At 41.2% G+C, this 234,420-nt stretch overlaps 4 protein-coding genes across 23 annotated transcripts; 3 read left to right on the top strand and 1 right to left on the bottom strand.

Annotated features, from left to right (window-relative positions):
* Positions 1 to 15,244: 15,244 nt before the first annotated feature.
* CPA6 (carboxypeptidase A6) lies at positions 15,245 to 68,149 on the top strand. 5 transcript variants are annotated; one of them, XM_079983148.1, is made up of 12 exons: positions 16,878 to 16,951; positions 24,485 to 24,525; positions 37,166 to 37,241; positions 41,899 to 42,023; positions 45,235 to 45,349; positions 45,739 to 45,840; positions 46,494 to 46,598; positions 48,967 to 49,077; positions 49,656 to 49,746; positions 56,196 to 56,398; positions 63,706 to 63,790; positions 67,885 to 68,149. In XM_079983148.1, coding segments are annotated over exons 2-12 (1,203 nt in total). In that variant the 5' UTR covers positions 16,878 to 16,951; positions 24,485 to 24,523; the 3' UTR covers positions 68,073 to 68,149. The 5 variants fall into 5 exon arrangements, with proteins under 5 accessions (XP_079839272.1, XP_079839271.1, XP_079839273.1 ...); XM_079983146.1 differs by lacking the exons at positions 16,878 to 16,951; positions 24,485 to 24,525 and adding an exon at positions 15,245 to 15,319; XM_079983145.1 differs by lacking the exon at positions 24,485 to 24,525 and having other exon boundaries at positions 16,703 to 16,951.
* Positions 68,150 to 80,644: 12,495 nt separating this feature from the next.
* ARFGEF1 (ARF guanine nucleotide exchange factor 1) lies at positions 80,645 to 158,301 on the top strand. The gene is made up of 39 exons (XM_079983251.1): positions 80,645 to 81,516; positions 109,911 to 109,941; positions 112,216 to 112,372; positions 113,069 to 113,215; positions 114,320 to 114,499; positions 118,350 to 118,626; positions 118,957 to 119,070; positions 120,827 to 121,002; positions 121,673 to 121,806; positions 126,629 to 126,863; positions 129,767 to 129,866; positions 130,006 to 130,145; positions 130,252 to 130,360; positions 131,843 to 132,044; positions 132,976 to 133,087; positions 134,514 to 134,719; positions 134,799 to 134,883; positions 135,816 to 135,987; positions 137,483 to 137,634; positions 138,419 to 138,547; positions 140,048 to 140,206; positions 140,945 to 141,104; positions 142,164 to 142,254; positions 143,096 to 143,136; positions 143,223 to 143,392; positions 143,710 to 143,861; positions 143,981 to 144,153; positions 144,521 to 144,681; positions 146,779 to 146,909; positions 148,263 to 148,392; positions 149,123 to 149,258; positions 149,344 to 149,482; positions 150,915 to 150,981; positions 151,703 to 151,832; positions 152,699 to 152,838; positions 153,488 to 153,656; positions 154,518 to 154,656; positions 155,528 to 155,645; positions 156,957 to 158,301. Exons 1-39 carry the CDS (start codon positions 81,393 to 81,395, stop codon positions 157,119 to 157,121), a joined length of 5,553 nt encoding a protein of 1,850 aa, XP_079839377.1. The 5' UTR covers positions 80,645 to 81,392; the 3' UTR covers positions 157,122 to 158,301.
* Positions 158,302 to 159,791: 1,490 nt separating this feature from the next.
* Positions 159,792 to 216,262, bottom strand: CSPP1 (centrosome and spindle pole associated protein 1). Of its 16 annotated transcripts, XR_013840510.1 has the most exons (31): positions 214,869 to 216,262; positions 210,110 to 210,260; positions 209,196 to 209,292; positions 199,772 to 199,869; positions 198,698 to 198,721; positions 197,312 to 197,392; positions 195,554 to 195,655; positions 194,604 to 195,016; positions 192,908 to 192,978; positions 191,732 to 191,825; positions 190,589 to 190,661; positions 187,365 to 187,555; positions 185,961 to 186,082; positions 185,511 to 185,592; positions 184,423 to 184,543; positions 184,154 to 184,301; positions 183,061 to 183,213; positions 181,011 to 181,123; positions 179,609 to 179,758; positions 178,888 to 179,016; positions 176,169 to 176,273; positions 174,999 to 175,059; positions 174,755 to 174,878; positions 173,621 to 173,766; positions 170,038 to 170,172; positions 168,811 to 168,866; positions 166,668 to 166,719; positions 164,294 to 164,400; positions 163,496 to 163,646; positions 161,331 to 161,403; positions 159,792 to 160,009 (listed from the first exon to the last, which is right to left on the bottom strand). XR_013840510.1 is itself a non-coding variant. In XM_079983052.1 (30 exons), the coding sequence occupies exons 2-30, from the start codon at positions 210,209 to 210,211 to the stop codon at positions 159,813 to 159,815; spliced, it is 3,498 nt and encodes a 1,165-aa protein (XP_079839178.1). In that variant the 5' UTR covers positions 210,212 to 210,260; positions 214,773 to 216,262; the 3' UTR covers positions 159,792 to 159,812. The 16 variants fall into 16 exon arrangements, 15 of the variants coding, with proteins under 15 accessions (XP_079839178.1, XP_079839183.1, XP_079839171.1 ...); XM_079983052.1 differs by lacking the exon at positions 161,331 to 161,403 and having other exon boundaries at positions 214,773 to 216,262; XM_079983057.1 differs by lacking the exon at positions 161,331 to 161,403 and having other exon boundaries at positions 176,169 to 176,234; positions 178,867 to 179,016.
* Positions 216,263 to 216,550: 288 nt separating this feature from the next.
* COPS5 (COP9 signalosome subunit 5) lies at positions 216,551 to 226,455 on the top strand. Its single transcript, XM_079983184.1, has 8 exons — positions 216,551 to 216,839; positions 218,781 to 219,015; positions 219,618 to 219,746; positions 221,806 to 221,871; positions 223,017 to 223,102; positions 224,071 to 224,182; positions 224,715 to 224,863; positions 226,072 to 226,455. The coding sequence occupies exons 1-8, from the start codon at positions 216,688 to 216,690 to the stop codon at positions 226,154 to 226,156; spliced, it is 1,014 nt and encodes a 337-aa protein (XP_079839310.1). The 5' UTR covers positions 216,551 to 216,687; the 3' UTR covers positions 226,157 to 226,455.
* Positions 226,456 to 234,420: the final 7,965 nt, after the last annotated feature.

Genomic DNA, 234,420 nt, shown 5'->3' with positions numbered 1-234,420 from the left:
CTTGGAGCGGGCCAAGGAAGTTTACAAGAGGCAGGAGGACAGGCACCGTCGGGAGGGGGAGGCCATACGGGTGGGAGACCGAGTGTGGTTGTCATCCCAAGGGTTGCCCCTAAAGGGAGGGTGCAAGAAGTTGCAGCCTAGGTGGCTGGGGCCTTTTGAGGTAATAGAGCAGGTTAACCCAGTGGCATTTAAACTCAAGTTGCCTGACAGCATGAAGATACATCCGGTGTTCCATAGGTACCTACTTTCACCTTACAGGGAGGGGCAGGAATTCCCGGGACGGGAGAGAGGGGTTACCACCCACCCACGGGTAGAGGAGAGGGAACACTGTAACGAAACCACGGAAATACTTGATTCAAGGTGGCGAGGTCGCCAGGTAGAGTACTTGGTAGCCTGGGAGGGGGAACCCAGGGCTGAAAACACTTGGGTCCCTGCTGAATCAATCACTGATGGGTATCTGGTGGAAGAATTCCATGGTTTGTTCCCAGATTAGCCCAAACCATTAGCTAGATTCTGGGAGGAAGAATTTGGGCCCACAGACGACGAAGGGGACTTTGTGGGTTTTCCTGCCTCCGAAGAGGAGGGAGGGGAAGTGTCCGAGGGAGAAGGATCAGACTGGGAGGTTCAACCGGAGGGAAGAGATCCGAGCGGATGGGAGGCTGGTTTTGAATCCTCAGAAGATGATGACAGTTCCTTCAGGGGATTCCCCGCATCGTCGACCGAGGAGAGAGAGGAGGTGGTATCGGAAGATCGCGTCGGGGTGAGGGGGCTCCTGAGGATGAGGTGGATGTCAGGGAACTGCCATCAGTGCCGGAGGGAGAGAGCAAAATCCAGAGGGATTCCAGAGAGCGTCCCAGGATTGGGAAAGGCAGCCCATCTTCTGGGGAAGAGAATCAGCGTAGCACCAGTGGAGAAGGGGGGCAGATGGGGGAAGCAGCAAGGCGGTCCCATGACTCCTTGCTGGGGACCAGCGGGGAGAGTAGGGGTCCTCCGCTGCCTATGCCCTCCTTGCACAGAAGGCTTTTGCGCAGAGAGAGTAGGAGGAGACTAGGCGTCTAAGAGCTTCTTTGCTGGAAGAAGTTCAAGAAACGCCCACTGACGGATTCTGCCAGCGATTGAGACAGCCACGGCTGAGTGGCTGTCCGGACAGAAAAGGTTCACTCAGGCAACCCAACTAGGTGTTTGCACCGGCTTACGCACGAGAAACCCCTAGAACCATTACAATGTGCTTTGACTGCATTGGCTGTGCCGCACAAATAGCCAACCTGTGACTATCACAACAGTTGTGATCTGGTTTCTAATTAATTATAATTAAGTTCTTTTTTATGTAGTTGTGTCTTTTTCTGACCCAACGGGTTTAAAGTAGATCATGCAGTCATATTTCTGGGGGACAAAACTATTGATTTGCTTTATAAAGCAGTGCCAGAACTATTGGGCAAGCGGACTGCCTAGCTGGTAAAAAGTGATATTTTTGCAACCCACCATTTAATTCCATGGGGTTTAAAATAGATTTGAGCTTATTGAATGCCCTTTGCTCTTTTGATTTTTTAAGGAGAAAATAAAGTCTGTTTTCATTACACTGACCATATACTGCCCTCCAGTGGCTTCTTGTCAGAAATAAAACAATGAGCATATTTATTTAGCATTCAATTTCTTCAAATGCATCAAATTCAGCCTTCCTTGAAAATACAACATAAAAAATGCTGGGAAGTTCCATCTTCCATGTTACAGCATGGAGATAAATGAAATTTACATAGAAGACAGGAAGACCTCCACTTAAGAAGGGATTGGGTGTGCATTTTATCCACAGTCCACCCAGGCAGACAATCTCCTCAACCATTTGTCACATAATTGAACAGTGCAAGGCTTTCAGCAGGACTCCTCCTTAACATGTTCTCTCCTGATTGCAGCTAAAGACAAAGCTACAGTGGTCATCAGTAACTTTGCTACTACTTAGACGAAGTTCTAGGTTGAGTAATATGCAATCTGTCCTAAGTGCTAGACTAAACTATCCAGTACAGTGCTACCACTGGTTATGAACTTAATTCATTCCGGAGGTCCGTTTTTAACCTGAAACCATTCTTTTTTTAAAATAATAATAATTTTTATTCGTTTTAAACACATTTATATTGTCATACATTTTACAAATTTCCAACTCTTATACAATCTTTTGGACTTCCGTCAGCTCCTCTGATGATCTCCCATCTTTAAGATTTCTCCTGCATTTCTTAAATTTATATTACCTTTAACCTCATAACCGATATCATCCCTAACCTGAAACCATTCTTAACCTGAGCTACCACTTTAGCTAATGGGGCCTCCTGCTGCCACCGCGCAATTTCTGTTCTCATCTGAGGTAAAGTTCTTAACCCGAGGTACTATTCCGGGTTAGCAGAGTCTGTAACCCGAAGTGTTTGTAACCCGACGTGTTTGTAACCTGAGATACCACTGTATTTCTTATTCCCTATGACCATTTTTTTGGCTGGTTCAACTCCTTGAAGCCTGATGCATCAAAGCCAAGTCCCAGTAACAACATCCAAAAAACGCCAAACAAAACTAAGACATCAAGAAAATGCCAGTAAGAGAAAAACAGTCAGGCAAAACTCTTTTTAAAACCTAGCCACTTCAAATAATAGACAGGGCCTGATGCTCTCCACTTAGCAAGCTGAGGGCACCACAATAGAAAAGGTCCTAGCCCAGGTTATTGCAAGACATGCTTACCAGGAGCCTGTGGTCTGGAGCAGGGCTTCAGATGAGATTCGGAGCAGGTAAGGAGGGACAAACAGAAGAAGGTGGTCCCTAAGACACTCAGGCCTTAAGCCATTTAGAGCTTTAAAGGTTAACAGTGTCCTGATGTGATTGCTGACATCAGTAGAGGCAAGGCAATGTTTCCCTGGACAGGAAGAGCTTGGGCTGAATACTACATCAGACGTTGCTTCAGCAGCAGTTACTCATGGACTAAGCTTCATATGGATACTTGTAGTTCTGTCTTCAACTTCACTGAAAGGTGCCTCTTGACTCCTTTCAGCAGATGGCTCCTCCAGCAGATGTTTACTCCAATGGAAAAGGGGAGCCCCTGGCTGCACGGAAGCTTCTGAGATGGAGTCATCTGAGGAGTACAACACAACATCCTTGGGCTGGAGGGTCCTGGCTCCATGGGCTCTTCTTGTGGAAGCAGTTTTATTAGCTTAGGTGTTTCTGGAACAGGCTATTAGAGCAATTCCCTGCTCCCAGTCTGAGTCCCTGGCCTCATCCCTCATTGAGTCTGACCCTGAATATTCCAAGAAATTCAGGGTGAAGTGCAGAATGTTCTCTCTTTTTATCCTCACAATAAAGCCACAATATGTTCTGGCTGAGGGACTGTTGACTCTCCCAAGTATGAATGTTACAACAGTACAAAGATTTCTCCCTGGTCTCTCTGCAACACTCCATTCTATGTATTTCACTGCCTGTTCCACAAATCATTTTTATCAGAGACAGTACAAAGCAAGCAACCCGAATCCCACAAGGAATAGCAAAGCAATGCATTCTTCTGCAAAAACTAACCCTGTCAGATTGTCTTGATGGTTGGTTAAGGACCATTTGCACACCCTCCAATTCTTCCTTACTGCTAGTCAGTTCTGAAATGATAGAAAGATTTTTTTAAAAAAAGAACCCAGAGCTTATATGTTTTTCCATTGAATGTGAAATATCCTGGAGTTCATTCTTCTCATACTTATTCGCCTTAGCCTTTTAAAACCATTTATTTTACTTACAGCAGCCTCTGAATTGGGCTTTTTGTCTGAGGCTGATAAAAGACTGTGAAAGTATTATTATAAACCGAGCATCTAAAATCTGTCAGCTTGCTCCCTAATGATATATATTCCTTATAAAAAGGGGTGAAAGAGGCTGTCCTAGTTTTCAAATGGCTATTATAAATAAAAAGACAAGGTGTTGTAAGTTCTGAGGGCTGAGAGAATGGTTCTTCTTCAGGTGGACAGAAGAAATTAAATGAATAGACTAGTCAATCTAGGTCAAAATGAAGCAAAACCTGTCATCTGACTGGAAGAAAAATGCTCCATACACCAAAATACTCAGGAAGATGTGTACACATAAAACAAGAGTATCTCAAGGTCATACTATAGGTCTAGGGCACTTTTTACGACCATCATCTTGTTTTGTCATTGATTTTGTTTGATTCTTAGTGGGCTGGATCCAAGGTTCCCATGAGTGGAATTCTGATTGTAGGACACTCCCTTTGGAGTGAGTGATGGCAGTTATTGTCAGTTCCTTCTTTCCCCTTCAGCCCCCTACAGAAGGAGAGTTTCAGAATGAAAATGGTGTGGGGAGCTGCAGGGAGGAGAGGAAATGGCCAAAAAAAGGTCTTCCTCCTGTAATGTTCAAATGCACCCACCCCTCAAAGCTTGGAGTATAACCTTCATGAGGAGTCTCTGTCTCCCATGCCAGGTCCTACCAGGCCAGGAAAAAAAGGCTATGCCGGACTGTTCAGGTTTGGAAGACTGTGTTCCAGGACAGCCCTATCACTCCTCTACTGGAGGTGTCTATGGTTTCAGAACCAGGCAATGACCCTTTAAGGGAACAGACAGCTTCTCCGAATCTTCATAAGGCTTTTGCAACTTGCTGGAGCAACTGCTCCCTCTAGGCAGCTCCCTCTGTCTAGAAATTTAGCCTGGTCTCAGTGTGACTCTGCCTTGTGACCCTGTTGCACTGGCAAGAAGTACCACTGCCATAGTTTGTGTCGTTGGGAGTTGGAAGCCAGGGGAGCACAAGACACCCCTTTCCTCTAGCTGGAGGATCTCGGACCCTTTTACAGGTGAAATAATCTCTTCGCTTCGCTGATCCAAACTGTGGACCCTCAGAAGCTACTGTTAGTGATCATTAAAAGCTACAAGGCTTTGCCACTGCAATTAGCTCGCTCTAATGGTTACACAGCTAACTGCATAGTTTTCCATATTTCTTGAAATAATTAAGACAGAAGAATTAATTTAAAGTGATACCAAACAGTCCCTTTTGCATTTAAAAAGCTAATAGTTTGGATTTGCATGTATTTCAAACTGTACTTTAGCTAAAATAAAGTTATGGTGTTATTGTTATGGTAAAACAAGGAACACTATAAGAATTTAAGCACCACTAATCATTAGTCCTCTCCTAGATCTGTAGGGATTTGTACCACATTTACATAAACAAAACTTGTAGACTGCTGAACAGAGCACTGAGACATGAGGATGGACTCAGTAAGTTTTTGACTGACATTTTCTGCCCAGTAACTTTAACATATATCATACTTATTCAGATTATTATCTTCATTAAATGCTGTATTCTTAAAGATTTTGTGGTCCAACATCATGCAGGAAGTGAATAAAAATGAAAGTTTAACCCAGGTGAAGATGACACTGGATATTTTATTTGCAATATTATTCTGCTGATTCAGTATACAACTGAAGTCTAAACTTGCATGAATATTTACTTGAACTTGTGAAGCTTGTAGCAAGCAGAGCTCATGTGGTTTGGAATAAGATACGCACTGAGTTTTTAAAACCACAAGCAAGCACACTGATGTAGGTGGAGCTGTTTTAGTAGAAGAGAGAGCTGTCAAAATGCCTTCATCAATATGCATGAAGACTTTGACTTAACAGTGGTAACATTTTAAAGTCAGTTCTTACTTACGCGTTGGGATACAGTTCATTGAGGTCCTAGCATGCTGGAAACTTTTATAAATTCAAAACAGTATCAGTACATGTACCAATCATAACACCAAAAAGCATACACCCAATGTTCTCCCCATTATAAACTGGTTGTTCCTGTAGCATGCACTCCCTGTTAGTCACTAGAACATCACTGAGTCATCATTTGCTCTAAACAATTCCCTTCATAGAGCTGTGTGAAATAAGTGTCAGAAGGTGTGAACCAATTTGACAGTGTTAAATTAACTATGCATGTTCTTGGATTCCGTTTATTTGTCATGAGAGGAGGCTGAAATCTAGGTTACATGATTGCAGTGACTGTGAAACCTAGTCTGATATTTAGGTAGCTTGCAGAAACCTCCTACTTTTTAATGAAGCATCCACACATTTTTCTGCTGGGAAATGAAAGCCTAAAGACCAAGCACTTTTTCCCTGAATTTTGGATGGCATAATATTATTTACCTCTTACTCCCAGCAATGGTAGAAAATTACACACTATCACAGCTATTCTAATAAGATGAAATACACAGTCCCGTTTAGAACAGCCCCATATTTCCCTCTTGATGTGTGCGGTCAGCCTGGTAGCATTTGCATCTATGTACGGATGACACCATGTCACCACTAAACTGCAGGTTTCCGCATCTACCTAGCCCAACGGTAGCCAACGTGGTGTCCTTCATATGTTATGGGCTACAGCTCCTATCAGTCCCAGCCAGCATATTCAATGGTTACATGTGGTGGTAGTTGTAGTCCACAACATTGGGTGGCACTACATTAGCTACACTGACCTAGGCAATGATGTGCCCTTAGGCACTGCACTGATTCTGCCCAACTAGGTTGGCCATTGGACACCCTTGGAGAGGAAGGTGTATAAGAGGGCTTAATGCCCCAGCTAAGCCTTGCCTGAGCAACTTAGCCTTCCTGAGCTTTGGTGTTTGTTCACTGTTATTTTGTCCTGTTCTCTGGCTTGCTCTGATTCCTTGTTTGCCCTGAAGATCTGACAGCTGCTGCTTCTTCTGTTCTGGCTTCAGGTTCTCCTTCAGATCTGACTTCATCCCTTGGGTCAGATTCCCTGGAGATGCTCTTGGTTCCCAGTTTCTGGCATACCTCAGGCCACTGACTACAGCTTAGCTCTCATACTGCCCTGACACTGGGCCCAGATGACAATAGAATGCATGTAACTTCCAGGTCCCCATTCACCTTGGGAATTCACATTCATGATAGCATGACTAGCTTATATTCAGCATTGTCACAACTTCACAAAAACAGTGAGTGTTCTTTCTTTCATATAGCGCAGCTCCAGGGTGTTGAAACCTGGCATTGCTATCATCCCTTTAAATAGACAGCTAGAAATTCAGATGTATTGTAGTAAAGGCCTCGTCTGTTATTGGCTGAAGGTTTTCCAAGGTCGCTAGCACAGTTGGCAAGACCTGTTATTGACTCAGGACTCTTTGGGAATCATGATATGTAAGTGGCAATTCCCATCCCTATCTGTACATTATACAAGTCCAACCATTTTGCAATTATCCTTGAGTTTATATGTCATTAAATGCATTCATTTTTATTTTATTCTTACTAGTTCTGTCCTGTGCTCTGATATACCATGCAAGAGTTTGGCACTCTTATGATGTTTCCTTTAAATGCCTCTGTTCATAGGGCAATCCTGTTAATATTATTTAGCATATCAAACACAGTGTGGGGTGTAGAATAGCCTATGGAACTTTTGAAAAATATGCCATGTTCTGCTATAGTCCTGCATATCTGTAACAGTGAGATCTATAAACAATATATTGGATTTTAAGCAAATACAGTAAGTTGGTACGATAGATATCATCTTGTCATATATATAAAACTACTTATGTTAAGGCTAAAGCATTAATAAAAGCTGTACCTTTATTTTGAATCTTTGTAAGTGTGTATTTTGCAATATTCTGCTCATCAGAGAAACTATATAAACTCCATTAATGGCAAAAGGCATAAACTACCGGTACATTGTTTCTGACACTAGATGGCAGGAAATTATTCTGTTCCTAAGATGGCTTTACATTTCATGTGTGCTGCTGTAATGAGAGAGCTCAGAAGCTACCAGTGTGTTTTTGCAATACAACTTTGCTTTAATCTATATTATGATGCATGAAAGCATATGCTTCCCTTTTAGTAGGTTCTCAAAATTCATGCACAGAATTTAGATATTGGTGAAGAATGGACACAATATTCAAGGGTGGCTAAACATGTGCGCCTCGAGATTTTTGGATTCCAACTCCCATCAGCCCCAGCCATCATGGCCAATGCTCAGGGATGTTGGAAGTGAGGGGCAGATGGAACTCGTCCACCTGGGAAGATAGCCTCTCTAGAAGAAGGAAAACCCTGCTCCTAAACTTCTGCTGTCTTGCAGCATATCTTCAGGAGAAGAAAAAGCTAAGGAGTAAACTTTACACAGGACGCAGGTGGCGCTGTGGGTTAAAGCCTCAGCGCCTAGGGCTTGCCGATCGAAAGGTCGGCGGTTCGAATCCCTGCGGCGGGGTGCGCTCCCGCTGCTCGGTCCCAGCGCCTGCCAACCTAGCAGTTCGAAAGCACCTCCGGGTGCAAGTAGATAAATAGGGACCGCTTACCAGCGGGAAGGTAAACAGCGTTTCCGTGTGCGGCTCTGGCTCTGGCCAGAGCAGCGATGTCACGCTGGCCACGTGACCCGGAAGTGTCTCCGGACAGCGCTGGCCCCTGGCCTCTTAAGTGAGATGGGCGCACAACCCCAGAGTCTGTCAAGACTGGCCCGTATGGGCAGGGGTACCTTTACCTTTACCTTTAAACTTTACACAAATCCGGTGTGGACTCCCTAAGGCAGTTGGGTGGCACCTCGTATGCCTTCTTTTGGCAACTCCTGCAGCCAAGCTGATGCCAAGCATATTGCTCTGCTTTCCTTTGGACCACATCAGTGAGGCCAAGAGGGGGTTCTTGTCTAGACAACCCAGGACCTCCATACACACTGCCCAGCTTGTGCCCTGGGGAGGTTACTTTAGTGCTGTTAAGACAGTGATTTGACTTCACCTGCAGAGGGGCACTCCATTGTCTCTCAGGACAGATGGATGCCAACAACATTTTCTGAAATCTCAGGCTTCGGAACATTGCAACTCTCTCTTCCTCTTACTCCTTAAGATTTCCCTTTTTCACGGTTGCAGCATATATATGTGATACAATAGTTCAACATGCACACTCACTTGGTCTTTAAGTTTAACTAGTTGCCTCTGAGTCTGTCTAGATGTGATGATAGCAGACCCACTACAGGAGGTGGGTGACCATGAGAAGAAAGGGATAATTGTGGGATGTTTGAACTCTTCACATACCCAATGCCCCCCTCCAACTTCCTCCTGTCATTTTTCTCTGTCTCTCCTGGTCATCTGTTTTTCCCCTAAGCCTAGGAATTGCACTGGACCAAAATCAACTGGGGAGGACGCAATGTCATGGAGTGAAGTTTAGGAAAGGAAAGGATTCAGAACTTGTCTCCTACCTGCCTCTTCTTTTCATGAAATTACCCGCCATATCCTGCACTATACCTGTTCAGGATCATCATGCCACCATTACAGCTCATATTAGACTCAGAGAAGCCAGCTCCAATTCTGAATACTTTGAGTATCTCCAGAAGGTTGGAAGGACATACTTTTTAACTGACAAAGTACCGTAATTTATGAGAACGTGTAGCTTGGTGTTTCCTAATTTAAGCTTATGTGTAAATATGAAATGTGGAACATTTTCTTTGTACACAGACTTCAGATGTTATTCTCAGTACACAGGTTAAGACATACTATATGATAATATTAATCAAGCAGGCATCATCAAGTAACTTTGGCTACCCTTGCAGGTGACAGATGGATTAACAACATCTGAGCATTGTTTCTTTTTTGCCTATCTTTAATATAATTTTGTGTACACAATATGCCTAATGCTATATTATTATAGACACCATGTGTGTATGTTTACACAGTATTTATCTTCCTACTTGGGGTTTTAAACCAGGGATATAATGATAGGCTAGTATTAAAACCTTGCAGCTGTGAATAGTTTGAGTTGCATACTATTAAAATCTGCATTATATTGTGGAAGTGAACCTAGAGACAGCGGCGGAGCAAGTCGATCAGGTGCCTGGGGCAGTGTGCATGCCCTGCGCCCACGGGTGGGGCCAGCCACCCATGGGGGCAGGGCCAGCCAAGGCAGGATGTTCCGCGGGGCCTCCGAGGAGTCTGCTTGCCTCGACCCACTCAGCCACCCTACAGCTGAGGGTGAGGCGGCGGACAGACCGTTTGGGGCAACACGGAGCCTACGGGAGCTCAAGCCACTGCGTCACTCCCAAGAGAGACGCGTGGCTCAGGTGCGCTGCAGGCCCTGGGGTGAGTGCCGCCCGGCATTTTGTCACCCCTCTCAGTGGTGACACCCGGGGTGGACCGCCTTCCTCTCCCCCTGCCTAGAGATGCCTTTGTATCTAAATTATTCCATATCGGTATGAACAAATAAAACTCAACTTCTGCCACCTCTGGTAGTTTTCAGTTGTTCATGAAAATGTTTATGCTAATTACATTGAACCATTTATTTGTAGTGGTGCCATTCTATAGACACTTGTACATTTACTTTGAAATAGGCTGAGAACCACATGGTAACTTTTACTAACTCAAGTCTGCTCCCACCCCTGGTAGTTGAAGTCCTGCATCTTATGGAGAAATATTCCTGTTTGATGCACTTTCTGTCAAAATGGCCTCCATCTGATTCGGAAACAGAAGCTGTGGTAAAGCTGAGGTGTGTACGCTGGAGACAGCCATTGCACATGCACAAATGACAGCACATGCGCAGATAACAGTTTCAGTAAATTTGAGTTTGGCATGGGGAAATGAATCAGGTAATGTGCATCCTCACAGCCTCCTAAGTCGGGGGACTTAGAAGGCTGTGAGGATTCACATTACCTGACACATCCTCCAGGGCTTTTCCCAAGCAATCAGAGAATGTGTATGCATGAAGCCAACCTCTCCTTCACCCTCTTCCTGCCTCTTCTGGTTCTGGGAGACAGGCGGGGGGGGGGGGGGGAGCTTGTCGCAGCATGAACGGAAGATACCCATGACACCTCACCAGCCTGTTTCCTCTCTGTCTCTTGGCTTTCCTCCTCCCACTCACCTGCTTCAGTTTCTGATTTGGGACTTCTTTCTGTCAGAGACTCTCCCAGCTCACTAAGCCCTGTTACCTCTTCATCTTCTGACACCTTCCCTTCCCAGTCTTCTCCTTCTGACCACTCATCATGGTCCCACCAAGGCTCTGAGCCTTCTTCCCTTGGTGGTTCGTCAGCTGGCTCCTCCCACCATTCCTCTGCGTCCAACCAGTCCAGGACATCACCCAAGTCTGCCCCTGTTTAATGTAGGTTGTAAACTTCTTTGAGTTTCCCCCCCCCTTAAAAGTATAAAGTGGTAGAGAAATGAAAGGAACAACGACAGGAACAACTAGCCTAGCCCGGGTGGTGGGCATGTAGCACCCTGCTTGTGGTTAACGCTTAGCTGGAATGAAATATTCAACACAGCAATAGAGAAATTAAAATAATAATTTATTTGTCAGACAAATAAATATGAGGCACAGTGGTATATGGTTACCAAGCTCTGGCCTGGCCTCCTGCCATTCTGGCCAGCACTTATATTTCCTTAATCCAGCCCCCTTGCTCCTCCTGTGGCTGCCTCAGTCCAATCAGCCTGGTTGAAATTCCTATTGGCTGTTTGCTAGAACCAATCACAAAAGATACACCCATTTCCTCATGCCCTTTTTTGGGAAACAAAAAGCTATATATTCTTCTATCTATAAATGACAAATAAGTAGTAATATATCTTACATGTGTCTCAACAAGGAACCTTAATTACCAGCTCACCTCTTGCCCTCCTTGCCCTATTGCCTTCCAAAACAGATGGTTAATCTTGAATTTTTATCTTAAACATATGTCAAGGATTTTGAGTTCACATCAACATTGAGAGATCTCCTTCATTTGAAGGTTTCTAAACAAAAGGCCTGACAACCATATATCAGGAGTGCTCGATGGCGTCTCCTGTCTGGCAGGAGGCTGGGCTGGTGGCTGACTTAATTTCAGGATAGTTACAACTCTTACAACTATATGAAATAAGAATCTAGCATTTCTTAAATCCTTTGCATAATTATATTTAAGCTAATATATTTAATACATAAATAACCTTTTAAAAGGAAAAGAAATCTTAAAAGGATCTCAGTTTAAGAAAGAAACAGCTTTAGAAAAGACTTCCCAAAAATGCTCTCTTTCTGCCAGCCAGACCAGTTGCTTTTCAATTTGCTCTTGGCCTTTTTAACCTTAGGAAGAAGATATGGCTCATTTTACTATTTATCAACCCTTAATTTGTAGGGTCAGTGTAACCTTGGCTCTCAGCCTGTAATTCCCTTTTTACGACTTTGAGAATTGTTTTCTGCTATAAATCAGGGGGCCCCCTTGTCTAGGAGAAAAAACATCTTGCCAAGGTTTTTCTAGGCAGCTGGTCTTCTGCCTGGCATAAAACATTTGAAAATCTTTAAGCTCATTTTAAAATACAAGCCCTGATTAAACATATAAGCTTTAATAAAAATGCAGGCTTATGATTAGATGCCTCAGGCAAGCAGGAAACAAAAACATGAAGGGCTGTGGATATGAAAGTGAGCTCATCCACTGACCCTTCGCAAAGGAAATCCGATAAGGCTTAAATGGTTGCAGAACCGCACCCTTTGGCCACATGCACGTTTCCTATAGCTACCACCAAAAACTATTTATTGATCTGCTCTGGAATGATTTCATAGCATGTGAAAACTTGCTACTGAATTAGCATGGTGTAGCAATTGGACTTTGGGAGGCTCCTGGAGGAGGGAGTGGCAGGGTGGGATTGGGAATCTGCAGTAACAGCTGAGGCCATTAAATAGATCTATATCTCCGGAATTGCTGAAGCTGGTCCACATCTGCTTGGTTTTTCGCCAAAGGAGCAGCTCACTTGGGTAGTATATATAGAAAGATTGAGTGGGAGAGGGTGGGAGTGGGAGAAGCTATGCACTTCTGGGTAGGCTTTTGCAACCCTTGAAGTACTAGAATGGGGAATGAACTCTTTGCATCACACAAAAATAAAGGCAAGCATGTCGCTTGATCTCTGCTGGCTGCAGCACACAAGCCAGACACAAGTCATTCATCTGACTTCAGGAACACTTTTAGAAGACTCTTTGAGAACCAGCCTCAGAATTAGAACAGCATTTGGTGGCTTACCGGTGCCTTTGCCATGTGGATTATGTTGTTTGCAAACTGTGAAATGCCAAGATGCCAAATCCTTTTGTTGCTGGAAAACACCCCCTTTTGTTGACCAGATGCCGCCAGCTATTTATCATTGTTGTTTCTCTGCAAGGGCTTTGCAAAGCACGAGCATGTGCTATATGGGATTAACCCTGCCGGCACACAGGCACCCACCACACCAGGCACTGCCAATTAAACTGTCAAATGTCAGGAGAAAGCAATAGGTCAGACTGATGGCAAAGCTTTCGTTTTCCTGTGATCGGCGTGAATCTCTGTTTTTAACTAGTCTTTGAGTAACAAAGAAATAATAATTTAAAAAAAACACACCTTGGGATACATTTCTAAAGATCCATATCCATGCATTTGTTTCTCAGGGATAAATAGGCAACCATCTCCTGTGATCTAAGATGCAGGCTGGTGGCATGTTGTACTATGCAGCACATTTAAAACACAGAATGATAGGCTCATACACTTGCCTTATTATTATTATTATTATTATTATCCTGGTGTCAACCTGGGGCCAAGAATGATTTAGGCTGCAATCCTAAACACACTTTCCTGGAAGTAAGTACCATTGAACTCAGTGTATATTGCTTCTCAGTAAGCCATAAATAGGATCACACCATTAATAATTTGGTATAGCTCTGTGCTGCTATACCATTCCCTAAGTTAGACATATAAAAATACTTTATAATCTTGCTTCATGTTTCTCACTGTGTTAGAGTAGGGGATGGAAAGAGCTCTTACTACAGCCACAAATGGTACACAAAGAAATGTGCTTTTGGCTTAGATCCAGAGATATGTGGGGAAACATTTACACATGTAGCCAGTGTTTCTTTTTTCACTCTCTGCTGCATCATCAGAAGTCAAGGTTTTTAAAAGTTGCTTGAAAAATGGCTAGGAGAATTTGGGGGAGACAGAATGCTCAGTTTTGTGATATACATTTGTGCTTTTATCTTGTTGTGATCCAGTTTTAAGGCAATTTTACTGAATGTTGTTTCCATTTTTACTATTCTATTTTTACTATAAACTGCCTTAGAGAGTTTTTTTTTATTTTAAGTGGTATTAATTTTAAAATACATAAAGATATGTTGTGTGTGTTTGAAGCTCTCTGCAGAAGACCAGTGTCTTCTACAAAGTTGCAGGCTTTTCTTTTGCAGAACAAATTAGAAAATGCTGAAGATGCATTCACATATTCAAATACAACCAGGGAAAAAAATTTTAAACCCCACAATTTAGTTTTATAGCTTCAACTCACAAAGAGAAAGCAGCAATAGCATAGGGAATAGACTGAGCTGTGATCAAAGAAAACTCTGGTCCGAATCACACATGTGCCATGAATTCCCTAGATGGCCTGAGGCATGTGATTGTTTTTCAGCATCCCAAAAAGGAATAGCTGTACTGACCAATTGTTGACTTGTGAGCTAGAGTCAGGAACTGGCCTCCTTGAGAAGCTGACAGCACCCACCAGTGATGTTTGCCCTGGGCACCACTTAATATCCTACCTTCTCAGCATTATGAGCATGGGCGTAGCCAGGGGGGCAGGGAGGGGTAGCTGCCCCCCTAAATCAATAAAAATACATAACATAATGGAGGTTCTGCCTCCCCGTAACAAAAGGCCTGCCCCCCAACAAAAATCCTGGCTACGCCCATGGTTATGAGTTCACCAAGCACATTTCACAAAGCAATGCATTGTGGGAAATTAAAATAATGAGTCTCACCTACTCACCTTTGCTCAAAGAGCTGCTGCCCACTGGCACTGCTGCCAGGTGCATTAGAGTACATTTTGCACAGTTCCCTCAGAAATTATTATTATTTGCATACATACGTCCATGTGCACAGTGCTTTGCAGAGCAGAAGAAGACCCAGGGAGCTTGCAATCTAAATACATCCCTGCACATCCATCATCGTCATCATCATTTATCATCAGTGCAAAGTTCAACTGCATGTTCTGCAGTGGCCCCCCAGGAGTGAAACTTAGCTTTTGCCACCAAGAGCTCAGCTGAAATTAAAGCCCTTGAAGAATCACAGTTGTTTAGAGAAGCCACCCATGGGAATGTTTTTATTTTGTATGTGCATGTCAAATATCTTTCCATTCTATCTTTGTTACCCTTTCAGTATATAGATGGCTGATCTTTGTTTCAGCACTACTCTTTTACATGTGTAGTGATGGGGAAGAGGGTGTGTTAGCTGACAAAACAAGGTACAAGCCAATCCTCCATCAATAGTAAATATTGCTGAGAGTTTGGTAGGCAGGATTAGGCTGTATGTCTGAGTACGTTCTAATTCCTGGATCCAGCAAGGATTCAGTTGTTGGAGTGGCCAGGCCAGCTTCTTGGTAATGGCCCTAAGGAAGGGTCATTAGGGTAACAAAGGAAGTGGGTCAAATGGGTAGGCCCCTCTCCCTCAACTTAGAATCACAGAATCATAGAGTTGGAAGAGACCACAAGGGCCATCGAGTCCAACCCCCTGCCAAGCAGGAAACACCATCAGAGCACTCCTGACATATGGTTGTCAAGCCTCTGCTTAAAGACCTCCAAAGAAGGAGACTCCACCACACTCCTTGGCAGCAAATTCCACTGTCGAACAGCTCTTACTGTCAGGAAGTTCTTCCTAATGTTTAGGTGGAATCTTTTTTCTTGTAGTTTGGAACCATTGCTCCGTGTCCGCTTCTCTGGAGCAGCAGAAAACAGCCTTTCTCCCTCCTCTATGTGACATCCTTTTATATATTTGAACATTGCTATCTTATCACCCCTTAACCTCCTCTTCTCCAGGCTAAACATCCCAGCTCCCTTAGCCGTTCTTCATAAGGCATCGTTTCCAGGCCTTTGACCATTTTGGTTGCCCTCCTCTGGACACGTTCCAGTTTGTCAGTGTCCTTCTTGAACTGTGGTGCCCAGAACTGGACACAGTACTCCAGGTGAGGTCTGACCAGAGCAGAATACAGTGGCACTATTACTTCCCTTGATCTAGATGCAATACTCCTATTGATGCAGCCCAGAATTGCATTGGCTTTTTTAGCTGCCGCGTCACACTGTTGGCTCATGTCAAGTTTGTGGTATCAACTTGTTGATAGTCAGGACAGTGTGAGAGAGAGAGAGAGAGAGAAGGAGAGAGAGGGGTGGCTACCAGCAGGCAGAAGGAAGAAGGACGAGAGGGAAAGCCAAGCTTAATTTCTTCTTCTTCTTATTATTATTATTATTATTATAATTTATTAAATAGTAAATTTTATTAGTATTTTCCACACAACAACAACAACCACAAAAAATAACAATACACAAAAACAAGCATATAAAAATCCAAATCTTACAAATTAATAATATAAACACTTAAAAGGAAAACAAACATTGACGTCCACCAATCCCACAGCACCTCCTTTGCCTCTCATTGTATCTTCCTGTTGCCTAGCTTAATTTCTGCTTGAATCCAAGGCTTAGGCTATGAGAGAAATAAGTCCTTCTCGGGGTGTTAATGCTGTGAGCCCCTCCAGTGTGGACTCAGGTTGTATATACCGTATGTACCCTCAATTGCGCTCTTTGGACTCCGCTTAAAAAATTGCGCGCCTCCTCGATTGGTCTCCGTCGAGCCCCCCCCCCCCCACCCGGCTGGAGAAGCGCGCTCAACTTTCTTCCCAGTGAACTTGCCTGTTGCTCCAGCCTCAAAGCAGCCAGGCGCCCCCGCTCCCCGCGCCCCTCCCAGAAAAGAGAAGCGCGTCGGGGGTGGAGGCTGATCCACGCTGCTGCTCCTCCCTCCCGCCTCCTGGCTCCGGCGGGCCGGCTCCTTTGTACGCCCGGCAGAGGCGGAGGGGCGCGCAGGGCAGCTCCATCCTGGCTCCGAGCGCGACCATGGAACTTCAGGCGGCGGCGCCCGCGCCTTTTCTCCCGCTCCGGCCGCTGCTGCTGCTGCTGCTGCCGCTGCTCCTGCAGGCTGTGGCAGGACGAAGCTCCCCTTACGGCAACCGCTACGCTGGGTAAGTGCGCCGAGCGCAGCCCTCTCCAACCTAGTTGCCTCTCCAGAGGCTGCTGCGCTCCAGCTCCCCTCATCCCTGACCATTGGGCGTGCTGGCTGGGGCTCATGGGAGCAACGTCGGGAGGCGCACCAGGGCGCGGAAGTAGCGCCTCTTTTGCTCTCATCTTGCACTTTGCACGGGCTGATGGCAGCCACTGTTGGGGAATTGTGAATCGTTATAATTGTGCTCTTGGATTTAGCGTCGGAGGACCTTGATTGTTCATATCTCACTTATTTAATTACTTCAGGCAGGGGTGAAGGAACCGTGGCTTTCGAGATGTTGTTGGATTTTCAGGATGGCCAGTGCAATTCTAGGGATGTCTAAAAGTCTCATCCTCCTTGGCCGCTGGCCATGCTGGCTGGGGACTGAACTGAGTTCTGCAATGTACGGAGGTTCCTTGCAGAAAGCCCTTGAGTCTTCAGGAATATACACCTGAAAGTATGAATGCTAATAGGCATTCTACTTTGCTGATAAGACTTGGTTTCCAGACCCTTTTAGCATCATAGTCACCCTTCTCTGCAGACCTTCCAGCTTGTCAATATCCTTCTTGAACTGTGGTGCCCAGAACTGGACACAGGACTCAAAGTGGAGTCTGACCAAGGCAGAATAGAGCAAGATTATGACTTCCCTTGATTTGGTTGTTAGACTCCAGTTGATGCAGCCTAAATTGCATCAGCTTTTTTTTGCTGCTGCATTATACTGTTGACTCTTGTTAAGCTTGTGGTCTGCTAAGACTCCTAGATCCTTTTCACATTAGATGATGTTGTGCAGGGCTCCCCCCCCCCCCAGCTGGAACTTGCCGGAACTCAGTTCCTGCACCTCTCAGGTGGGTGCTGGTGCCATTATTAGAGAACAAGGGAGATAGCCATGGTGAGTTCTGGCACTTCTTTTTCTAGAAAAATGGCACTGCATACAATAATTTGAATTTAAAAATTGCAATGCATCGTGGCAAACCACAGCTCTCGGAATTGGCAGTGCAAGCTGACCTATGTCAGACAAGTAAGTCTTGTTGAGCTAAACAGAACTTACCCCCAGTTAAATGTGTACAGTATATAAGACTGAATCCTAAGGCTTGAAGCACACAGAAAAGTAGCCAGAACAGAAATGAAGATTCCTTTTGAAGTGAATTGTTTTTTGTCTTTTAGCTCAATCCCCACAATTCCCACAAACTTGTCCACAGGGTTGCAGCCTTAACATTTACTCAGATGGAAGACCCATTGACATTAATGATGCACAACCTATGCTAATAGAGGTGGCCACTGATTAAACCAAAATGGATTGTTCCAGATTGTTGTTATTAACATCTATAAGCCCCACCGCGGCATTGCTCTCTGTGTGACTCACAAGCATAACATGACAGACTACAATTAAATTTTGTTCTCTTTTTTTCTTGTACATGTTTTTGTTGCTAGCCGTCTTGAAACCTTGGTGAGAATGCAGGGTATACGTTCTGAAAACAAATAAAATAAAATGTTTTAAGGCCCATAAGCAACTAACCAAATAGGTGTGAAATGACACAAGAACTAGGCTGGCATGATACTGGCAAGAGGAAGATGCAGGTGAAAATACAATATGTTCCACCCCCTACCCACCTCCCCAAGATGGAATGGCAGATAATACTTAGAGCAGGACAGAGCAAAACTTTAAGTCCACCGCCAGGCCAGAGCAACAGAGTTCTCTCCATTCCAGTTGTGGAGATTGTCGTTTGACTAATGTAGTCAAATAATTCCTTGAAGCCCAGAACAGCTGCTGTGCAAATCCAACTTCCGCTTTTGAATTTTTCTGATACCTTTTATCAGCGCTAGCTCCAGCTTAGCAGGGATGGGGACCCTGTGGCCTTTTAGGTATTTTTTGGATTCCGCTATCACTAATGATTAGGGATGGAAGGAGTTTTAGTCCAGCCACATCCGGCAAGCCAAAGGTTCCCCACCTCTGCTATAGTGGAAGCTCCTAACTACAACTAGTTTTAGTACAAATGCAAAATCCTTTCCTCAATAGCTGTAGTCTTAGCACTTCCATAGCTGGGAACTAGGGCAGATACCATGGCTCATGTATATTATGTAGGAGAAAGACTAGGAAATGGGGGAAAGATTTCATCGGAGGCCCTGGAAAGCTGCTACCCGCCAGGGTAGATAATACAGAGATAATCAGACACAATATAGAACACCTTCCCATGTCCTCAGCCAAAGCACAGCCAACTGAACTACAAATATGCTTCCTTAAGTGGTTCAGTATTATATTTTTGTGTTTAAGTGCCTTTTAAAAAATACACAGTTGGCATTAACAATTATGCATCCAGTATCACATACCGGTAGTTTGCAACCTGCTTTTTGCAAAATAGACAAGGAAAAAAAATTTTTCACAAGTGACCCTGGAATACAAGGGAAATGTCTCATATTGGAAAGATGCTTTAAACAAAGTTGAGCATTGACTATCATTATTGCAGTAGGCTCTTCTGTTAAATGCCAAGAATTTACCTACTGTATTTTTCCGTCTATAAGACGCCTCCATGTATAAGACACCCCCTATTTTGGGGGACTCAGATTTAAGAAAATGGGGGAGGTGTATCCGTGTATAAGACGCCCCCTAATTTTTGACATTATTTTTAGGGGGGAAACCTAGTCTTATACACGGAAAAATACAGTACTCCTTCCCCACTTTAATTCTCTTTAGTGTGGACAACCAGATAGTGCATGTTCTCAAAATAACTGGCTGTGGCTTCAGAAATTGCTTACCTTATAGAGCAATGCTAGTAAAACAATACCTTTTTCAGTGTATAATCTGTGTAGTATTCATTCAAAGTGGTGCTTTTTTAGGTGGTTCAAGATAAGCAGAAGGAAGTCAGAATGGCCTTGCCCTTTTCATTTTTATTAATGTACTAAGGCTAGGCATGCGGATTCCACAGTTAAAACACAACCATTCACTGAAGTTTAAAAAACATTCCATACGCTTTAGGAAAAGAAAGTACATGGAACGGGTAATACGATATAAAGGATTTCACCCCTAGGTCACTAGCAGTGACAGAGCACTTAACACATGACAGCTGCTTTCTGGTCTGAGTCCAGTGCCTACTTGCAGGTATCTTCCTGGTGAAAAACAACCCCCCACAATTTTGACCCTTCCTGATGATGTCAAGAGAGGCCAAAAACTGAATGAATGCTGCAAGAAGATTGCTTAGGCTTGTGATTAGTAGCACAGGAACAAAGTTCACTGGAGGAACGATAGGCAAGCTAGAACTTCAGCTATTGAGGGGATTAAAAAAATTGTAGAGAGCAGTTTTTGCTAGTACAATGAAATTAGTACCCTTTGTGAACAGTAAAAGCATGTCCACATTATTTAAGTTGCCTTTAGGCTTCGATGAAGCCTTCAGGTTTAAAGTTTCCCACCACATCAAATCCCTTTTTGTAACTACCATAGTTATTTCTCTCTCTGTTTTTCTCTTTTTTTTTTTTTTAAAATAATTTTTATTCGTTTTTCAAACAGATAACAAAAACAATACAAAACAATATAACTTCAAACTCATCATTTCATACCCTTCTTTCTTTTGACTTCCCCATACCTCCCCATCCCTGCATCCTTGTTTGGTGGTTCTTTAGCAACCCTTAGGTCAATTATCTTAATTCCCTTTCATAAAGATTCCTTTAGTTTTTTTTTGATTACTGCTGCAATTCTTTACCTCTTACCCCCTGACATCTTAACATTCCTCAATTTTACAGTTATTTTTAAGATATATTTTAAATTTCTTCCAGTCCTCTTCCACTGTCTCTTTCCCATGGTCGCGGATTCTGCCCGTCATCTCGGCCAGTCCCATAAAGTCAATCACCTTTGTTTGCCATTCTTCCAGAGTAGGTAGTTCTTGCGTCTTCCAATACTTTGCCAGTAGAATTCTTGCTGCTGTGGTGGCGTACATAAAGAAAATCCTATCCTTCCTTAGCACCATTTGGCCAACCATGCCCAAGAGGAAAGCCTCTGGTTTCTTAGGAAAAGTCCACTTAAGGACCTTCTTAATTTCATTATAGATCATTTCCCAGAAAGCTTTAACCTTTGGGCAGGTCCACCAAAGGTGGTAGAAAGTGCCTTCAGCCTCATTACATTTCCAACACTTATTATTAGGCAAATGGTAAATTTTTGCAAGCTTGACTGGGGTCATGTACCACCGATAGATCATTTTCATAATATTTTCTTTTAAAGCATTACATGCAGTAAATTTAATACCGGTGGTCCATAACTGTTCCCAGTCAGCAAACATAATATCATGACCAATATCTTGTGCCCATTTAATCATTGCTGATTTCACCGTTTCATCCTGTGTATTCCATTTCAACAGCAAGTTATACATTTTTGATAAGTTCTTAGTATTGGGTTCCAACAGTTCTGTTTCTAGTTTTGACTTCTCTTTCTGAAATCCTATTTTCCTGTCCTGTTTAAATGTCTCATTTATCTGATGGTAATGCAACCAATCTCGAACCTTAGGCTTTAGTTTCTCATAACTCTGAAGTTTCACCCTTTCACCATCATATTCTAGAATCTCATGATATTTTGGCCATTTAGAGTCCATATTAAGCTTTTTTACTTCCCTGGCTTCCATTGGTGACACCCACCTGGGGGTTTTACTTTCCAACAGATCTTTATATCTAATCCAAACATTATACAATGCTTTCCTTACAATATGGTTTTTAAAACTTTTATACACCTTTACCTTGTCATACCATAAGTATGCATGCCAACCAAAGTTATTGTCGTACCCTTCCAGGTCCAAAATGTCAGTGTTCTCAAGAAGTAGCCAGTGTTTCAACCAGCAGAAAGCTGCCGATTCATAATAAAGTCTTAAGTCCGGCAGGGCAAACCCCCCTCTATCCTTTGCATCAGTTAAGATCTTAAATTTAATTCTGGGCTTTTTGCCCTGCCAGACAAATTTTGATATGTCTTTCTGCCACTTCTTGAAACAGTCCATCTTGTCCAAAATCTGCAACGTCTGGAATAAAAACAGCATTCTAGGCAATACATTCATCTTAATAGTAGCAATTCGGCCTAACAAGGAAAGTTTCAACCTTGACCATATTTCCAGATCCTTCTTTACCTCTGCCCAACTTTTTTCATAGTTATCCTTAAATAGGTTCACATTCTTAGATGTTAAGTTTAACCCCAGGTATTTTACCCTTTTTGTTATTTCCAAGCCTGTTTCATTCTGAAAACTCTCTCTTTCTCTGTTTTTCTCAGTCATACTGTAAAAGTGCTTCAGGGCTCTTGAACAATGAATCCATGTTGCTGTTACTCTTCTGTTGTGGTAAATGCAAACCTCTGTCCTCAGAGAAGTATAAAATTTGGGAGTTGGAAGGGGCCTTTGAGGTAATTTAATCCCACCCCACCCCCGCTCAGTGCAGGATTATTGCATCCCTGACAGATGGCCATGCAATTTCTTGCTTCATCTGTGCTATACATTTAAAGCAGTATCATGCTACCTTAAACAGGCATGGCTTCCCCCAAGTAATTCTGGGAACTGCAGGGTGCTGAGAGTTGTTAGGAGAACCTTATTCCCCTCACAGAGCTACAATTCCCAGAGTTCCCTGGGAAGATGGATTAATTGTTAAACTACAGTGGTACCTCGGGTTACATACGCTTCAGGTTACAGACTGCGCTAACCCAGAAATAGTGCTTCAGGTTAAGAACTTTGCTTCAGGATGAGAACAGAAATTGTGCTCCGGCAGCACGGCAGCAGCAGGAGGCCCCATTAGCTAAAGTGGGGCTTCAGGTTAAGTACGGACCTCCGGAACGAATTAAGTACTTAACCCAAGGTACCACTGTACTCTGGAAATTGCCGAGGCGGAACCACCAAAACTACTTAACAATAAAATGAATAAACAGTCTTAACCTAACTTCAGTGGGATTGCACTGGAGTAAGTTGGTTATGTAGCTTATAAATTACAATGTGCAATTTATTGTATTAAGCAAAGTAGAATCCGATGATTGACATGAGCTTCTTTTTATAAAGTTTGTGTAATGTGTAATCCTGTATAATGCAGGATAAAAATAGATTCTTGTCAAACATCCATACTATTTAGGAATTATTCATAAAAGTGTTCTCAAGCAGGCACCAAAGAGAGATCCATTTATCATTTATCATTTAATTTTAAGTGATAGTTTTTACTTTAAACGTTAAAGGTTTTAGATACTAGTTAAAACTGGGCAGGCAGTATACCCTTGTAAAAGCTTTGTTATTATACAGTGGTTATTGGAAAAGTCACCATTTTCCAGAAGAAGATTTGTTTGGCAGTAAATTCTTGATCAATCAAAGATCTCAACAAGAGTCATATGATTGCCTTACAACACATTCCTTATACAGTTAGCTCAGAAAAGTTCCACTAACTTCAGGGAGACTTACTCTTAAGTAAGTGTACATAGGATTTCAGCCTTGGACTATGTACAGAACTTGTGCGGGGGGTGGGACTTCCATTCTGTTTATACAAGAAGAATAAATTGAATTCTGAAGATGACTGTAAATAAGATGAATTTTTCAAAATAAAAAATTGATACAATTATTTATAAAACAATGTATGCACTACTGTTCCCATCCAAAAAGGAACTGATGGCCAACAAAGTGTAAACAAGTACAAAAATAACCCAAAACAGCCAAGTCTAAAAGCGGAATCAAAAAAACAAAAATAGCAGAGAGAGCCAGAGCTCACAATATATAAATTTAATCAGTAGTGGGCAGCAGTGCTCACCTAACCTCCTGACAGCTGCATTGCTGCTGCTTACTGGGAGGGAAAGGTAGTGGTGAGATCAGTGTGGTGGAAACACATAGGCAGAACCAGTCCAGTCGTCCTGATAGTGCATTTGCACCACACTGACCTCCCCATCCCCACGGCCCTTCCTCTCTGTTTGTTTGTTTGTTTGTGCAGAGTCGTTGCATCCCATTCTTCAGCCAAAAAGCCTCCTCAGAAGGCTTACATATACTCAGTTAAAACAGTTTCTTTTTGCAGTATTACTGTTGAAAAGATAAGGCGCAAAAGAAAAAAGAAGGGAGGCCGGAGCAAAAAAGCAAACTCAAGCACAAGTCAAATAGTAATTCTTATAAAACCACCTGGAACGGAGACAATTCAAGAGCAGCAGATGGAGTTGGACTTTGTTGGACTCCATCATTGTTGATGGAATGAGCACTGTTTCCTATCTTCCCTGTTTAGGGAAGCTTTTAATGTTTGACGCACTATTGTATTTTAATATTTTGTTGGAAGCCGCCCAGAGTGGCTGGGGAAAACCAGCCAGATGGGTGGGGTATGAATAATAAAATTGTTGTTGTTGTTGTTTACAAAATGTAAGTTCTTATTATCTCATTCATCCAAGCAGGTACAGTGCTCGACTTGTCCTTATCTGCTTTGTTGCTTACACTTGGAAAAAAGTTGATTGTAGAGTGTTCCTTCCCCCCCCCCCTCTCTCTCTCTGGCCCCAACATCTGTAATCCTACTGTTGCAATCCATCATGATGCCAGAGCAGATCCTTCCTGAAATCCATACCTCAAAGGAACCGATCGCCATGTAGGTTGAAAAATAGGTTTTCATTTTAACCCTAAACTGTAAGAGTTTTACCTTGGAAGTCAGTACTTTAAAATGAGTGTCAGATATGTTGTTAAAAATAGAGGTGTGGGCACTTGAAGTTGTGGGTGAATTCTGACTATTTTTAATTGGCACGCCGCTTTCATGTGCTACAGCCCATTTCCTCAGATGCATCAAGTATTAGCTCAAGTTTCACCCTTTCAGTACTGGGTCCAGAAATCCTTGGAAGGCAAGACCATTAAATTGGTTTAAGTGTATCAAGCCTTTTTTCCTCTGGGTCTGCACATTGCCACCTGCCCTCTCCTCCTGCACGGTCACGAGATTGGAAGTTTCAGCTTCCATTTTAAATGAACCACAGTTTTGTGTGTCTTTCATGGTTAGTGCAAATAAGCCAACTTCACAAACTGTTGTTTGAAATTGGCCTGTTTCCTAACCATACTTAAGATTAATATGACATGGCCTATTATGTTTAAGCAAAAACAAAAGCCACAGTTTCCCAAACCCTTTGTAGCTGCACTAAAGAAAGAGGAGTATGAAAGCCCAGTGCTTGCTGCAGTTCATTCTTGTCATGCTAAACTATGGTTTAGTGTATTGTCCAAAATGGTTCATCAGATGCTCTCCTTTAGCAACTATTCATTTTTATCAACAGCTAAGGTTAGCTATTGGAGATCTAATTTTTAACTTGCTTGTTTCTCAGACATCCCCATAGTACCCTACCAGGCTTACTGCAGGAACTAGAAGTATTCCTTGGGGTCTTGTTCACTCAACTCTGAACCTATAAATTGTTTTTGCGATCATTTTCAGCTATAAATTGGGTAATACAGTTATTCCCAGGTGATTGCAGGTTTTACTAGCTTTCCTCCAGTTAAGACTTACAACAATAACAACCATCTAAAACATTTTACCTGTAAAATGGCACAATACATGATGGGATCTCTCAACATTTATGTCTTTATCATTTAAAGCAGTTGTAGGGTGTTCTGGATTTGAGTGGAGCGATGACATTGGGGGGCCGGGAGAGTTAACCCTTTCCCCGTGCCATTTTCCTGATCTAGAGACCACCTCCGAAGCTGGTTTTGAATTGTGGAGGGAAAAGTAGAGGGCTTTAATAATATACACAACCTCTAACTGTATTCCTACCAATGTTAATAAAACTAAACACCCCTTTAGTTTTAGAAAGAGTAGCTAAGCAGTATTACAAAAGGTAAGGGAAGCAGGCCCCTGACCCAAAGTTTATGGGGGGATAATTTTCCTCCCCTATGCCACTGCTCTTATCAGATGAGTGATCCCTAGAACTACTTAAAAGTAAAAAATGCATTGGGAAATATGTTATCCCTGGCTCCCAGAGTGAATCCTTTCAGAGTAACACCCTAAGCATTTAACACAGTTTCTGGGGGTGGGGGTGCTTATAAATCTAAAATACACCACATGGTTAATCTATGGAACTTAGTACCATGCCCTCCAACTTTTATCCAATGAAAATAAGGACGTTCCATTTCATGATAATAATTTTACGCCACACATCTTATTGGGCACTCTGGCCAGTTTCCAACATATATAAAAACATAATAAAACACTAAACATTTACAAAAACTTCCCTATACTGGATTGCCTTCAGACAGGCTTGGGGGTTGTATAACCCCGTATCCTCCAACATTTCTCCAATAAAAATAGGGACATGCTGAGGGAAAGCGGGAGATTCTGGGATCAAATCAGAAACCAGGACAGCGTCTGTAAATCAGGGACGTCCCTGGAAAACAAAGACACTTGGAGGGTCTGCGGTACTACAAATGTTGTGGCAGCCTCCAAAATGTAGAATTTTCAGAGTAGATTAGACAAAGTCATGGATGATAAGACCATGTGTCCTCAATATTGGAGGTGGCTCTGAATCCTGGTTGATGGGGAACACAACCGGGAAGAGTTGTGTTCTTGCACTCATGCCCTGCTTGGGGTCTTGCCATAGGCACCTGGTTGGCCACTATGAGAACAGAATGCTGGACTAGGTAGGCCTTTGGTCTGATCCAGCAGCGTTCTTCTTATGTTCTTAACCTGGTTATTTGTTAGAAAGCCCTACTATGTTCACTGAAACTTGGGAGTCTCTCACTAGCCCCCTTCAAGCTTTATACATGTGAAGCGGGGTTCCCTGTGATGAGGGGGACAGTGAGGCTGTGCTACTGGCTCCAAGAACACAAGGCTTCCCATGGCTCCACACTCACCTAGGCATGGATTTCTGCAGAAGGAAAGCCTATGCTCATAGATCTTTAGGCACTGTGCAGTGGAACTTTTAATTGGACAGGATTCCAGCCTCCAGGAAAACCTATCCACATGGTGTTCTCTAAGCACATAGGCAAACATCTGCACCTAATGTGTAGGTGTCAAAGCTGGGGGAAGCTACATTACCTCAGTTTGCTGCCTAATTAATACCTTGCTGTCTACCACTGTGGAACTTAGTTCCTAGTAAAAATACAGAGGGACAGCCTATTTTAAATTGATCACTCACTGAAAAGATCTAATGGCATAGGCGTTTGAATGAGAAACGTTTGTTTTTAGATACAGACATAGCCTAACAGTGGTGCATCTATCCAGTTTTTCACCTTTCTCTTATAAAAGTTAACAGAAAGTATGCTGATCTTCATGAAATGTGTATGTGGCATATTACAAAGTGAGAGAGGCAAGTTTCTTTTCCATTTTAACAACTGTAGGAATAGCAGAAGCACAGCTGAAATGGTATTGGAATGGAACGAGGACTGCAGAATGCCTTGGAGAAAATGAAAAGAGATAGCGTAAAATTAACTATTCCAAAAAGATTTTATTGTGTGCAGTAAAGGACTGAAAGCTGGCAGCTTTTGCTGCACAATCAAATTGCATGTGCGGTACTTACCTTTCAACTGGCAGTTAGGTACCAGATGTTGCCCTGCAACAAAGGAATATCAGAGACAAGCCATACTGGAATAATCAGCGTGTTAATTTTAAGCAGAGATCACTTGCCTTTTTTCTTGTTTAAAAAGAGGAAAACTCTTACAATGTTACATTAAACAGACCAACTGTCGTCAACATCACTCATGAATTATTTCCCTGTAATTCAAGAATCCGACGCCATCCAGATGTGTTAAACTCCAACTCCCATGAACCCCAGCCTGCATGGCCAATGGTCAGGGATGATGGGAGTTGTAGTCCAGTAACAGCTGGAGAGTCACTGGTTCCCCAAACCTACAGTAGTAGTGCATTCACAGGTAGTTGAAGAGGTCTTCGCCGGCACCCACAGGAGCCCCTCCTCCTAGCTATCTTTTTTGTAAATCACTTTATTTATTTTTTACAATCAAGCAGTGTATAAATTTTATTTATTAATCAAGCAAACAAACGATTTTTAAAAAAATCAAAGTGCTTAGGACATGAATAGACAAATCTGATGTTTACCAACAAAGTATTTTCCATCCCAAGCCTATAAATTGTTCTGCTAGCTGAGTAACTAATTGGATCAAGCCATAAGGTATACATTTCTCAAAACTAAATTAATAATCCATGGGAAGCAATAACATTACCATTATGGCATTATTTAGGGTCTCTTGCCTAAACCAATGATATAAATTATTATAGAGAAAATCCAGCCAAAGTTAAACAGTCTCAAATCCCATTGAAACCAATGGGATCAGTTATTAACTTTGGAAAAATCTATTGTATGTTAACTTTCATTTCCAGTAAAACTTGTATAAATAACAGTTGCATCAGAAGCTGCACTTTCTTTTTCTTTTTCTTTTTTTAAATATTTTTATTAAGTTTTGCATAACTATATTTCACAGACATACAACAGACAAAAGTAAATGAAATAAACTTAAAAAGAAAAGAAAAAAAAGAAAAGAAAAAGAACATAAAATACGTACAACATAAACAACACAACTTTAACAACACAACATTAATTTTACAACTTAAACAACACAACATTAATTTTACAACAACATTGATCGACTTCCCTTTATCTCGATTTCGGATAATGTTATCTTAATTATCTTTCTGCTGTATCTATTCCAAAATAAAATTTATAACGTAGTAAGCGTTATCTCATGCCTACTGTGATTTTTTTTAAAAAAATACATCTATATTTCTGATTAACATTTTGATTTTCCCCTTGTCTCTATTTCCATATATATTCTAAATTTATCCCATTCATTACTAAATTTTGTACTTTTTTGATTTCTTATTTTCTGTGTCAGTTTTGCCAATTCTAAGTAATCCATTAATTTAAATTGCCACTCCTTTAATGTTGGGGTTTTTGCTGTTTTCCAGTACTGTGCTATGAGGGTTCTAGCGGCCGCTGTTGCGTATTGAAGAAGGGTTCTATCTTCTTCTTTAATATCTTTGCCAATTATCCCCAGCAGGAAGGTTTCAGGTTTTTTAACAAACGTATATTTGAGAATTTTTTTTAATTCATTATAGATAGATTCCCAGAATTTTTTGAGAATCTCGCACGTCCACCACATGTGAATAAATTCACCCTCTTTACTCTTACATTTCCAACACAGTTTGTCGCCTGTTCTATAAATTTTATGCAATTTTATCGGCATTATGTACCATCTGTACATCATCTTGTACATATTTTCCTTAAGTGTCGTGCATGCTGAAAAGTTCATATCTTTACACCATAAAGCCTTCCATTTATCAAACTCTATATTATACCCTAGATCTACCGCCCACCTCACCATCACCTCCTTTACTTCCTCATCCTTGGTGTCCCACTAAAGCAACTGGTTATACATTTTTGATAATAATTTTGTTTTACTTTCTATTATTTCAATCTGGAATCTAGATTTTTTCTCATTTATTCCAATCTTTTTGTCTTCCGTCCACATTGAATTTATTTGATGATATTGAATCCAACCAGTCAACTTATTTTTTATTTCTTCGTATGGTCTAATCCTCCACCCGGATTCTGTTTTGGTTAGTAAGTCCTCATACGTCCATCGTTCCCCCTCAATGTTTAATTTTTTAATTGTTAAAATATCAATTGGTGATAGCCACCAGGGTGTCTTCTGCTCCAGCAATTTTTTATTCCTTTCCCAGACTTCCAATAGTGGCCCTCTGAAAATATGGTTAGAAAAACCTTTATGAACCCTTCCCTTATCTCGCCATAGATAAGCGTGCCAACCGATTCTTAAGTTAAACCCCTCTAGATCTAACATCTCTCTATTTTTAATGACGATCCAGTCTTTTACCCAACAAAGACATGCGGCCTCATAATATAACCTCAGATTTGGGACCACAAGACCCCCCCTATCTCTTTGGTCTGTAAGCAATTTAAATTTAATTCTGGGTCTTTTTCCCTGCCAAATAAATTTGGAAAGTAGTCTCTGCCATTCTTTAAATATTGCAATTCCCCTAATTATTGGAATGTTCTGGAATAAGAAGAGTAATTTGGGTAATAAACTCATTTTAATTGCCGCCATTCTGCCCAACCACGAGAGATGTAATCTGTTCCATATATCCAAGTCCTTCATTATCTCTTTCCATGTTTTCTTATAATTATTTCCCATCAAATTTATATTTTTCATAGTTATCCAAATTCCAAGATATTTTACTTTTTTGGTTATTTTAATTCCAGTTTGTCTTTCAAGCTCATTTATGATGTCTTCTTTCATATTTTTAGTCATTATTTTGGTTTTTTCTTTGTTCAATTTAAATCCCGATAGTTTTCCAAATTCTTCTAGTAATTTTATAACTTTGCCAATGCTCTCCTTTGGTTCTTCCAATGACAACATAAGGTCATCTGCATATGTTTTCAATTTATGTTCATTCGCGCCGATTTTTATACCATGGATCTCTGGGGTTTTCCTTATCTTATTTGTAATTGTCTCTAAGACTATGATAAACAGCAGCGGTGATAGAGGGCACGCCTGTCAAGTACCTTTTGCTATTTCAAACTGTTCTGTCAGGTTGTTATTTATAATTAATCTGGCTCTCTGTTGTGTGTATATTGCTCTAACTCCTTCTAGGAATGTGCCCTCTATCCCTGTTTTTTCCAGACATTTTATTAGAAAACCCCAGGAGACATTATCGAAAGCCTTCTCGGCGTCGACGAACATTAAAGCGGCAGGGATTTCGTTATGACATTCTAGATATTCAATAATGTCTATTGTGTGTCTGATGTTGTCTTTTATTTGTCTATTAGGAAGGAAGCCGGCCTGATCACTGTGTATAAGGCTAATTAAACATTTTTTAAGTCTATGTGCCATTATGTCTGCAAAGATTTTATAATCATTGTTCAGTAGTGAAATCGGTCTGTAATTCTTAATATTAAGTTTATCTGAATCTCGTTTCGGGATCAAAGTAATGTAGGCTTCTTTCCAGGATGTTGGCATTTTTCCTCCTCTTAATATCTCATTCATAACATCACATAGTACTGGTGTTATATATTCCTCTAGGACCTTGTAATATTTAGCTGATAAACCATCGGGTCCTGGGGCTTTTCCTAATTTCATCCTTTTGATCGCTTCTCGAATTTCCTCTATTTTTATGGGTCTGTTTAAGGCGGTTCTTTCTTCTTCTGTTATTTTTTTTGGATTATTTTCTTCTAGGTATTTTATAATGTTCGTTAAATCTTCTTCTTCTCTTTTGTATAAGTTCATATAAAATTTAAGGAAGTGCTTTTTTATTATTTTAGGGTCTTCCAGAACTTGATCATCTACTTTTATTTTGTTTATGATGCTACATTTTCTTCTTTTCCTCAGTTGCCACGCCAGAAATTTTCCAATTTTATTTGCTGATTCGAAGAACTTTTGTTTCATTAACTTTATTCCCCATTCAACCTCTTGGCTTATTAATGTTGAATATTGTATTTGGAGCATTTTATATTGTTGCTTATGGCAATCATCTTTTGGATTTTTTATCATATTTTTTTCACATTCTTTCAGTTGAAGGATTAATTCTTCTTTTTTTTCTTTCCTTAGCCTTTTTTCTTTGGGAGTTTTGTTGTATCAGGAGACCTCTTAACACTGCCTTACTGGCATCCCATACTATATCTATTCCAGTCTCTTTGTTAATATTTAAAGCAAAATAATCTTTTATAGTGGTTTTTGGTTTTTCGATCACTTCTTCTTTTTCAAATAGGTAGTCATTCATTCTCCATCTGTACAGACCTTGGGTCTTCCATTTTAATTGTAATGTTATTGGGCTGTGATCCGATAAAGTTCTGGGTAAAATTTCACATCTCTCCGTTCTTATTACTAATTCTCTCGAAATCCATATTTGATCCAGTCTGCTCCAACTCTGGTGTGGCTCAGAGAAGTGGGTAAATTGTTTCGTTGTGGGGTTTCTATATCTCCATATATCTATTAGGTCCAGATTTTCTTCCAAATCATTAAACGATTTTGGTAATTTCCCTTGGTTTAATTTTTTTTTCCTTGTGTTTCTATCTAATTCTGGTGTCGGCACCGCGTTTAAATCTCCAAGTAGGACTAGTTTGTTGTTATCTAAATCTAATAAAAGTTGTTCCAGTTTTTTAAAAAACTCCATTCTATTTGAGTTTGGGGCATAGACTGTTACCACATTTATTCTTTCTCCCTGGTAATTAATTTGGATTCCTAAGATTCTTCCTTCCTCATCTTTGCATATTTGTTTGGGTTCTAATTTCTCTTTCGCATAAATTACTACTCCTCTCTTTTTCTTAGAATCTGAATTGATGAATTCTATTCCCAACCTTTTATTTATTAGAATATGCTTGTGTTTTTTAGCAACATGGGTTTCTTGGCAACAAATGACATCAATGTTTTTTTTCTTTATAATCTTTTCAAATTTATTTCTCTTGGGCTTATCGTTAAAGCCGTTCACATTCCACGAAAAAAACTTAAGAGACCTTTTGGGTTATTGCTAGGTTCACTTTATCCTTATTTCTGCTTTATAATCTGATATTATTCCTTCTTTTAGATTCTCTGCCTTCTCCTTCTTCTTCTTCCTCCGACTTTGAATCCTCCGTTTCCTCCGTTTCCAATGAGATCAGTTATTAACTTTGGAAAAATCTATTGTATGTTAACTTTCATTTCCAGTAAAACTTGTATAAATAACAGTTGCATCAGAAGCTGCACTTTCAATAATTGACAAGAAGGAGCAGTGTTAAGGAGTATTTAGCTAAACAGCAACTCAGCTGCTGCCTTGAATTTGCAGGATTGAAATTGTACATACATACAGTATATAATGTAAATTTAGTTTACATTAGTAAACATATCTTATAAGAGTTAAAAATGCATACAGCAAATCATTAAAAAGTCTTTTGAAAATCTTATGTTGGATGAATGAATTATGTAAATAATTTAAAGTAGATCCAATAGAACTACATTTTTGGCAAAATGAATACAGTATCTACTCACATCTTTTTCCCACATTGAGATAAGGTTTCCTGTGGAAGTTATCCCAGTGGTACAATCCCTGATTCCTAAATTCCAATTCTCTTTGTTAAAAAAATATTGAAATCAGGAAACCAGGTCAACCATTTCATTTTGGTCACTTGATATTCTAGCCTTAATCCTAAAGTCATTAATAAGCCTTCATACATTTGAGCCTAATTAAAATTACATATTGTTATTAAGTACATATCATCTCCATGGTGAAAAGAGAAAGGACTGTAATAAGGTTCAAAAGTCTAGCTATCTGAAGAATACCAAGTTTAACCTCTGGATTTAGCAACTGATCTGTAGGTGTCTTATTGCCTCCACACCTCTGACAGGCTAATGCACTATCAACTAGCTTGCAGTAAAACATGATGTGTATATTAGAATTTGTGTGAAACAGCATGAAACTGTCATGTTCAGTTTTCTCTCTGCTTCAGATTAAACACTTAAGTGCTTTTATCTCAGCAGTTCACAACAAGACATGATGCGCAGTGCAGCTAAAGGGAAAACAAGATGTGTTCTCTGCTCATTAGCAGAAAAACAGATTTATACATTTCAAATTGGAGGGGAGGGGATATTATATTGCAACAGCTGAGCATAAAACTTGACTTTTCTCAAGAGGTTGACTGTTTGGTGCCAGCTTATTCTCAGATACATCAGCTGCATTTTAATATAACTTGTACCTTTTTCAGTGAAGCCACTCTGCAGTTGTTCTGTCATCCGAACCAAATGATGTACACTGTACCAGTTAGAAAACTCGAGTTATGTTTGTTCATGTATATTTATCAGTTCATGACTCCCAACACCAAGTCATGACTCATAGGAGGAAAACAGGCCTCAGAGTACACCTGCATGAGAAAATGTTACAGTATATGTACTAATTTGGAAGTATGAGAAGTCATCACCTTGTGAAACAAGAATCAAGAACCTACTGCTTGCTCCCAGTAGGTGCGTTCTTAATGGGGTTGACTTGAGTCAAACTGCTTGGGAAATTTTCATGTGGGAAAACTGTGCAGTCCATACATTTTGCTCCATACAGATACACCTGAGACCAATGAGATAGTTGACCCTCAGGGTGCTGTGTATGTTAACGTTCCAGTAATACGAGTAAGAGCATGCACATAATTGCATAAAAGAGCCTTAGGTGGGCATAGCTGGGTTTGAATTAATTTGGAAGCAAGTGTGGATAAAATTCTTCAAGCGCATATAGCCTCAAGCTCGTAGGCAGTTATGTGCCTTGTTAACTTTATCTGGCATCAGTGAGAGTCTGGGAATCTGAAGCTCAGGCAATGCCTAAGAAAGTATGAGGCACATTTTGCAAATGTTGCCTGTCTGCGCTAATAACCACATTCATTTATTGATATGGAAAGGTGGTTTTTAAAATCCAGTATTATTTTTCCCTCCTCCTCTCAATTTAAACATATTTTTCCAAATACCTTTGAGATTATATCTAGCACTATATAGTTCCCCCATAGGGTCCTCAGTTTGAAAAAAATATATACACATTTGTAAGCTAGCTAGAGGCACTTATACGTAACCCTCCGTAATGAGGTTATGTGTGGGTGGTTGAAGTATAAGTATCATAGGGATTGGGCCTGGGGCCTGGGGCTGTATGTCTGACTGCTGAATTAAGTAAATTACTGCTGGTGGTGCAAACAGTGAATAGCTTTCCTTTTCAGAGTCACTAATTTAATCTTCTCATCACCCTCTAAAGTGATTTATTAACTATAAAGCTATAATCTGCATACTCTTTAAAGCACATCCATATGCTTGCTTATAAGCAGCGCTGTCAGTATGTGGAAGAGAGGATAATGTTTCATTAAAACCTCAAATCCGACCACACTTAACCGAGACCTTCTTCCCCTTTTTCTCCTCCAACCTCTATCAACTATGGGCTCATCCACACTTGTGCTTGCCCCGTACCTAGGAAACATGGTTCCTGGAGGTTTTCCATTTGCCACATCACATTCCCTGGCAAAACCCGCTATTTACCACTGAATCAGGAAAAACAGTTGACTTCTGTTCCTCTACACCAGAGGTGTATCCTCCAGATGCTTTAGACTGCAACTCTGATCACGCCCAACCAGCATAGCCAATGGTCAAGGATAATGGGTTTTTTATTCCCAAGCATTTGAAGGGCAGTATTTTGGCTGCCCCTGCTCAACATCAACCTCCCTCCTCTTGTGGCCAACTCAGGTTTGTTTTTTGTCTTTTAAGGGACATGGGCTGTGAACATACTAGCTGTCACGCCACTCACCATTTTTATTTCTTCAAAAGCAGCTAGAATTGGAAGAGAACTGTTATGTACTGAAGTTCTCACCCTGGGCCAGCAGGGGGTTACTGTAGATAGTTATGCAAATGAAGGATCGAAAGTGACGTTCAGTGATTGGCTAGTTACAGAAAATGGTTACTGTTGCATTCTAGTGGAGCTCTGTATAAGTAGGCTGACTGAGCTCCTCAGTTCAGTTCTGTTCCAGCTTACAAATAAAGACCTGCTTTGGAAGAATCGCTGTGTCGTCTGATATGTTCGCCCACAACTTAACAAGAACCACATGAGTCCTGTTGGCGCAGAAAGTGCTTACATAACTTATTAGCATACACACAGATTTCACTGATATTGGATGCCAATAACGTTTGTAACAAAGGAAGGTGCTTTGAAAATATTGAGGACCAGAGAAACCTATGATCAACAGAAGAAAAGCAAGAGAAGCTTTATTTTGACCTATGCACATCTACTGTATATTTTGGAAAATTGTTTGTCTGTTTGCTATGCATTTGGACACCGTTTAAGAAATCACAACCAAATTTGGCATTATGGTTCTTGAGATCAAGGAGCAGGTTTTTGTCTATGTTCAGATTTACTTGGACACCATTTTGAATCAAGACTGAACCTTTCAAAACTGTGGTGATTTAAAACTCTGATTTCAAAACAACATTGATTTTTTGGGTAATTCCCAAGCAATGCTGGCAATGAAGCTGCTGGTAATTTATATAGAACAAATAGCAAACTCAAAGAGTCCCTTCTTCAGTTGTTGGCAATTTAAGTGGACAAAAGTAAACACTAGCCTTCATGTCTGTAAATTAAGGTCTCTGTGTAAACTGCCAACAGTTGAAGAGGAATGTGAAGATCCTGGCATATTTGTTATAAACACCCTATATTATTTAGTTTGTTTTTTAAGTACCGTTATCTGCTTTACCCACCCAGAGATCAAGGAGGTCACTTTAATTGACTCGCTTCTTATGTTAACTACAGGCCTGAGCTAGCAAAGCATTCAGCATTCCAGAAACACGGGCTAATTCTCAAGTGCATTGCAACTTCTGCAAGTGTTTGTCACTGTGTAGACTAAACGGTGTCAATTTATGTTCAATATGCACAGACACAAGATGTGAGGCAGTGGAGAATCTGGCATAAGGAATTAAATAATCTCAGGTCTTGACACTAGGCTTTCAAAGGGTGCAAATAATTTGTGGTTGATGAACACTAGTATTTCAAACATCAGACCTTTTAAAATAAGATCTTAAGAGGGATCTTGAATAGCCAAGAAGGGAGGAAATGTAGCATTTTACTTTTACCACAAAATATATTAAGACTGAGTGAGAACATGTGACCGTATATATACTGTTGGACTCCAAACTTCCATCAACTCTAGCCAGTATAGCCAATGGTAAAGGGTATGGGAATTGCAGTCCAGAAAATCATCAAGAAGGCCACAGTTTTCTATTTCTGTATTAATCCATCTGAAGCAGGCACATACCCAATATAATTAAGATTTTTGTAGGTCACCAGTCACTTCCAATATCTGTTCCCTATCTGACAATATCCTTTGAGCTACAGTGCTTCAGAATCAGGTTTTTATCTGTTTACACATCTCCAAGCTATTTCCTTTATACAATAGCTCTTAAGTTTTGGTGTTTCTTTGTTAATACTTAATTATTGGATAGGGAGAGATGATCTCTCTCTCCCCCCCCCCACCGTTTCCAGAATTAATAAGAACAACAAGAAGCAAATATTCACAGCTCTTCATGCTTTTTAACAACTCTAACGGGAGAGTTCACATTTCTTCAGGTGATGGTATGAATTATTCAAGACATTGACATAAAAAGGTGATACTGATTTGTGATAGGTATGTAAGCTATAGTTTAAGTCTGCATCTACATTTTTATTGTTATCCTCCGTGCATCTTACTAATGTTTCTTTTTGAAAAAAAGAATGCTTAGGGTTTCATTTCAGTATTCCTTAACAGGGATAAAGTGCTACGGGTTGTTCCTGAGAATGAGAAAGCAGCAAAGACACTGAAGATCCTTTCTCAACAACTTGAGGTGAGTTTGGGGGCCTAGGATTGCTGTGGACTGAGGGACAGAATGAGCAGAGTATTTCATCAGAGGTTTTTAAATATGTTCTGAAGAATCATTGACACACATATCTCTGTCTCAATCTCTGTCTATCTATCTATCATCTATCTATTCATTCCGGCTTGTGGTCTGAAGGCTCTTGTGGCCACCAAGTTGCTGAAGCTAAGTCCTTCTGGGTCTGTTAAGAGCTTAGATGGCAGCTACAGGCTTTCTGGGAGCCATATGCACATTACACTGCATTCAAAGAGGCAGTATATAAATGTAAGAACATGAATGAATGCTTAGGGAGGCTAGAAGAACTGAAGGGTGGTAGTGGTTGTTGTTGTTGTGGAGAAATGGAGAAAAACATGAGACAGATGGGCTGACAAAGAAAGTGAGGGTGAGACCAGAACAAAGCAATCCTGCGAACCCTTCCCACTTTTGTCTCTGGCCCCACCTACTGCCACTAACTGATTATCCCCAAAGGAAACTGCTTTGAGATTGTTGTTTTTACAATCAAGTGGTATATAAATTATAAATAAATACAGGAATGCAGCTTGATTGATAGGAATCCATAGCATAAGAAGCTACTTCATACAAGATCAGACTATTCTTCCATTTAGCTCAGAATTGTGGCAGGAACTTCCACATTGCTTGCCTGATTGTTTTAAATGAAGATACCAGGGATGGATTCTGGAACCACCTGTTTGCAAAACATGCACTGTACAGCTAAGCGGTGGTCCTTCCCCACAGAGTTTGTTCTATGCTTAGTTACAAGCCATTTGCAAAAGACAGGGCGAGAGGTGTCAGGAAAACATATTTTTATACCATATGAACCCTGCCTGATTCCCATACTTCGACACCGTTTATATAGTTCTGTATTAAGCATGCCTCTAATATTATTGTAATCCTTTTTAAGCAACAAACATTTTTTACTTTTATGAGCAGTAGCTGTGTACAATCATGAACAATTTCCTCCAAAGCATCTTTGCAATGCTTTTCTAGCAGTACATCACTTATAAATAGGAGACTATTGTCTCTGTGTGTGTAACTTAGGGAAAAATAGAGTCTTATCAGCACAGCAAGAAATAAAGAACAAAAGTAAGAGTTGATGATCAAGAATGTCAAGAACCAATGTTATCATATGAGGAATTTCTGAGTATCTGTATTTTTAAATGTTTTCTGTATTTTTAAATACAGGCATGCCTGATACCAGATAGAAAATGATAGATAGATAGATGATAGATAGATAGATGATAGATAGATAGATAGATAGATAGAGATAGATAATGATAGATAGATGATAGATAGATAGATAGATAGATAGATAGATAGATAGCCTTCAAGCATGACCTCCCCACAGGGATATCAAATAGGGTGGCCACTTATACATTGCCAAAATAGAGGAGATGTTTCACCAAAAAGAGGAGGAGATAATATACACATACACAATCATCTTACCATCATGGGGAAGAGTGTGATCAAGTGACCTGTGTGGTTGCTCAGTTTATGGACCAGGTGCTGATCATTGATGGACAAACCCAAGAGCCCTCCTGTTCTCCCTTATTTTGGCTCTTTATCTTTAAACTGGGACGCGGATGGCGCTGTGGGTTAAACCACAGAGCCTAGGACTTGCCGATCAGAAGGTCAGCAGTTCGAATCCCTGCGACGGGGTGAGCTCCCGTTGTTCAGTCCCAGCTCCTGCCAACCTAGCAAGTCAAAGTGCAAGTAGATAAATAGGTACTGCTCCTGTGGGCGCTGCTCTGGTTCGCCAGAAGCGGTTTAGTCATGCTGGCCACATGACCCAGAAGCTGTCTACGGACAAACGCCGGCTCTTTCGGCCAATAAAGCGAGATGAGTACCGCTACCCCAGAGTCGGTCACGACTGGACCTAATGGTCAGGGGTCCCTTTACCTTTACTTATCTTTAAACTAGGACCTGCAAACATTCCAATAGAGAACTACGCCCTGCCAGTCCTTCAAACCAAGGATTGTCCTCTTCAAAGTGGGACACGTAGCCATCCTGTGATCCAGCCAGTTGCTATCTGATAGAGGGCAGGATAACATCGCTTCCACCATCCCCAAACACCATGCAAAACAGCCACATATTTCTGCCTCTACAAAGGTTGATAAGCTGAAGAGTGAAAGAGCCAAAGGATAGCAATAACATACAAATTGCTTTAATTTTATGATTACCTTCAAGGTAAATTTGAGACCTTAGAATGCAGACATGTTTTAAGAAGCACATACTGAGTGCTTCTGGCTTATGTTGTAAATCTAAGTCACCTATCACGTTACCAACATCCTTCCTTCCTCAAGGGAAAAAGCAAATAAATTTGAAACCAGTGTAATAAAGTTGAGAATCTATCCAAGAAGGAAGTTGTTTATACCTAAAGAAATGTAAGCCCACAAAAGGTTTATTCTAATTGGTTCGTTCTCAGTTTACCCTTGGCATTTTTGTGTTTTCCACCAAGTGAACACACTGTACTTAGGCAAATTTGTAAAGCTACTATTCTTTGACAAATTTATGTATTCTGTGCAATGCCTCGTTCAAATCTCTGCAACCATGTTTTCCCCCAGGAGAAAAATGGGGGAGGGGAGTGTGGGGCAATATAAATTCTCAGCTTCTGTTTACTCATGCTGTGGTTTAGGGACAGGTCAACGATTCAGTTCCCAACATCTAGGACTGGGCCGCCCATGAAGCGGACTGAAGTAGCCACTTTGGGGGCCGGCACCTCCCCATTTTGCCTCAGGTGGCAAAACGGGATGGGCTGCCCCTGCCAACATTTCAAGGCAGGGCTGAGAGAGACCCCTGTCTGAAACCCTGGAGAGCCATTGCCAGTCAGTGTTGACAATAGTGAGCTACATGGTGTGACTGTGTATAATACACCTTCCTATGTTCGTATCTTCCCACACTTCTTGTAGGAATTCAGCCTCACCACATGGTGGCTATTGCAAATGGCAAATTGTTTCAGCCTGACATAGCTAGTGGTGCTGAGGTTTGCCCAGTAAAATCTTGGAAAATTTCCACTGCCATTGTTCCATGTGTCTTTTCTCATTGGGCTTCTTATTAAAAACCTACTTGGGGAAGAAGATACTCTAATCTTGCCCCTCAGAGAGATGTTCTTTTCCCTCTCTTATGTTTTCAGCTGGTCTTGGACTGCGATTCCAGGCCACCTTACCTGGGAGTAAGACCTACTGAACTTTGGTCTTACTTCTGAGCAGTGCACCTTAGGATTGTACAATTAGTTTCATTGTCTGAGTTTCAGTCTTTAGGACTTACGCCTTAAATACCCCTTGCTTTAAAACAAACAAGCATTTTGCACTATCTTTGCCCAATGAGCTGTCATCCAGAGCTTTTGCATAACACTTTTCCAAGGGATGTGTTGCTGTAACGCCAAATGCTTTCTACTTATTGACAGATTCCTTTCCTTCAGTTGACCTGTTAGAAGAATAAACTCTGAAAGCAACATCTACTGGCTACATCATCTGATATAATATTAAGAGACTATGCAGTATTTTGAAGAATTATTGTGTAGGAAATCGGATGCAGAGAATACATTTAATCACTGATTGAATTATGGTAGCTGTGTGGCAGATGAGCGTACTTGTTTTAGGGTTTTTTTTAAGTATTCATTTTCAGACACCAAATCACTAAAGCAGCATGCACATATCCTCTGAAATGATTTTTGCAAGGATGTATATCAAACAGTTATAGACTATAAATCTGCTTAAATGTACAGAAAAACATATGGGCTGAAAATGAAATTGAAGAAATTGTGCCTTATACACATTACCGTATTTTTCGCCTTTTAGGATGCACTTTTCCCCCTCCAAAAATGAAGGGGAAATGTGTGTGCGTCCTATGGGGCGAATGCAGGCTTTCGCTGAAGCCTGGAGAGCGAGAGGGGTCAGTGCGCACCGACCCCTCTCGCTCTCCAGGCTTCAGGAAGCTCTCCGCAAGCCTTGGGAGCCCGCGGGAGTTCCCGTTGGGCTCCCTAGGCTTGCAGATAGCAGCCTGCATCTCAAAGCCTGGGGCGCGCTGCACAGCGCGCCCCGGGCTTCGGTTCCCCGACCTGGTTTGGAGGCTGGCGGTGGGGAGAAGCGCGCTTCTCCCTGCCGCCAGCCCCACAAGCTCGGGGGACAGCGGGGAGGCGGAGCACCGCCATCCCGCTGTTCCCCGACCTGGTTTGGGCTTCAGGCAGATATCCGCAAGGCGTGGGAGCCCGGCGGGAAGTCGCGCCGGTCTCCCAAGGGTTGCGGAGAGCTGCCTGTTCTGGGGGCTGGGGTTGGGGGAAGCTCGGGCTTCCCCCGCCCCAGCCCCACGCCTGGGGGGGGGGGAATAAAAAAATTTTTCTTTATTTCTCCCCCCCCAAAAAACCTAGGTGTGTCCTATGGGCCGGTGCGCCCTATGGGGTGAAAAATACGGTACTCATTTCAGCATAGGTTTTTTAGGCTATTTCAGGATCAATGTTTAATATTAAATCTGCTTTTCTCAGGCTGTAGTAAGTACCTACACATGTGGATGATCTCTGACATGTTATTAGAGTGCATAAGAAGAAGATGACCTTTTATATATTAAATTCATGGATGTTCTCAATCTAGACTGAATAAATATGAATTACAGGTTGGTTCCTGCACTACAGGTAGACCTGTGGCAGCCTGGCAGCATCTCCTACATCTCAAAGGGAGCAGTTACAGACATACGTGTATCAAGGAACAATTCGCAAATTCTTCTACCTTACCTACAACAAGCAAACATCCAATATACGTAAGCATGGATTTCAGTTCCTCTAAGGCCACCTGATGCATTCTGCCATGGTTTAGGTCTGTTACATCTATTTTATTTAGAAATATGCTCCATTTAATATTGTGCCTTTTTAATTACAATGGCTGGAGAGTACACAGACCTCCTACAAAACTGTTATTTGAATGGAAGCATGCAGGAACTCTCTTGGGCAGACAGTTTAATTAAAGAGTCCCCTTTAGAATGAAAACCAGTGTCTCTTCAGTGCTCCCAGGCCTGGTTTATTTGTTATATAAATGGTAATTATTGCCACTGGTTCCACAGTCTGCTTAATTTGCACTTGAATGTTAAGTAGAAATATGCTGAGTAGTTGCAAGCGCACACACATGCTTTTAAATTATATGCTAGGGATACACTAGTCAATTTCCTGTCACCAAAAAGGCCCGTGTGGAGCACAGATTCATTATTATTGTTAATTCCTCTGCTTTCAGTAGGAATTGCACTTATCATTCCACATTGCCATGTTTTTAAACTCCCAGCAGCATTTGTCAGAGTTCTGTCTCTCTCAATAGGAGCCGATAATTCTAAGACCAGGATTTGTATGTCAGGAAGATGGAGAAATTAGCTAAATAACCTTTATTCGGGATTTTTATAGTGGAGGTGTATTGGGAGCATGTATCGAAATGCCATAATGCTGTGGCGTTGTTGTCTTTTTTTAAATGGCAGATTGCTCTAACTAGATCATAGAATGTGACACTGTTGACATGTTTCTACTTGAGCCTTCTATTTGCCATGTTAGGAAAAGACTCTTAATTCTAAAGTTAATGGAAGTAGCACACGCTAATGTAATTGGCGCAAAGTATTCTTAATGGAGACATTGCACAAACTTTGAACTTAGACTCCTGGAAGACATTGCTTGTTCATTTGGTTTTGTGTTGCTATTAGCTTTAACAGATGTTGCTATTACATGTTCCAACTTTTCTGTATGGCTCTGGGGGCTAAAACATATCTTTAAAAAACAACAACACAAGAAGTGAAGCTAGCAAGGTACCGTATTTTTTGCACCATAACACTCACTTTTTTCCTCCTAGAAAGTAAGGGAAAATGTCTGTGTGTGTTATGGAGCGAATGCCTGTGGTTGGCAGGGGGGATCTGCTGCAGTCGTGAGCAGAGGATCCATGGTTCCCCTTCCTTCCCTCCTCTGTGGCTCGCTTTGAAACAGCAAAGTGGGAGAAGAGCCGCTGAGTGGGGAGGAGAGAGGGACAGAGAGCCTGCTAGCTTTAAAGGAGCAAAGCGGGAGAGGAGAGGAGCCGCTTACACTCGTGTAAGCGGCTCCTGTCCGGTTGGCTCCTTTAAAGCAACCAGGCTCTCTGTCCCTCTCTCCTCCCCACTCAGCTTGCTAAATAGCAGCAAAGTTTTTCAGCTCGCTAAGCCGGGGAGGTGGGAGAGAAGGAGAGCCTGCTTGTTTCAAAGGAGCAAAGCAGGAGAGGAGAGGAGCCTTCTCCTCTTATACCCCTCTTCTGCATTATTAGCAGCATCCTTCTCCACCCACCCCACACGTGTTCCTTCTCCCCTTAAACCCCTTGCCTGCATTATTAGCAGCACCCTTTTTTGCATTGGGCTACCCCAAACTCACCGTCAGATCACATGTCTGTGGCCACAGCATGAACCACAAAAATCATACATCCACTGTTTTGTTTAAATTTTTTTTCTCTTGTTTTCCTCCTCTAAAAACTATGTGCGTGTTATGGTCAGGTGCATGTTATAGAGCGAAAAATACGGTACTTCTTAGAGTTTCCTTTGAGCTATCAAATATTCAAGGGAGGACATACAGAATTATCTAATTAACCAGCTAATTAAATTTCTATCCCACCCATCCTCCGAAAGGGAACCTGGGACAGCAAGATAGCAAATACATAACAAATTTTGTGGGCTTGATTATAAGCATTATTTATTTATTCACAATGCTTCCATAATGCACCCATGGAGCAGCTTACAACAGCAGCATAATATTACTATAAAAAAATTACTATAATATTACTATAAAAAAATAAAAAACAAACTGGAGAATAAAGTCGATATACCAAAATAAAACAAAACCCAAATCCACCTCTCAGCAACACCAATAAATTAATTAAATAGGCTTTTAAAAATTAAGGGTGGAATTCAGTGTTGTGGTACTACAAATGTCCTGTGTGCACAAGCATAGCAGAGCAATATTCCCTCTCCTCATACACCTTATGGGAGTTCTCCTGGCCAGTTTGGGGGTGCAGGAGGCCCATGGTGAGAGGAGGGGGGGCAAAGCCCTCTTGCACAAGTCCTCGGCCCATGGGAAAGCTGACAAGGTTTAGGCAAAGCTGAGTAGAGAAGCTCATGCAACAAATGGCTGAGCCCAGATCCACTTGCATTTTAAGGTTCAAAGATTAACATATTCCAGATTGTAAAAAGAGATTGGTTTTCTTTCATTTTCACAGTAACCCTTCTTAGAAGTCTGAATGTAAAACAGGATCTAGCAAAAATGTGGAAGATACTAAGTTTTTTATTTAAACTTCAATACTGGCTAATTAGTTTACATCATGCTCTGTCATTCCCTTAAAAACAACAACAACTTCTCGCCATTTTTCAAAGTACTGTTATATTTCAAAACAACTAGCTTGTTTGACAGCACATTACAGTATACCAGAATGCTGTCACAACCAATTTAGGGAGGCTTATGAAAGGGACGCAGGTGGCGCTGTGGGTTAAAGCCTCAGCGCCTAGGGCTTGCCGATCGAAAGGTCGGCGGTTCGAATCCCTGCGGCGGGGTGCGCTCCCGCTGCTCGGTCCCAGCGCCTGCCAACCTAGCAGTTCGAAAGCACCTCCGGGTGCAAGTAGATAAATAGGGACCGCTTACCAGCGGGAAGGTAAACGGCGTTTCCGTGTGCGGCTCTGGCTCTGGCTCTGGCTCTGGCCAGAGCAGCGATGTCACGCTGGCCACGTGACCCGGAAGTGTCTCCGGACAGCGCTGGCCCCTGGCCTCTTAAGTGAGATGGGCGCACAACCCCAGAGTCTGTCAAGACTGGCCCGTACGGGCAGGGGTACCTTTACCTTTACCTATGAAAGTGACACAAATAGTTCCTCAACGTGTTTCAATCTATGTTACTTCAGCTTACCGTAACAGTGTTATTTTCCTGCATTTTTCTATGCCCTTTCTTCCTTGGTCTGCATTTATTCATTTTGCTTTCTTTTGACACAGCGTCCTCATATCTGATCTGCAAAAAGCAGTAGAAAAGCAAAGTGGTTTGGGGTCATCCAGGAATCGTAGATCATTACCAGGATACAGCTATGAAATATATCATTCACTGGAAGAAGTAGGTAACATTAAAATGATATCCCATGTATTTGCAAGTGCATGTCCTGGGGAATTAGCAAACGTGTTATTTCTAGAACCTTTTAAATAACCTTTAAAAAATATGCAAACTAGGAAACTCTATAATATGCATTGAAAACACTTTAAGGGATTCCTAGCCTTTGCAATATTGTGCTGGTTTTTCATTTTCATATATGATAAGATTACCAGATATATATTTTTTTAATGAATCCGGGGACACTTTTCAACTTAAATGGATTTTGTATGGGGACTGATTTGTAAATCTGGGGACTGTCCCCGGGAAACGGGGACATCTGGTAACCTTAATATATGATAAGAAAAATGATTCAAAAAGATGCATCTTGTCTCTTTTTATTTTTGCTTTTTCAGATTCAGAGTTGGATGTATCATCTGAACAAAACTCATTCAGATCTTGTCCACATGTTCTGTGTTGGCAAGTCATATGAAGGAAGACCACTTTTTGTGCTAAAGGTAAAATAAAATTGATAAAATGTTTGTGAAGTTATTGGCATATAATGCTGTAGGGCCACCCCAATCTTTGAGTGCTGCAAAATTCCAGTGGTTCCACGTGCTAACCCAGGGTTCGGTTTCCTTGGAATGAGTGAGGGCGGAGACTGTAGTCTCTTTATGATATATGGTTTATTTACACATGCATATATACAGCCGAAGTACAAAAAGGGTTCCTCCTGAGAGGTTCAGGATTGAAAATGTGCAGGTGTAATTGAGTCCCTGTTGAATCCAGGAACTCAAATGCCTTTTGCATCAGGCATACAGCCTACCCAACCCACTAAACTCACAACAATAAACATGAATGGCCAAAGAAATTCCACCAAGGAACATAGAATCATAGAGTTGGAAGGAAGCCTGACATGTAATTCTTTTGAAAGTGTTCAGAAGGAAGGGAAAACATACCATCGAATTTTATTTTGTAAGATAGTAGAGCCAGGAGCCAAAGAATTGTGAAACTATTTCCATGAGTCCAGTAGGAGATTTAAGCTTGTTTCTGCTCTTGCTGCTTCCTCCTGCGCTGCAAAGTTAAGTTCTTTTGGAACTATCAAAAGCAGTTTGTGGTGCTCAGCTGTTTTTTTTGTTTTTTCCTCACTTATGCACATTTACTATTGCAGCTCGGCAAAAGATCACGCCTTTACAAGAAAGCTGTCTGGATAGACTGTGGAATCCATGCAAGAGAATGGATTGGACCAGCATTTTGCCAGTGGTTTGTGAAAGAAGTAAGGATCGATTCCTCCGTTGTATTTTGGAATTAGGAAATTGTAAGTCCGGCGCATTCAGTTTGCTGCCTTTGTATCTGGAACTCATTTGTAATGGTTAACTAGGGTGAAGGTAGCCGTATCTGTCAGAAGCAAGCTGAGGCTAGGGTGCTCTCAAACCTTAACCTTTGACAATATTGCTAGCAGCCATAATGCAGCTTAATCTGCTACCAGCCATTTCCTGCATAGATAAAGATGAAGCGCTCTGGTACATCCCAGTGAATAACTCCACTGCCACTGTGACTTAGGACAGCGGGGGTTGGCACTTACCACGGGGCCTGGCCTGCAGTGCGCTTGAGCCACGTGTCTCTCCTGGGAGTGAAGTGGTGGCTTGGGGTTCCACGCTGCCCGAAACAGCAGCGTGGGGCTTGCATCCGCCAGGCGGACTCTGTGGGCAGCTCAGAGCTCATCTGCCTGGGCGGATTGCTGCGGTGCCCCTGTGGGTGGCTCGCCCCACCCCTGCCGCTCCTGGTGCCAGAGCAGCTAGCTACGCCCCTGCACACAGTGATGTAGCTCTTACATGTTGCTCTCTGTGCACGGATATGTGGCAAATATTCCAGTCCTTTTGAGATGTATGATGGTTGGAGAGCTGAACTAGGATTAGGAAGACCATGGTTCAAATTTCTACTCGGCTATAATACTCACAGTCATTGCCTTGCAGCTTAACCTTATCTCACGGGGTTATTGACAGGATAGAATGGTGTGGGATAGGGAGCCTTGCACACCTTCTCATTTCCTTGGAGAAAGGGAGGAGATAAAACTGTAATAAATATGAAATATGTTCAGCAATGATTAGCTTGCTAAGCCTGCATTTAAAAGATAGGGTGCAGTACCTGCTGTTGCCACAGTGAGGCATGCTATACATGCTTTTGCAAATAACTATGGCAGTTTCCTCTTTGCCATGACATTGTGTGTTTATCTACTACAAAACAATACAAGGAAAACAGGAGGACAATAAATATAGCATAACTGGAAAGTGTACAGCAAGAGTGGCTAACCTTTGGCCCTCCGGCTGTTATAGGACTACAACTCCCATCACCCATCACATTTTCAGAGTGGTTCAAGTGCCGATCTCTCTTCCCAGGGAGTTCTCGGAACCGTTGTTCTGTGAGGGGAATAGGGGCTCTCCTAACAACTCTCAGCACCCTTAACATACTACAGCTCCCAGAATTCTTGGGGGAAGCCATGACCGCTAAAGTGCTACCATAGAACTTTATATGTATAGTGGGAATGTGGCCTAAATCTAGGGTCTAATGTTATCTAGCTGCACCACTGTGCTGGAGATGTCATTTGAACGCTGTTTCTGGCAGCTAAAAGCTATATTGCATTTTATAAAAATTGTCCTCCTCGGCATTTCCTTTGGATGAGCCAAGTTGCTGTGTCAGTCTCTCTGCATAGTTTCCAGTACCACAAATATACCAATATCTCTAACCTTGCTGCAGAAATTACGAACCTAATCAGTTCCCTTATGTAACAAGTGATGCTATGGGCTTTTTACGATTAAAACAGTTTTGTTTTTTTTTAATTCAGTTATATATTGTTTTCAGTTTCACATGCAATCATTATGGGACATAGCAACTGAATTTAATTCTGAATGAAAAACATTCATGGACATAAATGAAGTTTTATAAACCTGATATTGGGGGGTGAGGGGGAGATGGGCTTCACAGTAGAAGCTCCTGCATGAAGGAATTTTCAAACAACCATCACCAGACTGCTGTGAAATTATTAATCAGTGGGGCATAGACACCCCAGAATCTATTAAGTTTTAATGCTCTTCCATGTATTTTACTTGCAAATATGAATTGTTGCGAGGCAAATATACTTCTGTATGCCATAATGAATCAGTTCAGCATCCATGGATCATAGCAGTGCTCAGACCCTGTAGACTGCAGTAGTAGACCTAGTTATCTGCAGATTGTTAGCTGTGCTCTTAAATCTCTATCTACTTAATATTTTATTTGTTGACCTAGGCCTGACTCAGGCTGGAGTGGGAGCTGCTTCCAGGTCATCTGGTTCCATGTTGCCCAAAAATATCTGAAGACAGGAACTAGATTAATGGCACTGGAATGGTGTTTTTTTTACGCCATTCCAGAATAGTGGAACTTTGGCAACAAAGAAGTAGAGTTTCTTTTTAATGGCATTATCCTAGTTTGTGGATGCCTGTCTTAGTAGAACTTTGCTTGAGCACCAAAATCTATCTGAGCTCTAGCATGCCTTATGTTTCTAGTCCTGCTCTGCAGTTCATATATATATGAAGGGTTCAGGATGGTTCCTATGGGTTTTTGATTACAAACATTACTTTGATTATTCTTTTGCCCATTCATAGGCTCTCCAGACCTATCAAAGTGACCCAGCCATGAGAAGAATGTTAAATCAACTGTATTTCTACATCATGCCTATTTTTAATGTGGATGGATACCATTTTAGCTGGACCCAGGTAAGTCATGTTTCCAGCATTAAGGTATTAGAAGAGTTAGAATTCAGTATATATTTTTACTGATATCCTCCTTGTAGAGCAGCAGTAAAACTGCTAGCACATTGTAGGATCTGGAATGGTTTAAAATTGAATGGGGGACTGCATGTTGAGATTTCTGCATCGCAGGGGGTTGTACTAGATCACTCCTAGGGATCCCTTCCAACTCTACAATTCTGTGATTCTACAAATGCAGTCAAGGACAGGTAATTTGCAACATGCTTGCATTTAACTCGTGCACATTCAGCTTTATGCACTTGGCCAAAGTAAAAAATAAGGAAGATAGCGGACATCCAGGAACAAGGACATTGGCAATCCCACCCACCATTGAACCTAATGTGTTTTGACTACACACAGTTCTGGCTTTACGGACTATCCCTGGAACTTAACCCCAGCATAAGTTAAGAGCCGCCTGTGTTTCAAAATATGTCTTTGGGGAGGGAGTTCATGAAGTATCTTTACAAGAATTTGTTAATATGCACATGATGCTTTTTTTACCAATATATATGTTGTCTTTCCATGTTCTAAACAATTATGGATAGGATCGATTTTGGAGAAAAACAAGATCAAAGAATTCAAGATTCCGTTGCCATGGCGTAGATGCCAATCGTAACTGGAAGGTGAAATGGTGTGGTAAGTCTAGAATTAGCCTGTATTTGAATTAGCAAGCTATGGAGCAATTTTATTATCTAGGATATTAAAGTGCACTGCAAATTTTTATTGGATATGGTCCAGGTTGCGAAGCAAATCAAACCATGGTTAACAGTTTCACTATAAACACAGAGATCAATCACACTTCACTCCTCACCTGGTGAAAGCAGAAAGAAAGAAGCAACAATCCCTAGCCTAGAATTATATCCATGCTTAAATGCAAGTCCCACTGGGGCAGCTCAGTCAGCCCAGCCCTTTCCCCCCATATTCCATTGGCAGTGTGCGTATATGCCGGGTGTGGGAAGGGGCACTGATGCAGGATAGAATGTCCCTGTTTTTATTTGAGGAATGTTGGGGGATATGCCATCGGACTTTGCAGTTTAGCGCTGTAGGCCTCAATATGGGACTAGATGTAGGCATAATAACCCACTAGAGAACTACAAAGTTTTGTGGGTTTCAAATAATTGATGTGACCAGTGCTTTTTTCCCTTAAAAAATGTTTAGGGGTACTCTCATTTTCCTGTTGTCGTGTCCGACTCTTCGTGACCCCATGGACCAGAGCACGCCAGGCACTTCTGTCTTCCACTGCCTCCCACAGTTTAGTCAAACTCATGCTGGTAGCTTCGAGAACACTATCCAACCATCTTGTCCTCTGTCGTCTTTTCCAGGGAGTCTTCTCTTCTCATGAGGTGGCCAAAGTATTGGAGTCTCAGCTTCAGGATCTGTCCTTCCAGTGAGCACTTAGGGCTGATTTCCTTAAGAATGGATAGGTTTGATCTTCTTGCAGTCCATGGGACTCTCAAGAGTCTCCTCCAGCATCATAATTCAAAAGCATCAATTCTTCAGCGATCAGCCTTCTTTATGGTCCAGCTCTCACTTCCATTCATCACTACTGGGAAAACTCATTTTCCTACTCATATTGAAATACTGCCCCTCAATGAGGCCAAACTTAGATTCACAAAATGTTTAGGGGTATGCATACACCTGCGTCCCCCCAGAAAAAAAGCATGGTATGTGACTAATCAGCAGCCCGTGTATGCATTTAATAAAAATTATAATAAAATTTATTACCTTACCATTTGTATAGTGCTTTCAAGTGTTCAAAGTGGTTACCGTTTATTATTTAGCTGTAATACATACAACATCCCTGTAAAGTAAAGTCACTATTGCTATTACCTTCCATATTGCAGATGGGAAGGTTGAAGCCAAGAGCGAGAGTAGATTGCCAATGGCTACCTACTGTGTTCAAAACGAGAGATGAGATTCAAAGCAGGAACTTCCTGATTCACAGCTCCACATCTTAGGCCCATTCTAATTAATTTATACTTAATTAGTTCATATTATAGCCTAAAGAAACTGAGAGACTGCCTCACGGTTGCCTAGTGAATCTATGCCAGTGCCTCTGGTCTCCTTCATTCCTTTAATCCCATGTTGCACAACAAAACAGAAGAGAATGAAGTGAGTAAATTCTTTAATTCTGAAACTCAGTTGCCTTTTTTTGAAGACATGAAGAACAGATTTGCATCTGGTTGGCTCTCTTATCTATATATTGCTTGTTATTACATCAAATGTGTTCAACCCAGGCGGGAATTCATCCCTCATTTCAGTTAGTTTTTACCTTTCACATCAATATACACGTCCGTGCTTGCTCTGCTCAGATGGCACTCCCATGTGCATCCTTTCCCCCCTCCCCCTCAAACGTGCTGTCCTATAGATAGCTGATTCTTAGAACAGTCCTTTTTTGATGTCAGTGATTTTTCAGAAGTAAAATGGAGACATAGAATTGCTGCATATTTGCCCAAGGATACAATGCAAGCCAACATCTATGACAGAATTAGAGCTTGAAAGTCCTTTGCTCTGAATCCCATGAACATTTGTCATCTTACATTGCCTCTCTCAAAGAGACAAAAAAAACCTGAACAGGGAAGTCATAGTTTGTATTATCTTGACCTGTTTTTATTCAGAAAAACAACCTTCACTCTGTGTTCTCATGGAGATGTCTTAGTTCCATCTCCAGTTTCCAGGCCTTGAAATTCTTAACAGGTGCCTGAGGGCAGGTAGGTTTTGAGCACGAATCCTGTTTTTGCATTTCTTCAGCACATGTTTGGCATTCAATGAGCGAGACTGTTTCTTTTCCTTTAAGGCAGCACTTCTGTGTCAGCTCTGTTTCTCTTCCTTTCTGGCATAAGCACCTTGACACAGCGCCTACCTCTTGTGGCTCACTCCTTTCTCTAATGCAAGTAGGAATATCTCCAGATTTGGCTTTGCAGTCTATGGTACACATGGATGGAGTTATTTGTTTCATTTGTGCCTCTAATTTTACTAGTGACATACATATAGGCAACATTATTACACACCCAGACTGTTTATTTTTGAGAAGCTCAGTTGTAGATCATATGGTTTGAAAGCAAAACGTCCCAGGTTTTAAATTTACATATTTTCTTTATTTTTATGGAAAACAACAACAACATAAAAAGGTAAAGGTACCCCTGCCCGTACGGGCCAGTCTTGACAGACTCTGGGGTTGTGCGCCCATCTCACTTAAGAGGCCAGGGGCCAGTGCTGTCCGGAGACACTTCCGGGTCACGTGGCCAGCGTGACATCGCTGCTCTGGCGAGCCAGAGCCGCACACGGAAACGCCTTTTACCTTCCCGCTGGTAAGCGGTCCCTATTTATCTACTTGCACCCGGAGGTGCTTTCGAACTGCTAGGTTGGCAGGCGCTGGGACCGAGCAGCGGGAGCGCACCCCGCCGCAGGGATTCGAACCGCCGACCTTTCGATCGGCAAGTCCTAGGCGCTGAGGCTTTAACCCACAGCGCCGAAGCTGGTAAATTCTCCTCTGGCACAAATCCAGATTTGGGGTCCAGGGTTTCTAGTATCTTGGGGCTAGGGGAGCTGGGGTTATAGTTTAGTGGTGGTGCTCTTCCATTTGCACTACTGGGCCCTCAGACTCTGTGTCTGAATCTCTGGGTTCATGACAGAAGGAGATAATGCCATATCTCTCAGCCTATGTAGTTGGGACGTTACAGGTTATCCACTGTTCCATCTCTTTGCATCAATATGAAAGCCACTATCAAGTTTTTCAACCCATACGCTCTGTTTTCGTTCCTTCATCCATCTCAAGAAAGCACAACATATCGAGTTCACTTTAATGATTGTCTCCTGCAGTGGGAGATGAACAATTTGACCATCTTCTGAAACAACCTTGTAGAGCAATTCTGTCATTTCCTGGATTTTTATTGTCTTGTTGTGACAGTAACTCTGGCATTCGACAATAGCTGACATTTACTGAATTCCTTTTTATCCTTCCCCACCTAAACTCGAAAACCTTATCTGAATGAAAACATTAGATAATATAGTAATAATATAGAGAACTGCATAGCTGTGCATGGCAGCTAGCATTTCTCTTTTAATATTTGTGTTCCTCATAATTGTGGGGATGATACAGGAGTAGTACACAGAGATTCTATTGGTTCGATAGGAAATTGGAACAGCTGCTATCAGCTTAGCCTACCAAAGTTAAGTATACAATTTACCTGAGTCAGCTGCAAATCATAGCTAGTAAAAGAAGATTGAGGTTAATCATCCCATATATAAATGTTGTAAAATAATGATTGAATCCATCTAAAAATAATAATTTATTGCTTTATTTCTGTCTGAAAGAAACCTCTCCTGACTTTGTAACCTTAAGGAAGTAACCATCTGAGGTAGGCCATGCAATAACAGCTATATTGCATTGTGCCATGTTATTGGGCAGTAGCAAATTGGTTTTGTAGCCCCATCAGAGAATCACATCATGTATGAAGACTTGAAGTCTCTACTGCAACAAAGGAGCTATAAGTCAGTGTGACCCAGTCCTCAATTAGATCTTGTAACTAACATTTACAGCAGGGGTCAGCAAACTTTTTCAGGAGGGGGCCAGTCCACTGTCCCTCAGACCTTTTGTGGGGCTGGACTATATTTTTTGGGGGGGGGAAATGAACAAATTCCTATGCCCCCACAAATAACCCAGAGATGCATTTTAAATAAAAGCACACATTCTACTCATGTAAAAACACCAGGTAGGCCCCACAAAGAACTCAGAAATGTATTTTAAATAAAATGATGCATTCTACTCATGTAAAAACACACTTATTCCTGGACCATCCATGGGCCAGATTTAGAAGGCAGTTGGGCCAAATCTGGCCCCCAGCCCTTAGTTTGCCTACCCCTGATTTACAGGTTGTGGCAGGATGGTCATGAATAGAAGCATCCATACCTAACTTTCTCTAGCCTGGTATAAACTCAATTTCATCTGTGCTAGTTAACATCAGCAGCAGCAGCAGGAGGTAAAGATAAGCCTTTTAACAGCTGCGAAATTAGCACTATGAATGAAGAACACCAATCCATTATACAGGCAAAGATCCAAAGCTGCCTCAAGAAAAGTTTTGGAAGAGCAGACTAGACATCTAAACAGCTCAATTTGAACTAATGCGGGTCTTTTCGAACCAGGCAATATGGGAATACTTTCCTGAAGCTAGAAGGTTTGAAAACAACTGAATTATAGCATTTGATAAGAAATTAGGAGATGATTCTCTTGAGTTAGATTACTTGGTGGCTGTCTGTTTAGCAGAGAGTATACCACATGCCCTCACTACCACAAAGTGCCCATCTGAGCTCAGACAAAGATAATCTTTGCATTTTTTCACTGATGGCCATGAAGAGAAGTTCTCGTGTCTTAGTTCCTCAGACTATGCAAGTGCTATTTAGCTACTTCTGAGTTATTATGCTAATTATATAGCCTATTATACTTCATATTTTTAAGGATCGTCATGCAATGCTGGTTCTCATCCCCTTACTATTTAAAGTACATTTTATGCAAATTGTATTTATTAAAAGGAGTGTTTAATAAGCCCCTTGTGGCAGAAAAAATGCAGCAGTCAAGGTCTCATTGTTATACAGAATTCCTGGAAAAAATATATTTTTGTGTGTTAAACCCAAGCTGGTTACACAAAGAGCATAAAGGACATCATGCTAACCATTAACAGATCAGAAACTGGTAAACCTCCCTGTGATTAAGCCATGGTTAGTGTTTTGGGAATGTTGCATCTGCACTCCTGTAGTCGTAACATACATGCTGGTACAAACAAAAACTCCATCCACTTCTGTTCTTTTAATTGGCATGACTATTCTGAAGTATTGAAGCTACTACAAGAAAGGCTTCAGGCACTCTCCAACCTGGTTTAAATAACGCCTTCAGTTTAAACAGCCGGAGTGGAAGGGCTTCAAGTTCTGATTTATGCCAAATCCTTTGCCCAAACCAATAAAAAAAAAGATCTGTGTGCAACTCAGTGCTGTGTGCAACTCAGTGCATGACACAGAGCTGCTGTGTCATGCAGCACACACACACACCCCGCGCCCATCTAAGTGATCTTGTTGACCTCAGGTGCACTGTCCCTTTGCCAGGGTTGAAAGTGAGATTCAATAGTCAGCATATATATATATATATATATATATATATATATATATATATATAGACTTCACCTTCGCCCAGCCCAATATATTTTGCTGCCTGAATGGTACCTCCACCATTCAGTACACAGAAACACACTAGAATGGCAGTTCCCCAGAAATGGAAACAAGAAGAAATTCCAACGAAAGAAGAATGGCAGATGAAATTAATGGACTATGCAGAATTGGACAAAATGACAGGAAGGATTCGAAACCTGTGGGACCAGAGATTTACAGAAGATTGGAAGAAGTATTGAAGAGCAACTGTAATCAACAAATTACACCAGTAGGACTACAAGAAGTTTTGTAAGGAGAAATATACGAAGTGATACAAAGTAGAAAAAGATAGAGATATTGGTTATGAGTTTGAAATGTAATAGGGAAGATAAGAAATGTATAGAGAGATTAGATTGGAAAATTTTCAGACAGGATTGATGGAAGTCAAAAATTTGAATAAGATGTAAAAGTATGTTTAATTACTGTTGAAAATGATATGTTAAAAAAAAAACTAATAAAAAATTATATATTTAAAAAAATTTAAAAAAGAATGGCAGTTCAATCTTACTTTCCAGATGGGCAATAGGATAATGTCCTCCAGTGCACCTGAGGGCCGTAGGATAGTTATGGGGGTGCAGGATAAGCCATGTGGCTCGCACCACTCTGCCCTCCAGCAGCTCCTTCTGATGCCCACCAGCATTTGCTGAAAGATGCTGTTACCTTACTCTCCCTAATGTCAGCCCTGCCTTAGCCTCAGGCAGCAAAGCGGTTTTGGCCAACTGGTCCTTTCTATTCCCCCCCCCTTTTTTTTTTTGGTTCAAGAGAGTTTGTTTTAATAAAAATAGAGCCCCATCAGCACCAGCACGATATCTGTGGGTGTTTTCCTGGCTTGTGTCCAATTTAAATGTTGTGGGTTTAATTTAATTTTTCTTTTCAACACGCAGAGGAAGGGGCTTCCACCCACCCCTGCGACGACACATACTGTGGTCCTTTCCCTGAATCTGAGCCAGAAGTGAAGGCTGTAGCTCACTTTCTTCGCAAACACCGGAAGCAAATAAAAGCTTACCTGTCCTTTCATGCGTATGCACAGATGTTGCTGTATCCCTACTCTTACAAGTATGCGACTATTCCAAATTTCAGCTGTGTGGTAAGTATGGGATTTGAAGAATTTTGAATCCTTGCAGATCACTTTGAATTTGAAGAAATTACTGTACTTTTCCATGTATAAGACAATGTTTTTCTATTTAAAAGTTATGTAAAAAATTGGGGGTTGTCTTATACATGGATAGTCTATAGGGGGGACGTGGGATTGGTTGCTGCCGCGAGCCGGAGATTGTCTGTGGCTATTGGGCGTGTTATTGGTGGCTGCGGCAAGGGGTGGTGTTGACTAGCTGTCGCTGTGGGCGATTGGAAGGGGCAGATGATGGGCGACTTGCAATGTGTGCGAGTGGCAGCATATGTCAGGCAGGTGAGCGATTTTCCGGATTCCCCCTTTGAAAAAGCTCAGCAACTCTGGGCAACCCCCCCCCCATTTTCTTAATTTGGAGTTCCCCAAAATAGGGGGCGTCTTATACTCACCTCACAGAGTGTTTGTTGTGGGAGAGGAAGGGAAAGGAGATTGTTAGCCGCCTTGAGACTCCTTAAAAGGTAAAGGGGACCCCTGACCATTAGGTCCAGTCGTGACTGACTCTGGGGTTGCGGCGCTCATCTCGCTTTATTAGCCAAGGGAGCCGGTGTATAGCTTCCGGGTCATGTGGCCAGCATGACTAAGCCGCTTCTGGCGAACCAGAGCAGCGCACGTAAACGCCATTTACCTTCCCGCCGGAGCGGTACCTATTTATCTACTTGCACTTTGACATGCTTTCGAACTGCTAGGTTGGCAGGAGTAGGGACCGAGCAACAGGAGCTCACCCCGTTGCGGGGATTCGAACCACCGACCTTCTAATCAGCAAGTCCTAGGCTCTGTGGTTTAACCCACAGCGCCACCCGCGTCCCTGAGACTCCTTAGGGTAGTGATAAAGTGGGATATCAAATCCAAACTCTTCTGCTGCTGCTGCTTGGTGTGTGGCTCTCAGTTCAAAGTAGTTATACTTCATATTTATGCACGGGCATATCTTTTTTTATATATATAAATTTTTTATTAATTTTTTCCATAGAAACTCCAATCATACAAATTTCCACATCACATATTTTAGCTTATTGGACCTCCCTCAACTTCTCTGACAATCATTCGTGATTAAATTCCTGTCTTCACATTCCTTAATTTTAGTATTGCCTTTAAATACCATATTTCTATCCTCATTTACTTTCTTACAATATTCCTTATATTTTCACAAAGCTTCTTTAAAGCACACTAGCGTTGTATATTCCTCACAAACAGTTTCCAAATACTCAGTAAATTTTCCCCAGTCCGCAAGAAACTTATGGTCCTTTTGAAATCTAATTTTTCCAGTCAGTTTGTCCAGTTCTGCATAATCTGTTAATTTTGTTCTCCATTCTTCCAAAGTCAGTACTTCTTCTTGTTTCCATTTTTGAGCCATCAATATTCTTGCTGCTGTTATTGCATTGTTACTGAGACTCCTTAAAGGTAAAGGTAAAGGTACCCCTGCCCGTACGGGCCAGTCTTGACAGACTCTGGGGTTGTGCGCCCATCTCACTTAAGTGGGATATCAAATCCAAACTCTTCTGATGCTGCTGCTTGGTGTGTGGCTCTCAGTTCAAAGTAGTTATACTTCATATTTATGCACGGGCATATCATCCAATGTAATTGTTATATGATCAGTAATGAATACAATAAGCAATTTGCTTCATTTGAGGATCCAAGAGAGATAGTGCAAAACATTAGGAATATTGCAGAAAGATTTTGTGGCACCGGGTCTGACAGGAGTTAGACGAGTGCCCAAAATACTGTGACAAAAGCAGCCAGGGATTTAAAAAGCCAATCAAAAATGCCCATGTGTACTTAACTTGAGGTCAGACTCTATTTCCTCTATTTCCTTGCCTCCTTAAACTTCAGTCAGTGCTTTCACTATCTATATAGCTATGCTAATATCTGTTCTATGGGAAGAGAATGTATTATGGGAATTGCTAGGCAACAGATTACGTGCTCTCAGTCAGTGCTACTTGCAGTTGAGAAGGGAACCTCTGAAGCAATGCAACTGATTGCTTGGTCTAAGAATGTTTTGAAGGATACCAAAAACATGTGAGCCAGAGAGGTGCATCAGAGATCACTTGCAATATCACAGATGTGGCCAGAGCATCATTCTTGGACCAAAGTCAGGGCTTGGTGCAAGAGAGCCCCTGCTGTTCTCCACACTTGGCAGAAAGGTGAAGGTATCACCTGAACTGTTTAGTCTCCAGTGGATCCCCTGTATTCTATGCACATTCCCTGTTCAGTAACAATTTGCAGCACGGCACGAGGCAGAGCAGGAGAACAACACCCACATGTCAAGAGATATGTCAAAAGGCCATGTCACTCTGTTTTCACATTGGTGGTGAGGAAGAAGGAAACATGATGGAAAACTGCAATGAAAGGTCACAAATATCAAATAACCAATGCAGTTGCACAGAAAACAAAAGAAAGGCACATTTACCCATGCCGTCAACAACCATGTAAGATGTGATCTCAGTTTATTGTGAACGGCGCTGAGCTGCAAAGCAGAATCACAAAGGATTTCCTTTCCATTTCCATCCCCTGAGGCAAACTTCACAAGCACCAGATCCTCAGATTTATTTTGCGTGTTGAGATTGGCCAACAGATGAAAGCTTTACCATGGGCTTCAGTATTCAGAAATGAGGGGACTCTTTAATAATTCCTGAGCTGAAGGCAAACAGGCTTCTGTCCAGCATACTAGACGGAACTGTGCAGCCAGCCACTCTTTGAATTAGTGCACTAAATTATTTAGGGCATTGAAACTGGAGAAAAGGATACACAACTCCCCACATTTAAGTCTTGTCTTTGACTGCATTTTACAGCACAGACATGTGCATGTGTAGTCTATTTCAGTCTTTGGGGGAGATGGTTATTTAATTTATTAAACTATTTCTTTCAGTAACCATGGTCAGGGGATCTGAAGTGAAGTTGTATGACAGTGGGAATGGGGGTGGGACTGGAGCTTAAACCAACCCTGATTCTACTACTGAAAGGGTCATCAGTATCATGGGATAGGGTTTGTCGAGGATTCACAGCAATGATGTTCTCAGGAGTAAACTTGCAATAAAAGTCATTTTATTTTGTTTAAATATAGAATTAAAAGGTATTCACACAGAGTGGTGCATGCTCTAGTTATCTCTCGCTTGGACTACTGCAATCCACTCTGTGTGGGGCTACTTTTGAAGGTGACCCGGAAACTACAACTAATCCAGAATGCGGCAGCTAGACTGGTGACTGGGAGTGGCTGCCAAGACCACATAACACCGGTCGTGAAAGACCTACATTGGCTCCCAGTACGTTTCTGAGCACAATTCAAAGTGTTGGTGTTGACTTTTAAAGCCCTAAATGGCCTCAGTCCCGTATACCTGAAGGAGCGTCTCCAACCCCATCGTTCTGCCCGAACACTGAGGTCCAGTGCCGAGGGCCTTCTGGCAGTTCCCTCGCTGCAAGAAGCCAAGTTACAGGAAACCAGGCAGAGGGCCTTCTCAGTAGTGGCACCTGCCCTGTGGAACGACCTCCCACCAGATGTCAAAGAGAAAAACAACTACCAGACTTTTAGAAGACATCTGAAGGCAGCCCTGTTTAGGGAAGCTTTTAATGTTTAATATACCATTGTATTTTAATATTTTGTTGGAAGCCGCCCAGAGTGGCTGGGGAAACCCAGCCAGCTGGGCGGGGCATAAATGAACTATTATTATTATTATTATTATTATTATTATTAATTAAAGAAGTCCTACTCACAGCAGACCCATTGAAGTTAATGGACATGGCTAACTTAGGTTCATTGATTTCAATGGGTTTCCTCTGAGTAGGACTTAGTTGAATACAGCCCTTTATTTTTATTTATTATATTAATATCCCACCATGGAACTTGGGGCAGTGTCACTCCCAGGCAGTCATTCATCCAGACACTGTCTCAACAGAGACCTGAGCTGAAGCACAAAGTACTTGCATTTGGACAGTCACTACACACACACACACACACACACTAACCCTCATCCACAGAACACATCCAAAGGAGAAACCAGGGGTGCTTGACACAAATTGACACCTTCTGGATGAATGCAAATTGACACCTTCTGATTTTGCTCTTCTCCAAATTTGCAACAGCAGCTGAAAAATAATAATCAAATTCAGATAAATATGTATTTCAATACATATTTTGAGATAGAATAGGTTACTTCAATACATGTTTAAATATAAATGTTCATGCATTTTTGTAAACACACACACACACACACACACACACACACATATATGAGATTAATGTGGAAACAGGACAAAATGAACCTTATGAATAAACATCTGCAGTACCGACATGGATCAGAAACAGACTGTTCTGTCCATCCCTGGTTTCCATATATGGATCAGCAATGCATAAAATTAGTGACCTCTCATATGGCAACCTAGTTAACAGATGTGGAACTGCAGGCGCATCCCTATTTAGAAGGCTAGAATCTGTCTTCCCATGATAGCACAACAGAGCTCACTCAGCCTCCTGCTTCTTCTTCTTCTTCTGTGGTTCCCTGTATCAGGATAGCACTTAGACCAGAGAATAAAACTTGGGGGGAGCAGAAAGAACGGGAATGCAGCTATTTCTGTCTCCACAGTCCATATTCTTCCACTACCATCAGTCCTGTAGCCATTTATAATACTTATAAATCAATAACTGTAATGAGCTTTACAGAATACAAGGGAACTGATCCCCACCTTGAGCTTAGAGCCTGACACAGAGGAAGCAACCAAGGAAGGATGCAGGGTTCACAGGGAAAGAACATCCAGTTCTTTCAGCTGCACATGATTAGGCTGCAAGCTTGAATTCAGTGGGACTTCCTCTATGTAAGCAGGGTTAAAGGTAAAGGTAAAGGTACCCCTGCCCGTACGGGCCAGTCTTGACAGACTCTGGGGTTGTGCGCCCATCTCACTTAAGAGGCCAGGGGCCAGCGCTGTCCGGAGACACTTCCGGGTCACGTGGCCAGCGTGACATCGCTGCTCTGGCCAGAGCCAGAGCCAGAGCCGCACACGGAAACGCCGTTTACCTTCCCGCTGGTAAGCGGTCCCTATTTATCTACTTGCACCCGGAGGTGCTTTCGAACTGCTAGGTTGGCAGGCGCTGGGACCGAGCAGCGGGAGCGCACCCCGCCGCAGGGATTCGAACCGCCGACCTTTCGATCGGCAAGCCCTAGGCGCTGAGGCTTTAACCCACAGTGCCACCTGCGTCCCATGTAAGCAGGGTTAGGATTACTTATTACAGGGTAAGTTGCGGGAACTGTGATAAATTATGGGTTGAGCCAAAGGTTTTGAATGAAGATGGTGGTGGTATCAGACAGGTGTTTTGGGAGGCAACTCTAAGCCTCCAGGGGAGAAAGGGTGGAGTCTTTTGAGGGAGGAGGAGAACTAGTTCAGACAGCAGAAGGTTGTGAAGCTGGAGAAGCAAAGATCATGGGCAGGATGTACTGAAGGCCATGGAGGACTTTGAAAGCACAGTCAATAAGCTTGTGCTGGGAGTGGACAGGAAGCCAGTGTAAGGTTCTCAATGAGTGGCATCTCATGACCAGAGTGACAAATGAGATGAATGGTTTTGGGAGCCAAACCCTGCTTGGGTGTGAGGGAACCAAGGTAAGGCAGCAAAAGACCAGAACGGAAATCATACTGCATAGAAAAATCTATTGGAACCATTTAGTAATAGATGTGTGGCAGAACGGTTGTTATCCTTGTGGGCAAGTAGCTACAGATTTCTTCAACTATTTTACCTAGTACTGAATAAATTCCACCTATTTCTTTGTGCCATGGCGGACATCTGCTGTGACTCTTCATAACTGTTACCGCCAGCTCTCTAGAGGTATCCAAAAATGTCAGCACATCTGGGCACTCTGTATATACTTTCTCATTTGATTCTTAAATGTAAAATATATAGAAATACAGAAGCAGAGTCTCAGCAGTTCCCTTATCTGTAACATCATAATTAAGTTTTTTGAAAGTTGGTTCCCGTCACAGACTGGCTGTTGCAACTGCAAAATATAATTCAGGGATATTTCTGCATAGTGAATGGTTCTTGTCAAGATAAATCCCTTTCTTTTTCATATCCTGGACAGAAACAACTCTGCTACTGAAATCACTTAAATATAATGATATTTTGAGTGTTTCAATGAGCCCAGCCTTGTCGCTCTGGAACGGCATCTTCTTGAGTGTGAATTGGATGAAGATTCTCAGTAGACATCTGAAAAGTAGCCTTAATGGCATGAAGATCCTGGGAATCTAGGGCAGGTACCAGTGTACCACCCACTGTCAAAGTTAACCTGCAGGCATGGGAGAAGATAAAAATCTGGCATGCTGGACCAAAAGGTTCCCCACTCTTGCACAAAATTAACTATTCTCATAAGGTGAATTGGAGACCCGTTGGAAGCAGAGCATGAAGTTCCAGGGAGGGGTAGGATCTTTCTTTTTCTGCAGCCAACCCATGCATAGATTGTAAGCATCCAGGCAGAGGATCCTTGCTGATTCCTTTAATTGCCCAGTCACTCCAAGGATGCAGGTGGCGCTGTGGTCTAAACCACTGAGCCTCTTGGGCTTGCCAATCAGAAGGTCGGCAGTTCAAATTCCTGCGATGGGGTGAGCTCCCGCCGCTCTGTCTCAGCTCCTGCCCACCTACCAGTTTGAAAGCACGCCAGTGCAAGTAGATAAAAAGTTACCACTGCGGCAGGAAGGTAAATGGCGTTTCCGTGCGCTCTGCTTTCCATCATCATGTTCCGTTGCGCCAGAAACAGTTTAATCATGCTGGCCACATGACCTGGAAAGCTGTCTATGGACAAACGCCAACTCCTTTGGCCTGAAAGCGAGATGAGCGCCACAACCTCATAGTCGCCTTTGACTGGACTTAACCGTCCACGGGTCCTTTACCTTTTATCTTACCATTCCAATATGATTTTAGAAGAAAGGGGAAGATAGAAAACAAACCTTTTCTTCTTTGTTCATCCTTGTTCACTGCTTTAAGGTGTGGGGTCAGAGGCATCCATTTCTTATGCCTCCTTTAATGCCATTGTTCAATTAGTATCTAAGTCCACAAATCCTTACATGCAGTGACAGGCAACAGGCATATGGCAGCATACAAAGACCTCAACATGCTAAAATGTGAACCAGATTATTTATGCTGGCGTTTGGAAGCTTTGAAATGGGAATGAAGTAAAATCAAGTTTGAGGAACATTAATAAATTGTTGGATGTTACTTGAAATTTTGGGATAACTACAATTGTTTCTCTCATTCTCTCTCTGGTTTTTGTTTTGTTTTGTTCCCTTCCCAGGAATCTGCTGCTTTTAACGCTGTAAATGCCTTGCAGTCAGTTTATGGGATAAGATACCGATATGGCCCTGCCTCCAGCACTTTGTGTAAGTTTCTCCAGTATGCTAGTTCATTAGTTTTCTATTTGTACTGTGTTAGCATTGTAGGCTGTGTTGTAAAGATGCAAGCAAACCATTTCAAGGAGAACTTTGTTCAGTCTGCTATGAGAAGCAAGAGACGACTGCGTGAAATTTACATTATGTTGTTACACACCACCCTAATCTCTTTTAGTGGTGCGAGATTTCTGCGGTTCCAGACACTTACCTAGAGTTTCTGTTTCCTTTTGGGCATAGCAGAGACTGTGGTGTCTTTATCATATATGGTTTTATTTACATGCCATGCATATATACAACCTGCACCTAGATGGAGGGATTGCAGGACATTCACATCCTATGAGGGTCTGGCTTTCCTCTTAAAGGCAGCTTTGGATTCAAAAGATAACAAAAAATCATCCTCTGTGTCTCTTGGTCCCAACCTGTCACCTCCAACTCACATGGAGTTCTGCCCCTCCTTCCCCTTCTTGCTGCCAACTGGCTTCAAGGCCCTTCCACCAACCTAGGTCATCCAAAGCTGAAACCCTAAACTTGGACATTGTCTGCTACCATTGGCCTTTGCCTCTGCTACTCACTCAGAGCTGGAGGGGGCACTTCTCTGCTGTCTGGCAGTATTTACATTGCCAATCGTTCTTAATGGCCCAGTATTTTGCTCTCTTTGTTTCTTGCAAATGACCCTTCTTCTCCCAAGGACTTCCTGAGCATGGAAAACTGGTTTGAACTGCTGTGTTTTTTTGACACTACAGGATTCAGCAGTCGGGCAGCTTCCCTTAATACCCCAAGCATCAACTTATTCCTAACATTTACTAAATCTAAGAATTTAGGGAGATCTTGCCCCCACAAACTCATAACAATATTTGGATGCCAGCCTGACACGTCTTGTGCACAAGCAAAAACACTTCCATGCATGTCCAGTGGAGGGAGCAATATGCCCTTTATGTGCCAGACTCTTGTACCCCATGGGATGCCCACAGGACCTTGGATGGACTTTTCAGTAAGAATGGAGATTGTCCCTGGAAAGGAAAGCTGAAGAGCTCTCATGGGTGAGCAGAACTATGCATGTAATGCTTTGGGTCCCATCCAATGACTGAAGTGGGATTTAAGAAACCTAACCATGTAGCCCAGATCTTCTTGATGTACTAATAATTGTAGCAATGGAGTCTAAGGCTGGCAAAAAACAACAACACACCAATCTGCCTCTTGGAGACAATATAAGAGGATCTTTAGAGGGCACTGAGAAACAACTGACATAATAAATGATGTTTGTGATTATTCCAATGGAGCTTTCAATCCAGTTCAAGTTATGGGCAACTAGTCAGAAGTTAACAGTTGATGGTGCAAGTTAAATTCCCATTCATCAGAAGGGACATTCAGCCCCTTCAGTGGTGTCTGAATGAGGACCACAGTGTGGATGAGCATCCAGACACATATCTGAATGTGGGTCGGTTACAGGAACAAAATGCTTCCTTGCACGGATCTCTTTTGCTGATCAGGGCATATGTATTTTGAGCTTACAAGGATGTCTGGGTTGTCTCTTATCACATATTTGTAGAGAATATTGATGTACTGAGAATTCACTCAGACTCTGGGTTATGTTCTTTTTGAATTCTGGGTTTAGATCACAATCATTTTGAAGACAATAAAAACCAAAGTAAAATATCTTCAACAGGGAAATATTTTACAGAATATTAAAAATTCATCTTCTTCCCAGCGGAGCTTGGGATGTTTAAAGTCTGAATTTTCAATAACTGTCAGAGCCTGAATGGAAGTCTCCAGACAACTATGATAGACAAAAGAAATCCAGCAGCTTTATATAGCAAAGGAATATATGCTTCACTCGTTTAGTTTGTTCTGATCTGAAACTTTGGAAGAACAAATGCAGAGAGAAATAAATGCTTTTCTTCAGTCTACTGAAAATTTAGTGGTATAAAATGAAAAGTGGTATGAACATAACCCAAGGACTAGGGCACCTGTGGCCCTTCAGATGCCACTGGGCTACAATTCCCTGACTGTTGGCTTGGGGTTGATGAGAATTAAAAGTGTAACAATATCAGTAAGGCCACAGGTTGCCACCGGTTTCCTAGACAAAGTATTAACAGGACACTTCATTCCCTAAGGCAACCAACACCACAATCCTATAAACATCTACCCATAAGTAACTCCCACTGAGTTCATGGGGCTTACTGCCAGGTAAGTGGCTATAGGATTGCAGTCTTTTCTGTTTTTTCATACCAACTGGACGTTTGGTTAAGCATCCCCCGCCTTGCCCCAACTTCTAACAACATACTTCCCCATGCTGTTTTCAGCCACACAGCAACTTCCATGTCATGTCAGGTTTTTAAGTTTTAAAAAATAGATTTTTAAAAGATATTGTTATAGTTAATGAAGACTATAGTGGGAGTGCTCAGCTTGTAGTTAGCCACAGATTGCGCCATTCAACCCTTGTTTAATTCAGTACTTCGGTGTGGGAAACACAACAAATAAGAATTGCATTTCAATCATTCAACACCAGTGGAAATGTAGGAGGTAGCGTGTTCTTTTTTCTTCTAGCCCACAGCAAGCTGAGTGCAGCTCACGACAGGGATTAATGTTCTTCTTGAGAAATGTTATGATTAAGGCTGGAGTTCTGTACATATTTACCTGGGAGCAGGAAGTGGGGGATTTGATACAGTTGACGCTTAAAGAGGATCTTGCCTGATTCACACTTTTCAAAACACTATGCAAACCATATCCATTCTTCACAGTTTGTTGCTGTTGTTATTGTTGTTCTAATAATACTTATTTACATCCCTCCTTTTGCTCAAAACTGGGACTCGATGTGGAAGACAAAAATTAGAACGAATACAGATAAAACACACATTGCTGAAAACATATAAAAGGCTAATGAAATTTGCAGTTATCCGAATTTTCAGTGCCATTCTCCAGCCAAGTAATGTGTACCAACATGCATATACTGAAGTCTGCATATAAATGCATATTTCCAGTTACAGGTAGGTAGCCGTGTTGGTCTGCCATAGTCAAAAATTCCTTCCAGTGCTACTGGAAGGAATTTTTTTTCTTTTATTTTTCATAAATGCATATATTAGTGAAAATAGCATGCTGGAATGCATATGGGGAAACTGCATTGCAAATATGTGTATAGAACACAAAACTGAATATAAAATTTGTATAGTAAGGGAAATTCACATGAAAAATGCTGATCAATTTCCATGAAATGGAGATGTGGAGAACTGGAGCTAAGGCTGGAAAGATGAGAAACTGAAAGTGACATGTTTATCCATTCCTAGCTGGCAGCAAGTTTCATTGAACTCAGTAGGATTTAAATCTGACTAGACATGCATAGGATTGCATTGTTAGTAAATTGTAGGGAAGTTTTTCTTCCTAGCTTCCTAGCCTTTCCTTTCCTTGAGCCTGATCTTAGAAAATAAACTTCCATGTATTGTCTTACACACAAGGCAAGTTGAAACCTTTGTGAAAGGAGAAAGTAGAGAGTGTTATCCATGCTATTTTGTTTTCCATTGTGTAATACCTAGATCTTCTTTAGAGTTAAAATTAATTACTTTAACCCTGGTCCTCTGAGTCATTGCAGCAGTGGAGAAGTGGTCAGGTTGATTTGGTTACTAAGTCTAAAACTTCCCAGTACTGTCAAATGGGCCACTCCAGCATCATGCAGTGCTAGGAAGCAGCATAGAAATGGATGACTGTCTCAGGTCATTGCATGCTGATAGAGCCAGGTCTGCCAGCACAAAATTGCCTTGGTAGTCAGCAGTTTGAACTCAATTACAAACCAGATATAGTGCAGCAAGGTGAAGGACTCCCTCTTGCCCCACCTGCAATATAGGTATTTTCACTGTACTACATACATCTACAGAATCAGGGGAAAGAGAGCTGATGAAACTGTTTTTAGATCAAATTTTAGTCCAACTTGCAAAGCTACTTTCTCTTCGGCATCTCTGGATTCGAGGACATTTAGCGCCTTTGGAGTTGCTTAGAAAAACAACTTAAAATATAAACTTGTGGAACTAGCATGTCCTTTCATACACATCACTTAAAATTATTATTTTTTTCCTTCCTCTTCCTTTTTCCAGATGTGAGTTCTGGCAGTTCTATGGATTGGGCATACAAAAATGGCATCCCATATGCGTTTGCATTTGAGCTGCGTGATACAGGTCATTTTGGATTTCTGCTGCCGGAGACCCTAATTAAACCAACGTGCACAGAGACCATGCTGGCTGTTAAAAATATAACCATGCATCTGCTGAAAAAATGTCACTAGGGTTTGTAGCAAAGGGCCAAAACTGTATTTCTTTTTAACTGTTATTGAAAATGTTTATTACTTAGACAATGTCAAGTCAATGGAGCCTAGAATCTGTCCTGCTGGTGGAGATAATCAAAGTAGAAGGGGGATGAGATTCACACTACATGTATGTTGAAGAGTGTGATACATATTCAGGGCTATGTGTATAATGGAACCATACCACTCAAGTGTAGACATCGGTTTTGAGCTGGAAAGAATATGGGTTGGCAAGGCTGAAGAAATTCTAAGAGCTGGGGATGAAAGTACAGCAGAGATAGGGAACCTGTAGCCTTTAAATGTGGGACTCTAACTCCTGTCAGCCACAGGTAGCATGGCCAGAGGTCAGGGATGATGGGAGTTGGAGTCCAGTGTGATTTTCTTTGGACAGTGTATGAAAAATAAATGTAAGCCCTGTCAAGGAGGGGGTCGTTTTCCCAAGTCCTCCCTCCAAGCTACAAATCGATTGCACACAGGCACTGAACGGGTTCCAGGTTTTATTGACATCTTCTCTTCCACCAACTACAGAGCATCAAACAGCAAATTTAAAACATGGCATGCCCCCCCCCAGCAGGTTAACTCAAAGATTTACAGGGGCTGGGGAATGCTGGCAACTAGCCATCCCCATCACATACTCCCGCTTTGGGGACTAATTTTTAACACCTGCCTGAGGGGCCCCACCCAGCGGTACTTGCTCACAGGATCACTACTTCATGACAAGCCCTTGCCTTCCGTTATTAGCATAAATAATTGTTATGGTGCTTACCACAGCAATTAACACATCGTCTCTGAGTTGGCAAGAATGGACTGTACAAGGAGTGGGCAACCTCTGTTTGTCAAAGACTGCATTCCCTCAGTGGTAGTTTGTTGGGGGTCACATACCAGAAGTGCGTGGCAGAGTAACATGGACAGGACAACTAATTTTCTCTTTCTGCCACTCCTTTCCCTCCCAACTACCCACCTTTTTTCTGACCCTCTTTCTCTTTCAGTCACCACTCCCCCACCCCCAATATTTTTCTGCTTCTTGAAATTTGGCTGAGGGACACAGGTTGCCCATACTTAGCCTGGAGAATAAAATATGTGAGCCTTATTGCTTAGGGGGTTGTGGAACAGTGATCCAATCCAGCTGTAGTCATACATAATTGGAATTAATGCAGATGGACAACATCCACATTTGGATATGCAGTAAGATGTGCTTTCCAATCTAGAAAATGATGGAGCTTCCACATGAGAAACTCCTTCATTGGATTGGGGTGAAAACGTGCAACTGTACTGGCCTTTGCTCCCTTGATACTTCTTTTAACATCAGTTGTAAATGGAAATTTTATATATTTTGTTTTGAATAACACCGGAACTTGTTAAATAAAGCACATTTTTAATTAAAATGGCCTGATATTACTGCTGCTGTGATTCTGAAAGAGAAGTGATGGTCACCCATGATGTTCTGTAACATATATTCCCAATTCTTTTGGCTTGCAAAATTAAATTGCAAACTACAAAAATACATCACCTTCATCCTCATTAATTTAGCTACCATGTAGTCACTGATAGCCTTTTTCTCCATTAATTTTTATAATCATATTTTAGCCATTCAAGTTGGCAACCATCACTACTTGGACTTAACCCTATTATTTTGCCAAGTGAGGAATTCTGATCAAACAATTGACATATAATTTTATGTTAAAATATCCTCTCCAAGGTGCATTCAGAAGAAATAACTTCCTGGCAGATTGGTGGTTCTTCACCAGTTATCATTTGTAGCAGTTTCCCTAGGAGTGTTCACATACCTTTTAAACAAGATACTTAAAAATGAACAGACTTATATGAGCAAACCCTAAAAAAAATTGATAGTTTTCTCTCTCTGATATTGGCTGCCGTTTTTAGCATTTCAATGGGCAGAAGGAAGAAATGTGTGCCCTGACACCTTTTATTTTTCATCAGTTACTAACCAGCTAAAATGGAAAACTTTGACTCTAATTTATGGAGAGTTGCGGGCTAACCAACCCACTGCATGCACACAAAAATGACTTCTGAGTGGAGGCACTGCAACAGCACCTTTTTATTCAAAAGGCAGATGAGTGTTTGGACCAGAAGGCCTTTTCCTCATTCTTCTTGACTGACAGAAATTGAGCAGTCAGGCAGAACCATCGAGCTGTCTTCATGTTGCAGTCCCTTGCAAAGTATCTCCCCTGGGTGAAAAATGCCAGGTCACCTATTGGATGGGTTGCCCCTCCATTAAGACATCAGGGAGTCTACTTATGAATAATACATTAAATCAGTAATTGAAAGAATCCCATTGAGGTACATGGAGGGGCCCTTGCACATTAAAAATGCAACATTAACAATGGCGGGGATAGCTCATGTGTGTTGTAAATTAAAAGAAAACAGTATTTATTATTGGCCTTATACTACATACTTTGCATTAAGGGAGACAAGGCTTAAACCATTTTACCCCTGTGGTAGACTGCAACACCTCCTTTTTAAACAGTTACATTTCAATATATGTGCATCTTTTGCTAAGTAGGCTGTATATTGCTTTAAATTATGAATGAATTAGAGCTTATTATGATTCCTAAACTGGAATGCATTTTGTGTTTCAGGCAGGCAGAAGCACCATCAGGTTTAAATGTTAACTACAGATTATTGCGTTTTGAGATGTGAACAAACATGACTGGAGTTAAGTGTGTGAAGGATAAGTACTCCTTTATCTAGCCTGCTGGTATTGCAAAGCTATTGTGTTCTTATGCCAACAAACTGCTGAAGGCATGTCACCTAATGTATTGCTTCTAGTGAGGGGGGAATTCATTGTGGGGAGGTACATACATAACATCTATATGTAAATTGGAAACATAATTTTGAGATCAAAATCAATATACAGTGGAACCTCAGTTTTCGAATGTAATCCGTTCCGGAAGACTGTTCGAAAACCGAGGATCAAAGGGCTGGCTGCAAAATCAATGGGAAAAATTGAAAAACATGCCTCAGAAGCCATTTGGCCATTTGGCTTCTGAAAATCGTTTGAAAACAGGTGCATTCACTTCCGGGTTGTTGGCGAATTTTTCAGCTTCCAAGGCGTTCGACAACCGAGATTCCACTGTGTAATTACAGATTTGGTTATTACTTAATGTGGCACACCATTTCTGAGAATCACCACACCCTGTAAGACTCTTCAACGGAATACTATTGATTTAGAAAAGGGTGTTCCAGCACTGTTGAAAATAACAGGTCTAGTTTTAAAAACTGAGAAGTGCTTCTCCTTTCTACAGAATACCATCCACTGTAGGAAGTGACCTACGGTTGTTGGGTGGTTATGTGTTTTCCTCTTCTGGGTCTTCATATGCAACAGTGTGAAGTTCAGCTGCGCTCCTCCATCCCCCCCAGCAGAACTGTTGTAACACCCATTCAATATACACCTGGACCATGCAAAAGAGAAGCAACCACTAGCACAGCACTGTGAATGACAGCAGCTGTGATGGAGACATTGCAGTGCAAAAGCAAGGGGTACAACTGCTGACAAGAATTGGGACTTTTGCACCTCATCCTGCACCACTGTCTCACCATAAAGAATCATAGGGCTGGGCCATAGCATGGGGAAGTTTGTAGCCTTGTTCCTTAGAAATATCACTAAATGCTGGAGTTGAACCTATCATCAGAAAGGGTAAAATAAATAAATCAAAATCATCACCCATTACTGCATCCCACTTACGTTTCTTTTCACCCCCTCCAAAAAAATTAGCTAATGAGGAAATCTGAACACTATACTAAATCTTAACCTTTGGTGGAATTAAAATCCTGAACCTGTTTTAAATATGTGAACTTTCTCACATACCTACGCAGGCTCTTTCACTTGGAAACAAGATGTCTTTCTGCACAGTGTGTACTGTATGATGTTTTATGTAATGGTACAAGTGTAGCACTTAACTGGCAAATCATACAGTTGCTAAAAGCAAGCCGACTGCTCCAAGTGTCTGCATACTATCCTGGAAAAGCCCAGATACATGGCTTGGTTGATGTGATCCCTAATGCTTCCTGATAATGCATGCACACTTTTTTTGAGGTACATGAAAAGCACTCTTTAATCCACTATATTTTTTTTAAAAAAATATTTTTATTAAATTTTCACATTTTATAAAGACAAACATACACACACAAAGACAAAGACAACACGTATAAAATTTCATAACCTTACTTTCCTAACCCCAGTTCTTGACCTCCCCCCACCCCCCTTCATACATCCTAGTTCAATTACATTAACTCAGCAAATTCAAATCTCTCATCCTTTGCATGTTATTATTATATATATATATATATATATGTTTTTTTTTAAAAAAAAACCATTTACTTGGCCAGATTATACTTATCCAATTTTCTTATAAAACATTAAAGCCTTTTCTAAGGTCGACTCGAGTTCCTTCCACGAATTTCCCTTTAATCTTAAAAATAGGTCATAATAATCAAACACAAAAGTCATAGAGATTTAAAAACAAGTTCTCCTTACCCGCCCCCCAGCCCCGGTTTCTGTCCCTTCCAAATGTCCCCACATCCATAACAACAGTTTTTAGCCTGGGTTCCTCACATCTGAGGCCTTTAAGTCCTTGTCAGTCTCTCTTTGCCGATCTTGTTGGTAACCCTCCTCATTGGTCCTCCGGTTTCGGGGAAATTTCAGCTCAGTCTCATCAGAATTTCTTCCATCCAAAGTACTTGACACCAGCTGCTGCAGAAGATCAACCAGTCCATACTCAAATAGGAAGCCCCAGTCATATTTCTTATTTCTTTTAAAATCAGGTATTCCAGATGTTCCAGGGGCTTCCTCCCTCCTCTTTCGCATCTTTCGCAGATTTCTTTAATCCACTATAATATGCAGCTGCGGGGCTACCCTCAGGAGTAATTTGCCTCCATCGTGGCTAGCATGCTGTCTTCACTCTGGGCTTTTCCTTTTCATTGCCAAGTTTAACCCTCAATGTAATCAGCCTCTTTTTCATCCAGGATCTGCAACAAACCCTGTAATTTCGGCACAGGGAGAAGGGTGGGGAGGAAGGGTTGCAGCACAAAATTGTCCACACTGTCGCCATCATTGTGCCCAGCCTGCAACGCATTCCAATGGCCTGAGGTGTGGGCAGATGCCCTGGAAAAGCGCAAATGCAAAATGCAGCCAAAGCGTTGGCTATGCTTCATGTGTGTGATGAGGCCTTGTTCTTTGCTGGGAAAAGCAAAATGTCACTTTGGGACATGCGTTATATTTCCAGACATCACAGATGCATTTCTGACGCTGACAGAAGCCCTAAAACGGATGACAGTACTACAGTGTTACTAGAACGGTTGGTAGTGATTCTGTATGAGAAAACAACTCATAAAACCAGTGGATTGCGCAGTCAGTGAAGCAAGGCAGCATCTGTTTTCAAGAAGTTCACAATCCCTGGAGAATATTCCAATAACACAGGCAGATATCAAACAGTAGACTACGTGTGACTCTGTCTGGAAGGACACATATGAAGAAAAGTATTTTATTTTTCCAAAGAGATTCAGCATTGAAAAGTCCTGCAGACTGGGATCAGGAGAAGAAAAATGGGTCTCAGTAGCAAGCAAAGTGGACAATTCCTAACTCAAAAAATGGTATCAGTCTCATGATGTTCAGGGTGGGGGTGAGGCTACTATCAGGTACTCTTTAACTCATCGAGACTTTGCTAACTTTTGGTTAAATCTTAATTTATAATCCTTCACTAGATATTTAGCTCTCTGCTTCTATGTAATATTTGGGAGGAAAGAGGTAATCAAGCCTATTGTCCCGCTGTCAGAAGATCAATGCGTGAAGAGGCTTGAGCTGGTTGCTCCAGCTGTGCCACATGGCTCTCAACAGCCGCTCTTACCACTTTTGTAAGTTTAATTGCCTGTGCAACTTTTCTGACTGATGTATGGAAAAGCACATGAACCAGACCTTTGAAGACTTTGTAAGTAAACTAAATTTTAACTTCCCAAATGTGAAGTTTTTTTCCTATGCTTTAAAAGAGTATTAGGCATATCCATGAAGGATAAATCTATCAATGGCTACTAGCCATAATGGCTATGCTCCCTGGTCGAAGGCAGTATGCGTCTGAATACCAGTTACTGGAAACTATAGGAGGGGAGTTGCTCTTGCACTTAGGTCCTGCTGGCAGGCCTCCTATGAGCTTTTGACCGGAGGTTATGGGATTTATAGTCCAAGGACATCTGGGGAAGGATGAGTTAATGGTTTTAAAGATTAAAAGCAGTACAGTGGTACTTCAGGTTACATACGCTTCAGGTTACATACGCTTCAGGTTACAGACTCCGCTAACCCAGAAATAGTACCTCGGGTTAAGAACTTTGCTTCAGGATGAGAACAGAAATCATGCTCTGGCGGTGCGGTAGCTGGAAGCCCCATTAGCTAAAGTGGTTCTTCAGGTTAAGAACAGTTTCAGGTTAAGAACGGACCTCTGGAACAAATTAAGTACTTAACTCGAGGTACCACTGTATTGTAAACTGCTCCCAGAAACAATCTGGGAGTTAGTGCAGCTGATAAAGTATTGACATAATATGACATAAATACCCAGTCACAGTTGATCTTGCAGCTCTGTTTGGGCCTACTGTAGTTTTTGGGGCTGTCTTTAAAGGCAATCTTACGTACAACTCATTGCAAAAACATGGGAAGTTCCTTGCCCATAAATAACTGTGATTGAGTTATCCTCATCCAGGTATGCTTATAACTCTCTTATGTATTTCTGAAGGACTGCAATGCAACACCAGGCAAAATGTGTGATCATAGTACTGTATTTGCATAGCTTTCACACTATTGTCAGGAAAACAAACAGCTCTTCCAAAAATTATTTTTAAATGGTTAGTATTAGATAGATCAGGTGCTTGGATGAGTTATTGCTGTGATCATGTATTATCTCTTTTTAGACAAGAATTATTGTAGTTTCCATGCAATTTCACCTCCTGTGTTATTCATATTTAAAACATTTCATTCCTTCCATGCAACCTGTTAATAATGGGAAGGTTGAGATACCAGTTATTGCATTTTTTGACAGGAAATAAGTAGCTGGTCTTGCTGGAGGAAAGAATCATGCAGATCCAAATATCGCTTCTTTGCAGTTAAAAGCGGTAATTGCTCCAGTCTCATTGCTTCCCACCTTAATTCACATGACTTTATGACCTCTCCATCTGAGCCTTTCTACCAAGATATTAAAATGCCTTCGGGGATGAACAGCTGAAACCATCCTTGTTATTCATAGTACTATAATCCAAAAAGTAAAAGGATAAAAAATATTTCCTGTGCTAAATTCTCATTTCATAATTCTTTGTACTTTAGTTCATTAAAATAGCGAAATAATTATTAAAATCAAGTTGAAAATACCTCAAAGAAATGCATAGTCTCGCAAACAGAATTTGCACATAGAAAAATGGGTTGCTAAGCATGAATATGTCTTGCGTTTCCCCCTTTCTTTCACCTTCCAATTTTCATCCTAATCAGTTTCCGCTCTACAAGACATCCATATATTTTATCCTGGCAACATCACGTCAGCTTCAGAAATCTTCAGATGTGCTTTGTGCCGGTAAGTAAAAAATCCAGTATTCCCTACTCAGTATTCAAAATTATTTTGCAATCTAATAACTGGATCATTAAACTCAACACACACCATTTAAAATTTACTGTGGAGTGTGGGCACAGGCATTTTGGGTTGTATCCAATGTTGTCCCTACTCAGCATAGGCCCATTGAAATTAAATGAAACAACTAACTTAGGTTCATTCATTTAAATACAGTAAGTCTATTCTAGTAAAACTTTGTTGGATACAGTCCTCTGTTTATAAAGAGGTAGGATTTTGAAAGTGTGAGGAATAAATGGTGAATTCTATTTAGAGAATCCTATAAATCAAGTTTCTCCAACTATGGGTCTTCATATTTTTGTTGGACTACAACTGCCATCATTCTGAGCCAGCATGTTCAACGTCTTTATAAATGACAAAGGAATTGTGGGGATGCTTATCAACTCTGCAGTTTACACCAAACTGGGAGGGGTAGCTAATGCTGCAGAAGATTAAAAATTACCTTAACAGATTGGAGAACAGGGCCCAAACAATGTATTTCAATAGGGACAAATGTAAACATCTGCATTTAGGCAGGAAGAACTAGATGTACAAATATAAGATGGGGGGAAACCAAGGCTTTATTTCATAGGGAACTCACCAGAACTCAATTCTGGCACCTCTCAGGTGGGAGCCATTGCCATTCTAAGAGAACGAGGGAGGAATTCATGGTCAATTCCGGCACCTCTTTTTCTATAAAAAATAGCACTGGGGACATCTGGCTTACTAGCAGTACACATGAAAAGGACCTAAGGGTCTTAGTGGACCAGAAGCTTAACACGAGTCAACAGTGTGATGCAGCAGCAAAACATGCTAATGCTATTTTAGGCTGTATCAACTCAAGTATCGTGTCCAGATCAAGTGAAGTAATAGTACCACTCTATTCTGCATTGGTCAAACCACACCTGGAATACTGTCCAATTCTCGACACCATAATTTAAGGATATTGACAAGCTGGAATGTGTGCAGAGGAGGGCAACCAAGATAATCAAGCCTTATGAGGAACAATGGAAGGAACTGGGTATAGAATCATAGAATCATAGAGTTGGAAGAGACCACAAGGGCCATCGAGTCCAACCCCCTGCCAAGCAGGAAACACCATCAGAGCACTCCTGACATATGGTTGTCAAGCCTCTGCTTAAAGACCTCCAAAGAAGGAGACTCCACCACACTCCTTGGCAGCAAATTCCACTGTCGAACAGCTCTTACTGTCAGGAAGTGCTTCCTAATGTTTAGGTGGAATCTTCTTTCTTGTAGTTTGGATCCATTGCTCCTGGAAAAGGGACTGAGAGGAGACAAGACAGCCATCTTCAAATATCTAATGGGCTGTCACAGGGAAGATGAAGCAAGCTTGTTTTCTCCTGTTCTAGCGGATTGGACCTGAACCAATGGCTTCAAGTTACAAAAAACATATGGAAAATCTTTCTGACAGTAAGAGCTTTTCGGCAGTGGAACGGTCTCCTTCGGGAGGTTGTGGACTCTCCTTCCTTGGAGGTTTTTTAAGTAGAGGTTGCATGGCCATCTGTCTTGGATGCTTTAGTTGAGATTTCTGCATTGCAGGGGGTTGGACTAGATGACCCTTGGGGTTCCTTCCAACTCTACGATTCTATGATTATATGAATACCTCTTAGTGATTTCCCCCCCACCATGTTGCCACAACAGAGGTGACAAATTTAATATCCTGGGCCTGGTATGCCATATGTGGATCGGGGCCCTTCAACCCCCTCCCCAATCTATTGCCAAGAATTCCTGCTTATGTATTCATAGGGCTGTTGCACAGGGCTGTTGCAAATATATTGTAAAGCTACATTGTCTCAATATTTTAATGCAAAATCCACAATTTTCTGCCTCCACTGCAGGCTTCCCACAGGGATCTGGTTGACCACTGTGGTAACAGGATACAGGACTAGATGGTCCAGCAGATGTACCAGAACCAAACAAAAAGCTTGCCAACACTGGATATGTAAAAGTGCATACACCACATATAATAGCTCATTGTCAAAACCAGTTGGTAATTGCAGAGTAATTTTTTAAAAAATCAATAATAGTTTCCTTCCAAATAACCACAGTGACACCTAAACAAGCCCTGCCTGAATTGCTTTAAAAGAGAGGGGGAGAGATTAGCTAAAGATTAATGTGCCCATTGTTGATGCTGCTGCCATTGGAGTCCCCCCACCCCATGGACCAATGTCCTGCCATTAAAGCTGCAGCATTGCTGCTACTTGCCACCACTATTCACTCACTCCCATACTCCCATTGATGCTAATATAGCTCCTTTAGTAAGTGCTGCTGCCCCTGGATAAACATATTGGTGGGGAAGAGTGAGTGAAGTGACTGACTGAAGGCAAAAGTGAGCAGACATACTGCACCCTTCCAAACCAAAATGTCAAGCGGGGATTGGTGTCATGTGCTCAGACCATCTTGTCCCATGGAGCAACCTGACCACTAAAATCTGTGCCAGCTGCAGTTTCCAAATGATTTAAAAAGGCAGCCCTATATATAACACATTTCAGAAGGCTAAACTAGAAGTTACTAGGGCTTAGGCTACAGAAGTTAGGCTATCCCTGTCCAGATAGCGACACAACTGAAGCTGATGGAAGGCATGTCACACTACTGAAGTCACTTGAGCTTCAAGCAACACTAATGGATCCAGAAATATCCCATACCTGCCACTTCAGAGGGAGTGCAATCCATTCCAGAACAAGCCATGGCCCACCCATCCAGTCTAGGGAACCGCGCATGAAGAGCGCTTCAGTCTTAACAGTATTAAGGTTTAGCTTTAGCTTCATCCAGTCCTTAGCCAAGGCCAGACATCCATAGGCATTGATCCAATGATTTTTTTAGACCTTGTGGGATTATTTTTTTAAAAACTTTTCTTTTAAAGTATAGCAGACCCCCTGAGTCACATCACAAATTGTTTTGGATTCTGGTAATGAATTGTTAACACAGGGACAACTGATAGGGCAAAGACAACCGCAGGGGAAAGCAACAGTGCATTTTCCAGAAATAAGGTACTATGCTATCAATCCAAAAATTACTCCCCCCCCCCCCATAAAGGTCTTTTATTTGTGACTGCCTGTCACTTATAGCCTATAATTTCTCCACTTTCATCTAGTGGCCAGGAGCCTTCTAATCACTTCATTTTTCTTAGGCCAAACATTTATGAGAATTGCTATTGGTCCCTGACATTTTAGACTTATAAAATGGTGACAGATATTTTCACAACCCAGGCTTTAAGGAATTAAAAAGCCAGCCATACACACAGGCACACGAGTTGTAGATGGCATCTCAGTATTTCAGAAAATTCATAATTTTAAGTGTTTCAGTCAAAGAGAAAAAAGCTGGCAGTTAATAACATTGGTACTCCTTATTTTTACTTTGACAAACATTTTCCGTGACTCAGGCCTTACATTATATTGTATTTATACTATGTAATTTATTAAATATACTAAAAATCAGTGTCAATCTACTTAATAAAAACAAAATTAAAGCATGACTGAAGTTTCTTTGGCAGCTCTACCTATCCAAAAGTGTTAATTGCAATCCTCACACTGCATACACAGTATATTAATTTTATTTTATCTTTTGAGCACAACTTGAATAGTCTAGAATTAAGACAAATAGACTAAAAGGATCATTAAATATATGTAGAGTGGAGCATGGGTATCTGTGCTAGTGGTGATTGTGTGTGGATTAATTTAAACTAGGTTTGCAGGGACAATGCGTCAGGTTATTTGAGGAACAGCTTTCTCTGTGTACCTGCAGCTACTTTAGCAACTGCATGGGCCCAGCAAAGAGAGAAATTTCAGAGTGAAATTTTAAAGCGCTTTACTTTGCCTGGATAGACTCCCTAATACATTATGACAAAAATGTAAAAATAGTGGGTGCTTCTCTCTCTCCCTTCCTCCCTCTTTTAAATGTGAGACCTAGAAGCAGATCCACAGAGTGTAGTTCTACCTGAGGATTTTGGCAAAGTATACAAAAACTAGAAAAGTAGGGTAGGAAAACAGGTACAACATAAATTGGTTTAACTCATATTGCCTCTAATTCTAATTGTATTAATTCACTCTTCAATTTTTGCCCTCATAAAGGGGGACAGGAAGACCTGTCAGGTATTGAACCTCTGACTTTTGGTATTGAAAGCATGTACACTAGCACACTGCTCACTGATGTCTTTCACAGCTAAATGAAAATGCTAGAAAACAAGTCTGGAACATGTGGCATCCAGGTATATTTTTTAAATGATTTTACCACTTTCTTAATGCCATTCCACTACACAAATTGTAGGGTTAGATGATAGGTCTGGTGGTTATCCATGCTTGGTGTAAAGCTATGATTCACAGCAAACAGGCTTTCCTAAGGAAGTTCAGTCAGGTTCCAAGGCTATGTAAACTGATTACAGTACTGGCTATCTCTCAGCTTTTTTCTTAGGTGTGGCTTAACTGGACAACATGAAGAAACTTCCATTTGTTCATTCACCCTGATTGCAATCCCAGCCATACTTACTTTGAAGTAATGGGCTTTAGTTTCCAGTAATAAATTAGGTGACATGGCTGTGTGAGTCTGTTACAGTAAACATATATAAGGTATATTGTGGCATCTTCAAATCCAACATATTGTGACATAATTCTTTATGGAACACAACCCACCATTGGTTGCATAAAGTGTGTGTGTGTGTCATATGATAAATGTTCTTGTATATAATGTTGTATTCGACAAAGAGAACTCTAGTCCACAAAAGTTTGTATCACAGTCTTGAAGGTTCCCCTTCTTGGTTTGCCTCCAAAACGTTAAGAGCTCACAGTCAGTGTCATTTCTATGCAATCTTCAAACGAGCACACACACACACAAAAAGCACAGTGGCCGACAAACCCCTTGCGATTTGCCCCATCACCACAGAGACATATCTGACCGAAGGGAGGCATGGAGGAGAAGGCGGGGCTCCAATCCGAGGTAACAAGCGGAGCGGGCGAGCTTCCTTTGGCTAGCCGGAAGGAGTCTCTGCCACCACCGGGAAGCGTCTGAGGGGAAATCCGAAGTGACAGGGGCAAAGGAGAGAGAAGCCCCTGCCGCATACGAACTCTGTGAGGGAGGCTGAGCGCGCTCTGGTCCGCAGCCTCGGCGCCGCTCAGCCTCTTTCCCCCATTGCTCTCCCAGGCAGGCGGCGGCGAGGCCCCTCCCCTCCTCACACCTGTAGCGCGGGGCCGCCCGCCTGTCCCGGCTAAGCCTTGCCAGCGCTGCTGCTGGTGTTGCTCGCTCCCTGCAGCTGCGCCTCCTCCCGGTCTTGGAGAAACAGCAGCAGCCGCCACCGCCGCTGCCGCTTCCTCCTCTGCAGCCACTCGGGCCGCGGCGGCCTTGACGTCGTTTCCTTCCAACATGGCGAGCGCAGGAGGAGGTTGCTGCTGCTGCCGCCGCCGCCGCTGCTATTGCTCCTACTGCCGCCGCCGCCGCTGCTGCTAATGGAGGCGGAGGCCAGCCGGGTCTGAGGGCTGCGCGTTCTCCGGAGGGCCGGTTCTCCTTTCCCCCCACCCCGAGCGAGGTCCGCAGTCGCCGCTCTTGCCCGAGCCCAGCCCGGAGGTGGGAAGAAGCTGCGCTTGGGGCTCCTTCGCCAGGGGTGCCGCCCGGGCAGCTGCGGCGAGAGGCGGCGAGAGGCACCGAACCAGCTCCCTCTTCTTCTCCCCTCTCTCCCTGCGTCCCCATGTATGAGGGGAAGAAGACAAAAAACATGTTCCTGACCCGGGCCTTGGAGAAGATCCTGGCCGACAAGGAGGTGAAGAAGGCGCACCATTCCCAGCTGCGCAAAGCCTGCGAGGTGGCCCTAGGTAAATCTGGGGAGCTGCGGGGCGAGAGGAGGAGCAGGGTAGGGAGCCCGAGGCACCTGCAGAGGCGAAGGGAAGGCAGGCCGGGGCCTTGCGCTGGGTTAGGGCAGCTGTCATTGTGGGGACGAGGCTGGCCGGGGAAGGGAGAGGAGCGGCTGGGTGCGCCGAGCTGGGCGACAAAAGGCGGCTGTTCGGAGCAGGTTTCGGGGAGAGGAGGTTAGTGCTGATGCATGAGGCGGGCCTTTGTGGTGAGCTTTGGACGTGGCGGTGGGAGAAGATGAAAGGCCGTGTGTTTGTGCGCTACGTTAGTCTCGGGGAGGGAAGTTGTCCCCCGTGCGGTGTTTTTTTTTGGGGGGTGGGGGAGCTGAAGGCGCGTGCGTTATTGGGAAGCTTTGGCTTTGTTGACAAGGAAATGCAGGCGGTTGCCTTGACACACGGCTTTTCTCTTTCGCTGCCTCCTTGGCGCACCTACACGCCCTGCATGAATAGGCAGAGAAGGTGTGTAGAGAGCTGACCTGGAAGAACAAGGCCGCCGGGGAGGAGGAGGAGGGAGCAGGTGACGGGCGGGAGGAGGAGGAGGAGGAGGAGGCGAGGACGGAAGCCGAAGAGAGGCGGATGGTGGAAAACAGGGACAGTGACACCCTGTCAACATTTAAAATTGATGCCTGCTCTTTGAATTGAGAGGCTGTTGTGTAGCGAGGGAGAATGACAGCAGGGAGGGATGCAGTGGTACAAGGAGTCTTTTATAATACATCAGCCCAGGAAAAATAACGCCGCTGGGTGGAGGAGTTTCTTTCATGTATCATGTGGTTATTTCATTCTGAATAAAAGGAAATATTGGAATGACAAGGTGAGCTACTTGTCCAGGTTATTAGATTGGGTCTTAAACCTTCCACTGAAGTTTTCAGAGACAATTGAATCGCTTTATTAGGAGATTGTTGTTGTTTTTATATATTTATTTATATTCTACCTTTTCCCATGTCAGGACTCAAGGCAGCTTACATATAAAAATGAGAGCTGCTAAAAACATAGAAAACCTGATACACAGTTATTATATGAGGGAAGGCAAAAATAAATAAATGCATCTATGGACTGAATTGACCCATGCATTCATGGACTGAGTTTAAAAGCAGGGAAGTAAAATACTTGTTAGATCTATAACAATTGGCAAGTCATTTTCCCTCATCTTTGAAATTGTGGAGATATATATTACAATGTGGTGGGGTTTTTTACATTAACTTTTGTTTGTATAATATTCACTTCACAAATGTGTGTGTTTAAAGAAAATGGCAATCATCTTAGTTTACTGCTTTTCTTTTATAACCTGATCCAGAGTAAGAGATCTGTGCATGTAAGCATCTCTTCTCTGAGTCAGAATCTATTCCCAAACCAGAGCTGCATCTACATCTACTTATCAATTTGGATGTCCAGCTCAACTACTTTGTTTCATTGGGATGTGCAATCATATATGCACCACCACCCACATTTTGTGTGTAACTAGAGCTGGATTAGGGCAATTATTTTCACACTTGTGGGTTTGCCATTAACCAATTTTGTGATTTTTTTTTAACAGTTTCTGTGTTCTCTTTTCTATACTGAATTGTATTACTGCCTCTGTACATCACAGACCAGTATAGTTGCAGTAGATTCCTACAAATTAAACTTAGTTCTAATGCAAGGCCTGAGGGGGAAGGTGAATAAAGGGCCCTTTAATTTACCTTATAGATTTGCCTTTACCACTTAACTTGATTTGCAATAATAGTGAAAAAATCAGGAGGCCAACAATACAGTATTTATTTGTATGCAAGACACTCCAGTCAAGGCCAGAGCTCTATTGTATAGTAGTTATAATCATTGTTTGACCAATCTCTGCCTCTCAGGCCTCAATTCTTGTAGAGCATTTGTACATAGACACATTATGCGGACTGACATATAGGGCAGCTCTCTGTTGCAAATCTTTCCCCCCTCTAGCTTTGATATTATTTATATGTCAAGTTTTAACTTTGAATGCAAGCTACCTTGAGAGGCCCTGAAAGTCAGCATACAAATACTGGTAATAAATAAGTAAATAGGTAGATCTCATGCAGGATCTGTTGCTGTTTAAACAAAGACCTGTCAGATCGACATGAGCAAGGCCTTAGGAAAATTGGAATAATGGCTGGAAGTATAAACAGCAATGGAGTGATTAACTCAAATTCTAGGTTAGTGTGACTTGGTAATTTACACAGAACATAAACATCACAAATGGAGAATAATTTGTAAATCTATGTAAGATGTTCTTTTTGTGATCTGATATTTCATCAAACATCCAAGACAGACTTGAACTGAACTGATTTAAAACTGGTTTCGTTTGTTACCTATTCACTATAGGCACTGTGATGACATAGAACTAATACCATAACTCCTGATTCATCTGAGCTTGACTTTGGCTTTGTCCATTTTATTATTTACTAGCTCCTGTTTATTGTTTGCTGTGAATTTTAACTGTGTAGTATGGTTTTTATTTATTCAGAATGTTCATTATTTATTATGTAGTAGATTTCAACTAGAGCCCACAAATGTACACATGCTCAAAAACCAAGCCAGTCCTGTTTGAATTACTGGAACATGCTTAACGTGGGGCTGACTTTGAAAGGTGCTCATAAACTTCAACTGGTTCAAAGAGCTGCAGCCAGATTGCTGACTGGAGCATACAACTCCTTGTTAGAACAGCTTCACTGGCTACTGGTCTGTTTCCAGGCACAATATTAAAGTGCTGCTTATGACTGAATGGCTTAGGTCTAAGGCTAAGCTATCTGAAAGACTGTATCCTCTTATATGAACCTTCCTGGGTTCTGAAATCTTTGAAGGATGTCCTTCCCTCACTGCTGCCACCTTCACAAGCATATTTCATAGGGATGCAGAAGAAGGCCTTCTCAGTGGCTGCTCCCAGACTTTGGAACTCCCTCTCTAACTAGCTCTGGCAGGCTTTTGGGAACTGACTGCTTTTAACGAACTTTAGTCCCTGTCAGGGAATAATATGGGGTATAAATAAATATAATATCCCATAATAATAACAATAAACAGCCACGTGGTGGCCAACTGCTTTGGCAGGCATATTGCCTGAAAAGCTGCTTATAGGCAATAATAACAATGAAGTAGAATGCCTTATTCACAGGGTTAGAATGACTGATTAGGAATAGCAGGAGCAACTATTCTGAAATAACTCAGCTGAAATGGAATTAGAAAAGAACATGGCTGTTCCAGGATCATAACTCATCACTCACTTCACTACAACTTGTACAATAACACAATTATTTGTGCACAACTATAATTCATTTAGAGGTGCTTCTCCAGGAAGTATTCCCAGCCATAGTGCTCCGTATATCTTTTTTTTTTTAATAATTTTTTATTGACAGGCCAATCACATCATATTATTCAAATCACATTGGTTCCAAATTATACAGCCATATTTTTTAATTTTTTGGGAGTACCCAAAAAATCACTGTTGTGTTTGCAGTGTCCCGTGCACAGCGGAATGATGAGGAATACGTGCACATACTCTATATTGCTTTATTTACATTTCAAAGCTGGTAGATTACAGAAAAACATCATGCCTCTGCCGGAGCAGAGAAAGCATCCTCTCTCCTCTATAGCACGGAGATAAGAACTGAGTGAGAACAGTGAAAAACAGGAAACCAGTGTACGTCACATCCAGTCTCCTTTCCCGTGGGAAAACCCAACAGCACAGACTGTGGAATGTAAACACCTGTCTCGTGACAAGCACTTCGCTGCACAGTGAAGAGAGCAGAAACCAACATCCTCCCCCTTTCTGTGAACATCACTGGGCAGCGTGTTCGTACAATATCAGTACAAACCCAACTTCTGCACATAGGTACAGTGTTGATCCCTTGATACAATCTTGGACAATACATCAGCAGGAATTTCATTACCTGGCATATAGGACACCGTTACGAGTCCCTTCTGAATACGTTCCCTAGCATGTTGCAATTTCAATTGCAAGTGCTTCGTGCTTTGCTTACAACCTTCAGAATTCAGCAAAGCCAAACATGCTTTGTTGTCCTGGTAAACCTGGATTGGACATTTGACAGGAATTTTCATGTCTTTGCACAATTGTAACAACCATTCACAATCTTTGAGTGAATAAGACAGTGCATTCAGTTCAGCTTCACAAGTACTTAAGCTAACTGTTGTTTGCTTCTTGCATGACCAATCAAATAGACCCTGATTGTACATATAGCAAACTCCAGACGTACTTTTCCTGTCTGTAGTGTCACTTCCAAAACTTGCATCTGCAAATATCTCAAGACCACCAGACTTCTGATTGTTAAACCTCAGTCTGTAATGCATAGTGCCTTTCAAATACCGCGCTATGCGTTTCAGAGCTTTCCAATCCTTAACAGTAGGATTGTTGACTTGTCTGCTTAGCAAATTACAGCTAACAGCAATGTCAGGTCTTGAACATCTGGCAATGAAGTTTAGCTTGCCTAGCACACTTCTGTACAGTGTAGTGTCAGAAAATGCTTCTTCAGTGTCATCTACCTGATAATCTGTTGTCATCGGTGTGTCTACGGGGTTAGCATCCATCAGGTTTAGTTTGCTTAACACATCAGCAATTTTCCGTGACTGGTGTACTAGAATGTTACCATCTTGATCTCTCTCTATTTCCAGAGATAGGTAGTTGTTTACCTCACCAAGATCTTTCATGTCAAAGTGTTCTTTCAGTTGAGCTAGGGCGTTATTGTACATTGTGACATCTTTCCAAAAGAATAAAAGATCATCAACATAAAACAAGCAATACAGTTTATTTTGCCCCTCCTCTTTGACAAATACACATGGATCAGCTTTCCCTTGCTGAAAACCTAGAGAAAACAATACTTCAGTGAGTTTTGTGTGCCAACACCGTGCACTTTGTTTGAGACCATAAAGGGACTTTTTCAGAGCACAAACAAATCCCTGTTTTACCTGTACGCCATCAGGTGGAAGCATATAAAGTGATTCACCTAGAGATCCGTACAGAAAAGCTGTATTTACATTGTGGTGACTAATGTGTAGATTCTCCTCTGCAGCTAGCTTGAGCATAAGCCTAATGCTCTCATACCTCACTGTGGGTGAGTAGGTCTCGTGATAGTCTTCACCTGGTACCTGTGCAAAACCTCTGGCTACCAATCTGGCTTTGTGTCTGACTATCTTGCCATTTTGATCAGTCTTCGCTTTGAAGACCCATTTGCTTCCAAGCAGCTTCATTCCTGGAACTATTGGAACAAGTTCCCATGTTTTGTTCCTTTCTAAGGAATCAAGCTCAGCCTTCATGGCATTTAACCATGGCTCAGCTTCCTTTGAACCCAAATCCTGGATTTCTTGGAAACTTGAAGGTTCAAATACCTTCTTGGAGCTTTTAACAGCTGTTACTGCTATCTTGGCAAACTCATCAGCAAATCTCTTTGGAGGTCTACCTTTTGTGGCTCTTTGTGACCTGCGAATTAGCCTTAAGTCTTCAACACTCTCCTCTTCCTTCTTAGGAGAAAAGTGACCTATTGTGAACAATGGTTCTTCCAATTCCTGATCAGAGCTTTCAGAGGGTTGCATAGAGGCTTTCGCACTCTTGAAATCCTCTGAATCACCTGATTCAGTTTCAGACTCAGAATCAGAACTTTCATCAGTGGGTGTGGGTTGCTGTGGTTGCTTTTGACTATCCTCAGTCTCATCACTGTCATCAGGGTAACATTGGAAAATTCCCACATTCTCCCCCCACTTGGCATTGTACTCAACACTTCTTGTGACCTTAATTGTCTTAGAGTCAGTCATCATTATTCTGTAAGAACCTTTCTGATAACCTAGAAAGATACCATGCAATCCACGCTTGTCTAACTTGGAGTTTTGTGGTGAGTGAACCCACATGTCAGAACCAAAAAATTTCATGTGTTTGATGTATGGCTTTTTGTCAAACATCTTCTCATAGGGGGTACAACCAATCGCTGAAGATAACCTGTGATTATAACTGTAAACAAAACATGAGAGAGATTCGGCCCAATAACTCTCTGGAAGATTGGCATCATGCAGCAAGGTTTTTAACCCTTGAAGCAATGTTTGATTTGCCCTCTCGCAAAGTCCATTCTGCCATGGCGAGCGAGGACTAGACAAATCGTGTTGAATTCCTTTCTCAGACAGAAAAGCTTCAAACTGCTGAGAAGTGAATTCCCCCCCGCGATCAGTGAAAAGAATTTTTATCTTCTTACCATGCACATTTTCCAACCAAGCACAGAATTCCTTGAACCTAGGAAAAGCCTCTGATTTCTGCTTGAGATTGTACACATAAATATACCTGGAAAATGCATCAATGAGAACCATGAAGTACCTATTTCCACCCAAAGAGGGCGCTAGTGGTCCAACCAAATCAGCATGAACAATTTGGTATGGTTCTGTAGCTTGCCTACTAGACACCTTACCTTTCGCTGCCATTTTCACCTTGTTTGCTGCGCATGCCTTGCACTTCATGTGGTATCTGCAGGGTTTAATAGTCATACCTTCAACCAAGGCAGGCATTTTAGATACTGCCTCAAAATTCAAATGACCAAATTTTCGATGAAAATCGTGAATACATTCTGCATGCAAACTTTTGTTAGAACCTGCAATGCAACAAGTGTCATCCTGCACAACATCATCATAATACAAAACATATAAACGATCAACATATTCAGCATACAATACATAATCATTTTTCTTTGTGATGATGCACCTTTTGTTCTTAAAGGAAACGTCAATTTTCCGCTCATTCAGCTGTCCAACGCTGAGCAGATTATGTTTGGCATCTGGCACATAAAGTACATTCTGTATCGATAAGTCCAAACTGTGAAGAACAACAGTTCCGTAGCCTTTACTGGGGATTGTGTGGTCATCCGCCTGGTGAATCGCACCTTCCTGTGGTGTAAAAGACACGAACAGTCGCTTATCGTTGCACATGTGATGGGTTGCAGCCGAATCAACAACGAAGAAAGATCTAGACGTCTTCTGGACCTCTGCAACTTCTGGAGTGAAGCGTGAGACCATTGCTTTGGGCTGCGTTGTCCTGGACACAGGACCTCTGCTTTTGCCTCGGCCTTTTCCACGCGATGAGCTTTCGCTGCGCTGCTCTGTTTTGGCCCTGGGATATTTGCATTCCCTCTTCATATGGCCTAGACGTCCACACTGCCTTCAAAGCTTTGGCGCCATCTGGTGGTTCCACTGCACTCTGGGACGACGTCTGTGAAGACTCCCCCTTGCCCATGCAGCCAGCACCCCGGCGATCTGCTTCATTCAGAATCACGGCAGTAACATAATCCACTGTCAGCTGAGCAGTAGGCTGTACAGCAATCTGAGTCGCAACAGACTCCCAACCTGAACCCAAAGATTGTAGTATCATGAAGGAATACACAGCCTCTGGAAAGTTGAGTCCTCTCTGTTGCAGCTCATGTCTCAGATTCTGCATCTCCATCAGATGTGTACGCACATCTCCACCTTCAGCAAGAGCCATATTATGCAGCTTGTTAAAGTAAAACATAGTAGATCCAGCTTCTGTCCTCAAGTGAGCCTCTCTCAAAGCGTCCCAAATTTCTCTGGCTGAGGTCTTATCACGCAATAGACAGAGCTCTTCTGGGGATACTATCAATGTAAGAGTTCCCCTTGCTTTGGAATCTTTAGCTTCCCATGCATCTGTAATTGGAGCTGGGGGGGTGTCTGTAATAACTTCAAACAGACCCTCTTTCCGCAGAATAGCCTCTGCATAGAGAACCCAGTCAGCATAGTTTTTCTTATTGAGCTTAGGAATCCCACAAGCATCCTGAAGGGCCATCATGACTCTGGCATTAGCCTTCTGCGTCATCTCTGCTGCTTTAAATCATGCTGCGTCACTGTTGCAGCTGCTTTAGCCCAAAAGCACTTTTAAAAGTTACTTTCGATTTCCCCAGCATAGGAACTTGAGCCTTTGATCCTTTGCCTGTGCCCGGCAAACGGACATAAAATTGCAAAGTCCAGCCATAAAGCCATTAATTAGATGCTGGCAGGAGCAGTAGCACATACCTCATCAATCATCTTGACGCGCAGAGATAGCGTCCGATCCGTCCCTCTGCTGCTGTTCCGATTACCGGAGCCCATTCCCAAGATTGATTGCGTTCTTCTGGGCCCATAACCAAAAATGTTGTGTTTGCAGTGTCCCGTGCACAGCGGAATGATGAGGACTACGTGCACATACTCTATATTGCTTTATTTACATTTCAAAGCTGGTAGATTACAGAAAAACATCATGCCTCTGCCGGAGCAGAGAAAGCATCCTCTCTCCTCTATAGCACGGAGAGAAGAACTGAGTGAGAACAGTGAAAAACAGGAAACCAGTGTACGTCACATCCAGTCTCCTTTCCCGTGGGAAAACCCAACAGCACAGACTGTGGAATGTAAACACCTGTCTCGTGACAAGCACTTCGCTGCACAGTGAAGAGAGCAGAAACCAACATATATCAAGCTCCGCACGAGTCCAAAATTCCGGCTATTTCCAGACTTCACTTATTTTACTGCATTCATTAATCAGTTCTATCCAGTTCAGACCAGATAGTTCTTTGTATATTTTCTTCATCTTGTTGTTATCGTATTCCTTTCTTTGCGATCTCTGATGATTCTCATAAGCCGACTGAAAGCTGGTTTCTCTCTCTGTGTGGGTTTAGTCCAGGACCGCCCTGTTCAGCACCTCCGTAGACAAAATTAATCATCATTGTCCTTTATTTTTCCAGGCTAGCAGAATAAATCAAATAGATCAGGGGGCTCTGTCAGGTCAAACTTCAGTTTCAAACTCCTTCTCCTTCATGCATTCCTGAATCTCCGCCCCCGTCTTTCTCTTTTCTCCTGCAGCCTGTCTTGGCAAGACGCCATTTTTTGACTGTGTCATAAATATTCTTCAGCGTCCACCGATCTTTTTTCCATCTCCCACACAGCTCTTAAACTTCTGCTTATGCTTCTTAAAAAAGCGCAACGATCTTGTTTCTTTCTGGAGTGGAGGATTATTTTTATCACTTCATATCACATAGAGAAAAAAGAGTTTTTCCTCCACCCCCCTTCATTCCAAACACACAGTCTCTTAGTGATGTCATATGAAAAGATTTACTTATCCGTCCGTCGCTCTCAGTCGCAGAGATCCATTATTCAGCAGTCTTATCGTCGAACTTTGCTTGATATATGTGCTTCAGGTTCATTTCCAATCATCTGTTTCCAATTATAAATCCAGACTGAAGCAACCAGCACGCGCTAATCGGAATCGGCGTCAGGAAGAGCTGACTTCACCGAGGGCTCGTGCCAAGTGTTCTGCACCCCCATCTCTCGGATCAGGGGGTGCATTATGAACACCGCTGGCAAGACAGGGTCCCACCATCTCCTGGTGGGAGGGAAGGCTGCCTACTTCCCATAGCAGCCCCTAAACTACCTCGTGTGGGTCAGAGAGATCTTATTGTCGGCCATCTTCCAACGCGCCCCCTGGTGGTCTCCAGTGCTCCGTATATCTATTTGTTTTTAAAACAAAAATTTCAAATGCTTACGGTACATTTGAAATAGGCCATTTGTATTGACCCCCCCAATGTAATTTAACAATATGTAACAATATTGATATCCTAAATATACTAAGAAATAAGTTCCATTATTTGTGCCTGTGGGAACTGCATATGAGAAAATAGGGCTAGGGTTGGTGTGCAATTTTAACTAATGCCAGAATATAACACTTGCCAAGAAGTAGGTCTTACTGAACTCAGTGGAACTTATGAGTAAATAATGCTTACTTTATGGCTATCTTAGAATATTCTCAAACAAAATACATATTACTTATGGGAAGGACAATATCAACTGATTATGGGCCAAATATTTATTACTAGCCATTCATCAATATTACTGCATGTGTGCACATGCAAACAGTATCTGAGAGCATCTCTGGATAGTAATAACAGTTAAAATACACATGTGTCTGGCCTATAAAAATGATAAGATAATTCTTGGATATCTTTTTTGTATATTATAGTTTATTAACACATATTTGTCCAGTATGTATAGAATGCTAATTAAACATAGTTCTTAATATTTAAAAACATAGTGCTCAATATTTAAAAATAAAAAATAGTGCAGAAGAGAGACTACATGGGTAGAAAAAAAATAGTCTTGATTTTGAATCTGTTTCTATCAAGTATCAATTTCAGTTTATTTTTATATGGAGATTGAACCTTATGAAAAATTGTCATTTTCTCCCTGTCTCATGATAGAGGCATTTGTGTCTCCAACTAAGCAAACCTCTGCTTTTATGATAATATGCAATGCAGTCCTATGCATTTCTATTCAGAAATAAGTCCCACTTTGCTCAATGGGCTTATCCCCTATCTAAAGTCTGTTTAGAAATGTAATATTTGAGAATAGGTTTCATTGAACTCATTTGGACTTATTTTTGAATAGACACAAATAGAGTTATGATTTGTTTTTTCTTATGCTGGAGAAATAGTTTTCAGACCTTGGATTTGATCTGCCTTATTCTAATTACATGTGGCCTGTATTTCCTCCATTTCCCCTCTCATTGTTCCTTTTGGTTTTTTGAAACTCATTCATTGAATGCCAAAGAGCTGTGCAAATAGCACAACTTAAACAAACCAGTTTTGGGACACTAGAGCCATTAATATTGCTGTCTACCCAACATCTTACACAAGTTTGCTGTATTAAATGAGCAAAGCATGTTAATATAGATATTTCATTCCCTGTTATATTATACTTTAAATATTAGCCTTTATTTAACCATCTTGTTTCCTTCCAAGAGAGAAGCTCTCTAATTTTGGTAATTTCATAGCCCAATATTAACTTTTTTTATTTGGCTTAGAATAATAAGATAATTGGTTTTGTGTGTGGGCTTTACAAAGAGCTCAGTTCTCATCTTGTTCATATATATTTTTGCTCCATTATTGCAGCATCCTTTGAAATGCTTCCACATGTTGTGAGTTTGGTGTTAATGTGTGATGGTTGCTAATGTGGATTAAAATGAAACCTGGTGTGCCACTAAACACTTTCTGAAAGCCTATATTTAATCATGATACTTGAAGCGCTTGTGGCATACTTGGTTGCATTTTAACTTGGGTTTGTCATGATGTCTGTTGTATAATGAGAAAAATGGGTAGAGAGAATTAAAGGATGTAGAAGATTAGAAGACCTGCTTTTGATTCCTAAATCCTGGTTGGTTCAATTGTATATCTTTCCCCAGTCCCATTTCTCCCAATGTGTATCTTCCTCTCTACAGTCTTGGATTGTATTAATAGTTCTCTCATCTCATTTCAAATATACCTTCCCATGCTTTACATTTCTCTGTGTAATGTAAGAGGGCTTGCTTTTTAGTAGTGTATATAAAGTGAAGGAGTTCTTAGACTGCTGAAGCGTAAATAGTGTAGATCTTGCTGTTGTAAAATTCCTCTTATTTCAATGGAGCTTATGAAGGCAAAGTATTTTCATTTGTTACGATGAATCATCTTGACTTTCATACTTCCTTTTCTTAGTTAATATCACAGTTTTTAACAGCATATATTTCCTGCTGCTACAACAGTCACCTTTGACTTTGCCCTATTTTTGTTCTTATCTTTTTACTTTCTCAATCCCCCCCTTTTTTTTTGTTCTGTTACCTTACCCTACCTTACTTTACAGAAAACTGCATGTGTATCCACTAAGGTGGAGGAGTGATCACTCATATTAATACTTATTTACAACTTCTGAAATCAAACCTAAGAACTCCTGAAGAACCCTAATATATTTGAGGTGTGGTGCTAATACTACAAAGTGTGGTTAGGCTGTCTGTATACTTGGTGGTCTATGAAAATAATGTTATTCAGTGATTTTTGCCCATGGAATAGAAATTGAGGAAGGAATACTAGTAGATATGAAAACATTTTGATGTTGCACTTGCTTTGCAGTACATATTGCTGGCATCTGTCTATCTCAAGAGACAATAGAGTGGGCCTCCAAGGGTGAAGTCAAACTGCTGTGTTAGCAAAATTGAAGTGACCTCCCAGAGGCACAAGCCTGGGCAATAAATATGAGGGTCCTGGACTTCTCAGATGCCAAAACCCCCCTCTTGCCTCAGTGATGTGGTTCAGAGGAAAGCAGAGCAATATGTGTGGCCCAGCTTGCCTGCAGGAGTTGCCAGGAGGCATACAAGACAATTTTAGGGACTCCACTCCATATTTATGTAGCGTTTACTCATTAGCCTTTTCTTATCCCAAAGATATTACGCAAGGCAGTGGAGATTTAGGATCAGAGTTTTCCTACTCCTCGATGGGCTACCTTCTCAGGTTGACATGCCCCGTTTGCCCCTCACCTCCCTCTACAACCTGTGCAAAAGCTTCCTTCTTGACCATTGGACTCAATATTGGTCCTACCTGCTCAATCTGCTGGAGCCTCTCTTCACATGCAGGGGAAGTCCCTAACTCATTGAGGGTTTGAGACCTATTGGCTACCCTCACCAGGTTTAGCTGGTCAGTTGAAGCCGTTCCCAGAGTATGGCCACTGCCACATGCTGACAGCTTCTAGGAGCCACAGATGAGCGCTGAGGGCAGGGTGGGGACCAAAGGTGGACAAACTGCTTTAGAAGGAGCATGACATGACTCCACGAGCAACCAATATGATCAGTGGTCTGGAAACCAAGCCTTATGAGTAATGGTTGAGGGAGTTGGGTATGTTTAGCCTGGATAAGAGGAGACTGAGAAGAGATATGATAGCTATCTTCAAATATCTAAAGGGCTGTCACATGAAAGATGGGGCAAGAATGTTTTCTCCTGCTCTGGAGGGCAGGACTCAAACCAATGGCTTCAAGTTACAAGAAAGGAGATTCCAACTAAACTTCAGGAAAAACTTTCTGATGGTAAGAGCTGCTCGACAGTGGAGCAGATTCCCTTGGAAGGTGGTGGACTCTCCTTCCTTGGTGGTTTTTAAGCAGAGGTTGAAGGACATTTGTCATAGATGCTTGAGAATCCTGCCTTGCAGGAGGTTGGACTAGATGGCCCTAAGGGTCCCTTCCCACTCTACAGTTCTATGATTCTATATTGATCTGTTACTCCGGATGGGCGAGGTCAAACTTTTACTGCTTATAGCCAAAGACCTTGGCAGAAATTCAAAGTTCTAATACAAATTGCATTTGCAAAAACAGTTAGCGAAACTATTTTGTATATAAAACACATTTTGCTTTCCCCTTATTTTTTACCTACTAATTTGTATAGCTGCCCCAGAGCAGAAGTACTCTAGGAAGCCAGTGTGGTGTAGTGGTTAGAGCGTTGTGCTAGGACTTGGGATATTAGGGTTCAAATCCCCACTCAGCCATGAAGCTCACTGGGGAACCTTGGGCCAGTCACAGCCTCTTAAACTACCTCACAGGGTCCTTGTAGGGATTAACTGAGAATGAGGGGATGAACATGCACTCCTTGAAGAAAAGGGTGGCATATAAATGCAGTGAATAAGCTTACCGGCTTAAGGAAGCTGGAGGGGGCAACCAGATGGAGATGTCTGTCGCCAGCCTGGCACCCACAGATCTCCACATGGTCACACATACTGCCTCCTCTTTTCACTCCCTTAGCCCCTCCCCGGTCCCTGGCAATGAAGCAAAAGGAGGATGAGCAGAGGTTGGCAACTGCAATAGCATTGTTGCTAAAATTCAGCCTGAGAAGTGCAGCACAATGCTATGACAGCTGTATACCATCCTGCACTTTGGATCTTAAAATGGATGTGAGAATGACAGGAGAAAGAGTACACTGAAATTGATGACTGCTACAATGCAAACACAGCACTACATGGGCGCTAGATGGGTATCTGAAGCAGGATATATAAAGAAGCCTCAGACACTTATTTTGCAAGGCCGCCTTACACTAGTAAAAAATTATGGGCTAATAATTTCTATCAACCTACTTCAAAGATGCTCTTGCTATATTGTAATTTGAAGCTGTGAGCTTTCAAGCAGTTTGATCTGCTCTGGCAAATAGGGCCATGAGATACTACCTAGGTGGTAAAGCTTTGGGAGACTTCTCCTTTGTTAATCTGGTTCCCTGTACATAGAATTTCACACAGGTTTTGTTTTATCAACATCATTAAATCAAGCTGAGCATTAGCAGACTTCATCTTGATTTCAAAATGTCAGCTGATTGAAAGTCTGTAGTGTTCCAGGGTCAATTGCATTCATTAGTCTCTTTTGCCGTTGTTCCACTTTAAAGCCAGACATATATTTTGGACGAACACCAGTTCTTGGAATGAAGGGGATAGGCTGGAGTCCACTAATATAAAAAGGTAAAGGGACCCCTGACCATTAGGTCCAGTCGTGACTGACTTTGGGGTTGTGATGCTCATCTCGCTTTATTGGCCGAGGGAGCCGGCGTACAGCTTCCGGGTCATGTGACCAGCATGACTAAGCCGCTTCTGGCAAACCAGAGCAGTGCACGGAAACGCCGTTTACCTTCCTGCCGGAGCGGTACCTATTTATCTACTTGCACTTTGACGTGCTTTCGAACTGCTAGGTAGGCAGGAGCTGGTACAGTGAACATAAAAATAACAATTTTGACTTCTGCTATCTGCTTTATAGTGGCACCCCCCCCCCCAAGCATAGGGCCCATCTAAATAAAGCAAATTTAGTACTTCAGTCCCTTAACAATACCAAAATATACCTCACTCCCATACAAAGCCCTGCATAGAATGCATGGAGATGGTTGTTTCAATCACAAAATAGGTTTCTACTATGGAGAAGGGGAACTGTCAGCTGAATTTGAAGTCTCCTGCTTGGCAGCTTCAGCTTGTCACCTATCCTGATCTCCTATGTACTGGATAACAAATCCCAAGTGGTCTCCCCTTTGGGGAAAAGTTACAACATTTGTGGCTTTTTAGTTCAATTAGAAAAAGGCAAGCAAAGGGGGACATAATGCAGTGCATAGAGAAAGTTGGATAGAGAGAAAACCAAGGCCATCCAGTGACACTAGAGGATTCAGGACAAACAAAAGGAAGAACTACATAACACAGCCCATAGTTAACTATGGAATTCACCATCTCAATATGGCACCAAGAATCAGCACCAAGTTGGATGATTTTAAAAGGGGTTTACACAAATTAATGGTATCAGTGGCTACTAGTCATGAAGGCTTTTTTCTGTTTCTGGTATCAGAGCCGATGTGCTTCTGAATATCATTTGCTGGTGAGTTCAAGAGGGGAGAGTGATGTAGTGCTTGGGTTCTGTTTGCAGGCTTCCCATAGGTATCTGGATGGCCACTGGGAGAACAGGAGGCTCAACTAGATGAGCTTTTCTATCTAATTATTTTCATTAATAATAGCAAAGCAAAATAGTAAGTACCAAGGGGCAAAAGAAGCTTTTCTTCACAGCTGAGCACCAATATTTGAAATTTGTGACACACATTCAAAAATCTCTTCAAAATTTGTAATTTACATAATGTACTCGGCAGTGTTCAAAATTCCCATTGTTCTAGGTGCATTTTGCAACAGGGAATTTCATTAGCACCAGTAGTTTCTGAGCTCTGGGTGCAGTACTGCACCTAAGATTTCAGACTAAAACTGCAAAGTGGAAGGAAATGAGAACCTTTTCCTGCCTCCCCACTTCCAGCTACTCTCTGAAGACTGAAGTAGAGACCCTGTTAAGAATATTAGGAGGTGGGCATGGGAAGGATTAGACTATCTGAAAAATGAACATAGTATTATAGCTGCAGTTCATTCATTTTCAATTTTGTATTCTTGTTATTAAAAAGGTGTGCCTAGACATTTTGTTGTTGTGCCCATAACCAAGGTTTAAGGTGCCATTTAGCTCTTAGCTTTCATCTCAGTTTCTAACACTGGTACTCAGTGTGTTTTGGCTCATAATTTGAATCTTTTGCAGAGACAGAACGCTATTTTCTGCAGTGCTCAGTGTTCAAAGATGGAATAGAAATGAGTTTTTGTGATATCTGATGTAATGAAAGATAAGTTTCCATTAGGAAGATGACTGAACTCGTAAATGTTTATGAATATAACATTCATGATTTCACTTGGCCTCAGATAAAACTAGTTACTAAAGCTGTGATTCTTTGCACAATTACCTAAGAATAAGTCCCATTGAATTCATTTACTTGAGTTAAATTGTATCGAATTATGTTTTATAGGTTGATTTTGATATTTGTAGATTTTCATTTATTTTGAAATTGGACTTTCAGATATATTGATAACTATCTTCTCTGTGTTACTGTAACAGGTTCCTTTTACTTTCTAGTATCTCACTAATGTAGAAGGAATTGCTCTTTTTCCATATGATGGTTATGAGATACCTCATCCCTTTCGCAAAATGAGAGCTGAAGCTTTGAAACAATGGTCACAAAAAGCCTCATGCTGAAGTTCAGCTGATTTTAATATGAGGCAGAGTTATGTGCTTATGTAATTTTCTCTTTTTAAACAAAAATGCTTAGTTCAATCAAGCCTAGTAACTTTTTAAAAGTTTTTACCTATGGGACTTAAAACTTCATAGTCTATATGATTTATTGATTCTTGAAATTTTGTTTTATTAAAAAATATATTGCCTTTCGAGCACAGCAATCAAGGCAGTTAAATATTGTTTATAACAATGCAAAATTACTTAAAAGAATATTGTCATGTAGAAACATGCTTCTATGGCTTGCAGGTTTATTATGGCTGGTCTGCACAATTCTGAGTGCTAGTTCTGACTAATCGAATTTGGACTTTGGGACCCAGCAGTTGGTCTGGCTGCTTAACCTGAAACTACCTCATTTTGCATTGGCTCCTACACCACTTCCCACAATCAATCTTCAAGGCTCCCTTTACCTACTGGTAAATCTTCATTTAGAAGTTGGGACTAAAAGCTACACATTAGCCTTTTGCGCTTATGTGAAGACTCTGATTTCAGGACTTCAGTGCAAACTTCCATGCTACTTTTTTCTGTACCATTATTGATTAAATCTCTATTCATGATAGAGGAGAGGGGGATATCAACATTACAAGTTTATAAATACTTGAATGGCATTACTAAGAAATGCAAACTGACATATATATGGGCAGGGATACTGATGGATCCATTGGATGTCTACTCAGAGGGCTACAGTCCTAAGGACTTTCTTCTGAGTAAGCATGTGTAGTGTTGGTGGAAGGCATGGTTGAATTATCTATCCTTAATATTTTGACAATATTGAACTGAGAATTCCTCTGCCATGTGTTGTTGTGAGGGGAAACTATCTTTTTAAAAAGTGAATTTTATTGATTTATCAAACTTAAACAGAATTACATAATAACTACAAGAAGTAAAATTCCCTCCCTTATTGGATTTGTCTCTAAGGAAGACATAGCTTCGTTCTATCTCTAGGTTTTCACAAGCACCAATAAAGTAATGTATTGAAAGTGTTATCCCACACTTGTTGCATGTGCTCTTGGTGAGTGAAAGCTGTGTTCATACTGTGCATATTGAATAAAACAAAGCCAAACTCTTACTTCCTGTGCAATGTTCACATAGTAAGGTGGTTTGTCCATGAATATCAAGCCGCAGGTCTGTGAGATCCAAGCTTCAAATCTATCCAAATCGTATCTGCTTGCTCCCTATCTGCTCAGAAAAATGTCACGTAGCCAGTGCCCCACAAATAGCAGGGCAGCTTAAAGATGGTGATAATGAACTGAAAAATCAATGCCAAGAAGAGGAAGCACTAGGCACCTCCTTCCTACCTACCCTTCTTCTTCATCCCTCAGCCTATCCAGGCTGGTTTTAGTTGTGGGGTGGGTGGTGGGGCTGAAATCTTAGGAAGATATAGTTAAAACCTTGAATAATATCTTACACTGGAAGGTTATTTTGTGTATTCTGAGTACCGGTAGCTGAGGAAGCACCTGAGTTTTGCACTAATCTTTTTAGGCCTATTGATTCCTTGTACTATTTATTGGGCTCCATTGGGAATAGGCACAGTGCATGTTTTGTACTCTTACTAGTCCCCATGAGAACTTCCCACGAGGGACCTGTCTTTTGCCATTATTTTCTCCAATGCCTGCTGCTGGCATTTCATTAACCTTTCTACAAGAGTTCTGACATATCATTTCAGAATTGCATATACACAGAGAGAAAATCCTTTTCACCAATTCCTTTTTATTATCACTGTGGATTGCATGGGGCGGGCAGGATAGAGGCATTGGATCAAAGATTTGCTGATACCTGACTTCCTCAATTTGGAATTCTCACAATGAATTCTCACAATGAATCAAAGCATTGTTGGGTTAATTTCTTCTATTGACACATTTACAGGAATGTTTCTGCAACTGAATAAGGCATTCAGTTAGTTGGTGGGTTGGGAGGGCTTGCTTCCAAGACCCATCTTGCCAAATGTTGGCAGTAGCAACTGCTTTGATCAAGAGAGTCCTGTAGGGGATATATCTCCCATGTCACATCACAGAACTGCTGTGGTCCACAGAGCAGGTTGGAGTTGAAAGTTCCGAGGTATTCTGTAAGTAAGGGGAGAAAGGTAGATTCCTTTTTCCTTCTGAATTAGCAAAGTGTTGGATTTGGGAGGAGATAGGTACACGAAGCATGGCCCCATGGTGCATGGGTATGCAAACTAAGGCCCTGGGGCCGGATCTGGCCCAATCGCCTTCTGAATCTGGCCTGCGGACAGTCGGGGAATCAGCGTGTTTTTACATGAATAAAATGTGACTTTTTATTTAAAATGCATCTCTGGGTTATTTGTGGGGCATAGGAATTCATTCATTTTTTTCCCTTCAAAATATAGTCTAGCCCCCCACAAGGTCTGAGGGACATTGGACCGGCCCCCTTCTGAAAAAGTTTGCTGACCCCTGGTGTACAGTGTGTGTGTTTTCACACACTAGCTTTCTTTTGGCTCTTTTTATCCCTTACTTTTCCTCATGCTTGTCCTTCAGAAATGAAATTTAGCATACAAAGCCTAGTCTCATTGAGGTGCTAGTTTTCTGTATTTAGGCTGCACTACAATGTGCAGTTCCTGCCAACCTAGCAGTTTGAAAGCACATCAGAGTGCAAGTAGATAAATAGGTACTGCTGCGGCAGGAAGGTAAACGGCGTTTCCGTGCGCTGCTCTGGTTTGCCGGAAGTGGCTTAGTCATGCTGGCCACATGACCCGGAAGCTGTACGCCGGCTCCCTCGGCCAGTAAAGCGAGATGAGCGCCGCAACCCCAGAGTCGGTCACGACTGGATCTAATGGTCAGGGGTCCCTTTAACTTTACCTTACAATGTGCAGTGGTACAGTTCAAACAGATTTACTACCTCAGTGAGAACTGGACCTAAGGTTGACTTGTGCTGCTGCGTAGGAGTTGTAGTAGGAGCTGCCTGGATGGGAAAAGAAATGCGAATAGAATTATAGGTTACTGTGACTAGATAGAAGGTAAAACAGTGAGTTTTCTGGAAGTTTTCACGGATCTGCGGAATACTCTTTGCTACCATCAGTAAAGACTAGGGGGTACTTCAACAAAATGTTTCAGGATATTATTTCCTAACTGGAATACTCTTGTTCAGGGTTCTAGCCAACCAGCCACAACCTCCTTTCATTCAGCCACCATCTCATTTTCAAGTCTGCTTTTCTAACTGATACTCAACAATCTGTGGCTACTGGAAGCCGCCATAGTCCAGGGCTCAGCTTGGGAAACATAATACTGTAGGGGTTCCTTTCTCTTCTTGGGGTCAGGAGGTAGAGAAAAGCTCTGTATTATGGGTGGTGGCAGAAGAAAATGTAATTAGGGGAGTAGGGCAGGAGAAGGATGACCACTCCTGGAAACCTTGCAAGGTTGTCTTTGATACTAACGTTAGGAATTGAAGAGATGCTGTTTATCGTAGATAAAGGTTAGACATGACATTTCTCTTCTTTGACAGTTTTCTGAATTGCAAAGTAAATGCCACAGGCTTAGATCCAAAGTGCTCCATGTATGAGGGGAAGAGTTTCCACTGATACCCTAACCCCACAGCCTACTATGGCTTTTAGTCACCGTTCTCCTAACCCACAGAAATGGTTTTTCATGGAGTGCAAGGGGCTGAAAAATCCTTATGTTCTGCATGGTGCTTGTGTCTAGGTCAGTGCTCTTAACTTTGGGGAAATGTTTTCTTGGTTCTAAAATAACAATAAAGAAATGCACTTTAGTCTAATTTTCTGGCCCTATTCTTTGCACAACAAATGACATTGTTCTTTGTGGTTAGCTCAGTGTCTGTTTACATCAGGTTATTTCTCTAGTTGTCTTTCCTGCACAGCATGTTTGACCATTTTTATCCTATGGCCTTTGTTGTAAAACTTGTTCTTTATCACACTGTAATACTCCTTCTCACACTGTAATATTACTTCCTGGATAATAATTATGGAAAAATTGTGTTTTGCTGCATGGTTTCTCCCTTCCCATATATAGAACACATATGCTATGGAAAACACTTACCGTATTTGGGATAATCCTCATACTCTTACACTTAAGATCCCAGTGTTGAGCTGCATCCTTGAAACCTTGAGAACCCATGAGAATGCAGTATTGAACTACAAAGAATGTTCATGACAAGTCATGACATGCCTGTTGTATCTTTGGTGCTTACCTGCCTGCAGCGTAAGCAGTTGTTGTACTATAGCCACTGAATGCAATCCATAGATTCAAGCTATTTGAAAGCTGGACCACCTCTTTGAGAATGCATAAAACATGATGGGGGAAAAGTTTGTCTGGTTAAGTGAATCAGGCTCAGAAAGTTCCTTGCATAGGCTTGAATATATGGCACACAGAGGGTAAAATGCTCTGTGTGCTGTAATATTATTTAAATTAGCTTTTTGCCTGTTAATTCAATATTCTGTGTGTTTTGCTGGAAGGCTGCTTAACTTTGGCCTTCTTGCTGCTTCTGTAGTCTCTCTTGGTTTCACAAATGTTTTCTGGAGGTCTGATAATGTGTGAAGATGACATTGTAGAATTGGAAGAGACCCTGAGGGTCATCTATTCCAGTCTCCTGCAGTGCAAGAGTATCAATGCCACTGATATGAATTTCATGAATTTCCTGTTACGACCGTAAATATCACTTCCAGCTCCATAAAATTCAGCCACCAATATATAATTGGGCAATACTCTGTATGAATTGGTTGATGTTGCACAAAGGAAGAAATGCTTTGTTAAATAACTCTGAATAGGAGTTTAAAAGCTATTATTAGTTGCAGACAAGTCCATCAAGCCTAAATAAAAATTACACTAACTGAACCACATGTCTTCTTCTTGTTGTTGTAATAATAATAATAATAATTTAATTTAATTTAAATTCTGTCTGTCAGTGCAAAGTTTCCCAGGATGGTACATAACAATATAATACATATACAAATCTATACTATACAAAAACCCATATAACCAAAAATATAAAACAAATATATTCCAAAAGTGAAGTAGAAAAGAATCAAAATTAGAAAATGCAGTAGCATTCTAGTTCTCAACCCGCTTCATGTACCTGAGAAAACAAACACATCTGGAGCTGACATCTAAAAGGAAATTATGTTGAATGCAACTGAAGCTCTGTGAGAAAGGAATTCCATATCTGTGGTGCCATAAGAAACATGGCTCTTTGCCACTGTCCCTCTAACTCTGGATATCAGCAGAATTATGAAGTGGTCTCTCCTGAAGAATTTAAGGCACAGCCTGGCTGGAAATTGTGGTTGTGGTCCTGAAGATACTTGGTTTCTAGACCATGTAGGACTTTATAGATCAAGTCAACACCTTAAATTGAGCTCAGTAGCAACAGGACAGCCAGTGTAGATCCTTTAGGATAGGTGTAATCTGATCTATTGTGATAAGCGGGTGGTGCTGTGGTCCAAACTACTGAGCCTCTTGGGCTTACTGATCGGAAGGTTGGTGGTTTGAATCCCCGCAATGGGGTGAGCTCCCGTTGCTCTATCCCGGCTTCTGCCAACCTAGCATTTTGAAAGCACGCCAGTGCAAATAGATAAATAGGTACCACTGCAGTGGAAAGGTAAACAGCGTTTCCATGCGCTCTGGTTTCCATCATGGTGTTCTGTTGCGCCAGAAGTGGTTTAGTCATTCTGGCCACATGACCAACGCCAGCTCCCTTGGCCAGAAAAGCGAGATGAGCCTCATAGTCACCTTTGGACTTAACGGTCCAGGGGTCCTTTACCTTACCATTACCTTTAATCTGATCTATTATAACAGATATTATTGTTAAACACCAAGTTCCTAACACATGTGAACTCATAGGTTTCCGTCAAAACTCTGAATCATTATGGGCATTCTGTTTTATATCTAGATATATTCTTAAACTACAGTAGGAAGAATACTTTAAAATAGAAAGTTATCATTATAAAGCCACAGGAAGTCACATGAGACATAAGAGGATTTCCAGAACCTTAAGTGAACCAATGTCATTTTTAAAAGGCTTCGCATGAAAAGGTGAACAGTGTTCGAAACTCTCATTGTTCTACATGTATTTTGCAACAGGGAATTTCATTCGTGCAAGCAGTTTCTGAGCTCTGGGTGCAGTGCTGCACCTAAGATTTCAGATTAAAACTGCAGAGTGGAAGGAAAGCGCACCTAGACATTCTGTTGTTGTGCCCATAACCTAGGTTTAAAGTGCCATTTAGCTCCTAGCTTTCATATCTCAGTTTCTAATACTGAAGGTGAAGTGCATAATGCTGTGTCAGATTACTAGAGTTAGTCAAAGTGAGTTTAGCCTGCATCTTTTTTATTCTACTTCACATTTAATTTGCAGCAACAGATTATTTTTGCAATTAAATGCTTCTGTTTTCCTGAAATTAAACAGGAATAAGCAGTTTAGTTGTATGTAGCTGCCAGCAGGTGGGTATACTGAAGTAATCTGTACGATCTGACACCCCACCCCACCCCCAAAATCTGGAATATAGAACAAACTAAAGCTAAACGAAGAGTTGGATTTAATGACCTAAGCCGAGTGTCTTCAAACTAGTATTGTATGCATTTCCCCCCTCTTTCTTCGCTGAAATATGGGTTTGCCTTTGTGCTTGACATGCACTTTGGAGCACTTACCAGATGCCAAGGCAGAGCAAACCTCTGTCCCCATCCTGTGCTGTGTTGGTTGAAGGATTGTTTTGTGCCTCCATTTCTCAGCTCTGAGTTTATAACTGGAGTGAGGAGCAGGATACTTTCTTCTAACCTCATGCTCATACATCAGATCCAAGATCCTACTCCTTGGAGGGAGATACTGGCAACAAAATTTGGGTTGACTAGCAAGCTCAGTCAAAGTTTGTTTATTCGTGATGAGGAACATAAGAGCCTAAGAAAAGCCTTGCTGGATACAGTGATACTTCCGGTTACAAACTTAATTCGTTCTGGAGGTCCGTTCTTAACGTGAAACTGTTCTTAACCTGAGGCATGCTTTCACTAATGGGGCCTCCCGCTGCCGCCGTGCCACCAGAGCGCGACTTCCGCTCACATCCCGAGGCAAAGTTCGCAACCAGGAGACCTACTTTCGGGTTAGCGGAGCTTGTTACCTGAAGCGTTCGTAAGGAGGAACATAACCCGAGGTTCCACTGTGAAGCCAAAGGTCCATTTAGTCCAGCATTCTGGTCTTGCCAGTGGGCAACTAGATGCCTATTGGAAGCCCACAAGCAGGATTTGAGTGCAACAGTGCTGTCTCCATTTGTGATGCCAAGCAAAATGTGTTCTCCCTAGCAGAGAGCACGTGTTGCGGTGGGGGATACAAGCCACCTCATTGTTGCTGGGCAGATTTATGGAGGGACCCAGGCAGTGAATTGGTTAATTGGGTCGCTGGGGAGAACTGCTTGTTTCCAATTTTGAAGGAGGGGTCAGAGGTTTTAAATACTGGATGCCCAACTTTGAGCGTTCTCTTGGCTGTTTGCACCGGATTACCCGCCCACCCTCCCTGTATTGGGGGGGGGGTTGTTCGCTTGACTTTGCTATGCCTGTCATGGGGTCGTCTGCTTTGAGGTAGGGGCCTGGTAGGGATTTGTCCATCTGGCTGATTGGCTGGTGCCATTTGGTTTTGCCTACTGTGTAGCAAATCGTCACAACTTGTAAGGTTGGCGGTTAGGCATTGGTTCAAATTGGTTGGTGGAGGGGTAAGTGCCTACCCCTCCAATGGTGTGCGGAAAGGGAATTCCGTTAAAGGAATCCAGGGGCTTGCCATTCTTTTCGTCCTTGTCCCTGGCATTGGACTTGGGCCGTGCAAGCCACCAGGAGCATGAGGGGAGAAGTGAGGGATTGAGGCCCAGCTTCATTTTCTCCCCAAAATTTGTTTCCCACACTGGCTTTAGCTGGGATCCAGAAGTCAGTTCTGTCCCCTGGGCAAGGACAGATGGTCTGAACCAATGCCTAAGCAACCACTCACTCGGATATATTTTAAAAATATATTTAAATAATATATTTTGGCCAAAATCGTGCCAAAAACCCAAACCGAAATTGATGTGTGATGTGTGAGTTATTGGGGGGTGGCTTGGGGACCTCGAAACGCAACTAGTATTCAACGACATACTGCCTCAGATAAAAGACAGTCATCATGACTAGTAGGCATTGATGACCTTGTCATCTTTGAATTTGTCTAGTATTATGAGGTAATATTATGTGTTCCTGTCAAAATTTCAAGGTATTTTCCAACCATAGAGTTGGAACATATAGAGTTGGATGGGACTACAAGGGTCATCTAGCCCAACCCCCTGCAATGCTGGAATTATCACATGGTTGATTATCACATGGTTATGCTTTCTGGTTGATGTGTCCCTGCCAAGTTTATGCCCTGATGTGTCTGAGCAAAGAGAATCCATAAGTCTGCAGTAGTGCTGCAAGGACTTCTTTGTTTTTTCAAACACACTGCCATTCATTCTCATTGATTCTGTTCAGTCTTTCTCCTAAGCAGATGAATGCCGCTGTTAAGACTGGGGCTGGGATCTCTAGAATTCTGAATAAGTTTGGATTAAAATCAGGTATTTTGTAGTGTACTCATGCAGCCATTTCCACATTGATGTGAAGACAGTGTTGGCTCCATTTGAAGAGTTGAGCAATCCCTTTCTAGAAGACACTGAAGAGCCACTAGTTCACAAAGAATTTCACAATGCAAAAAACATGGTAAAGATAAGCACATTTGACTGTGATGTTGGACTGTTATAGTTAAGGAAGTTTTGGCAAATGAAATATTTTGACTAGCTGAAGAAATGGTCAGTCTGATCTCAAAGGACTGTACTTTTGGTTCTTGAACAATGGTGGGGGGAGCTGCATTCTTACAAAGGGAATGGAGTGCTACTTTGAAGTGTGACCTAAATCCATCTGAAGACTTGTTGCTAGTTGATTACTAGCTGCAAATGGGAGATCTTGAATACTACTTCAAACAGAAAAAGCATAGCTGGTTGTCATCTGGTATGAAGTCTGGCCTAGCTTGTGTGCCTCTGTTTTTGCATAAACAGATAAACATTTTTCCTGACATTAGTTGATTATTTTGCCTTGGTCAGTGTATTCAATGTGGATAATGCTTAAAATTTCTTAAGTATCCTGGATTTAATTTCCTGTCAAATTATTTGATACCGCACAACACAAAGTCTATGAGTGGTATTCAACTACGTTTCAGTCAGAGTAAACCCATTGAAATGAATGAACATGATGAAGTTCAGTTAGTTTATATCAGTGTGTCTATTCTGAGTAAAGCATAGCTGAATATTACCACCCCATGTGAATAATAGAATGTAAGAGAAGCGAGACACGTGGGAAATACACTGTGGCACCCTTGCCCACAGCTGCCCACCAGCTGGCAGACCTTCTTGAGAACTTCCTTGCAGAAATAATGATAAAACGTAGATGTGGCAAGCTATTGATCAGCATGTATGAAGAGCTCATAATTTCTTTTCAAAATAACTGTTGCTGAATTGTTGCTCCATGTAAAAGTGGGCTGTGGATGAATACTCCATTCTCCTATGAGTTGAGCTATGGCTTGAAATGGCACAGGCACACAAAATACTGTTCTCTTGGGCAGAATATCAGGCTTCTAGTATCTATACCAAGGTGGCTAATCCTGAGGCTAAATGGCACCTGCCAATTGCAGGGGCCACTGCTATAGACTACTATTCTCTTCTGTTCATTCTCAGAGAAAGTTCTAATGCTGGGGTGCTCATAGTCCTAAGTAGCTCGCTAGGCTAGAGTCCCTGCAATCTGTCCAGGAGTTCCAGTTAACAAGCTCTGATATGGCTGACTTTTTAAACTACGTTTGACTGTAGTTTTGAAAGGATTTATTCTGTGTCAAATTCATTTACATCACTGTCATCATTTCCATTAGGTGAACCCGGCCATAAAGTAGGATTGGTTTTTCTGATGGAAGCTTATTAAAGATCTAAGAAATTTGACATTTAATTGAAGAACAAATCTGGGCCTTTGTCTTATTGTGTTCTCCGTCTGCATTCCCTTGGCAGTTAATCATATAATGCTCTTGAGCATGAAATTAACAGTAAAAATGACATAGCTGATGTTCCATCTTTGGAAATGGGGGGAATTCTGAAAGTAAATTCTGAAACTTTGAATATTTTTAGAGTAGAGGATCTTTGTGCTTTGAGAATTTGCATTTTAAAATGGTTTATGTAAACCATACTACTACTAGAATTTTGGGCTGTCTGTGTATAAAGTACAAAGAGGACTGAATCACTAGGGTTCTTTAAAAACAAAAGGGTTGATTTGATAGGAGGTCTAATCCAGAGACTTCCCACAAGCAGAATTCTGCTCGTGGAATGTCCTACAGGAGAAAGGGAGTGGTAATATTTCCTGAACCCTCCTACCCCTATGCCCTCTGAAAGGTTGTTTAGATGGTTATTGGGCCTTCTGGAACAGAAGGCGTGGTGAATTGGGGATCTACAGACGGAGGAAAAATTCAGCTAAAAATTCTCAGCCCCTTCCTTGAGTGGGAACCTCAGCTGGATCAGAGCACTTTTCATAAACAGAAGGAACTCTTCCGTTTGTGAAAGGGCATGTCTGGATCTAACCCACAGGAAGGATTATTTGCAAATTTTGCGTTTGAGCAGATAAAGCAGTGGTGTCCCAACTTTTTTCAAGGAGGGCCAGATTTGATGAAGTGAAGGGCTGTGAGGGCCAACCAAAGAGCCAACCAAAGTTGTTGACCTTTTTTTTAGGATTGAAGTTGTTGAGGTTTTTTTGGGTTTTACCCCAGGAAATAAACTGCTACAGGATTAAACCAACCAGCAGGCCGGATTAGGCCCCCGCAACGGACTTTGGACATGCCTGAGATAAAGCATAACTTATTTGGCATAAAACAGGAGTGAGGAAGCTTTCTCAGATAGAGGGGTTACGTTCTCACCTAGGCAGCCCTCCAGGGACTGCTTGCCATTGATGGGCAGGGCCAGAAATAAAATGAGCGAAGGACCAAAAGTGAATTTTACCAATGTACACACTCACCACTATCCATCCTTCATCCAGACAACCATCAGGTGTTACCCGAGTTCAAAGACACATACCAGCCAGGCGAAAACACTCAATGGTATGAAATAGGTCTGGTGAGAGGTGTGGCCTGGGGAAAATCCCAAGGGCAAGATAGATATTTATAAAAGTATATCTTTATAAAAAAATAGACGAAAAATAAAAATATTTGGCAATTTGAACAGCTATTTTGGTGGCACGGTTGGGGGAGTTGTCTATTATAATCTAGGAAGTCTACATAAAATTCAGTTATAATTCCAATGAAATTGGCAATAAACCAATGTTCTAGCCTGTTATGAATAAATGTTCTATTGTGAAAATATTTTCTTGCTAGCCTGTTGTGAATAGATTACAATTACTTCAAACTTCCCAGTATAATGTCTGCCTATAGCAATGGTGAGATCTGTATAGGGTGTGTTTATACACATGTGTGTATATTTGTGTATATATGTGTATATCTTCAGTAATGTTGTTTTGTAGTGCAGTATAAATTACTTAATTTCAGACTGGAAAACACTTGGGGCTGGAGGGTTGGGAGAGAAGGCTTGCCTACTTATTCACCTTCTGAACAAGATTTCTTAAGGATTTTTTTCTTTCAAAGCACATAATACAAATTGTTTCACATCTTGTCCATGAATGTTTATGGGTTTTCAGGGTTTAGTCTACATTTGATGCTTGCTTGTAAGCAGGAAGACATTCTTTTTCAGTTTATCTTGAGACATATTCATGATTTAATTTTAAATGGTGATTGAAGTGGGCTGAATCATACTGTGGTATATGCATGTGTGTATATAGTAATGTAATCCTAATGTGTTCTTTGGCAGTTGAGCAGCACTGGAAATGTAGAACGATATTTATAAATGTTTATAAATTTTAGTTTAATGTAATTTAATATTAGTTTATTTATGTTAGTGTTGCTGTAATGTTTGTAAAACAGGTTTTTATTTCCTTTTTTTCTCCAGAGGAAATAAAAGCAGAAACTGGAAAACAAAGGTACTTTTTTCTTTATTAATCATGATTAATTGCTCTGAAAATACATTCAGCATCATTTGTACAGAGATGAAGTCAGTTGTCATTGTACCTTTTGGGGGGGGGGAAGCTTTATGAACTACAGTGGTACCTCGGTTTATGAACTTAATCCGTTGCGGAAGTCCATTTTTAAACCAAAACTGTTCTTAAACCAAGGTGCACTTTCCCTAATGAGACCTCCCACTGCCGGTGCCCTTCCATCGTTTGGATTCCGTTCTTAGACCGAGATGGTTCTCAAACCAAGGTGCCACTGTATATGTTTTGCCACTAAGTTACCATGCCTAGAGTGTATGAGGTTCACTGCATACTTGCTGTAACTTGAAGAAATTAAAAACTTTTACTTGTAGTGTACAAATTAATTTTTTGAGCACTTTCTTGCTAATCACTCTGACTTCAGTTTACACTTGGAAAACGTGTAAAGTATGTCAGCATGTTGTTAAGAATAATTAAGAGTATTAGCATCCTTTGTGAGAAACAGGTTTTTAATGCTTTGTTAGACATTTCATGACTTCAGAAGAGTCTTGAGATGGAAAACTTGGTCTCCTCACATTTGTCCTTCTGACACAGGACCTCCCTATAGGCACCTAGTATGAAGGGAACATTGTAGCTCTTTCAAATTTTAAAAAGCAAGCAAGCAAGCAAGCCCTAAACAAAATTGTTACTTTTCAGATGGAGATTGGACCAAAAATTTAATTGCAAGTCTATAAAACAGTCTTCCCAATCCCCTGCAAATGAAACATGGTAAAGGAGCACATATAAAGGGAAACGGCAAAGAACTAAAAAGATACTCATGTCACAAGGTTCTAAAGCATGAAGGTACAAAATGAAATCCTTAACCAAATGTCAACAAGCATAGCAATTAAGGAAACAATTCTTAAATCGCAAAGTAACATTCAATATAAACACACAGGATGTATAAACTGAACCAAAATCCCTCCTAGCAGTGGTCCAGAGGTAGTATATAATGATGATCTAACAGGTATAACAGTGAAATATGTAGTTAGAAAACTAAACTGGATACGTTCCGACCCATATAGGTATTCCCTACTGTAAAATGACAGCAGTATTAATATATAGCCTCTCTTTCCAAGCTTGTTAAAGAACAGTATGTACAGGAACAGAGTGAAGACACATTCTCTAGCAGTATTTACAATACCATAAATGCCATGGTATTTGTAAATACCATGTCACAAGTCTGATTATTGGTTACCATAGAAAGGAACTACACTCCTACTAATACTGAAAAAAGTGCTTCAAATCCATAAATTGAAGTTGTTAATGAGGGAGTAGGGTGCCACCTTAATATGGAATTGATAAATTTCACCCAAGAATTGTAGGAAAAGCATGAAAGCTTACATCCAACGTCATGTGAACTTCTTCCTTCCTTTCTTCCCTCCTCCCCCCCCCCCAATGTGCTCCAGAGGGTTGGGAAACCCCCACAGTGCATTTAGAGAATCATGGGGTTTATAGGAGAGAGGGGAAGTCTCATTGCACAATTAAGTGGATGGATATCCTAAGTTAGGTACTGAAATAGTCTTGCAATATATATGTTTGTTGTTAGGAGGGATGCAAAAGCCTTTCATCAATAAAAGATAGTTGGATTTTGTATGCAAAATCCAACTTACCTGTCATGAAATCATTACTTAAATACTGAAAAGTGGTTAGTCCTAATTTACTGGAAGGCAAACATCATTGTCTCGGATCATGATCAATTGAATTGGGGAAAAAACCAACTGGATGCCGTTACATGTTCCTGCACAAGTAAATGATGGTACACATCTTTTTAAATCCTAGCTCTTAAGAAACATCAGTTTATAAGTAACCCTTTACTTTATCCATATTCAGGTGCCTGTTATTCATATGGAGGACAAAACCTATTCCATATCTAAACAAACATGCACAAAAGCTATTTCACATCCAAGCCAGCATGCACAACCAGCCAATCTGTTAGCCGACTCCAACTAATACATATTTTCTTTGAAAGCCTGCTAAAATCCATAACTTGTTGCTGTGTTCATTGCAAATTGTTACATTTGTCTTGACTTCATAGCAGACTGTTGCTAATTTCTGTCTTTATTTCGGTTCAGTTTTAATTGGTAAGATGAATTCTTGACTGTTAAAAGAGAAAAACTGAACATACATCAAATACTTGGTGGTCAACTGTAGATGTGTATATGTTCATATTAAATTGTTTTGCTGTTAACTCAACTGCCATTCTAATTGGATCTTTCTATTCAGTCCTCCTCATGGAGAAGCAAAGGCTGGTTCAAGCACTCTCCCACCTGTGAAGTCAAAAACAAGCTTTATTGAGGCAGACAAGTACTTCTTACCATTTGAATTGGCATGCCAGTCCAAGTGTCCAAGAATTGTTAGTACGTCACTGGATTGTTTGCAGGTCTGTAAATTATATGCCATTAACTTTTTTTCTTAAATTTGTGGTTTCTTTTTATAAAGGAAGGAAATATAGTTGTTTCCCTAGATTATATTTTTAATTGCTAACACAGTACAACTAGTGAGGTTTAAGTTGTTTCATAAAATTTCAACATAGAGAAATTGTTGGTTTTAAAGGTAGATTGCCTTGCTAAGAATCTTTATTAGGAGACAGTTGGACTACTCACTAGCCTGGTTCAATTGTCATGGTTAATCTATTGTTTAATTGTGGGGAATGTGCTATAGACATCTCGTGTTTCCTCCTTCCTTTACACACCAATGTGCTTCCCTACTTCTTTGTTTGGGCCAGCAGTAGTTTTTCTACTATGCTTTAATAAAACTGAAATAATGAACCCACTTCAAACTAGAGTTTCTGGTTGTCATTTGGAGACAAACTATATGCAGTGGTAACCATTACTTGCCCTAGTTCAAATGCCACAGTAAAATATGGTCACTGTAAACTGCACTGGTGATGGAATGCACCACTGTCTTGCTAGTTCCCGCTTGGATCTGTTTTCCCTCTCATCTCATGTGTACCCCAGGATTTTAAGAAATCTAATATTCTGCAATGTTACTGTCAATGAGAATTAACCTGCATGGTACAAAATATAATCATGTGTTAAGCTGGCTTGTTCAGTTGTACTTTTGCTTTACTCCCCAGAAACTTATAGCTTATGGACATTTAACTGGCAGTGCTCCAGACAGTACAGCACCTGGGAAAAAATTGATTGATAGAATTATTGAAACAATATGTGGCTGCTTTCAAGGTCCTCAGACAGACGAAGGGGTTCAGCTACAAATTATAAAGGTAATCTGATGTCAACTGATCATTAGCTCTCATTAGAGTTTGCTGTTGAAATGAGTTCTACGCCCAAGACAGTGACCTGCAATTCAAGCATGTTGAACAAGAGCTGAAGCTGAAAACATGTATTAGTTTGTTTAATCAGTTATTACCTTAATAGGACAAGAATATTCATTCAATGTTGCTTATCAGTTTCACAAAAACATTTTACTGTTAACAGAAATAGAATTGCTTTTTCAGGGCCCTATCTAATAGGTTTGGACCCGCAGAAAGGTGATTGGAATTGACAGCTACAACTAAGCAGTCATTTGGCTGGAATATGAGAGAATTAATTCCATGAATCCTTTTCCCTCCCCTCTCATCATGTAGTTGCTGTAATTAAAATTTATAGCACTTACATGTTTAGAGTGAGGAACATCACACATAGACTGTAAAGACCTTTATAAAGTTGATAGTGGGTATTTGGGATTTACTGTGGAACTAATCTGTGCACAGGAGCCAGGTGTCATCAGGAAGAAGGCTTTCATTCCACATAGTGGCCTCTTTGAATTGAGTGCTAAAAGTGGGTTAGTAAATAAGAATTATTCTTGAACAATTTATGTCTGAAATGCACATTGAGTAGTTATGCAATGTTGAGTTGGAGGTTCAGTGCCTTGATTTACAAACTGAATTTTCCTTCCTTGTTCTGGGCATGGATTTTTCCAGTTTGCCTGAAACATGCTATTTAACATTTCAGGCACTCAGTTCTTCCATTAACTAGGTACATTGTCCTTATTCAATGGAAAGACAGAGATAAATGTTTAATGAATAAGATCATTAAATGCACAATCACACCATTGCTTAACTGCAGCAGTAAGGAGAAAATGATATGTACACGCTTCCTTGTGTACAAAGGTCCTATTTAAATGGTTATAGGAGCCATTGGCATAAGTTTCCATCTTCTTTAAATGCACTTAGCATGTGTGTCCTGGTCTTCATATATATGATGATGGTATGGCAGCAGTCTGGATTTGCCGCTGTATCTTAAAAAGCAGGGTGCACGTTAAGCATGTTGAAATGAGGTGAGGGCCTCAGTATTTTCAATTGTTAACTTTATTTTTATTTTTTTAGGCTCTACTCACAGCAGTAACTTCTCAACACATAGAGATTCACGAAGGGACAGTGCTGCAAGCTGTAAGAACATGTTACAATATCTATCTTGCAAGCAAAAATCTCATAAATCAAACCACAGCCAAGGCTACTCTCACACAAATGTTGAATGTTATATTTGCACGTATGGAAAACCAAGCAGTAAGTATGTTTGCATTTCAAATTGATATTGATTTCAAATGCATATTTAAATTCTAGTATTCCTGTGCAACACTTGGATTGATTTGCCAGCTGTGTCCACGTTGTTTAATTTGAAATAATAGTCCAGTGAAAGACACACAATTTAGCTTGTACGAATTTCATGTATAGAATACAACTGAAGACCAGAAAAATTGAAAGAAGCCCTGAATTGTGCATCTTTTAATTTATGGATATTAACGTTTCATACTATCTGGTGTGTAGAGGAGCAGGCATGGTTGTTGCTGCATCATGAGTGTTGGAGAAGGCCTCTCCCTCCTCAGGCTAATTCCATCTGGCCTAGGGGGCGGGACCCAGGCTCACCTCCGTGATAGTTTTAAGGACACTGGTGCTGCTGCAGCAAATGCTAAAGATGTTTTTATATATTTTAAGGTGTTTTAAACGTGTTTTTATTGCTTATTTTGTTGTACCACCGTGAATGGTGGTTTTTATCTATGTATTTTTGTTTTGTTCCATCTTGTTTGTTTTGGGGTGGGATATTGAGTGGGGTGGGGATTGGTTTTTGTTTGGGCATAATTGTTTTTGGTTGTTTTATTTTTCCATTTTGTAAATGGAGGTTAGTATGAGGCTTGGGATTGCTACCGTGGAAGGGCGAGGGAGGTATGGCGGTGGGGGCAGATGTTATAGGCGAAGGGGATCGAGATACGGATATGCTCGTACCCCTTCCAATCTGTGCCCTATCCCGAGAGACGAGGGTAGGGTGAGCAAAGATTACTCACCTCCTTCACTGGTGTTGTGCAATGCCAGGTCTATAGGCAACAAAACCACCACCCTGCGAGATTTCTTTACCTCGCAGGGGGTCGACTTGGCTTGTGTGACGGAGACCTGGGTGCGCGAAGGGGTAACTGTTACCTTACGAGAGATGGTGCCCCCGGGTTTCTCCGTCCTCCACCAGTCACGGACTGTGGGCTGGGGGGGAGGGGTGGCATTATTAATCCGGGAAGATTGTTCTTTCAGGGCTCTACCATCGCCATCGATCCCCGGCATTGAACGTGTTGGCCTAGTGTGGGGCTCCGAGGAGAGCTTGGCTGTCTGGCTGGTGTACCGGCCACCTAGCGCACCAGCAGCCACCCTGTCAGGCCTGCTGGAGGCGGTGGCCGGCTGGGCCTTGGAGTTCCCTAACCTATTGGTATTGGGAGACTTCAACTTCCATGCTGATGCCACTCCCTCCTCACCGGTTCTGGACCTGGTGGCTTCCATGGCGACACTAGGGCTCTCCCAGTTTGTTTCGGGCCCCACACATCAAGCAGGCCACACGCTGGATTTGATCTTTGGCGCTGGTATAGATGTGATCATGTCTCCTTCGATGAAGGTGCCATGGTCTGATCACTACGCTCTGAAAGCCAGGATTGACTTTCCACCCCCACCCTGCTTAGGTGGCGAGCCGATTTGGGCTCGCCCGCAGAGGCTGATGGACCCTGATAGATTCCGTCAAGCCTTGCGGGACCTTGCTCCCCTTGGCGACTCATTGACTGAGCTTGTTGAGGGCTGGAATACCCAGCTCCTGGCAGCCATCGATGAGATCGCACCTAAGCGCCCTCTGCGACCCCGCAGAAACCGGGCTCCCTGGTTTACCGAGGAGCTTCGGAAAATGAGCAGGACCTCAGACGGCTAGAGCGAGTATGGCGGGGTGCCCGTGACGGAGCCTCAAGAACATCTTATAGGGTTTTTATGAAAACCTATGAGATGGCAGTGAAGGCCGCTAAGAAGTCTTACTTCTCGGCCTCCATTGCATCCGCTAGCTCTCGCCCAGCGCAATTATTTAGTATAATTCGGTCTTTAACGTCCCTTGAAGGACAGCCAAATTTAAATAACAATCTGACACACAGTTGTGAGGCATTTGCGAACTTTTTTGAGGAGAAGGTCCTGTTGCTCCGCCATGACCTCCCTGCCAATTTGGATACAATAAAGGAACTGGAGGCCCCTCGACTGTCCTCGGGTCCAGTATTGGACCACTTTGACCAGATATCTCCAGCCGATGTGGACAGTCTCCTCCGAGCTGGAAAGCCCACCTCCTGTCCTCTTGACCCGTGCCCGTCATGGCTGATTAGAGCGTGTCCAGATGAGGTGTGGGCCCCCCTGGGGGATATCATCAGTTTGTCCCTTGGCACCGGGATATTCCCAGGGGAACTGAAGGAGGCAGTGGTGCGTCCGCTCTTAAAGAAAACATCATTAGATCCCTTAGATCTATCCAATTACCACCCGGTCTCGAATCTTCCATTCCTGGGTAAGGTGATTGAGAGAGCGGTTGCTGAACAGCTTGGTAGGTTTCTGGATGACACATCTGCTCTGGATCCATTCCAGTCCGGCTTCCGTGCTGGTCATGGGACCGAGACGGCTCTGGTCGCCCTAACAGATGATCTCCGCAGGCAGCTAGATCAAGGCAGGTCGGGGCTGCTGATTCTTCTAGATCTGTCAGCAGCCTTCGACATGGTCGATCACGAACTCCTGGACCACCGCCTTGCCGACGTGGGGATCCAGGGCACAGTCCTTCAATGGCTGCACTCGTTTCTCTCTGGTCGGGGACAGAGGGTGGCGCTTGGGGGGGAATTGTCATCGCGCCACTCCTTGGTGTGTGGAGTGCCTCAGGGTGTGATTCGCTCCCCGATGCTTTTTAACATCTTTATGCGCCCCCTCGCCCAGCTTGTCCGGAGTTTTGGGCTGGGTTGCCATCAGTATGCTGATGACACCCAACTCTATCTGTTGATGGATGGCCATCCTGACTCAGCCCCAGACACACTGGCAAGATGTCTGGAAGCTGTGGCGGCTGGATGGTTACGTGGGAGCCGGTTGAAGTTAAATCCTTCGAAGACAGAGGTCCTCTGGCTGGGGCGGGACGATATGGGATTGAGGGGGCAACTCCCATCTCTTGCGGGGGTGCAATTAGTGCCAGCACCGTCCGTTAAAAGTTTGGGTGTAATCTTCGATACCTTCCTCTCTATGGAGGCGCAGATTACAGCTATAACAAAGGCGGCATTTTTTCATCTCCGCCAAGCTAAGCAGTTGGCCCCTTATCTCTCTCGCCCTGACCTAGCCACTGTGATCCATGCGACGGTCACCTCCAGACTGGATTATTGTAACTCGCTCTACGTGGGGCTGCCCTTGAGACTGACCCAGAAACTCCAGCGGGTGCAGAATGCCGTGGCGAGACTCCTTATGGGGTCTTTGCTGTGAGATCACATTCATCCGGTACTATACCAGCTGCACTGGCTCCTGGTGGAGTACAGGATCAGGTTTAAGGTGCTGGTTTTAACCTTTAAAGCCCTATACGGCCTAGGACCCTCGTACCTACGGGACCGCCTCTCCTGGTATGCCCCACAGAGAAACCTACGGTCTGCAAATAATAACATCCTCAAGGTCCCAGGCCTCAGAGAGGTTAGGCTGGCCTCAACTTGAGCCAGGGCCTTCTCGGCTGCGGCTCCAATCTGGTGGAACGCTCTGTCACAAGAGACTAGGGCCCTGCGGGACCTGACATCTTTCCGCAGGGCCTGCAAGACACAGTTGTTCCACCAGGCCTTTGGTCAGGGCGCAGCCTGACTCCCTCCTCTGGCAACCTGCACAGAATTTTGCTTAATCGGTTGCCATTAATTTGATTTGATTTTAATTTATTTTTATAATGAAATATTTTTAGAATGTGTGATTATTTGATTGTTTGATTATTTGATTATTGTTAGCCGCCCTGAGCCCGGCTTCGGCTGGGGAGGGCGGGATATAAATAAAATTTATTATTATTATTTATTATTCTGATAGAAGAGATTTTCTTTAATACTTTATTTATTGATTGATTTCATAGCTTCAAGAAGCCAAGCAAATGGAGAAAGAGAGACATCGGCAGCAGCACCATCTACAGCAGTCGCCCTTAAGCCATCATGAGCCTGAATCACCTCAGTTGGGACATATTTCAGAGCAGACTATTGATCAGCTCTCCCAGGACCATGAAGGGGACTTGGACCATCATGCAAATGATGTGGACAAAAGCCTTCAAGAAGACACAGAAGCAGAAAATGGATCTGATATTTCCAGTGCAGAAAATGAGCAGACTGAAGCTGACCAAGCAACAGCAGCAGAAAGTAATAATGGGTGTCTTTTTCTTGTCATAGTGGGTTGAAAGAGGGTATGAGGTCTTGAGAAATAATTACTACTTTTTCATTTAGCTAAAGTAACATGTAGATTGCTAGCAGGTAGTGTTATAAGGTTTATTGATTCTTTACAAAGCTATGCTGTAGTCACAGTTGACATTCTACTTGTTTTCTAGGTAATTGCTATCAGCTCAGATTAAATAAATGCAATGAATAACTATCAATTCTGTTTAAGAGCTATTTCTTTATAAAGTAATAAAACTGACTCGAATGGAATTCTGATATATTTTGAGTAATATATTTTCTGTTTTTATTTTGTAGCTCTGTCTAAAAATGATACAGGGCCATATGATGGAGAAAGCAATCAATATGAAGAAACGGCACAGGATATTGTACAAAGTATAGTCCAAGAAATGGTGAACATAGTAGTAGGAGGTACTATACTTACCTTTAAAGTGTATTGCTGAATTGAGAAGGGACTTGCAGGAACTTAGTAGAAGGAAGTAGTGGTAAAATTCCTTTGTGTGTAGGGCAAGAAGTTGGGCTTTAAGTAAAATGATAATGTAGACTTGACCTTCACTTAAAATATTGTGCATTACTGAGGTCTAGTTCATATGTAAACAGTATCAGTCTTATTATGATTTATCAGAATGAGAACAAGTGGTGTACCTGTGCATGCTCTCCTGTTTCTCATACTCTGGTTGGTTTCACATGTAACACTACAGCAAACTAGCACAAATGATGAATCGATAATAGATTTCAGCTGTTTTGCTTCTCCTCGCTTGTTCTGCCTTTGGGCTGTGCTAAATCATGTATTGTCCATTCCCAGTCTCATGGATTTGCTTTCTCCAGACAAATCATGAAATGTAACCAATATTTGTCCTATAATTTATAGCTTGTGGTTTGGTAGGGCTTACCGTAAGCCTTGGTACAGACAACACTTTAAGCCAAACCATGACTTAGCACAGTGCAGCAGCAAAATGACCATGGAGGAATAAAATGACCCTGATCTCTTCTCCAGGAGCCCACACATTTGCTCATTCGTGTTAAACTATGGTTTGACTTGACTTTATGTGTGAACCGGGACACTGTAGTAGAATACTTTGCAAGGTTGTTTAAATAACAGTTTCCTATTACATACAAACTGGAAAACTATGGTTTAATCTCTCTTTACAAATCAGGATATGAAATCTGGTTTAATAAAACCATGGTTTCTTACACTGAGATCATTATGTTTGAATTGAGCCTGAGAGATTTTGTCTTGCAGCTAGTTATGTCTTCCAGTCATTGTTGATTCCTTAAACCTCTCTGTTATAGGACTTTGGCTTATTAAAGAAATATAATCAGTGGAAATTGAAGAGTTAAATGACACTTTAATTTAGTCATATCTCAGTTATTTCTACAGCATCACCTGTTTTTAGCTGCACTGGTGCTCATATTAGTAAAGCAAGCAGAAAAATATTTTTGGGGCAGTTGTGTTTCTGTTAAAGGGAAATTTCAAGTGATACTTGAGCTAATGAGTTGACCTAGTTTGAGTTATCAGGATTTGACAACTTATTTCTATATTTTTTCACTGCTTCTGTGTGAGCTCTTCACAGCAGGTTTTCTTTCTCTCCTGAGAAACTTAATGAGATGTTTATTAGTTGTGACACTTTATTAAAATGTTTGATCAGAGCTGAGAAAATACTATAAATTTTGGGGTTCTGGCCCTGTTTAGTGCTGAAAAATTAATAGTTTATTAAACTATTTTTATAATAGTTTATTATAAAGACTGCCATAACAAATAATGTATGTGTTACGGTCATAATTCAATAGACTAATATTATAAAACCCACATTAGCTCTAGGTAGCTCATTAAACTAGTTTCCAGTAGTTACTGTCAGCAAAGCTGAACATTTGTTTTAATTCTTAGGTGCTAACATTAAACTCTTTATAGTTCTTTGTCCTGGTAATATGATACTTTCTCAGCCAGCTGTTTTAATGTTGAAAATGTAATGTCTTTCTGACACTGATTTCATATAGTAGTATGGAACCAAGGCAATCTGTTGTGAGGCTGAAAATCTTCTGGTCTTGTATTTGACAATGTACATTAAAGACTTGACATTTTATTCTGCCAATAATATTAATACACCATCTTATCAATTCCTTTTAAATATCATGTTTTTTATTACATGGTTCTTTTATCCCGTAGATGTAGGACAAAGAACTGCTGAAAAGGTTATGATTGATGGACCAATGGGAACTTCAGAAGATGGAAGTGACAGTGAAAACATCCAGGCAAATGGAATTCCAGGGACACCTATTTCTGTTGTTTATACACCATCTTTACCTGATGACAGGTTATCAGTCTCTTCCAATGACACTCAGGTATAGGCGTGTATGCTTAGTCTTAAACCCAGTACACCTTTTGAATATATTTATGTCAGATTACAATTTAAATAGGGGGCCTTTTACAGAATACTGAAATGGTAAATGCTGTGTAAAGAGAGCTTGCAAAATTCTGTGGTACAGATACTTTATGACAAAGATTATTACTATGTCCTAGGCCAAGATTATGTGTGATATTGCAGTAAAATAAAATGCAGGAATAATCTTTGACTCTTGGATTTACAACAGCATGAATATGATAGCTTTCATTTTTATAGTAATTTCAGTTGTATCAGTTGGTAGCTAATCAGTTTTTGTTTAAATTCACTCTCAAAGTCACTTCTGAGCTCTTTGAGTTTCTAAGAGTACATAACACAAAGGCTAATTTCTGATTTGCTGACTATAATTTTCCAGGCGCCAAAATGGTATATATCTGATCACTATCATTGAAGAATGTGGTGTAAATTGACTTTTTGAACCAATTCGCTTCAAAAATGTTAGGCTTGTGATTTTTGAGCATGACAGCTGACTTTGAAAAGTACAGTAATAACTGTTGCATTATTTGCTAGCAAATATTTTATCATATCCTTCTATCCCCAAGCTTGGTTTTTACTCCATACACTTCTGCTTAATGCTAAATGGCTTATTAAAAACGTGTTAATTTCTTTAGGAATCTGGAAATTCTTCAGGACCTACCCCTGGTGCTAAATTTTCCCACATCTTGCAAAAGGATGCCTTCCTAGTATTCAGGTCACTGTGTAAACTCTCTATGAAGCCTCTGTCTGATGGTCCACCTGATCCAAAGTAAGTTGAGATTCTTCTGCTATGAAATACTTAGATGGTGTATATGCATCCGTAGCTGCACTTCCTCCTCCTGATGCACTATCATGTGATGCAGTATCTAACATAAGATAGTATCACTATCATTGAATCATAGAAAGCATATCTAGAATACGGTGCAACAGAATCAATGAAAATAAATTAAGCTTCTGGATAAATTATATTTGGAAACTTTGGGGTTTGTAAGTTCTGTTCCATGCACATGAAGTCCTCTCTGCAGTCAATTGGGTTTTATGAGGGACTTGAATTGAGAGTAACTAAAAGGATCTTCCTTTGAGCTACCAATCTTGTCTTCATGTTTATATTCCTTGTACCTCAGAATAGATACTACTGGATAACCCTTGTTTGAGAATAATAGAAGATGACAGTTATTTAGATGACAAGCAGTTTTTCAGATGATACATTAATCACTAGTGCTAACATATAAAACGGAAATGGTGGTTTAAGAAATAATTGTTTTGGATTAGAACCAAAGAGGTGGGTTGAATCCTAGCATGTCCTTCCTGTCATGGAATAGCCCCATAGGATCCAGTCCTCCTTTCGATCCAACACCCTGAATTATATGTTTATATAATTTATAGGCAGCCCAAATGGGCTGGCTTCCATGGTATGGGGAAATGTATTGGCATATATTTGGTACAAACTTAAAGTACCATATTTTTCGCCCTCTAGGACGTACTTTTCCCCCTCCCCTTTGTCCTATGGGGCAAATGCAGGCTTTCGCTGAAGCCTGGAGAGCGAGAGGGGTTGGTGCGCACCGACCGCTCTAGCTCTCCAGGCTTCAGGAAGCTATCCGCAAGCCTTGTGAGCCCGGTAGGAGTTCCCGTCGGGCTCCCAAGGCTTGCGGATAGCAGCCTGCATCCCGAAGCCTGGGGCGCGCTGCACAGGGCACCCCGGGCTTCGTGCAGATATCGGGCAGCCCCACAAGCTCGGGGGACAGCGGGGAGGCAAAAAGTGCCTTCCCGCTGTTCCCCGACCTTGTTCCGAGGCTGGCGCTGGGAGAAGCGCGCTTCTCCCCAGTGCCAGCCCCACAAGCTCGGGGGACAGTGCGGAGGCGCAGCTCGCCTTCCCGCTGTTCCCCGACCTGGTTTGGAGGCTGGCGCTGGGGAGAAGTGCGCTTCTCCCCACCGCCAGCCCCACAAGCTTGGGGGACAGATATCTGCAAGCCTGGGGAGACTGGTGCGACTTCCCGCCGGGCTCCCTAGGCTTGCGGATAGCAGCCTGTTCTGGGGGTTGAGGTCGGGGGAAGCTTGGGCATAATTTTCCCCTCCTTTATTTCCCCCCAAAAAAACTAGGTGTGTCCTATGGGCCGGTGCGTCCTATGGGCCGAAAAATACGGTATATATGAAGTCCTTAAATTGATTTTGGCAATTTAACGGAAGTATTTACGCTGCAGGATATCACATGCAACATAACACTTCCATAGCAGCATGTTAGTACTTAAGTGAGAAAAAAGGACACTGTACAAGTCTTTTTCAAATTTTATTTTAGACCAGCAATGTATAGAAATATTCCAGTATATATCCAATTTGATTTTCAGCTTTTCACTGGCCTGTTAGGAATGCTTGCAAGCAACTTTTTTTCAGTTTGTATGTTAAATTGCAATGTTTTGTGCAGTACACCTTTATTTTACCAGTCTCAGTTCCAGGTCAGCAGAATGTGTTGATGATTGAAGGCAAGCAGCAACCTTTTGAGAGGTAGGGCTTCCATCATGCAGTTCTGCTCCTGCCTTCATCAAGGTCAGCCAGTTACCATTAGCTTCTGGTTTCTTCATTCTTTGCCTTCTTTTACCTACCTTACTACTTTAATAGTATAGACAGCTTAGTTAGAGTTTTTCATTCCTTATCCATGTAAGTGCTCTGGGAGCTTTTTTGGCTGAGGAATGGGGTGCAAATGCTCTAAATAAATAAATAAATAAATAAATAAATAAATTTGCCCAGTGTGGATCCACCCATTTCTATCCTAGTTTCTGGGGACTTACAGGATGGGAAGTCCATTGCCAGGATGTTTCAATCCAAGGTCGGTGGTCACTAGCAGAAGAGACAATGAACATCAACTGGCTGGAACTCAGGGCTGCTCATCTCACTCTCCAGCACTTCCCAAGCCATCTTCCCCTTCCTTATCTGAACCAACAACACCACAGCCAAATGGAATATCAACAAGCAAGGCTCGACTCAACTCTGGGATCTTCAGAAGGAAACTGCTAATGAATTGGGCGGAAGTCAACATTCAGTTTTTCACTTCAGAGCACATCTCAGGTCTCCTACACATCCAAGTGGATTGGCTTAGCAGGAAGCTCAGAAGTTGGATCAGGTGGAGTGGCAGCTGAATTTACAAATATTCCAGCTCATCTACTATTGTTTCAGCCAGTGCCAAGTCTACCTCTTCACCTCAGAAAGAAATAATCAGCTCCCTTACTATTTCACCAGGTTTCACACTCTGAAAGCAGAAGCCTGGGGTGCTCATCTTGCTCTGACCTCAGGGACTACTCTATGCATTTTCCCCAACACCTGTTTTGCTACAAGTCCCATGCAAGACCAAGGAAGAAAAGATCAGAGTAATTCTTGTTACACCATTTTGGCCACTCTGACCCTGGTTTCACAAAATATTGAGTCTCTACATCTGCCCGCCCCCCCTTTTTTTACTACACAGTCAGCTGACTGTGGAATTTGAATGGGAACGTTTTACAAAAAGAAAGTTCTTGTCAGCAAAGATAGACATTTTTCTTTATTCCAGAAGACCTGCTGTAATACGCATCTACCAAGCCACTTAGAAGCCTTTCCTCCTATCATACTCCACCAAGCTTGACATTTCCACCATTCTGGAATTTCTCCAAGAAGGCCTACAAAAAGGTCTGAAAGTTAATACTCAGAAACATCAGGCAGCGCAACAACAATCGCCTCAGTTCTTTCAAAGTCACGCTCTCCTCCCATCTCCTCTTACTCCTTACTAAAATGCTTCTTCAGAGGTGCTGCACTAATTTGTCCCCCCACTATTGACAGATTCCCTTTATGGAATCTACACAGGGTCCGTTTTGCCCTGCAATGGCCCCCTTTGAACTTCTCAGATGAGTTTCTCTCCAAATCCTGTCTCTCAGAGTGGTTTTCCTCATTACTATTGCCTCTGCCCACAGAGTCTCCAAATTAAACATGCTCTCTATCACTAGACATCTCTGTATTTTCCACGATAACAGAGTAGTTCTCAGGACTGATCCCTTTTCTGCCCAAAGTCTTCTTTTGTTTCCACCTTCAACAGGGGATCGTTTTACCAACCTTTTGCCCATCCGTGGTATACACCAAGGAAAGGGCCTGGCACTCACTAGATGTTTGTAGAGCCCATGTTTGGACAGTGTTCTCGAAGCTACCAGCATAAGTTTGACCAAGCTGTGGGAGGCAGTGGAAGTCAGGAGTGCCTGGTGTGCTCTGGTCCATGGGGTCACGAAGAGTCGGACACGACTAAACGACTAAACAACAACAAGGTCAATATAGACAGAACCAAAGCTACACAGACAACCCAAGAACATATTTGTCTCCTTCCATCCCCCATCCCCCCCCCTCAAGAACCACTCTTTACAGATGGTCTCAAGAACCACTCTTTACAGATGCATCAAGGCATGTATAGTGCTAGCATACAAAGCCCAAAAGATCTATGTTCCTCAGCATATCACAGCCCACTCCACTAGGTCTGCAGCCACTTTGGCCACCTTTCCCTCTCACACTCCTTCAGGAGATTTGCCGCACAGCCACCTGGGCCATGCCTTAGCATTTTACCAGACAATACTGCTTGGACACATACACCTCACCTGAGGCAGTGTTTGGTCAGAGGGTCCTGCAGCAGGTGCTCCTCCCTAGCTCCTGCAGCTGTAGCCCACCCTAGGGAAGTTAGCTATTGCACATCCTATCCTGCTAACCTGTAACTGGAAATGGAGAGAAGTACAGTTTCACTCACCTGAAATGTAGTTTTCCATTCCCAGTGATAGGTCAGCAGGTCCCACCTTAGGTAGTGGGCTGCAAGAGTCTTTTTTCCTTTCTGTCATTTCCTTATACCATTCAAGTTGGTTGTAGTTTTTGTTAGGAGGAGGTAGGTTTTCCTCCCGTTCTTTATGACTCCTGCTTTCTTGAGCTTGGTGAGTCCTTGAACTGCATGATGGGAGCCCGGCCTCCTGAACAGTTGCTTCCTGCCTTTGATCAGGGGGAGGAGCCACCAACCAATCCTGCTGACCCGGAATTGGGAATGGGAAACTACATTTCAGGTGAGTGCAACTGTAGTATTGGGTTCCCCCCGCCACACAAAAAAAGTACTGGACACAACTTATATGTAAATCTCCCATGCCATCAAAGGGAACAAAATTTATCCTTATCTTGTGCCTATGATTTAGAAATAAAAAGAGCTCTCCCCTTCTCCCCCTCTCAGTGCACAAAGAGGGGGAAAATATTTAGGAGAGAGAGCTGACATGAGTTTTTTGAGAATTGACTGGCTAGCATTTAGAACATTGTATGCTCCATAAAGGTCAAGGTGCTGTTCATAGCAATGAAAGTGATTAAACTACTGTTCCTGATTGGTGTATTGTGCCTGGGGTGTATGAAATACAGTGTGCTCTACTGTAAACCCTCACTTTCAGTAAATCATTGTGCAATGGTAGTTGTCTAATACATTAAGTGGTTGGTTTATATTTTATGTAATTGCCTAGGATTTTCTAACAATAGCTTAGAGATGTTCATAGTCGTTTTTATAAAGAGAAATATCTCCCACGAATTGTTCAAATAACTGCAATTATTCCTTCTAGGTCTCATGAATTGCGGTCAAAGATCCTTTCATTGCAGTTGCTGCTGTCTATTCTGCAAAATGCAGGACCTGTTTTCAGGACAAATGAAATGTTTATCAATGCTATTAAGCAGTATCTTTGTGTTGCACTGTCTAAAAACGGAGTCTCGTCTGTTCCAGAAGTGTTTGAACTTTCGCTTTCTATATTCCTCACTCTACTTTCAAATTTTAAGACTCACCTGAAAATGCAAATTGAGGTAAGTTAACATCCAGCAATTTAAGCACCTTACTTGAAGTAATTCAGTATCCCTCTAGGCATCGCATACTGTTCAGTTGAAATACACAAGGTTCATAAAAGAACAATTTCGTTTTAGCCTCAAACTAACTTGACTTCGTTAGGTTTAATGATACCTTGTTTTAAATAAACTCATATAAATCGACCCAAAACTGCTACTTATCAAGAGCACAATTTACTGCAGCATTCAAAGAAAAGAATTGTAGATGTTATCCCTAAGCAATTTTTTATTGCTGGCCTGAGTTTACTAACTAATTAACTGTTAGTTGAGCATTTCATTTGCTACTGTATTATTGTCACCTGCCACTGCTCTCCTTGGTTTTACACATTATCTGTACCAAAATGTTGCTGTTTTAGTTTGTATTTCAGTTGTTTTTTCATGTTGTGTAATGTTTTTCTTATAATTCTTCAGTAAACATCTAGTTGGGGGAGTGGGGTGAGGGGAGAGAATAGAATTGTACCCTCATGCAGATGTTCAGATAGCAAAGTAGGGAATCAGGATCATCCATCCCCCACTCCATCTCCACCTGTCATTAATGTGTTGGACTTCAAGTTTGTGTGGCTTCACTTATAGACCCTTGACGTAGGTAATCCCTTATCAGCGTGATCTTTGCAGCCTAGATACTGGAAGCAGGGCCTATATACTGTGTGTGTGTGTGTGTGTGTGTGTGTGAGAGAGAGAGAGAGAGAGAGAGAGAGAGAGAGAGAAGGCCTCTATGCAAATTTGAAATAGAACACATGTGGGCATGGGGATTGATTTATACTCCATTTTTCTTTTAAAATCGTAGCTAAAGCTGCTTACAATAAAAGAGAAGATAACATAATAAAACAAAGCAATAGAATAATACATCCATTAAAATACTGAACAGCTTTAATGAAACTGATGCTTCAGTCAAACCAGCATAAAAGCATTGTCTTACCTCTTACGTCTAATTAGCACCAAAAGTACCTGAGAAGTATAGGGTAAAACTCAATACATCATTTGTCTTGAAAAGGTCACTGTAAGGCACCAAATTAATTTTTCATCATACAAATACCTCTTGCCAATTTATGAAGCTCATACCTAAAATGAATGAGTTTCTTCATGGTTCCAGAAATACTAATAGAAAACATACTAAATTAAAATATATAACTGTGTAAATGTATATATAAGTGATTTGCATATTGAAATGACAGGCGCTGTATAGTTTATTACATTCTGCCTCCACCTTTGGGAAAAGGCAGGAAGTTATCGTTTTCCAGTGGTGAAGATGAGAGTTGGTGATGAGGATTTAGTCTTATGTGTGCTCTGCCTTCTGCTGTTCATCTCCTATTTGCTATGTGGCAAGCTGTTTTAATACTAGCTTTGTGTGTTGGTCTTCCCATTTCCTGTAGGCACTGTGTGCATATATAAAATATAGGAAATTTCCATTTAGCTGTGTCTCTTTGGTGGAAAGCGGGTACCTCTTTTAAGAAACTTCTCAGAACTTCTACTCAGCCATGCTGATGAGATTTATTAAAAACAGTAACCTGTCATATCATATTCTAATGCATATAGAGGCAAAATACTTAGCTTCTTAGACAAAAGAATCTAAAGAATTGTGAAGTTAGTTCTGTGACTCCCCAAAAGGGCTCTAAAAGTTGTGGGTTGTTTGACATGACATTGGGTTGAACTGGTCCCCCAAAAAGTTCAAAAACAACAGTATGGGCTAGTCATAAGTAGCTCTTTGGCTTCCAGCCATGGGAAAGTGATGAACGCAATGTTTTATATTGCTCTATCAACAGGCTTCACACAACTGATTCTTAAGTACCGTATTTTTCGCTCTATAGGACGCATCCGACCATAGGACGCACCTTGTTTTAGAGGGGGAGAACAAGAAAAAAAAATCTCCCTCTCTCTGCTCAGCGCCCCTTCAGCGAAGCAGCAGGAGAAACGGAGCCCCTTCCATTTCTCCTCCCACTTCGCTGAAGGGGCGCTGCACAGCTCTCCCTCTCTGCAGAAGCCAGGAAAGTCTTGCTCTCCTGGCTTCAGCAAAAGGAACCCAAAGCCTTTGGAGCACAGCCCGAGGTCCCGCTACGCTCCGGAGGCTTCAGGCAGCTATCCCTGAAGCCTGGAGAGCGATAGGGGTCGGAGGCTTCGCGTTGCTATCGCTAAAGCCAAGGAGCCTGCATTCGCTCCATAGGACGCACACACATTTCCCCTTAATTTTTGGAGGGGAAAAAGTGCGTCCTATAGAGCGAAAAATACGGTATGTAGCTATTGCCGCTTATGCCCTAGGTCAGATATTAACTAGCCTGAAAGCTAATGTCAGATGACGAAAGTATTATATTCAAGGATGTTCCTTTTCCAAATGGAAAAAGTCACTTTAAGAACCAGTTGCGATGTTCTCTTTCATGGTTTATGAATCCAAGAACGAGCATTGAATCCATGCACCATTTCCACCCTGCCTACCTCTGCACGCTGCCTTCAGTGCACAGATCCTGGATTTCTTAAGCCAGGGCTGTCTGTTTTTTGTTTCTGTTTTGCTTTTTTCAACTTTGCCTAGCAGGACATCCAAATGCAATTTAACGGAGCTGATAGAATAGTAATTAGAGTGAATGCAATTACTGTTAAAATCAGACTTTGTGACCTACAGGAACTCTCTATGAATCATTTCCCTTGAATTAAAATGTTCCTGTACAACACATGGCTATCTATTGTCCTGATGAAGGGAATAACATATTTTTATTAGCATCGGTGCTAACTCTATATACCAAGATTAAGATATGAATTCTATATATGTTAAGCTTTGCATGGGCCAGATGTTGGATTATAACAGTTAATGAATGAAGTACAGGGTTTGGGAAATAAATGTAACTTCTTTCTGTCCATACCATTTTTCCTAGGTTTTCTTCAAAGAGATTTTTTTGTATATCTTAGAAACCTCTACTAGCTCCTTTGATCATAAATGGATGGTTATACAAACACTGACAAGGATATGCGCAGGTATTACTCCATTGGGCATACCTATTTGCTTTTCAAAGGTTTAGGGTCACATGTCTTGCTGGTTTTGAGGGCTTTTGTTGCTAGGCCTATATGTTTACCTAGCAGAGCTTTTCAATGTATAATTTTGTTCCTGTTACAGATGCCCAGAGTGTAGTGGACATCTATGTAAACTATGATTGTGATTTGAATGCTGCAAACATATTTGAAAGACTAGTTAACGACCTGTCCAAGATTGCTCAAGGAAGAGGCAGCCAAGAACTTGGAATGACCAACATTCAGGTAAAAACTATGGCATATCTCAGTATGCTTCTAGTAGTAAAAAAACAATTAAATTAACGTGGAATATTACCTAAATATTTTTGCAAATATATACAAATTATTGCAGGAGCTAAGCCTGAGAAAGAAGGGACTTGAATGCTTAGTCTCCATATTGAAGTGCATGGTGGAATGGAGTAAGGATCAGTATGTAAATCCCAACTCTCAAACAACCCTAGGTAAGCTGTTTGGACATTCTTATTCCTTAGTGACATGTTGACCTGAAATGCACTGGAGTTGATTTTCCTGTTTGCTAAGTATGACAACTTGCCCTGCTCAGATATGCAAATTACTGCAGCTACAGGTATGATTGGGCTTTGCATGCATGTGTGAAGTCTGCAAATAATAGAGCGTTGGATCCAGAGAGACACCCATAGAGGAAATACTGGTGTTGGCACTGTTCTACAAACTGTTACACAAGAGACTTCAAACAACCGCGTTCTTACCCAAGCACATATTTTCAGACCTTGGGCAAGAGATCATGCAATACCCTGTGATAACAGAAGCACACAATTATCTCTCCTCACATTTTGTTAAGTTGGGAAAAGTTCTTCCATTTGCAGTAGTTTTCCCACAGCCACTTGCCAGATGGTTTCCTACATCCTTTACAGTTATGTAAGCTGTTTTAATGTCATCATATAATGTGCTGCAAAGATTCACAATGTCTGGAATTGTAGCGTGCTTTGATCTTGTAAAGGGTTGTATCATTCGTTATAATAAATACATCTGTCAGGGTACAGTGGTACCTTGGTTCTCAAACTTAATCCGTTCTGGAAGTCCATTCCAAAACCAAAGTGTTCCAGAACCAAGGTGTGCTTTCCCATAGAAAGTAATGCAAAACGGATTAATCCAGACTTTAAAAAAACCCCAAAACAGCAATTTAACATGATTTTTACTATCTAAAGAGACCATTGATCCATAAAATGAAAGCAATAATCAATGTACTGTACATAAAATAAATAAGACAGTATTGTAGATGATAAAAATTAAAATTATTATTTTTTCTTACCTTCACTGATGATAGTCATTGTTTGGATGGGGGGCTTTTATCCATTTCTGCAGTCACACAGGCAATCAGTCAGTAGCTGAGCTGGGTTCCACACAGTCACAAAAACAAATTAGCCAAAAAAGCCTCAAAAACAAAAACACAAAATAAATAGCAAAAACAAAAGCACCAAACTTAATCCGTTCTGAAGTCCGTTTGACTTCTGAAATGTTCGAAAACCAAGGTGCAGCTTCTGATTGGTGCAGGTGCCCCAAAAACAATAGCCGACAACTGCACCAGACGTTTGGCTTCTAAAAAACGTTCAAAAACCGGAACACTTACTTCCAGGTTTTTGGCGTTAAGGACCAAGGCGTTTGAGAAGCAAGGTACTACTGTATTATTTTAAATCTTTCAACTTTTTGTTATTATTCTTCTATAAAATTAATTTTCTTCCAACTTCCAGATCTGATATTCTTGTTTAGGTTCATTTAAAAAAAAAAAATGTTAATCTTATGACTCTCTGTCACATAGAACTAATGATGTATATCTTACTAAATATTATTAATAACTAGACTTTGAATGTGATGATGGACAGTTAACAAATTGGCAACTTCTAAAAATGGTACAAACATCAGCTAAATTGTAAAGATCCTTTTCCTTTGCTATTCTTGTGCAGGACAAGAAAAACCCACAGAACAAGACAGCACTGAAACAAAACACCCTGAGACAATTAACCGATATGGCAGCTTAAATTCCTTAGACTCCACAGCTTCATCAGGAATTGGTAGCTATAGCACGCAGATGTCTGGTACTGACAATCCAGAGCAGTTTGAGGTTCTAAAGCAACAGAAGGAAATAATAGAACAAGGAATAGATTTGTAAGTTTATTTGTTTAACCCATAATGTAAATTGTCAGAATGCAGGGGAGTCTCCTGATACCATTTTCTTTCATCTACTACCTTTTACTTCCTTTGTAGAAAGAATATTGTAGCATCTATTTTTCAAAGTGCTAACTTCACTGGAACTGTACTTACAAACTTCGAGGACTACAGACTTACAGGCCAATTATAAACATTAATCAGATTTAAGTCTTAACTGCATTCAGTAAGACTTATTTTCTAGGATGTGCACTTGGGATTTGAGCTTCAGTTTGACTCTGGTTTTCTTTTGGCCTTTTACCTCACAGTTACTAAGGTGTTACCCAATTACATCTATGCTGAAAGCTTTGGTAGTTTTTTTCATTCCTTTCTTTCCTGAGCTACTGCTGGAAATGGAGCAGGATGTGAATGCAATTGTTTAAAAAACAAAACTCAAAAACCAGAAATGTGGACAAAGATCAGATGGAAACAGCAGTGATAATAGATATAAAGTCAAGGAGAAGTAGACTAGTAATATTGCATAGGCATTTAGAAGGAATTTAGAATTTACTGTGATCTTATTCTAATGTGTATTAAGAAGTAGTTATGAGGAACTGTGAGGTGGAAATATGACAGCCTGATGTTAAAATATATTATGATCTTTATATCCTTTCCCTTCTCTTGTCAGCTTCCCCACCCCACAAAAATGCATTCAAATATTTTAACAGTATGGTCAATTGGAACTTCTCCTACTAATTTACTATTGCTTAGGGATGGGTTTCTTACTCTTCAAATTATGGCTCAGATCCGGAAGAAGATTCTCTGGGTTTTGATTTTTAAATGGGTCTTGGGATGATTGTGGTGCCAAGTTGTGAATCCCCCTCAGCATACAGATGTTTTTGCCTTGTATGTGCATTTTCAGTGATTAATGAACATGTGATTTAACATACAGGTTTAATAAGAAACCAAAGAGAGGAATTCAGTACCTGCAAGAGCAAGGTATGCTTGGTACTACTCCTGAAGATATTGCCCAGTTCTTGCATCAAGAAGAAAGATTAGACTCTGTAAGAAAAATGTTATTAATGTCCAATGTATTTCATATGCGATTTACTTTGTAAATACAATTGCAGTAGTTTGAGCTAGACTTAAACTCATTCCTATCATAACTGTGTAATGGTAAAGAAGTGTTTATAGCTACACCCCAGAGAGTCCATTTAAGCACACCCAAGGGCCTCACATGTCCAGCAGGACTTGTGGCAAAACAAATTGAAGCAGCAGCAGCCCTTGTACCACTTTCCCCACTGCTTCGTAAGCTCCCCAGAGTTACAAAAGTAGTTTGCTATGTGAGCAAGAGACTACATTCTAAGAATAGTCCTACTGGCTGTCTGGAATATGTGTAGCTTGCACATAGCTTAGACCTGATTATGAATTTGTAATAGATGGATAAATAATCCCATTTCAAGCATCTTAAGAGTTTCATCACAAATAAATGGAAGGCTTTCTCATCTGTAGTGTGTTATCTAATATAACTGCTCTCCCCTTTCTAAATAGCTGGTGGCAATGGGAAAAAGACTGCCTTTACTGGCTTCAGCAAAGTAAAATTATCCCAGGTTTCCTTGGTGCAGCAGCATAGGATCATCCTTAAAAGGACAAATACAGTACCCATTTTTATTTTTAATTTAAATGTGAATACAGTGGTGCCCCGCAAGACGAATGCCTCGCAAGACGAAAAACCCGCTAGACAAAAGGGTTTTCCGTTTTTCGAGGCGCTTCGCAAGACGAATTTCCCTATGGGCTTGCTTCACAAGACGAAAACGTCTTGTGAGTTTTTTCCCTTCCCCCCCCTTTTTCTAAGCCGCTAATAGCCGCTAAGATGCTAATAGCGCTAATCCACTAAGCCGCTAATAGGGATGCTTCGCAAGACAAAAAAACCGCTAGACGAAGAGACTCGCGGAACGGATTAATTTCGTCTTGCGAGGCACCACTGTACGCTTCTGAAATCTAGAGCATCTTATAGGCCAAGATGAATGGGAAGATGATCTTCTGGCCATGTATGATCTTGGTTGATTAGAACTTCAAATTTCAGAGCTTGAATGATGCAGAATCTGTTATGGGCCAGAACCTAATTGTCTCAAATGCTGTGGGCAACAGTTCATAGAACTGGGGGTTGGGGGAGTGCAGTAAACTCCTGAAGGATACCATCCTAATGTGAGGTTGCTCTCTTGCTTACATTGGCAGTCAGCCAGTTTCTTGTCTTTTTTTAAATGGAAGGAAGGTGGTTTTCTTCCCCTGTCAAGCAATTCACTGGAGCTAATAAACTTTCCTTTGCTGTAGTGTGGATTACAATAATCAGCAACCAACAGAGCAACATATTTTGGGTGTTTATTTTTTAAATATTTAAAAAAAATGAAAAATGCAGTATGGCTGGATCACTTTCCATTTGGTTGTATACATGTTGACCTGACCTGGAATTAATTATTTTCATTTTAGACTCAAGTTGGGGAGTTCCTAGGAGACAATGATAAATTTAATAAGGAAGTTATGTATGCCTATGTGGACCAGCATGACTTTTCAGCAAAGGATTTTGTTTCTGCTCTGCGCATGTTTTTGGAAGGCTTTCGTCTTCCGGGAGAAGCTCAGAAAATAGATAGATTGATGGAGAAATTTGCTGCTAGATACTTGGAGTGCAACCAAGGGTAAGTGGCTTTCTCTTGCCTTTGTCTAATCTATAGCTGGATAAAGGGGGAAATTGATTATATATATTTTTTGTTTCAGGCAAACCCTCTTTGCTAGTGCTGACACTGCTTATGTCTTGGCTTATTCAATTATCATGTTGACAACAGATCTCCATAGCCCGCAGGTACATTACTTAGAACCTATTAATTATAGCTTGAATCTACAAAGTGACTCACTCAGGTTTATTAAACCAGCACCATTTTAAGCTGACTTTACTACTGATTTAAATAAATCTTATTTTCCTCCTGCATCTTAAGTCTTGATTGCAACCCCTTGACCCTGGAACACCTTCCCAAGAGTTCCAGATGGCTCCCATGTTGATGATTTTTAGGCAGGTGGTAAAAACTTATTTATTTCTTCAGGCTTCTGGCCTGTTTTAAATTCTTGCCTGCTGATTAGATTTGTCTGGGTAGATTGTGGGGTTTGTGCATGCGTATTTTTAAATGTTCAGTCCATTTTTTGTATTGTGTTACTATGTTGTAAGCCTTTTGAGGGCCGAAAGGCAAGGTACAAATAATTTTATAAAGTCTGCTGCTTTCTGCTACGGTAGGGGCATTTCTGTATATGAATGTGTTACAGTACTTTAGATAAGGAAACCAACATAATGAAACATACTTTTGCTTAGATGTTACCAGCACTATTAATAGAACAGATATATTATTCAAAGGCACCCACAGACAAAAGTTTGGTGAATGCTAGTAGGCATGCCGTTCGAGTGCACAGTGTATTGAATATGAACCAAGCCTTTTTCTTCAGAACTGCCCTTGGAGAGATATGGAAGCTGCCATTATCATTCTGAGTTTTATAGCCCACTTCTATGTCCGTATGAAGTTGATGAAGTTTAATCAACAGTAGCAGACTGGTGGGTGATGGAGGAGAGAGAAAGAGAGAGATACCTGAGTGTGTGGACTAGATGGGATCCTTCCCTGGGTCATATTTTTTCTTGAAGGTGCCTCTCGGTAGATTCTGTGACTATGTATTCATACATCCTGGTCTAATTCCTACTGATGTTGCTTTCATGGCTAATACTAAACTGCTTTCCCCCCCAATTTCTAGGTAAAGAATAAAATGACAAAAGAACAATACATTAAGATGAACAGAGGTATCAATGATAGCAAGGATCTCCCTGAAGAATATCTATCTGCCATATATAATGAAATAGCAGGGAAAAAGATCTCAATGAAGGAAACAAAAGAGTTAACGATACCAACAAAAACAAGTAAACAAAGTAAGCCCCCACAGCATACCAAGCTTCACAGAATAATTGTTGCTTCTCGCTTTCCTGTTGATACTGACAACCAACCTAATAAAACTATATTGTGATAATGTATCTTTCAAAAAAAATATTCAGTGAGCAACTACATGTACACATCTCGTTACTCTTCTGCATTCTCTGTCTTTATATAGGGATATAAAACTGTGTGTGCAAATAAATGGCAACAGCAAAACTGCACTAAATTGCAGTATAGGAGAGAAGTTAAAATAAGTGCATTCTCATATTTCATATATATGTAGCTTTCTGTTGAAACCAGCATATGCATGTTTTTTATTACAACCATGATTTTGTTGGAACTGAACCTGTTCTTGTCTAAATTTCTAGTTGTATAGGCATGTTTCAAACAGTTGGCCTTTCTTCTTCTCCTGCAATTGCTAACACTCATGAAATCTGTAATAGTTCTTGTTGCAACCATTAACTGTTCAAATTTCAGCTCTGAATATCAACATATTATATATTGGAGTCAGAGTTTTGTTAGGGTGTAGCAAATTATCCCCCTCCTTCAAAACCAGTCCTTTTCCAGTTTTATTTGTATTCTTAAGAAAATCTATGTGTGTGGCTAAATCGTGGATGATAAATCACTTGCGATAATGAGTGGGGAACCTGGACCAATGTTTCCATCATCCCTGGCCATTGGCCATGCTTGTTGGGGCTTATGATGTACAGTCCAGCAACATTGGAGAGCCATGGGCTCCTAATACCTTCTTTAGATTATTTCAATGGGGTGAAATTTCCTCTACTCCTTTAGCATATCGCCCCTTCCCCAATTTGAAAACTGAAAACATCTTGTTTAAAAGCTAAAAACATTCCATTGTGTCTTTGTCTTGTGAGAAACAAGTCAAACCTTATATACTAAAATGGGCAAAGGTTTTACAATTGTATATGGTACGTTTAGCAAAAAGTGGTAGAACTGTTAATAAGAAAGTGGAATTTGGTTTGATATATGGTAGATGTCTGAAGCCAAGAGAGTACTGAGCAAAGATAAGGAATAAAAGAGAGCTAATAACACAGAGATCTGGAAACGATCCACTCTTGTTTTTGTTATGCAAGAAATTTGCCAGTGGGTTTCCAGTAAATAATTATGTATATGCGCATTGTATTAATGGTTAGATTTTGTATGCCTATCAGCGAAGGACAGCAATTCCTACAGTGCGGGTAGAATATATGACTGCATGGTTATTTAAAAACCAACCAAGTTAGAATGTAGGAAGGAAGACAAACATAAAACAATTTTTTATAGGATGGAAACCATTTATTTATTGAATGTTGGCAGAACAGAGCATGTCCATAGGCACAAAACATTTATTTCTTTGATTAAAAACGTATCAACATGATTGTTACAAGTTGTGCATATATTGCTGGTATTATAAATATGCATTTCTTTGTATATTTGTTTTGTCTTGGTTTAGATTTTGTATAGAATAAAATGTTCTTAAAATGCTTCCAGGTGTAGCTAGTGAAAAGCAGAGGCGACTTCTTTATAATTTAGAAATGGAGCAGATGGCTAAAACAGCTAAAGCTCTGATGGAGGCAGTGAGCCATGTTCAAGCTCCTTTCACAAGTGCAACACACTTGGAACATGTAAGACCAATGTTCAAGGTAAGTCTTATAAATATTCCTCTTTTGTACTGTGACTACATGCTTCCTCTAAATAGGTGAATATTTTACATTTTAAAACACTATTGAAAGCAGTTCTTTTCTTTCTAAGAACACAAATTTCACTATCACCAGCGTCAATTACTAGCTACCTAAATGCATAATAAATAGCTTAACAAGCAATCTTAGGCGCAAGGAGCTGGTAGAGAGCATGGCAGCACAAACGAGGGCAGCGTAAAGTCACAGCAGATCCTGGGCCTGTTCAGAAGCCCAAGGGGGGAGGAATTTACAGAGTGGCAACACAAAATACAGAGAGCTGGCATGCTTGGTGTCACCGTGGTAACCAAGGCCAACTGTTGACATACACATCAGACAGTTCCCAAACTCCCTGTCCAGAGTAGACGCACTGTGAAGCCATGCAGAGAGAGCCCATGGATAACAACGAGAATACCCCTGCTTTAGAATGTAAACATGGAAGTAGGGGCAGGGCAATTTGGTGACTCTAGCAATATGGCAGCCATAAATGCAGTGTACCCTGGCCATGCCCATCATATGCCATACCAATCACACAGTAACAGTGTGACCAGGTAAATAAACCCGTATGGAAAACACCAGCACCCCCAAGCTTTATTTATTATAGATTTAAAACTAAATAAATGAAAAATCAACTGGTGAATCAAGTTTGTCCGCATTATAGATTTATAATGCTGTTCACATTTATCTGGACTACTTAATAATGAAAGTGTGTGCTGCTGTTTGAACAATTTGTTGTTGTTGTTTATTCTAGTTGGCATGGACACCATTCTTGGCTGCATTCAGTGTAGGTTTGCAAGACTGTGATGACACAGAAGTTGCCTCTCTTTGTCTAGAAGGCATACGATGTGCAATCAGAATAGCATGCATTTTTAACATCCAGGTAATACTGAATTCTAAGGTTCAGTAAAAGTATTGTAAATATTCGTGATTATATAGTAGCATTGTGCCATAAAATACATGGTGTGATTTTCCAACAGTATAATGTTATATCTTACTCTGGTTTTAGCTTATTGGTGGTTTTTTTGTGGAATGTTTTAATAACAGTTTGTACTTACAATTATATTGTTTTATTCTTTTTGTAAACTGCTTTGAGCTTTTTTTACAATTAAATAGTATATAATCGTTGTTAAACAAATAAAAGTCACTTTAAAAAATGGAAATAATTATAGATTTCAAATGTCAATGAGATTAATATATACATGAGACTGCAAAGTGGATATAAGGTTATCTTCGGGCACCTTGCCAGCACCTTGTACCTTTTCTAATTAATAGTTTACTAAGAGCGAAAAGACATTCTCATACACAATACAGTGGTACCTCGGGTTACATATGCTTCAGGTTACAGACTCCACTAACCCAGAAATATTACCTCAGGTTAAGAACTTTGCTTCAGGATGAGAACAGAAATCGTGCGGCGGCGGTGCAGCAACAGCAGGAGGCCCCATTAGCTAAAGTGGTGCTTCAGGTTAAGAACAGTTTCAAGTTAAGAACAGACCTCCAGAACGAATTAAGTTCTTAACCCAAGGTACCACTGTATAGGCAGAAAGTAGTGGTTTACCTGAGTTTCATCATGAGTAATTCCATTTCTTTTATTATTTTGGTATAGGAAAAGCTTCCTTAGTAAAATATATTGCTGTATCTTTTAGTACACCAACTACTAGGAATTCCATACCTGTTCACTTTGGGGGAGCAATCACTACTGATTAAGCTTCAACATTACCTTCATTATGTTGATGTATCTGGAAAACGGCTAAGTGTAGATCTCAGAGCTGTTTCTTCTGTATTTTGTTGTGCTGAGTGAGTTCATACCATTGTAGGCAAGTGTTAGGATTCCTGATTATCTCATTGAGATCATAAACTTTTGGGTTTTAATTTTGTTCATGTATGGAACAATTGTTTATTTTTATTATATGGATAGATATAGATATACTGCCTATTAAGAAAACGTCTCAAAGCCAGCAGCACTGAATCAGTACAAAATTTAACTAAAAATGTTGTGACAAATGGCTGGCATCAGATTATAGCTGTCCAAAATGGTAGCTGTTTTCCTATGTTCTTTGAAGAACTTGAGGAAAGTAGGTGACTCTCATAATTCAGTTTGCACACTCCCCTAGGAGTGATGCACCAACACATAAAGAGAAAAAAAGCCTAATTCCTATATAAAATCTGGTTCACAACTTTTGTAGTATTTGTGTTTGAGTACCGTAAGGAAGCAGCCAGAGTCTCCTGTGTTTCCCCTCCCTCTATTACACTGGCTTCAATATTGACATCTTGCATCTCTATTAATACAATACTATGGTGTAGTAACTGCTGTGATATCTAGCAGTAGATGAACTAGGTAAATCTTGATGAATTAAAACACTCATTTTTCTTCCTGTAGCTTGAAAGGGATGCTTATGTCCAAGCACTAGCAAGATTTACTTTACTTACGGTGAATTCTGGTATTACTGAAATGAAACAGAAGAACATTGATACAATAAAAACACTCATTACAGTGGCTCATACTGACGGAAATTACTTGGGAACTTCTTGGCATGAGGTAGATTATATTTTTAATTGCTATATAATAACTGAATGTGTAGAATATACACTCTGTGTATATATTTGCATAATGCATAGATAACTTTTTCAATACTAAAACCATATTGTCAAATTTAATTGTATATTGATGTTTTTAAGAGTGTTTGTGTCAGTGTGAGATACCGTATTTTTCGCCCTATAGGACGTACTTTTTCCCCTCCAAAAATGAAGGGGAAATGTGTGTGCGTCCTATGGGGCGAATGCAGGCTTTCGCTGAAGCCTGGAGAGCGAGAGGGGTCGGTGCAGCTCTCCGCAAGCCGTGGGAGCCCGCACCGGGCTCCCACAGCTTGCGGAGAGTTGCCTGCATGCTGAAGCCTGGGCGCGCTGAGTTCAGCGCGCCCAGACTTCGTGCAGCTCTCCGCAAGGCACGGGAGCCCGGTGCTGGGCTCCTGCGGCTTGTAGAGAGTTGCCTGTTCTGGGGGCTGGGGTCGGGGGAAGCTCGGGCTTCCCCTGCCCCAGCCCCGCGCCTGGGGGGGAAATAATTTTTTTTCCTTTATTTCCCCCCAAAAAAACTAGGTGCGCCTTATGGGACAGTGCGTCCTATAGGGCAAAAAATACGGTACCTAAAAGGTTTCTGGAAGTTTGCTTGTGTGTATGGATGAAAATTGCTAGGGTTTACTAACATTTGATGTTAAAAATGATCTGTCTTTCAGTAGATTGGTTCTTTTATTTTGCTGTATTCTTTTTTAAATTCAAGATTTTGAAATGCATCAGTCAGCTTGAATTGGCACAGTTAATAGGTACTGGAGTAAAACCACGTTACATCTCTGGGACTGTGAGAGGACGAGAAGGTTCTTTTACAGGAACAAAGGATCAGGCACCTGATGAATTTGCTAGTCTAGGAATAGGCAAGTATTGTAAATACTAATTACTAGCTGGCAAAATTGCTTTAAGTACATTATGTCTGCCTTGTTGCTGGTTTAGCTTTGTTGGTGACTTTTCTGTAGAAAGAAGAGAACTATACCAATATTATATTTTATTGCCTGGCGACTTCATGACATTTCCTTAAGTGCCAGGTGAAAATGTTTCTCTGTCTCTTTTTTAAGATACTTCTTTATTCATTTTATGTACAATCGTTACAACAGAAGACTTCACATCTAAGATGAAACAGTATATAACAAAACCTTGAGTCTCATATTTTCGTTTGTACAGATTCTTCTCAGATTTCCTTATTTTACTGTTCCTTAATATTTGTTTCTCTATATCCAGGCCTTCGGCTGATTAACATTCTGTGGCCTTTTAAATTGTGTTTGTGGGATGGGGAGTTATTGGTTTGTTTTCATTTTATTATGTATTTTGTGTTCCCATTTTGTATTTTTATGTTGTGAACCGCTACTACTGATCAGATGAAGCACAATATACAATTTTAATTAAAAATAAGAATGGATTGTATCCAAAGTTATTCATAACTGGAGTAAACCTATTGAAATAACTGAAGGGGACTAACATAGGTGTATTATTTTCAACAGGACTTTGCACTAGTACATAGTTCTTCCATCATATTCCATGCTGTTCCAGAGAGCCCTGTGATTATCAGGCGTAGCCTTTTTGGAAATATAAGGAGTCCAGTGGATATTTGGGGCGGGGGGGGGGGGAGCAAAATTAGAAAACCTTTCTTGCACAAGTGAAAGTTATTTCTACTAACATAAAGTCACCAGTCTTTGTGTAAAAGAGCTGTCTGTGTCATTGGGCCTTTATTCATAACGTTGACAGACAACAGCTCCTAACAATAGCCAGATGACATTGCAGTGCGAAGTGGTGTGTGTCCTAACTCTAGCACACAGATTTCATCCATTTTTACCGTTATCTTCAGTATTTCTAGCACATATAATTATTTCAATGTTTGCAAAGTTACTTTTTTTCCTTCCTCCCTTCAACAATCCATCCCTTCTTTTAAAAATTGATGTATCTGCTAGTTGGAGGAAATATGGACTGGAAGCAGATTGCAAGTATTCAAGAATCCATTGGAGAAACTAGCTCACAAAGTGTTGTTGTTGCTGTAGACAGGTATGGTATTGTATTTGCCTTTTGCTTGATACTGTGATGTTTGTATAGTAGCATAAATATTTTGGCTGCATTAGAAATAGTCATATTACTTGTTAGCGTTTTGGTTTTTTTTAATGATACTACCTCTAGTAATGCTCTAGTAATCTTTGTTGATTCAAAGAACTAAATGATACAACTGAGTTAGTGAGGGCGAAATGGAGAGGGTTGGCAAGGTTGCGGGGGCGGAAAGAAGGACTTCAGATGCGTTTGCGATCCACTTTGCCCATCTTTGTACCTCTGGCATGGGAGGGGAAGCAAGGGGATGTCTGCAAAACTTTGAGAGGATCAGCACGAGGCAGGCATTGTAAGCCTTCCTGCATTTTCAACCTCTGACTTGGGGATTTTGACAGGTGGGTTAACCACCTGTCAAAGCTGAGGTGGGAGCCAACAAGGTTCCCCCCACTTGGTCTAAGCGGAGCTTGTTGAGGTGTGTGTCTGGTAAATGGAGTTGTTGGCAAGTAATGCCAGCAGGGACACAGCTCCCAGTATATGAACAAGCAGTCACCATTTTGTGCAGGGGTTCCGTTCCCAACCCCTGCAGGCATCGGGGGAGTGTGTATAAGCATGCCACGCCCCCATTCTTCCCTTTCCCAGGTCCAAAAGACCCACACATCGGCAACCGCACATCAGTTGGACATGCCTAAAATGGCCGTCCCCTGTGTATAAATATAAACACACACATATATATTTATGTCAAATATTCATTGGTAGGGTTTGTTGACCTTTAATCATCTTCGTATATATTGAGGAAATCTGCCGTGAAAAATTCTTACACTGTTTTGTTAAATTGTGTCTTTGACAGAATATTTACAGGATCTACAAGGCTAGATGGAAATGCTATTGGTAAGTTTTGGACACTGCTTACCATACTAGTGTATTAACATTTGTTAAAAAATACATATTAAGTGGATTCTCTGTGGATTTAACAGTGGATTTTGTTCGATGGCTTTGTGCTGTGTCTATGGATGAACTGCTGTCTGCCACTCATCCTCGGATGTTTAGCCTGCAGAAGATAGTGGAGATTTCTTACTATAACATGGGGAGAATAAGGCTTCAGTGGTCTAGAATCTGGGAAGTTATTGGAGATCATTTCAATAAGGTATGCCTCATATTTACTAACTCTTCCACAAAGCCAATTGGACTTTTTAATCTATATAATAAAAGTGCCCCATCAGCATTTTGAGTGCTGAAGATACCACCAGTTAATTACTACTTACTGCAAGTTAGACTTTGAGAAAAGTTTTAGAAAATAATTATGCTAATAAATAGTTCTACTTAGAGGAAACGGTGCATTTTTAATGTTTTTGTATAATTTCCTGCTGGTTTTGCCATACAGTTATTTACAGATTTAAACAATTATGTATATTTTTTGCTTTTTACATTGCATATCATGAGTTTCCAACTTGGCTTTGCTAGGTTGGCTGTAATCCCAATGAAGATGTAGCTATTTTCGCGGTCGATTCCTTAAGGCAGTTATCAATGAAGTTCTTAGAAAAAGGGGAACTTGCTAATTTCCGATTCCAGAAGGACTTCTTAAGACCATTTGAACATATCATGAAAAGAAACAGGTAATAAATGATGTGTAATGGGTGAGCTACCTGAAATCATTCTCTCATTCTCTAGTGTACAAAGCTAAAGCTTAGAGTTTTAACTACTAAATTGTTTGTAAATTTTGTCTCTGTTGTAGATCTCCAACCATTCGTGACATGGTTGTTCGCTGCATAGCCCAGATGGTAAACTCCCAAGCAGCAAACATCCGTTCAGGATGGAAGAATATTTTCTCAGTTTTTCATCTGGCTGCATCTGATCAGGATGAAAGTATAGTTGAACTTGCCTTTCAAACTACAGGTCACATTGTCAGTGAGTACCCATGTATAATTTACAGCCTTTTGCCAGGAGGTATAATATATTGTGTTCTTACTGTGTTGCTTTTTAGCTTCAGAATTTATTTGCGTGGTAAAACTTAAATAATAATACTTAATAAAAATCATTTTGCTTTACTGCATAGGTAAGGGAACTTGTGGCCCATCAGTAGATGCCATTGGCCTACAACTCCCACCATCCCCAGCTGGCTGGGGGTTTTAGGAGTTGAAGTCCAGCATTATCTGGTTCACCCCCACTGATTTTATCAAGATAACATCTGTATCTTAAAAAATCTTAGAAGTTGTTTACTGTGGTTTAAAGGGCCGATATTCTAACTACTCATCTGTACTTTCTTTCCTTCCAGCAATTGTGTTTGAGAAACACTTCCCAGCAACTATAGATTCTTTCCAGGATGCAGTTAAATGCTTGTCCGAATTTGCATGCAATGCAGCTTTTCCAGATACAAGTATGGAAGCAATTCGCCTTATTCGTCATTGTGCAAAATATGTATCAGAAAGGCCACAGGTATAATTTATAGGTGATAGTAGTATTTATGTACAGCTTCATCTGCTAAGTCTTGACCATAAATGTTCTGGTGTAAAATAGAGGAGAGAATTTCATGGGATGACGTTTGTTTCTGAATATGATGCAGTTTCAACCAAGGCTAGAGCATTCCCCCCCACCCCCGGAGACCATGGCCTCTGGAGGGTCTGGTCAGAAAAAATCTCTCTCTAAAGATATTAATTCCAAGATATGTGTGATATATATTTTATAATCCCAAAATAGTATTTAATGAATTTACAGTATGTATTCCAGATTATTTAAAAATGATTTAGGAATTGCTTTAAAATTAATTTTAGGTGCTGTTCACCAAAGTGAATTTAGGAAGCAGAATGAATAACAATAACAACAACAATAACCATAATTTTATTCCTTCCAGTAGCACCTTAGAGACCAACTAAGTTAGTTATTGGTATGAGCTTTCATGTGCATGCACACTTCTTCAGATACACTGAAACAGAAGTCACCAGACCCTTATTATTTACCGTATTTTTCGCAAGAAAAAAAATTCTCCCCCTCTCTGCCCAGCGCCCCTTCAGCGAAGCGACAGGAGGCGCTGCGCAGAGAGGGGGAGAATTTCCCCCCTCTTGTTTTCCCGCTCTAAAACAAGGTGCCGTTCAGGCGGCTACCTTGGAAGCCTGGAGAGCGAGAGGGGTTGGTGTGCACCGACCCCTCTCACTCTCCAGGCTTCAGGTTCCTTTCGACCTGCTCTTTGGGGCTGGCGGGGGAAGCCCACCACCAGCCCCAAAGAGCAGGTCAGGGAGCAGCGGAAAGGCGCAGCGGAGAGGCTGCTGCCATAGTCGCATGTCACCTCTAGCTGGGAGAGGGTCGCGGGGCTATGGCTTCTTTAGCCCCTCACGCGCTCTCCTAGCTGGAGGGGTAGCGCGCGGCTAAAGAGGATCCTGCCATAGCCGCGCGTCACCTCTCCAGCCGGGAGAGGGTCGCGGGGCTATGGCTCTTGCAGGGCTCCCCACGCTGCGTAGGGGCGCTCTGTTTCAGGGCGCCGCTCGCTCCGGGCGGCAGGTTGCTATCCGCAGCGAGGGGAGCCCTGCGGGGAACTCCTGCAGGGTTCCCCGCGCTGCGATGTCTGCCCCGCGCGAGGGGCGCTCTGCTTCAGGGCGCCCTTCCTGCCGAGTGGCAGGCTGCTATCCGCAGCATGGGGAGCCCTGCGGGGAACTGCAGGTGTGTTCCCAAAGCGCCGGGCGCTCTGATTTCAGCGCGCCCGGCGCTCCGGGAAGCAGGCTGCTATCCTCTATAGAGGCTCCTTCCATAGCCGCGTGTCACCTCTCCAGCCAGGAGAGGGTAGCGGGGCTATGGCATCTTCGCTCCATAGGATGCACACACATTTCCCCTTCATTTTTGAAGGGGAAAAAGTGTGTCCTATAGAGCGAAAAATATGGTATACCCTGCCCATCTGGCTGGCTATGCAAATACTGTGTCTTCTTCTTTGCATTATAAATCTAAATAAAGTTTTTATAAATAATTTTTATAAATTATTTATTAAAAGCATTTTTGGTTTTTTATCCATCTGTCAGCAGGATGGAGAAGGAAACAATTTTTGGCAACTCCCCTCCCTGAATTCAGAGCAGATTACGGGAAAGGGGGATCAATTGGAAATGGCTTCATTCCTCTGTAAACACCTTACATGTCAGTTGAACAACTCCATTGGATGTCAAGCTATAGGTGTAATAAATTATTGCATTTGTTAACATCCTTTCGGAAATTCTGATGAAGGCAATAGTTGGATCCAAGGTGGTATTCAACTACGTCTTACCCAAAGTAGGCCCATTGAAATTAACGAGCATTATAAAGGCAGGTCTATTAATTTCTATAGGTGTCCTCTAAGTAAAAGTTAGTCGTATACTGCCCACACAACTGCTGCTGTTTATAGAAACCTCTCTGAATCAGGGCCTGATATGTGATAGTTAAAGTAGCTTTACCTAGGAAACAAATTATAATTTATTTAGCATCAACTGGCATGATGATTTTCTGGGTATAGAACGTAGAAATTGCATTTAATACTGTGTTTCTGCTGTATTAAACTTATGTTTGCTCCCTAAGGCTTTCAAAGAATATACCAGTGATGATATGAATGTAGCTCCAGAAGACAGAGTCTGGGTGAGAGGATGGTTTCCAATTCTCTTTGAGCTTTCCTGTATCATCAATAGATGCAAATTAGATGTAAGAACCAGGTAACAAGCCATATTTGTAATTCAAATTTTTAATACATTTTGTTTCACTTGCAAGTCTTCAAGCAAGAAATGGGTGGGAAATAACATTGTTATTGCCATATAAGCAATCCGACTATCAGCAGGAGACAGCATCTTGGAAGGAACTGAAAAGCTGAGAATACAGGTCCTCATAACAGTTATGCAATTATATCCCTTTGTTTGCTATAGGGACTTATTTTCGCTTAGCAAATTCATTGTAAATATGTAAATAGTTAGAGACAGGTATTTAGTGTAGCAGATATAGGTTCTCTCTGTAAGGGGGTAGATTTCTAAATGTAGATCTCTAAATTTCCAAAATAACCATTCAACAGCACATTAAAATTTTAAACTTATTTGCAAAGAGAAAAGTGGAGTTATTTATATAGGAGGCTCTTAAAAAAAAAGTATTGAAACAGCACATAGCCCCCAAACATCTTTCTTCACTGCCACAGAACCTTTAAGATCAGAATTTGATAGCATGCATTTCTATCTCCGATCTACACATAAAAGTTAGAAAGCAAAATAAAAAGACACTGGTCCTTTGCAGTATCTGGTATTGAATTGTGGACGGCAAGATTACAGACAGATTAGCTCCTCTTATGTTCTTAAATGTGTGAATACAGCATTAAAACTGGGTTGTTGTTGTTTTGGAGATTAACATTCCTCTGTGTCCAGTAAAATACATTCTGTTCAGTGCATGTATATTATTGCTTCACCCACCTTCGCAGTTCTTCACCTACCCATCAGCTTGGAAAAATAAGGGAAATGGTGTTTAGAATTGAATTTCTAATGCAGCGAAGAAAAATGCTGCATAGTCTTACCACATTTCATTGCAGATGCTTCTGTTCTCGTGTGAAATCTTAGTTTAAATAGAAACTTTTGGAAGTTCTTTGCTTTGCAAAGGGGGATGGGAATCAAATCTGAATCTTCTCCTCAGCTTTAAAAAAAAAATATCACTGATGTTTGGCAGAACTGAATCCTATTGTAAACTGCATTTTTGTAACGATTCATAATTCCCTGTGAACTTTAGAAGATAACTGCGTAGGTAAGAGTTTGTGTCCTCGCTTCACATAAATGCCTTTTTTTATTTTTGTCCTTCCTTTCTTTCATGATGGAAACTTAAGATGGCATATATGTAGGATTCTTTGTGCAGGCGCTGTAAGGTTACTGCATCATATGCCTTCAGACCTTGCCCTATTGGGTACACTGTGCCTGTTCTTACTAGTTTCAAGATCCTCCTTCAAGTTTAAAAATAGATTTTAAAAGTCATTCTGGGAGCTGAGATGTTCTGTTTTGCTCAGGTTTCCCATATTTGCCATTTACTTTTTATTCCAGAGGCTTAACGGTTATGTTTGAAATAATGAAAACGTATGGCCATACTTATGAAAAACACTGGTGGCAGGATTTGTTTCGGATTGTCTTCCGGATATTTGACAACATGAAATTGCCAGAACAACAAACTGAAGTAGGTATAGTTTATGACTTACGACTAGAGTTCTATTTATTTTTCTATTGCTGTCATAAGCTCTTTTGCTCAAACCTTTCTTCAGATAAGATGCTGCCCAAATGGCTATATTGTAGAATTGCCATTGTGTTCCCTTGCCTCTATGCTTCATCCCCATCTACAGACCTGTATATGGCGTCCCTTGATGGCAGACTTTAATGTTGAAGCACATGGGAGTTTATATCTGCATGGTGAATAGCAGTATAACACCTCAGTTAAATCTCTTTCCATAATGCCATTCTGAATCAGAGGGGTAAAGAGATCCCATCTCAGTTTATTAAGCCCAGGGCTGGATTGTTGTAAATAGTTGTTTTCCTCATTTAGACAAAACGTCTGCTTTTTAATCTTCTTGTGGTTGTGAAAAGCACTTTACTAACGAGATACTGGAGTTAGAAAGGCCTTTTCCATATAACTGGATTTTATCTTACTACAGCTGTTTTTTTAAAAAATAGCCAATCCAGTGCCATTTTTCTAGAAAAAGAGGTGCCTGGAACTCACCATGAATGCCTCCCTCCTTCTCTTAGAATGACAATGGCACCCACCTGAGAGGTGCCGGAACTGAGTTCCACCGTGTTGCAGCTGAGAAAAAAGCCCTGATCCAATCTCACTCGAAGGATTTGACCCTACTTTGTTTTTCAACTTCATTCTAACTAATTCCTTCATTGCTAAGTTCCCTCTTCCTTTTTCCTAGAAAGCTGAGTGGATGACAACAACTTGCAACCATGCACTTTATGCAATATGTGATGTATTCACCCAGTATTTGGAAGTACTTAGTGATGTCCTTTTGGATGATATATTTGCCCAGCTGTACTGGTGTGTTCAGCAAGGTAGGTGCAGGCAAGCTATTGTACACAATGAAACAATTTACTCTGTATAGCATGAACAAACCAATGCCTTTGTTTTGTGTTTCAGACAATGAACAACTAGCACGGTCTGGTACAAACTGCCTAGAAAATGTTGTCATTTTAAATGGTGAGAAGTTTACCCTTGAAATCTGGGATAAGACTTGCAACTGTATGCTGGATATCTTCAAAACTACGATTCCCCATGCGTAAGAGATTTCCCCCTTTCATTTAATTGGCATGAGAACTATGCATACTTTTATATACTTGTCTTATTGTCTATGCTTGGCTTTTACGGCATACATACATAGGAGATATGTCATACCAAGTCAAGGCACTAGTACAGAGTTTTCCAAACTGTGTTTCACATCAACACTCCCTGCGCTCCTCCAGGGGCTGGGAAAGGGTTAGTTTAACCTCTGGTTTGCTAGTAAAACTGAATTACTGTGCCGCAAAATGATGCTCTGTACTAGTACGTCTAGCTCAGCTTTGCTGACGCTAACTAGCAGTGAGCCTCCAGGCTTTCAGAAAGGGCGTCTCTCCCAGCCCTACCAGGGACTGAACATGGGATCTTCTGCATTCAATGCATGTGCTCTGCCACTGAAATACAGCCCTTTTTGTTTCTGTATAGCTTCTCTTATTTGTGAATCTGCATAAATGGAGACCTGCATATGCACAGGCTAAATCTGGAAACTGGGTAACATGGGAAGCTGCCTTATTCAGAGCCAGACCATTGGTTCTTCTAGTTCAGCCATGGTAGATCATGATCTACTGGTAGATCGCAGGGTGTTCCTGGTAGATCCTGGCAGATCTTTGCCCCCCCCCAGGCCTAAAAAAAGCTTAACAACTTTGGACTGTTCAACGACAGTGGGTAGATCACTGCCAGTAGATAACAGTCTATTGGGAGTTGGACGTCCCTGTGTCTAGTTCAATATTGTCAACGCTGACTGGCAGTAGCTTTCCAGGGTTCCAGGCAGCGCTCCTTCCCAGCCTTACTTGGAAATGCCAAACATTGACCTGGGAACCTTTTGCACGCAATGCTTGTGCGCTGCCACTGAGCTTTAGCCATTCTAGGACATGTTCTCCCTCACTTCCTGTTGGTTAGGGCCTCTGGTGCCAGTTGCTTCAGCCAAGGGGCAGGCTGAGTGCCTCCCAATCAATTTTTTAAAAATAACCATGGAATAAGTAGGTTTTAGCTTCTCTTCCTTTCTAAAAGCATTTTCTTCTTTTCTTAAATCATTCTGAATTGCATTGAATTTGCTTATTAGCCCAATTAAGCCCCTCTTTTTTATAAAAGTGTTGAGGTTTTACAATACAGTCATCACAGATTTCACCTTGTGTCCAGGAGAAGGCTATCACATCAGTGCCTGTTTGCCTTCTTTAATTGGTAAACAGTCTTGTCTTGACTGAACGCCAATCTATGGGGAAAGAGCTATCTCAGGCTGAGCTCAAATGGATTTCCTATGAATAGAATTTCATTCTATATTTATTTGTATGAGTAGCCTTGGAACATTTTATCTGTAACTTTTGTCTCCTTTCCTGCTCATAATGCTATGCAAAATAGGTTTATCACTGTTCTTGTCTTCAAAATTTAAGATGTTACTTCTGTTTGTGACCGAACTTATGTTTTATTTTTTCAAGGCTTTTAACTTGGCGGCCAGCAGGGGGAGATATTGTTCCTCCATCTCCTGGAAGAGAGAAACAATTGGTATGTTTTCCATGTGAAAATGGCAGGGGAAATGCTTTCATATATATGAGTAAAGTGTACCTTTTGTAGAACAAGAGAGGTTTTCTTAGACCATTTTTTTTGTTGTAAGTTGAAGTCTGCAGGTTCCTTACATTTGCATTTGTGAACTGTAGATGACAGCTAACATCTGAATAAATACCCATAGGATTGGTCTGTTACACTAATTTTCTCATAAATGTTGACTGGATTCGGACACAGTGTCAAACCATTTTTTTGGTATTACATGAACTAGCCTGGAGCTCAGCACTCCCCTTCCTCCTTTGCACTCTCTCGCCTTCGTAACAAACATTTGCCTTTGCTTCTAAACCCATGGCTTGCACAGTTTGGATAAAAGGAAATGCAGGAGGAGGCAAAGAGAACGGAATACTGAACCTGAGGTTTGTTCATGTGACACCAAGTCTTTGTTGCTTTTGAGTTTTGTTACTGTGTGGTCCTTAAATATTCTAAGATGAAAGAAGAGTTCAGTTTATTTATCCTTAGAGCAGTTCAAATAATATTCATTTTTAGAAGTTCTGACAACTGTGTTTATAGCAAACTGTACCCATGTCCTTCTAGGAGACATAATGACTGTCAAGTGGTAACTAAAATTTAGGTTCACAAAAATATGCTCCAAAGTAGGGTTTCCTCAACATTGAACTTCGTTTTGCTGAGGGTGCTTTTTGCTATTTCTTTCCATTTTCAGGATACACTATCTCAGAAATCTGTAGATATCCATGAGTCTGTGCAACCAAGATCTTCAGATAGAAGACAGTTTCAGCCCATTGTGGGGCTACCAGCAAGTGAGGAGGCCAGCAAAAACAAGCCTCCTGCAAGTGAGTGGTTTCCTTAAGGAGTTGTTTCACAAAGGCTGGGCTGCAAAGACCTCCCTATTCCCCACCCCCTTTCCCTGCTGCTCCATACATTGGGCTCTAGACTACTTCCAAAATTCCTTGAAACTTTGGGAATGACTTTTCAAGTGCTGATTTTAAAAAGAGGAAGGGATGCCCAAAGCCTGTGGTCTGCGCAGAAGTTTCCTTTATGATTTGTTGGCTCTGGGCTGTGCTTGTATAAAATGAGAGTGGTGATGCGTCCAGGACTGCTGCAGAATATATTTCATTCAGGTTGCCTATGAAACAGTTTTGCATTTTAAAATGATTGTACTTCTTTACCTTGGACATGATATATTAAGAAGATACAGATGCTTTTTAAAATGTCATTTATAGCCTGAAAATTTAAGCTTAGCTTTTTAGCAACCTTTGTTTGCACTGATAAAGAAGAGGTAGCACAGGATACTTTATTTTATTCTTTAAATTATTTATAACCACCTCTTCATTGTTCACATGATCCCAGAGCGAGGAATAACATTAAAATACAACAAAACAATATTCAGTTGAAATACAACTTAGTATAAAATTAGACAACATATTATCAATATAACATAATGGCATCTGTCGTGCAAGGGGTGCCATTTTAGCCAAATGCTTAGTTGGTTTTTCTACCGGTTGTTGAAACTCCCTTAGTGTTAGAGCTGAACACGCCTGAAAGGGAAGGGCGTTCCAGACTTGGGTACCACTATTGAGAACCACTAAATCATACAGTAATATGTCTTGGCAACTGTACTGCTGTGCAGTGTAAGTATCTTGGGAGTACTTAAACATTTGCTTAAATTGATCTTATTGTTTTGTGCTTTGTTTTAAAGAATTTCCTGACCAGAAACTGTTTGGTGCTCTGTTGATCAAATGTGTCGTTCAACTGGAACTCATTCAAACAATCGACAACATCGTCTTCTTCCCAGCAACCAGCAAAAAGGAAGATGCAGAGAATCTTGCTGCAGCACAGGTAAGTACAGTTTGCCAGTTCCAGCCTTTGGAGATGTGCATTTATTCTCCATTTATTGGTTCAGTGGTCTGTTTTGTAACATCTGCTTTCTGCTGGAAAATTCCTGAATTTCCATGGAAGAAAATTCTCTTAACGAGAGCGTAGGCAAGTTTATATAGAACCTGGGAAAGAACTGCCAGTGACCTTTATGCTTTATTTCCCCTGCTTCTGGTGTAACTTTTGAAGTGCCTCTAATTCAGGCTAACAGTACACAAAGAAACCTCTTTTTCTAGGTATAATATGCCACGGGTCTAATGGGAATGTCCTTGTTTGCCGTTTGACTCTCCTCTGTGCCCTGGGAGCCAGTGATGTAGATTTGTAGGAAGCTCACACACAGTCTTTCCCACCCATTCATGTACATCCCCAGCCTCAAGGGATTATAGCTTAAAAAAGCAGCTCCCAAGTGGCATACTATAGAGATTTAACAATGTGTGAGTAGACATCAAGTAAAAGCAAAGTTCAGATCAATCTGCTTTTGAGGAAAAGAAACTAGAGTAATGCAATTGTAAATAGTTTTCACCATTTAGTTGCTGCAGGTATTGAGCAGTTTCATGATCATATTAAAACTATTTAGCAATATGAATGCCAATTCCATTTTTCTTTTCTTTAGAGAGATGCAGTAGACTTTAATGTTCACGTGGATACACAAGATCAAGGAATGTATCGCTTCTTAACATCCCAGCAGCTTTTCAAGTTGCTGGACTGTTTGCTGGAATCTCACAAATTTGCTAAAGCTTTCAATTCAAACAATGAGCAAAGAACTGCACTGTGGAAAGCAGGTAAAACTTAGGAGTTTTAAGGACTTTCAAAATAATATTATATTACTTTATAGGGATATGGGTGGCGCTGTGGTCCAAACCACTGAGCCTCTTGGGCTTGCTGATCAGAAGGTCAGTGGTTCAAATTCTTGCAACGGGGTGAGCTCCCGTGCTCTGCCCAAGCTCCTGCCAACCTAGCAGTTCAAAAGCACGCCAGTGCAAGTAGATAAATAGGTAGCGCTGCAGTGGGAAGTAAACGGTGTTTCCGTGCACTCTGGCTTCTGTCAGTGTCCTGTTGCACCAGAAGCGGTTTAGTCATGCTGGTCACATGACCCAGAAAGCTGTCTGTGAACAAACGCCAGTTCCCTCGGCCTGAAAGCGAGATGAGTGCTACAACCCCATAGTCGCCTTTGACTGGACTTAACTGTCCAGGGGTCCTTTACCTATATTACTTTATTCTGATATGTGCAATAAAGAGTGACAAAGAGAAGCATGTTTTAATATAAATCTGTTTGCATTTTTGAAGCTTCCTGCTCAAAGTAGATGGGTACCATAAACATTATGTGAACTAGCTTGTGCATCCCCATTCTTTTCCCTGCCCATCTACACACATTGGGCAGTATTCTACTAACATGTCCCACCAGAGCAACAATTTCCACTTGTGCAATGGAATGTTCTCCCCCTCTCCTCCCCCTGTGCACATCATCCCATGACTCTCCCTAAATCTGCTCCTCTAGAACAGACTAAAGGGGCAAAGGGGAGAGAGGGATAACAGTCCGCTTCACCAAGCACATTACCTTAGAGCTAAGTTGGATCCCACCCGTTACTCCAAAGTAGGCTTTCCGATAAAGTGCAGTCTAAATAGTGATATTGTTTTGACAGGTTTCAAAGGAAAATCTAAGCCCAACCTGTTGAAACAAGAGACAAGTAGCCTTGCCTGTGGGTTACGCATTCTGTTCCGTATGTATATGGATGAAAGTCGCAAAGACGCATGGGAGGAAGTGCAGCGGAGATTACTAAAGTAAGGACCCATTCACAAACTTTCAAAACATGAAAGTGTACCATTCAATTCTGTAGTATGCAAATGTGTTGAATATTTACTTGAAATGAAAATGTGTAGTGTGCAAAGATAATCCTGGCTTACGTGATCCCGCCCCCCTCCCAGTCCTATCTTTTCAATTCCTTTCCATAAGGAGATCATGACTGTTGTAGTTGCGTCAAAACATATAAGTCATTCTGCATAATTAGCAGAGGTGTAGTCATGTTACTTGTTGCAGCAGAAACAACAAATATTTCATGCATCTGATAAAGTGGGCTGTGCTCTATGAAAGCTTATACCATCATCAGCTTATTAGTCTTTAAGGTGCCACAAGACTCTGCATTTGATCTGCATTACAAGTGCACCTTGCATTTATGATTCTGTCATTTCAACATGATGCCATTATTGTATAAACTATACAGTTTATCTGTAAGAATGAATTTCCTGTTGTCATTCAGCTGGTTTGTTTGTCAGTACTGTAAACATTGATTTCTCCTACTACTCAGCCTTATCTGCACATTTTCCTTTTCTTTGATCAGTGTCACTGCCCATTTTGAGATAGGACTACACCCAGTTTATGTGATCAGTGAATCATTTATTTATAGCTATTCCATAGAAGCCTGTTTCGGCAAGCCAACACAGACATGTAGAAGTTACATGTTTTATTTACTATTATTGATTTTAATTCTTTTGAATATTTATAAATACATGTTCAACTGTTTTTGTTGATAATGTTTTCTTTTATATTTTTGCGAACCGCTTAAAGGTTTTCTTACTTTTCTGACAACTGTAGACAAAACTCCTTCTGTAGCTAATTGTTCTGACACCTGGAACTGTCTGTTGTGCTTTGCAGTGTCTGCAGTGAAGCTCTCAGTTACTTCCTTACTTTAACATCAGAAAGTCATCGGGAAGCTTGGACTAGCCTGTTACTTTTATTCTTAACAAAGGTCCTAAAAATAAGTGATGATCGGGTAAGTAATAATCTCAGATAGGTTGAATATTGATATGCTGAATATTGATTCTAGGCCTCAGTGGGACACTTTTGAAGACTGCAGAGTTTGAAAATAGAAGGGGGACTCTCCCCAGCCTGATTACTGATTAATCAAGTTATCCAGGATTTAGTGTATGTTGGGTCCCTGCATCAAGTAGTTTGTGGCAGGCTTGGACTCTGGGCTTTAGCATGCCCTTGATGCTGCCTTTCCAACATAAATTGGTTCCTTCCTGCTGCCTCATGGATGATAATTTTGCTGGAGGCCATGGGTATAGCAGAGAGGGACCCACCTCCTGTCCCAAATTCCTCAGCTTACAGAGATACCACCACATATGCACAGTTCATTCAAGATACTAATGGAAAACATCTAAGCACCCCAGATTATTCAGGAGCCCCAAATTCAAGAGACCCCATGAGAAATGTCCTACCCAATATGCTGTGTGCACCATATATAAAATGTAGTATCCAAGACCTATATGTATTCTGAGGCCTTTGGGACATTCTAATCAGGGCCACTCCACTGAAAAAATTCCAACTAATGTTGTGGGAGAGAGGGAAATGCATAATGATTAATGGAGATACGTCATGATTGAGCCACACTCTGCCCTTTTCCTGACTGTTTTTGGAGCAGACTCTGAACCAAATCTGATAAATGAATGTAGCACTCCGCTGCTGGAATCCCAGTTTTTGTTAACAACTCCAGTGAAAAATAGTAAAACAATTATTAGTCATAGAAAAGCACATAGCATCTGTTGCTGTTTTGTCAATGATCTGGCTCTGTCTGCTCCAACAAAAAAGAAAAGGCAAAGTTATGGTGGAGATCATGTGTCCTTATGTGCATAGGATGGTGTACATTTTTTTTAATTTGAAGGGTGTTAACTTCTCCCAGTACTCTAGAATTATTGTGTATTTGTCTTAGGATGGTTTTCTCCCTTCACCTTTCATCGCATTTTGAGAATCATGGTAAAGAAAGTTGTTGGTTTTTTTAAAAAAAAAAATATCTTGAGGAAAGGAACACCAAAATGTTCCTCTGTGAAAGATTTATAGAATTGTTTTGGATTTTTTCATTATTATTTTTCCTTGAGCTAGGATAAGCTGCTTAAATCAAAAGTAGCTAGAAACACCTCATTTCAGTTCTGCTGTTGCCTCCTCCTTCACTTTGGAAAGCCACTGCAGATTCTTTGTATTTCACTAATTCTTGCTATAATTATTGATGTAACGTCTCTATGTAGGTGGGTTGTCAACTCATTCCCCCAAAACTAACAGGATTCCCTTTTCCCCCATTCAACAGTTCAGAGCTCACGCATCATTCTACTATCCTCTCTTGTGTGAAATAATGCAGTTTGATCTGATTCCTGAGCTGCGAGCTGTTTTGCGAAGGTTTTTTCTGCGGATAGGGGTAGTTTTTCAAATATCCCAGCCACCAGACCAAGGAATGGGAACAGCCAAGCAGTAGTGTGGCTAAGGAAACAAAGGACCAAGATCACTTGCACTGAATGTCCATACAAAGGGGCTCTCTTGATATGGAAGTGTGCATCTACGGGTTCACAATACAGATTAAAACTGTAATTTAGGCTTGCAACACTCTAGTTCTCCAGTGGGTTCTCTCTCCCTCTCTCCCTCCACTGGCTTGTGTTGACCATAGAGCCAGTTTCACCACAGTCTTGTTGTCAGCCTGGACTGTGATAGCCTCTTAACTTTCCTAGACAGAGATATATATCAAAAGATGTTTATGATGGGTGTGAATTTAAGATGTACCCAAAGAACTAACACATTTAAGAAGTTTGAACTTTGACAGAAGTACAACTCAGGAGGGCTGCATTTTGAAAAAAGAAAAGTTTGTAGTAAAAGATATGAAAAGATTGCTCATGTAAGAGATCTAGCAACTATGTGGAATTCTTATTCTGGAGATTTTTTTTGCACACTCAGGCTGTCTGAGATATAGGTAATCATCCTTCTGTGGAAAAAAATGTACAGAGATGCAGGTCTGTAATATAAAGTCCTAAACACTATATAGTTATTCCTGCATTCTTTTATTTCTTAGAGACCTGTACGTTTGTTTACCAAATGCACTAGTAAGGGGTTGAGTTCTGATTTTTTTCCATCTGTATCCCAAAAGCTAGCCTTGCTGCCTTTTGTCAAGAAAACAGATTGAAAATGTTACAACTGACTTTAACTGTTTGTAATATACCTGTGATAGGGCTTTTAAATATAATAAGCCATCGCAATGATCCTTCAGGACTGGAACTTGAATCACTGCAAACAAGTCTAGGTTTTGTCCGCTGTCACTTTTTTTCCTTTTTTTTTTTTTTTTTTTTGGTTGTTTGATGTAGATTTCACTATGTACAGAATTTAATGTTGAATATATTCAAGTAACAAATCTGGCATGGTTTGAGGATGGTTTTAAATTTATTGGAAATGTATTCATACTGTGAATTGTGCTCTGATGGTTAAAGAAAAGATTGTCAAGCATTCTGTCTTACAGTGGATGTAGAAAAAATTTTCAGATGGAAAAATGTATATGGTACAGCTCTGTAAAGTTTTCTATGTAAATTCTGTACAACTTTCTGTACAATATTGGTTCTCATCTGGCATATTCTAATCAGGTTATAGGTCAATAAAGTTTTTGAATTCTTTCACTGGTGCAATCAAAACAAATGCAATGTAAAAACTAATTGCTTCAGTGTTTCAACTTTAAAATCCTTAGCAGATTGGTCCAACAGTGTGCTGCCTTTGGAAACTTTGCAAGCACAATAGTTGTGGGTATTTAATTGTATAACTAATGCCGTTTGTTGAATGGCCAGTGTATTCTACAAAAAGAAGAGAAGCATGTAAACTAATAGCTATCATGATTAGTAGCCACTGACAGTCATCCATGGAGGATAAAGCTAATCCCCCTTTTAAAATCATGACCATCACCACATGTTCCCTAATTTAAGAACTTCATTTTGTCTGTCCTGAATTTCTCATCCACTTAGTTGCACTGGATGACCCTGGGGCCTAGTCTTATGAGAGGGGGGAAAAAACTTTAAGGGATTTAGAAAAGAGGGGTACTAATAGCATATGTACTTACCCCAGAAGTATAGCATGGCTGAACAGAAGCTCCTATCTCCACTACTCCTCACGCATCTGGTCCTGTGTTTGGAGTTCAAGAGCTAGAAACAAAAGAACTCGTGTTTTTCAGGCCATGTCACTGGGCAAGAGTGAATGGGAAGTGTGAGCAGAGGAGGGTCTCTCACTCTGGTTCTTTTAGAATTCATCTCCACAAGAATGGTTTTAAACTTTTTTCCTAGTAAAATATAATTTATTTTTTAATCTTACATTCATGACCATAAATATATTTAATAGTATTCACTACTGACATTTAAAATACAGAAGAACACAAGATGACAGGGTAATTTAGAATATTAGAACAAATGATTAGATAGAAAGTCTGGAAAACAGAGTAAGGGCTTAACCACGCTTAACTTTTGCCCCTCATACTTTCCAGGCACAGCTCTGCTCTTTAAAGCTCTGTGTCTGAGCACTCCTTTTCCACCGTCAAGCTTTCACAGTGTTAAAGAGTGGGTTTCCATGGGGAAAGCTCTGGAGCAAAAAAACTGAGCGCTCAGACACAGAGCTTTAAAGCGTGGGCCATGCCTGTAAAGTGCAGAGGAAAGGTAAGCGAGGATAAGCCCTAAATCAGCAAAAGGAACACTTATTAATCAATTCAGATCATTGAATACCTATGAAATGCATGAGAAATCCAAGCCACAGCACTCAGCTCTGTTAAATGCAGAACACGTTTCACACGCTTGTAAGACTTGAGGTCTGAGGTAATTTTTCAAACAAAAAATACCATGAGGGTAAACTGGAAAGCTTTGCCTCTGTGCCATTCAACTAGCTGAATAGATGCATGTTTGGCTCTAGCTTGCCAGTTTCAAGACGACCTAGTATGCAAGTTGCCCTTCCAAGATTAAATCATATCAGTAACATACTGACCATTTAACTTAAGAAGATAGAAGATTGCAGCAGGTTGTCAAAATCTTGTTCACAAGATTTGTTACAGCTGTGCTTCTGCACACAGCATGTAAATTAAAGACTTGAAAGTGCAGTAGTGGAGAAACATTCTTTTGAAAGGCACAACTGGCTTCACTACAGATTTTATTCAGCCATGGGCTGTGGACAGCCCCTGCCAATTGAATGGTAAGTTCATCTCAGAAGAAAGCTTAGCTTGACTTGACTGCTCAGCCATAAATCTTCTAAGGGTTTCTGATGTCCCAGGTCTCAGCCACGGTTCGGTTGCCACTGTGTCCACAGAGCTGGGTCTTCTGTCATCGGCGTTTCCCAGTGAAACATCATCAGCTTGAGGAAAATAAATCAACCTTAGCTACTGGTGCAGAAAAAGCACACTTTTACAATGATAACATCATTCTCTGACCTAGCAAGTTTCCAGACTTTACAAGATTCTTCTTCAGTACTGGGTGTTCAGAACAAAAATGCAGTAAGGTGGGTTAAAAAAATAAATACAGCCACGCTGGTTTCAAATATTCTCCACTTCCAGTGACTAGTACAATGAGATGCATGTTCAAGAGATGCATGTTTGGTAACAGTTATCAAAAGAATTCTCCAAAGCTAATTGGATTGAGGAATAGGAATTATGCATTCTCAGGGGACTAGTGTTCCGCAAGCAGAAATAGATTTCTGGCTGCACACCAGCTGTGTTGTGTGGGCAGAAGCTAGTTGTAAATGACACTGAAAGATGGTACAGAGTGATGAATGATTTGGAGGCGGAGCAACATTCAGGAAACAGGCTTCCAGGAAGCTGATCTGTGAAAAAGTGAATCCCTTTTACTCCCCCACCAATAAACATTAAAAATGTTCTGTAGCACAGATGCCTCTGGACCTACTTGTCTCTAATTTCACTCATAACCTAGGGGCATCTCTCTCCTGTCTGCAAGTTTCAGACCAATTGCTCACAGCACACTAAGCAAGATGATGATAATTCCTTTTTTATACAACCCAAACTGTAACATGCTTCCAGTTATAGATAGGTAGCCGTGTTGGTCTGCCATAGTCAAAACAAAATAAAAAAAATTCCTTCCAGTAGCACCTTAAAGACCAACTAAGTTAGTTCTAGGTATGAGCTTTCGTGTGCATGCACACTTCTCTTACTAAAGAAAGACATTTTCAAATTTGGAAGGGTTTATTCCCTCACTAGGGGTGACCAAGGCTGCAAATGTCATTTAATTATCCCCCAAAATAAAGTTAGAGGTGTTTCCTTTTTCTAAAAAAACAAAACACCAAGGTGTTCAGCCCCCCCATCTGTTAGATATATTTGCTTGTAATTTGGCAGGCTTACCCCATTTGGGGGAGGGGGGGGGCTATTATGTCTGTAAATTTAATCAATTTCTGTCCAAACGGGTGGGGAGGGAATAGCCTTTCCCCCAAAAAAATAGTAGGAAACAAAGCTGTTTTCAACAAATCTGCTTCTGGCAAAAAACAAGAGCTGAATCTGACAGACCACGGAGCACCTTAATGTAAACTTGGCTGCTTCCAGAAGTGACAGATACAGATCCAAATCAAATTTTGTGGCCAATGCACACCCATACCAGAAAGCATATTCAAATATCTATTTATCTATCTAACTACTGAAGCAAGACACCAGCTATGGCTAGTTACTCACCCTGACCACCACTTCCTTTCTATAAAGAAAATGTCAAAAATGAGTCCCGATTTTGTTGATGCAACATGCTAACCTATCAAGAAAGAATACATGATACAAGGGGGAAAGATTTTTAAACACTTTTGTTAGTTTCTACGATGTTTAGGAATGACGCCTACAGTATTTCTTAATTGATTTTTCTTAATAACGATGAAGGGGGTGGAAGAAATGAATCCCTGTCAAATCTGCACGTGACACAAAACTGGAAAGTAAAGTTAGCATCTCAGAAGATAATAAAATTCAAAATGACATTGATAAAACAAACATTCAAAATGACATTGATAAAATAGAAAAAGTGAGTTGAAACTAGCTAAAAAACTCCACAGTGATAAATGCTAGGTTCTGAATTTTGACAACAATGAAAGAACAACTGCACAAGTTTTGATAGAGGATGCCTAGCTTGGCAGCGGTACATTTGGTTTTGCACTGCTGCTGTCTTTATTCTGTTAGAATTTTCATGCTTATGTCTTACTTTTTTATCTTACGGTTTTAATTTTTCAATGTACACCACTCAGAAAACTTCTGTTGTTGGGCAGCATGCATGTTGAAAAAGGCATCAATAAATGTGACAAAGATCTCAGGATTGTAGTCAATCACAAGCTGAACATGAGTCAGCAGTGTGATGGACTTTTCTATGTGCTGGACCTCATCTGGAGTACTGTGTCCAGATCCAGGTACCACACTTTAAGGGGGATTTTGACAAACAGGTTTGGAAGAGAGCAGTAAAGAAGTCCTATGAGTAAGAGTTGAAGGAACTGGGTATGTTAGCCTGGAGAAGGCCAAAGGGAAGCTCTTCAAATACTGGAAAGGTTGCCACGTGGAAGAGGGCAAAGGCTTGTTCTCTGCTGCCCTGGAGGGAAGGACTAGAACTAATGAGGTTAAATTAGAGGAGGGGACATGTGCAGTTGGAGATTAGGAGAAACATCTTAATAGTAAGAGCAGTTTGACAATGGAACCAATCAGGGGGCGGCGTGGGTGTGGCTCTCCTTCACTAGGTGCTTTCAAGCAGAAGATGGGCAGCCATCCATGCCGAATGCTCTCTGACTGCCAGCATCTAGCAGAGGGCTAGACTAGCTAGCTCACAGGGGATCCTCCCACATCACAATTCTCATTTTGTGGAATCCGACCTACAGCACACAAGCCACAATGTAGTGGGAGGACCTGTGTGCATAGCCAGTCACCACTCCAAAGTAAAGCTGATGAAGGCCACACAGAGTTTGTACCTAAGGCAGCCTCACTGGGGCTCTTGGCACCTCCTGGCCTCCCCTGTTGTTTGCTCCTGCTCTCTTCAATACCTGTGCTGCTGAGCGCAGAAAAGAGAGAACGTGGAGTCCCATCATTGCTCACCCCCAGTTCTTGCATCAGTTTAAAAGCTCTGCAGCAGAAGTGGGGAAGAACAAACAGAAGTTGAGTAAGGGCCTTTGAAAACTTTCCCCAGCCACCCCAATTTTAGGATAATTTTTTAACTGGTGATGGTAAGATCAGTTAAAAGTTTAAAGACCAGAGAGAGAATGTGGAAGGAGCTTTCAGTGGTCCAAATTGGTTTTATCCCCCACTCTCCATGCTTCTCTTTCAGATTTCTTCTGGTGTTCTGCCTGTATAAAAGTGAGGTGAAATGCCAGTTTGGGCCCTTTACTGCTCTTCCCTAAACTTTCTTCTTGTCAACAGCATTGTTTCAAAGGCACAAAGCCTAAAACCTAGTCACATATTTCTCTGAAGGTGAGACTACGGTAGTTCTATGTAGGGCACTTCAACAGCTTCCAAATACTTGGATGTGGCAATGTAGCAGGGCTTCCTTTTGCTGCGCAGGAAAACCTCAGCAACAGGATGCCAGCAATTAATACTTGGAGCCCTTCAAAGCAGTAGTGCTATTACTGTGGCAATTTTTGATCTTCTATTTACTGGGTGGTATTCAACTCTTACTCAGAACAGACTCATTGAAATTAATGAACATGACTTAAGGGCCAACTTTAACATGTCTACTCTGAAGAAAGCTTCATTAAATGCCACCCTGCGAATCTGATTCCCCCCTATGCAGAACAGAATGTGTGTTCTGTAAATGTGTGTCAAATGCCTGGCTGCTATGTCAGTATCCTGGCTACTGCAATTCAACAAAATGACCATACCTATATGAATGGCCTTCTTTTGCAGCTCATTCAGCCTTCGCAATCGCTCTTCATTTCTGGCTTTCAGCTGATCTATATTAAGACTAGAGTTTGAGTGCAGAGAGTCATCATCAGTCTGCAGTGGTGGAGTCGGCCCAAGGGCGCCAGCATCCTAAAGATGTAAAGAATCATGAGACGCTGCATATGATACGTATCGGCTGAGGAAAATTTAGAAGGCTTTCTACATAAAATACACAACTTCACCCACATAATGCCACCCTTCTTCCCTCTCTTGGCTTGGCACTAAGGTTGAGCAGACACTTCCCTAATACGCCTCCTTGCCTCTGTCTTCTCCTCTTCTGGGGTAAATTCCTCCTTATTTCCTCCCCCTTCCTGCTTTCTAGCCTCCTTTGTCTCTTCTCCCTCAGATCCATCTCTGGTTTCCTACTTTACAGTCCTACCTCTTCTCTCTCCTTGTTTCCACCCACACCCCTGGATTCCCACACGCACTACCTGGTACGGGCCTTTGACATGCTCACAACCTTCATTTTATTCTCCTGTCAAGTGCATCCTCCAGCCCCAGCATCTCACCTGCCCATTTCCATCCTATCCCACTCAGCTTCTAGTCAAGCTGATGGAAGAGCTGATTGGAGACCAGTGCACCTGACAGACCCATTGTTCATTCATAAAGGCTCTGAGAATGCAAAGTATTCATTGTGCTTGTTTCCCACTGGAAAGCCCGCAAAGGGGACAAGTTAGTCCCAACTACTGAGCACCACTGATTTCAATAAATGCAACTAGTTGGATGAATTCTACTACCATTTTCTTTTCTCGCCTCCTTTCCCTTGCAGATACTGGCGGTGGTGGAGGTGAATTCACATTGAAGTCATGGTCTTCTAAAATAGGAAAGGTCTCTCCATCAGTACCTAGGTGAAGGAGGATTAAAAATATTAGCACTTGGATTTTAAAGCAAAGTTCATGAAAAAACCTTAATATACTCAACATGCTAAAGACAGGTTCGTATCTTAAAGCATAGCTACAAAAGACTCATCTACACATGTCTAAATGAAATATACAGGGAAAGTTTATCTCTGAAGTAGAACTCATGCCCTGTTTGTGCATTTCCAAGAAGTATCTAGCTGACCACTACTGGCAACAGTGAAGCTGCTTTAGATTTCCAAACAGACTAAGTATGTGAGCATGTGTGCAACTATTCTAGAATAGCTAAATAAACCCTGTAAATAAAACATGCATACCGTTATGCTCAGATTAATTTTGTTCCATATATCCTACATAATACAGAAGCAGCAATAAAACATTGGGGTTCCTTTGTTTTATATTTTCTTTTTTATATTTTCTTTTTTCTGTTTTTTTTTTTGCAAAGCAGCTACGTTTTGGGAAGATAGCAAGTTTTGTCAACAGGATTTAATTAGTGCCCAGAACAAATCCTACCTATATCTCTTTTCATATGTACACATCATTTGTGTTATTTAAATCAGTGTTTCCCAACCAGGGGCCATATGGTCCCCTGGGGGTCCAGGATATTCCAAGGGGGCCACAGGTGAAAATGGTGTAAATGGGGAGCCAGAGCTCAAGGTTAGGGGGCCACAGAGGGAAGTGAGGAGGGGGAAATCCTGACTGACTGGCTATCCACTTGGCCAATCACAAGTGGGTAAAGGGGTGGCCCACCAGGGCCTAATGCTCCTTTTTGCCACGGGCGTTTTGGTGGAGCAATCCTGCTTTGTTTCCGGAGGGCTACTGCGATTGCTGAGCCTTCCATTTTGACCAGTAGAGCCTGTGATCCACAATCCCCAGGTCACGTAAGTGCAGTGGTGGGATGGCAATTGGTAGGGCTGGGAAAGCCAGAGATGCTTGTTGCTACTGCCGGTGCAGGGTGCAATCCACCCCAGTGCCTAGCGGATCAGGGTCTTTGGATATTGCCAAGGGACATAGGGCCCATTGGCAGCCTGGCTCTACAAGGCGCAGGGTGGAATCCACCCCAGCGCCTAGCTGAGTGGGGTAGTCTGGTGTTGCTGACTTGCATCCAGTAAATAACTGTCTCCTCAGAAGAAAGCCACAGTGAATTCAGTGTGTCTTGGCTTACTCCCAGGTAAGGGTATGTGGGGCTATAGGAAGGAAACAAGGTCAGAAGGAGGCCGTGGTTGGGAAAAGGTTGGGAGACATTGATTTAAATTATCTGGAGAGTCTCCTCTTGCATTAAGAGATGTGCTTTGAACCAGCATGGCACAGACGACTAAAAGAAGGAGAAGGGGGAAATGGTTCAAATCTACACTTGGCCAGCAGAAAGCTACACGTGGAAATATATATATATATTTTTAAAAGGTTTGGATTTGATATCCTGCTTTATCACTACCCAAAGGAGTCTCAAAGCGGCTAACATTCTCCTTTCCCTTCCTCCCCCACAACAAACACTGTGAGGTGAGTGAGGCTGAGAGACTTCAGAGAAGTGTGACTGGCCCAAGGTCGCCCAGCAGCTGCATGTGGAGGAGCGGGGAATTGAATCCGGTTCCCCAGATTACGAGTCCACCGCTCCTAACCACTACACCATGCTAGCTCTCACATGGAGACCCTCAATAAATCATTTATGGGGAGATTCTGTTCAGGCATCCTGGACCACATCCTACTCTCCAATATTATCCTCTCTCTCAGCAGACTAACTTCCAAATGGACTTGGGATTGTAGTCAACATAGGGCTAAGTAACTGCTTGTGCTTTCAGAAGTCATTTCATTCCCCTCTCCTCCTCTCATGTGCCCCCTAAACCTGTTCTGGAATTCCTCTAACCTTCGGGAGCAGATTTGGAAAAGGACCAGTTTGCCTGCTGTGCAAGCAAAATCGTGCTATTGTTCAGTTGAATACAGCCACCCCTTTTTCAACTATAGAAAACAGGTCATTGCACACCTGAAGCCCAGGTAACTTAAATATACAAATATGAGCAGGTCTCTGTACCACCTTCTCTACCTTTTAACCACCTTCAGCTTTTCAGAAATTTAGGAAGATGAATGCCCTTCGAACCATGTACCGGTATACTAGTTTGGGATCGGATGAGCACTTAATACTGGTGCCAATCCTGAACTGTACTTTTTCTGCAACCAAAGAATGAGCAACCCTTTGCAGCAGTCTGATCAAGCACAATTATACAAGAAACAAGTGCCTCTGAAAATATATACTCACCAATAAAAGCACTATCAGACTCTAAAAGTGAGTTTGACACATCGTCTCTGACCTACCAAAGAAAAGCAACAGGAAACTTGCTTCAGGTTTTTAAAAAACTGTAAAAACACATCTAGCTAAATGAACAAGAGTGGTGAATGTCGCCAGACTGGAAGTTATTAAATCTCTTCGTAACACAAGAAGATTCTCCAACTTTTCCAAAATTAGAACAGTGCAATGTAAATGCTCAAGGCAGCAACAGCCTTTCAGAATGAATGACTACATTTCACGAGCAGGCTGGGCACTTGAATAACATTGGCATTCATGTACTGAATACCTACTCTTGTTTCCTAATATAGACAACTGCTACACATACAACATATTAAATGTATTTATGTAAACTTAAAAAGCACACCTTTCCCTTTTATGAATATGTATTTGTATTCATAAAAGGTAAGCTGATTCTGGAAGTACCATAAGTTGCAGCTGACTCAAATGTTTGGTTCTGGGGGTCCACGCATAGATGCAAGAATACATAAAGTAAGCAAGGAACCCCCAGTCCCCCTGCAAGGTGGAGAGGTGCTTACCCAGCTTTGGGAAGGTGGCACAATGGCTCTGGAAATGTTGCAGAGCCTGTCCACTATCTTCCCAAAGTCAGGTAAGCCTGCGATCACAGCTTTGTGAGGAGGGGGGAGGGATAAAGGGAAAGTAGGTTTCCTCGCCTCTCCATTTATTTATTTATTCCCCCCCTCCCACATCTGAAATCACATAAGTAAAATAAGCATAAGATGCGAGCTACTTGTATACGCATGTCTTGATTGTCACTGGAAATGCCCATTCACTTAGCGTAAGGAATGCTGAATGGTATGGCAGGAAAGATTCACGCTTGTATGCTGTCTACTTTCTGACTTTCGCTGCACATGCCTCTCTCCATCATCCATTTCAGACACTATCAAGCTCACACCTTGCCAAAATCCCAGCCCAGTTTTGGTTTGCTCCAGGCTGAAATGATGACTCATGTACCGAATAGCAAGTCTTATTCCCCAGTGCAAATGATTGCTAAACAAACGCCATACTAAGACATTTATTACACTTTCTCCCCATTTATGACCTGCCTTTCTTATCATATAGTCAACATGTCTCAGAAACATGTTACGGTGCATAGTTACACTGTGGAATTCGATGCCACAGCATGCAGTGATAACCCTAAACTTGGATGGTTTTAGAAGGGAATTAGACAAATTCACGGTGAATATGACTGTCAGTGGCAGTATGCCTCTGAACACCAGTTGCTGGGGAACACAAGGGGAGAGAATATTGTTGTACTCCTGCTACTTGCTGGTTTCCCATAGGCATCTGGTGTTCCACGGTGAGAGCAGGGTGCTGGACCAGATAAGCCAGCTGGCCTACAATAAAATTTCGGCTTTCCATATCACATGGAAGTGACTAACAATAGGCAGCTAATGGAGGTGTTTCATCACTGGCAAATATGTTCTCAAAGGCTTTTATGAGCAAATTTCAACTTAGCCACTGCAGTTTTCATGAAGTATGCACCAGCATACAATACAATACAGTGGTGCCCCGCAAGACGAATGCCTCGCAAGACGGAAAACTCGCTAGACGTTTTGGAGGTGCTTCGCAAAACGAATTTCCTATGGGCTTGCTTCGCAAGACGAAATGTCTTGCGAGTTCCTGCGGGGTTTTTCCCCCTTTCCCCCCCTTTTTTCCCCTTTCCCCCCCTTTTTCTAAGCCGCTAAGCCGCTTATCTGCTTATCCGATAAGCCGATAAGCCGCTAAAAGCCGCTAAACCGCTAATAGCGCTAATCCGCTAAGCCGTCAATGGGCTTGCTTCGCAAGACGAAAAAACCGCTAGACAAAGAGACTCACGGAATGGATTCTTTTCGTCTTGCGAGGCACCACTGTACTCAATCCTGGATGTTATTAGCACTTGAATAACTGCTGGAGATGAGGTGAGGAAGAGTTATTTGGGAGCAGCTAGTGAAGGAAAAGATGGGGCTATGTACTTTAGAAATGAGCATTGCTTTGAGGTGGGATCTGAAAGAAGGAAGGGACCTGTTCCAGACACAGGAATTAGTCTATGTATGTTTGGCACTGTTTGCTACTTTGGGATAAAAACAAAGAAACCAGTTCCATTTCTGCTTACCATTCCTCTGTCTCTCGGTTTAAAGCCAGGCACAGGCTCATCAAAATCTAGGGCGGCTATTAAAGCAAAGGAAGCAAGGATGAAAACAAGATTAAGAACAAAGAGCGTTAATGGTACAAAAGCATAATGCAGCACTTAGAATTCAGGGACTACAATAGCTGTTATCTTTATTAAAGCCATACATTTACTATCACACCAACAATAACAATAGTGGTTTTGCAGAAAAATGGCTACGGTAATAACCATAATTACAAAAATCAGGTAAAAGGGGGGGAGGCAGAAAATTGCAGAAGGAACAAACACTGGATTCTTCACTGTATTAAATATGTATTTACCAAATTACAACAACAAATAGATTCAAGGGTACACACACACACACACACACACACACACATTCAACAGTAATGCAATAAAACTAACTTTATTTTTTATTCCTGAGGCCCCAGTTCACATAAAAACATTGCCAGGTATTAGTATAGACCAATGAGTTAATGATACACATACAAAACTCAGGACAATACAACAGGACCGGCCTAGATTTAGCTGACCTCCTGAACTACATGGTTTAACTTCTTCAAGTTGATTGCTTGAGGACTTATACTTTGTAGCAGCAGTACCTGTGAATTATGGCGTTCAGGCTTGCTCAAGACGTTTTGCTGTCTGAAGCAAGATGGTGCCCCCTCCATTCCACGTACAGATGTGGTGAAATCTTACTGGCAACAGGGCAGCATAACAGAGGGCAGTAGGCTCACTTAGATGACACAGGGCAGAGAGTGTGGCACACACAGCTGTGTCCTCCAACACCTCACTGCTCTCTGCATCTGCCTGAGGAAGCCTAATGAGTGGGTGAGTCCTCTGGGTCAAACTAGGCATGTCATTTATGGGTGTGTGTCCCCCTTGTAAAAAACAGCCATAGTAGGGACCTGATTTGGCTTAGGATTACCTTTGTATTTTATGCAGAAAACACACTCATAGAATCATAGAATAGAATCATAGAATCATAGAATCATAGAGTTGGAAGAGACCACAAGGGCCATCGAGTCCAACCCCCTGCCAAGCAGGAAACACCATCAGAACACTCCTGACATATGGTTGTCAAGCCTCTGCTTAAAGATCACTCAATCTAGCACCAAATGCAGAGTAAGTCTACTAAAGGTCACCACATCCATTTTAGGAAGACAGTCCATAAAGACACCCTCAGTTTTGATCAAATCCGCCCTAGCTTACCTTCTGCATTTTTCCTCAGTTTTTTAAGTTTCTTGTTCTGCTCTCTTAGCAATGCTTGCTGCTGAATGTCCAGGGCGTCATTAGTCGTGGGAGGATCAGGATACATATATCGTGTTTCTAGCCGTGTGTCTGACTCTGTTACATAAAAAAGAACACAGTTTGCATACCATGAATGGGCCTTCCAGGGTGGTATTGGGAGAGATCTACTTAGAACAGCAGTGGGGAGTCTGTGGCTATCACCCCTGGCCACTGGCCACCCTGGCTGGGGCTGCTGAGTGTGGGGAGTCCAACAACAGCTGGAGGGCCACAGGTTCTCCAATCCAGACTTGAATCCTTGATTATGTTCTCTCCTCTCTGGTGGAACCCATGTTCTTTTCTCAGGGAACACCCACTTTGCCAGATGTGAAAAAGCTATATGAATCTAAGGATGGGCCGACAACCAGAAAGGAAGTTGATGTTTAATCCAGGAGGAAGGATGTTCTAACAAAAATGTCACTTGAAGGCACCTTCTGAGGAAGCATGAGGTCCAACTTATAATTTCTTGTGAATGTGGAGGCTGAAAACAATGCAGCCACAATGCTGACTTCTGTGGACAAGGCTGCTTTTGCTCAGTAAACAACCAGGTTATTCATAGTGAGATGGTAATAGGCTAGAGCAGTGATTTTCAACCAGTGTGCCATGGCACGCTGGGGCCCTTGAATGGTCAGAGGTGTTGCGGGCAACACTGGTCTCTCTTTCCTTCCCTCCCTCTTATCTGATGCCCTCTTGCATCTCTGCCTCCCAAAGGTTTGCCTAGCTGTTCGTTGCAGCAGCCCTGACTACAAGCTCCACAGACAAACGGTGCCTCTGGGGCTGGTCAGTGGATGTTTCCTAGGCCCCTATGGGGCAACGTGAGGAGGTACCTCTTTTGGGGCTGGGGGGGGCAGCTCAGAGAGCAGTAGTGACAGCCCAAGGAGAGGGGAGAGGAGACTGAAGGAACACTCCACAAGGGAGGGTGTTTGAAAAAGGGTGAGAGGCTGCCAAGGGAGTCATGGACTCAAAAAGGTTGAAAACCTCTGGGCTAGAGCTACACAGGTTTTGATCCACCAGGCTACAGTGCAACTAGAAGCCTTGTTCCCTTAGGGATGTTGGATGTTGGAGGCTACTGAAATGTCTATGTCTCCATCCTTTGGATGTAGATTTCTTTAGTGCCCTTCCAATGTCTCTCTTATAGGCAAAGGTACTTGTTGACTGAAAGGGTGCTGGGGTGGTCCTGCATACTTCTGCTCTGGAATGGAATACTGGCAGGTTTGGAGTCTTTATGCACTCTCTTATGAAGGTGAGAAGCAAAGGGGGAGAATATCTAGAGCGCTGCTGCATTTAGAACTGCCTTAGATTTTAGTTCCTTGGCAATATTAAATAAATAAATAATAGTTGTTGTTGTTGTTATATTTATTTATTTATACACACATACACACATACATACATACATACATACATACCCCGCCCATCTGGCTGGGTTTCCCAGCCACTCTGGGCAGGTTCCAGCAAAATATTAAAATACAATAATTCATCAAATATTAAAAGCTTCCCTAAACAGGGCTGCCTTCAGATGTCTTCTAAAAGTCAGATAAAGGTAAAGGGATCCCTGACCATTAGGTCCAGTCGCGGACGACTCTGGGGTTGCAGCGCTCATCTCGCTTTATTGGTCGAGGGAGCCGGCGTACAGCTTCCGGGTCATGTGGCCAGCATGACTAAGCCGCTTCTGGTGGACCAGAGCAGCGCACGGAAATGCCGTTTACCTTCCTGCCGGAGCGGTGCCTATTTATCCACTTGCACTTTGTGCTTTCAAACTGCTAGGTTGGCAGGAGCAGGGACTGAGTAACGGGAGCTCACCCCGTCACAGGAATTCGAACTGCCAACCTTCTGATTGGCAAGCCCTAGGCTCTGTGGTTTAACCCATCCCTAAAAGTCAGATAGTTGTTAATAATAATAATAATAATAATAATAATAATAATTTATTTATTATTTATACACCTGCCCACCCGCCCATCTGGCTGGCTTTCCCCAGCTACTCTGGGCAGCTTCCAACAAAATATTAAAATACAATAGTCTATTAAACATTAAAAGCTGATGGGAGGGCATTCCACAGGGTGGGCACCAGTACTGAGAAGGCCCTCTGCCTGGTTTCCTGTAACTTTGCTTCTTGCAGTGAGGGAACTGCCAGAAGGCCCTTGGCGCTGGACCTCAGTGTCCAGGCACAACGATGGGGGTGGTCTCCCTTAAGGCTTTGCATGATCTCATTTGTAAAAAGGAGGGGTAGGAAGAGAAAAAGAGATTGGATAAGTCAATTCTCTGTGTTGCCAAAAGGAGAAAAATGAATTATTACTATCAGAATCATTTCCCCTCTCTTTTTCTGCTTCATACACGTTATTGTCTGGTGCCGTCTGGTGGCCAATTTGGATATTGCTTGCAGTTTCAGAAACAGCTGTGTCCTTTTTTTCTGTCCAGAGGTAGGAAGGACTTCCAAAGGATTGGTCTCCACTTAGTGGACTTGCCCAGAGCCAGGCAAAGTGGATGGTCTGGTTGTGCCATCGCAGTATGTTCCCCACCCCCCTTCTAGCAATGACAGAGAGTAGTGGGGTGGAAGAGCTCAATGCTGGAACCTATTTAAGAATACAGCAGGGTGAGGAATGGGGGGAGATTTTGGTGACAGCGATCCTTTTATGCAGGATTCTTACATATTGAATTGCTATTCTTTAAGGTTTGCCACTGATAGCCACAGCACAGCAAACTGGCAAAGAGAAGTCCGGCAGATCAGGAAAGGCAAACGGCGGTGGGGGGGGGGAGTGATTTTTTTGGGAGAGAAAAACTAAGTGATCCCAAAAGAATGAACCAAGGCGGCTGAGGAGGAGGAAAGAAACAAAACAGTTCACCAGAGCTCAGAGGAGAAAGAGAATAACCAAATCTTCCAAATACTACCCTTTAAGTGAATGTTTCCCATACCAATCTGAGAATGACATTTATAAGTCTCATGATATCCTTTCTCATAAAATATTATCAAACATATATAAAAATAGTAATCAGAACGTGCTCTAGTTTCTTTGAAATGATGAGAAAGTGTTTTCTTATTTAACCTAGAAAAAGAGCGCTATGGATAATACACACACAGTCCTTTTTACACAGTGATTATTTGTGGGAGAGGATTTGCATATATTGATTGTGGTTTTGGTTTTTTTTGCTGTCTGCTGGGTAAGGCTAAATCATAATTCAACATGTTCTTAAAAGATATTCAAATACTGGGTGTATTTGAACTCATGATTTAGATGTACACTGAACCAGCAAAGGTCTAATTGCTTGAGTATGCTCAGTGGGCATGGAATATTGACTGAGAGTTGGTGGGAGGGGTGTGGAATGGGGCAGAAAACCAAGGGAGGAGGAACAGTATCCTTGAAGAGTGCTGTGATTAACTAGAATCCTGAACAGAAAATATGTTGCAGGTCCCACTTGTGTGCCACAAGCAAATTAAGCAGTTTCCTTTCATTAGAATCCCTCCCTTTAAAACTGAGGAAATGTCCCATCGTAAGAAAGACAACAGGCTAACCTTTGTATTTAAGTTCATTAAACTCCCGGATATTCTGCACGTTGATAGGATCAGCGACATCTTTTGATGACGGTCGTCTGACTGGAGCTTGCATACGAAGCCTAGCCATCTCAAATACATCCATGTTATATTTATCTTTCCTCCTGCTAAAAATAACCAAGACCATACTTAGAAAACTAACCTCAGAATGATGTAGGTTCATTTATAAACAAAATGTAAATAAAAATTAGAGAATTGTTGAGACATCTGATTCAGACTGGAGTTTAGAAGCCAACCAGGAAAGAAATGGAGAAGCCCAGTTGAGTAAGCATACTAGTTACAGAGTCAGATAAAACCACAGAGCAGGGACAGGCAATGTGATCTATACTAGTACTTTGGACAGAGACAGTTTGCCTGTAAAGTTTCTGCCCATTATGCCAAAAGTATGCTAAATGCATAACAAAGCTAGGCCAAACTTTGAGAGATGAAACAACTAACAAAAACCTTTATGACCCAACACTTACTAAATGCAACATCACAGTCCTAACATTTGCTTAACTTCATATTCCTTAGAGGACCTGCAAACCTTTCTGGATACAATAGGTTAAGAAAGGAACTCAGAATAAACCATGTGCCAAAGGGCCATTAACTAAGGACAACGAGAGTCATGAGTAGCTTTAAGGTGAGAACAAAGTCCTCAGTCTTAGGCTCTCTTGTGCCTCATCAACAGATTTGTGGATCTAAGACCTGGTGCAAAGAAAATTCATTGCAATGAAGCATTGGCACTGTGGCTTTAGTGTGGATGAGAAAGCCTTAGTAGTCCATCCCAGAGCGCACTGCTTCTAACATGAGCTCCATCCTAACTCTTGCACCAGGAAAGAGGCTATAGGGAGATTCCACTAAAGGATTATTCTGCAATTTTCTCCTTGCACTTCAACAGCTGCAGGAGGTGCCAGGATCAGACCACCTGGGTATAACTTACAGAGGTGTGTAAAGCAACAAAGGGCAGCACAGCCAAAGCCCCTTGTCACTCCTTCCACTGGCAATTTTTAATTCCAGGGGAGCATCTTTAATATTTGCTCAATTATGTATTACATGCCCAAGAGAACTAGCACACTTTACAAAACGCCAAAGTATAGACTGAAAAACCCTCACCCTTTCGCTGGCATGTCATCGTCATCACTGTGGACTTTCAACAACTCTTCCTGGAGTCGCCGCTCCTCACTGCGAAGCTGCTTCCTCATCTCTGACAGCTCACTTATTACATTCTTCTTTTCTTCTGTAATTCAGTATAGTAACAAAACAAAAATGATACAGAATACCCAAGGAAGCATTTTTCTTGGCCAAAAATCACAGCCAAAGAAGTGACCTATTCATTCATGGCATACAGATTTCTTACCATAGGCACGTAGCTGGTTTCTTCTAGCTGGAACTGGAGGAGATGGGATTCTGGGAACATCCTAGTAAAACATTAACATATAAATTGTACTAAAAATGACTGCATCAATAAAATAAAAACAGTAACTTCATATGGCTCATTTTCATTCAGTCTAAGAAACAAACATTCACAAGCTCAAGGAAGAGGTTCAGTTTTCTCATAACAGACATTGACATACCACATGGCAAACTGCTTTTGAGACCAAAAGGAGTTTCAAAAGCCGTCTCTGTGCACCATGAGCACCTAGGTGTGATGCAGGAGAGCAATGACTGAATATGGAAAAAGCATTGTGGGTTAAACAAGGCTGCAATTTTGTTGTTGTTGTTGTTACAGTGCATATCATGGGCTGGTATGGCACAGGGCATGGATCCATTTACCAGGCACCCCTCCATCTACTGGCCGATTTATCACCTAGTCTATTTGCTGGAGTCAAGTTCTCAAGGCCACCGTGCTCTGCTCCTGTGGGTCCAGCCTGCAACCTGGGTATGAGGCAACTGGCCCCAGCTGCCCAAAGCTGGAAGTGCCCCCACCCCCTTATGGGAGTCCCACGTAAGCAATGTATCCTGCCCAATGCCTTCCCTCACAAAAGGCAAAAACCCTGCAGGGGTGGGCCAGTTATAACTACGAATAACATTTCTCTCCAGCCCTGTGAACCAGGGGCCAACAAATGTCCGGAGAAAGAGAACGTACACCAAGAGAGGGAGGGAGGGTGGGGAAGATGGCAATGGCTGGAGGTGCAGCCTGGGCTCTTATTTGTAGTTCAGGCAGCAAATCGAGGGGGGAAAGTCTTCCCTCCAGGTTGCACCCTGAGTCCCGCCCCCAGGAACCAATGCAGAGCCCCTATTGGCTTCTTGGAATGGGTCCTGCACAGGCCACGGTGCAGCCGCATCAACCAACTGCATCTTTTCCCTGGCCTCTTGCACCCAAAGCAGCCCCGGTGGCGGGGGAGTAGGCTATTCAAAGAGAAAGGAAAGCACAAAACGACAAAATTATCAGAAGGTTGCCAAGATATCAGATGTCAACTAATAATGGTGGTATTTTTCCTCCATCAAAACATCCCCTGGGGTTTGTCATGATGCAAAGTGCCAGAAATACATTCACGGATTATATTTGAATAAAAGGCAAACATACATGTGTATAGTAAGACATACGGCTCTCCACTAAAAGAGCCCTTTCTTCTTTTACAACAGCTTTGTTCTGAGGAGATGGAATGAGAGGAGAAGGTTGTCTAGAAATCTGAAAAAAAATGGAGAGGGGTGAGAAGATTAAAATTTCCTGCTTAAATAGCAACTCAAAAGTATTTATACACCGAATAAAGTCTTTCATCTGAGATAATAAGCTTTGTCAGCATCTATTTCCAAAAGCAAAGCCCACTTGGCTAATCTTTTAGGAATCTATGGCTACAAAGAGAGGGGTACTGGGAAATTAAAGAACGAAATGCACAGGAAATGTAGGGGAAAGAAAGCTTGCCCATTTACCCTAAAATCATATAGATAGATAGATAGATAGATAGATAGATAGATAGATGATAGATAGATAGATAAAGTTAAAAGTCGTTTGTTAAATGTATACTCCAATGTTTAAATTCTCTGTTGCTGCTAACGATAAGGACTCTAACTTCAGTTGATTAGGAACCTCAATTGACTCAGCTGCACTGATATTTTTGGGAAGGTTTATGAACATTCCAACTACGCAGAAGTTTTTTTTATTAATAATGAATACACAAAGTCTATGGGATATGTACAGCGATGCACCATTGGAGGAAAGAGGTTCAGCAAAGAAGTAGGCAGCATAATCCCTTGCTGGACCATTTTTAAATTTTACAGTGTGGGTGGGGGCAACTGTGAGGAAGAGAAAGGAAATTGGATACTGAATGTATTGCAAAAGATATACACAGGTTTTTCTCTGCACATGTAATATCTGCTTAGCATATATAGATTTATCTTATCTTTCTCTTTATAGGATGAAGCTATTTCACATTATGTAATAAATACAGGCCCTTTTAGAGTTCAGTTTTGTACCCTGGGAAGAAAAGGGGTCATAACTGCTATGGGAGGCCCCACCCACTGCACCTTCCATATGTTGGTCAGAGCATATCCAGGTCCTCACATATAAACTCCAATCATGCAGTCTGTAAACCCCATCTATCCATTGTACTGAAAACAGAGGACTCTAAGCATGTCATGTGTTCTGACCAGGGGGCAGGTCCTACACATCCAATCCCATCCATTCCCATGCAAAAGTAACTGAATGCTTGTACAGTATTTTTGAATGTTACCATTGAAACGCTAATCTGAAAAGCTGAAATTCAGCAAATTAAAATATTAATCTTGATATGATATATCTTGGATAAAAATAATCTAGGTTATGACAGCATAGAAATTTATCTCATTAGGCTTGGTGTGGATTAGATGGAAGGAGCTAGTGAAATGAAATTTGCATGTCCTTAACTGTCATTTTAAGAAACAGGCCTAGCCAGATATGGATGCTCAATACATTCGTCAGATGACTGTAGAACCCTCTGGAAAGCTGTGTCTGTTGAGGGTGCTCATGACCCTCCACCCCCACCCCCCACTCCTCACAGTTCCACCACCAAATAACAGAAGCATTAGAAGAACTCAAAGTTCAAATTGTTGCTTTAAACTCATGAGCCTTTGGTGTCTAATTCTTTTGAATTCAAGCTATAAAAGGAGTGTACTTCATTATATACATATGGAATATTTACGGTTCTTTCAACTGTTTTCAAAATTCATGAAATTTTTTAAAGATAAAATGCTAGTAATATGAAAGAAGAGGTTCTCTGCATAAATGAAAATACTGTAACGGTGGTAGTTGAGGAGATGCCTCAATACAAGACAAAACAAACAGTAATGGGTATCAATCATCAATGTACAGTCATAGCATGTGGAAGGCAGAAAATAGCAGTTGATGTTCAAGTTAATACCCAAACTAAAAATATGTAGGACTTACATGAAGACTAGGTTTCTCCAAGTGTGAGTTGATAAAGGGGAAAAATATAAACCAATCAGTATCAAAATATCTTTTCATCCCCACCATCCTATGTCGCTACGTAAGTTTATCAGTCAAAGCCAAGTACCATGCCCTGTCATGCTACTTGAGGATAATATATACTGTACAAAAAAAGTATCAAGTGTTATAATGATTGTAATACAACAAAACCAAAACACCAAACCAGCTTGCAAATATAAAGGACAATTTTACTTAGTTCAGCAAATTAAAGTGCAACGTGCATATCAAAGCCTGGAGAAACTTATAGACATATAGTCAACTAGTGGCACAACTCTGCCAATAATGTATATAGTAATAGTGTCATAGCACAGTTGAAACAAGCAAATCGTTCTACAGTTAGTTAGCTACTGGAAGCGAAAAGTCCTGTAAGTGGGAACGGTTGCAAGAAAGGCTTCTTCACATGGCCATATGTAGAGGCAGGGGTCATATGCAAATAGTAGTCGCAGACGAGTACCTCCTCACTGTCCCACAGCAAAAGTAGTACAATAGATCAGAAGACCTGTACTCTGGATGTTAAGCTGTGCCTGTGATGATATTATATTCTTGGTGTATCGTGTTGAGTGCATAGTATTATGGACTGATTAAGCTGTTGTGATTCCCCAACTCCTCATACAGAAGTTCACTCTTCCTCTCCCCCTCAGACTACAGCTCCTCCACCCCTCAGAAAGCCATTCTGGAGGTTCCACACACACACCTAGAACCCATTTTTATGAGAACTGTAGACCTGGGGAAGGAGGAGAAAAAAATTACCCTCCTCAAATCCAAGCCAACAAGGAAAGAATTTATGAAATATGATCACCTTTTCTTCTCCAACCATTACCTGTCTTTCATTTTCACTATTCTGCTGCAGCTGTTTATCCAGCCTTTCTTCCTCTTCCGCCCTTTTTCTCTCCCCCTCTTTTCTTCTTTCTTCAGCTAATCGATACAGTTCTTCATTTTTTAATCTTTGCTACGAAGATAAAAAAATGTGATGTTGCAAAAAGCAAAACAAAAAAACAAACCCTGGTATGTTTGGCAAACTTTGACTGCAATTTGAAAAATACAGAGACTATAAAGTTCTTTTCCACTTAAAAATCAGGAGCAATCACATGACTGCACTGGAGGTGTATCTGCAAAAGTTGCCCTAACACTGCAGTGAATGTATACAGGTGGCGTACACAGAGAACACGCATTATTGAAAAGAGCCTAACACTCAGAATGTTCTTCTTAGAAATGTGCCCCACTGAAATCAGTAAGCCTTGCTTTAATGCCTTTGTGGGATTGAAGTCTAATTTGTGGGGTGAATAATAATGAACAAATAAACATAATCCTCTCAGTCACTAGTTAACTAGTAAGTCCTGAAGGAAGAAGTGAGTATCTGGTGTACAGTGAAGGAAGATTACTTTCAGCAATTCCCTCCTTGACATATTTTAGTATTATGATTATTACACTGAGTCTTTTTTTTAAAATGAGATTTCACCAGAATTTACTCTATTCCAGGGGCACCTGATTCTCTTTTAAGGGAGGAAACCTATCACATCTATAGAAGTCAGATACCACACCTCTTCTTCTCTCCTTCGTTTCCTCTCTATTTCCTCGTCATATTCTCTCTGTATTTTAGCCCTCTGCTCAGCTAGCCTTTTTTCTTCCCTTTCTTCTTCAAGTCTTCGTTTTTCACGCTCTTCCTCTTCTCGTTTTCTTTTCTCCTCAATCTAGGAAGGAAAAGACCAAATATTTATTGGCCAGAAAGAGCAGCTAAGAATATTCAAGCCTTTACAGAGATTATAAAATCTATTTTAAGATCTGCATCATGGCTGTAAGTGGAAGTCTACCCATCTCTACCCACACACAGATAAAGGAAAGTCTTCCATCCATTACAATATTTTGCTTTGAGTCTTATTTAATAACCAGAGATTGCCTTGATACCATCTACCAGACAGACTTATGCACCTCCCCCTTTCTATACAGGATGCCAACCCCACCTTCTCAAGCCACAGGGAGCTTCAGCTGAAAAAGTGTCTTGGCCCCAGTCGACAAAGCATCAAGGCAAGTTAAGACGACATGCAAGGAGAGGGAAAGTAACATCCACTTATTTAAAACTTATCCAACTAATAAGGGCACAGTAAGATGACTATGTGTTAGGAGCCAAATCCTGTAAGAACTTATCTCAGGAGCTAAATTCTAGGGGTAGGATGTCTGTAGAAACCTGGTGTTCAGCACCATCCTAGGAGATAAGCTTGAGGGGACATAGTAAACTAGACTAAAATTTCTAGTTTTGGAGAGGGGATAAAAAGGAAATTTCACTATATATAAACACAGTTCCACACAACACAGATCTAGCTAGTTAGAGTCAGCTTAGTTTTAAAAGGTTTAGGCTTAGCCTTCTGTAAAAACATCCACTCCAAGCTGTTTTCCTTGGTTATAAAGGTTAGACTGTTCTAGTGGAAAAAAGACTCAGTTGAGTCTTGTTTTGCTTGTGTTGCTTCCTACTGCGACTAAATTTTGCAGTATGAAGTTCTCCCATGCAAGGTTCCTGCCAGCCAAGCCCTTTTCTATGTTATTCCGTTTCCACACATACCAGGGGCAAGGGGACTTCCTCTCTACCCCTCTTGGCATTCAGCTTGGTGGGCACAAAGCATGCTCATGCTCAGCCCCTTCCCCACCCCTGCCTTCACACTCAATTTTCCTTCTAAAAAATTGAGTTTGTTTTGCAGATTTGGGGTTTTCCCCAAGCCTGACAATACTGGCTTTGTATGTGCAAATGGTGCTCGTTTGGCTATATAAAAGAATCAGCTTTTGGATAATGGATTCATTATAAACATACAGAATACTATATGAATATGTGTGTGTGTGTGTGTTTAAAGCCATGAGCAGCACTGCTTTGCAAAATCTTTAAATTTTATTTTCATTAATACAGGTTTGCTAAATTAGAAAAATATTTTATTTCACTTAATACACACTCACCTGGAAACGAAGAAAGTTCTTATACGATTCTTGCCGCCTAAGCTGCTCTGGTGTTGGTGTTTCACCAAAAATGTTACCACGAGCAAATGGGGATGTTTGTGTATATGTGAAACCTATTTTTAAAAAAGAAATAGTTTGCATTGTTAAACCTGTTATCTCGCAGAAGATTTCAAACTTGTGTTTGATATCTTGTTTTAAAGAATACTATAATGCTGGCGACATTAACCCAATGAAACTTCGAAACATGTGAAACTCCCAACAAAACCAGTCAGCAAGTGCTGTAGCGTGAGAACAGCAAAACTTAAAACGCCTGAATTATCTGAGCTTAAAAATGAAAGAAAAAGGAAACAGCATCTGGTCCACCGGGAGCAAATTAAAATCATGTACAGTGGTACCTCTGGTTACAAACTTAATTCGTTCCAGAGGTCCATTCTTAATGCGAAACCGTTCTAAACCTGAGGCGCGCTTTCTCTAATAGGGCCTCCCGCTGCACGTTTGCCTCTGGTGCGCAATTTCCGTTCTCATCCTGGGGCAAAGTTCGCAACCCGGAGCAGATACTTCTGGGTTAGCAGAGTTTGTAACCTGAAGCGTTTGTAACCCAAGGTACCACTGTACAGCAGTTTCCAGATCCTTGAAAGAAATTCTTTCCCCTATTCTCCTTGCCTACGCATGTGGACATGCAGGCTGTGGAACAGGCCACTGGGGGAATGGAAGGTCAATGAATACTTAAATCACTCTCTGTCAAAGCATAAATGACTTGCACCAGGCTATGTGCATGAAGCAAAGGGCATGGGGACATGTGACATATGTGCAGATCTTCCATTCCCCTTCTGAGCCTTCTGCTCAGTCTGTGCACAAATCTCTATACAGGTGTAGGCAATGAGATGGTGGAAACTGGCTCCTTTGAGCTTGTGGGAATTCTCTGAATTTGTGCACTATGTCCATGGTGTTTTAAGCTATAAAAAAAAGGTTTGCCGTATATTTCAGTTTATTAATATTTTAAAAAATAACTATTTACATGGGGAAAATGCATCTGATAACCCCACATGCAAGAGTAATCTCAGTATTTGATTTCTGAATTCCCCCTTAATTCTACTTTAAAAATACATTTGTAAATTTAGAAAGTAATTCTATTACAAAACTGAAAATCCTGGCATCCGCCTCCAAGCACTTCCATGTGGTTGACAAAACAAGAAAATATAACAATTAGGTTATGTTTCTTCTCTCTAACCCAAAAAATGCATTTAAACATACTATATACCTTGCCATGCTCCATGCTTGTGAACACTGATGTATAATCCCATGTTTTAAAATAGTTTTCATTGTGACCAACTAGTAAGTAAAAATATAAAATACCCATGGGCGACCAAACTGCATGCATTGCATTGGAGATATCTGCACACCAGACTACTTAGCACTAGCTTTCTGGATCACAGCTACAATGTACCGTATATTATGACTGGGTTGCAAGTACTCAATATATAGGTGGACATAATCAAGCTCTAACTATCTTATTCCCAAATAATATTTTCTTGAGCATTTTTTTACCTCTTTAAAAGAGCTCCTTCTTAATTGTCACTAACTAAAAACCAAGTCAAGAATGAAACTTTTTTTTTTTTTGGAAGACTGATGCTTCTTTTCTTCCTTGCAGAATATTGGAACTTGAACACTGGTATTCAGATGCAAAAGGAGAAGGAAAGAAGGGGACAACACTAATAGGAAATAATTTACGCATGACTCAGTGATTATAACGCATACTGAGGAGCTTCCTGTTCTCTTTCTTCGTTTGATGGCGGACACCGTGTAAATGCGCAAGGAACCCCCTTGGGCATGCACAGAGTGCTTTCACAATAGAGAACAGGAGTACAAAAATATTTATCAGTGCAACCATACAAACAGTTTCTAGTACTGCTAACTAAACCACATTCAAGAGGATTCAAGGAAACATACAGGATTGTCTTCAGTGGAAAGTACAGCATAGGAAGAATGTACAGTCATTCATCAGGGACACACCACACATTCGCAACTGAAAATATGGTATTATTTAAACCTGCTATTTTATTTGAAGATTCATCTGTATTTTCAAGTCTTGGGGAGGCCAAACTTAGGTCAACAGATACTATTGCCCTTTTATCTTCATATACTCGTGCCTCTGGATTATGATATGCATCTTCATTTTGCTTGTGCATCATATTCAAGTCAGCTGAAGAAAAGGGGGAAACAGCCATGTATAATATTTTATTCCAACATGAGGCATGTTTATGACACAGTTCCAAACCAAGAAATGTTTTTCCAGATCTACAGTTAAAAGGAAATACAAAGGCCACAATCCAAGATAAGAGCTATATGTGCTGTGTAGTGTGTGCTTTATGTAAAAGCTCACTAAAAATCCAAAACAATCTGTCATGATCCATTTATTATTATTATTATTATTATTATTATTATTATTATTATTATTAAAGAAGATGTTAGCACTAAGTTTAAGCCATAAGTGGAAGGTCTCAGAACTCTAATGTATTGATGCATTGAGGTTTTCTGCCGTTTGACTAACAGAGTTGTCTCCAGATTTATCATCTCTTCACTTGCAAATTATTTATGCTACAGCTGGCAAATATCAACTACCATTCTGATTAAGATGTATTTAATAAACACAATAAAAATTCCAAACTACTAGCAGGAGAGCCACAGTATTTTAAAGAAGATTAAAAAAAATTAGCCATAATTAGATGTTTATCCTTTATCAATATAAAACAAGAAGCAGACTCAATTATGAGACTGGTAAACATGTTTAAGAATGACTCTAAAAAGCTTTGTGTGGGAGGAAGTCTCTGTACTCATAAGCCTGTCTTTTGTGTATTACAGTAATTTCTCCTCCATTATACGTCTTCCTTTTATTCCTAATGCCACCTCTTGCTACATTTTGCCAAAAATATAATCCTTGTCAGTGCAGCTCCCACTAAAAGAAGCAAAACTACTGTTTGACTGTCTAAATAAACAGAGCTGATTTCTTCCATGCTGTAAATTCGCTGTAGTACATCCATTTTACTCTCCTGCCAAGTGTCATTTGTTTCTCAACAAATATAAATAAATATAGACATAAACATAGATAAAGTAAAAAGAAAATCCCCTGATTTCAAACATACTTATGAGGTTTCCTTTTTTATCTCTGAGAGGAGCACCACCACCTCCTCTGCCCCAAGGATTGTACGTTCTCATTTCAGCTTCTAATTTGGCCTCATACCGTTCCTTTTCTTCCTTCTCTTGCCTGCGACGTTCTTCTCTTTCCCTTATCTGCAAAAAAGTATCAGCATTTGGTGTTACATGTCTCATTAATACGATAAAAATTAATATTGAATTCAATGTAAGTCTAAGCACTCTCAAACAAAATTCCAAACAAATTTAAGCTTCTCACCTGTTGTTGTAATTCTTGCTGATAAGCTAAAGTAGCCTCTTTTGAGGTCTTTGGTTTTTCTTCGGGAAACATACCCAGACCTTTTGGCCTGTCATTTGCAATTCTTGCTCCGATTTTACTTCTGCATTCAAAAGAGTAAAAATGCAATGTTTTTTTTTGAAGAAAACCTAAGTGTGTTACTAATTGAAATTGTCTTTCTCAGGTGCTACTTTATTAGTTTTCACTACAATGTTAATTTATGATCTAAAAAGTGGTTTCAGTTTTGCAGTTACATTCAGAAAGCTGGCAATTTTTCCACAATTCCATTTCAAAATCAAATAGCAAAACAAGTAAGAGGAGCAACTCCAGAATAGGCCCTACAAAATATATTCCAAGACAATAACGCACATTAACATGGCAAAGAACTTAAAACCACTTACTCTCAGCAGCTAGCAGTGCCTCTAACCAGACACTGGAGGGGCCTATCGGGAGTGTCCAGGGACAACTGGTATCAAACTGTATGGGCAACCGCCCTATTAAAAAAACTAACCAGCAAACTGAAACTATCATGGGGACAAACCAAAGAGAATGCTTGTACCCTTGTTTGCCCCCCCCCTTATTACATATACAAGAAGACAATGACCGATCTTTCCTGACAACATAAAAATCAATATGGCTAACAACACCCACTTCCAACAAACAAAACACACTGCTACCAATCAACTGCCACCAACCCTACCTTGGGCCCTTTGACCTCTTGCTCTGCCAACAAAAATAAGACACCCGTCCAAGTGACACTGCCAAAAAAAGCTCCACTCATATATGTAAAAATGAAATTTTAATGTCTCTTTCACCTTCCCCCTCTCCTAAATGTCTCTCTCTCTCTCTACTTTCTTCCCTCCCCCCCCCCAACTCCACATTGTCTTCAACAAAAAATGTCTCAAGCTGATTGTACTTGATTTGTATGAAGGATGCTACAATTTAAAAACAGAGACACTGAATGTACTTTTGTTACTTATGGAAAATCTTCCAATAAAAACATCTTTTTTAAAACTCACATTCCCAAATAAAGAGCCAAACAATGCTAAACTAATCTTATCAGTACTTACGCAGTCATAGGAGGAGGTCTTTGAACAGTATCTACAGGTGGAGGTGCAGATGAAGGCTGCATCCCTGTTATACCTGGCCCATCTAAAACAATCAAGACATCCAAAACTTTAATCTAGTGTTTTACAGTCTGGACAGTTATTTTAATATGTTAGTTTATTATCTGAAGAACATAAAATGCTGGCATGTCAAGAAACTGTGCCAGACAGTAATGTAAAGATGCATTTATTTATAGAAATATTTCTATAGAGCCATATCATAAAATATGAAGGTAGTGTAAACAGCTAAAACATAAACATGATTGTTAATATTTTAAAAACTGAATTTAATGTATTAATATGACTGGCTATCATTCTTAATAATAGGAAACTGAGCTGGTGAATGTCGTCTGAGGCAACAACCTCCAGAGAGTACATTACTATAGTTCTACACCACTTGGTTAATCAACTTACAATATGCAAGGCTGGGGTCCAAAGGGTTCCTGGCACCATAATAGTAATATGCATCATCATATGGAGTTCTGTAGTTATCAATCAGAATTGGTGGTGGAGGTGGAGGCGGTAACGGTGCAATCCTAAATCCAAAGAAAAATGACAGTGTGTTTTAAAGGTGGCTTTTTGAAGCATGCCTCATCACGAGAGAAGAAAAAGTGTGAACAAAAATATCTGGCCATTTTTTCCATGCAGGAATTCTGTCACTTGATCATAGAATCTTAAGTTGGAAGTGTCCCAAGGGGAATGCAGTCCGTCCCCCTGCAGTGCAGGAATCAGTTAATGCTTCTCACTGATAGTAACATGCCAACTTCGTTCTAATCACTGCCCCCTTTTGATGGTTGGTAAAGTGCACTGCTTCTGAATACCTAGGCTTATCACAAGGCAAAACGTACTTATGCCTGATTTATGTGCTTCTAGGACACGGGTGGCGCTGTGGGTTAAACCGACTTGCCGATCAGAAGGTCGGCAGTTCAAATCCCTGCTACGGGGTGAGCTCCCATTGCTCGGTCCCTGCTCCTGCCAACCTAGCAGTTTGAAAGCACATCAAAGTACAAGTAGATAAATAGGTACCACTCTGGCGGGAAGGTAAACGGTGTTTCCGAGTGCTGCTCTGGTTCGCCAGAAGTGGCTTAGTCATGCTGGCCACATGACCCGGAAGCTGTACGCCGGCTCCCTCGGCCAATAAAGCAAGATGAGCGCCGCAACCCCAGAGTCGGTCACGACTGGACCTAATGGTCAGGGGTTCCTTTACCTTTAGGACCCAATATCCACCCCACAGTGTCTTTTTATATGATACTTATATAGCGCTATGCATTTATAGCTGTTACACAGTTATTTCAGAAGATTTAAAATATACTTCACTAAGTGCTTCCAGTTGTAGCCAAATATTTGGCTGCTTGAAAAATGATCCCCCCCCCCATAGCATGCCTACTGCAATATGAAGTAGTGCATGGAAAACGACACTGCAAACTTCTACTGGATGGTGCCTCTGATAAAAAACAACCCTCTCTATTCCATGCCTGTGGAATGGTAGTGACATAAAATACAATCGCTTATTTTAATACACTTTTTGCTCTTTTCAGAAACCTGATGCTTGATTGGATCTGATGACTGGGCAGGAGGTGATTTGCATTCCCATCAGAACACTGGGCTGCTGCCCAGCACTTTGTCTACTTAATGTTTTTCCCTTTTTGCAGCTACCACCAAAATTGATTGGAACTTTGGGGAGGGGGGGAGAGACCACTTGGGGGTGATGCAGATCACGTTCCTGGCTTGAGGGTTAGCCACTCTTGCCACAGACTTAGATACCTCACATGTACCCAAACATCAGACAACAGCAAAGAAAACACTACAGAAAGTCACCTGGGAGCCAACATTTCTCCAAGAGTAGTGGACAACCCTCTGTGGAACTCTTCATTCACAGGTGAGATAGGAGGTGCAGATAAGGAGGTAGGTCCAGGTGTAGGAGTTTGAAATGCTGGTCTTGGTCTTTCTGGTGGTATTCTCTCCTCAGATATTCGTGGTGTTAATCCCAGTTCTTTCAGTCGGTTAGGCTATGGAAAAAAGTTGATTGATTATTTAGGTTATTAGGGTGCTCAAACTAGTTAAGTACTATGCACCATTTCAGAAAATAACATTTTCCAAAAGGAAGGTAGTGCTTTAAATATCACCCACTGAAATTTTAGTATAAAATTATTTTTCACAAAGTAACTGTCATGCTAAATGTTTAGTTGAACATGCTAGTAAAAAATATAATTGATAATCAACACTTGTGTTAATCTTAGAAAATTTGGAAATGGCTATTTCAAAGAAGAAGCAACGTACTATAGCATTTAATCTAAAGGAGAAAAATATTGAAATATGCCCAATAAACATTTCTAAAAAACATTAGCTATTAAGAAACACCACCAAATTATTTTTTTATAGATATCCATTATTTTAGACAATATCTTATTAATGCTTTTTTTTTTTTTTTTTTGCTTTTCATTTTAAGAACACCACAATATAGTACACTCTATAACTCTGCTAAATAAAAATGTTTATTGACGGTTGGAAGAGGATACAAAAGAAAAAGAGGTGGTACCATGCACTTAATTCAAAAAGCATGTAGGTTTCAAAACTATGCCACTAACTACTCCATGGTTTCCCCAACAGCTACTGTGTAACTTGTTACTGAGAATGTTGAAAACCTTACTCTGAAAAGTAATGTAACATGAAAGGTCTCAGAGAGATTTGTGAAGATTGATTTCCTATTGAATTTCTGTATCACCATGTTTATGGCCAGAAAAATGCTGATAGCTCTGGAACCCCACATGCCTGAAGTGGGCACTATACACCCATCTAGGTAGAACAGTTGTTGACAAAAATAGCAATATGTTTAAACGTTTACCTTTTCTTCACTTAGCTGCAAGACAGTATATACAATATTGTTAGTACAATGCAAGTGTGGACTACACCCAATTTCTAATAGATTTTTAATTGCAAGTGTTTCTGCCTGATACAAGGAAAGTTGTCTAGTTCTTTGGTCAGAATCCAAGGGGGAATCCTGAGCACTAGCAGTTGTTTCCCTCTTTTGGCAAGTTTTTCAGACTGCTTTTTGGACCTAGATGAATCTGGAGACTGGGAAAGGGCACTGTCTTTAAGGGGCAGAAATAAAGGCCTAAGCAAACAACCCCCTGTATCCCTGCCAGATATCCAAGTATATAACTATTACTCTGTTTCTAACCAGGGACCTCTTGTATCATATGCCTGCACTTGTTCCTCCTAGCTAAAGCTCTACATATACTCCCATACTGAGCTATGTTAATTCTCAGAAGTCAGAGGCACATTGAAACGTATTTATATTTTTCCCATGATCTCTTTTCTAGGGCTTAGCCCACATAGTTATACCAGAAGGAAAACTTTTAAAGGCAGCAGAATAATTTAAATAGATGGAAAGTACTGCCAACTTTCAGTCACCTAATACAATGTTGATGCTTATACCCCGCCCCAGTTATTCTTTTAACAAGGTATTTACTAGGTATTTACATTTACTAGACCTTCTTTCATAGCCTCTTCTAAGGTTACATGCTCCACTGAGTGCTCTACCACAACAAATTCCCCAAAGCAATCATTGTGTGTCTTATGTGCAAAAATAGTTGGGTCCTCTGCCCCTTGTTCACATAGAAAGTATGATTGACAGTACAGGACCTGTCCAGACACTGCCCCTTCCCTTAGAAAGACCCCTTGACCCTTATTTAACTCCTCATTAGCACTTGGCCCACAATCCAATTCCCCCCATCCAACACACCTGAAAGGTTTGTGGCTAGCTTTGCTGAGGTGGGGTTGTTTGCGGGTTTTTTATGGGGGGGAAACTAGCCTCCACTTCACAATGGGATTGAGGACACCTGGGTGTGATGTAACACAGCATTGTCCAAAAAGTGCTGCATGCAACAGTCCCTAGTTGAGCATGGAAACTTCTGGTTCCCACCAGCTTCAGATACTAGCCTGTTCAGAAACAGCTTCTTAGCTTAAGCAGGAACTATTTGGCAGGCCTTTATGTGGTTCGATATTTCAGTATATTATGGTTTTCCTAGGCTGATAATCCAAGAATTATCGACTTCAGAAACTCGTGAAAAGAGGCTCTGTGTACAGCAGGATTATTTTCACAAAGTCCTTTGACAGATTTACATAAGTTGAGTACCTTCTGTCAAGAGACTGTGTCAACTTACACCAACAATGTTCAAGTGTCACAATAAGCCATAGTATATTGGGACTCACATGAGTCGCAGCCTGCCTTGCACTTGCACACTCCCCCCCCCCCTTTCATGGCCAGGAGAGGAACTTGGAAAGCTTTTTTTGTTTTGTTTTCCTTAAACAAAGTGGCTTATCATTTCGTCAAAAATGGGGATCAGGGCTGACCGAAACTAAAGTTAGCTTTAACAAGGCAACTTTCTAACTCATGGTTTGTAGTCAGCCTGTTTTGAAACTGATCATAGTTCATCGCAAAAAACGATTCCCTGCTTTGGATAAAATGACAAGCCGTGTTTAAGAGAAACCAATAGTAAAGACTCCAAAGTTACCTTTCCAGCTGCTTGTGAGGGGAGGGGGAAATGCGCAAGCCCAAGGCTCACTGTGGCATACGCACATCATGTTAAGTCATGATTCATTATGGCACAAATGCATCCAGTGTTGAGTACCTAAAAAGTTAACTCTCCTTGCTTACAAAGAGGCACTGCCATCTGGCTTTTGTTCAGTCATTTACTTGCCCCAAAACAAAGGCATTTCATTTTTATATCAAAGACTAGGAAGCAACTTAAAGAGTCCTAAAGAGTTCTCAAATCACTATGTTGTACAACAGGTGTGGGGAACTGGATGCCCATTCCCATGTACCTGGTTTTCCTCTTCTCAATTTTATCTTCACAACAGCCCTGTGAGGTAGGTTAGGCTGATAGACTGTGACTTGCCCAAGTTCACCCAGTGAGCTTCATAGCCATGTGTGAATTTGAACTCTATACTTTCAGGTTACAGTTCAACACTCTAACCACTGCACCACATTGACACAGATACATCTTAAAATGGTTAGCTAAACCTGAGAAGACCTGAACATTAAAATTCCTCACCTTCTTCTCGGGGTCTACAACTCCAGATGCAGCAACTGGGAGCTCAAGCTCTTTTTCACTGTCAAAGAAATACACACACACACACACACACACACACACACACACACAAAACATAAGGACAGAAATAAAACATTTGTATCTCACACTTTGAAGGAACAATGGGTGGCATACAATGGATCCTTTCACTTTATCATCGGAACAATCCTGAGAGTTAGGCTGACTTAAGAAGCAGAGTTTTAACCAAGGCCACTTAGTGAGTTACATGCTCAAGCTGGGATTTGAACCCATGCCTCCCTCGTTCAAGCTGAACCACCCTCATCCAATGCACCACGTGATCTCTGGATCTCTCAGAACAGAACAGTTAAAATAACTCATTTATGCTTTAATTTAATAATCTTTTCCTAACAGTCGAACATATAAGTTTTTGAAGAACCAGTAGGAACTTGCTTCAGATTACATTGGTCTAGTGATTAGTCAACCATCTCCCTCATTATATTTCCCATGTGAATTCCTTCCTACTTTCCATTACATATATGTGAAACAATCTTCAAGGGACACATACTGAAATGAAGGGGGAGGAACCAAGGTTGAGGCTTCTGTTCTGCCTCCCATTACAGCGGTACCTTGGGTTACAGACACTTCAGGTTACAGACTCTGCTAACCCAGAAATAGTACCTCAGGTTAAGAACTTTGCTTCAGGATGAGAACAGAAATCGCGCAGTGGCAGCGGGAAGTCCCATTAGCTAAAGTGGTACCTCAGGTTAAGAACAGTTTCAGGTTAAGAATGGACCTCCAGAACAAATTAAATTCTTAACCCGAGGTACCACTTAAGAGGTACCTTAAGCTTCTATACAGAGTTAGGTTTCCATAAGCAGAAATGACCAGACAAAAATCATCCCTGTTTCCTTATCCTTGCATTAATTACCATTCTGAAGATGCAATAGGACATGCTTTCAAAAGATAAGAAAGCAATCTGGGAGGAAAAATGAAACTTTTAAGATTTAAATATTAATACATTATACCAAGTTGTTAGTAATAAAAAGATTTTCCCTTCATATTTCTCACAAAGTTTTCAATACTTATCACTCATCAATTTGAATTATTGTTAGTCTACTAGCTTCTGGTTACCGTCTCTTATTTCTTTGTTGCTCTGCAATTTGTTCCATCAGTTCTCGCCTATATTGCTCTTTTCTTCTCTGGATAAGCTCTCTGTCTTGACCACCTAAAAATGAAGATAGTAGCTAAAATACGTACAAGTTACTCTTCTAGCATCATAGATACATAGATTCTGCTAAAATAGTGCCATAAACACAGCAGAACTCTATCACCTGCAGCAATTCCACTACTCCTAAAATCACTACTTCCAAGGAAATGCATTTTCCAAACCTCTTTCCCCTGTTCTCTTACTTGGACAACAAAAATGAACTATAGATCTCTTCCTGCCTTGGACACAATCCAGACCAAAGATGAATAAGCACAAATCCCACTGAACATCATTGTGCCGAAGAATATTTTGCACTCTATAGTTTGTAACCAAGGTTAAAATCCTAATCACATTGAATTTAATAGTATTTATTTCTCGTAGATGTGGCAGCTCAAACCATTTTCACATTAGTGTCAAAGTTGGAAAAGCAGCTGAACAATTGTCAGAGTGAAGCAACTACAAAATAATGTAGTCATGCCTTCACAAGGAGGCACTTAAGCTTGAGAGAAAACAAAACATAAGAGATCCAGTTGCAAATCTCCCACATGGCTTCGCCCTTGAACTGTAATTCCAGGCAGAAGGCCTTCTCCGTAGTGGCGCCTGCCCTGTGGAACGCCCTCCCATCAGATGTCAAGGAAATAAACAACTATCTGACGTTTAGAAGACATCTGAAGGCAGCCCTGTTTAGGGAAGTTTTTACTGTTTGATGTTTAATCATGTTTTTAATATTCTGTTGGGAGCCACCCAGAGTGGCTGGGGAAATGCAGCCAGATGAGTGGGTTATAAATAATAAATTATTATTAGTTATTAATAATTATTTATTATTTAATTATTTTGTTGGTGCTCCATTTCAGAAACAGCAATTTATTAAAATGCTAGAACACAGCCATTTTTCTTCAGCTTTGTATTAAAATGTTTTCAGGACAGGAACAGGTGGGTGAAACATTTCTTCTAACTTTGTACTCTGGGCTTTTTACAATCTCTAACCTTTATAAGTTACTTTACCTATAATCCCAACAAAAGGTATAACATATTATAGCAGTTATCACAACACAACTTCCCCCACTAGGTAGATTATACATACATACATACATACATACCAATGATTAGTCCTGTTGCATATGGGACACTGCCAGCAGGAGCTTGTGCTTGCTCATTAGTGCCTTGGCTTCTGACATGAGAAAGAAGTAGATAATAGGCCAATCAAAACAAACTACATTTAGTATGCAATCCTCCTGTCAAGAAACTCCAGTTCAGGGCAAGGCCAGCTGCCCCTAGCAACTCACTGGTTATCGAAAGAATTCAAACCTTAATTTAAATTTGCATCCCTAAGGATTGCAGATGGGTCAAAATAAGCAACTGCAAAGGTTTCTAATGCAAAGGGCACATTACACAACCATAAGAAGAAAATACAGTCGTACCTTGTTTTGCGGCCGGGATCTGTTCTGGAGCCCCAGCCACTAGCCGAAAAGGACGCAGGGCAAAGTGGCAAGTCTGCGCACACACACGAAGCAGTTTGCGCTTTTGCACATGTGTGAAGCACGATTTAGCGCTTCTGTGCATGCACGACCAGCAAACCCGGAAGTAACTCGTTCCGGTACTTTCAGGTTTGCTGCGGAGGTTCACCGGAATGGACGCTAGACAAGGCGTAGGTTCACGGAGGTATTACTATATCAAAAAGGAATGCACATTAAAGTCATGTGCTTGTAACTGCTAAGCTGAATCATGGATTTAGGTAAAATCTCTTATACGATAGCCTCTGCATAACACCTATGTATTTTTACCTTTTCAAACTGTGATATCTTTTGGCAATTTTGCTTCTGATCAAAGAGAAGAAATCGCTCTTTTTAACCCAATGAAACTGACCATTTTAGAAAAGATGGAAAACTAATGAAGAAGTTGAGGTGTCGGTAATTGCCAGAAACAGGTTTCTCACAGGTGTTTGCTACAAGGTGGCAGGAATTTGGGGCCCTCATCTATGCTAAAGTTCTGGACAGCCAGATAACAAAAATCCTGCCTTCTCAGAAAGTAATTGTAGACCGTTTTAAAAACAACACATTTCTCATAACTGAGTTTTATGTCACTCTGACTACGTAACCCACAGAGGTAGTACAGTTGTCAGAGCTTATAGGAAAATGGCCAAGAATCAGAGTGAGATGAAGTCACAGAGGTGTGTGGATTGATGTCCATTGCATATTTATGTTCTCCCCTCCCTTTCAAAACTGCTGCACAGCTGCACCCAGGATAGAAATGCAGACTTAGTATGGTAGAACATAATGTTCTACTCTAAAAGCACAATCACATGCAGTAGCTGAACTGAACTGAAGTAATGGTATTACCACACCATATTCCAGTGCCAGCCTTAGCTAAAAAAATGAAGTTTACAAAAATCCTTCTTCTGGGCTGGAGGTGGTTTGTTTCACCCAATTAACATATGGATAGGGACAGAAAAGGGAGACGGCTCTATTTCTGTAATTTGCCAAACAGTGTGCGCCTGTTTTGCACAATAAAGGAGAGGTGATGCTAAATGCATCATCAGCAGTCAGGTGTTCTTAAGGATATTAATAGCAGACTGAGGAGTTGCTATGAATGAGCACAAACAGGAAATGTTCTTTCAAGTCTGGTAACGGGTTATGGGGAGATTTTCAGAAGGGCCACACCATTCTTTTTCTCTCCAGTACAATCCCAACAAAAATAGAACACCCTCATATTGGCTATTAGTTCTTATAAAAACCACAGAGTGACAGAAAGGTGTCATGTCTAGTTTGGCCCAAAGTGCCAGGAAGTTAAAGTTACCTTTGAGCATGAAAGACCCTCAGTGGCTTTTTGTCATAGTCGCTTTCATATCGAAATCTAGGGTCCATTTCATCATCTATTTCAGGATCATGACCTTCATCAAACCTGTGGTGCCTTCTAGAAAAGGTCTCAGGTTTGCTATCCAGTCTTTGGTGCTTTCTGTTGGAAATGTTCAATACTTCATCAAGTTGTTTGTGCAACAGGGTGTCCCCATGTCCAACGTCATTCTTTGGTTCGTGGTGTTGATCTACTGATTGTCTCTTGTCTGACAGCTCTTCAAAGGTATCTGTAGAAGTGCAAGCATCTTTCTTGAAGAATTCTTCATCTCTTATTGGTGGCTGTAATGCTGGGGTATGTAATGCTGGCTGGGATCTGGTGACAGCAATGCCTTTTTTGTTTGTGTCTGTGTCATGCTGTTAACACAAAGACAAACATTTTTAAAGCTAAATCCAAAGGAAGCCTTTAATCATTGCAATTTTAATAAGCCATTTCAATGCCAACCCAGAAAAGCAGGCTTTAAATCAGGCAACATAATGTTACTACCACTTATTAAATGGCAATATTGCAGTGCGTACTATAGTGAATATCAGAATCGATGTTGTTATTTTAACTGACTAAAATAAATACATAAATGCAAAGAAATCAGGATGGAATGAGTGGCCACATCTTCACTGCAACTGGGTATTTTTATCCATCCCCACCCCCACCCCCCATTTTCATAGAGCTAAAAAAGGGAAAGAAGATAACAAGGGCAGTGTTAAAGGATGTGACACATGCAGCATTTTCCAAATAAAATCTTAAGAATAAAAACAGGATTAATTTTATATTTCAACAAGCTATAAATATTAGCCTGCCCATACCATGCCGTGCCCAGAATAATTCTAAATTTAAAGTCTAAATAATGGGTTTGTGAACGGTGAAAGAGTCGAGAATCTCTGTCTGTGGTTTACCTCTTCGTGCTTCTTTCCTACTCTTCTTAACCTTTCATTCCAGTCTTCTCTTTCCCTGAGATACTGATTGTATTCTTTGTTTCTTTCAAGTCTTAACCTGTCCTAGAACAGATATTGGAAAGCGTATCGGATCTACAAAAGGTTTTAAACACCACAGACATAGGATGATAATAAAATGATGCTTCTTATACTATTTACAACGTTTTATTAGTAGAGTAGTACATATGAAACTCTGGCTTAGAAAGAAGGTGTTGCAAAAGAACTTTGGCTTTTCATTAACGTTTCTCTTTTCATACATGGTGTATTAGTTCGTGTTTCAAATATGCTAAACTTTGATATCTTCTAGCATGTAAACTTATGAGACTTCAGTTTAAGCAAAGCCAAAACTTCACTTTCTTTTTAAAAACTTAAAAGTACCAAGAGATCAATAAAAATACTAAAACACAGTCAATGGTATGCTAATGCACACTGTACAACAATATTTGATTTTGTATCTCACATTTTATTGTAAATAAGCTTACTGTTGATTTTATATCTTATGACTGGAAAATAAACAAGTAGGGTTTTTTGGTTTTTTGTTTTTTAAAAAAGCTTCCAAAAACATCTGAATCACAAGTGATCCTCCAACTAGAACTAAGGAATGTGATTTGGCTTTAATACCGGAGAGTAATAAATTAAATAGTCATTACTTTGTTTAGCCGTAAAGAAATAAAATCAATATGACCAAGAACCAGACTGAGGAATGCTTTCCCTAAAAAAGTTACAGCTTGATCATTTCCTTTTAACTAGATTGGTAGTCCATTGGAGAAGGGACCTATCCTCTCATAATTTGTATTCATGTGGATGATGCTACAGAAATAATAGTACAGAGAGCTCCGAAATACAGTGGTACCTATGGTTACGTACTTAATTCGTTCCAGAGGTCCATTCTTAACCTGAAGCACCACTTTAGCTAATGGGACCTCCTGCTGCCGCCGCGCTGCTGGAGCACGATTTCTGTTCTCATCCTGAAGCACTATTTCTAGATTAGCGGAATCTGTAACCTGAAGCGTATGTAACCTGAAGTGTATGTAACCCGAGGTACCACTGTACAGACAATTTGTTTGCGTGACATGCATATAACTAAATCTGCAAGGTGAAAATTAACCAATTAACATGAAACAGTATGTGGAGGTTTCTTCCTTAGAGCAGGAGAATAAACTAGAGCTTCTCTTTATGAGTACCCAATATCTGGCATTCTCACCATCTGTTAAATGTCAAACGTGAATTCCTCGTGAATGCCCTGCTTCTGAGCCTAACTCTGGCTACCGCAACCAAACAACTATCAGCTGCAGAAGCGCTACACCAGGCTTCCTCAAGCTCGGCCCTCCAGATGTTTTCGGCCTACAACTCCCATGATCCCTAGCTAGCAGGACCAGTGGACCAGTGGACCAGTAGTCTCAAAACATCTGGAGGGCCGAGGTTGCTCTACACCCACAAAGCTGTCTTCAGGTATAGCGGGGGCCTCCATCATGAACTTGCCCCTCTGACAGTGAGGCACTTCCACTGCTTCCTAACTCCAGTCAGCCAGCAGTTTTCAGGTTAGGGACTGCACTGCAAGTAAAGGGTTGTGCTTTCTCCAGCGGCATCTAACTAAAACCTTCTGCAGGTGGCCTGCTAAGGTACATCATACAAAAGCTTCAGTTTTCACAGGTGTGGAAATTCTATATATTAAGCTGCAAACACCATGCAATATTTACTGAGTTTTTGTGCACCTACCTTAGCAGACCTCCTGTCACCAATAGGAAGTGATAGTCCCTGAGTATATGGGTCAACTTCACCAGATGTAAGGTGTTTTTTCTGCACAAGAGAAAACCAATGACCATATGCATTGACCTGATATAGACGATGCCAAATAATTTAATAAATATATATTTTAAAGTAGTTCAGCCTTACTATGTATTATGCATTGTATCCGATGGTGCCACTTACAGTATTCAGTTTACAGTAAGATTTCCATCAGCAAAAGGGAAACCTCCCCACCTCTCCCCCCCCAATTCACCTCTTCTCTGTTATTCCATCCATGCCTAGGCCCTGAAATCAAATCTTGGGAAATTGCCCAAAATTACTTCCCTCCTTGTTCCACTGATGGAAGGCATACTGAGCAACACTGTTAGATACAATCTTTTACGTTAATCTCAAATAATTTCTACCACAGAGCCAGTTTATACAACCCAATTCTTTCAGCAAAATACAGGGGGTTTTTTGCTTATACTGAGAGCAGTAACCTAACTATGGGCCAATGCATCATCATGAAACTACCAAAACTGACTTGAGTAGTACTGTCCTACGATCTGTACTTATTGTGACCCAGTAGTTTATTATTCCACCACTCATTTTAATCTAAATTAGATAGTAAAAGCCTAAATCATGGTTATTTTATTGCACACACTAGGAATCTGGCGAATAGAAATATAAAACATGCTACTGCATTTTTTTAAAAAAAATGCATCATTTGAAGCTCCAAACAGAAAATGCTGTATTTGTGTACACCATTTGTACCTTAACTTTAAAAAGAGAAGTTAATAACAAGAGACACCATCAAGTTGAGTAACAATCTTATGCAAGTTTCATCAGAAATAAGTCCCAGGGTATAAAATAGGATTTACTCTCCTGAAATTGTGCAGAGGATTTCAGTTTCTTTTTTGCCTATTCCTGGTCTACATGCCAATAACTATTATATGTTTCCATATTATTGGAAATTTTTCTGCGTAGGCGGGTAAATCCAAGATAGAATTCCAATAAGATATAATTGAATAATAAGGCTCTCTTTTTAAGAGCATTCCAAGATTAATTATTTAAATTAGCTCAAACTGATGGTTCCACTGTACAGAGATTCCTCAACATTAGCATGCTCTGTAGCAAACATTCATTAAATTAAAGCTAATGAAGAGGACTATAAATTGAGCAGTGAAATCAAAGGAAAAGACAATGTGGAAAGATGACATTAATGGAAATTATGCATAATTATCTTGTGATGAGGCAGCTCACAGAGCACAGCAAAGCACAAAGACTGATTTTCACCCCCAAAACTTTTCATTAGCAATTTACAACCAAGCACAATGTTATATTAATTTGAAGAGTAGCATGATGCAAGCACCCTACCTTCTTTTTTGTCTGTGAAATACCCTAAAAGTCAGGAAAACAGACTATTCATAAAGAACATCCTATCAAAATCTGTTTCATTGCAATCTCACTCACCCTTCAGAGTGGCATGTGTGCATTTAAAAATATTTCAGAAAAGTAGCTTTTGATTCTTGAGCAGCAGATTCTGAACATGTACATTAAAATGCTTCTGAAATGTATTTCTCTACTCTGCTGACCTTTAAATCTCTACTGAGAGTATATAATATATATAATCTGTATAAACTGGAGAAAACAATCACTGAATTTTCCCATCAACCTTCATTTAGTAACCTCAGATATATAATCTATCCTTTTTGCCTGCACTTTTTGACATTTGGCTCTCTGATCCACTCTATGTTTCAGTGCACTGAAATTGTTCTTTTCAAAGTTTATGCTAATAATCCAACTGCTTTGTTCTCCTTGATCTGGCACTTTTGGCATCAACAACCTATCCTTCCAGCTGCCTTTGCTTTTAAGGCATTGTCCTCTCCTGGCCCCACACAACTCCAGTTGCTTTTCAGCAACCCTTCTTCATCTTCCACCTTCTGCAGGTTTCAGTCCTCCAACCAGTCTACACACAATATATGTGGTTTCAATGATGCTAGGTGTTCTGCATTTCCTTTTATAACAACTATTCCTATAATTACTTATGCGGCAGCACTGGCTGTGGTTCTCCCCACCCCAAGCCTCCACCCAGTGACTGTGTGGTCCCCATCAGTGAAGTCTTCCATTTTTTAACCCCCTCCCCTTCTGCCAACACTATGTCATTCCCTTCGTCCAAGAGACAGCTTTGCCCTGTTCATCAGGCCACCTACTTTTCCTCCACCAAATCTCCTGAAAACCCTCTTATACTAATCTATTCCAAGAGCTTCTTGTCATTTATGTTCTGTACAGCACCTACCACAATGTTGGGACTAAATAATATGCAACATAAGCCGCAGTAATAAATTCTAGAAATTAGTATATCTCCGGTTCTTAGCAAATGCCAGCTTAAATGTGTTTTTCACTTTGCCAGCTAGCACCGGAAATTTAATCAGATATAAAGTCTTTTACCTGAGAAAGGTAACGCCTGTAGTCTTGTCGCAGCTCCTCCTTCAATTTGTGCTTTTTATTTTCATATTCTTCCCCGAGAGGCAAGCTTAAGCCATAATCTGCAAGTAAGCATTTCAGAACATAGGCATAAGCTACGCAAACAATGCGGATGTGCATGTGTGGCAGACTGGACACCAAGGACAGCATTCAAAGATAACAAACTTTATTTCTATGTAACAAAAGGACTTTTCACTGGTGATTAGGAACTTGTAATCCAACTTCAAAGCACTGTGCTCTCAAGAAAACTCCAATTTAGCCTGGTCTTGTTAGGTGAAAAGAAAAACAGAACTAAAACAGTCTCTACCACCAATTATGGATGCAGGTGGCGTTGTGGTCTAAAACCACTGAGCCTCTTGGGCTTGCCAATCAGAAGGTCAGCGGTTCAAATCCCCACGACGGGGTGAGCTCCCGTTGCTCAGTCCCAGCTCCTGCCAACCTAGCAGTTCAAAAGCAAGCCAAAAAGTGCAAGTAGATAATTAGGTATCGCTCCGGCAGGAAGGTAAACTGAGTTTCCATGTGCTGCTCATCGATGTGCTGCTCATCAGAAGCAGCTTAGTCATGCTGGCCACATGACCCAGAAAAACTGTCTGCGGACAAACGCCAGCTCCCTCGGCCTGTAAAGCGAGATGAGCGCCGCAACCCCAGAGTCGTCTGCGAATGGACTTAACTGTCAGGGGTCCTTTACCTTTACCACCAATTAACTACAAGGCCTGACCATTAATCAATACGAAGTACAGTATATATTGTTCAATGATACAAAATAATTTTGCCTAACATAAAAGGCAATTGTAAACTCTGCTCCTCCCCAAACAGTGCCTTTAAGAGTTCTGATATATGAAGCTTTTAAGAGCTCTGACATTTGCTGTCCCCTATTCCATAGCTGAACCCACAGTACAGTACATGTATCCCCTTCCTAATCTTATCTGCAGGCAGCTTCAGAAAGGTAAAGAAGGGAATGCATTCTTATCCAAGGTGAAAAACCTGACAAGATTATTTCCTGACAGGCACTTCCAAAAAAAAAATGTGACTAAAGGCTGGCCACTCTAGCTTGATGATAGAAATAGCAACCTTGTGTATATTTGCAATATTATTTTTGAGATACACTTAAATTTTGAGATACAAATAAATTATACTCAGAGTAGACACATTAACATTAATGAACCCAACTTGGTTATGCTCATTAATTTCAATGGGTTTACTCTGAGTGAAACTTAGTTGGATACTATCAGACTTCTTTCTTAAGCCACATATGTGATCCTATTTCACAGTGAATATGAATCTGGCAGAACTCCCAAAGCATATCAATCAGAACATGTAAACCTAAAGCATCATTTGTCCTTTAATAAAATGCCAAAAGCAACTTTTCACATGGTTATGACAAATGCCTAATTTAAGGTTACCTTTCCTGGGGACAGTCCCCGGATTTACAAATCTGTCCCCATACAAAATCTGATGAAGTTGAAACATGTCCCCTGACAATCTGGTAACCTTAACCTTAAGGGAAAAAATCTGGTAACCTTAACCTTAAGGAAATCAGCCCTGAGTGCTCACTGGAAGGACAGATCCTGAAGCTAAGGCTCCAATACTTTGGCCACCTCATGAGAAGAGAAGACTCCCTGGAAAAGACCCTGATGTTGGCAAAGATGGAGGGCACAAGGAGAAGGGGATGACAGAGGACGAGATGCTTAGACAGTGTTCTCGAAGCCACAAACATGAGTCTGACCAAACTGCGGGAGGCAGTGGAAGATAGGAGTGCCTGGCGTGCTCTGGTCCATGGGGTCACGAAGAGTCGGACACGACTAAACGACTAAACAACAACAAAAAACCTTAACCTAATTCTCATTCATGGAGAATAAGGTTGTCAGTGGCTACTGGCCACAATGTCTGTGCTCTGCTTCCATGGTCAGAGGCAGTATGCTCCTGAATACCAGTTGCTGGAAACCGCAGGAGGGGAGAGTGCTCTTGTGCTAGGGACCTGCTTGAGAATTTTTCATAGACATCTGCTTGGCCACTGTGAGAACTGGATTGCTGGACTAGACAGACCATTGGCCTGATCCAGCAGGCTCTTCTTATGTTCTTACGTTTTCCCCTTTCAAAGTCACTAAAGAAATCTTGGAGTTGTGAAGCAATGGAAGCTGGCCACAAAAAGCAGTAAGAGAGGAGTGATTAAAGCTACCTCAGATTAAACTATGTAAATTTCAATTGCCTTTTTTTTTTAAGAAGCAGTGAAACTCAGAACAGTATATTTATCTGGAAGGAAAGTGTGGGTTGATGCGCTATTTCGAAAGAAAATGATCTACAAACGGAATGAAACAATTTATTAGATCAATGTATGCCGATCTAACTGTATCCATTTTAAAAAAACACACCTTACAATAACATTCCAAAGAACCAAAGAGCAGTATTACTTTAAAGAAAAAATTAGCTGATCTAATCACTGAGATAATTCCAAAAGAGTGAACTATGTAGTTGTCTCAAAGTTAGTTCATGTTTCAACACTGGTATATGCAGAGTATTTTCAAAGGCTGAAACCTTTAGACATACATAATTTTAAACATGTTTTGTCATCAAACAAAGTTTGAGTTCAGGGATGGAGATCCAATAGTCTTCCATATGTTGTTGGACTACAGCCCCCATAATCCTTGACAGTTAGCCATGGTGGCTGGGGACAGCAATATATGGAAGGCCAAAAAGTTCCCCATCTCTATTCTGGTTCATGGAAACTATGCAACTGAGGGCACATGGCAATGCACTTCAGGGCAACAATTTAACTTTTGCACCTCATAATGCACATTATACTGTGGATAACAAAAATGGCCGCATCCTCTGCATGAGTTTGTTGTTTGTGACATCATAGGACTATTTCAACCAAAGCTAACCCTATAACAGATCATTGCAGCTGACAGAAAGGCAGAGAGATATGTACAACGGCAAGACTGTAGAATAAATATTTAGCTAACTGCAGCTGGGAACAATCTTGACTAGTAAGTAGCATCACATGTAGTACCTAGTTTACGTTGTCAGCTAAAGCCCTGCATTAGTCAGTAGAATATGGTAGTTGCTTTTTTTTTCTAATATAGTTTGTTGAAGTGTGGCATAAAAGTGTTAACATCCGCTAAATGGAACTCCCAATGACAGAGGTGGTTTATCATTAGATACCAACTGCTAGAACAAACAGAAGAAGGACATCACCATCATGTCCAGCTTGTGAGATTCTCATAGGCACCCAGCTGGCCACTAACAGAAAATACAACACAAAGCTAGACAACCATTAGTCTGATCCAGCCATCCCAAGCTGGTGCCCTCCAGAACTTTAGGACTAAAACTTCCATCAGCTGTAGCCAGAATGTATCTTATATCCTAACATACAACAGCTTACAGATGAAAAAATAAATACAGAAGACATACATTTTTTGGTGCTGTCATGGTGTTTCCTCAGTGGCCTCTGAGAGTGAGCAACACTTAATTGTTATTTTAAGGTCATTTATAGTGATGTCATTTAACCTACTGTCAGATTACTGTCAACATATTGGCACATAAGTCTAAACTTGAACATTTACAGTAAAAGTGTACCACCAGATTAAGCGCTATTTCTCAGACATCTAAGCTTACCCATAAAATCTTTTAGTCTTTCAAAAGTGGAAAAAATAGGACCAGCTTGCACTAAATTTAATTCCAAACGGCTGAGTCATTGGGAGATTTTTACAGACAGGAAGAAGTGAGCAAGATAACTTTTCTGGCTTTTATAGCAAATGCAGCTATGTGGCAGAAGAATTTCATCATAACAAATGACAATGCTGGAGGAACTAAGATATTACCATTCTACTTCAACCAAGAAGCCTTTTTACAGCAGAGAGGATTTAAAGCAGCTTAGGAGGGTGGGGAGTGTCAGCAGGAAAATGGGTTAAACAAACCCTCCTACCACCAGTTAATATTGTCAATATTTAATGTAAGATTTCATTTTCTGGCAAAACTCTCTTTCTACTTTCTTTGGCTGATATTAATGGCTCTCATTTTAAGAGAGGGAAGGCAGGATGGATATCAGATTGTAGTGTTAGTTAGAACCATTGGATAACTCATTGGTTCCTTAGATTAATTATAATTTTTTATTAGTTTTCAATTACACCGTCTTTTGCACCTTAAAATCCTTGCAGTTGGTTTGTTCTGCAGTTTATGATCTCATCTTTTTTACTTTACTCCAATTAAGCTCTAGTTAACAGGAAAACCTCTGCTTCTTAATGGCGGTGGTGGTTTTCGGCAGGTGAAGTATTTTTGCACTCAGCGCCTTCCTGACCCCTGTATTCCATGCCAGAGCAAGAGTCAGGTACCAAGATGAACTGCAAGTGAAGCCCATTCCTCCTGTCCCTGGGGGGAATTTGCAAGGATGTTTACCCTCAATCATCCTTGGGTTTTTTCCTTCGCCAACGATCTCCTGCTTTTGTGGGGGCTGCCTTCATTAAGGCAAAGCAGACCCAGAAGCAGGTTCCTTAGCTTAATTTCTCCATCTGAAAGGACATTGTCTGCTATGGTCTGAATCCAGAATTCCATGTATTTATAGTAGCCACTTTTCAGCAAGTGTGGAGATACTTTTATCCTAGATGTATATCTCAGGGTTCATGTCTCTCAATTTCTTAGTAGCAGAAGTATCCTTTATCTGTAACTTTTAACTTCCAAACATACACAATATATTGTGTTTTGCCCAAACATTCCTGCAAAATAGGTCAGTGTCTTATTCATTTGGTCAGATGAAGAACTGGCACCCAAAGAGTGACTTGCCAAAAGCCGCACAAAGCAAGTCCGTGCCAGAATCAATATTTGAACAGAAAGCTGCTGAATCCACATCTTTAGCCACCAAGTGTCAGTGGCTCATGTTACCTGTTTGCTACATGACACACATATTCAAGTTACGTATCTAGCTATTGGATGTCATTGATCAGACCATCTTGTAGTCTTGGATAAACAGTGGAGACAGCTTCAAGGCCCAAAGACTTAGAAGGGGATTCTCACAGTCATAATCAGCTGTAGGGCTTTATCTGCAAACTTTAAACAAAATATTATCTATATGATTAATGGGACCTAATGTTAATTACTAAGTACCGTTTACAGTGCTTTTTTGTAGAAAAATAGGTGCTAGTCTACACCATGAAGTGCTGGTACAGAAACTGCCACACTTTTTAGCAACAACAAACAGAGATGCCGGTACTGCGTGCCCTTGAGTAGCCCCTAACCATTTGTTTAAAGAGCTTCAGTCTGCCTTTTGAGTGACAGGGCTTGCCAAGTGAAAGAGAATGCATCATGCCAGCCTCAGTATCGATCTAAGGTACTACTGCTGTTATAACTTGCAGACAGGACATGTTTTCCTCAGCTAGCGTGCTGGTACTTCTACTATCTGAATTAGAAAACCCAATTGCTTTGATGATGATGATGATGATAATAATAATAATAATAATAATAATTTATTACTTGTACCCCACCCATCTGGCTGGGTTTCCCCAGCCACTCTGGGCGGCTTCCACAGAAACCAAAAATACACTAAAATATCACAGATTAAAAACTTCCCTAAATAGGACTGCCTTAAGATGTCTTCTGAATGTCAGGTAGTTGTTTATCGCTTTGACATCTCGTGAGAGGGCGTTCCACAGGGCGGGCGCCACTACCAAGAAGGCCCTCTGCTTGGTTCCCTGTAGCTTTGCTTCTCGCAATGAGGGAACCGCCAGAAGGCCCTCGGCGCTGGACCTCAGCGTCCGGGCAGAACGATGGGGGTGGAGACGCTCCTTCAGGTATACTGGGCCGAGGCCGTTTAGGGCTTTAAAGGTCAACACCAGCACTTTGAATTGTGCTCGGAAACGTACTGGGAGCCAGTGTAGGTCTTTCAAGACTGGCGTTATATGGTCTCAGCGGCTGCTCCCAGTCACTAGTCTGGCTGCCGCATTCTGGATTAGTTGTAGTTTCCAAGTCACCTTCAAAGGTAGCCCCACGTAGAGCGCATTGCAGTAGTCCAAGCGGGAGATAACTAGAGCATGCACCACTCTGGCGAGACAGTCCGCGGGCAGGTAGGGTCTCAGCCTGCGTACCAGGTGGAGTTAGTAGACAGCTGCCCTGGATACAGAATTGACCTGTGCCTCCATGGACAGCTGTGAGTCCAAAATGACTCCCAGGCTGCGCACCTGGTCCTTCAGGGGCACAGTTACCCCATTCAGGACCAAGCAGTCCTCCACACCAGCCCGCCCCCTGTCCCCCCAAAACAGTACTTCTGTCTTGTCAGGATTCAACTTCAAACCATTAGCCACCATCCATCCTCCAACCGCCTCCAGGCACTCACACAGGACCTTCACCGCCTTCACTGGTTCTGATTTGAGAGAGAGGTAGAGCTGGGTATCATCTGCATATTGATGGACACCCAGTCCAAACCCCCTGATGAGCTCTCCCAGCGGCTTCATATAGATGTTAAAAAGCATGGGGGAGAGGACGGAACCCTGAGGCACCCCACAAGTGAAGGCCCAGGGGTCTGAACACTCATCCCCCACCAACACTTTCTGAACACGGCCCAGGAGGAAGGAGCAAAACCACTGTATAACAGTGCCCCCAGCTCCCAGCTCCTCTAGACGGTCCAGAAGGATGTTATGGTCGATTGTATCAAAGGCCGCTGAGAGATCCAGCAGAACTAGGAAACAACTCTCACCTTTGTCCCTAGCTCGCCGGAGATCATCAACCAGTGCGACCAAGGCAGTTTCAGTCCCATGATGAGGCCTGAATCCCGATTGGAAGGGATCCAAATGGTCCACATCCTCCAGGCGTGCCTGGAGTTGTTCAGCAACCACGCACTCAATCACCTTGCCCAAGAATGGAAGATTTGAGACTGGGCGATAGTTGGCCATACTGGCCGGGTCTAAAGATGGTTTTTTAAGAAGCGGTTTAATGACCGCCTCTTTCAGCGGATCTGGGAATGTTCCCTCACAGAGGGAAGCATTCACCACCCCGCAGAGCCCATCGCCCAGCCCTTCCCGGCTTGCTTTTATTAGCCAGGATGGGCAAGGATCAAGGAGACAGGTGGTTGGTTTCACGCGTCCAAGCAGCCTGTCCACATCCTCGGGGGTAACAGATTGAAATTGCTTCCATGCAACTTGACCAGACAGGGCTCTAGCACTCTCTCGCCCTAGCCCTGCTCCCATGGTGGTGTCTAGCTCCTTCTGAATATGAGTGATTTTATCTGCAAAAAACTTTGCAAAATCGTTGCAGGAGATCTTGGGGTCTTTACAAGGCCCCGGTGGTAAAGGTGGTTCCGTTAAATTGCGGACCACCTGAAAGAGTCTCCTGCTACTATTTTCTGCAGATGCAATAGAGGCGGTGAAGAAAGTCTTTTTTGCCGTCGCTATCACCACTTGGTAGGCTCGACGTTGAGCTCTAACCTGTGTCCGGTCAGATTCAGAGTGAGTTTTCTGCCACCGACGCTCTAGCCGTCTCAGCGATTGTTTCATCGCCCTCAGCTCCAAAGAAAACCACAGGGCTGTCCGGGCTCCATGCAATCGGAGAGGGCGCTTCGGAGCCAGTCGATAGCCCTGGTTAACTCCGCATTCCAGCGGGCCACCAGGGAATCAGCTGAAAGACCATCAACATGGGATAAAGCATCCCCTACCACTCTCTGGAAACCATTTGGATCCATTAAGTGGAGGGGGCGGACCATCCGAATTGGTCCCACCTCCCTGCAGAGGGGAAGGGTCGCAGAGAAGTCCAGTTGCACCAGGAAGTGATCTGACCATGGCACTTCTTTTGTTTCACTTTTACTTAGTGTCAGATCACCCACGTCACTAGAGGTGAATACCAGGTCTAAGGCATGTCCATGACTATGAGTTGGGCCCAACTTATTCAGGGACAGCCCCATGGAGGCCATGCTTTCCACAAAGTCCTGAGCGGCCCCTTGTAAGGTCGTGTCGGCATGGATGTTAAAATCCCCTAGGACAACCAAACTAGGTGTCTCCAGGAGAACATCCGCCACGACCTGAAGCAGCTCAGACAGGGAATCCTTGGTGCAGCGGGGAGGTCGGTACACCAAAAGGAATCCTGTACTGCCCCTATTGCCCAACTTCCAGAACATGCACTCAGAAAACTGGGTCTTCCCAATAGGACGTCTGATGCAAACTAATGACTTCCTAAAAATCACTGCAACCCCCCCTCCCCGTCCACATGACCTGGGTTGCTGTGCGTAAGAGAAACCTGGTGGGCAAGCAGTGGCAAGGACATGGCTCTTACTTTGCTTTCTGAAAGAATGAACCCAGAACTTAAGCAAAGGTCTACTTTAAGCAAAGGTCTACTCACCTAAACATAGGGTCTGCAATTTCAGTTTCTAATTAGTTCAGTACCCATTTCCATGGACATTTATATAGCAAGCTCAAATGTCATTACCAAGATTGGGGGGGGGGGGACCTTGATCACAGATGGAAGCCACAAAAAATAGCAGCATGACAGCATGTATGAGAATAAATTAAATTTAAGCAGCATAGAACTACATGCTGAGAGAGACGAAAGATGTTGCTAAGCAACAATAAACTTGCTGCAAGAACCCTCTGTAGGAGGTATCTGTCCCTAAGCCCAAAATGAAAAAGGAATTGGTGCATATGCGGATGGAAATTGCAGAGGAAAAACAAGCAGACAGTAAGCTACTGAGAAAAAAAGACACCTGAAAATGCAGAGGCTGGGAAATGCAATATAGGCAGCTAGAATATTTATATATTTTAAAGAAAGCAATGTAATGCACATGAAAGAGGCAATGCCAATGAAAAGTGCAATCTTTCTAATTTAAAGAACTTAATGCTGCGAAAGAAGACTATAAAAACAACTCCATTTCAAAGATATTAAAAGCTGTATATCCTCCACTTCGTATGTACCTCTAAGTATTTACTTAAGGCCAAGAGTATATTCAGACTGTATTTTATCCATTGAGTAAGGAATCTCAGCTATTGCAGTTTATGAAAAGAATGGCAACCAAGGTAAGAAGGCAGGCCAAAATACTTTAGCGTGACCATGCAAAGGACACCCAAAGACCTGCCATTACAACTAAATGCAACTGTGTTTCATAGCACAGTATCAGTAAAGCCATATTGCCTCAGAAACTGTACTCTCCAAAAACACAACCCAGCTGCACAGGAATCCCTCTGTGTCAAGAAAAGATATTATTAGCTCTGCTGCAGTTTCTTATTATGAGTATATAGTACCATGTGCATAGTTCTCTTTCCCTGCTTCACATTGGTGGAAAGGACCACCACTTATATACATTTGACTTTGAGTAGTTAGGTGTGGGACTACATTAGGAAATAAAGTGACAGTAAATTCTCTCTTAATGTAATACAATAAGCGTTTTTTAAAAATAAAATAAAATTGCAAATACCGTGTATACTAGTCTGTTGGCTATTTGGTGGAATGTTTTCTTTAGCCATGGCTATTAACATTTTGCTGGTCTCAGAAAGCTTCTCTGCACTTTTGTTCTGAAAAGGGGGAAAAAGCGTAAGGCAGACAGAATTAACATGCTGTCACTATAATAACATTACAGTAGTACCTTAGTTCTCTAATCCGTTCCGGAAGACCGTTCCAAAACCAAGGCACATACAAAATAATGCAAAATTGATGAATCCGTTCCAGACTTTTAAAAACAACCCCTAAACAGCACTTTAACATGATTTTTACTATCTAACAAGACCATTGATCCATAAAATGAAAGCAATAAACATTGTACTGCAGTCACACAATCAATCAATCAGTAGCTGAACTGGGTTTTCCACACAGTCACAAAAACAAAACAAAAAAGCCGCAAAAACAGACAGACCTCAGCGTAACACTCAAAACGGAAGTGTGGCACTCAAATCGGAAGCGTAACACTCAAAATGGAGCACATTCGGCTTCTGAAAAAAATTCGCAAACTGGAACACTTACTTCTGGGTTTGCATTTTTTGGGTTCCAAGTTGTTTGAGTACCAAGGTGTTTGAGAACCAAGGTACCACTGTATTTAGTTCAGGGATGTGGCACCTGTGGCCCTAGACTATAACGCACCATCCATGACTGTTGGCCATGCTAGGTTGATGGGAGTCAGAGTCCACTAACATCTGGAGAGCCAGAGGTTTGACAACCTTGTTTTAGTTTGTAGGTTGCATTGCAATGCAACAGAGGGACTTCAGAATTTCCTTAGCATTTTCTAAAGAGGGATTGCCACTGGTGAAAACACTATCTTCCAGACTTGTTTACATACAGGAGCACAGTCATAATATTCTTCATCCATTTTTTAAAAATAAAGTATCAGTTTCCTACCTGCATTTCCATGTAAGGTGGATCATTGTCAAGCTTTGCTTTGTCTTGTGCCAACTTTGCTTTTTGTTCTTCAAGGAACTGGTCTAGGTCCTCAGGCATCATTTTTTCAATTTTGGAAGTGATATAGGGTTATTGATCCATCAGATGCAACCTTCAACAACAGAAATTCATTTTTCTAAGAGCTACTTTATTAAGAACTTTGAATTACTCAGAGATCATCAGAAACGTGCAAATGAGACAGGAAAAAAATACAACCTCTTTTTATTATCTATTCTTTTCAAGATCTTACTGCAGTCTTACAGCACAAGCAAACCACACATGTGGTTTCTGAATAGTCAACAGGACAAGCTGACAAGAGGCCTGCCCAAACAAGATTGTTTAAAACAAAACCACACTGAAGTGTGTCAAGCAGAAGATCTTAACCGCAGCCCAGCACAATCATTTTTCCAGGCACTCCAAAACTATAATCCAGAGGCAGTATAAGTGCAGGGATATCCTTTACCATTATTTCCCTCATTGATGGAGGTACCAACTAGCTTCTAACCCTTCCTTCTGCTTGCCATTACACACACTAAAGTAATTATTTTTAACAATACACATCTAGCATCGTGCATCATTATTGAGCTTCTAATTCACTATGTTCAAATTATTCCAACAATTACATGTGAAAATTGGCAGTTACACGTTCCCATCTGTACCATGATTTATAATTCCACAGGCCTTTATAACATTTTGGTTGGCTCAATTAAGGCATTGCCTAAATATATATTGTGGAGTTTTCTTTATGGCACAAGTTAACCTTGGCTTGTTTGTTTGTTTTTTGTAACATGGAAAAAACCCCAAATTTAGCCAGGATCCTAAACTAGAGGGAAAGGATTTTATAGCACCTGGAGATAGTATTTTATTATTAAAGGGAGAATTCCCTCCAGCCACCGCGTAAAGCTACCCAATTTGGGTTTTGTTGACTTTTTCACCTAGCACAGCAGCTATATTTTATCTCTACCAATTTTTATATAATGACTGCATTTTTATTATTATTCTCTACCTACCAGAGGAACCTGTGTGTTTCACCAAAGGATGGAGGCAAAACTAAGCAGCAAGGGGTGGTTCTGCATTTGCAGAAATGGAGACTCAAACATGTGTTTTCTCCTCCCCAGAAGGCCTGGGTTGCAACCTGATACATGCAAAACACCTGAAAGGGTCTCATTTGAATGTTTGCTACCTCCTCCCACATTTAAGACTCTATCAGGTGCAGACAAAGATGGCTTGAATAACAGCATTTCCCCATCTCCCCCTGCCTTTTTTTCATAATCTAGCCAGAGAAAGAATTCTGGGGAACTTGAAAGTTTACACACTTTTGTGACATTATGGTTGGCCTAATAAAGGTAGTATCTTAATATGCTTTGAACAGTAAAAATGGCCCACTCTTCCATGATATTACACAGAATCATGAGCATATTGGTTTAGAAGAAATAACAAACACAGCTGAAAAAATGGATATTGTTAAACTGATGGTAGTGTTTGTTGTCATAAATATACAATACTAATTAAACAGCAACCCACACGTACATATTAACTTGATTACTCATGTGATAGCTTTGCTACGTGAAAAAGTGTGGACAGAATACGTACCACAGGTAATAACTATTTCTTTACCACTTACTCTCTCACATGAAGTCAATATGCAGGAAGTTCAAATAATAATAATAATTGCATTCTAGGATAATTCAATTACAATCCTCCTGATACAGAACAATCAATGCTAAAAATAAGTTCCCTTTTGGAGTCCTCTAAATCCTTAATCACATTAGTTTGCATGCTGATAAAATACACGTCCTTAGAACAGGACTGGTAGGACAGATTGTTATCTCCCTACACAGGACAAGTTTGAAAGGTGCATGGAGCCACTCACTTGTCAATCACTTGGCATCAGCTGACCTATTTTGTCTGCTATTTTCTGCTGTGCTGTGAATCAGCCTCTGAAGACCTGTCCATCAGCTTATGATCAAACATTCATAAGTTCAGGTCAAAGTGCTGCAGAAAAAAGCAGTTATTTTAACTTGTTAAGTTCATATGTCTATATATTATATGCTAAAAAAAATTCTACCATGCAGGTAACTTATTAATGTGCAGTATAAAAATGCTGTAAATAAGTAAGCATAAGTTTACCAATTTATCAGTGAGAGACAAAATTTTCAGTTACTCTCCCCTCACAAGCCAAGCAGCCATTTGAGATCTCAATGCCAATTAGCATCAGACAATACATAAAGCCAATCTTATAGTTTGGTCCTAGTATTCACACCAAGTTATTATTATTTATTTAATTATATACCGCCCTACACCTGGGGGTCTCAGGGCGCTTCACAGAATAATTGTAATCCCTGCAAAGGAAGAAGTTTGGCTAAAGCATAGCAGAAGAGTTTCCTCATGAGCAGTATCCCTTGAAAGCCCCCAGTGGGAAAAGATTCTACAACGAAAGGTCAGAACTCCTCTCCTGCCTCCCTGCAGCAGTATGATGGTTATACGTATTGGAACCTCTTGTGCAGCACTTCAAAAAGAAACTCCAGCATTGTTGTCAAAGTACGGTATATGGCAAGCAAGAAATAGTGAACCACAGAGAGAACTTGACCTTCAAACAGAGATGGCCTGGATTTACCAGAAATGCCTTGTCAGATGGTACTGTTACAAAAATGGCAACAAGAGAGCTTTTCATCACCACAAACACTGCTGCTCAGTTGTTCAGCATCAGTGCCAGTTGAATATCTACCCTTGAACTTCACCAACCACCTGCCTAATGTAAACCAGACTTGACAACAAGGTGGAGGTGATCGTGAAAGAGCAACCACTCCAATAGGTTGCAGCAGTTTCCAAGCAGGGCCAATCCATCAGCATTCTACTGAAAGGTCAGCTCTGTCAGGCTCCTCCTATCCTGGAACTGTTTTCATTCCAGCTGGTCACTATAAAAACTGCTATTTAACTTTGGTGTCTGAGTTTGCTTTACCCACCTCTTTCCTCCCCATCCTTTTTTCATTTTTCTGTCATGTATTTTAGATTACAAAACTTATTTTTTATTAATATGTAAACTACTCTGGAAGCCTTTGTGGCTGAACAGCAGAGTAAAAATGCACTAAATAAACCATGCTAGTGACAAAAGGTCAATCTGCTTTTTCACTAGTCCAGTCAGGTCACTGAAAGAGCAGCCTGCATGGTCAATGACAGTGGGAATCAGATATCCTTTAAGAGATTTCTACAGTTAGTTCCACCAATGTCACCACAGGGAAAGCCTCACTTACTAAACCATGGCTTTGGCAGTGATATCACAAAAAGAGGGAGCTGTGGCTTCAGAAGATAATGATCCAACTATGCCAGTGTTATTTAACACACCTGCAGTGCTGGAGCTAGAGGATATGCCCCAGGTGGCAGCAAATATCATTCTGCCCTGAGACATGTCTACTCAGAAGCAAGAATTCAATGGGACTTACTTCCAGGTAAATAAGTGTTAGTAAGAGAGAACTGCAATTTCAATCATGGCAGTTCATAAGTCAGCCCTGCTGAATTCAACTGAGGCAGCAGCAGTGCAGTCTTTTGCCCTCTGCAGCAAAATTTATAAAGCCTGCACTGCACACTCAACAAGTGGCCCACCTGTTTCTAGACTGGTGCTGAATATACTGGAAATGCATCCCAACCTCAATTTTTACTTGGTAAAAACCTCTATTTGTTACTAAGGCCAAGAAGCCATAACAATGAACCGAGATTGCCTCAAAACCACTCATTGAAGAAATCTATATGCAATAGTCTGACTAACAGATTCACTAGCAAACCAGTTTGTAAATGAAACAGACTTCTATTCACTAAATGGTGGGAATACCTAGAATGATCACTGGCCTTGAGATATATTATTTGTTGGCTTTAATGCTTTCGAAACGTTTCACACTACCACTAGCCATTCCTTAATACTAAAGTTACAATCCCTTGCACACTTTTTAGTAAGTACCATTGCACTCGGCCGCATTTGCTTCTGAGTAAACATACTTACAATCACATTCTATGTATTTTGGGAGGTATTCCTAAAGCTAGACGCTTATGACAAAACTGTCTTGACCGTCCATAAGAAGAGTCCCTTGAACAGATGCTGTTCGTTCATGGCCTGGTATCTTTACATATTTTCGTCTTTGAAGCCCTTCTTCACATCCATGCGGTATGTTTTAAGGCGCCACAGATACCCGAGAGCAGAAACCTTCCCTATCTCCAGGCATCAGCAAAGGGAGTCATAGGATAGGGGAGGTTGAGGAAAGAAAGGGTGGGCTCGGAAGAGAAAAGCAACTGTTGCTTCCACGCCGGCCCAGGGCGTCGGTCTCTTTAAGAAGCTATACGGCGTTGTTAGGCAACCAGATTACAACAAAACCAGGGGCCTCTCCGCGCTCCTGGACCCGCGCAGTCTGCGCTCCTCTCAAGAAAGGCACAACTCCCAGTGCGAGGAATAAGACTCCAAAGTGCAACATTCCCCCCACCCCAAAAAAGAGAGGATTTTGCGCGCACAAAAACTCCCCCCTCCCCGAGCGAAGCCCCTCGAGGAGAGCCCCAAACTCCCCCCAAACTCTTAGAGGATGCATGCGGGGACTTCCCTCAGCACCCCGCGCGCGCCCTGACGCCCCTTCCTCACCCTCGTCTACTTCGGGCGAATATTCCACCCCCAGGGAAGAGGGATGCGCTCTTTGCGCGCACTTCCCAACCCTCTCCAGAGAGCGACCCAAGTTACCGGACGGGTGCGCGCCTCTCTCTTTCTCTTTCTCGTCCGAGGTCTTTGGAGCTGCAGCCGCTCGGAACCCGCCCGAAACGCACCTCTCGCTCCGGAGAGGCCCAGCCGCCGGCGGGTTGTCAAACAGCTGCTACGGCAGCGCCTCCCGTCGCCTCGCCTCGCCTCCCCGCCGAAGTCGCTCCAGCCCTCCGCCTTCTCGGGGAGGAGCCAGCCTAACGGCCGGAGAGGGGACGGGGCTGCTGCGCACGAACAGCTCCCTCTGGTGCTTGTCGCCAAGAGGAAACCCGGCCTAAAACCTGTAGCTCAGTAGAACAGCGCTTTAAGGGGGGTTTGTCTCCTGGAAAGGAAAGGTGCTAAGTGCTACTCCTTTAGCACTCCTTTAAAGTGCCTCCTTTAAATCCTTTTAACATCAGGTGTTTTGAGAGTTGCGCGCGGTTGCTCAGCGGCGAAGGGCGGGCGCTCTGTGCATGGTCGGAGAAACATGTTGTTTTTGCTATCACTTCGTCGCGGGGCGAGTGCAAACGGCACGATCAAAGGCTAGCTAGGCAATGTTGTTGGAAACGGAGGGCAATAACATCCCGCTTCTTTTTAGGCGGACCCAGTTGAGTCTGGCCTGGCCACTCTGTGGGTACTTTGCGCATGTTTGTATTCCGCACCTTGGAATATAGGCGTGTTCTTTCACTTTCTAGAATGGCGAGATCTCTCCTCAATATAGAAACATATAAGAACTCACTTTCTCTCTGCTCTTGACTATATTAGGGGAAATCTAGAAGCTCTGTTTCTAAGCAAATGAGAGTTAAAGAACACGCCCCTATGCCCTATATTATTCCCTCAGAGAATTCTGGGCACTGTAGTTTGTTAAGGGTTGCTGGGAATTGTAACCGAGGGATAAATGTACAGTACATTTAAAAGGTATAGCGCGTTCACAATCTTAAAAGTATGGTGTGTACACAGAGTCAAGAACAACATGGTGATGCAGAATATGAGGAGTGCCTCAACAGATGAAAATGCATCGGTTATGGTGGAGTAGAAGGGGGTTGTTTACAAAATATTATTCCGGCTTCCTTCGATGCGTTCTTATATGTTCTTTCAAAACGAAGCTCAGTCGAATAGATTAACAGGGAACGTTTCATAGAATTTTAAGAGTTGAAAGGGATCTCGGGTGTCACGTAGTGCTCAACGCAGAAACCACAATGCAGGAGAGGGGACTCCAGCACCCCTGACAGGTGGCAGCCCAGCCTCTGGTTTTAAATTTCAGAGGTGAAAGCTACGAATAAGCGGGAGGGCATACCCCATAATGCGCCATTGGGATGTCATGTTTTTTAGATATCAGAAACTCACTTTAAAATGTGGAGTAGTTTGCCCTCACAAATAAAACGCAGGCTTTGCGATGGCAGGGAAGACGTGGATATAATTTTTACGCGTCTTTCCTGGAATTCAGACGTGGGGTGGGAATAATTCTTTCGGGGCAGAGCGGGTTAATGAATGACTCCCACGAGGGCTCGTGCCACGACGCCTCTCCTCGATGGGCAACCCCGTCCCTGCGAAAAGACTGGGATGGACGATCTCCGCGCGGGAGGCTAATTCCACCGTTTCTCGCTAGGGGGCGGGCGAGCCAGCTCGAGGCGTCGCGGAGCGGGCGGAACCATTCGTGGGGGACTCTCTATCCCCGCCCAGCGCGCTTGCCCAGCGCCTACACTCACTTCCGCCGCGCTTGCTTCGCTCTGTTGCGGCAAGCAGGCCGGGAGGCTCGACTGCCCGGAGGGTCTATCATCGGCTAGCAGGGCCCGGCACGGCTCGGCCTGGGGAACCCGGTGAGATGGCAGCGGCCGGCCCTTCCGGGAGCGGGATGGCCCAGAAGACGTGGGAGATGGCCAACAACATGCAGGAGGCGCAGAGCATCGATGAGATCTATAAGTACGACCGCAAGCAGCAGCAGGAGATCCTGGCGGCGAAGCCGTGGACCAAGGAGTAAGTGGGCGGGTGGGCAAAGCGGGGGAGGATCTCAGTTCAAAGGACTCGGCCCGGACCCCGGTGCTGTTTGGTCCCGGGAGAAGAAGGGCGAGGGGCTGTGATGATGCACCTGCCCTAGATATTACCTCTCATGTAGGACTTGACAAGAAGAGGCAGAGGGGGCTAAGAGGACAGATCAAAATGCAAAACTCTGGACAGGTGACTACCAGGGTGCAGATAAGAAAGATTGCCTCTTGCAGATCTTAAGAGAAGAAAAAGTAACAGGTCTTGACAGTCGTTTGCAAAGGTGGGGTGAACGAGGGAAGGCGGGGAGTCATAGATAAATCCAAGGAAAGTAGAAATGGGTGAATGCCCCATATCAACACACAGACACGCCATGACTCCTTCATTTTGACATTTAGTGAAGGCAAATGGGGAGGATTATGAAATGGAAAAACAAGCAGCCTCCCAAGAACAAATGTTACTAGCAAATGAAACGTCTCAAAATGTTGTATGCTGAAAAGTCAAAGGCCTCTTCTGGGAGGAAAGAAGTAACTCACGCACTTTTAGAGCTCCCCCTTCTCACAGTTTTCTAGCTATTCCCAAATATGTGATGGGTCAAACAGTCATTTGATCTTAATTGAACAAATGTAGAAGCAGGGCTCTGCCTGGGTTTCTCATATCCACACAACTTATTGCTGTACAACGTAGGTTGCTTGTTACATTAAGAGAAACATATTTTGTTCTTTTGAAATCTGGATCTATTTTATTAGTTTGAAATCTTTATTTGCCACCCTATAACCATGTTCTCAGGGTGCCTTACAACAAATATAAAGGCGATTAAAATATGCATAATAAATCTACATAATATATAACATTATCATTATCTAGTGATAATGATTTTTTTGTAGCAGTAGCAGATTTAAAGGCCTGGAACAATGAAAAGGTTTTACTGAAATGACATCAGATTAGGCATGTGATGAGCCTCTTTGAGGAGAGCATTTTATAGCCAGGGTACTATAAATGAAAACACCTTTTTGTCAGTAGCTACCACATGCACCTCCTGAAGAAGGACCGTAGAAGATCTTAATGTTTAAGTAGGCGCGTATGGGTATGTACTATACTGATGAGTATATCTGTAAACTCTGTGTTTAGCGAGTGCCTTTCTCCAGCTTCACCTGGTATGCCATCTATACCTGACCACTATAGTCCTTGTATTGACAACCTCAAGACTGGATTACTGCAATGTGCTCTATGTGTAGGGCTGGCCTTGGGCCTGGTACTGAAACTCCAGCTAGTGCCGAGTGCAGCAGCTAGACTACTGAGGAAGGCAAATGGCCAACAGAATTTGACACCTCTGCTAAAATATTTGGCTGCCCACATGCTGCCAAGCCAGGTTCAAATTTCTTGTACAGTATTACTATATAAACCCTGAAGAAATTGGGTCCAAGATACCTTAAGGACTGCCTGAGGCCTTACATCTCAGCTTGATCACTAAGATCACCCTGAGAAGTGCTGTTAGTTGTCCTCTTTGTTACAGATGCCCAACTTAATTCACCTAGAAGTATTTAGTGTCCCTGGTCCCATGCAAAGATTCAGCAAGCATTCTCACTGCTAACTTTCAGATTTCTCTCAAAGATGTTTTTATTAAGATAGTGCTTTACATTCAGTGATTTAAATTTTCCAAAGGTGGGCCAGTCATTTTTGTGATTATTATGTATTTTTTATGGTGGCATTGTTTTTTATTGCATCTGCATACTGCTGTACACCACCTTGATATTTTATATCAGGTTAATTTTAAAAAAATATTTTTTATAAACAAAATCTTGTCCAGTATCATTTTATTGATTCTGAGTTTCAGGGTGAGCTCTCTTGCCTTAAATCGTTTATTGTGTTTTGTGTTTCTTCTTTCATAATAGATATTGTTCTAAGCTCTTTTGTTGTTGTTTTTTATTGCAGTCACCACTATTTCAAGTACTGCAAGATCTCTGCTCTGGCCCTCCTGAAGATGGTCATGCATGCTAGGTCAGGAGGCAATTTGGAAGTGATGGGCTTAATGCTTGGAAAAGTGGATGGCGAAACTATGATTATCATGGACAGCTTTGCTTTACCAGTCGAAGGCACTGAAACACGAGTTAACGCTCAGGCTGCTGCATATGAATATATGGCTGCATATATAGAAAATGCAAAGCAGGTAAAAGGGGAAGACTGATTTCCTTTTAGCAAGTTAGCATGTGTTAAAACTGTTTATAATCACATCTGGAATTGGAGACAGCTCAGTTTCTAATTTATGAACAACATGTGTTGCCCTTGAACCCCAATTTGCTGTCACTTACACCACCAGTTGAGTGTAAGTTTGGATCAGATTTAGTTCAGATACATTTTTCTCCTCTAGTTACCTTATTGAAGGGCTTCAATGTTGTGTTTCTTTATGCATATTCCTACTGCTTCATTTACTCAATTTTATGTACATCTTAATTGTCTTAGAAATTTTAAAGAAAATAATTTCTTCAATTTAATTTCTGCTTTTGTTAAGTGAACAACAAGATCATTATTTACAAAAACAATAATAATACAGTAGCTTCTGAGCTTCCTGCCTGGCCATCTTTTTCAGAAAACAATTTTGGAGTAGATGGGCTTTGTGTCTGATCCTGTAGGGCTTTTTATGTTCATACATGGCTTAATTTTGAAATATCTGTGGTTTGCCAACTGTCCAAAAGAGGGCAGTATTCACAATGATTAAATTCAGTTTAACCTGCTTTCTTCCTCTTTCCCTTTTTTAAAAACTTTGGTTAGGTTGGTCGATTAGAAAATGCAATTGGCTGGTATCACAGCCACCCTGGCTATGGCTGCTGGCTTTCAGGAATTGATGTCAGTACTCAGATGCTTAACCAGCAATTTCAAGAACCATTTGTGGCTGTGGTTGTAAGTATATATTGGAATTCAAGCAAATTAAATACTAAATAGAGTTAGACAGTAAATTTAAGTTCTATAGCTATGAAAAACTGGATGGCGCTTTACCTATTGATGGTTATTTTGTAACCAGGTAACTCCTATTAAAAAACTGTTCACACTACTTGGAGACCTTTCTATTTCTATATTGGATGTAATTTCTTTAATATCTTGTTCTATTGAGCCATAAACTCAGCTGCCCTTTTCATTTGATCACAACTAATTCAAGTCAGTATTTGCAGGATTACTTTGTAACGTTGGAAAACTATGCATATACTGAATTGCCTATCACAGGGTAAGAACTTCTCATTGATTAGTTGAAGACATGCTCATGGGAGCAGATTCTTCTATTAAAACAAATTACATTTACATTTTAAGAGTCTTGTGTGCAGGAGCTAAAATGAAGAAGGATAAGGCTTCCAGAATTCCCTAACTCCTCTGCTGTCCGTATGGGTATTGGAGTATTAGGGTCCATTGCTCCCCTTTCCAGAGTTCCCCTGTTCACCAGAGATAATTTTGTTACTTACACCATATGAAGCAGAACCAAGAATAGCTCTTGTTATTACACTTGTTCCTACAACTAAGACTGTTTTCAAGATAGTCTTTAATCAGGAGAAACGTATGTCTAAATAATTGCTTGAGAGAGTTTTAAGAAGCATAAATCAGGAGACAGGTCTATTGTTGGCTGGGAGGTGGGTACCAAATTTAGCCTCCCCAGCCTGTTTTTACTACTATTGCACCTAAAGAACATCAGCTTGCAGAGAAGCCAGAAGGTTGTAGCCATTTAGTGCTACAACTTTAGCTGCTTCAGAAGCCTGTTTATTTGGAGGCTTGATTGTTGGTGGACTTGCTCCTAGGTGTGAGATTGGAGAAGGGGCAGGAGTTATGTGAGTGAGCCTAGCTTCTAAGTAAGAGGGTGAATGCTGGAGAGCTATGTGGAGAGAGGATGAATGCAGTTCACAAATGCATATCTAGTACAATTGGTGGGCATCTGGTAATTATGCATTCATTCTTCTTTTATTGTATTTTTTCTTTGCCTAAATATTGTATTCACCCCTTAAGGGGCCTTAGGGCCAAAAGGTAAAGGTAAAGGGACCCCTGACCATTAGGTCCAGTTGTGACTGACTCTCGGGTTGCGGTGCTCATCTCGCTTTATTGGCCGAGGGAGCCGGCGTACAGCTTCCGGGTCATGCGGCCAGCAGGACTAAGCTGCTTCTGGCGAACCAGAGCAGTGCACGGAAAGGCGGTTTACAACAGCAACAAAATTATCTTGCAGTATTTCTAGACTTTGAACTTACATTGTGGAATGTCCACTAGAAAATAGTTGTAAAACTTTTAACTTATTGGGGTAGAAGCCAGTATTTGCTCAAACCTTTCCATTGTGGGCAGCTGTGTCAAATGGTGCTACAGTAGACAAAGAGGGAATCATTCGAAATTGGGTTGAAGAATCTTGCACCAATGGAACAGTTTCTTCTAATGATTTCAGGTAGTTCTCTCATCATATTGCAGCCCCATATGAAACGTCCCACAATGTTCAGGAGGTTTTCAGGAGAGACTTTATTGGAAGCGGGAGAGGAGGCAAGATTAGTTGTGCAAGCTTCCATTCATTCATGCAACCACTAAGTACAACTCATAGGCCTTTCTCACTGCTCCATTGATGTCATAATCTAAACCAAGGTTTTCCCTCAAGGAAATGACAGTTTAAGCCACTAAACTAGAATCTTTGACTTTCTACAAAAGTCATATTATATTGATATTTTTTGGACAGGTACTAATCATTCTACTATAAAGGATAATGTGATCGGAATAATGCCCTTGATCTATAGCAGCGATGTCCAACAACTTTGGCCTCCCCCCCCCAAAAAAAAGCTCCCCCTAACAAAAGCTCCTCCTCCCTCCAATGACAATGGGTAGATCACTGCCAGTTTTTTTATACTGGGAGTTGAACGTGCCTGATCTAGAGTTAAGAAAATTGTGTTCAATTGCTTCTTAAAGTGCATTTTGTACAGTAATTCTCAAATGCATTTTACAGATTGATCCAACAAGGACAATATCTGCAGGAAAAGTAAATCTTGGAGCTTTTAGAACATATCCTAAGGTAACAATAATTATATAACCAAATGTATATGATGTAAGGATCCACCCTATGGATTTATTTTATTTATTTAACAAAATTTATATACAGATTGATTGCAAGAAAAAAATAACATTCCAAATGCGTTACAAATGCTTTTTATTGATAATTTAAATTATCAAGTGTCTAAAAATATTCAAAAGATTGTTAAAATCAATAGTAGCTAAAAATATATAAAACACATGTAACTTCTGCAGGTCTGTGTAGGCTTGCCTAAACAAAAATGTTTCAGCAGTTGCCAAAAGAATACAGTGATGGTGTCTGCCTGATGTCAACCAGCAGGAAGTTCCAAAGTGTAGGTGCTGCCACACTAAAATAGTGATTTCTTGCAAGGGCAAAATGAGTATTATATGGCACCTGTAATCATGCCAGTTCCACATATGAGAGCAGTGTACTAGGCATATCTAGGGTAAAGGAATACCACAAGAAAACTGGTCCCAAGCTGTTAAGAGCTTTGTACTGTATACTAAAAGGAACACTTTGAACTTAGCCCTGTAGCAAATGGACAGTCATTGCAGATCTCTGAGGAGAGGTATTATATACTGGCATGGTCTCACTTCTGCCAGCAGCCATGCTGCAGCATTCTGCACTAATTCCAGCTACCAAATCAAGTGCAGGGGAAGCCCCATGTAGAGTGCACTGCAGTAATTCAGTCTTGAAGTCACCAATGCTTGAACTACTGTAGTCAAGCTCTCCTGGTCCATAGTTTTCACAGCTGGGTAAAAAGTGCTTTAGCCACTGACTACCTGGGCCTCCGTTGACAGAGCTGGACCCAGAAGCACCCTAAATATATACATACCTGTTCCTTTAGGAGCAATGCAACCCTGTCCAGGACAGGCAATTGACCAATTTATCAGACACAACAACCCCTACTCATCCACAGTGCCTCTGGGTCTTGCCAGGATTCAAGCTCAACTTATTTTCCCACATCCATCCCACCATTGCATCCAGACACCATCCCATGGCCAGCATGGCCTCTCCTGATTCAGATGTTATGGATAAATGAAGCTGAGTATCATCAGCATGCTAATGGAAAAATCTGGATCTGTTTATATGAAAAGATGTTGCTTTACAACTTCAGTATCATAATTTGTTTCTTTATCCTTCAGGGCTACAAGCCTCCTGATGAGGGCCCTTCTGAATATCAGACTATCCCACTTAATAAAATAGAAGACTTTGGTGTGCACTGTAAACAGTAAGAAATTATTTCCTCATAGATTTCAAAATGTTTTCCAACTTGGAAAGAAATTTTTGAAAAGATTTGTGAAATTACCCAAGGCTTCCTGGATAGTCATATATTGAGGGGGGTGGGATGTATGTTTTCCTTTTGAAACAAACAGAGGACAGGTGCTCACTAACAGACAAGAGGTTGAATCCAGACTTCCTCTCTGAATGGAGTTTTTCTCATGGAAAACTCCACTGGAAAAAGGGGAGGAGGCAATTTTCTCCTATTTCTTCTTCCTGTAAACCCCGGGGCTCCCTAAAAAGTTGGTCCAGAAGTGAGGGGTACTCTGTAGAACAGCATTCCCAATGCAATGTGAGGAAATTTTATCAACAATGTGTTGCTTAAATGAGTTTTAGTAGAAAAGTTGTCCTGGGCAGTTTTTCCTCAAGAAGCATTAAACTTGATAAAAGTTTCCTTGCAGCACATTGAGAACTATATCTAATATGCAGCTGTCCACTGTTTTGTTTTTGGATTTTTGTATGGCTGTTGTTTATCCCCTCTCCACTTCTGTGTAGGTGTTTGTTTTGCCCTATTCAAAGCTCAGGGGAGGGGTTATGGTGATAGTTCAGTATCCACAATACAATCATTCTGGTATATGTTTTGAGCATAAGACTACTGTGTGGCGCTTTGTAGAACCAAGGCACGATTGATATTACAGACATGAAATGATCCCTTAAGTAGTGTCATACTGGATATACTGGACTGTTTTAGAACAGAGGTAGAGAACCTATGGCTCTTCAACTCCTGTCATTCTAGCTAGGGCTGATGGGAGTTGGAGTCCAGCAGCATCTGGAGGACCACAAGTCTCCCCACTTGTTTTAAAAGGAAAGATGATATTGTTTCTTGGGATTTGTCTATATTTGAGAGTTTTTTTAAATGTAACATTTCATTGTGCAGTTCATGTTGAAAGTTGTTCATATACTTTTCTTGCAAAACAGGTATTATGCTTTAGAAGTCTCCTATTTCAAATCCTCTTTGGATCGCAAGTTGCTTGAGCTTTTGTGGAACAAATACTGGGTGAACACACTAAGTTCATCTAGTTTGCTTACTGTAAGTATCTTCATATCTTTTAAACTGATCAGTAGGGTGTTCCAAAAATAAGCACTTTGGAGTTTCTTTCTGTAGGCTGGAAGATAAAACGAAACAGGAACAGAGTGGTATATGGAAGTGGACCCCAAGAGAAGCCTGTGCAGTGTACATGTTCCTGTGTATCCAGTTACAAATCAGTCAGCACAAATCTGTTGCAAACTTTATGTTGAAATCATTGCAAGGAAAGAAGCTGGAAAGAGGCCAACTTTCTCCCCTCCAACTTTTTGCATCTTTTCAGAGAGTGCTGTTTATCTTGTCTAGCAATTAAATATTCTAAATTTAATTTCTAACTGGCTACTGCTAAAAGACAGAGTAAACTTCAAAATAACTAAAGTGCTTTAAATGAATTTTAATTACATTATTGTCTTACGCACAAAACAAAGTCTAGTGGTTGTAAATGTTTTAAAGGTGGATACTTGCTCAACATATACTGTTCCAATTAGAAGCATTAATGGCAGTTAAAGAAATGTAAAATCTTATCTTCCAAATGCAGAATGCAGACTACACTACTGGGCAAGTATTTGATCTATCAGAGAAATTAGAACAATCAGAAGCCCAACTGGGTCGAGGAAGTTTCATGTTGGGTTTAGAGTCCCATGACAGAAAATCAGAGGACAAACTAGCCAAAGCAACAAGGGACAGGTAAGGTCTTCTCCTTAACTATATGATTTCAGAACATAAATTATATTATGATTAAAATCACTTTAATCACTTCCTGTGGGTTGTTGTGACATATCACTTGCCAGTTTCATGGATTATTGAGTTTTCTTTTTAAGTCTTTGGAGCTCCTAGATGTTCCACCATTCCATTTGTTCCACCGTTTTTCTTTTTATGTCATCTTTAGAATATAAGCTTAAGTAAGTATGAGAAGAAATTGACACAATGGATCTGTGCTGCAACTACACTTGTCACCTCCAAAAGGTTATGGTAGAATTGGGAAAGGTTCAAAAAAAGACAACCAAAATGATCAGAGGGATTGGAGATCTTTCCTATGAAGAAAGGTTGCAACATTTGGGGCTTTTCAGTTTAGAGAAAAGTGAAGTGAGAGGAGACATGATAGAGATATATAAAGTGAGGCATGGTGTAGAGAAAGTGGATAGAGATGTTTTAGCATTAGAACTTTTGGACATCTAACAAATGTCCGAATGTTGAAAGATTCAGACAAAATAACGTGCTTCACAAAACACAGTTAAACTGTGGTATTCACTCCTACAAGTAACAATGGCCCCTACCTAACAAGAGAGGCTTTAAAAGAGGATTAGACAAATTCATGAAGAATAAGGCTATAATGGCTATGTTCTCCCTCCACTATCATAGGTAGTAAGCCTCTGAATATCAATTGCTGGGAATCATAAGTGAGGATTTGGTGCACTCATGTCCTGCTTTCGGGCTTCTCACAGGCATCTGGTTGGCCACTGTGAGATGAGGATGCCTTACCAGATGAACCATTGCCCTGACCCAGAAGGCTTCTCTTACATTCTTTAGTGCATGCTACATGCAACTTCAGTGTATATTGAGACAATATACTACTCCATGTATCTGTCTCAGATCTTTAAACTACTATTGACATAGTACAATAGCTGACATTTTTTATTTTTTTTAGATTTGAGGTGTCAGACACATAATGTCTGAAATTGTATGTTTTCATATAAAGCATGTTTGAGTTTACCTTTTAAAACAAACAGTTCAGTCAACTATCAGATGCTATGTCTGCCTTTTCATAACTGGATGGTTGTAGAGATTCATGGGGTTATGGGCACCGTGAGCTTCTTAGACATCTGAATAACTTTTAATATAGTGACAGAATTGCATTTAGCCAACTTTAAATTTATGCTTTTGTTTTTCCCCAGCTGCAAGACCACCATAGAAGCAATACATGGATTGATGTCTCAGGTTATTAAGGACAAACTTTTTAATCAAATTAACATTGCTTGAAGTATATCACCGACCGATATGTATCTTCAGAATGGAGACAAACATACCTAGTTGGACTTGTTCAGTTTGGAGCTGAAGCCAGAATGGAAATCTTCAGTTAATTTGTTGTACTTTAAATCATCTCTACCACCTCTTTGCTCAATTTTAAGAACAGTGCTCTAAAATTTATTGTAATCTGTTCTTTACCATAAAGTTTTGGTTGTTGCTTCAAAAGAACAATAATTGTGACTGTTTCTGGATTTTGGAAGTTTAGAATTTATCTGTTTGTCAATCTGCAATAAAGATCTCTTTAAAATGGCCAGCTGCTTTTTTCATTTGCTTTGTTTAATTTTATCTCTGAAATTTATCATTCTTTCTCATTCCCATGTAGAACTCTTGAGCCAGAAACCGTAAATTGTCCCAAGCTTAGACCAAGCAGCCTCTCTACTTCTCAGTGCAAAAAAACACTACAATCTGTCTCTGGTAAATTATCTGCTCTGTACATGTCTTAGAGCAGAGTTCCTTCTTGAAGCTCAAACCTCTACAATACAGACACAGACAAACACATTTGTGAACATGGTAGTTGTGGTTTTGTCTTGAAAGCCTGTCTAATTGTTTTACGTAGACTCTATAGGCTTATGTTTTCCAAGATTGCTTTGCATTTCTAGTCACCAACTTTGTTGTGAGGATTGCTGCATCTGTACTGGAATAGTTTGTAAGATGTTTTTATTGTTTTGTTACTTGTTTGCTACTGTGGGCTCCTTTGGGGAGAAAGATGAGGTATAAAATTTTAAAATAATGCTGTTAAGGCATGGTTTGAGAAACAACATTTTACCAGCAGTCATGGTGAGACTTCCTCTGGTATCGCTATCTGTTTTAGAACAGATTAGAACAGAAGCAAGGGGAAAGAGGGTGAGCAAGACCCTCTTGTGCAAACAAGATGCCTCAACTGGATGTAGCCCCCCCCCTTATTTTTACATTGGGAATAGAAAAATCTCATAATTGGAACATACTTTTCAATAATCTCAGAAACCAACTATTTAAGTGTCCATAATTCCTCTTAGTTGTTGCTCTTTACCTGTTGCTCTAAAGCAAATTAGCATCTTATTTTGGTCAAGCCAATGGATGTAAGTAAGCTGCACATCGTATAAGCTGAGCCTAACACCCTTTCATAGGGCACAGATAGAGGTCTGGGCCCCACTTCTATCAACTCCATTCTGTTCAAGTATAAATACCCTGTAAGTGTATAAACTGTCCCACAAGACTAGTTTATTTCCTGATTTAAGTACTACAAATTTAAAATGTGGTCTAGTCTTAAGATATCAAGGAACTTGGGTAACTGATAATCCTTGAATCAAAATGTAAGTGATTGGTGCACTGCTGAAAAAGCAAGCCACTTTCATTGAACAGTATTGTTCTGCAATGCATTCTCTCTGATTTAAAGCTATCACTTTAAGTTATGTTGGAGGTAATATAAACTATTCCAGCTTGGAGGTTCCTTGTTTTTAAAATCAACACAATGTCTAGCCAGTTTTTATTTTGAACAGTCACAATATTGCACAATACAATAGTACAATGGTATACAGTGAACACCTTTTGAAAATAAGCATGACAAGGCCACGAAGCTTGGGATTATTCTCAGTGTTTCGCAGTTTGAATATGGTATGTTGCAGAGATAAAAGATTACAGGAAAACTGTGTGAATGATATGATGCAGATGTAAGAATCATGCACAGGAATTCATTTATGCTCCTGAAGTCTGCACTGTGTCTAAATTCGTTGTATAAACTTAAGTGAAAACATACTGTTTACCTTTCAGCATTCTTCTATATTTCTGGATTATTTTAAAGTTAGTTAAACTGCAATGGCAACTTTGGTGAGCAGGAGCAATAGCTTTCTTGAGTAACTAGTTACATAAAACAGTGCTACAACTGCACTATTGTTCTCATATTTTGTATACATTTTAAGTCTGAATGTGGATGCATTTGTAGACACACGCATTGTATGTTTAAGACTTAGAATTGCTCCACATATTTACTCATCAATACTTTTGAACTATCCAGTTCCTCCATAAGTATATACCTCGCTTTATAAAATGACCAAAAAAACCCCCAAAACCAACCTCTAGACTCATCTTCCAAGTTCAGGTTGTTTATATGATATGTACTAAACTTGCATGATGGACTCCGTAGATTTTCTGTTGTTCTAAATGTTTTAGCACAGCTGACTGAGTGAAGGGAAGCAGGGATTTACCTGGAATACTTCTATCTCATTGCTCTGTCTGACTTACGCTTTTATAATTATGCCAGTGGCGATGTTCTTTTACAGTAGATGTAGATCTGGGTGTCCTAGTGGGAGGTTATACATCTGAGGCAGTTTGTGGAAAAGAGACATGCACTTTTACTGGTGTGCTGGCACAGCCATTTTTTCCTCTTCTTTTTTTTTTAGGACCATATTAAAATGGAGACAGGATGAACAGCCCTACCTGTTCTACACTGTTTTTCAATTGTACTATTTTATAGTACTGGTTTATTGAAAACAAAATATAACATACATAATATTGGAATGATGACCTGCCTTACGCAGTTGATCTCAGAAGTAAAGAGATTGTAAAGGTGTCTGCAAATGAAGTGTTACAGACATGGATAAAATGGATTAAAAATTAGTCTTTCTTTGATTTTCTCCAGGCTGCAGTTTTGCACAACTTTTTTGTGCAAACAAATCCTACTGAATACAGTGGAACTTACTTTTGAGTAAACATGCATAGAATTGTGCTATGAGACTGAGTATCTTAAAATTGCTTGATCACATTAGATGTGTAGATACTGACACAGAACTAAAAAATGTAGCACTTGGGGTTTTTCGCATGTTCATAGCTACATGGATCACAGCAAATACTGTGTTTAAGACACACAGGATATAGAATGTGTTGCTGTTGTACTTGGAAGTCACAAAATCTTATCTCTTCTTGCATTCAGATCTACTAAAATTCCACTCTTTGTCCAATGTTTTATTCAGAAGGCTCTTCTGGTGCCAAACTGGACGGCATTTCAGCACCAGCCAAAGACCATTTTATTTTCCCAGGCTTTTTAATTGTTGCTTTTAAGCTGTTTGGTGTTTGATAACTCTGCTTCTTCTATATTGCTCTTTTATACTGTGATGTTTGAATGTTGTTTTAATATTTTTGCTTTAGTATGTTTTGTCTGTAATTTTAATTCTTTTGTAAGCTGCCCTGGGAACTTGTTAAGGGTTAGAATATAAATCAAATAATAAATAAAATATTTGATACAAATGTATCAAAATGAGCTTGATAACAACTTGTTTTAAGTACTTGGAAGAAAGAAATTGCTGAATTGTATTTGATCATATCAATGATTAATGGCTTGACTGTAGATCTATTTTTTTTTTTGCTGAGGCATAGGGACAACCAACATTGGGGAGCCTCTTGTAAGCTAAGCAGCATTCATATTTATTTTGGAGTTAAGCAATATTATGCTGAACTTTGAAATGACCTAATAAAATGGAAGGCAAAAAAATCCTTCAGGGCACATTTTGATTAACTACATTCACATTTTTCAGTCATATTAACAAAGAAAGTGGTTCAGTTTTGGTCCCTATTCTTTCATCATTCATAATGGAGACAAATGAATTGTTAATTTTATTATAAAATTGTCAGGGGTCTAGGAAAATGTCTCTGTGTGTTTTTAAATACTGGTTAAGGTTGGTGAGAGTTGTAATCCAAAACATCTGAATGATACCAAGCTGGAAAGGCTCTTGTGGAATACCCTTCAAAGACCTGCACTCACAAAAATGCACTTTGCACCTTCTGTGCTCTTCCTATTTTTAATTTTTTGTGTGTATGTGTGTGCGCGCACGCAGCCACTAATAACCTTACATTCAGTAATGTAGTGGTGTAGGAACATCAACAAGACATCTCCAGTACCTTTTCATAAGAGGAGTGATGACATATTCTGCTAACAAAGTATTTGTCAGTGGTGTAAGCTTGTATGGTGGGTCTAGCACGTTTTGGTTAGATAGGCTAGATTCAGTGACTGACCCAAGCTCACTCTGCAAACTTCATGACTGATCACGGATATAAACACAAATCTTCACAGTCTTAGTCCAGCATCATAGTCCAACATCCATGCAATACCAATATAATGGGTATTGTGCTATGTATTGCTGCTTTTTTGGAAATATTAGTACAGCTTACTGTATTTTTTATTCTCTTAGGAGCCATGGATATGGACCGCTTTAGGGTGTGACTATGGGGTTTGACATGAGAGCTCCTGTACTTCAAATTGTAACATGTCACAGCCAATGTCCAGTAGTATGCACATCATATACAGTATAGGCATTAGCAGGGAAGCCCAAGTAATCGAGGCAGTTTCATATGAATAAAGATGAGCTAATTTGGGACATGCACTATGTAAAATAATGTATGATAATAGTTTTGGATCATAATGGAGAGGAAGTGCATGAGCCCTTTGAGAGGAAATTAAATTGTTTTAGAAACCTTCATTTTTACTGAAGTCTACATTCAACTCCTATGTAATTCATCTATCATTTCCTGTGTAAATTTCTCTGTTTATTTTAGACTCAGTTACCTTAGCACTTATGTATAAGAGCAATGGCACTACTATTAAAAAGGAAATTAACATATGCGTTGCATGCAGTCTTTTGTGATTATAACCATCTGCATTTTCCCCAGTTGTTGAAAGTAACAGTCATTCATTTGATGTATCACTTGAATTTGGATTTAAACAAATACATTTAAACTAATGCAGTTTTATTGCTTGTTGTGAAAGAAAGGTGTTTGCTGGATGCTAGTGTTTCGCTGTGTTCAATAAGAACAGGAATAGAAGGGGAATGTTTACAATGTGGTACCTTCTTGAAAACTCACTGTGCCCACTATGAATTATCCTAACAAATGTTGATTTTCAATAGATATTAAGAGCTAAACACTTTATTTATTAAAAGTAATGTGTGTTTATGTAAAGTAAACATTGAATTGTGACATTTATCTCTTTTGGTGTATGTGCCCATTTCACTGCCTTAACTGGTTCTGATTTAAAAGAGAGGTAGAGCTGGGTATCATCTGCATATTGATGAACACCCAACCCAAACCCCCTGATGATCTCTCCAAGCAGCTTCATGTAGATGTTAAAAAGCATGGGGGAGAGGACAGAACCTTGAAGCACCCCACAAGTGAGAACCCAGGGGTCTGAACACTCATCCCCCCACCACTTTCTGGACATGGCCCAGGAGAAAGGAGCGGAACCACTGTATAACACAGCCCCCAGCTCCCAGCCCCTCAAGACAGTCCAGAAGGATATTGTGGTTGATGGTATCAAAAGCCACTGAGAGATGCAGCAGAACTAGGAAACAGCTCTCACCTTTGTCCCTAGCCCGCCGGAGATCATCGACCAGTGTGACAAAGGCAGTTTCAGTCCCGTGGTGAGGCCTGAATCCCAGTTGGAAGGGATCCAAATGGGCCACATCCTCCCCAATAGAACAATATTTAACACACCCAATAGAACTTTAAAGTGTTTAATTTTTGTTAGATTGTACCTTTTTGGCAGCAAACCAGTTTATAGTGGCATGAATTTTATAAGCAAAAGCAATTATCACAAAGTAAGGTTGTATGGATAGTGGGGCTGATTTGAAGCTGATTTGATCTTAGTGTTTATTGCCTGCATTGTCTGCACTGAGTTGGGCCAAATTATAGAGAAGTAGCTTTGGGTCCTTTTCACATACATTGCTGGGAAAACCTGGTTGTAGTACAGCCTCCTACAGTGCTAGTCTAGATTTTGCAATCCTGCAGCAGCCACTCAACTCAGCAACCATGCAAAACTGATTGGAGTAGCAGGCAGTCAGGGCACCATTAGTGGCTAGTGTTGGATAGGTTCCAATCCATCCTAAGCACTGAACTTCCTGGATGACCTTGGGCAAACTTTCAGCCAGAAATGGTGGGAGGGAGATCCTATGCCTGGAAAGAAGAGCATCAAACCCATCTTCCAAGGCCATTTGTGTGTGATGAAGTTTTGAACTGATCTCTGCAGCTCCTGTGAGCATAAAAATCCATGCACAGAGGTAGCAAAGCAATTCTGCCTTGGCTTTATCTCTCTGTCCTCACAATGCAACAGTCTTTGCATGACCAGGTGCCTCCCAAGAGCTAGAAGTAGTATTGTCAAAGGCATCTGCTGTCAGAAGTGGCTCAAGGTTTGAGAACGTGCTGGTAACGTGACCTCTGGGTGTGTCCTCTAAAACTTACCTGGCAGCAACAAGCCAGAGTATTCCAAGCAGCACGGGGTGACTGAGAATAGCCACTATTTTAATTTCCCACCATGTCCCCAAATGATGCTATGTCAGGGGCATTGTGAGAAATTAATATAGCAGCTCAGGTAGAGCCATCCAGGGCTTCTCAGATAAGCAGTCTCTCTTCCTCTCTTCTCTCCATACCTACATACTACAGGTCCCTAAAAAGTCGTGGACTTCAGCAGCTGTCCCAGAATGCCAAAGGCTGACATTGGGTCTGTCTGATATAATTGTACCTTGACAGTGAACTAACTAACTAACCATATATTTATAATTTACTTTATAAAGTTTCTCAAAGACAAAGTCTTTTTTGTATTCTGACACCCTGAAAATACACAGACAATATTTCAGTGTTCTATGCCAGTAGATTAGAATCTTATTTCAAATCTTGATGAACAAATATTTTCTCTTAAACCTCACATAATGTATTTTTAACTGAATTAGTAACAGAGACAGCTTTAGACACCTGCAAAAACTACAGCTACAAACAAGTCAAAGGTCTGAGGGCAAGGTAAGGCTAAAATTAAGTTTAATAATATAAAAGCCCTTTTTTAAGGGGGATATATTTCCCAGAACAAGAACCTTTGGGGCACAGTCAGTTTTGATTGCAAACTGAAATACAGGAATAAGTTTATATTGTAATATTTTCTGTCATTTGATAAGTAGGCAAATGAACTTCCAAACTTGGAAGATTTAAAAGTTTTATAGATCCTGCCAAATGCTAGGAAGAAATGGAAATGTTGAAGCTCATCTTGGATAACTCAAAAACTCATTAGGGAACATGTGCTCTTATAACAGCACAGAACCGAGGCCAGTGACAATTAAGCATATTTATGTTTCATTAACTTAAATGGGATTTCTTCATGCAAAAACTGTTTTTAGGATTGGGTTCACTATGATTATATGTCCGGAAAGCTGCATAGATTTGTTCCGTAGGCTGGAGGGTCCCCAACCATCTTAGCCCTTTCTGTTTCGTTTTGTAGCATGTTTCACAAAGTAATACACAATTGTTACTTATTTGTCGCAGAAGATCAAGATTTCGTCCTCCATATTACTTTTTCCGAGCATTCAAATTTTAATGTATCATCACTGTGAAAATGCCATTACAAATTTATTATGGCTTAATAAACTTTAGATGAATGATTCTATTGTTAGGATCACCAGCTATCCATTTCCAGCTGCAGCAGTGCCATACAAGCTTATGGACTTTAAAAAATAACTCCCTTGTAGACTCCTTCACCACTGGGAATAACTGCATGGTTTCCCCAAATGTTTAAAAAACGGGAAACCCCTGGTGCAACATGTCATCCCATCCCAAGTAATCCCTTCCATTACACCTGGAAGCTGTACGCCAGCTCCCTCAGCCAATAAAGCAAGATGAGCACCGCAACCCCAGAGTCGGCCACGACTGGACCTAATGGTCAGGGGTCCCTTTACCTTTTTATTGTGTTCCTGATGTATTGTCACTACCGTTTATGATGTTGTGTATAGCATTAAGGGGGGTGCATAAAAAATAATGTCACTCCTCTGCCCATGATGAATCCTGATTACATAAAGGCATTTTACTCTAGAAAAGCCTTTTTTTCTTGTCCACCTTAATACTGCAGTTGCTAAGGTGGCCTGGGAATTTTATATACACTGTTCTATCAACTGCAATACATTAACATTATACCATTTTCCTCTGATCAGCCAAATGGATGGGTTAAGAAAGAAGCAGAATGAAGAATTCCATTTTTTACTTAGATGGTGGTATAGCCTTGTATGGAGTGTGCCATTTCACAATGCAGTTGGAGGTGTCCGGTTAAAAAAAACAATGCACAGATACAGCATGGGGAAGGCTAGAACTCTTCCTTCCTTCAAATTAAGAGTTCCTGCCTGCAATCTTAAATGGAGCAGCTGAAGCAAAAGTTTACCTGCAAAGTTCATAACAGATGTCCTCAGCGGCCAACGAGATGCTAAGGAGAAAGA

This window comes from Podarcis cretensis (assembly GCF_951804945.1).
Source record: "Podarcis cretensis genome assembly, chromosome: 7".
Taxonomy (NCBI): Eukaryota; Metazoa; Chordata; class Lepidosauria; order Squamata; family Lacertidae; genus Podarcis; species Podarcis cretensis.
This window is presented reverse-complemented; position numbering and strand designations above follow the sequence as displayed.

Excerpts from the sequence above, each read along its gene's own strand:
- ARFGEF1 (XM_079983251.1), top strand. The coding sequence starts at position 81,393 with ATGTATGAGGGGAAGAAGACAAAAAACATGTTCCTGACCCGGGCCTTG. Across the intron at positions 138,548-140,047 it reads CATGCATTTTTAACATCCAG|CTTGAAAGGGATGCTTATGT; the intron begins GTAATACTGAAT and ends TTCTTCCTGTAG. Across the intron at positions 154,657-155,527 it reads GTGCAGCGGAGATTACTAAA|TGTCTGCAGTGAAGCTCTCA; the intron begins GTAAGGACCCAT and ends TGTGCTTTGCAG.
- COPS5 (XM_079983184.1), top strand. The coding sequence starts at position 216,688 with ATGGCAGCGGCCGGCCCTTCCGGGAGCGGGATGGCCCAGAAGACGTGG. Across the intron at positions 221,872-223,016 it reads CTTTTAGAACATATCCTAAG|GGCTACAAGCCTCCTGATGA; the intron begins GTAACAATAATT and ends TTTATCCTTCAG. Across the intron at positions 224,864-226,071 it reads GCCAAAGCAACAAGGGACAG|CTGCAAGACCACCATAGAAG; the intron begins GTAAGGTCTTCT and ends GTTTTTCCCCAG.
- CSPP1 (XM_079983052.1), bottom strand. The coding sequence starts at position 210,211 with ATGATGCCTGAGGACCTAGACCAGTTCCTTGAAGAACAAAAAGCAAAG. Across the intron at positions 179,759-181,010 it reads AGAACTTTCTTCGTTTCCAG|ATTGAGGAGAAAAGAAAACG; the intron begins GTGAGTGTGTAT and ends TTTCCTTCCTAG. Across the intron at positions 166,720-168,810 it reads AACCGAGAGACAGAGGAATG|GTCAGAGACGATGTGTCAAA; the intron begins GTAAGCAGAAAT and ends TTTCTTTGGTAG.
- CPA6 (XM_079983145.1), top strand. The coding sequence starts at position 16,827 with ATGGAACTTCAGGCGGCGGCGCCCGCGCCTTTTCTCCCGCTCCGGCCG. Across the intron at positions 16,952-37,165 it reads TACGGCAACCGCTACGCTGG|GGATAAAGTGCTACGGGTTG; the intron begins GTAAGTGCGCCG and ends ATTCCTTAACAG. Across the intron at positions 63,791-67,884 it reads CCCTGCCTCCAGCACTTTGT|ATGTGAGTTCTGGCAGTTCT; the intron begins GTAAGTTTCTCC and ends TCCTTTTTCCAG.